The sequence below is a fragment of the Salmo salar genome, chromosome ssa15 (genome assembly GCF_905237065.1).
Source record: "Salmo salar chromosome ssa15, Ssal_v3.1, whole genome shotgun sequence".
NCBI lineage: Eukaryota > Metazoa > Chordata > Actinopteri > Salmoniformes > Salmonidae > Salmo > Salmo salar.
In genome coordinates this window covers 41,077,068-41,306,758 of record NC_059456.1, presented here as the reverse complement: position 1 = coordinate 41,306,758, position 229,691 = coordinate 41,077,068, and the positions used below count along the sequence as shown (strand labels likewise).

Here is a 229,691-nt window from a genome sequence, read left to right as displayed (position 1 = left end):
AGAGGTAAGAGAGGAAACTATATACAGGGTCAGTGCCAGTACCAAATGTACAATGTGCAGGGATACTGGAGTAATTGAGGTGGATATGTACATATAGGCAGGGATTAGGAGAAAGTGACTGGTAGCATGATTAATAATAATAATAGTATGGTAGCAGCATAAGTGGTGGGTGGCTGTGAGCGTGTGTATGTAAGTGCACGTGTGTGGGTGTTAATGGCAGTGTGTGTGTGTGTGTGTGTGTGTGGTAATATACACACTGAGTATAGAAAACATGACAGACAGACCAGGTGAATCCAGGTGAAAGCTATGATCCCTTATTGATGTCACCTGTTAAATCCACTTCAACCAGTGTAGATGAAGGGGAAGAGACAGGTTAAAGAAGGATTTTTAAGCCTTGAGACAACTGAAACATGGATTGTGTATGGGCAACACAAAAGATTGAAGTGACTTTGAACGGGGTATGGTACTAGGTGCCAGGCACACTGGTTTGTGTCAAAAACGGCAACGCTGCTGGATTTTTCACGCTCAAATTTTCATGTGTGTATCAAGAATGGTTCACAACCCAAAGGACATCCAGCCAACTTGACACAACTGTGGGAAGCATTGGAGTCAACATGGGCCAGCATCCCCGTGGAACGCTTTTGACACCTTGTAGAGTCCATTCCCCAACTAATTGAGGATGTTCTGAGGGCAACTCAATATTAAAGTGTTTCTAATGTTTGTTATACTCCGTGTACACGTAAACAGGAGTAATATTGACCAGTAGCAGGATAAATAGATAGATACTAATGGTAATGTCAATCAATAATCAACGAACAGCAGCGGTGGTAGTAATACATCCAGTCAATAATCATTTTAGCAGCAGCATAGATGTGAGGGAGAGCAGTAGTTGTTAGCCATTTAACAGTCTCATGGCCAGGGGATAGAAGCTGTTTAGGAGTCTGTTCCTTGATGGACCGGTTCTGCCCGCCGGACGGGAGCATGGGGAACAGTCCATGTCTCAGGAGGCTGGAGTCTTTGGCAATTTTTTGGGCCTTTCTCAGACACTGCCTGGCATGTACGTCCTGGATGGCTGGGATCTCACCCACAGTGTAGAGGGCTACAGGGTCAAGGCTGACTGGGTGGGGGGAAGGATATTCTGGATCCTCATTAGGAACAGACAGACTGTTACCATCAGCATGCCAGCCTGGGGGACAGAGAGCAGGGCAGAGCAGGGGGAAGGATGTAGGGATGGCTGCTATTAGGGTGGTCTGGGGCTCTCAGCTCTTCTTCTTTTAATGGAGGAAGGAGTTCACACGGAGCCAGAAAAGCAGTGAACTTCTGATTCCTTCTGGTAATCAGCTTAATATGACTTTGTTGATAGTAAGAATGTCCTCCTATTCATAACACTGACAATTGATGGAGTGAGTGAGCCATTTGCATCGGCTAAGGGGAATGAAGAGAGATATTTACGATGTGTGACGCCTAGCAAAATCCTCAATCTCTGTGTGAGAGTGAAAAACTCTTGAACAGTAAACAAGGAGGATACTCAGTCCATTAATTGTCAGAGACACGAAAGAAAGAAAAGTTCCATGTGATTGGTCCCTGTGAGGCAGGAGGTTGGGAGGGGAGCGGAGCATGGCACAGAGGCAGGTGGATCATGGGGGAAATTCTGGAGGCAACAACCACAGGCTCTGACGCGTAGCTGGCTGCCTGCCTGCCTCTCAGCCTTCTGATGTGAAATGAAAGTAGCATCACACGGATGTTTTCTTTTTTCCCCTCCTGCCTTTGTATGAAACTCTGGACTGGCTGAGACTGAATGAACAAGGAGAAGAGGAGTGTAGGGTGCTGCGACAGGCAGCAATCAGACTGGCTTTGTCTTCTGCAGGGGAAAAATGTATAGTTTAGCAGCCAGTGCTTTACCTGCAATTAAGGCACTAAAAATATAATTGTGATAAAAGCACCCATTCTGTCAGCTGCATCTAGGAATAATTTGTTCCTTTGTTGTGGCGCATGGAGGACAAGACAACACATTCCATTATCAGTGATCTTTATACCTCTCTGGGCTGTCACACTTTATTGAACAAACAGGGAGCTGTGTAGGATTGGGATTAAATATACTCGCACTACTGCAGAGAGCATGCGTATGTCAATCAGAAATAAATGTAGGTTTAGATGTGTTCTTAAAGGGGGTACAAATGCGTGTCACTGTAGTGGTACCATGTAAGGTATGTCCTTTGTACCTTCAGTTATAGGTACATAATCGTACCCTTGCAGTTCATACCTTAACTAAAAGAGCCAATAGTGTACCTTAGGGGACAAGACAGTACAGGTAGAAAAGAGTACCTTTAGAAAAGGTAAACATTTGCCTCTAGGGTACCACCACAGTGACAAAGCTGTTTGCTTCTTTTAAGTGGCAAAAATGTATCTCTAAAAAAGTTTTGGGGTGTTTTTTAACACTGTAGGGTGTAAAGTCTTATTTGCATATTTACCAGGGTGCCTTTCAAGTGAATATCAGAGTTACCGGTACCACCCATGACTGCTTTTGCTAGTCATGGGTGGTTTGGACACACCTACATGGTTGTTGCCTTCATGGCTTTCAGTCCTGTAGCCTTCACCAAGTGAGTGCCTAAGTAAATATTTTATAATTGAAATGAAACTCTTTATGACAATACATAACATACAGTACCTGTCACAAGTTTGGACACACCTACTCATTCAAGGGTTATTTTGACTATTTTCTACATTGTAGAATAATAGTGAAGACGTCAAAACTATGAAATAACAAATTGGAATCATGTAGTAAACATAAAAGTGTTTTTCAACAGGACAATGACCCAACACACCTCCAGGCTGTGTAAGGGGTATTTGACCAAGAAGGAGAGTGATGGAGTGCTGCATCAGATGACCTGGCCTCCACAATCACCTGACCTCAATCCAATTGAGATGGTTTGGGATGATTTGGACCGCAGAGTGAAGGAAAAGAAGCCAACAAGTGTCAGCATATGTGGGAACCCCTCAAGACTGCTGGAAAAGCATTCCAGGTGAAGCTGGTTGAGAGAATACCAAGAGTGTGCAAAGCTGTCATCAAGGCAAAGGGTGGATACTTTTGAGAATATATTTTGATTTGTTTAACACCTTTTTGGTTACTACATGATTCCATGTGTTATTTCATAGTTTTAATGTCTTCACTATTATTCTACAATGTAGAAAATAGTACAATAAAGAAAAACCCTGGAATGAGTAGGTGTGTGCAAACTTTTGACTGGTACTGTATATCATAAAGCCATAGTTTGACAGCCTATTTTTACCCCAACACTGTGGTCTGAAACTGTTGGTTTGCAGGCCACATCGGGCAAGTCGCATTACGTTGACTTGCTAAATGATATGTTTCCTATTGGAATCCTGCCAGTTAGGATATCGCAAAAGTGGAACTTTTAATCACCCGCAACCTGCATTTAGAATGACTGCCAAGATAGGGAACATTTTGTTAGGTTACAGCCTTATTCTAAAATGTATTAAAATTGTTTTTTTCCCCTCATCAATCTACACACAATACCACATAAAAAAAATATTTCTGAAATATCACATTTACATAAGTATTCAGACCCTTTACTCAGTACTTTGTTGAAGCACCTTTGGCAGCGATTACAGCCTCACGTCTTCTTGGGTATGACGCTACAAGCTTGGCACACCTGTATTTGGGGATTTTCTCCCATTCTTCTCTGCAGATCCTCTCAAGTTCTGTCAGGTTGGATGGGGAGTGTTGCTGCACAGCTATTTTCAGGTCTCTCCAGAGATCAAATCAAATCAAAGTTTATTTGTCACGTGCGCCGAATACAACAGGTGTAGACCTTACAGTGAAATGCTTACTTACAGGGTCTAACCAATAGTGCAAAAAAGGTGTTAGGTGAACAATAGGTAAGTAAAGAAATAAAAAGACAGGCTATATACAGTAGCGAGGCAATAAAAGTAGCGAGGCTACATACAGACACCGGTTAGTCAGGCTGATTGAGGTAGTATGTACATGTAGATATGGTTAAAGTGACTATGCATATATGATGAACAGAGAGTAGCAGTAGCGTAAAAGAGAGGTTGGCGGGTGGAAAGACACAATGCAGATAGCCTGGTTAGCCAATGTGCGGGAGCACTGGTTGGTCGGCCCAATTGAGGTAGTATGTACATCAATGTATAGTTAAAGTGACTATGCATAAATTATAAACAGAGAGTAGCAGCAGCGTAAAAAGAGGGGTTGGGGGGGCACACAATGCAAATAGTCCGGGTAGCCATTTGATGACCATTTCAGGAGCCTTATGGCTTGGGGGTAAAAACTGTTGAGAAGCCTTTTTGTCCTAGACTTGGCACTCCGGTACCGCTTGCCATGCGGTAATAGAGAGAACAGTCTATGACTGGGGTGGCTGGGGTCTTTGGCAATCAATTTTTAGGGCCTTCCAATGACACCGCCTGGTGTAGAGGTCCTGGATGGCAGGCAGCTTAGCCCCAGTGATGCACTGGGCCTTACGCACTACCCTCTGTAGTGCCTTGCAGACAGAGGCCGAGCAATTGCCGTACCAGGCAGTGATACAACCAGTCAGGATGCTCTCGATGTTGCAGCTGTAGAACCTTTTGAGGATCTCAGGACCCATGCCAAATCTTTTTCGTTTCCTGAGGGGGAATAGGCTTTGTCGTGCCCTCTTCACAACTGTCTTGGTGTGTTTGGACCATTCTAGTTTGTTGTTGATGTGGACACCGAGGAACTTGAAGCTCTCAACCTGCTCCACTACAGCCCCGTCGATGAGAATGGGGGCGTGCTCGGTCCTCCTTTTCCTGTAGTTCACAATCATCTCCTTAGTCTTGGTTACGTTGAGGGATAGGTTGTTATTCTGGCACCACACGGCCAGGTCTCTGAACTCCTCCCATTAGGCTGTCTCGTCGTTGTCTGTGATCAGGCCTACCACTGTTGTATCGTCTGCAAACTTAATGATGGTGTTGGAGTCGTGCCTGGCCATGCAGTCGTGGGTGAACAGGGAGTACAGGAGGGGACTGTGCACGCACCCCTGTGGAGCTCCAGTGTTTAAGATCAGCGTGGCAGATGTGTTGCTACCTACCTTTACCACCTGGGGGCGGCCCCTCAGGAAGTCCAGGATCCAGTTGCAGAGGGAGGTGTTTAGTCCCAGGATCCTTAGCTTAGTGATGAGCTTTGAGGGTACTATGGTGTTGAATGCTGAGCTGTAGTCAATGAATAGCATTCTCACGTAAGTGTTCCTTTTGTCCAGGTGGGAAAGGGCAGTGTGGAGTGCAATAGAGATTGCATCATCTGTGGATCTGTTTGGGCGGTATGCAAATTGGAGTGTGTCTAGGGTTTTTGGGATAATGGTGTTGATGTGAGCCATTACCAACCTTTCAAAGCACTTCATGGCTACGGACGTGAGTGCTACGGGTCTGTAGTCATTTAGGCAGGTTGCCTTTGTGTTCTTGGGCACAGGGACTACGGTGGTCTGCTTGAAACATGTTGGTATTACAGACTCAATCAGGGACATGTTGAAAATGTCAGTGAAGACACCTACCAGTTGGTCAGCACATGCCCGGAGATGTTCGATCGGGTTCATGTCCGGGCCCTGGTTGGGCCACTCAAGGACATTCAGAGACTTGTCCCGAAGCCACTCCTGCATTGTCTTGGCTGTGTGCTTAGGGTCATTGTCCTGATGGAAGGTGAACCTTTGCCCCAGTCGGAGGTCCTGAGTGCTCTGGAGCAGGTTTTCATCAAGGATCTCTCTGTACTTTGCACCGTTCATATTTGCCTGATCCTGACTAGTCTCCCAGTCCCTGCCTGCCTTAAAACATCCCCACAGCATGATGCTGCTACCACCATGCTTCACCGTAAGGATGGTGCCGGGTTTCCTCCAGACGTGATGCTTGGCATTCAGGGAAAAGAGTTTAATCTTGGTTTCATCAGACCAGAGAATCTTGTTTCTCATGGTCTAAGAGTCTTTAGGTGCCTTTTGGCAAACTCCAAGTGGGCTGTCATGTGCCTTTTACTGAGGAGTGGCTTCCATCTGGCCACTCTACCATAAAGGTCTGATTGGTGGAGTGCTGCTGAGATGGTTGTTCTTCAGGAAGGTTCTCCCATCTCCACAGAGGAACTCTAGAGCTCTGTCAGAGTGACCATCGGGTTCTTGGTCAAATCAAATGAAATTGTATTGGTCACATACACATGGTTAGCAGATGTTAATGCGAGTGTAGAGAAATGCGATTGCTTCTAGTTCCAACAGTGCAGTAATATCTAACAAGTAATCTAACAATTACACAACAACTACCTAATACACATAAATATAAAGGGATGTAATAAGAATGTGTACACATAAATATATGGATGAGCGATGACCGAGCGGCATAGACAAGATGCAATAGATGGTATAAAATACAGTATATACATATGAGATGAGTAATGTAAGATATGTAAACATTATTAAAGTGGCATTATTAAAGTCACTAGTTATCCATTTATTAAAGTGGCCAATGATTTCGAGTCTGTATGTAGGCAGCAGCCTCTTTGTGTTAGTGATGGCTGTTTAACAATCTGATGACCTTGAGATAGAAGCTGTTTTTCAGTCTCTCAGTGCCAGCTTTGATACACCTGTACTGAACTCGCATTCTGGATGGTAGAGGGGTAAACAGGCAGAGGCTCGGGTGGTTGTTGTCCTCGATAATATTTTTTACCTTCCTGTGACACTGGGTGCTGTAGCTGTCCTGGAGGGCAGGTAGTTTGCCCCCGGTGGTGCATTGTGCACCCTCTGGAGAGCCTTGCGGTTGTGGGTGGTGCAGTTGCTGTACCAGGCGGTGATACAGCCCGACAGGATGCTCTCAATTGTGCATCTGTAAAAGTTTGTGAGGGTTTTAGTTGACAAGCCACATTTCTTCAGCCTCCTGAGGTTGAAGAGGCGCTACTGCGCCTTCTTCACCACACTGTCTGTGTGGGTGAACCATTTCAGTTTGTCCGTGATGTGTACGCCGAGGAACTTAAAACTTTCCACCTTCTCCACTGATGTCCCATCGATGTGGATGGGGGGTGCTCCCTCTGCTGTTTCCTGAAATCCACGATAATCTCCTTTGTTGACGTTGAGTGAGAGGTTATTTTTCTGACACCACACTTCGAGTGCCTCACCTCCTCCCTGTAGGCTGTCTCGTCGCTGGTGGTAATCAAGCCCACTACTGTTGTGTCGTCTGCAGTCATGGGTGAACAGGGAGTACAGGAGGGGGCTGAGCACACACCCTTGTGGGGCCCCGGTATTGAGGATCAGCGAAGTGGAGATGTTTCCTACCTTCACCACCTGAGGGCGGCCTGTCAGGAAGTCCAGGACCCAATTGAACAGGGTGGGGTTGAGACCCAGGGCCTCAAGCTTAATGATGAGCTTGGAGGGAACTATGGTGTTGAATGCTGAGCTGTAGTCAATGAACAGCATTCTTACATAAGTATTCCTCCTGCCCAGATGGGATAGGGCAGTGTGCAGTGTGATGGTGATTGCATCGTCTGTGGACCTATTGGGGTGGTATGCAAATTGAACTGGGTCTAGGGTGTCAGGTAAGGTGGAGGTGATATGATCCTTGACTAGACTCTCAAAGCACTTCATGATGATAGAAGTGAGTGCTACGGGGCAATAGTCATTTAGTTCAGTTATCTTTGCCTTCTTGGGTACAGGAACAATGGTGGCCATCTTGAAGCATGTGGGGAGAGCAGACTGGGATAGGGAGAGATTGAATATGACACGTTTAAATGTCTTACTCACGTCGGCCACGGAGAAGGAGAGGGGGGGCCCGCAGTCATTGGTAGCGGGCCGCGTCGGTGGCACTGGATTATCCTCAAAGCGGGCAAAGAAGGTGTTTAGCTTGTCTGGAAGCAAGACGTCGGTGTCCGTGACATGGCTGGTTTTCTTTTTGTAGTCTGTAATTGCCTGTAGACCCTGCCACATATGTCTCGTGTCTGAGCCGTTGAATTGCAACTCCACTTTGTCCCTATACCGACATTTCGCTTGTTTGATTGCCTTGCAGAGGGAATAACTACACTGTTTATATTCGGCCATATTCCCACTAATCTTTCCGTGGTTAAATGCGGTGGTTCGCACTTTCAGTTTTGCGCGGATGCCGCCATCTATCCACGGTTTTTGGTTAGGGTAGGTTTTAATAGTCACAGTGGGTACAACATCTCCAATGCACTTCCTTATAAACTCTCTCACCGAATCTGCGTATAAATCGATGTTATTCTCTGAGGCTGCCCGGAACATTCCCAGTCTGCGTGATTAAAACAATCTTGAAGCGTGGATTCCAATTGGTCAGACCAGCATTGAATAGTTCTTGTCATGGGAACATCCTGTTTGAGTTTCTGCCTATAGGACAGTAGGAGAAAAATGGAGTTGTGGTCGGATTTGCCGAAGGGAGGGCGGGGGAGGGCCTTGTATGCATCGCGGAAGTTAGAGTAGCAGTGATCCAGAGTTTTGCCCGCACGAGTGCTACAATCAATATGTTGATACAATTTAGGTAGCCTTGTTCTCAAATTTGTTTGTTAAAATCCCCAGCTACAATAAATGCAGCCTCAGGATATATGGTTTCCAGTTTGCATAGAGTTCAGTGAAGTTCCTTGAGGGCCGCCGTGGTATCGGCTTGTGGTGGATATGGTCACCTCCCTGACCGCGGCCTTCTCCCGCGATTTCTCAGTTTGGCCCGGCAACCAGCTCTAGGAAGAGTCATGGTGGTTCCAAACTTCTTTCATTTAAGAATGATGGAAGCCACTGTGTTCTTGGGGACCTTCAGTGCTGCAGAAATGTTTTGGTACCCTTCCCCAGATCTGTGCCTCGACACAATCCTGTCTCTGAGCTCTACGGAAATTTCCTTCGACCTCATGGCTTTGATTTTGCTCTGACATGCACGGTCAACTGTTGGACCTTCTATAGATAGGTGTGTGGCTTTCCAAACCATGTCCAATCAATTGAATTTACTACAGGTGGACTCCAATGAAGTTGTAGAAACATCTCAAGGATGATCAATGGAAACAGGATGCACCTGAGCTCAATTTCAAGTCTCATAGCAAATGTTCTGAAAACGTATGTAAATAAGGTATTTCTGTTTTTTTAAACATTTCTAAAAACCTTATTTTCGCTTTGTCCTTATGGGGTATTGTGTGTAGATGAGGATTTTTGTATTTATTTAATCCATTTTAGAATCAGGCTGTAACGTAACAACATGTGGAAAAAGTCAAGGAGTCTGAATACTTTCCGAAGGCACTGTACCGCTGAAGGTACATTATCTCTTTTTTATCTTTTTGTACCCCCGGGAACAATACTGTACCCTAAATATTACTATTCTCCATCCCTAACCCCTGACCGATAAACAGAATACAGAAATCCAAAACCCAGGAACAGTGACTAAAGCATCAAAATATTTTATGGACACTGACAGCAATAATATTCTGTATGTGGAAAATAATTAATCTTATAAACATTTCTGGTTGAACTATTGTTCTTTGGTTTCTCTGTGAAGGCACAAAGCTTCTGTACTTTTCAGATCTCAAAGCACTACACTCTCCTACTGCACTGTACTCCACCATCTCAGTGGTCCAATCCAAATTGTAATAATGATGCTGAAGTTCCTGTAATGGCCGTCATTTGTTCGCCCCGAGGACTAGCAGTCCTAGTGTGAAACAGGAGAGGGGGGGGGTGAAGAAAGAGAGGGGGAGAGAGAGAGAGAGGGGGGAAAAAACAGACAGAATGAGGAGAGACAAAGAGGAGAGGGTGGTAGAGGAAGAGTGAGGGTTTGAGAGAGAGACAGAGAGCGAGAGAGAAAGAGATTATTTCCCTGGATGGGTTCTCTCCAGAGCCAGCCCAACACTTCCTCAGACAGTAATATCATGCAAAATGGTCCAGCTGTGCTTTCATCTCCTAATTTCATTATAGTGAGCAGGTAGAGATCAGGGATTGCATTATCCTCCCCTGTAATTTAATTCACAGGCAGCCTCTCCACTGCACGGCGCTTGACACATTCTTTGCATCTCCAAAGAAACGTCAGTTCAGAAAAAAAAGAGGAGGAGAGAGGGATCGCTTCCCTTCTGTGCTCCAGACACATCTCTGAGTCTCCTCTAAATGCATATTTTTCTTCCCATAATTCATCTTGAGCAACAAATGCATTATTAGAGAAGCAGAGAGAGAGCAACACTCTCATGGGAAGAGAGAGAGCGTTTTCATGTGCTGCCAATGCTCCAGATTCGCATATTCATATTCATATAGACTGACAGTGTAGAATAACCCTCTGTCAAGGAGATGCAGAAACATCTCTCAAATATGCTATGTTTAGTATTTCATAACCTTGCACTGGGGCGATGTAGGACAACTGGTGAGTTTATGTGCTCTCACCATTATTTTGGACATGATGACAGCTGAATCTGCAGCGAGGAGGGTGATGAAAAATGAATGTCAAAGTGCCAGGCAGGCCGTAACTCACACACACATACACAGACATAGATACATCACACACACACACACACACACACACACACACACACACACACACACACACACACACACACACACACACACACACACACACACACACACACACACACACACACACACACACACACACACAAAGGAAATGTCAGAGTGGTGCTAGCGCAGCAGAGTGAGAGTGACTGAGGCAGATCTGGACTTGGTCCTGGCTGTGACCTGAGTGGTTGTGACAAGCCAGCCAGGTGGAACAGGCCAGAGTAGGCTAGGGTAGGGCATGGTAAGGCAGGGTAGGCCAGGGTAAGGCAGGGGAGGGGAGGGTAGTCCAGGGTAAGGCAGGGGAGGGTAGGGTAGGCCAGGGTAAGGCAGGGGAGGGTAGGATGAGGCAGGGGAGGCTAGGGTAAGGCAGGGTAGGCCAAGGTAAGGCAGGGTAGGCTTGGGTAAGGCAGGGTAGGCCAGGGTAAGGCAGGGGAGGGTAGGCTAGGCTAGGGTAAGGCAGGGGGGGGTAGGCTAGGCTAGGGTAAGGCATGGGAGGGTAGAATGAGGCAGGGGAGGCTAGGGTAAGGCAGGGTAGGCCAGGGTAGGGCGGGGTAGGGTAGGGTAAGGCAGGGGAGACTAGGGTAAGGCAGGGGAGGCTAGGGTAAGGCAGGGTAGGGTAGGGTAAGGCAGGGTAGGCCAGGGTAAGGCAGGGGAGGGTAGGGTAGGGCAGGGGAGGCTAGGGTAAGGTAAGGCAGGGGAGGGTAGGGTGGGGTGGGGCAGGGGAGGGTAGGGTTAGGCAGGGGAGAGTAGGGTAAGGCAGGGGAGGGGAGGGTAGGGTAGGCAGGGTAGGGTGGGGTAGACAGGGTAGGGTAGGGTGAGGCAGGGATGAGGGTAGGGTAGGGTAGAGGGGAATAGGATGGAACTCCAGATCCAGACCACAACGTGAGGCAGAGAGGAGGCAGGGGGGGGTAGGCTAGGCTAGGGTAAGGCATGGGAGGGTAGAATGAGGCAGGGGAGGCTAGGGTAAGGCAGGGTAGGCCAGGGTAGGGCGGGGTAGGGTAGGGTAAGGCAGGGGAGACTAGGGTAAGGCAGGGGAGGCTAGGGTAAGGCAGGGTAGGGTAGGGTAAGGCAGGGTAGGCCAGGGTAAGGCAGGGGAGGGTAGGGTAGGGTAGGGAAGGGGAGGGTAGGGTAGGGCAGGGTAGGCCAGGGTAAGGCAGGGGAGGGTAGGGTGGGGCAGGGGAGACCTGGGTAAGGCAGGGGAGGGTATGGTTAGGCAGGGTAGGGTAGGGTTAGGCAGGGTAGGCTACGGTAAGGCAGGGGAGGGTAGGGGTAGGGAGGGTAGGGTAGGCAGGGTAGGCCTGGGTAAGGCAGGGGAGAGTAGGGTAAGGCAGGGGAGGGTAGGGTAGGCAGGGTAGGCCTGGGTAAGGCAGGGGAGGGTAGGGTAGGGCAGGGGAGGGTAGGGTGGGCAGGGTAGGGTGGGGTAGGGTAGGCAGGGGAGGGTAGGGTAAGGCAGGGGAGGGGAGGGTAGGCAGGGTAGGGTTAGGCAGGGGAGGGTAGGGTAAGGCAGGGGAGGGTAGGGTAAGGCAGGGGAGGGTAGGGTAGGGTAAGGCAGGGGAGGGTAGGGTGGGGCAGGGGAGGGTAGGGTTAGGCAGGGGAGAGTAGGGTAAGGCAGGGGAGGGGAGGGTAGGGTAGGCAGGGTAGGGTGGGGTAGACAGGGTAGGGTAGGGTGAGGCAGGGATGAGGGTAGGGTAGGGTAGAGGGGAATAGGATGGAACTCCAGATCCAGACCACAACGTGAGGCAGAGAGGAAGGACAGATATTTGAACATGCCACATACAGTACACAGTATTCAGACGCCTGACTATCTGTCACACTTGGAGGAAGTGAGAAGGGTGTAATTGCAGCCTGCAATTCGGGGCGTTCTTGCATGTGGGCATTTCTGCATCCAGTACAGTAGGTGGCGTTAATGCACATTAACGTTGGATGCCAGCCGCCGATAAACCCCACAGCAGAAGGGGCAGGGGCGACAACGGTAGCCTGCTAGCCGTGCACCGGTACACAGTGTTCTTCGTCCCCGCCTGTCGGGCACTGTTTTCCCATAGTACTGTTAAATACGGCTGGTGTTTGGCAGGTGGCAGTGAAGGACACTGTGTGCTAGCTTAGCCAGCTAGTCCAGTATGCAGCAGGCGGGGACGACACCATCTACTAGCTAGCTAACTAGCATGCTATCTAGCCAGCAGACAGTGTCCCTAACTAGCAAGCTAGCTAACACAAGGTGTCGCCCCAGCCTCCCGCCTGCTATGCTAGTGGGAGGTGGGGATGACATTGTCCTGTCGGACATAGTTTTCTCCGGTACACGGGAGGTGGGAACCTCCGGTACGTGGTCATTCCTGATGCAGGTATGGCCACATGCAGGAATGCCCTGAACTGTGGGCTGCAGTTGCACACTATTAGAGAAAGTAGTAGATTTAAGGGAACGACACACGCATCACTACAATGCATTACAATGGGAATCCTTGTTTGGGTATGAAGAATGGGTAGGACAGGGAAGGGTGTGTGGTGGTAAGGGTGGTTTGAGGAATGGGTTAGGGAAAGATGGAAGGATGGGGGAGTGGAGAGTGTGGCAGGGAAGGAAGCATGGGACATAGACTATTCCTCCTTACTCCTGTTCATGACTGACTCGGGGTCCTGCCTCTCATTCAATATTCATGATAGCCTCCCTCTGGCTGTGCTGATGCTGTACTGGGCTGGATGCTGCTCTCCCTCCCTGCATCTTAATCCACACTGAGCTCCCCTCTCCCTGGGACACTGAGCTAGCTCTTCCCATCTCCCTGGCCTAGTTTAGGCTGCTGCCACTGGGCTGCTCTGAGGGCTGTTTGGAGGGTCAGTGCTAATCGCTGGTTTACATATGTCCCGTCCAGTGGCATCACAGCGCTGCAGCTAACAGGGGAGGAGAGCATTCAGCTGGGCCCTGTCCCAACGGAGTGCAGTCCCTTCTTTCCCTCTCTCCACTCATCGACCAGCTGCCAGGGACAGAACCTGAATTTGAATAACGCCTGCAGTGTGTGTGTGTGTGTGTGTGTGTGTGTGTGTGTGTGTGTGTGTGTGTGTGTGTGTGTGTGTGTGTGTGTGTGTGTGTGTGTGTGTGTGTACTGGATATGGAACAGGGACAGGGGATGTTATAAAAATTGGTGACATGGAGCAAGAGAGAAAGAACAAGAGAGAGATCCGCATTGGATCAAAAGTAATTATTCACAACAGGAGGCTGCAGAGTTAATTCAACCAATCAGAGCGAAGGTGGGGGATGGGAAGAGAGAGAGAGAGACTGAGGGAGAGGGAGAGAGAGAGGGAAATACGGAGGGAGAGAGAAACCCTGCTTAAAGGAACCACTTCAAAGCTACACTTCTTCTAGCCTTTCGTTACATAGTACACTCCAGAAAGACCATCCTATAAATGAAAACGGTAATGACCATGGGTAAAACACCCTGACCTCTGCATTCAGGATGTTAACAGTGCAGTCATAGCAGGTTAATGAGGAAGTGGTGATTCCACACCAAGAGCTAACTTTATTACACCGATCAGTTCTAAAATGGCTGACATTTCACCATGGCTTTTGTCCGGGACATAATACTAATGTCTTCACTGCTAGCATAAGTCAGGTCAATTGTCTGAGGGGAAGCTCTCTATGCGTCTGCTCTAGGAATATGTAACTGCTTTCCAGTCGCCAACATGCATATGAAGTGACGGAATGTTGACATTATGTACTGACATTGAAAGAAAACACGGGCTGGCACTAAGTGATGCATGTGTGTACGTGCATGTGCATCATATGAGTGTGTACATGCACGCCGCATGTGTGGCTGCATATGCATGTTCGTATGCATGTACAGTACCAGTCAAAAGTTTGGATTCACCTACTCATTCAATGGTTTTTCTATAATTTTACTATTTTGTACATTGTAAAATAATAGTGAAGATGTGAAAACTATGAAATAACACATAATGAATCATGTAGTAATCAAAATAGTGTTAAACAAATCAAAATATATTTTATATTTCAGATTCTTCAAAATAGCCACCCTTTGCCTTGATGACAGCTTTGTACAATCTTGGCATTCTCTAAACCAGCTTCATGCGGTAGTCACCTGGAATGCATTTCAACTAACAGGTGTCCCTTGTTAAAAGTTAATTTGTGGAATTTCTTTCCTTCTTAATGCATTTGAGCCAATCAGATGTGTTGTGACAAGGTAGGGTTGGTATACAGAGGATAGCCCTATTTGGTAAAAGACCAAGGCTGCGGTTCAAACTCATAAAAGACACACCCTCGTCCACTTACCCTCGCCTTATGCACTTGGGGGAATCCCCGTCACCATCTTGGCGGGTGGTCCAAATGATTAGTTAAGCAAGGGAAGTTTGCAACGTAAGCCCCTCAGCCCTCGCTTTTAGAAGAGTTTGCGAGTGTACAATTATGTTCACTTCAGGGCCTGAAACTCCCCATAATTCAATTTGCGATGATTGCACATCCGCTAAGAAAAGTCCACCAAAAATTAAAACCTCAACGTCAATATGGAGTCAACATACAAGTGTAAGTAAAAACAAATGTAAATAAGTAGAAATTGTGCTACTAATGCACATGACGGCACAAACACGTCTCGTAAAAGTAATGATGTTTTTGTTTGGTTAGCTTTCGGAAATTGTAGAAATAAAACATTTTTCTTCTTCAGAAGTTCCAGCTAGGCAGGCTAATGTTAGATAGCTAATTCATTTGCTAGCTATCATACAGTAGGCCCAGCGTCGTCCGGGTTAGGGAAGGGTTTGGCTGGCAGGGATGTCCTTGTCCCATCGCGCACTAGCGACTCCTGTGGCGGGCCAGGCGCAGTGCACGCTGACATGGTCGCCAGGTGTACGGTGTTTCCTCCAACACATTGGTGCGGTTGGCTTCCGGGTTAAGTGGGAATTGTGTCAAGATGCAGTTTGGCTTGGTTGGGTTGTGTTTCGGAGGAGATCAGCTTTAATAGTGCAGATAGATTTAATTTAGATACATTTCAGATATATGCAGAAATAGATACATTTCCAATCCCCTATATATTTTTGGGGTAAATATATATATTTATATACATACACACACACCAACATATACAGTATACACACATACATACATACATGCATACATACATACATACATACATACATACATACATACATACATACATACATACATACATACATACATACATACATACATACATACATACATAAACTCAGCAAAAAAAGAAACGTCCTCTCACTGTCAACTGTGTTAATTTTCAGCAAACTTACATAAATATTTGTATGAACATAACAAGATTCAACAACTGAGACATAAACTGAACAAGTTCCAAAGACATGTGACTAACAGAAATTGAATAATGTGTCACTGAACAAAGGGGGGGTCAAAATCTAAAGTAATAGTCAGTATTTGGTGTGGACACCAGCTGCATTAAGTACTGCAGTGCATCTCCTCCTCAGGGACTGCACCAGATTTGCCAGTTCTTGCTGTGAGATGTTACCCCACTCTTCCACCAAGGCACCTGCAGGTTCCCGGACATTTCTGGGGAAAATGGCCCTAGCCCTCATCCTCCGATCCAACAGGTCCCAGGCGTGCTCAATGGGTTTGAGATCCGGGCTCTTCGCTGGCCATGGCAGAACACTGACATTCCTGTCTTGCAGGAAATCACGCACAGAACGAGCAGTATGGCTGGTGGCATTGTCATGCTGGAGGGTCATATCAGCATGAGCCTGCAGGAAGGGTACCACATAAGGGAGGAGGATGTCTTCCCTGTAACGCACAGCGTTGAGATTGCTTGCAATGACAAGCTCAGTCCGATGATGCTGTGACACACCGCCCCAGACCATGACGGACCCTCCACCTCCAAATCGATCCCGCTCCAGAGTACAGGCCTCGGTATAACGCTCATTCCTTCAACGATAAACGCGAATCCGACCATCACCCCTGGTGAGACAAAACCGCGACTCGTCAGTGAAGAGCACTTTTTGCCAGTCCTGTCTGGTCCAGTGACGGTGGGTTTGTGCCCATAGGCAACGTTGTTGCCGGTGATGTCTGGTGAGGACCTGCCTTACAACAGGCCTACAAGCCCTCAGTCCAGCCTCTCTCAGCCTTTTGCGGACAGTCTGAGCACTGATGGAGGGATTGTGCGTTCCTGGTGTAACTCGGGCAGTTGTTGTTGCCATCCTGTACCTGTCCCGCAGGTGTGATGTTCGGATGCACCGATACTATGCAGGTGTTGTTACATGTCGTCTGCCACTGCGAGGACGATCAGCTGTCCGTCCTGTCTCCCTGTAGCGCTGTCTTAGGCGTCTCACAGTACGGGCATTGCAATTTATTGCCCTGGCCACATCTGCAGTCCTCATGCCTCCTTGCAGCATGCCTAAGGCACATTCACGCAGATGAGCAGGGACCCTGGGCATCTTTCTTTTGGTGTTTTTCAGAGTCAGTAGAAAGGCCTCTTTAGTTTTCATAACTGTGACCTTAATTGCCTACCATCTGTAAGCTGTTAGTGTCTTAACGACCGTTCCACAGGTACATGTTCATTAATTGTTTATGGTTCATGGAAACAGTGTTTAAACCCTTTATAATGAAGATATTTGGATTTTTATGAATTATCTTTGAAAGACAGGGTCCTGAAAAAGGGACGTTTCCTTTTTTGCTGAGTTTATATACATAAAATGGCACCAGAGCAGAAGGCAGACATTTTATGTGCCCCAAACAGATTGTTTTTTTGTTTGTTTATAACTTATTTTTTTACTAATTTTGTATATAATGTTGCTACTACCTTCTCTTATGACTAGAGGTCGACCGATTAATCGGAATGGCCAATTAATTAGGGCCGATATCAAGTTTTCATAACAATCGGAAATCAGTATTTTTGGACGCCGATTTGGCCAATTTAAATTTACACCTTTATTTTCATAACAATCGGAAATCTGTATTTTTGGACGCCGATTTGGCCAATTTAAATGTACACCTTTATTTAACTAGGCAAGTCAGTTAAGAACACATTCTTATTTTCAATGACGGCCTAGGAACAGTGGGTTAACTGCCTTGTTCAGGGGCAGAACGACAGATTTTTACCTTGTCAGCTCGGGGATTCAATCTTGCAACCTTACGGTTAACTAGTCCAATGCTCTAACCACCTGCTTTACTTTGCACTCCACGAGGAGCCTGCCTGTTACGCAAATGCAGTAAGAAGCCAAGGTAAGTTACTAGCTAGCATTAAACTTATCTTATAAAAAACAATCAATCAATCATAATCACTAGTTAACTACACATGGTTGATGATATTACTAGTTTATCTAGCCTGTCCCGCGTTGCATATAATCGCTTAGGTACACGTTGCTCCAACGTGTACCTAACCATAAACATCAATGCCTTTCTTAAATTCAATACACAAGTATATATTTTTAAACCTGCATATTTAGTTAATATTGCCTGCTAACATTCATTTCTTTTAACTAGGGAAAATGTGTCACTTCTCTTGCAACAGAGTCAGGGTATATGCAGCAGTTTGGGCCGCCTGGCTCGTTGCGAACTGTGAAGACTATTTCTTCCTAACAAAGACTGCCGACTTCGCCAAACGGGGGATGATTTAACAAAAGCGCATTTGCAAAAAAAAGCACAATCGTTGCACGACTGTACCTAACCATAAACATCAATGCCTTTCTTAAAATCAATACACAGAAGTATATATTTTTAAACCTGCATATTTAGCTAAAAGAAATCCAGGTTAGCAGGCAACATTAACCAGGTGAAATTGTGTCACTTCTCTTGCGTTCATTGCACGCAGAGTCAGGGTATATGCAACAGTTTGGGCCGCCTGGCTCGTTGCAAACTAATTTGCAAGAATTTTACGTAATTATGAGAAAACATTGAAGGTTGTGCAATGTAACAGGAATATTTAGACTTAGGGATGCCACCCGTTAGATAAAATACGGAACGGTTCCGTATTTCACTGAAAGGAAAAACGTTTTGTTTTCGAGACGATAGTTTCCGGATTCGACCATATTAATGACCTAAGGCTCGTATTTCTGTGTGTTTATTATATTATAATTAAGTCTATGATTTGATAGAGCAGTCTGACTGACCGGTGGTAGGCAGCAGCAGGATCGTAAGCATTCATTCAAACAGCACTTTAGTGCGTTTTGCCAGCAGCTCTTCGCTGTGCTTCAAGCATTGCGTTGTTTATGACTTCAAGCCTATCAACTCCCAAGATTAGGCTGGTGTTACCGATGTGAAATGGCTAGCTAGTTAGTGGGGTGCGCGCTAATAGCGTTTCAAACGTCACTCGCTCTGAGACTTGGAGTAGTTGTTCCCCTTGCTCTGCATGGGTAACGCTGCTTCGAGGGTGGCTGTTGTCGATGTGATCCTGGTTCGAGCCCAGGTAGGAGCGAGGAGAGGGACGGAAGCTATTCTGTTACACTGGCAATACTATAGTGCCTATAAGAACATCCAATAGTCAAAGGTATATGACATACAAATCGTATAGAGAGAAATAGTCCTATAATTCCCATAATAACTACAACCTAAAACTTCTTACCTGGGAATATTGAAGACTCATGTTAAGAGGAACCACCAGCTTTCATATGTTCTCATGTTCTGAGCAAGGAACTTAAACGTTAGCTTTCTTACATGGCACATATTGCACTTTTACTTTATTCTCCAACACTTTGTTTTGCATTATTTAAACCAAATTGAACATGTTTCATTATTTATTTGAGGCTAAATTGATTTTATTGATGTATTATATTAAGTTAAAATAAGTGTTCATTCAGTATTGTTGTAATTGTCATTATTACAAATAAATTAAAATAAAAAAATATTTTTTTTTTAAATCGGCCTATTAATCGGTATCGGCGGTTTTGGTCCTCCAATAATCGGTATTGGTATCGGCATTGAAAAATGATAATCGGTCGACCTCTACTTATGACCAAAAATAACTTATCGACATCAGGACTGCGATTACTCACCACGGACTATCATGAATCCTTTTTCTTCTTTCACGACTCTGACGAGCCCGAGGCGGAGGATATACGGCTTCCTCGGGAACAGTCCCCGACCCCCGTGATCTGCGTGAAGAGGAGGCGGAGAAAGAGAGGCCGGAGAGCAGGCTGCCTTCTAAGAATTCTGAGGCGATCGAATAAACCCCCACTTCTCTCAATTCTGCTAGCAAACATGCAATCTTTGGACAATAAAATCAATGAGTTACGGGGAAGATGAAAATACTAACGGGACATTAAAAACTGTAATATCTTATGATTCACAGAGTCATGGCTGAATGACGACAATATCAACATACACCTGGCTGGTTATACGATGTACCGGCAGGATAGAACAGCGGCGTCTGGTAAGACAAGGGGCGGTGGACTATTTATTTTTGTAAATAACAGCTGGAGCACTATATCTAAGGAAGTCTTGAGCTATTGCTCGCCTGAGGTTAAATATATCATGATAAGCTGTAGACCACACTATCTACAGAGAGAGTTCTTATCTGTATTCTTCGTAGCTGTTTACCTAACACCTCAGTCAGAGACTGGCACTAAGATAGCATTGAATGAGCTGTATTCCACCATAAGCAAACAAGAAAACGCTCACCCAGAGGCAGTGCTCCTAGTAGCTGGGGACTTTAATGCAGGGAAACTTAAATCAGTTTTACCAAATTTCTATCAGCATGTTAAATGTGCAACCAGAGGGAAAAGAACTCTGGAGCAACTATACTCCACACACAGAGACCCATACAAAGCACTCCCTCACCCTCCATTTGGCAAATCTGACCAAAATTACATCCTCCTGATTCCTGCTTACAAGCAAAAATGAAAGCAGGAAGCACCAGTGACTAGATCAATAAAAAAGTAGTCAGATGAAGCAGATGCTAAGCTACCGGACTGTTTTGCTAGCACAGACTGGAATATGTTTCGGGATTCCTCCAATGGCATTGAGGAGTACACCACATCTGTCATTGTCTTCATCAACAAGTGCATCAATGATGTTGTCTACATTGTGACAGTACGTACATACCCCAACCAGAAGCCATCGATTACAGGCAGCATCCGCACTGAGCTAAAGGCTAGAGCTGCCACTTTCAAGGAGCGGGACTCTAACCCGGAAGCTTATAAGAAATCCCGCTATGCCCTCCGACGAACCATCAAACAGGCAAAGCGTCAATACAGGACCAAGATCGAGTCGTACTACACCGGCTCTGACGCTCATCGGATGTGGCAGGACTTGCAAACCATTACAGACTACAAAGGGAAGCACAGCCGAGAGCTGCCCTGTGACACAAGCCTACCAGACGAGCTAAACTACTTCTATGCTCGCTTCGAGGCAAATAACACTGAAACATGCATGAGCGCAGCAGCTGTACCGGAAGACTGTGTGATCACGCTCTCCGCAGCTGATGTGAGTAAGACCTTTAGACAGGTCAACATTCAGGCCTAAGGGCCAGACAGATTACCAGGACGTGTACTGCAAGCATACGCTGACCAACTAGCAAGTGTCTTCACTGACATTTTCAACCTCTCCCTGTCATAGTCTGTAATATCAACATGTTTTAAGCAGACCACCATAGTGCCTGTGCCCAAGAACACTAAGGTAACCTGCCTAAATGACTACCGACCCGTAGCACTCACGTCTGTAGCCATGAAGTGCTTTGAAAGCCTGGTCATGGCTCGCATCAACACCATCATCCCAGAAACCCTAGACCCACTCCAATTTGCATACCGCCCCAACAGATCCACAGATGATGCAATCTCTATTGCACTCCACACTGCCCTTTCCCAGCTGGACAAAAGGAACACCTATGTGAGAATGCTATTCATTGACTACAGCTCAGCATTCAACACCATAGTGCCCTCAAAGCTCATCAATAAGCTAAGGACTCTGAGACTAAACACCTCCCTCTGCAACTGGATCCTGGACTTCCTGACGGGCCGCCCCAGATGGTAAGGGTAGGTAACAACACATTCGCCATGCTGATCCTCAACACAGGGGCCCCTCAGGGGTGCGTGCTCAGCCCTCTCCTGTTCTCCCTGTTCAGTCATGACTGCACAGCCAGGCATGACTCCAACACCATAATTCAATTTGCCGATGACACAATGGTGGTAGGCCTGATCACCGACAACAACGAGAGAGCCTATAGGGAGGAGTTCAGAGACCTGGCCGTGTGGTGCCAGGACAACAACCTCTCCCTCAACGTGATCAAGACAAAGGAGATGATTGTGGACTACAGGAAAAAGAGGACCGAACACGCCCCCATTCTCATCGACGGGGCTGCAGTGGAGCAGGTTGAGAGCTTCAAGTTCCTTGTTCCAACAAACTAACATGGTCCAAGCACACCAAGACAGTCGTGAAGCAGGCACGACAAAACCTATTGCCCCTCAGGAGACTGAAAAGATTTGGAATGGGTCCTCAGATCCTCAAAATGTTCTACAGCTGCACCATCGAGAGCATCCTGACTGGTTGCATCACTGCCTGGTATGGCAACTGCTCGGCCTCTGATCGCAAGGCACTTGGTTGTATTTTTGAGTAGAGCAGACATGTCCATGTATTTGTGTTAGCTGCGTGTGTGACATAACTCCACCAGTCCTATTTCTGATATAATTTACAATTTATTTAAAAAAAATGTAATATATATAATTTTTATATTGGTCAAGGTTTTTTATCAATTAGTATATTTGAGTTTAACCACAATATTAGTTGTATTATTTGTTCTGTCTGTTCTGGTGGATTAAACTGAAATTGCAACCAACTTTCTATGGCTTGATTAAAAAATTATGATATTTTGGAGATTATTTTGTTCTCAAATTACCAAAAGTGAGCGGTTGTAATCTGAATAAAGGGAAAAGGCCATTCTTGAACATGGGGTGAGACATTCATACTAATTTGCTAGAGAACCAGTTCAGATTTAAGTATAACTTTTGTATGACTGATGCCTTTAGTGAGACGTCTAATGCTTTAATATTTAATAATTTCTGCCCTTCGATTTCATATTCATTATATTAATTGGCCCTTTTAATTTTGTCTTGCTTGTCATTCCAAATAAAATTGAATATTTTTTGCTCATATAATTTAAAAAAAAATGTTGCTAGGTGTAAGCAAAACCATAAGCAAATAGGTAAACTGTGATATGACTAAAAAGAGTTAATCAGGGTGATTTTTCCACAAATAGACAGGTATTTTCCTTTCCATGGTAGCAAGATCTTATCTATTTTTGCTAACTTTCTATAAAAATGTATTGGAGTGAGATTGAAACGAAAACATATGCTTAAAGTACTTAATGTCCTCTTTCAAAATATAGTTTGGTGAATCATGGGTGATTCCAACATTTGTAACACGTTTCAGGAAAAAAACATTTCTATGTTGAAGATTAAAAAAATCATTTGGTGCATTTTTCCCCATATTCCATCCAGTTCGCTTTATTTTTATAATACACTGCTCAAAAAAATAAAGGGAACACTTAAACAACACAATGGAACTCCAAATCAATCACATTTCTGTGAAATCAAACTGTCCACTTAGGAAGCAACACTGATTGACAATAAATTTCACATGCTGTTGTGCAAATGGAATAGACAACAGGTGGAAATTATAGGCAATTAGCAAGACACCCCCAATAAAGGAGTGGTTCTACAGGTGGTAACCACAGACCACTTCTCAGTTCCTATGCTTCCTGGCTGACGTTTTGGTCACTTTTGAATGCTGGCAGTGCTTTCACTCTAGTGGTAGCATGAGACGGAGTCTACAACCCACACAAGTGGCTCAGGTAGTACAGCTCATCCAGGATGGCACTGCCAGAGAGAAGCATTGCCAGAGCCCTGCAAAATGACCTCCAGCAGGCCACAAATGTGCATGTGTCTGCTCAAACGGTCAGAAACAGACTCCATGAGGGTGGTATGAGGGCCCGACGTCCACAGGTGGGGGTTGTGCTTACAGCCCAACACCGTGCAGGATGTTTGGCATTTGCCAGAGAACACCAAGATTGGCAAATTCGCCACTGGCGCCCTGTGCTCTTCACAGATGAAAGCAAGTTCACACTGAGCACGTGACAGACGTGACAGAGTCTGGAGACGCCGTGGAGAACGTTCTGCTGCCTGCAACATCTTCCAGGATGACCGGTTTGGCGGTGGGTCAGTCATAGTGTGGGGTGGCATTTCTTTGGGGGGCCGCACAGCCCTCCATGTGCTCGCCAGAGGTAGCCTGACTGCCATTAGGTTCCCGAGATGAGATCCTCAGACCCCTTGTGAGACCATATGCTGGTGCGGTTGGCCCTGGGTTCCTCCTAATGCAAGACAATGCTAGACCTCATGTGACTGGAGTGTGTCAGCAGTTCCTGCAAGAGGAAGGCATTGATGCTATGGACTGGCCCGCCCGTTCCCCAGACCTGAATCCAATTGAGCACATCTGGGACATCATGTCTCGCTCTATCCACCAACGCCACGTTGCACCACAGACTGTCCAGGAGTTGGCGGATGCTTTAGTCCAGGTCTGGGAGGAGATCCCTCAGGAGACCATCCGCCACCTCATCAGGAGCATGCCCAGGCGTTGTAGGGAGGTCATACAGGCACGTGGAGGCCACACATACTACTGAGCCTCATTTTGACTTGTTTTAAGGACATTACATCAAAGTTGGATCAGCCTGTAGTGTGGTTTTCCACTTTAATTTTGAGTGTGACTCCAAATCCAGACCTCCATGGGTTGATAAATTGGATTTCCATTGATTATTTTTGTGTGATTTTGTTGTCAGCACATTCAACTATGTAAAGAAGAAGCTAGCTAGCTAACGAAGAACAACAAAGAATATCTAGTTAACAGAAGAAAAGAAAGAGAAAATCAGGACAGAAGAAAAAGGATATCAAAGTGAAACAGTTCTCTAAAGACACAGGAGACAATAATACAAGAAACAACACTTCTGTAGCTTGTCAACTATGTGTCTGTCTATCCCTGTTCTCTCCTCTCTGCACAGGCCATACAAACGCTTCACACCGTGTGGCCGCTGCCACTCTAACCTGGTGGTCCCAGCGCGCACGACCCACGTGGAGTTCCAGGTCTCCGGCAGCCTCTGGAACTGCCGGTCTGCAGCCAACAAGGCTGAGTTCATCTCAGCCTATGCTACCCTCCAGTCCCTAGACTTCCTGGCGCTGACGGAAACATGGATTACCACAGATAACACTGCTACTCCTACTGCTCTCTCTTCGTCTGCCCACGTGTTCTCGCATACCCCTAGAGCATCGAGCCAGCGGGGTGGTGGCACTGGAATCCTCATCTCTCCCAAGTGGACATTCTCTCTTTCTCCCCTGACCCATCTGTCTATCTCCTCATTTGAATTCCATGCTGTCACAGTTACCAGCCCTTTCAAGCTTAACATCCTTATCATTTATCGCCCTCCAGGTTCCCTTGGAGAGTTCATCAATGAGCTTGACGCCTTGATAACCTCTCTAGGCTAGGCGGGACGAATTCGTCCCACCTACGTAACAGCCACTGCTATCCTGTGGCGCGATTTTCAAAACCTTAAAAATCCTATTACTTCAATTTCTCAAACATATGACTATTTTACAGCCATTTAAAGACAAGACTCTCGTTAATCTAACCACACTGTCCGATTTCAAAAAGGCTTTACAACGAAAGCAAAACATTAGATTATGTCAGCAGAGTACCAAGCCAGAAATAATCAGACACCCATTTTTCAAGCCAGCATATAATGTCACCAAAACCCAGAAGACAGCTAAATGCAGCACTCACCTTTGATGATCTTCATCAGATGACAACCCTAGGACATTATGTTATACAATACATGCATGTTTTGTTCAATCAAGTTCATATTTATATCAAAAACCAGCTTTTTACATTAGCATGTGACGTTCAGAACTAGCATACCCCCGCAAACTTCCGGGGAATTCGCTAACATTTTACTAAATTACTCACGATAAACGTTCACAAAAAGCATAACAATTATTTTAAGAATTATAGATACAGACCTCCTCTATGCACTCGATATGTCCGATTTTAAAATAGCTTTTTGGTGAAAGCACATTTTGCAATATTCTAAGTACATAGCCCAGGCATCACGGGCTCGCTATTTAGACACCCGGCAAGTTTAGCACTCACCAATCATATTTACTATTATAAAAGTTTCATTACCTTTTGTTGTCTTCGTCAGAATACACACCCAGGACTGCTACTTCAATAACAAATGTTGGTTTGGTCCAAAATAATCCATCGTTATATCCGAATAGCGGCGTTTTGTTCGTGCGTTCCAGACACTATCCGAAATAGTAAAGAAGTGTCACGCGCATGGCGCAATTCGTGACAATAAAATTCTAAGTATTCCATTACCGTACTTCGAAGCATGTCAACCGCTGTTTAAAATAAATTTTTATGACATTTTTCTCGTAGAAAAGCGATAATATTCCGACAGGGAATCTCCTTTTCGGCAAACAGAGGAAAAAATCCCAAAGGCGGGGGCGGTCGGGGTCACGCGCATAAGCCAGTGTCTCTTGATCGGCCACTTGAGAAAGGCGATAATGTGTTTCAGCCTGGGGCTGGAATGACGACATTCTGTTTTTTCCCGGGCTCTGAGAGCCTATGGAAGACGTGGGAAGTGTCACGTTAGAGCAGAGATCCTTAGTAAATGATAGAGATGGAAAAGAAGTTCAACAAATGGTCAGACAGGCCACTTCCTGTAAAGGAATCTCTCAGGTTTTGACCTGCCATTTGAGTTATGTTATACTCACAGACACCATTCAAACAGTTTTAGAAAATTTAGGGTGTTTTCTATCCATATGTAATAAGTATATGCATATTCTAGTTACTGGGTAGGAGTGGTAACCAGATTAAATCGGGTATGTTTTTTATCCAGCCGTGTCAATTCTGCCCCCTAGCCCTAACAGGATAAGTTCCTTTCCTGAGGATGGCTCACCTCTCACAGTTCTGGGTGACTTTAACCTCCCCACGTCTACCTTTGTCTCATTCCTCTCTGCCTCCTTCTTTCCACTCCTCTCCTCTTTTGACCTCACCCTCTCACCTTCCCCCTCTACTCACAAAGCAGGCAATACGCTTGACCTCATCTTTACTAGATGCTGTTCTTCCACTAATCTCATTGCAACTCCCCTCCAAATCTCCGACCACTACCTTGTATCCTTTTCCCTCTTGCTCTCATCCAACACTTCTCACTCTGCCCCTACTCGGATGGTATTGCGCCGTCCCAACCTTCGCTCTCTCTCTCCCGCTACTCTCTCCTCTTCCATCCTATCATCTCTTCCCTCTGCTCAAACCTTCTCCAACCTATCTCCTGATTCTGCCTCCTCAACCCTCCTCTCCTCCCTTTCTGCATCCTTTGATTTTCTCTGTCCCCTATCCTCCAGGCCGGCTCGGTCCTCCCCTCCTGCTCCGTGGCTCGACGACTCACTACGAGCTCACAGAACAAGGCTCCGGGCAGCCGAGCGGAAATGGAGGAAAACTCGCCTCCCCTGCGGACCTGGCATCCTTTTACTCACTCCTCTCTACATTCTCCTCTTCTGTCTCTGCTGCTAAAGCCACTTTCTACCACTCTAAATTCCAAGCATCTGCCTCTAACCCTAGGAAGCTCTTTGCTACCTTCTCCTCCCTCCTGAATCCTCCTCCCCTCCCCCCTCCTCCCTCTCTGCGGATGACTTCGTCAACCATTTTGAAAAGAAGGTTGACGATATCCGATCCTCGTTTGCTAAGTCAAAACGACACCGCTGGTCCTGCTCACACTGCCCTACCCTGTGCTTTGACCTCTTTCTCCCCTCTCTCTCCAGATGAAATCTCGCGTCTTGTGACGGCCGGCCGCCCAACAACCTGCCCACTTGACCCTATCCCCTCCTCTCTTCTCCAGACCATTTCCGGAGACCTTCTCCCCTTCCTCACCTCGCTCATCAACTCATCCTTGACCGCTGGCTACGTCCCTTCCGTCTTCAAGAGAGCGAGATTTGCACCCCTTCTGAAAAAACCTACACTCGATCCCTCCGATGTCAACAACTACAGACCAGTATCCCTTCTTTCTTTTCTCTCCAAAACTCTTGAACGTGCCGTCCTTGGCCAGCTCTCCTGCTATCTCTCTCAGAATGACCTTCTTGATCCTAATCAGTCAGGTTTCAAGACTGGGCATTCAACTGAGACTGCTCTTCTCTGTGTCACGGAGGCTCTCCGCACTGCTAAAGCTAACTCTCTCTCCTCTGCTCTCATCCTTCTAGACCTATCTGCTGCCTTTGATACTGTGAACCATCAGATCCTCCTCTCCACCCTCTCCGAGTTGGGCATCTCCGGCGCGGCCCACGCTTGGATTGCGTCCTACCTGACAGGTCGCTCCTACCAGGTGGCGTGGCGAGAATCTGTCTCCGCACCATGCGCTCTCACCACTGGTGTCCCCCAGGGCTCTGTTCTAGGCCCTCTCCTATTCTCGCTATACACCAAGTCACTTGGCTCTGTCATATCCTCACATGGTCTCTCCTATCATTGCTATGCAGACAACACACAATTAATCTTCTCCTTTCCCCCTTCTGATAACCAGGCGGCGAATCGCATCTCTGCATGTCTGTCAGACATATCAGTGTGGATGACGGATCACCAGCTCAAGCTGAACCTCGGCAAGACGGAGCTGCTCTTCCTCCCGGGGAAGGACTGCCCGTTCCATGATCTCGCCATCACGGTTGACAACTCCCTTGTGTCCTCCTCCCAGAGTGCTAAGAACCTTGGCGTGATCCTGGACAACACCCTGTCGTTCTCCACTAACATCAAGGCGGTGACCCGATCCTGTAGGTTCATGCTCTACAACATTCGCAGAGTACGACCCTGCCTCACACAGGAAGCGGCGCAGGTCCTAATCCAGGCACTTGTCATCTCCCGTCTGGATTACTGCAACTCGCTGTTGGCTGGGCTCCCTGCCTGTGCCATTAAACCCCTACAACTCATCCAGAACGCCGCAGCCCGTCTGGTGTTCAACCTTCCCAAGTTCTCTCACGTCACCCCGCTCCTCCGCTCTCTCCACTGGCTTCCAGTTGAAGCTCGCATCCGCTACAAGACCATGGTGATTGCCTACGGAGCTGTGAAGGGAACGGCACCTCCATACCTTCAGGCTCTGATCAGGCCCTACACCCAAATAAGGGCACTGCGTTCATCCACCACTGGCCTGCTGGCCCCCCTACCTCTGAGGAAGCACAGTTCCCGCTCAGCCCAGTCAAAACTGTTCGCTGCTCTGGCACCCCAATGGTGGAACAAGCTCCCTCACGACGCCAGGACAGCGGAGTCAATCACCACCTTCCGGAGACACCTGAAACCCCACCTCTTTAAGGAATACCTAGGATAGGATAAAGTAATCCTTCTAACCCCCCCCTTAAAAGATTTAGATGCACTATTGTAAAGTGGTTGTTCCACTGGATATCATAAGGTGAATGCACCATTTTGTAAGTCGCTCTGGATAAGAGCGTCTGCTAAATGACTTAAATGTAATGTAATGTAAAGAAAAAAGTATTTCATAAGATTATTTCTTTCATTCAGATCTAGGATGTGTTGTTTAAGTGTTCCCTTTATTTTTTTGAGCAGTATATATTACACTGGATCTTTCTTGAATAAGTTCCTCCATTTCTTTCCCCTCTAACTTATCCTGTGCCTCTACGGTACAGTTTTTATTGCTATCTATCTGTACTATTAGTCCTTCCATTTCCTTTGTTAATATGGACTCTTTTTACCTAAATTGCTTTTGTTTTAGAGATGAGTAGTGAATTGCATGGCCTCTAAAGGCACATTTAAAAGTGTCCCTTACAATAAGGGGATCTGCTGTACATATGTTATGTCTGAAAAAGCCAGTTAAAATTATTCTGTCCTAGTTAAAAACAAGTTACCATCCAATAGACTTTGATTACATTTCCAATATCCTCGCCCAGGTGGAAATTCTGGAAGAGTAATATATATGCCAACTATGTAATGGTCCGACCGCATTCTGTCCCCTATCAACACATTTTAAACTTTTGGTGCCAGAGAGAATGACATAAGAAAGTAATCAAGATGACTAACTTGATTGAGCCTCCGCCATGTATATCTCACTAAGTCAGGATATTTAAGCCTCCACCATGTATATCTCACTAGGTCAGAATATTAAAGCCTCCACCATGAATATCTCACTAGGTCAGGATATTTAAGCCTCCACCATGTATATCTCACTAGGTCAGGATATTTAAGCCTCCACCATGTATATCTCACTAGGTCAGGATATTTAAGCCTCCACCATGTATATCTCACTAGGTCAGGATATTTAAGCCTCCACCATGTATATCTCACTAGGTCAGGATATTTAAGCCTCCACCATGTATATCTCACTAGGTCAGGATATTTAAGCCTCCACCATGTATATCTCACTAGGTCAGGATATTTAAGCCTCCACCATGTATATCTCACTAGGTCAGGGTATTTAAGCCTCCGTATATACACTACTTCCAATATATCCATGACATTTGGGATTTCCTGAAGTGCCTGAGGGCGATAGTTTGTAGTGTGATTTCCTTTAAGGTCCATAGAGGTACTTAAAAGCGTATTATAATCTTCCACCATAATAATAGAGTCTTGTGTTTTCAAATGTTCAAAGAAGCGTGGATCATCATTATTTGGACCTTATAGGTTAATGAGCCATATCTGTTTATGGCCCAATAAACATATTTAAAATCATCCATCTACCATGAGGATGTGTTTGGACAATGTGCACATTTGGATCAAAATGACTGTTAATTAATATCACCACACCTTTTGAATTTCTTTGCCCATGGGAGAAGTATAGTTGGCCCCCCTAGTCCTTTTTCCACACAACTTCATCTAAAATTGTTGAATGAGTTTCCTGTAAACAATAGATATTGTATTCCTTCTCTTTTAGCCAGGTAAATACTGATGGTCTTTTCTTATTATCTGCTAAGCCATTACAATTATAGCTGGCTATACTTATTTCACCATTTAACATAATGAGATACAAGTTTCAAATCTATTTATCATAATATATGTTTGTAAACTCACCATTAAAAAGTACCATAGTGATTGAGTGTCCATATCCATGATATTTGCATTGCTACTAAGTAAACCTCCAATTGTTCCCCACTATTCCACCCGCTGAACCTCCTCCCCATCCCAAGTTTGGTTGTCTTCCCAGTGACCGGCAGACCCCCCCTGTTCCCCTGGATCCCAGGGCCCCCGAGAGACCGGGACCTATCCTTCGAAAAGAACACACAGTGCCACCCACAGAACAGAAGCAGATCAGCCGCCAAAAGCATTTCCATCGCCCACACGTTGATTTGTATTATATATAGCTATTAAAAAAAAATATATATCTTAATTTCCATAATTAACAATTAATATTTGTAATAATGTAGGTAGTTCATGCAAAGGATTGTTACCTCTTACCAGGAATGCCATTACAAAAATTACATTTTGGCAAGAAATTATTATTTCAGCAAACAATTATTGTGATTCATCCTGTACTGTCCCTAACATCTTTACTCCCTGGCAACAGTTGTGGGACACACACACGCACGCACGCACGCACGCACGCACGCACGCGCGCACGCACACACACACACACACACACACACACACACACACACACACACACACACACACACACACACACACACACACACACACACACACACACACACACACACACACACACACACACACACACACACACGCACGCACACACAACCCCTTTCCCCCACAAACAACCATAAGCTCAGATGCTCAACAGTTGTTACATCCCGGAGCCCAACTCAAGAAAGGACCTGCTTTTATGAATTCATATACAGTTGCAGCTGTATGAGAATGCCTGCAAAAACTGGCAAAAAGTGGGAGATTTGATGAACCATTGTCAAGTCCTAGGTGATGGAGATCAGATATACCCCCTTCCCCTGAAACACCCACACGCTGGTCCCCCATTGCGACCATATTCCCAAGCATCTCTGTGCAGTCAGACCTTTGATTTATTTGTGCCACCAGGGCCACAATAATATGCCCCCTCTCTGAATGTCCGAGTGTGACCCCCTCCCCATGGGTTACTGCAGCTAGTGTTGCCAGCACTGCCACTTGAAAAAGAAAAGGAGAGCCGCACACTCTAGGAGCTCAGATGCAATAATTGAATAACCTAATATCCAACGTTTCGACAGACAAGCTGTCTTCATCAGGGTATAATGACGCCACTGCCTGGGTGGGGGTACCCCACCGGAATCGCCACCGGCTAGGTACAAGGTCGTCAAGGTTCTCATTAGCAGCTTTGAGAATGTCCTTGTATATTGTACTCTCCCATAATATACAAGGAGAGAGTTACCAGCCTCAGAAATCAGCAATTAACTGCACCTCAGAACTACAACTCCGATGTTGCTAAAAAACTGAGCCACGTACAGGACCACTACACACTGGTGTAGCTGAAACTCCTGCAAAGCGGGGGGGGCTACGTGCTCTGGGGGCCCATGCGCCCATCATCTCACACTTATGTCTAAATTGTTTCAATAAATAATTGACAGTAACCTGTCACACCCTGATCTGTTTAACTTGTCTTTGTGCTTGTCTCCACCCCCAACCTGGTGTCTCCCATCTCCCCTCATTATTCCCTGTGTATTTATACCTGCGTTTTCTGTTTGTTGCCAGTTCGTCTTGTCCTGTCAAGTCCTACCAGCGTGTTCCTGTGTTTCCTGTGCTCTAGTTTTTGTTTTTCCCAGTTCTGACCTTTCTACCTGTCCTGATCCTGCCTGCCTTCCTGTACCTGCCTGACTCTGATTTGGATTACGACTCTTTGCCTGCCCCTTGTACTATAATAAACTCTGAGACTCGTACTATCCACCTCCTGTATCTGCATCTGGGTCTTAGCCTGAGCCTTGATAGTAACTCACCTAGTCAGGACTGTCTAATTGTAGTAAAATGAAGCATGTTTCTTTGTGTTGTCTGTCCTCGGATATGGAGAGCTGTGAAAGCCTCTCTGCAGATGAAGAGGTCCCAGTGAATGTTAAAAGAGGTTGCTGGCACATCCTTGTATGGAATGGGTCGTATGTGTACTTGTATACAACAACACAGTTAAAAGTCACACACAATGTAGGCTACAAACGTATTACAACTGTAGCAGGCCAATCCTTCTCCTGGAGGTCTGCTGGGTGTGCAGGCTTCTGTTCCAGCCCAGCACTAACACACCTGATTCAACTTATCAAACCTAATGAGTTGATAATAATGTGTATTATTGCTGGGCTGGAATAGAAGTCTGCTCACCCAGTAGATCAGGGAGTGGAGCCAGGTTGGCCACCTCTGGGATGGACTTTTTTGTTCACCCGAAATTAAGCTTTAGTAATAATAGCCTAATTACTAAAATGGGTAACATTTACAAACGAGATAGCTTATTTGTACATTTTGAAATTAAATGCTGATTCATTGAAGTGGTTATAAAGATGTTTCAAGATTAACTAGTGCCAATGTTCATGAATCACAGATCCCAATTCTGCACTAAAAAAGGCGTGAAGGGGACCTGTGTCTAACTTGTCTGAGTTTTTGTGTTGCTTTCTCAAATGGACATCACCTTTTTGGCCAGTTGTGAGCTCTCCAAAGTGGTTTAATTGATTGTCACCGTCTCAGGATATCATCCATGTGAATCCATGTAGCAGCTCATCATAATGCCATGCATCACTAACGCAGCCACAGGCCTACTGTACGATGGCATTAGTTGCCTTATGAGCATGTGCGATGCGTCCCCTTGTCATTGTACATCTGAAGCAGAAAATTGCTAAACTCACACATCATTTACATGTTGTTGAGCTAGCTATATGTTCTCAACTTAACATGATAAAGGTAGATCATGTAAATGAGGCTATCCATAAGCCAGGTTTTCTACATTAATTTTCTGACATATGAAATAGTTTAGTGCAAATCCAACCCTTGTATTCTAGGTACAGTACCGCACATGAAAATAAGGAGCTGACAATTTGTAGGTTAATTAGAAATGTCAAAAAGGAAAGTAATGGGGCATGGGAGCGTTGTAATTCTACCTTGTTCATTTGCTGAGAATGATTTTAGAATACAGAGACAAAATCAGAAGGTATGGAGGAGGATTGCAGAGATTGTGTTATTGGTGGGTGAAGAGAGATTTGCACAACAATGGTTTACAACTCAAAGCCACAATTTCCTTTACGCAAAGTACCCATTCATTTTACCTGTAGGCCAATGTGTTTTACAGGAAGTGAGCTATAATCCTCAATGTCATGACACAGGTATAATGAAAGAGCCATAAGATATGACAATCATTACGTTAAGATACCATAATCCAATTGGTAGCATATCACATGGGAAATGCATGCTTAGTGTTTCATTTACAATGTTATAATGTGTGTTCCTGGTGATTTCTATCCTTTGGTGGGCAAATTTACAATTTAATTTAGTCAACACATTCACAAATGGTGGCATTGATCACAGTTTTGAGGTTTAGATTGAGGTTCATGGCTAGGTAGCAGCAAATCTCTCTTTACCCACCATCAAAACAATCTATGCAATCCTCCTCCATGCCATTGACCTTCTGATTTTGTCTCTGTATTCTAGCAAAGCAACATCATATGGAATTGGAAAACCAGACATAGCAATGATTGCCTATCCTCCATATTTTGGGGGGTTTTCTAGCCCGGGAACTAATGACAGTTTCATGAAGGGAAGATTTTCAAGCAAACATCTGCTCCTCCCCTGATTGGTTAATGGCAGCGGTGGCCAAGTGTAATTTGCATAAAGTAGAGCAGAGCTTAACTTTTTCTACAGCTCCGCTAGTAGGTTTCTCGCCACTCACCTTCCCACAATCCCCTGTGCATTGCTCCGCATGCCCCTGTTGAAAATGAATGGGGGCGGAACTTTGTCTGACGAATTCGTAAGTGGTGTAAACGATACGTAATTAGCCTATTTTTATAATTAGCCTATTTCAATCGGGGCGATGGCAGCCCGCCTCGGCCCCTTTACTTAATTGACTATCAGGTTAAAAAAAGGTAGGTGAATCAGGTCGGACTCAGATGGAGAGTGAGTGCGATGGCCTGCCGGACCAATGGTGGAAGCAGAAGCATTGTGCGATTCTCTTGGTGCGAGTACAGTTGGTGAGAATGAGTGGACGATGGTGAAGAACAGTGGAGTAGAAAGGGCTAAAGTTGGTAATGAACAGCAGTTTATGGTTGGAGAGCGATTCACGAGCAAGGATAGTTTTTTGGGTGACCCGTTTGCGGTCTCGAAGATGGCGGTGGACGAATTGGGTAAAGGGGAATCTGTCAGAGTGACCTGGAACAGTTTGATGTTGTTTTCGTGTCTGTCAAAAGCGCAAAATGAGAAAGCTCTGTGGCTCTATAAGATGTCGACAAATGATGTGGAAAGTTATGATTTTCAGAATAGGGCACCGGTTAAAGGTGTCATCTCTGGTGTCTCGTTGGACATAGAGGCTGTGTGGTTTAGGGATAACATTCCAGGAGTGGTAGACGCACGTCGCTTGAATTGAATGATCGGTTTTACTGTCGTTTGATGAAGTGGTTCTCCCGAATTACTTTAAACTTGGGTATGTGAGATGTGCAGTGAGACCATATGTACAGAAACCACTGTAGTGTTACAATTGTAAAAAGTTTGGACATGTGGCAAGTGTTTGTCGAAGGAATAAATATGTCGTAGTTGAAGAGTCAGATGAAGCATGTTGTTGTAATTGTGATGGGAATCACGTTCCTGAGTTCCCAGAATGCCCTGTAAGGATGAAGGAGGTCGCAGTAGCTAGGATCAGGGCTATCCAGCAGGTCTCCCATGTGGAGAAAGTGAAAATAGCTGAAGGACTAAGTAGAGATGAGATGGTAGTGGATGTCCCACAGTCTGCAGTGAATGCCATGCAGGAAAAGGATTCCCACACACTAACAGTGAAGAAGGTGGACTTTGTTGTGTTTATACCGCAAGTGATAAATTGCACTAGTCAAACTATTTTATTTTGGGGGGGGGTTGTTTTTGTTTGAAATTCAGGGAAGCAGTGTGAATTTGGTTAGTGTTTTTTGTAATTAGTATGAATTTTTTCATCCAAAACATATTTGGAAATATTAGGCTTAACATGAGAAAATGACAACTAAATAAAAATAATCATGCATCCATTAAAGCAAAGCTATAGGCTACTGCACCACATCATCTGACAGCCTATCGATAGGTAGCGAAGTAGACGTCGCAATTTCAGAACCATGAACAGCGATCGGTAGTATATACAGTTGAAGTCAGAAGTTTACATACACCTTCGCCAAATACATTTAAACTCAGTTTTTCACAATCACTGACATTTAATCCTAGTAAAAATTCCCTGTCTTACGTCAGTTAGGACCACCACTTTATTTTAAGAATGTGAAATGTCAGAGAGAATGATTTATTTCAGATTTTATTTATTTTATCACATTCCCAGTGGGTCAGAAGTTTACATACACTCAATTGGTATTTGGTAGCATTGCCTTTGAATTGTTTAACTTCAGTCAAATGTTTCGGGTAGCCTTCCACAAGCTTCCCACAATAAGTTGGGTGAATTATGGCCCAATCCTCCTGACAGAGCGGTGTAACTGAGTCAGGTTTGTAGGCCTCCTTGCTCGCACACGCTTTTTCAGTTCTGCCCACACATTTTCTATAGGATTGAGGTCAGGGCTTGGTGATGGCCACTCCAATACCTTGACTTTGTTGTCCTTAAGCCATTTTGCCACAACGTTGGAAGTATGCTTGGGGTCATTGTCCATTTGGAAGACCCTGACTGATGTCTTGAGATGTTGCTTCAATATATCCACATAATTTTCCTTCCTCATGATGCCATCTATTTTGTGAAGTGCACCAGTCCCTCCTGCAGTCTAGCACCCCCACAACATGATGCTGGCACCCCCGTGCTTCACGGTTGGGATGGTGTTCTTTGGCTTGCAAGCCTCCCCCTTTTTCCTCCAAACATAACAATGGTTATTATGGCCAAACAGTTCTATTTTTGTTTCATCAGACCAGAGGACATTTCTCCAAAAAGTACAATCTTTGTCCCCATGTGCAGTTGCAAACTGTAGTCTGGCTTTTTTATGGCGGTTTTGGAGCAGTGGCTTCTTCCTTGCTGAGCGGCCTTTCAGGTTATGTCGATATAGGACTTGTTTTACTGTGGATATAGATACTTTTGTACCTGTTTCCTCCAGCATCTTCACAAGGTCCTTTGCTGTTGTTCTGAGATTGATTTGCACTTTTTGCACCAAAGTACGTTCATCTCTAGGAGACAGAACATGTCTCCTTCCTGAGCGGTATGACGGCTGCGTGGTCCCATGGTGTTTATGCTTGCATACTATTGTTTGTACAGATGAACTTGGTACCTTCAGGCGTTTTGGAAATTGCTCCCAAGAATGAAACAGACTTGTGGAGGTCTACAAAAAAATGTTTGAGGTCTTGGCTGATTTCTTTTGATTTTCCCATGATGTCAAGCAAAGAGGCACTGAGTTTGAAGGTAGGCCTTGAAATACAATCTAGAGGAAAAAGAAACGCACACCTATTTAGGCGAGGTGCTGGCTAGCGGAGTGGAACACTTGACAATAAAGGAGAGCCGCACACTCTAGGAGCTCAGATGCAAAAATGTAATATCCTTGAAATACATCCACAGGTACACCTCCAATTGACTCAAATGATCAGAAGCTTCTAAAGCCAGGACATCATTTTCTGGAATTTTCCAAGCTGTTTAAAGGCACAGTCAACTTACTGTATGTAAACTTCTGACCCACTGGATTTGTGATACAGTGAATTATAAGTGAAATAATCTATCTGTAAACAATTGTTGGAAAAATGACTTGTGTCATGCACAAAGTAGATGTCCTAACAGACTTGTCAAAACTATAGTTTGTTGACAAGAAATTTGTGGAGTGTATGTAAACTTCCGACTTCCACTGTACTTTGTGAGTGGCAGACGCATTCTGGGATTTTTTTAAGGGGGAGGGCAAACTCAGACTTCGAGGAGGTCCAGAGGAACTGTTCTATGCCATTGTCACTACAATACAGAAGTTTCAATACTGTAAAATACAATACACGATATGTAGTTCACTACTCCAACACTGAAGACTGGCTGCGTTACAAGTGTTACCAGTTTGGAGTTTTGAACTAAGAGTTTTGAAAGTTCACCACATACTAATTAAGAACAAATTGTGATTTACAATGATGGCCTGTTGTGTGTGTGTGTGTGTGTGTGTGTGTGTGTGTGTGTGTGTGTGTGTGTGTGTGTGTGTGTGTGTGTGTGTGTGTGTGTGTGTTTCATAGTGATAGCAAGGAGGGCTGCTCTGCTCCTTCATCTCCCAATTATGTGTCAACATCAAACATGGTCTCTCTCTCCAGCTCCTTACCTAGGTCTATGGGCGGATTGAGCTCACACATAAAAGGACGTTTTTCTTCCCCAGAGGGAGAAACACTGGAAACAAAAACAGTGCAGGACTCAGGACACAATACATCTTTAATTCTGTCAGTTCTTTGCTCAGGTGTTGTGTATTTCTTCCAAAGGGTGGGGAGAGGAGAGCGGAGAGAGGGAGCTCATTCCTTCCTGTGTATCCTAGTTGTAGTGATCCTCTCTGTCTGTGAAGGCCAAATCCAATCTTTTGTATTTTGTGTTATTCTAACCCTCTGAACCTCCTCCCCAGGGGTGTAAACTGACAATCCAAATACATTTAAGAGCAACGCTCCACTATACTAGATTAAAGAAATCAATGAAAGAGAACATTTTGATAAAGCTCGTGTTTAGTCCATAAGCAGAGTACCATGTGCCTTTATCAGTACACGATTAGGGAGGCAAATAGTTCACACTCTCGTGCATTCGGAGACGTGACAATAGTTCAAAAATGTGTATAACAAATATATGCATATTTTGTGACAAAGACCACAACATTCATACTAACAGAAACTACTGTATATCCCCTCTTGTAATGAGATAACCAGTTAAGAGTTATCGCAATACCATTTCAAATGGGGAAATGTAGGTTAGTTACCATAACATGACATGCCCACCTACATACTGTAACATCAGCTTCATCTAACTCCATACCTCAGAATATATGACAGAACACAGGATTTAAGAGCCTGGCTTCCAGCAATAATCTAACTGCTTAATGGAAACCCTTCACAGTCAGCAGCAACAGCAGAACTACAGCAATAGAAGAGGTCTGGGTCACAGGTCAACAGCCATATATTCAACCAGCTTCCGCGCCATTGCATCAAAGCTTCGCTCTGTTCTAAGAGGATACAAAACAGAGTAGTGAGGTTACACAGGAAGCCACCAACCACATGTGTAATGGCAATCCATTATGCAATCAAGAGAAGTTATGCAACGAGGGTAACGAAGGGTTAATCAGCCATCGTGCCACTCCACCAAGCAATGTCACAGAAATGCCTCCACACATGGCAACAGCACAGCATCCGTTGCTATCGGAGCCCTGGAATGAGTGCATGGGCTGAGAAGGGGAGAGAGGTGTGTGTGTTTGTATGAGGGTTTTCACACAGGCCAGCCTAATGGCATCTCACCAACAGTGGGCTAAGCTCACACTGAAACCTCCAGCACTCACTCCCACTAACAACCAGAGTAGATGTCAGGTACGTTATGCAAAATAACTATCATGAGCGAGAGAGAGAGAGACAGACAGAATGAGGAGAGACAGAGAGAGAGGGGTATAGAGATAGAGAGGGATAAAGGAGTAAAATAGAGACAGAATGAGGAGAGAGAGAGGGGGGAGAGAGATGGAGAGGGATAAAGGAGAAAAATAGAGACAGAATGAGGAGAGAGAGGATTTGAGAGAGAGGGGGGAGAGAGATGGAGAGGGATAAAGGAGAAAAATAGAGACAGAATGAGGAGAGAGAGGATTTGAGAGAGAGGGGGGAGAGAGATGGAGAGGGATAAAGGAGAAAAATAGAGACAGAATGAGGAGAGAGAGGATTTGAGAGAGAGGGGGGGAGAGAGATGGAGAGGGATAAAGGAGAAAAATAGAGACAGAATGAGGAGAGAGAGGATTTGAGAGAGAGAGGGGGAGAGAGAAAAGCCACTGAGCTATAATGGGAGAGCTAAACAATAGCACATTGTGTTGAGGTGTGAGGACAGTTATATGACAAATTAGCCAAAAGATCATTAGGCAGATGATCCTCTTAATGATAATCAGGGGGGTCCGATTATCCTACTATTTTGGGGTCCTGTGTGGCTCAGTTGGTAGAGCATGGCGCTTGCAACACAAAGATTGTGGGTTCGATACCCACAGGGGACCATTTATGCACTCACTACTGTAAATTGCTCTGGATAAGAGTCTGCTGAATGACTCAAACGTAATTAAACAAATCATAAGGACCAGGAAGTGGTGCTGATTTGCTTGATTTGTTCTTTACCCAACCAGATGGTCTCTTGGGAAAAGATGCTGAGCTCAGTTGGTAGAGCATGGCACTTGCAACACCAAGGTTGTGGGTTTGATTCCAACGGGGGGACCAGTACGAGAGCAAAAAAAGGTATGAAAATGTATGTACTCATTACTGTAAGTCGCTCTGGATAAGAGCATCGGCTACATGACTAAAATGCTAATGTAGAAAAAATTGAAACCTCCAGCAATACAATTTCATTTCAGATCAGTTTCCTTAGCTGGCTGTGGTTCAGCCAATTAATATAGGGCAAATATGATAAGTAATAGCCATATTTCTGTGTAATCCCGCTCAGTAATGAGATGAGCCAGGTCACAGAAATATTTCTCACCGTAACACACTAATGAATACAGAGCTGTGGCCCTCAGAATATCCTTCCTCCAATTTGTTTTTAAGAGACTTTTTAAAGATTTATGAGAATCGTAGAACATCATTAGCATTATCATGACATAATTAATCTGATTAATAACCCCCACCTGGTGGGTTTGAGGTTAATGAATGAATCTTTAATTTGTTACATCTAATCTTCCATTTAATTAAAGTTGTGTGCCTAGGGCTAATATAACGATCCTTGATTACCATCAACTGTTTTCAGATCGGGGTAGTCATAGCGTGACAAGCTAATGAATTGTCCTCCTATAACACTTCCACCTCGGTTTCAGATACATGGGGTAGGCAACCAGACTCACTAAATTATTCATAGATTTACTCTTTTTTGCTTGGTGTTAAGCGATGACAACATGTCTATTTTGTAGGAGTGTAGACACAGACAGTCACTTTAACTCCAATCCAGCCACACAGAAAATGTAGAGAAATTGGTCCCAGGTGGGTTTGACCCAACATGCGACCGGTACACCACAACAGTGTGTGGTTTGCCATTAAGAGCAGAAGAAGTCACAGTTTGGAATCATAAAACTGGGTTTCTAAGCATTTAAACAACTGGATCTAGACTGAAAGACAAGATAACATTAACTAAGAGACATCTTAAACTGAGTTTATACTCAGTGGATGGTAAACTGTGGTTGAGAGAGATAAACCTCAGTGAATGACAGGTAATCTAAGTTCTCTGAGGTGCAAGCGGTGCCAATTTTGTCTGTGGGGTTATCAGTGTCAGTGAAAACAAGGGACACTTATGGTGAAATCCCATGCATGTCACCAGAGTCTACGCTGGCATTAGCCAGGATCATTACTCAGCATGTGACAAATTAAGACATATCTTGGCACAACAGAGGCCGATAAGCCTTTAAAACTCACTTAACAGGCATGATAAACCCTGCAATATTGCTCACAGGCAACCCGAGTACTCATTCTCTGTCACTGGAGGCCCTGGGTTGAAGATTTGTGCTGTGTTTGCCGGGGAAGTTTCTCTGGATTAAAGTCGAAGGGCAGAGAAAGAGAGAGAGAGAGAGAGAGAGAGAGAGAGAGAGAGAGAGAGAGAGAGAGAGAGAGAGAGAGAGAGAGAGAGAGAGAGAGAGAGAGAGAGCTTTGTGAATAATTCATGGACAGGCGAAGTCGGCCATGCATGCATGGGTGGACTTGGGTAAAGCCAACCTTGGAGAAATCGGAGAGCTTCCTCCTCCACTACGCCATTGCCCTCCACATGAGTGGGCACTGGAGGCCAGAGCAGAGCTTCAGTCCAACCATGACCATCAGACGCAGTCACTCACAAACCCAACAATCAGTCCCGCTATCTGGAGACTTCAGGTTCTTCTAAGAAGTCAAACTTTTCTCAAGTTCACTGCCTTCTTCGGTTACTTGTGTTGACACTTTCAGAACGGTCGAGACTTGAGACAGGACAGATTCATGTAGCTATTGTCTTACATTCTCTTTAAAACGGGAAGCGTTAAATAGAAAAGTAGTCATAACTCTGCTAAGCAGGGGGAGTAGCTAGCTAGCCAAGCTAAAAACCAATGCCAAATGCTAGTAGTGCTTCTAGACAAGGCCCCAAAGTTCAGGCCTAACTTCCTACCCTAAACCTCCTATAAAAGACTGACGTCATGTTTCAGGTTACTTGGGTACAAAAGGCAGAACCTCGGGAGCAGAGAGCCGTGTGTAAATGCATCAGCAGGTCTACGTCTTCCCCTCCCATCCCTCCTCATACTCTCAGAGCTGGAGACTGAGGCCCTCACCCCTGCATGAACATGGACTTCTGATCAGGAGGAGAGAACAGCAGCACTCCAACACCAAACAGAATTTCCTTCAACCTTTAGTTCCAACCCCATTTACAGAATCGAAATCTAAAAGGACAATTAGGGACTTCTTAATCGCCATTATCTTGATTCTGTGATACTAGAATTTGGATAATTGTGATTCATTAATGCGTCATCAGTACAGTAATAGCCACAGCTAAATGAGCTGGCCATTCATTTTCATTAACTTGAATGAAAATGGACTATAAAAACACAACACTGCTGCCTGCTTTATGTTGTCCATAATTTGTAGCTAAATAGAAGTACAAGTAATGATGAAATCACCTCCAACACGACAGAGAGAGGCAAAATATGATGTTTCCACAACAAATGTTCATAATTATGAGAGCCATCACAGTACACCTGCTGACTCCACCTGCTATCAGCGCAAACACATCTGGCAGAGTGTAATTTGCCTTGGCAGCGATTCAATATAAACCTTGAGGGGAACATTTCTTACTTTTCTATTAGCCTTTCCCTGCAGTTATTAATCAAGTGCCAGACACAAATCAGAAACCATCATGCACAGCGCTTCCTAAGGATGACCGAGGGGGAGATGGCACTGCTGTGCCTGTGACAGACAACGGGAGGGGGGATATCAGCCACACGGTGGAGATGAGAAAAGACGCTGGTTCTGGGGGATTCGGAGACTGGGAGACCACTCTCTCTGCAGGGGCTGTGGCCAGTATGAAAATCAGCAGCGAGGACGTTGATCGTGGGAAAGCGGTAGAATGGTAGGCACACCGGGTCCTCTGGGGAGGGATGGATGATCCTTCAGGAGACGTTTTAAGTCATCCCTGACAATCCCCAGCCTCCGTTAAGTGCCTTCCTTTTTCATATAGCAGGAAAACAGTGCTAGACTTCTGAAGTGTCCCGGGGACAACAACACAGCTGGTAAGTAAGGAACACCTATGGTTTCTTTATGGTCTAACGGGAGAGGAAGTAGACGTCTTAATCTGTTGAAAACAGATATAACATATAACTTACCTTACACAGTACCACACTCTCATTGTGAAGCTGAGAATGGATTGTATTGAAGAAACCTTACATATTAGAAGAAAACCAGTCAGGCCTGTAGAACTCTCTTTCAACTGAGAGTAGGCAGCTTGGAGAAACTGCACTACTAGTCCAGTGCCTCACACAGACTACTGTAGATCCACTGGCCTCTGATCTCAAATCCAAATGTTGGAGAATCTCAGTCCTTTGCAGGCGAGATATCTTCAAATGTTCTTCAGTGCGTCCAACTGCGAGACACAACGGAACTCTAAAGCTTGGTCAAAGAGCACTTGGCCTGAGTAACCAGTTGCTGTTGTTTCGCTGTAAACCCCTCTCACAAAGAGGACAACTTAGTGACAACAGAGGCAGTTAGGGAGGGGATCCAACGTATTTTTGTGGCCAGTTATCTCCATTCTGACCCCAGAGGTGCATTGAAGTCAGTGATTTTTACGATCACAAAACTTTGGAAGGTGAAATCTACTCCCAGTGATGTACGGATGGCGACTTAAGGTTTGATCTATGGAAAGGCAAAAAACTTTTTTCTTGACAGTTGCTTGGCCACAACAGTTCTGGCAGTCCTTCATGGATAAAATCCAGGTCCACTTTTGAGAGTCCTTTTGTGTTCAAAACATAGCCAGAAAAGACAGATGCGGCGGCTTCATTCGCTTAGAAATTACAAAGAAAGATTGAGTTGAAATGACATGGTCATCTCTTGGCTCAAGTAACCTCCTCCAGTCACGAAAATAAGCATTGTGTAGCTCTGCTGGAATTAGAACATATTTTTGGTGACTATGCTTGTGCCCCATTCACCCTCGGCGTCCTAAAATTTTTCAAAGTAGTTTTCTCGACTTGTTTTCTTGTTTGGTTTAGTTTTTTCGCGTTGAAGCAGAGTTCCTACACCCTGGGTATTTTTGATTTCCTTAGCGCAAAGCTGAGCAAACAGACAAAGGGAGCTGCGATAGAACCCTGCCAAGTCTTGCCTGGCTTTTTTCTCTTCCCTTCCTCTCCCTCTCCCTCTCAACATGGCAACCTTCCCGAGATGCCTTGGCGGGGTTCCAACATGTCTGTCTGAGTACCCCCCACACACCCACCCTCCCCCCAAAATAAAACCGTTGATTTGGGCAAATTGATCAAAACGAATCTCAGATTAATTTCTGAGCTACGCCACTCGACCACTTCCTTCATCTCTGGCATCTTCCCTCTCCCGCCCCCCACCCAGATGCACACAGACACGTGTGGTACTTGGAATCCTTGCCAGCCAATACCTCCCAATGCCTACACACACACCCCCTTAACCTCTCCATACCCCCACCACAGCCCATTCCCCTCTCCCCTCTCCTTCCCACCCTCACCCAAGCAAGTCACGCAGGGAGTTCCTCCATGTCTCTCTCGATGAGACTCCCCAAAAATATCTCTGGGATGTCTTTACAAGACCTGAAGCAGCTTCGCTTTTTCAATGCCGGGGTAGTCTATTCACCATGTGCCAAGGCACAGCATCTCCCGCCATTCTGAGGGGGCACCTCAGTGCCCACATCGCTGGTGCCAACTCACCACTGCCTGCCTCCATGTTCACACCATCCAGTAGCACATAGCCACAATCCCCATCCCACGCAACAGCCTAGCATGGTGGAATTTGGACTGGCAGATGCAGGAGTGATCCTATAGGGAATAAATAAGACGCACAGCAAAACAGAGGCTGTTGATTGGCTGTCAATTTCTCTTAAAGCCATTTTGCTACTTTATTAATTCCTGGCTTTCCCCGACAGTTTGGGATATTATATTGAAATGGATTTTAAACCATGTAGCTCGTAGACTACAATAAATGTTTACATAAGGTAAAATCCCTTGTAAGATCTCCTTATATCCATTAACTGACTAGAGGTGATGCAGCAGGTTTTTTATTTAGTGAGGTGGAGGGAATATATATGTGCTGACTTACACTTTGCAACAATGCAACTGATTATTCCTGATTATGAAAGAAAACTGAAAACACAATCTACAACAAACAGTCCAAGTCCATCAGTATCCCTATCTATTCTAGAAGAGGACTGTGGATGGATAGTACAGCATACACCTTACACAATCACATCATTTGGAATGACCACATAAATCAGGATTGACCCCTATTCTCTTTCACTGGAAGCTGCTCTACACAGAACTAGAGCCATCTGTGATCTGCAAAATATAAAATAGGCAGTCACATGCCTGTCAGCATCTACTGCGATTTGGATGAATTTCACCATGTCCATAAGTAAATAACCATTTCAATGTCCATAAAATGCATAACAGATACCATGGCTACTCTCTTATCCAGGACATCATAATCCTGCAGGGCAATAAATGAATCCACTTCATTCTGTCTCTGACCCTTCATTCCTCTTTCCTCACTGTTCCAACGCCCCGTCATGTGTGACCTTCAGCGGGCTAGCAGCAACATCAGGATGCCTTAGCAGAGCGAGCAGAGCCACGTGCAGTGGTGTGGTGCCTGTCTGTGTAGCTGTGCGTGCGTCTCCTGGCAACCTGCCAGCCCCGTGGTGCAGTGATGTTGCCATAGGGCTGGGGAGGAGGCCAGGGCAGTATGGGGCTGGTAATCAGACCACTGCAGTCCTGCAGGGTGGATCCCTTCCCTGCACGGTCACGCTTCATGCCATTGCACACAGTTCCCATGTGAGCCGCATCTCAAGCAGCCTTCAGCTGCTCCCGCCAGGCCTTTTACTTGCCCTCTCTCTTACACACACACACACACACACACACACACACACACACACACACACACACACACACACACACACACACACACACACACACACACACACACACACACACACACACACACACACACACACACACACACACACACACACATATTTGGGGCAATTCTGAAGAAAAGTGAAATGCAGTTTACGATTTGACAGTATAACTAGGTGTTGTGTTAGACATCCACTCAGATGGGGCCTGTTCTGAGAAAACCGTAGGACCCCAGACAATTACTGTTATGATTTTCCCATCCTATGGTGACAGGAACCAAGCAACACAAGGTACTGCAATTGTTTTTTCTCTCTTGCCTTTTCCTTGCGATCGATGTTTGATGTCATGCAGCGAGCTCCTAGTGCTCTCTCTCTTTGCCTACAGTGCAAAAGCTAGTAGGCTACATGTTTTCATTCTCATCACTGCAGACCGCACCCCTCTACCCTTCAAATGTTATGTAACTCAACTTGTGTCAGCCATTCCCTCTCAAACTGAAAGTTTTTCCTTTTTCCATCCTCTGAGAGTCAGACAGGAAATACAATTAATCTTTAATGTAAATGGAGTGTTGGAGATAGCATCTTTCTTTAGACATAATTTTTTATTTATGTAACCTTTATTTAGCTAAGTCAGTTAAGAACAAATTCTTATTTACAATGACGGCCTAACCTGACCAAACCCGGGCCAAATGTGCACCGCCCTATGGGACTCCCAATCACGGCCGGATGTGATACAACCTGGATTCTAACCAGGAACTGTAGTGACACCTCTTGCACTGAGATACAGTGCCTTAGACCGCTGCGCCATTCGGGAGCCCCTGAAAACATTATGTTTTGCACCACTGACTTTAAACTAGCAAAAATTCCCCCAAGCGAGTCAAGTTCTTGCCAGTAGGATAGAATGCATATTCAATCACTTTAAGCTCAGTGAGATCCAATAGAAATATCCTTGGTATAAGGCCTACATAATTGCAGGATTAACAGTAACATGCATTATAATTTTCCAGCCTTTATTATTATTATTATTATTATTTTTAATTTTTTTTATTTTTTTAACAAATTATTAGCTTTGGAACAGGTTGCCTTAATCAGAGGTGTGTGTGTGTGTGTGTGTGTGTGTGTGTGTGTGTGTGTGTGTGTGTGTGTGTGTGTGTGTGTGTGTGTGCGTGCGTGTGTGTGTGAACTGTGCAGAGAAAGGGAGAAATAGAGAGAGACTAGTCTACATTAGGGTCGTCCCTACCCTAAACCCGAACCTTAACCATTTGAAATGTCAACTTCAATAGGGTAGGAACGTCCCAAGGAACCCGGATTGCACGGACCTTTCTTCATCCGTTTAATAGCAGCGAGAAGTGAATATACGCATGCGCAATATGGAGGTTTCAGTGACAAAACAAAGCTTCTGCAGCGCTTTAAAGTCATAGCAGGGCAGAAGTGTAGTCAATTCGTGCAACACAGACGTATGTCGGCTACACAGTCGTACGACAAGTGCTTGTTGACATAAATATCAACTGTACACGCTTTGTGTTTTCAATGTTTACATAATTAGGCCAACTTCGGGTGTTTTGCTAAGCAACTAGGTATGTAGGCTAGCTACTATAGGCTAGCTACTATAGGCTATAGCTACCGAGCCTAGGACAACATGCGACACAGACGACACACACAGGGAAATTCATCCTACCTGATACTTTTAAACTTTCACTTCTCCCGGGTAGAGCGGTCTCTGGAGTCGGCATCTGTGTTTTGGAAGAGATATCTCCCATTCTACTGTGGGTAAAATGACGCCAAATCAAACGGAGTCGAGTCGTTACGACCATTGAGCTCAGCGGTAGCAGTCGTGCGGACACAAACTAGCCGAGCCTTCTTACTTCCCTACATAACAACTTGTGTAACGCACCAGTTTTCATGTTTATTGTCTACAATTGGCTGAGCACAGCCTATTATCAAACCTGCACAAAATTATATATTTCATTTAGCTATAGGCCTAAGTAATTAAAGCAAATGTAATAATGAATAAATGTAGTTTGCATTAAAAAAAATATTGGGCTATAGGCTGAAAGACCTATGAATGCCAAAACCTTCACCTATATGAAATGTTGAGGTAAATGATTCCATTATCAGGATATAATTAAGCAATAAGGCACGACGAGGTGTGGTATATGGCCAATATACCACGGCTATCCAGGAGTGCCTGGATACAGCCCTTAGCCGTGGTATATTGGCCATATACCACAAACCACTGAGGTGCCCTATTGCTATTATAAACTGGTTACCAACGTAATTAGAGCAGTAAAAATACATGTTTTCTCATACCAGTGGTATATGGTCTGATATACCACGGCTGTCAGCCAATCAGCATTCAGGGCTCGAACCACCCAGTTTATAATGGAAACAATCATTTGTGTAGCCAATCATGTTTCAGCCTCTTTAGATTGTAACGTTAGTAAAACAACGCATTGTAACCATATTTTGAGACACAAGTCAGGTTCTGGTAGTCTCGTTGAACTAGAATAACGAAATGCATGACCTGACAAAATATAGCCATTCAAAAAATATATATACATTTGCCCTCCTTTTCTTTTAAACATTCTGTTATTTTCTTAATCAGGCTTTGACTATTTTGTCATGGTCCATTTTATGAAATAAGCATGTTGCCAGAGTTGAACCATTGCATTTTTTATAGCTTGTTGCATTATTAAATAGTTTTTAAATAGTTATTGTTAATAAATAAAGAATGGAATACATTGGGGAAAATGTCCTATCTGTTCATTTCTCAGGCTACATTTGCTGATAAAAAATAAGTCTGTCAAGTTATTAACAAAGTTACTCAAATGAATATGAAAGAGGTTTACGCAAGTTTGAATTAAAAAGGATTTGCCTCTTCAAGTGTGGAGAAACGCGAATCTAGTTTTTGGTTCAAGGCCCTTGCACACAGCGCTGTTCCGAGGGGCTTTGGGTACCATGCCTGAGCGGGCAACTAACATTGCCATTTAAAAAGATTTGTGTAAACTCGTTTTCAGCAGATAAATGTGCAATAATCTGGAGTTAAAGCAAACAGCTGTGAATGAGTTTAGATCATGTATAAACTTCAATTGTATTTGGAATTTATTGTTGGCCTTTTTCGAAAATCTGCATTTTTTTGGACAAGATTTCTCTGCAACAGACTCGAATGTTATAGGCATAGAGATACACGTCAAATAAATCAAATTGTATTGGTCGCATACACATTCTTATCAGATGTTATTGCGGGTGTAGAGAAATGATTGTGTTCCTAGCTCCAACAGCGCAGTAATATCTAACAATACACACGAATATAAAATGTAAAATAATGGAATTAAGAAATATAGAAATATTAGGTCGAGCAATGTCGGAGTCCGGAGTGTATATATATATACATACATACATACATACATACATACATACATACATACATACATACATACATACATACATACATACATACATACATACATACAAAACACACACACCACACACACACACACACACACACACATATATATATATATATATATATATATATATGTGTGTGTGTGTGTGTGTGTGTGTGTGTGTGTGTGTTTTGTGTGTGTGTGTTTATATATATATATATATATATATATATATGTGTGTGTGTGTGTGTGTGTGTTTTTGTGTGTGTGTGTTTATATATATATATATATATATATATATATATATATATATATATATATATATATATATATATATATATATATATATATGCGTGTGTGTATGTATGTACCGCAATAGTTAAATAGGATAGGCCTTGACTAGAATACAGTATATACATATGAAGTGGATAAAACTGTATGTAAACATTAAAGTGGCCATTGTTTAAAGTGGCCATTGTTCCCTTATGACTATGTAGATAGGGCAGCAACCGCTAAGGTGCAGGTAGAGTAACCCGGTGGTAGCTGTCTACTGACAGTGATTACAGTTCAGGGCAGGGTACTGGGCGGAGGCCGGCTAGTGGTGACTATTTAACAGTCTGATGGCCTTGAGATAGAAGCTGTTTTTCAGTCTCTCGGTCCCAGCTTTGATGCACCTGTACTGACCTCTCCTTCTGGATGGTAGCAGGGTTAGCAAGCCGTGGCTCGGGTGGCTGAGGTCCTTGATGACGTGGCCTAGTTAATGGGAGACTGGTGTGTTGTTAATTCCTTTAGGCCTAAATCTATTGTCCGATACACTCAGGCAAATTATCTAATGTGGAAATCCACAAATAATACATAATAAAAAATGGTATTAAAACATACATAAGTTTTATCCAACACAATCACGTGAGAACAATTTGTTTACGGAAGTCATATAGTTGGTTATAGATACTTGGGTTTGATAAAAGGATTGGCTGGAGACTGATCGATGTTGATGCACGAGCTGAGACCACTGTCTTTCATTTGTGAAATCAATTAACTTTTATGGCTGCATAGGCCCTATAAAACTGAACAGCAATGCGTCACGTTCACAGTGCGTCGCCTATTGTCCATAACGTTTGAGACTTGATGATAAAATAGATGGGAAAGGCTGTGTTTTGTGGTCATCCATTCAACACCAATATACTACACATTCTAGATGTACACTGTGGTCACCTGCAGCCTGCAAGCCTACATTAACGCCACTGCACCCTTTCACTGCAGGGCTCGCTGGATTCGTTGGCTTCTTTGCCGCATAGAAGGCCTCTAAATCAGATAGGCTTTATTCATTACTGTGTAATATAGGTCAGCATAAAGGGGTGGATTGCAGAGCTTGGCTTACCATACAAGCCATCTGGAGTTCACTGCGCGTCGAATTTGCTCACGGGAGGCACGCGTCCGGCAGCTCCGCAGATGACACTGCGTTTTACTGCGGCACGAGAGGGGGATAAGGGGACCTCAACCAAATCCATGCATACGAACGGGTGTTCACTTTGCACAATAGAAAAGGTATGGGGTTATGGTGCAGCTATAGGTCTGGGGTTATAGTGCAGCTATAGACTACATACAACGTTGCCTTTGTTCTGCAGTACTACCATATTTTACGCAAGATGTAGACTGCGCCACCGATGTAGTCCTATCCAAGGCCTATTACAGAAATTATTGAAAATAGTTGAACATTTAACATTGCAATTTCCATTACTTGTACCATAAGAATTATCCACTCATATAAGCCTAATTATCCAGACATAAATCATATTCCAGGCCTTATATGATGCTATTTTTAGCGTGCACGATTAATTAACTTTTTTCATATTGGATCTCTGTGTAATTTAATTCAGGGTTCGAATGAATAACCAAATAATCACAATAAATCAATGGGCTTCATATGGGACAGGACGGGACGGGACAGGACAGGTGGGGGTTGGGGGAGAGAACGCACAGATGACAGGCCATATGGAGACGGCCCGTTTGGGGTAAGAATATTTTAATTCCCAATACTTCATGAAGGTTTCTCGCCATGTTTGCAAAATATTTACGATTGGCCGAGTATGAAAATACAGCAGTGTAGGCTATATGGACACAGCTCTTGAGAATTATCAATAATTAATTATGCGCAGGCACGTGCAGTTTGATAATTGTGCATTCCACATGAGCAGGGATATAGTGAAGAGGCATGGTGTCTCCATTTTTCCAGATGCCTATAAAAAGGTGCCTATAGCCTTCTTTCGCCACATCAGCCTATACGGCATAGCTATAATATTAGGCCCCTATATATTTATATTGTGCTAATTGAAAATGTAGCCTAATAAAATGCATCAGACATTCACATATTTGTTTTCACACGTCGATAGTAGGCCTAAGTATTTTTCATTAGAAAAACGATGTCAATGCAAAATGTAGGCTCATGATTATGGCCATCGTGTGTATTTTTCTGTTAAACACGTCTATTGTCATTGCAAGGTTTATAGGTAGGCTAATCTCGGTAAGTCAATTACACGAGAGAAAAGGGGAGTTGGAGCGTCCCATTTCGAAACCCCTCCGATTTGTTTAGTAAACCGGCAGATGCTACCTCTTCCCTTCTGAATAATTCTCAGAAGAGAAGAGAATTGGAGGAACAGCACAAGGGAGAGGAGCAGGGCGACCACGCTTTAAGCTGCGCACGGCGATGATAAACTGGGCTACTCTCCTCTCTGTCAGATGGCTCTTTGCATCAGACCCTTTTACGTGACAGTCTCGGCTGGCTCTGCCTCCAGACTGCACCAAAGCTCTCTCCTCTCAGTGTGCTGCTTAGATGTAGCCTATGCTTTTAGCATTTCCCGCATCCTTTGAAGAGGTCAGTGTCTTTTAATGCACAATCAGTGGAATATGGGTGTTTTCATCACGGCACCAATTTCCATCTTTCGCAGCGCGCAGACAATACGGCAGAATTGATGTCACTGGAAGGACATTTCTGTTCAGCATCATCAGCGGAGGAGACCATCCTTGGTACCCAACCGGATGTACGGACTGTTTCGATGTTGTTTCGAGGAAAATGAGAGTTGATTGTAAAGGTATCGCAACAAGGCATTTCTGTAAGTTGTTCCGCTGAATAACATGTTGCAAAGTTAAGTATAAATATTTTTGCCTCAGCATTTTGACACAATATTCTGTTTTCTAAAGGGGGGGGGACTAATTCAAATACGCATAAACCTTATGTAGATATGCATGTTTTTAGTTAATTGTAAATAAAGTGCTATTTCTAAATATCGGATTGTTAGCCTACCGGTATATATATTCTTTACTTTTGGCACCTTCTCAATACGTTCTATTACAAGGCCTATTATCCGTTATATATTCTTGATTCTGTCAATATGCCTTCTGTTTATCCCCAAAACCAATGTGTTGGTTACAGCTTTGCCAAATTGTACCTCCCACTCTTTTTCTTCAATATTGAGCTAACCCCTGTGTGATGTAGGTGCGTTCAGTGCCTCCACCTCCTAACCCACCCTGCTCAACCCCCACAAAAGGCAGGGACGACTCTATTCAGCCCAACAGCTTTTCCCCCTCTTTCTTACCTCTGCTGCATTTTGCATGAGCTATCTAGGTCATTCGCATTTTAGCGTATGCAAGATTTGACAAAGCTGATGAGAAGCCAGATGGGCCCTCTTCTATTTTTTTTGTTGGTATCATGGGAGTTGAGCAAAAGGACCGACTGCAGCGAGCCCTGTATTTTAGCTGCTGTCACTCGGGCCTGGCGTTCGTTGCACCACCAAGGATCGGCCTATATCTACATCCAAGGAAATGATAATATATACTACATGTCATGCACTCGGAAGACTGCCACTGCCAGGATATAGGTAACGTAGGCCTAACAACATAACGGTTAGCTAGTTTGTGTCTTTAGCTTTTCAGTGGAGTTCATTCTTATTAGTCTATATGTCATGTCGACCTCCAATAATGCAACGGTGAATAACAATGTATACGCATTAGGCGCTACTGTATTGGATAACGGTGCCTAGCCAGCCGGTGGAATACGTAGTCGTACATTTTGGTGCAAGACCGTTGCTTTCAATGAGGTTGCCCTCATTACGCGCACTGCAGCTCGTCAGGCAGTTGCCATTACAGTAGCTGTTACAGTGATACAGAGAAAGACTAAAGGGCCCGGTCTCTCCTCGTGTTCACAGCGGACCTTGATTTAAATGTCCATACAATTAAGGCACGCGGTGAATGCCAAGAGAGAGGGTAAACATCAACATGTACGATATGAGTGTGTTCATGTGTTATATTACACAGTAATAGGTCGTCAGATAAGCATCTACTTCAAAAGGTGAAAGGTCTTTCTTTGGAGGTTCAGTCCCGTGCCTTGTGCTAGCATTTCTGTAAGGAAGCGACTGGAGCGCCATTCCATTCTCTGCTATAGCCTGCACGGTTAATTGCTGTAAGGTCGAGGTGAAATCTCATCCATATAAATGCACACGCTGCGTCTTGTGGAATTTAGATCTTTGTGGATTCTTAACTGGGACACTTAGAACATATACCTAGAAGGGGGGACTCTGGATGATGACAAAATGGAAAGTAATAGACTGTATTAAATCAACGTGTTTGTTGTATGACAATATTAAGTGAGGGCCTGTGAAATGGATTGCATAGCTTCCTATAATGGAACTAAAGGCAAACACACTAATGCGCACTTCGCGTTTTGTTATACAGTGATGTATGGTCAACAAGAGATGCGTAAAATAAAATTCGCAGTACAAATCGGGACATCAGTGACATAATTCGTGTGGCAGGATTAGTTTGTCCGGCCTAGCAGCGCATGTCAAATTACTCAAGGAATACAGTGTCGTTATAGGCCTACATGTTTCGGGTCAGGGTAAAAGGAATGTGATGCGATGGATATTTTCAGCCATGAAAAACGCAGTGATTACATTCTCATATCAGCAGGGATTAACAAAAGGGTTGTGGATTATGTCGATTACGTTTTGCATGCATTTTGTAATATTCTGCAATTATGATTGTTGTATCCAATTCTTTGCAATAAAATCTCACAATGCACAAAATAATGTTAAGAATTTCTTTTTTAAAACAAATTATCCATCGGTTTTGTTTCTTTGGTGCGCTATGTTCAGACAATTCACAAATGTGAAATTAATAACATGGCTTGTCAAACTGCATGGTAAACTTTCATAATGATTGTCTATATTTCAGATAACATTCCTGAAATGTATCTGGTGGTAAAGTGCATTATCACAAACAGAAATCATGTCAAAGCTTGTCATAGTAAATCAGAAGTTTTCGGTCCGACAGGTTCTTAATTAAGAAATGTTGAAGACGTATCTTTTTTTGCAGCCAAATCGAACGAAAGAGCATAACTTCAATTTGCAAATGTACCACTGTTCCTCAAGAATTTTCATATGGTGTGAACGTCAGCCTGAATATCATCGATATCATGCACTCTGAAAAGGACTCGAACAGCGCGAAAACGTTTATTATTATTACATTTTTTAAATAGACTTAGTTTAGCTTATGTTTTCCCTCTAGGACCTTTGCATTTATAAATAGACCCACAGAGTGATTCCAACAATACCTAAAAGGGAAAAAGTTGTGCTTACTGTAGTTTGAGACAGTAACTCCTAAGTATTTCTAAGTAATGAGCACGTTTGGTTTAAAAATGATTCTTTATGCAGGTAATACAAATTAAACATTTATACTGATTTAATTATCAAAATCAAAAGGCGTTCTAGACAAATGAAGGCAGTTTTACAATAATTTTGAGACATAGCATGAAGACTGTTGGGGAGTCCGTTCGGACACTTGCATCTTAACCTTAAATTGGTTTGCATAGGCTAGTTTATTCTGTTTCTTTGCAATGGTAATTCATAGACATAACACAGGATTCCTGATTTTACATTCGTATCGAGAATGCTGTTCTGTTGTATAAAATTCTGTCACATTTCCCGATGTCAGTTTGGTAATATAGTACAGGTAGGCTGATGGACAAGCGAAGAGAGGCCTGATCTGCCTATATGGGTTACATAACGCAATTTCAATATCTTGGTAAAAAACGTTATATCAATGCACTGATTTCTAATTAGGCCTATTAAAACGTTTGGATTTGACGGAATACGCTGTGTTGCTTTCAATTTAAAAAATCGGACAAATGGAAAATTAGGCCTGTAAGGAATAGTTGAACATGCCTCGGTTTCTTATACGCTTTTCTGAATGTTTAAGCCTCGAGCCGCCAATAGATAACTTTGAGCGAGTAGGTCTACTGAATGGTGAAATCCCTGTCTCTCTCTTTGGAAGAATAACTGAAGAAGCACAGTCAGAAAAACGCATACATACATGACAGGTTTTATGGTGCGTAAAAGTCTACTGGGCAATAGGTTCCTGCATTTGAAAAGGCCAAACCTTTAGTCGCGGATGTGTTTGTGGTATAATCTCATTATAAAATCAGATAATTTTGGATAAAAAAAGATAGCATGAAGGATTTTCTGTAGAATTTATATGGATGATAGAATAGTGTACCCTATAGGTGGCCTAAATAAATAACCAACATTTATATTGAAAATGAGTTTAAAAAATATTGTCAGGTATGGAGACAAAATAGAGTGGGTTACCACAAAGATGATATCTCAGTGATACCTTGCTGAGGAGATAACTGATACCTGTGCTGACCTCATTTCTGTATACCCCCTCTTAAAATAAATATTGTCATGAAGATACAGTCCTATAATCTATTATGTTCCATTTCGCTCTACAAGAGACTAGTTATTTTACCTTTATTGTGGGGGAAAAAAATAAAAAAATAAATCAGAATGATATGCATTTGGGTGGGCCTTTCTAATGATGTCCATGAAAGGGCATTTTGGTGGCTGATAACCTTTGTCCACAAGGGGTATTCTTCTGCTGGGAATCACTCCACCTGAGTGGGTAAGAGTGCGATGATTCATAACATTTCTATAGACCTAGAACCCAATTTAATAGCAGGTAGTCTACTAATAGCTATAAGATAATACATGCACTGAGCTGTGTGGTCTACCTTTTCTGTTCAGCAACTAAATGTCATTTTGGTTGAACACACAACTAAATGAGTAAAAATAAAGGGGCCTAACAGTTCTCCCATTTTCTAGGTGGCTTAATATGTATTTACCTATATTAAAGCTCTAATAACGAAGACCTGAGTATTATAAGAAATTGATGCAGAATATTTTTTATTTAACTATATTTCCAACATATGAAATACATTCAAAACCACATTTAATCCAAAAATACATGAAGCCAATACATTATTCTAAAGTGCATTATGTCAAATTCTCCTATCACACAGGAACTTTGCTTTTAGAACACAGCACACTTATTACAGATAACAGCACTTCTGATTATGAAGATGCATCACCTGAAGTGTAAAGGCATCTTTGAAGTCCCTCAACTAAATAAAAACACACTTTGGTTGTAGCCTACTCCAGTCCTTCAGCAGTACCAGGAACATGGGTGAAAATGGGAATGAACACACAACTAAAGGTAAAACAGGACAGACACAGAGGAGAAGAGGAATGTTCTGCTGAACTTTACAGACATCCCCATGGTGACACAGAATCCTGACATCAGGGACTAAGTGGCCAATGGGATGCCAGTAAGGACTGTGCTGATGTCAGCGCTGCAGAAATGTATGGCACAGTAACACAGCAGGTCTTCTCAACAGTCTATTGTTATGGAATGTGAACTGTTCAATGCTAAAACCAAACCAGAGATGGAGAGGAGGATAGATGAAATAACTCAGAAGTAGGCAGAGGCTCTAAGCAGAGCACGGTATGGTAAGTTACTGTAGTTATGGGTACGCTGGTGTGTGGTACAGTGGATGAAGATTTCAGCATCTTGGTCCTGTCAGTGGAAGAAGAAGCCGGAGGTGGGGAGTCCGCCACACCGCAGACTCACAAACTTCAGCAAATCCTGGCAGTGAGTGGTCTGAGAGGAGGACACACAGATTAGCCAATCACATATCAGATCACACGTGTGTGTGTGTGTATATACACACGTGTAAAAAGCCAGTCTTTAAATCTCTGTGGACATTAGTCCATTTACTTAAATCACACTGTAATCCAAATCACACACAGGAAGGATGACGAAACACAAAGGAAAATGGGCCCTTCTCCAAGACTCAACCTTACATGTTGTACATTCTAAACCTGCGCGAGTGCCTGTGATCAAAAGTGTGGATAAATTCTAAATCAAACCCAGTGTTTCATGTGGGTGAGGGCTGATGGACTAACAGTTAAATCAGCAGAGGAGGTCATAAGCACAGTGATGTAGTCTACAGGTCTAACATAATAAACACCCTTCTTACCCTTGAGGCCATTACGAATGTATTCCAGTCATCCTTGTTAGCTGCCTTGCCAGGTCCTTCGAACTCAATCTCATTCCACAAGACCAGATAGCCTGGGTTTAGAGAGAGAGAGAGAGAGAGAGAGAGAGAGAGAGAGAGAGAGAGAGAGAGAGAGAGAGAGACAGAGAGAGAGAGAGAGAGAGAGAGAGAGAGAGCGAGAGAGCGAGAGAGAGAGAGACAGAGAGAGAGAGAGAGACAGAGACAGAGACAGAGAGAGAGAGAGAGAGAGACAGAGAGAGAGAGAGAGAGAGAGAGACAGAGCGAGAGAGAGAGCGAGAGAGAGAGCGAGAGAGAGTTCATTACAGTCGTATGTTTAGTCAACCAATTAACAGGTCTGCTAACTGCCTCCCTGAACACATCACAGCCCTCTGGGTGTTGTGGGAGGCCGGTCAGTCCCTACATCTCTGGATAGCACTGCATCTTTACGTACTATATACCAGGTTATATGCACCTGTGTCTTGTCAGTAATGTTATGACTGGTGCAGGCCTCTGAGCAAGCAGGAGTCAGCACCTCTGCTTTGCTTACCAGTACAGTATACACACACACACAGACACACGTATGCCATCAACTAGTTAGGTAGAAGAACAAAATATGTTGGGGTTCATATGTACTTTTGTGAATCTAAGCAAATTACAAGTATAACATGGCAATTTGTAGCCTAGTGCTTAGAGCGTTGGACAAGTTACCGAAAGGTTGCAAGTTCGAATCCCCGAGCTGACAAGGTACGAATCTGTCATTCTGCCGTCATTGAAAATAAGAATTTGTTCTTAACTAACTTGCCTAGTTAAGGTAAAAAAAAATATATAAAATATTTAACTAAGGTCAAAGACTCTCCAACAATAGCCCCCTCACACAGACACAACCAAGACTTTTCACACCCCTGGAGTAGATGGTACAGTCCTAGACACTGGGGTAATGCCATAGAGATGGGAGAGGGTAAGGTGCTCTGTAGGGGGTTTCTCCCACCCACCTGTGATAATGCAAGGCAGGTAGTGGATGCCGGTGTTGGCTGCCAGTAGAGAGGCATCATAGGTGTCCCTCTCGTCATTGGGCAGCAGCTGCGCCACCCGCTGGTCCATGGACACCGTCAACATCCAGTCACGGATCTCCTCACGCTGGGCATCCTGGGATATGACAACATCAACAACAGTCTCATAACATAACACCATCACAGCCTAGTGTCATCATAAGACTATAACAGGACAGTCACACAACAGCAACATTACGCACCTCATTAAATAGTAATATACTGTAGCCAAGCCAACATCATCACAATGTCATGATATAGAGCTATCACTGTCACAGGAGTCATAACACAGCAACATTTCAGACAGGTCATGATGTAAGACATAACGACACAGCAAAGCAAACAATATCGACTTGTGCCTTAGTGACGTGTAGCTTAGCAGGGACAGGAACCTCGTTGGAGATGTCCGTGTCCTGGAAATCAGAGTGTCCAGATTCCCTTCATCTATCCCCTGGAAATACCACAAAAGGTATCAAGACAACATTCACTCATAATCTCATCTTCAATCAAATTAAAACACAATGGATACAGAAAATGTAAAGATAGCTACTCATCACTGTTTATATGATGAAATATACATTGTCATCAATCATATAAGCTACGTGTGAAGTTTTTATGCTGACTGAAAAAGTCACCAGATTTCTGTCAAGTTGAGGTTGAAACCCCTAGGTAAAGCTGAGTGGGGACTCACAGACAGATCCAGGAAGTGGTTGAGGAAGATAAAGGCCATGTTCTCCTAGCCCACAGCCTGTAGAGAATTAATAGTTCTTCAGCGAGTTGGGAGAGATTGACATTTTCCAAAAGGATTTAATTTTTGTTCATTTTCCCAAAAAGTTTAATTCTGAACATGGATGATGCGATAGGCTACTTCATACTTCTGTTTGAGCACAACATTATTCATAACACCTCCAGCGGCCCTACCAGGAGCACAGACTCAGGGGACTTTGATCAGAGTAGTTCCCAGGGGGCTCCAGCAACACCAACAACCCCCCCCGTGATTGGCCGAGGCTCATACGAGCAGTTCTCATACCCTGGCAGCCATGCCCGCCTTGTAGAAGGCCTTGTCAGCCGGGATAAACTCTGTGTGGCGCAGCAGGGAGACAGACAGCTTGGCAGCCACACTGACCTACAGAAAGATAGGTAGAGGGGTGGAGAGGAGACAGATCAGAAGTGAGTGTGTACCACAGCCAACACTATACAAAAAACAGGCTTCCGACAGTTGTCAAGTTGGCTGGATGTCCTTTGGGTGGTGGAACATTCTTGATACACACAGGAAACTGTTGAGCGTGAAAAACCCAGCAGCGTTACAGTTCTTGACACACTCAACTGTAGCTACTCACAAAAACCGCTTTGCCTTGGTTTCTCAAGTGTTGTTTGTATCGCTGGTCCACATAATCTTCAAACCTACATGAATAGACAGACACACAATGCAGAAGGACCTTCTACCCCAAAATGAATGAAAATAAAGTATACTGCCACCATCTAAAATATAATTTCCACTTCCAGAAATGAACCCATTAACACATTGGTAAAAATGTGTTAAATTATGTTAACATATTGGGCCATGTTTATAGCCTATGCATGGTCCATATTATCAGGTATGCAACTGACGCAGCAAAAAGCAAATAAATAGGCTGAAGCATGGGGTTGCCTATCTGCATTTACCCTATTGGGCTAAACATTAGCCAGATCCCAAATGTGATCTTTTAACTAGTTCATATCCTATTGATGAATTTTATGGCACAGAAAAGTTGCATAAAAACACTATTATAACGTTTTACTCCGAGTTACCCTGACAGGTAGGCCTACATTATATAGTGTAGGCCTACCTGTCAGGGTAACTCGGAGTAAAACGTTCCCGGCCTGTACTTCTCACATAAACCACTTATGTCATCAGCGACATCAGTAAGGGATGATAGACTGACCAGGTGAATCCAGAGCCATGTCAGGGAAAGAGCAGGTGTTCCTAATGATTGTTCAGCCAGTGTATATAACGGTTGGTCAACCCCCCTGCAGCGCGTGGCGTGTCAGTGAGACAACAGCAGCATCTGCTCAAAGACCTGGTCAGCTTCTCACACTGCAAACAGATAGACAACGAGACTTAAAAAAATAAAATCACTACTTTAATACTGTCATTACATAGCAACTACACACAGAGACTATGCATAGGGCCAATATGTGTGGTTGCTATACAGTACGTTGTGACCTGTACTCATCAGCAGCATTACGTCTCTCAGGTCAGCCCACATGAGGAAGGACTCAGCGCTGTCTCTACCTAGCAGGCTCAGCAGGTCCAGGAACCTCTTGTAGTTCTGGGGTACCTTCTCTGCATCTCCCTCCTTAATCAGGTGGGTGGCGTACAAGTCCACACACACACACACACACACACACACACACACACACACACACACACACACACACACACACACACACACACACACACACACACACACACACACACACACACACACACACACACACACACACTTGTGAAGAACCTTGTAATTCTACAAATATTAAAAAGAAAAACAGTAATGGAATAAAACTGTGAAAACACAAAAATAAGGATGAAAGACATTGAAACTAAAGCAGGAGTGTTGATGGTAGAGTCACTATCTGTTTAGAGGCGATCTCTATGCACTTCTCCCATTGGCCTCTCTCAGCATACATGACCAGAGCTGCCATGACATCCACTCCCACCAGCTAGGATTAGAGAATATCACAAATAACTAATATATGGTATAAACTTAGAGAAAAACTTCAAAAGAAACAATGGAAGCCTTTCAGTAGGTTTACAAGGCAATGGAAGCCTTGTAATAGCTAGCATCCAGAAACTTTGAAACATGCTTTTAAAACTAGCCTGATGGTTACAAACACCCACATTATGAAGTCTTTGGTGCATTATGCAGACAATACACACAGAGTGACACGTCCTTCGAAATCTGCCATTCACGTTTCACAGGCAGGACTTTTTCCATCATTCAACTACAGAAGTCAGAGCCACTGAGCCAGTCTAATGTGGCATAACAAAGAGAGCAAGGACTGGGAATATGGATCCATTTTGTTATTTAGCTCTTATTTCTGAGTGGATGGAACCTAGGCCACCATTTCAATGGTCTCCTCTCAATAGGAGGAGAGCAGAGAAAGAGGTGAGGAGGAGGTAGAGAGAGTTGAGGAATTAGAGGTGGGCACACTGACATGAAAGGTATCTTACAACACACCACCACACAATGACACTTCCCTTCCTGACTTTCTACTGAAATCAAAATATATATTTTTTTATATCATTGGAGACACATATCGCAAGTTACTCGGTACTTGCTGAGTAAGTATTACTTAAAAACAGGCTTATTATTTGCAATACGTAGTTGCGTTAAATTGGAGCTACTCACCGAATCCGCTTTGCCTTGGTTTCTCAAACGTTGTTTCTATCGCTGGTCCACATAATCTTCAAAACTACATGAATAGACAGACGCACAATGCAGAAGAATAGTTAAATGTCCTTCATTGTCCTCTATTATGTACTATAATGACTGTGTTCAGGAGCTGGAGTACAAGAAAGCGATGTAACCATGTAATATACTCCCCAGACAGATAAATCACAGCACAAATGTACTGTACTAAAGGACGACAGTAATAAGTGAGAGCCTATGGAGCATCAGCAGCTCTCATTGTCTGAAGGAGTCCGTTCTCCCTACAGACAGGCAGCCGTTGATTATATACGCTTTATAAAGGCTCTGAAACAAACAGGGATGTTGAGACAAAGCTAAGTCAAAACGTGTACATTTGACAAACACAATGTTTAATAAAATCGACTGCCAAAATGATCAACCAGTTAGCTACTGTCGTTCACTCTGGATGAGATCCTAAATGACTATAACGCAACATGCAGAATAGATGAAAGGAATCAAATCCCATTCACTAAATCTCCCTCCGTCTCCCTGGTTTTTAGGAGCAGCAGCAGCTGACTGATGTCTGGGAGGCCTCTGACTGACACACTGATTTCCCCTAGCTGTAGCCTAATGACAGAGGTGGTATTCTAACAGGATAGGCTTGTTGTCAGGGGTGACCAGGCAGCGTTGTAGACAGGCTCACCTTGGATCCAGCTCCTTGGCCACTCTCTTGGCTTTGTTCCATTCTTCTCCCTCCATGAATGCATCTATGGCTTCCTTAATTAGGTCCAGGGTGAGGTACAGCTCAGCCGCCTGAGGAAAATAAAACATTTGGCATCGAAAAAGAATGTTTGAAGGACACCAGAGAATAGGCATAAAACATGGGATGCCTTGTCATTTTCGATCAACACACTCGCATTCCGTTGGCAGAGCGGCCTCCACCCCTTTAGATTGATGAAACCTGTTGCAGAATGTAGTCACGTTCCCTAAATCTTTTTCACTGAATCTTTCTAAAAGACAGATTATTTGACCTCAAACATTTTGAAGGACTGAAAGATGAACATTCATACTGTATTTGTTCAAGACTAGCTATGAACAGGTACATACATAATGGTCCCGTCATGGCAATCATTGACTGGACACCTGTCTTCCACACTCCATGTCAAATCAATATAAATAAACCTTCTAAATAGCATGAAATTGCTGTAATTACTTCAATAGAATTTCCACATACCAGTTGACATACAGTAGCCTGAAACCATGCATGTACAAAATAACACTGAATGATCAATATCAAGAGGCCGTTAGTATTGAGGGATCCACAGCAGGAAGTGTGCGGTGACTCACAGCACTGTACATCCAGAGCTGGGTGAGGCGAGGGCCCGCAGCGTGGATCACCTCCACAGCCCTCTCCTGGGTCAGAAACTTGATGGCCAACTCAGCAGCCTGGTGGAGGTCACACACACAGGAAACATTGAGGCGCTACACTCAGGGCCACAGACAGTGGCACAGAAATACACAGGAAATATGAAATGGCACGACTGTCCATCCAGGGCCACAGATAGAGGCTTGTCTCATAACCAGAAACACAAGTGACACTACACCAGTCGGTTTGTAAGGACAGCATGTGTGGGTTGTGTTATAGTGACATTCATTGTCAGTCCTGGGGCTTTATTGTGTACCTTCATCCAGCACTTCTCCACGGGGGGAGGTCGTTGGTGGAGTCCTTAACCTTGAAGTAACACTCCACGGCCCGGGCGTACTCCCCAGACTGCTCCCATTCCCCAGCCTGCTCCACCCCTCCGTACACACAGACAGAACACACGTCAGTAAGACATTTACATGTCCTCCTTGGCATTATGAATTAGCTATAACTGAGACGCATTGGTGATTAACAGACCAGATGGAAGTGAAGGGAATAACAGAACTAGAACATAAGACTTGGAAGCCCATTCTAAGAACAGACAGAATACAGTACATGTCTGTCTGCGATTAAGGATTCAGGCTTCGAAGACAAATACAAGAATACACAGCGCACACTTCTCTCATTAAAATCCTATCTCTCCCTCTCCTCCCATGCGTTACAAACTCAACCCTTGTGATGTTATAAGACAGAGACAAGAGTCAAAGTGAATGGCAACATGTGTTAGAGTGTTCTGGCTCTCAATTGAGCATGATTGACAGTATCAGAGGGCTGAATTACTCTCAATTAGGAACTGAACTAAAGAGCGCAAAATAAATGTCTCTTCCTTTCACCCCCTTTCTTTATGACGGAGGCTTTGATCTTTTCCCACAAGTCATTAAAAGCAGGGAGCTGATGGTTGGAGACTGATGGAGGCCCTGCATGTCTGCACTTTAATGAGCTGCTCATTATGGATTTAATTCAGGATAAAAAGCTGCCAATGTTTAATAAAGAATCAACCCAATGCACATCTAGATTAATAACAGACCACGACACAAACTGTGTGTACATGACAGTTTCTCTTCTCCTTCTCTGTTAACATGCAACGTCGAGACACGTTTTCTCTGCCTCTCCAAAGCCACAAACAAACATGTTAAATGGGATAATAACCAGGAAAAAGGATGGTAAAAACAGATGTTGTTGGAGTGAGTCTTGCTCACCGGGAGCCCTTCTTGGCAGCCTCCTTCTCGTACTCCTCTTGGAGGATGCTCAGCTTGTTGGGAAGGTACCCTTTATAGATCCGCATGGCATCACTCCACATCTCCACGTCCTAAGACAACAAAACACCAACAGCAGCAGCACTCAGTACCAGGGGGCATCCAACTCTGTGAAGCATATCCAGCCAAACGAAGTGTGAATAATGTCATGAAAACATTACAGATCATTGCATTCTGTTTAACCTGTACTGTTCTCTGTAAAGCTACCCCCAGACTTCCAGAACACAGAGAATAATGAATTGACTAGAATATGAACCCTCTGATTAAGAATGATGAAGGCTCACTATATAATATATATAATCACTGTGGCTTTTTGCATAATTTTTTTTTTTTTTTTTTAATGACAGAAATAATTCCTAATTTAAAGTATTCAACCTCACGAAGGACAGTCTGAGTCAAATGGTTTGATTCATTCACATCTCCAAAGTCCTCTTTCAAACCAACCCTGTCAGCTCTTGACTGTCAATGAGGAGTCTGGAGTGTCAGTTCTGCCCAGTTCAAACATAAAAGACAGTCTCTTACTTTGTGTTACTTAAATGGCCAGCTCTGGCCTCTGAGCCCAGAGAAGGAAGGCCTCAGCCTTGTGAAAGTCCTTCTGTTTAAAACAGAACTTGGCCTGGCCCACCAGCTCGTCTGACACACTGTCTGGGTCGTTGGCCTACCCCCCACCCTCCAGGCTCTAACCCAGTCCAAGTTATGGACGTACCTGTAAGGGACACACCCGGCTAGGAGTTAACCTCCCTCTTCATTTTGTTAGAGCTCCAAGTTACAATGTTCTATTGAGCAAATTGAAGACAGAAAACTCTAAAATACTTGATATTAACAGATTAAAGCGCTCCAGCTGATATCAACTAGACAACGTGACTCATGATGTTATCTTCCAGTAGCACTAATACTATAGGTCTCCCAACCTATACTCTCCACAGCATAGAGATCAAACAGGCTCAGGGCTCCAGTTCCTCTACTAGCTGAAGAATGCTCAACTCCGTTCTCTGAATACGCTTACCTGTACCCATGTTTGTCCTGTACAACTGGGGTCCTTCCGCGGGGTGCTGAAATTCATACTTGAATAAAAAAAAAAAAATCTTTGCAAATACAATCACCGACATCTTCCGCATTGCTCGTACTACGTAAGCTGAGATTCAGTTGGGTCTATGCAATTCAAGATCCTTGGGACGTCCCTACCCTAAACCCTAACCTTAACCCCTACTCTTACCCTAACCCCAACCCTTAACCCATCAAAGTTGACATTTTGAATGGTTACGGTAAGGATGTCCCAAGGATACCGGATAGCACAGACTTAATAGAATCTCAGCTTACGTAGTACAAGCAACGAGGAAAAAAGTCTGGTTGTATTCACAAAAAAAAAACTTTATTAAAAGTATGAATTTCAGCACCCCACGCGCGGAAGGGCAAACAAAGTAGATCACACGACCAGTTATCAAAAGTCAACTCCGCTATAAGAGAACGGGGCTGAGCGTTCCTCAGCTACATGTTAGTGAGAGCTGAGCTCCCCTCCAACCAAACCTGCCTGCACCACATCTCACACACTTATTAGGTGGATTATAACCAATGTACAGAGAAGTGACGGGAAGTTCTGAAAGGGCTGCGCTGGCACCGGTGCTCCGTTTGAAGTCTACTAAGGAAGGCTTGAAGCGCTGACTTCTGTAGGGGACACATGCCAGCACCTCTTGCTATCTGGCGAAGACCTCCTGATATAGTTACATCAGCACCGCCTCTTTCTGGCTTCCCCGCTTTGATGAACTCTGTCTCGGCTTCAGCGAACTTGCCCTTGAAAAATGAAACATTATCACAGCTCAGTGCTCGGCGTTGGAGGGATTAATAATGCATGCGTGACATTTAATGGCTGCGGAAACAGAGCTCAGACACAAATTTGGGCCGGCAATGGAGAATTTTTTGTATTCATCTTTGAGATGATGCAAGCTGCAGAGTAACCTTGAGTGTGTGATTGGGAGGATGAGGAGGAGTTGTGGCGTGAGCGTGTGTGTTGGGATTGCATAAGCTGTGGTATTATACCTGATCCTCCAACATTAAGGCATTTTTCAGGTGGATCTCAGGGATGGTGTTCTTGGTGGAGAGACGAGCCAGTTCACAGGCAAAGTCAAAGGAGCTGAGAGAGGACAAGAGAAGAATCATGACCACAATCTACTGTACAGCACCAACAGACTCCTCACATAGGAATACATGGGGAAGGTCTTAATAGCTTATGTCTTGTTGAACGCTTCAGACTATGAAATAAATGGTTTTAAATTTGAACTTGTTGGGCATTATAAGGCAGGCTTGGTATTGTGTCAATCCCAGAACAGAAACATCAGATAGTTCGTCAAGTACCTCCCAGTGATCAGAATTTAACTGCAGGGAGATTCTTCATCACTTTGTCAACGATATTGAAGAGCTTGAGGTTCCAGGCAGTACAGTAAAGTGCAGTCCAGTGCATTGATCTACTCACCAGTTGTCTGCTGCAAAGCCGACAGAGGTCTTCAGCAGACCAAACTTTGACAGCAGCCTCCCCTGCCAGACTCTTGGCCCACAGGTAGGCCCCCTGCTTATGGGCACTGGCTGCTCGCCACCTGCCACACACGGAAGAGGAGCAGGAACAACTGATTAATATGCCAGAAGCTCCCACCATCAATCACCTCACGTGCCCCTCACAGCACAGAGAAGAGCAAGAGAGAGAGAAACAGCTACATACAGAGAGTTAGATACTGGAACTCTTAATAAATTACTGTACAATTAAGTGTTAAATAAAGAGGATGTGCCTCTATATTGGTCCAATGGCGGGCCAGAAAGGAGGGAGCAGAAGTAGCATGGTTGCAGCCAGGTGAGGATGTTGTTAGAGAGTGTTAGGAGAGGTCTTGCAGCGTAACACATCCACCCTGTGCTACTTCTGCTCTGTCTGTTAGCACAGACCACCGTCTTTGATACAGGCCAAGCCAGGGATGTTACAGTCACACAGTCTTGCTGTTGACAAACACTCCCCGTATCATGGGCTCTCAGGTCAACTTTGTTAGTGGTGTGGACACATACCCTGTAGGCCTCCTCCCACATGTCGTTGACACTACATGTTGACTGCAGCCTTCCACTCCTGGCCCTCCATATAGTGGTACTCTGCTTCTGAAAACCTGGACTCTGTCTCAAACTCTTGGAATAGATAGGGAAGTCAGACTTAACCTGATTATCCTGGCTGATCTAAATCACCTTGAGCCTCTCTCATAAGAATTTTTTCAGAATGATACCCATAAGATGTTTATATTTTCTCGTTGCTGACCTTGGCCAGGTGAGTCTCAGCCAGTAGATCTGGGTGATGTTTGGACACCAGGCGAATCACGTCGTCAAACATTTTATTCTTCTTATACATAGTGATGGCCAGGTCCGGCTTCTCCACTGTCGCAAACAGCCTGCCGATATTCCAGGCACACACACACACCTGATTGCATTGCTATGCACGGAGATTGAGTAATTCTTAATCTCTGAATACATAAACTGCAAATTAGGCATCAGAAGAAAATATAATTTCACCTCAAAAAAATGAAGTTGCCCTTTACTGATGAATGTTGCTCCACATTTCTCACAGGAGAGATCAAAAAGAGAGGCAAGTATTGAGATGACAGAGTTTGGGGCACGTGGTGACAGACTTTGTGGCAGGCTTGCAGCATGAGAGAGATTACTCTGTCTAATATGGAAAGACACAGGCTCCTTTTGAGGCAGATAGACTGGAGGTCGTCACAACACAGCACAGACCTTATTAAAGTCCAATTTGCTATCAGTGCTCGGCAAATGAACACTTGTTTGTCAATTTGTTGTAGTCGGACCTTGACCTGAACTGCGACCGACAATTTTCTGGATGTGAGTGAAATATAAGCAGGGCCCTATAACCCAATGTCGGAAAACTTTGCCTTTGACGTGATAAAAATCCATCATGAATTTGGCAGCAGGGTTGTGGTTGATACGGGTGTAAAACAGAGGGTAATGAATGATAGGGAGGGAAGAAGAGTGGGGAAGAAGAGAGGGAGTGGAAATTACATAAAATATGTTTCATTGTCACATACACAGGATAGGTACAGTGAAATGTGTTGTTTTACAGGGTCATGAGAGAGAGGTTACCTTTCTGTCTCCTTGTATTTCCCCTCTCTCTCCAGGTCCTGGGCTCAGCTGACGTACAGAGCCGACACGTACTCCAGGTCATACATTTCGCTGCCAGCTAGGACACACAATGTGTGTGTGTGAGTACTGGTACCCCATGTACATAGCCAAGTTAGATATACTCATTGTGCATTTATTCCTTGTGTTATTATATTTATATCTCTGGAGTATTTCTCCCGTCTTATCCTGCTTCCTGTGTGAATTTAAGTATGCTCCCTCTAATTCTCTCTCTCCCTCCCTCCCAGAAGACCTGAGCACAGGGACCATGCCTCAGGACTACCTGGCCTAATGACTCCTTGCTGTCCCCAGTCCACCTGGTCATGCTGCTGCTCCAGTTTCACTGTTCTGCCTGTGGCTATGGAACCTTGAGCTGTTCACCGGATGTGCTACCTTGTCCCGGAACTGCTGTTTTCAAACTCTCTCCTACCCCACCTGCTGTCAAACTCTAAGTGATCTCCTATGAAAAGCCAACTGACATTTACTACTGAGGTGCTGACCTGTTACACCCTCTACAACCACAGTGATTATTATTATTTGACCCTACTGGTCACTTAGGTTAAAAGCGAGCAGTCGAGCAGTCGCACTACGCTTCGCTCCACAGGTAATATTACACTTCACTACATTACAACGGCTTGATTTGTTTGATCTGAGCAATTCTTCTTAGCTAGCTACATAGCCGTCTTTGTATCAAAGATAATTGTGTAGTTTAGAGTAATTAGAGTAAATATCGAGGCTAGCTATCTTCGTCCTCCTAACGTAGTCCTCCTAACGTAGTCAACACTGCTAGCTGCTAGCTAGCTAGCTAGCTAGTCATCACTGCTAGCTAGCCAACTTCTACCGACTAGCAGCACTGTAGAAACGATTACATTACAACGTAATGACTTGATTAGTGTGGTGTTAGTGTTAGTTAGCCAGCTACATAGTTGTCTTTGCTGTCTCTGTATCTAAGATAATTGTGTAGTTTGAGTAATTATCGAGGTGAGCTAGCCAGCCGCGACGCGGCGCCAGACTTGTCAACACACCTAGTCATCATTAACCCACTGCTAGCTAGCCAACCGTTACCAACTAGCAGCGCTGTAGATACTAATACCTTACAACGGAACGATTTGACTAGTGCAGTGTTAGCTAGCTAGCTACTTACTTGTCTTTGTCATAGCTTGATAATTGTGTAGTTTAGTAATTACCGAGGTCAGCTAGCCAGCCATCGAGGTTAGCTAGCCAGCTATTTCCGTCCCCCGCGACACCATTTTTCCTAACCCAGCCAACTATTACCGACGAGCAGCATTGTAGAAACTAAATACATTACAAGGAACGTCTTGATTAGTGTTATGTTAGCTAGCTAGCTACAAAGTTGCTTTGTTTCATGACAAGGTGTAGTACTGAAACTATCGAGGTTACCTTGCCAGCTACACATTCAAAGTCAACAACGCAGCCACTGCTAGCTAGCCTACTCCACCAGCCAGCAGTACTGTATCATTTTTCGTCATTTTAGTCAATAAGATTTTTGCAACGTAAGCTTAACTTTCTGAACATTCGAGACGTGTAGTCCACTTGTCATTCCAATCTCCTTTGCATTAGCGTAGCCTCTTCTGTAGCTTGTCTACTATGTGTCTGTCTATCCCTGTTCTCTCCCCTCTGCACAGGCCATACAAACGCTCCACACCGCGTGGCCGCTGCCACTCTAACCTGGTGGTCCCAGCGCGCACGACCCACGTGGAGTTCCAGGTCTCCGGCAGCCTCTGGAACTGCCGGTCTGCGGCCAACAAGGCTGAGTTCATCTCAGCCTATGCTACCCTCCAGTCCCTAGACTTCCTGGCGCTGACGGAAACATGGATTACCACAGATAACACTGCTACTCCTACTGCTCTCTCCTCGTCTGCCTACGTGTTCTCGCATACCCCTAGAGCATCGAGCCAGCGGGGTGGTGGCACTGGAATCCTCATCTCTCCCAAGTGGACATTCTCTCTTTCTCCCCTGACCCATCTGTCTATCTCCTCATTTGAATTCCATGCTGTCACAGTTACCAGCCCTTTCAAGCTTAACATCCTTATCATTTATCGCCCTCCAGGTTCCCTTGGAGAGTTCATCAATGAGCTTGACGCCTTGATAAGTTCCTTTCCTGAGGATGGCTCACCTCTCACAGTTCTGGGTGACTTTAACCTCCCCACGTCTACCTTTGACTCATTCCTCTCTGCCTCCTTCTTTCCACTCCTCTCCTCTTTTGACCTCACCCTCTCACCTTCCCCCCCTACTCACAAGGCAGGCAATACGCTTGACCTCATCTTTACTAGATGCTGTTCTTCCACTAATCTCATTGCAACTCCCCTCCAAGTCTCCGACCACTACCTTGTATCCTTTTCCCTCTCGCTCTCATCCAACACTTCTCACTCTGCCCCTACTCGGATGGTATTGCGCCGTCCCAACCTTCGCTCTCTCTCTCCCGCTACTCTCTCCTCTTCCATCCTATCATCTCTTCCCTCTGCTCAAACCTTCTCCAACCTATCTCCTGATTCTGCCTCCTCAACCCTCCTCTCCTCCCTCTCTGCATCCTTTGATTTCCTCTGTCCCCTATCCTCCAGGCCGGCTCGGTCCTCCCCTCCTGCTCCGTGGCTCGACGACTCACTGCGAGCTCACAGAACAGGGCTCCGGGCAGCCGAGCGGAAATGGAGGAAAACTCGCCTCCCTGCGGACCTGGCATCCTTTCACTCCCTCCTCTCTACATTTTCCTCTTCTGTCTCTGCTGCTAAAGCCACTTTCTACCACTCTAAACTCCAAGCATCTGCCTCTAACCCTAGGAAGCTCTTTGCTACCTTCTCCTCCCTCCTGAATCCTCCTCCCCCTCCCCCCTCCTCCCTCTCTGCGGATGACTTCGTCAACCATTTTGAAAAGAAGGTTGACGACATCCGATCCTCGTTTGCTAAGTCAAATGACACTGCTGGTCCTGCTCACACCGCCCTACCCTGTGCTTTGACCTCTTTCTCCCCTCTCTCTCCAGATGAAATCTCGCGTCATGTGACGGCCGGCCGCCCAACAACCTGCCCACTTGACCCTATCCCCTCCTCTCTTCTCCAGACCATTTCCGGAGACCTTCTCCCCTACCTCACCTCGCTCATCAACTCATCCTTGACCGCTGGCTACGTCCCTTCCGTCTTCAAGAGAGCGAGAGTTGCACCCCTTCTGAAAAAACCTACACTCGATCCCTCCGATGTCAACAACTACAGACCAGTATCCCTTCTTTCCTTTCTCTCCAAAACTCTTGAACGTGCCGTCCTTGGCCAGCTCTCTTGCAATCTCTCTCAGAATGACCTTCTTGATCCTAATCAGTCAGGTTTCAAGACTGGGCATTCAACTGAGACTGCTCTTCTCTGTGTCACGGAGGCTCTCCGCACTGCTAAAGCTAACTCTCTCTCCTCTGCTCTCATCCTTCTAGACCTATCTGCTGCCTTTGATACTGTGAACCATCAGATCCTCCTCTCCACCCTCTCCGAGCTGGGCATCTCCGGCGCGGCCCACGCTTGGATTGCGTCCTACCTGACAGGTCGCTCCTACCGGGTGGCGTGGCGAGAATCTGTCTCCGCACCACGTGCTCTCACCACTGGTGTCCCCCAGGGTTCTGTTCTAGGCCCTCTCCTATTCTCGCTATACACCAAGTCACTTGGCTCTGTCATATCCTCACATGGTCTCTCATATCATTGCTATGCAGATGACACACAATTAATCTTCTCCTTTCCCCCTTCTGACAACCAGGTGGCGAATCGCATCTCTGCATGTCTGGCAGACATATCAGTGTGGATGACGGATCACCACCTCAAGCTGAACCTCGGCAAGACGGAGCTGCTCTTCCTCCCGGGGAAGGACTGCCCGTTCCATGATCTCGCCATCACGGTTGACAACTCCCTTGTGTCCTCCTCCCAGAGTGCTAAGAGCCTCGGCGTGACCCTGGACAACACCCTGTCGTTCTCCACTAACATCAAGGCGGTGACCCGATCCTGTAGGTTCATGCTCTACAACATTCGCAGAGTACGACCCTGCCTCACACAGGAAGCGGCGCAGGTCCTAATCCAGGCACTTGTCATCTCCCGTCTGGATTACTGCAACTCGTTGTTGGCTGGGCTCCCTGCCTGTGCCATTAAACCCCTACAACTCATCCAGAACGCCGCAGCCCGTCTGGTGTTCAACCTTCCCAAGTTCTCTCACGTCACCCCGCTCCTCCGCTCTCTCCACTGGCTTCCAGCCGAAGCTCGCATCCGCTACAAGACCATGGTGCTTGCCTATGGAGCTGTGAGGGGAACGGCACCTCCGTACCTTCAGGCTCTGATCAGGCCCTACACCCAAACAAGGGCACTGCGTTCATCCACCTCTGGCCTGCTCGCCTCCCTACCTCTGAGGAAGCACAGTTCCCGCTCAGCCCAGTCAAAACTGTTCGCTGCTCTGGCACCCCAATGGTGGAACAAGCTCCCTCACGACGCCAGGACAGCGGAGTCAATCACCACCTTCCGGAGTCACCTGAAACCCCACCTCTTTAAGGAATACCTGGGATAGGATAAAGTAATCCTTCTAACCCCCCCTTAAAGATTTAGATGCACTATTGTAAAGTGGTTGTTCCACTGGATATTATAAGGTGAATGCACCAATTTGTAAGTCGCTCTGGATAAGAGCGTCTACTAAATGACTTAAATGTAAAATCTATGAACATCTTGGCCATGTTCTGTTATAATCTCCACCCAGCACAGCCAGAAGAGGACTGGCCACCCCTCAGAGCCTGGTTCCTCTCTAGGTTTCTTCCTAGGTTCCTGCCTTCCTAGGGAGTTTTTCCTAGCCACCGTGCTTCTACATCGCTTGCTGTTTGGGGTTTTAGGCTGGGTTTCTGTATAGCACTTTGTGACATCGGCTGATGTAAAAAGGGCTTTATAAATACACTTGATATAAGCTTTTATATTTTTAGCTCTGCTTTATTGGGAAGGGCCTGTAAGTAAGCATTTCACTGTTAGTCCACACCCGCTGTTTACAAAGTAGGTGACAATGTGTGTGTGTTTAGCCAGATCACTAACTCACTTTGATTCCCACCACAATTCACTCCTAATCCCACTTTAAAAGAACACACAGGTCTGCTACAACTAAAACATAGAAAGCACAGCAGTGTTTCCCATTTCAATCAACCCCCTGGCAATTGAAACAGGGCGAGCCAGATGACGAGATGGGACATTGAGGATACATACCTTATGAGCCTGCTCCCACCTCCCAGCCACTGTGAACATATCAATGGCATCTTTGATGTGGTCTCTTCACAAACAGGGGCTCTGCAACCTGGGTTCCCACAGAGCGAGAGAGATGCATGAATCTCTGGATTCCAGCTCTCAAAGTACTGCATCGATACTTTAATTAAATTCTGCAAACACGCTGCTCACGCAGCACAGAGGCAGCATGGAGTCTGGTCTGGAAAAAGCAGACATCGCCAGCTGCCAGGCCCCTGACTTATCAGAACAGTTGGAATGAGGCTGCGGTCATCACTCTGTCCTCTTACCTCACACGCCTGGCTGGAGGAGTAGTACTGGGCTATCTTCAGGTAGTACTTCCCTCCTGACCGGTCTTCCTGTAACTCCAGGATATGGACCGCCTTCCACTGGCGAGCGCCTATAGCTGCCTCAATGGCCTTTGAGGAACAACTATGATAGAGAGACAACAAAGGGGTAGGAGAGGAGGGGGAGAGCAAAGGGGTCGATGAAGCGTTTGCACCACTGAAGGACATGGAACTAATCAAAGAACACAATACAAAGCAACCTTATTCATCCCCATGGAGAAACTAATAAGCAATGCCCAGCCCAGCCAGGGAGCAATTAAGACTAGGCTGGCACTACTTAATGTCAGGATCCTGTCAAAGTACTCTACACATCCACTTTTATTGGCTATTTCTTTATTTGATTCCTATGTGTTGATTCCCAGCAGTATGTGATTAGTAGGAGATGGAGCTTTAGCGAGGCCCATTTTGCCAGTCAGTCAGACCACCACAGTATTAACAGAGGGCCAGCCATCCAATGTGCTATCTAAAGCAGCCTACCCTGGGGACTGAAGCCCTGGCGCTGCCTAATGAACACCACCTCCATTTGATTACACAGGAAATGAATCATTCACTTCATAAACAAACCCCTCACACCAGTTCCTCCTGTTTCCCACTCCTTTCATCTCTTTCTTTCCTCTCTCTATATCACTCCCTCCCTCCTTGGATTAACTTATGGGCAGACAGCAGAGCTGACTCACCCAGCCTCGATGTAATGGTTGATGGCAGCGTCCATTTGTCTCTGCTGGACCAGGTAGTCTCCCCATTCCTCCTCCAGCTTCACCACGTAAGTTGGGAAGGCAACACGAGCCAGCTCCACAACTACCCTCAGGGAAAGACGTCCCCGTTACATTCACATCAATATAGTTTGCAATTAATTCTCTAAACCAGTATAAAACCCACCATCTACATTGGGCCATTAACTACAGAAGTAATACATAACACTACCGAATAGGTGATGTTAATGAATACGTTCGGCCTGACACAGCAGGTGGAGGTTATCTTTCCTGAAGGCGTGGCCCTTGTGGTAGCAGTCCAGGGCCCTCTGGTGGCTCCTGATCTTCTCAAACAGATCTTCCTGATGATAGGGGAGAGAAAAGTTACTTATTTTCAGTTCAACTTCCTCCCTCTCATTTAGACTTTTAGAGCATCTCAGGACCTCTGGTCCATAACCAGATGGTTCAAGAGCAGAGAGAGAGACAGAAACACAGAGAGAAACTCAGAGAAAAAATGGACAGAGTGAGAAGAGTGAAAGACAGAGAGAGAGAAAACAGAGGGCTGACTAACATCCCTCCCAGCACATCCTTTATTAAGACGCACAGACACCTTCCCTGACATCTGTTCTGAGGAGTCATCCATGGCCCAGAGTAAGATCTTAATCAGCACTGAGAATCAGGGTGTACACAGAGCTAGAACACTGCACATCTGTCTCTCTCTGCACCAACTTCTGCTGCCTCACAAAAGACAAGCCAACTTCTCTATCACACACAAATCACATTGCCAGACAATCAAGTCGAGTCTCTCAGAACTTCTCCATCAGGAGCACCGGAGAGGGGATCTAAACAACCACTAATCTCATTAACTTCTCCTCTGTCGCTGGAAGACAAGCGACGTTGTCTTGAAGAGGCCTAGTAATGTAATGTTAACGGCAGCCGTTGAGTTCGCTGTGTGACTTCGCAGCGGTCATGACACCCACCCTCTCCTAGAACTCTCCCCTGATGAGGGCAGCAGCGATTCTACTGAGGATGTCACTGTTGGAGACCAGCTCCTCACGGCTCATAGCCAAATCGGGCAGCCTTGGCTGGTAGGCCCACCTTGAGGTAGACGACGCCCATGAAGTCCTCCTCCCCCTCTTTGACCTCGCCAGCCTTCTCATGCTGGTTGGTCTCCATCAGCCACTGGTAGTAGCTGTGACGCAGGTTGTTCAGCTCTGGGTGGCCCTGGGAAGACAGAGACTGTGAGTCTAGTTCAAAGTCCATGAGTACTGGGTACTATAGGGTCTCTCAGTACTGGTTTACCTTGGCCTCAGCCATGCAGTCGTCCCACATGTGAAGCTCCCGATACATCTCCATCACCTCATCAATGGCATTGTACAGAGCACACAACACTTAATAATTATACATGAGGCTGGGAGTCTCTGCAAGTCTCAGACCAAACTCTCCAGATTCATGGTCTCTTACCTGCTCCATATAGTACAACTCTGCTGGCTTGTAGTTCTTGTCCAGCATGGCAAGGCGTACTTTGACTTGGTAGAACTCTGTACCATTCCTTTGAGACTTGGTCAGCGATATTGTTAGTCTCGTTCAGAAAGCGAACTTTGGAGACATCCCCCAAGGCAGCAAAGCACCTAAAAGAAACACACAAAAATGGCTTAAGGGACACTGAGGGTGCAGCAAAATTTTACAGATAAACTCTTAAACCTCTAAAACAACAGCCATGCTCCAACACCAGGGTTAACACAAGAATGTTTCAATGGCTTCTAACCTGGGCCGGCTGCATTACCAGCATTTTCAGAGAAGTTGCATCACGCTAATAAACTGTGCTCGCCATTTTATTAGCAAACCACCCTCCTTCATTTACATTTTACTCTCCGGACAAAACTTTTTCCTGCATTTATGCAAATCAAACTACATACATAACGAAATCTCGCTGCATTATAGATGCTACAGTCAAATCTAACTTTCACCCCCCAAAAATAGAAGGAAAATGCCTATAAAAAGGGAAAAATTACGAAAACTTGCTCTGGTGGTGCTAAATGTCCTATTAAGAGAGAGAGACTTCTCTACATGAGTATTACAGAGTAAACTCAGCTCTGGATGAGCTGCTTGGCTTTGTACTATTTCTGCCCCCCAGTCACACACACAGCTCAGAAAACCACTGAAGGGAGGGGCTGCTCTAGGCTAAACATCTTCACAGGAGACGAGTCACTTTTCACAAGTTAAAACGAAGGGAGGGGTATAGAAAAGACTGCATTAGAAGATAAGCCTAGTGTTGCTGAGCACCCTTGGGGGACACACAATGGCATGTATGGAGAGTGCGTGTGTGTGGGGCCCCCAATTGTGCTGACCTCTCTGATGTGGAGCTGGCGGGTCTCCAGGGACAGTTTGCTCAGAGTTTTCCACATGTCCTCCGTCTCTGAGGACATCTCCAGAGTCTCCAGGAATGCTGTGGCTCTGAGGAAGACACACACACGTGAGTCACACAGCAGGACGATCCCCAGTGACAAACACAGAGCAGGAGAGACCCACAAAGAATACAAGTAAAAACATAACAGAATCACATTATTTTTGAAGCTATACGGTAACAGTTCGACCATGCAAAAAAAAAAATGTTTTAAAAGTGCTGGTTGTCGAAATAGACTACATACACTTCAAATAGGGGACACAGCATTTCTTTCAAAATGAGTGTGGAATGCATACCGAAATAGTTGCATTTTAAACCCACAAATTCCGCCCTTGCATGGATGTTGCACAATGAGGGATCTAATCAAAACCAATTCAGCAACAAGTATAGTAATAATCTCAACACTAGCTGCCACTTTCATGCATTGCAAAAAACCTACTGCATTCTTCAGGGATGCAAACTGGTGAGGGCCCAAAAAGGCGACTTTTTCTTCTTCACTGAAACGTGCAAAAAAAATCCCTGATAGAGGGAAATGCAGGTTTTAAACTAAATAAACAAAGAACATAATCTACATGATCAGTCTCTGTGCGTAAAAGAGGTTAATGTGAACCTAACTCACAACTAAAAAATGAAAAGAAAGCAATCCAATGTTATTTGTTGCCTAGACTTTACTGCAAATGTTGCACTGGAAGAAAAAAAACATCTTAAAGTAGAAATATAATGAAAAACAGGCATTGTATTTTTGCTCTATTATAGTGGCCAGAAAAGACATTGATCAAGTGCACACGGCTACGTGTGCAAAAATAACTACACCGAGTATAAAAAAAGTATAATTCCCCCACCCACCAGTCTTACTGTCAAGTTCAACACAACAAAAACTATACATTTGGGCTACACTGCACATTACTACATTGTACACTTTCTGCCTGTGGATATCTGTTCTATAATGTGCCAGAAAAAGTGAGAAAAAGGGAAAGTGTGTGGTGTTCCATTCACCTATATAGTGGCATCCAGATTAAACCAGGCCCAGCTCCAGGTGATCCCTGAATCCACTTGTTTAACAAGCATTTTCACCTAATTCTCTCATTCTGAAAACCACATACTGTAGAGGGAAAACATGTGTTAACAGATAGTGGTTAGTTCGTTAACATTTCACAGATTGCCAGGGTCCTGTAAGCAACTAACGTGTTATAACTTGAGGAACGGCAAGGAGTCGTATACCAGTTACTAGTGTAACGACCCTGGGTTTATAGGGGTCCGGATTAGGGGAGGGTTTGGCTGGCAGGGATGTCCTTGTCACATCGCAAACTAGTGACTCCTGTGGCGGGCCGGGCGCAGTGCACGCTGACACGGTTGTCAGGTGTACAATGTTTTCGCCGACACATTGGTGCGGCTGGCTTCCGGGTTAAGTGGGCATTGTGTCAAGAAGCAGTGTGGGCCTTGGTTGGGTTGTGTTTCGGAGGACACACGGGTCTCGACCTTCGCCCGTACAGGAGTTGCAGCGATGAGACAAGACTAACTACCAATTGGATACCACGAAATTGGGGAGAAAAAGGGGTAACATTTCTTTTTTAAGAGGAATGAATGTTTCTGAATGGCTGGGGGGTTAAAAAAGAAGAGCAGCTCACAGTCGGTCACATTGGGTTGAAGTGGGTACTAAACTTCACGGTCTGGTCTATAAATAGAAAGTAGTGGAGTCAGCCCAACCCACAAGGTGACGCTAGGCCTTGCCAGCTGGCCTACTGTGAGGGAACAGTAGCACATGAGTTGGCCAGGACCTCCCTCTCTCACCCTGAGGGGGGACATGGTGGCTTTCTCTGGGCTGTCGATGTTGTACCACACACATAGGTCACCTCTGTTCTGGCCCACCACTACGTCACTGCCGGGAACCCACTGCACGTAGGAGCAGAAACTCAACACCGTGGTTTTAATGCTGCTCTCTACGTCATACAGGTGGAGCTCAGGGAGGGAGAGAGGACCAGGAAGTGATGCAAGGAATCAAAGAAACTCAAATCAGAGCAGGGTCAAAACTAGAAATCAAGGTCTACTGGGTCCTTTACAACAAATTCTAAACCATAGCAAAACATGCCCTGAGTGCACTGAACACCTTCCCAAGACAGCTTTCTCCTGGATTCACCTGGTCAGTCTATGATCCAGAATTGATGTCACTTGTTAAATCCACTTCAGGTCAAAGAAGGATTTTAAGCCTTGAGACAATTGAGACATGGATTGTGTGTCATTCAGAGGGTGAATGGGCAAGACAAAAGATTTGCCTTTGAACAGGGTATGGTAGTAGGTGCCAGGTGCACATGTTTGCGTCAAGAACTGCAATGCTGCTGGGTTTTTTACACTCAACAGTTTCCCGTGTGTATCAAGACTAGTTCACCATCCAAAGGACATCCAGCCAACTTGACAACTGTGGGAAGCATTGGAGTCAACATGGGCCAGCATCCCTGTGGAACACTTTCGACACCTTGTAGAGTCCATACCCTGACGAATTGAGGCTGTTCTGAGGGCAAAAGGGGGTGAAAATCAACATTAGGAAGGTGTTCTTAATATTCTTTTACACCATGTATGAGTAAAATTTGTCACTTCTCAGTTAGAAGCTCCCAAAGGGATTCCCAATTAAAATGGTTGGCTTCCTTTGCCCCAGAGCGAGCACATCAAACAGGCATAGCTCTAGGCAGCCCGTTACTTTGAGCTGCTGCCTCACCCGCAGTTTCTTGTACCTGAAAAGCAGCTTGCACCCCATCTAGTTGAGCTCCAACCAGTCAGTCTTGGAGTCGTGGCTGATGGTTCCCAGGTTGTAACCGCCAGCCAAATCCACTGAGTGGGAGGGAGAAGATTACCTGAGCTGTGCCTGTAGGCCATAGTATCAATCACTGACAGGCGGCTGAGGGAGACAGAGAAAACATTCCACTCCAGAGTGATTGTACTAAGGTGAGAGGTGGTGTATCACGTTTAAAGCCACATTATATATCTATCCATCTGCTAGAGACAGAGATAAAATAAAAATATGTTGTGACTGATGGGCTAACAGAACAAAGACATAATGAAACATGAATATGGCAATGTTCACAGTCAGCATCCATTCACTAACAAACACATCTATGATTCTCTCATAAATCATTTGACAGAGGCCTGGCACTGCCTCTCCTTTTATTCTGTAATTAAGCTTCCGAGAAACATGGCTAAAAAAACATTTTCCAATTTACACTTTCAGAGCAGGTTACGTACACAACTGACAATGCGAGGGAGGGAAAAATAAATAACTGCGCTTGTCATTCAAGGGGGAGAAATAAATTGGATGGAGGTTGCTTCTCATGTTCACCACCTAAAAATAAAAAACAGCTCGGCAGCCGACAGAAGTACATCCCTGGACTTAATTAGCACAGGAAGTGGACAGGGCAGATGGTGCTCAGCTCAGCGCTGCTTGGGCGGTGATTCAGACTTAACACAGCCGCTCGCCACCTCACACGCTCGGCCTGCCGTGGGGTCAACACCTAATTGAAAGGCATCGTTCTCAGAAAGCGGCATATGCCCGTTTGTTTCAGTATCTCTCTGTACCGGCCCTCACAGGGCCCGGCGTCTCAGGCTGCTCCAGGGGAGAGAAGGAAGAGGGGGAGGGCCCGCTACAATCAAACAGTCGTTTACTTAATCAATACCTAAGCAACGTGGGGGCCAGGTTGAGCGAAGCAGCACCCCTGCCTCCACATGAATGGGGATCCTCCATCACAAAAAGGGGCAAGTCAGCATCTTTGTGTGTTAGACACTCTTTATCTACAATAAGAGTGGAGTGGTGGGCTGGGCTGGAACTGGGGCTGAGGGTAAAGGTTGCAAACACTTAATTCAAAGATTTAGCAGTTACTTCACATGGGCAAGTTGGCTGCAAATCCCTTCAATAGATAGTAATAGCAGAGATAAAAAAAATATTTTACACTTCTGGAAATACAAAAGTCCATGTATTTTTGGTCTGAGAATTAAAGTTACTAGTCAACAAGCACCACAGTCATAACCTTGGCTTAACCTGAAAATATATTTCTGCAGCACAGAAATCATGTTTTTATGTCCTCGGTCTCAGGGAGCATACTCTCTGCATCATACATATTCATAGCATCACCTTCCACAAACACACTTACCAATGGTCTTGATGTCAATCAGGTAGGCTAACTTTTTGCTGTCTTCAACTCCCTTCTGTTTGTGCTCATTGAGACAAACACTAAAGATGCAGACAGAGTGAGGCAGAAAGATCGAGGAGCTCAGGAGGAATGTTAATACCAGCAAGAACCTCCAACCATTAGCACAGAAATAACTCCAATCTGACAATCTTGACAGCCTAAATACAGTAGGATGGATTTGTAATGACTAACTTTGTCCACTGAAAACTGTCTTGACAGCTCTATGCAAAACGCGTATCATTCTTATGCATGCAAACTAAGTATGCCTTACTGTCATGTACAACCAAAGCTCAACACTACCACCTAGTGACCATTTTTAACATTACTGGAGTAGACTGGAAAAAAGGTCTATGATGGCGCTAGTAAGTGATCAGAAAATTCATAAACTGCTTTCTATTATATAATATGCATTAGGAGGAGAATGGGTGAACACCAACCGGATGAGATGTGGGTTCATGAACTCAGTTCTCACTGATCCCAGGATGTTGTTGCTGTCGTACTCCACCAGCATCAGCACCCCCAGTGTTGCAAATCATACACACCTGTCACAACACAGTCAGCCAGCAGCTGACTCCCTACTAAGAGACAATTCAGAATTCCTATGTTGAAGAAGCAACAGGTGCATGACGGGTATTTCTAATTCATAAGTTGGGCTAGCAGCAGCTGAAAACTCTTCACAACAGCACTTTAAAACTGCAGACAAAGCTAAAACTGGGAAAGAAGAAGGGAATTGTACCATTTCCTTTTCAAAGAAGAATTTATCATTCCCCCTGGAGCCCTGCCATCTGAAAAAAGAACAGCAGAGGGGTCTTTGTTCACCTGGGGTGAGGCGCGGTGGGCGACGCTCCCTGCTTTACACTACATTACACATATACCTGTAGCCTGTAGCCATTTTCAATATCAGCACTCCAGCATAGGAAGGCTCCTTAAACTCACAATTAACCAGATATTAGCAAACTGAATCCTGACAGCCCTCAAACTTCTAATTATAACATTTTAAATCAGGTCCTTGGAACTTCATCCATAACTGTTGGTTACACGGTTGTTGTTCCAGCTGTAATGTTGAGACTTCGCACAGAGGGGATAGTGGCCTACAATAGACACCAGTCAGCGAAGGCAATTAAATGTATTTTCTAGTACTTAGTGTTTTAAATCTTCCAACTGCTCACTTCAAATTCTAGTCTGCAATACCACACGAGTGGAGGCAAGTAAAGAAATAACCATAGTGAAAGATTTGCATCAATTCCTATATAAAATAACCCCTATCCATCTGCCAGTGAATGGCCAGACTGTCATACCTCACTCAGGTTGTTGGAGGACAAGTCTCCCAGCAGCAGGGTATCAGAGGTGTGGGCCACCAGGTAGCGGTCCTTCCTCATAATCTTCACCTCGTCTATCTCATGGCCGTAGTGGGATTTCAGCACAACCCGCATCCCTGTGGACAGGTTCTTTACAAATCACCTGGAGTCACATTGTTCAGACCTCACTGTGGCTCAGTTGGTAGAGCATGGGGTTTGCAACGCCAGCGTGGTGTGTGCAACGCCAGGGTTGTGGGTTCGATTCCCACGGGGGGCCAGTACAAAAAATAAATAAAAAATGTTTTAAAAAAAGGCATGAAATGTATGCATTCACTACTGTAAGTTGCTCTGGATAAGAGTGTCTGCTAAATGACTCAAATGTAGATAGACTGAGCCACAAACCCACTGTCACAAGCGTAGAGAGGAGTAGGCAGTTGCAGGTTTAGAACTACTGAGTTTATTAAAGCACTCTCATTCATAGAGATATATATACACACAAATAAATAAAAGCGGGACAAGACCCAAAGTGCAAAATAAAGTACTCAGGAAATAGGAGATTCCTCTGAGGAAAACAAGCAACATTTACAATGACAGAGGGAGTGTATATATGGACATATATACACACACACAGTGCTAGCGTGGGGATTGGAACCAGGTGTGTGTAATGATGACGAGACAAGTCCGGGCTGATGAGTGAAGGGCGTTTGCCAGCAGCTAGAAGGCCGGGAATGCCGAACGCCAAAGCGAAGGCTGGTGTGACACCTGCAAGGAATTAAGTGACATGGCCAAGAAGAACTGTTGAGTCCACAGAGGGTGATGTGATAAGCGCAGCTCAACAACAATCTCTGTGAGCCACAACTCAAGGACTCATGTTAAACTTTCCCTGTCAGCTGAACTGAAGACACCCCCCTTTCGTTCTGAACTGAAGGCGGTGAATACCACAATGTACCTGACTCAGTCCCTCATAAGTCATCTCAAATGTTGTTCTTGTAGATGCTCCTCCATAGGCAGCAGGAAAACTGTTCCACTCCGCCACACAGGGATTGACAAAAACATGTTCATGAAGTTTAAATTACAAAAAGCTGTGAAAGGCAATGTGTAGCCTACTTTCTACAGTACTTTCGGGCCTAAATCAATTATGGCATGACTGCTGCGAACAGGTGTGCTCGTTCGTGTATGGTTACTAACTGCACAGAGGCGTGAGTCGTCCTTCTTCCAGGCCAAGGCAGTGATGGTGTACAGGTTTGGAATCTCTTTGGGGATGCTTGGTCCCATGCTCCTTTCAGAGGACTCCAGTTGAAGACTTTGAACAAAACAATTTATCACCCAGAAGAACTTCCCAGCAATGTAAGATACTGTATGAGGTTGTAATATCATGCTTATTACCTGAACACTGATGTATCAAAATGAAGACTGACTGGTAATAGCTGCTGCTGACCACAGACTGTCCACTGGGACTGGTGGCCACAGTGAACTCTTTCTCAGCTGTAGTCAAAAGTCTGCTGGATGTGACCCTCCCTGTCATAGGCCACTATCTTCTTGTCACATCCAGCCACTATGCCGCTGTTGGCTCTCCATGCCAGGGCATATGGTTTGGCAAGGGTGGGTCAACAATTTACCCTGCAAAAAGATTGGAGAGACATGCACATCAATACACAACATGCATCAATGAACATCTACCTGATACGATTTCAACTGTGAACCAGAGACACTATACAGAGAGGAGTTCACTATTATTGTGATCACCACCACAGAGTACAACTTTGAGTGAGAAGGTTGAAATAAAGAACAAGAGCACACACTGTTGTCAATGAGACAATGTAGGAATATTTTCCGTAGACAGTAGATGACTTGTTTGTTTTTGTGTTAGCAAGGTGAACCTGAGAGGAAGCAAACAAAACATGTCAAGATCCACCACAATGTTCATAAAAATCATTTCACTTTTTGTTAATAAAAAAATACTGTCAATAAATTTAAAAAAAAACATTGATTGTGTAAATGACTAACCTTTCCCTCAGTTAAACCAAAAACGATTGCGTGTTCTGCAGGCCATAGGAAACATGTCAAAGCACTCTGAAACAGGATGAAATGTGTTTAAATTGAATGTTGCTGATTAAATTAAGATAACTTAGTTCTACTGCATCACAGAAATGTGTGATTACTTACCGTCTGTACAAATTTGTTGCAGATTACCTTCTTCTCACCCCTGTGTGAGGAATAAGAAGGATGCATCACAATTGATACAAGGAGAACCTACAGGTCGGTCAACTGTGAATTAAAACCCTGCCAAAATACAACTATGAGAAGTATGAAGTTATGCTTACCATTCCTCTCAGATTTTGTAGACATAACATAATTTATCAGTTTGGGCAATGGCAATTTATGTTGTGCCGGGAGAAAATGCCATGGCCTTGACAAATCTAATTTTATTAGTCACATGTGCCGAATACAACAGGTGTAGAGCTTACAGTGAAATTCTTACTTACAAGCCCCTAACCAACAACGCGTTTCAAAAAAATATGGATAAGAATAAGAGTTAAAAGTCACAAGTAATTAAGGAGCAGCAGTAAAATAACAATAGCGAGACTACATACAGGGGGGTACCGATACAGAGTCAATGTGCGGGGGCACCGGTTAGTTGACGTAGAATGTACATGTAGGTAGAGTTATTAGAGTGACTATGCACAGATGACAACAGAGAGTAGCAGTGGTGTAAGGGGGGCAATACAAATAGTCTGGGTAGCCATTTGATTAGATGTTCAGGAGTCTTATGGCTTGGGGGTAAAAGCTGTTTAGAAGCCTTTTTGTTCTAGACTTGGCACTCCGGTACCACTTGCCGTGCAGTGGCAAAGAGAACATTCTATGACGAGGGTGGCTGGAGTCTTTTTTAGGGCCTTCCTCTGACACCACCTGGCATGGAGGTCCTGGATGGCAGGAAGCTTGGCCCCAGTGATGCACTGGGCCGTTCGCCCTACCCTCTGTAGTGCTTCGCGGTCAGAGGCTGAGCAGTTGCCATACCAGGCAGTGATGCAACCAGTCAGGATGCTCTCGATGTTGCAGCTGTAGAACCTTTTGAGGATCTGAGGACCCATGCCAAATCTTTCCTGTCTCCTGAGGGGGAATAGGCTTTTTTCGTGCCCTCTTTACGACTGTCTTGGTGTGTCTGGACCATTCTAGTTTGTTGTTGATGTGGACACCAAAGAACTTGAAGCTCTCAACCTGCTCCACTACAGCCCTGTCGATGAGAATGGGGGCGTGCTCGGTCCTCCTTTTCCTGTAGTCCACAATCATCTCCTTAGTCTTGGTTACGTTGAGGGATAGGTTGTTATTCTGGCACCACCCGGCCAGGTCTCTGACCTCCTCCCTATAGGCTGTCTCATCGTTGTCGGTGATCAGCACTGTTGTGTCATCGGCAAACTTAATGATGGCGTTGGAGTCGTGCCTGGCCATGCAGTCGTGGGTGAACAGGGAGTACAGGAGTGGACTGAGCACGCACCCCTGTGGAGCTCCAGTGTTGAGGATCAGTGTGGCAGATGTGTTGCTACCTACCCTCACCACCTGGGGGCAGCCCATCAGGAAGTCCAGGATCCAGTTGCAGAGGGAGGTGTTTAGTCCCAGGATCCTTAGCTTAGTGATGAACTTTGAGGGTACTATGGTGTTGAACACTGAGCTGTAGTCAATGAATAGCATTCTCACGTAAGTGTTCCTTTTGTCCAGGTGGGAAAGGGCAGTGTGGAATGCAATAGAGATTGCGTCATCTGTGGATCTGTTTGGGAGGTATGCAAATTGGAGTGGGTCTAGGGTTTCTGGGATGATGGTGTTGATGTGAGCCATTACCGACCTTTCAAAGCACTTCATGGCTACGGACGTGAGTGCTACAGGTCTGTAGTCATTTAGGAAGGTTGCCTTTGTGTTCTTGGGCACAGGGGCTATGGTGGTCTGCTTGAAATATGTTGGTATTACAGACTCAATCAGGGACATGTTGAAAATGTCAGTGAAGACACCTGTCAGTTGGTCAGCACATGCCCGGAGAACACGTCCTGGTAATCCGTCTGGCCCCGCAGCCTTGTGTATGTTGACCTGTTTAAAGGTCTTACTCACGTCAGCTACGGAGAGAGTGATCACAGTCGTCCGGAACAGCTGATGCTCTCATGCATGCCTCAGTGTTGCTTGCCTCGAAGCGAGAATAGAGGGGATTTAGCTCATCTGGTAGGCTCGTGTCACTGGGCAGCTCGCGGCTGTGCTTCCATTTGTAGTCTGTAATAGTTTGCAAGCTCTGCCACATAAGACGAGCGTTGGAGCTGGTGTAGTATGATTCAATCTTAGCCCTGTATTGACACTTTACCTGTTTGATGGTTCGTCACAGGGCATAGCAGGATTTCTTGCAAGCTTCCGGGTTAGAGTCCCGCACCTTGAATGCGGCAGCTCTACCCTTTAGCTCAGTGCGAATGTTGCCTGTAATCCATGGCTTCTGGTTGGGGTATGTACATACAGTCACTGTGGGGCGACGTCCTCGATGCACTTATTGATAAAGCCAGTGACTGATGTGGTGTACTCCTCAATGCCATCGGAAGAATCCCGGAACATGTTCCAGCCTGTGATAGCAAAACAGTCCTGTAGTTTAGCATCTGCTTCATTTGACCACTTTTTTTTATAGACCGAGTTACTGGTGCTTCCTGCTTTAATTTTAGCTTGTAAGCAGGAATCAGGAGGATAGATTTGTGGTCGGATTTACCAAATGGAGGGCGAGGGAGAGCTTTATATGCATTTGTGTGTGGAGTACAGGTGATCTAGAATTTTTTGTAAAAACAAGCGCGAGAGGCTATAGGCAAGAACACGTCGGCCATCACCAGCAAGTGAACTACTCATCATTGGGTGAGTCAGTGAAACTGAAAAATGTTTAGGACTAATTTTCCTCCTGCTATTGTAGCCTACAATATGTGCATCTCCACAAACCTAGACCTAGGCCCTCCATACTCAACTGGTGGATCGGATCCGGACCCAGAGCAGGGTAAATTCTGCTCGGGCTTCGACCCCTGGTATCATATAAACTCACATAAGATATGGAAGAATGCATAGAACTCAAGGAAATTAGCTTTAAAACAGGGGAAACAAATCTCTGCCCCGTGCAAAATGTGGAGAATCTGCTTTAAAACTGCAACATTTTCCCTCTGTCAACAAGAGATGTGTGTACAGGTTGGGATTTGTTACTACGCTGATAAATTACATTATACATCTGGACCTTTGCCACCTATGAAATTTGTGACTGGACCTCAAATAGTAGTTGAGCACCCCTGGCCTAGGCTATTGCTGGATTCACGTAGTTTTGATTGATCTCAGATTCTTAGTTTGTGCGGTATTAAAAAATATGGTCTCCAGTCATGGAAAATGTCTTAGAATTGCATTTAAATTCCTTTATAAAATGCCAACCTTTTCTGGGATCCCAGAGTACTAAAACTGTTTCCCCATTTCTGTCACATTACAGCAGTTACACAGATTATTCTATATCTTAACCATGCAACTAAAACATCTGAATACCCTTTTAACGGCCGCAACCTTACCGTTACTAGCTGACATTAGCCACCAGGTGTAGCTAAAGTTAACGTTAGCTACTGTACTATATATAATGCTTTGATGACTAACGTTAGCTTGCTGCTAGCTAGCTCTGTCTAGTATCTAGCTAGCCTCAGTATGTGTCCTTAACTAGCTAGCTAACTACCTTTTTTTAGTTGCTAACTTATGTCAATTTTATTCAACGGATGACCCAGGGACGGTGTCTGTGAAACGGCGTCGGGCTTTTTGGTGTGGCTCCAGAGACCGTATTGAAGAACACTGTCAAATCAAAGTTTATTTGTCACGTACACAGATTGGAAGATGTTAACCTCTATGGGCTAGGTGGGACGCTAGCGTGCCACCCGTGGTGCACTCCATCAACAGCAGGTGCATTTCAAGAGCGGCAAATTTGAATCCAAATAAATGTAAAAATTCAAATTTTTCAAAAATACAACTATTTTACACCATTTGAAAGATAAACATCTCCTTAATCTAACCACGTTTTACGATTTCAAAAAGGTTTTACGGCGAAAGCATAAATTTAGAGTATGTTAGGACAGTACATTTACAAGAGTTGTGTGTAATGTTTTGTCAAGTCAAAGACAGGGTCACCAAAACCATAAAACCAGCTAAAATGATGCACTAACCTTTTACAATCTCCATCAGATGACACTCCTAGGACATTATGTTAGACAATGCATGCATTTTTAGTTCTATCAAGTTCATATTTATATCCAAAAACAGCGTTTTACTATGGCATTGATGTTGAGGAAATCGTTTCCCTCCAATAACCGGCAGTCAAGTCAGCGTCACAAATTAAATAATTAAAATTAGAAAACATTGGTAAAATATTATATTGTCATTTAAAGAATTATAGATTTACATCTCTTGAACGCAATCAACTTGCCAGATTTAAAAATAACCTTACTGGGAAATCACACTTTGCAATAATCTGAGCACTGCGCCCAGAAAAATACGCGTTGCGATACAGACTAGACGTCATGTTGGGGAGATCTAAAATCGAAAATACTATGTAAATAATCCATTACCTTTGATTCTCTTCATCAGATGTCACTTCCAGGTATCACAGGTCCATAACGAATGTAGTTTTGTTCAAAAAAGCTCATCATTTATGTCCAAAAATCTCCGTCTTGTTAGCACATGATCTAAGCCAGCCGGACTTCTCGTCATGAACGAGGGGAAAAAATATATTTACGTTCGTTCAAACATGTCAAACGTTGTATAGCATAAATCATTAGGGCCTTTTTAACCAGAACATGAATAATATTCAAGGTGGACGAATGCATACTCTTTTATAACGTATTGGAACGAGGGTACCCAACATGAACTCGCGCCAGGTGTCTAATGGGACATCATCGTTCCATGGCTCTTGTTCGGTCAGATCTCCCTCCAGAAGACTCAAAACACTTTGTAAAGGCTGGTGACATCTAGTGGAAGCAATAGGAAGTGCCAAAATATTCCTCAGCCCCTGTGTTTTTCAATGGGATAGGTTTAAAGTCAATACAACACATCAGGTATCCACTTCCTGTCAGAAAATGTCTCAGGGTTTTGCCTGCCAAATGAGTTCTGTTATACTCACAGACACCATTCAAACAGTTTTAGAAACTTTAGAGTGTTTTCTATCCATATATAATAAGTATATGCATATTCTAGTTACTGGGTAGGATTAGTAACCAGATTAAATCGGGTACATTTTTTTTATCCAGACGTGCAAATGCTGCCCCCTAGCCCTAACAGGTTAAAGCAGGTGCAGCGAAATGCTTAACAGTATGTTTCTAGCTTCAGCAGTGCGGTATGTGCCCGGTTCACTGAGGCTACAGCTAGCGTCGTATGAAGTATACTGACATGTTATCCAATTTGTGGTCCATTTACCACAGGAGGGAGCTGCCAAAGGGACTTGTATGATATGGGCACCGAAAAATATAAGATTTGCTGTATGCACTGTGGACAGAGTGGTCTTACTGTACGATGAGCAAGGAGTGGAAAGGGATAAGTTCTCTACTAAGCCTGCAGACTCTAAGGTGAGTTCTCTCCACAATTGTAGTTTGACTATCACATGTTATACTCAGATCAATTACATACACACCACTTTGTGTCAGGTCAGTTTGATACCGGAAGCTTTTCCCTGAAATACTCAACCGAAGCTGCATCTGATCGAGTGATAATGTTTTTGTGACATTTATTTTATTTAACTAGGCAAGTCAGTTAAGAACACATTCTTATTTAAAATGACTGCCTACACTGGCCAAACCCGGAGGATGCTGGGCCAATTGTGCGCCGCCCTACGGGACTCCCAATCACGTCCGGTTGTGATACAGCCTGGATTCAAACCAGGGTTTCTGTAGTGACGCCTCAAGCACTGAGACGCAGTGCCTTAGACCACTGCGCCACTCAGGAGCCCAATCTTCTTGCAGTATGGAAAGAAGAGCTATGTTGTCTCAAGACAAAGGAGATGATTGTGGACTACAGGAAAATGGGACTGAGCACGCCCCCATTCTCATAGACGGGGCTGCAGTGGAGCAGGTTGAGAGCTTCAAGTTCCTTGGTGTCCACATCAACAACAAACTAATATGGTCCAAACACACCAAGACAGTCGTGAAGAGGGCACGACAAAGCCTATTCCCCCTCAGGAAACTAAAAAGATTGGCATGGGTCCTCAGATCCTCAAAAGGTTCTACAGCTGCAACATCGAGAGCATCCTGACTGGTTGCATCACTGCCTGGTATGGCAATTTGACCGCAAGGCACTTCAGAGGGTAGTGCGTACGGCCCAACATCACTGGGGCTAAGCTGCCTGCCATCCAGGACATCTACACCAGGCAGTGTCAGAGGAAGGCCCTAAAAATTGTCAAAGTCCCCAGCCACCCTAGTCATAGACTGTTCTCTCTACTACCACATGGCAAGCGGTACCAGAGTGCCAAGTCTAGAACAAAAAGGCTTCTCAACAGTTTTTACACCCAAGCCATAAGACTCCTGAACAGGTATTTGCATTGTGTTCCCCCCAACCCTCTTTTTACGCTGCTGCTACTCTCCATTTATCATATGCATAGTCACTTTAACTACACATTCATACTACCTCAATTGGGCTGACCAACCAGTGCTCCCACACATTGGCTAACCGGGCTATCTGCATTGTGTCCTGCCACCCACCAACCCCTGCTAATCTCTGTTCATCATATATGCATAGTCACTTTAACCATATCTACATATTACCTCAATGAGCCTGACTAACCAGTGTCTGTATGTAACCTCGCTACTGTATATAGCCTGTCTTTTTACTTCTTTACTTAACTATTGTTCACCTAACACCTTTTTTGCACTATTGGTTAGAGCCTGCAAGTAAGCGTTTCACTGTAAGGCGTTGTATTCGGCGCATTTTACATTTACATTTTAGTCATTTAGCAGACGCACTTATCCAGAGCGACTTACAGTAGTGAATGCATACATTTCATTTCATGCATTTTTTTTTGTACTGGCCCCCCGTGGGAATCGAACCCACAACCCTGGCGTTGCACACACACTATGCTGGCGTTGCAAACACCGGGAAGGCGCACGTGACAAATAAACTTTGATTTGACTTTATTTGAAAGTTGATTAATATTCTGGTAGTCTACAGCATACAGATTAGAGTCTTCTCTTTTCAGCAGCCATTTGCTGTTTTCCCGGGATTGTATTTTAAATATTTCTCAACGCCCGTTTTGTCTGCATGCTGTTCACTGAGATTTGCTGACAGGGGTGCTGCAGCTCTTCCAGAACACTTCACGCGGATATGACTCTACGGAAAGAAATTATGAAGTACAGCGCTGGAGAGATGAGGTGCAGGCTCATATCTACAGAATTGGAGCTGAGAGCGATCATATAAAAAGTTAAATCTTGTTCTAGTTTTGTGCAGTGGCGATTTTAGCATGTACATCTTGGTGGGGCAAACAAACAAAAATTGGAGGGATGCATGCTAGCAAAGCAACAACACAGCACTAAACAATACATTACTTGCACTGTAAACGGTGCCCACAAACTGTTAGTGCCTACATAAAGCTGTCCAACAGCAGTGTCCCAACCCAACAGCGGTCCCAACACCTTACTGCTACAGTTCATTCTGCCTCACTTACTGCCTTTAAAAAAAACATATTTGATATGGCTGACTTGCATAAACAAATGTGGTTTCTACGGACAATTGAGATGTACAAACTATGGTATAAGGGGACGACAAGCGGATAAGAGGCAATCCGTAATTTCGATTAAGACATTTAATGAGCGACAGAGCACTTTTGAAATGTATAGCGACAGAATTCAGAACATGGGCCGTTCTTACATAAACTCACAATGAAAGCTCTTACAATATTCGATGATTACGTTTCTCTACAACAGGTTATAGGCAAACAAGCACACACTGGCCACGAACAATGTGTTTACAATACCGCGTTGGTGAAAATAGACCAATGTAATAGGATGAGGCACATGGGCTACTAACAGCTTACTACACAACATACACTTAGTATTACTTTAGCTACAAATTTTGTCATCAAATAGAAAGATGCCGAATTTACAATTCCGAGTTGAATGACGGTTCAAAACGTATTTTCCCAGCTGAAGCTGTGACGACCCTCCCACTCTGTCTGCCGTATTCTCTCTCTTTGCTCTTGTTTCCTTATTAGGATGCCGGTGGGCGGAGCTGGGAGAGTTGTCAGCTACATGGGAAACACCTGGGCCCGGGTGTATCCCAGGATAAATAGACCTCTTCCACATTCATTGGGGAGACTCTCTCTATGCAGACACACTATGTTTATTTGTATATAAATTACCTTAGTTAATAAATACATATTTTGTTATTCCTTGTCTCCATGTTGTCTCCCTTTTGTTACGAACGTTGAGACGGTTCGTGAGTTGTCTTTAACTCACAGCTAGCCACTAATTCCTTCCCAAACCACTCATTGTTGAATTTGCGATGTCCAACTTGTTGTGTAATGTTTATGTCCAATAGCCGATGAGCACCGAGACGTTTATCTCTTTCTCTTCATATGACAAGGATTTGATTGTTGACTTGAGTCATGGTGACGACTGCTAGCTTGCCAGCTAAGATTTGAAAGTACGACGTTGACATGATCAGTGCAATCAAAGTGTCACGTATACTCCCTCTCCGGCCTCTCGATCATAAGGCTGCTGATTATCCCGCACACAGGTCACATCACCTCATCGGACTCCATCACCTCCTTATCTTACCTATATCTGTTACTCCCCTTGGTTCTTTCCTCAGGTGTTATTGAATCTGTTTTCGTGTCGATACGTTGTTTGTGGTTCTTGTTTTATTTATTAACACTCACTCCCTGAACTTGCTTCCCAGCTCTCAGCACACTCTTTACACAAAGCTACCGTAGATATAACGTAATTTGATGTCATTCTATCTGTGGCCAATGACCTTGAGGCTTCTTGGATGGGCACTTCTAATAACTCTATGGCAGAACCCAAGGGGCAAAAACGTTCTAGCGCTAACCTTAGAATTGGGGATGACCTACTGTCCCATGAGTGACAGAAAACTGAGCCCATCAGGTGCAACGCTCTGTATTTTCCGCTGGCTGCCCCACCACCACAGAAAGCACTGAGCTAGGCTGAAACACCTGCATTTCGGAGGTGCCTTACTCAAGAAAGCAACAAAGAGACCATGTTTGTATGCTGCTTACTCAATTACACTTTTTTTTAACATTGTTTGCAAACTGATGTTACACGTATTAATGCCAAAATAACAAGAAAAACAGGCAAGCCCCCACAATAAAAATAAATACATATATAGAGTAAATATTTTTTTACCTAAAAGTGTGGGGCTCAAAGCCCCGCCACTGGTTCTGTGAGAGATACAGGCGCGCGGCCATGCTTTGGTCTCAAACAGATTATACTGATCACGTTAACATACACACCGATATCCCGTTATTATTGTTTTTGTTGTTGACATATGTTGTAACATATGTAAACATATCCCGCAATAAACCGAAAAGGCGTGGATCCCAGTTATGAGAAACCCGGATGAGATGCCTGGGATATGCTGATTTTAGATGGGATAGGCTACTGTGGCATGTAACATTTTATCCCGTTTATTCTTGTTTTTCGTGGTCTGCACGGGCTCGTTTTCGCATATCATTGGTGTATAAATATTATATAATTTTACTGCAATAAATGCATAATTCTGCAGGAGTTAATAGTATAGGTTATTACGCAGCGTTACACGTGAGCGGTTATATGCCAACAGTCAGTGTCTTGATTTCAGTTACTATTCCATTTAACCCATAGGAATTTAAATGAGTAATATTCTGTTTATTCATGCCTACGGGGATAATCTAGAGCGGGATATCAAAGGTGCATGTAAACAGCTTCTCCCGAATGAGAATTTAACAGGATATTAGCAATATCCGGAATACTGGGCACATGTACACGTGGTCAACGTTGAGCAAACCATAAACCCGGGCCCAACCCGAATCGACTCTTAGAATATCAGGCCCTGCTGAAAATCTACTTTCTCACGTTATGATTTTTTTTTTCAAGAAGACGTATGAATGAACTTTGATCGCTTTTATTAACATTTTTACATTGCAAAATGTAAAACGTATTTTTCATGCCATGAGCGGTACCGGATCCGGACAAGTAGGATCCGGAACGAAACAGTTCAAAACGGTGGGGTGCTGGTGTTGTGCCGAAAATCTCCCCCCTGCCAAAATTCTCCCTCCCTCCCTTCGTGTTGTTTATTGCTGCGACTTGCTTGCTACTGCAGTTGAGAGTCTGCTCTTCACTTCGTTGTCAGTTTAGCCTACATTTCACTAATCTTAGAAGCAGAAAGCATTTTTGTCTGCAGTTTTCGGTTTGGCTATTTGTTTCAATTGTATGTGGCGGGTCTAGCTTGTATGGCGCCCCGGGCGGCTGCCCATGTCGCCTGTACCTAAATCCGCTACTGATTTGTATTAGTCTATAAATATCTCCCTTGTCTTATTCGACTAGTATTTTTGAAAGTGCAAGGATAAAAATTCAGCCATAGTTCTGATATGTTTATTGCTTGCCAGCATTTTACTCCCTCCTCAATGTTTAATATAATACACATACATTAATTATTAATTTCGGTTGCCTATCCTGACGTGGAGTTTGATCTATAGAAAGTATTTTACTCTGATGTGTGCCACAGAAAGTATTTGACTCTAGCCACAAAATTAAAGAAATTAGAGGGGGATTCTGGCAAGGGGGAGATGATCCGGCTAAAATTCAACTAAGCACTGACTATAACCCACTACAGCAGAGTTTGCTCGGTCCTCGGGACTGCAAGGGGTGCACATTTTTTTCCCCCAACACTTCACAGTTGATTCAAATTATCAAAGCTTGCTGATTTGAATCAGCTCAGTAATGCTAGGGCAAAAGCCAAAACGTGCTCCACTTGGGGTCTCGAGGACCGAGTTTGGGAAACCCTTCACTAACTAACACACGAAAATATCCGGAGCTCGGATTTGTGTTATTTTCAACATTTGGTTATAAAATAGTTGTCAAACATTTGTAATAAATGTAATAAATATCAAAATGCATAAAATGAAAAAACATATAACAGTGTTATCGAATTGCAAAAAATATTTCCCTGGAGATGCCGGGGATTGAACCCGGGGCCTCATACATGCAAAGCATGCGCTCTACCACTGAGCTACATCCCCTTGCATGCTTTGTAATGCAGATAAACCTGTACACTACAGTTATGCTACAATACGAAATGAGTTGCAAAAGGTGAGTTAAGTGCATATTTATTTGCCCGTCGACGGATTTATGGTCGTTAAATAAGTTTTATTGAGGGTAAAAAACATTTTTGCTCTGTAGGCCAAGTATTTAGTTGCTACTAGGTCTACAAGGCTATACTATAATAGTTCCCGGTAATGGTAGTGACTGCAGTAGCTACAACTATTACTAATGGTAGTGGTAGTAACGTTAATGAACAGTAATAGGGCTGTCATAGGCCTGCTAACATTAACGCCATCTAAAATGATCTCCATAACAAATGTCCACTGACTACTAGGTGACAGGTCAAACACCAACGTGACACAGCAGATATGAGAGAACAAAAATAAAACACTCAAATGACAGCGTATGACATTAGGACAGGGAAGGGACATCTGAGTCTAATCAGAGAGAGGGACATGAAGTTGCGAGACATTGAATAAAAGGATCAATAAATTCATAGAGCGATTTGAAGATATCACCTAGAGACTTTTTAAAAGAGAAGAAAATATTGTAGTAAGAGGGTTAGCCCAGCAAATATGCACAACCAACTGATCCAGTGTTTCGAGGGCTTTCTATTAAATTTGTGTTACATAAAGGAATTTTTTGAGCTCATTATTGGAGCAATCTTTTACTTGTTTGAGGCCCTTGTGCGTCTGTTCATCCAGCCACCCAGGAAGGACGTGGAAGGGGAAATAGTGTTGGTAACAGGGGCAGCCAATGGTATTGGCAAACTGATAGCCAAGGAGCTGGGTCGTCGTGGGGCTGCCTTGGTCCTTTGGGACGTCGACTGGGAAGCTCTTGATGAGACAGCCAAGGAACTTCGCCAGATACTGGACATACGTGTCTATGCCTATGCTTGTGACTGCAGTCGACGGACTGAGGTGTATAAAGTTGCAGACATGGTAAGGTGGTTTGTTCTATGTTTGAATGAAAGCTGAGATAACTTTTAGGACAGTCAACTTTTTAAATGTGCACAATAATGTGAATAATAATGTAAACACTGTGCGTAATTGGTAATATCATGTTTAACAGGTAATATCATGTTTATCCACCAAGCACTGTGTGTGATTTGATGTACACTTTGACTCACCTGCTGATTCAATAGGTAAAGAGGGAGGTGGGGGATGTTTCCATCTTGGTGAATAATGCAGGAGTAGTGACAGGAAAGTACACCTTCACAGAGGCCCCAGACAACCTGGTGGACAGAACACTGAGGGTCAATGTCGCTGCTCACTTCTGGGTAATTGAGCTTGTAATTTCTAGGGAGGCAAATAAAACTATTCAAACATTATTTAAGAGTTGATCTGTATCCTGTATGATGATCCATACATTTCTCTCTGACATGAATCTGTACAGACATACAAGGCTTTCCTTCCTGCTATGATGTCCAGGAACCATGGGCATCTTGTGTGTGTGGCCTGTCATGGAGGACTGTTTGCTATGAACGGATTAGCAGGTGGGTGAATTTTCATGTGGGTCATTTACACTATTTGGAGTGAGCCCCGCTACACAACAATATTAGCTTCTATCCGTAGTGTTACCCCACAGAATTTAATAATAATTTACTGACATTGATATAACAGAAACATTTTTTGTTGACAGACTACTGTGCAAGCAAGTTTGCAGCTGTTGGATTTGCTGAATCCATTGCCTTAGAGATGCTTGTCCTCAAGAAGGAGGGGGTCAAAACTACTATAGTATGTCCTTACTTGATCAACACAACCATGTTTGGAGGATGTCAGACAAAGTAAGTTATCCCTATATGATTGCCCCCCCCCAGGTAACTAAAACTGGCAATAATGATACTAGTGCAATTTCTATCTTTTCCCTTGTTGTTTAGGTGGCCGTCTTTTCTGCCCATCATGGACAAGAGGGATGCAGCAAAGATGATTGTGGATGCAATCCTGAGGGAGAAGATGTATTTACTGCTACCCTCCAGTCTGTACTTCCTCATGGCATTAAAAAGGTAGACATTAGTTCCATACCTGAGAAGTCTCTTTTCATTTTCCCAAGGCCTTTTCTCTTGTATCAGAAGCTCAATGGTCAGTCCAGGGTTTGATACGCCACACCTAATGACACCTGTCGCAGAGGGAGAATGTAAAGTTTTGAAGTCTCTACCACTGAGTTACTTTATAATAGTCACCTTATTGATCTCAAGTGCATTATCTTTTGTTTCAGCTTCATGCCAGCCAAGTTGGGCATCATCTTGGTGAATTTCTTTGGAGGATTGGATTTGATGGATCGATTCAGGGGAGTCCCAGTGCCCATTCTGCCCTACAAAAAGCCTCTGCGCCAAAGATACGACAGCATTGGTGAACCACAGAATGCAATAGTCTATCACAACTAGCTAATAGAAGAAGAAAACTATTGCAGTATTGCATCTTTTAAGAGGACTTTGTAAAAGAGGTGTTGAATAGGGATCAGGTAACTTGTCAAACAATCCATCATACATACAGATATTCATAAGTAAGTAAAGTGTACATTAGACTAGCCTACACACATTTCTTGAAATCATCATAGGCAGGCAGGCAATGGCACTGTATGCAAATAGCCTATTTTGAGAATGTTTATCACAGCTAAATAAAAACATACCTTCACATTATTTCATGCTTTGATCTATTGTGTGAAGTGAATCAACTGAGCCAACTGAACAAACAGCACATCTTAATTGCCATGATTCTGGGTGCCAGTCTTCAAAGGCGCCAGCCCTTTGAGATTGTCCCCTCCTTAAACGTGCTTACGCTCGTTTTTACGCTCTATGTAACCACGGCGAGGTCGCTGAAAAAGTTCCACACTGCTAAGGCGGCGTGCTGAGCAGTGTGGACGCAACGTTCAGCCTTCGAAATACAACATTTCGACGCATTTAACGCTTTCTTTTGTTTGAAAATAACATAATTTGTATTAGTTTTAACATAGTCATTTTTCAAGGATTTTTTTTTTGCTCGTGCATCCTCATTTGCATTTGGCCAGCGTGTTTCTCGCGGGCAAGCATTGCGGAACGGAAGCATCCATCTGACCAAAAAGCTGATTATTTCTTTCCATAATTTAATCAAAAATTGCGTTCATTTTGCACAATTAAAGTATTGACATTTTTTATTAAAAAAAAATGGCAACCCTGATTTTAGAAGATGGGACCACCTTCAAGGGACGCCTTTTCGGGGCAAATGCGTCGGTATCTGGTGAAGTTGGTAAGTCGTATTTTATGAGAAGGTATATTAGCCCATTGATTTGCAACATCTCTCTAACTAGCTCATTTTAATATAATGACACCCTTGTTTATATTCAGACTGATCGCTATATGTTACCCACAAAGTCTAATTTGATAGGTAAAAGCAGCTCTTCACCCAACCGTCTTCGGTGTTTCGCGCGAAATGTTCAAGTTTGCCCTGTGGTGCATTCTTTACTGCAGAACATACTATTTGACGAGTTGGCACGTGGTCCCTGTTTTTTTGCGCAATGATGTGACATTAAGATTGTATCCTGTATTTTAAACCTCTTATTCAGAAATTTGAATTACACCCAACAGTTAAGCTATTGTCTGTGAATGGTGCTGGACCATCTGACGTAAAAGAATATGGGACAGTTTGATGAAGAAGCTTTAAATAAGGGTTAGAATCCATGTATGCCACATGATTGCGCAAATCACAGGGCCCTACGATGACCTATTGACTCCTTCCTTCATCCCTATTTCGGTCCGTGGCGCAACTCGGTTTGACCTATTTATGAACATGTTTCGCCATTGCCCTATAAAGTATTTGTTGCTGTACCATGTCCCATACATTGTAATGGATATGTATCTAGCATCCATTTACATTGTAAGATCCATTTCCTTCTTTAGAATTACTGAAAGATTGGCTAATTAGATGTTATACTCCCCTACAAATTAAGTTTAGTTTAGCCAATAAGGGTTTTGATTAATTAAATGGAGCGCAGTGCAAATGTCGAAAGTTCCAGTATCATTACCTTTCTCAATGTGCCAATCCTGAAATGTAGCACTTTTCACTGATTTACACTTTGCTATGAAAACTGGAACTTGACATGATGATTGTTTATTTTCCAGTGTTCCAGACAGGCATGGTGGGCTACCCAGAGGCCCTGACTGACCCGTCCTACAGGTGTCAGATCCTCACCCTCACCTACCCTCTGCAGGGCAACTATGGCATACCCCAGGATGAGGAGGGGGACTTTGGACTCAGCAAGGTGGGTGGAGTTGGTTGTTTGGACACTAACAGAAATAATGGGTGGAGAAAATAAATATATTGATCCCAAGTGCCTGTTTGACCAATGTTCTATTCTGTTTTCCCCTCAGTGGTTTGAGTCTTCTAAGATCCACGCTGCAGCCCTCATCGTCGGAGAGGTCTCCCAGAACCCCAGCCACTGGAGCTCAGCCATGTCTCTGGACCAGTGGCTCAAAGAGCAGGGCATCCCCGGCCTAGAGGGTCAGTAGCGTTATCATTCTAAACATCCTAGTACTGTATCAAATGTCTGAATCTGTTTTGATGTGGTGCTGTTTACTGTAGTGTCTACAATCGAGGTTGTAGTTGATGCGCTTGCTGTGATACTGTAGGAGTTGACACCCGCAGTCTGACCAAGAAGATCCGTGAGAAGGGAACCATGCTGGGGAAGCTCGTTGTAGACGGAACCCTGGAAGCCAACGTTCCATTTGACAACCCTGACCAGAGGAACCTGGTCAAGGAGGTGTCCATGAAGGTAAGGCAGTGCTGTGTTTTAAGTTTGGTCCGGTCACACCTTTTTGTGTTTAGATCCTAAAACTTCCTCAATCGAATGCCAGTGGTTTTGTGTGGATTACATAACGCTGATCACGTTCCAAGTCTGTGAAAAGTCCAATGTTTTGTCTCTCACCACAGTAGATAAGCAGAGTCTTATCAGAACGAATACGTGCCTTGTCTGTCTGTGTTGAGCAGGTGCCCCTGGTGTTCAACCCCAGTGGTACTGTCAGGATCACAGCTGTAGACTGTGGCATTAAGTACAACCAGATCCGCTGCCTGTGTCAGAGAGGGGCCTGTGTCACCGTGGTGCCCTGGGATCACCCACTGGACAGCACAGGTTAGTCACAGCACTGGGTTTCATATACGATTCACAGAGACACTGTACCATCACTCCCTGTTCCCTTGTTTTCCCTCTTCTCTCACCTGCCTTGATCTTTACCTTGGAGCTTCTGACCTGCAAAGTTGCGTTTCAGCCATTCGATTATGAAGTTCTATTGCATGTGCAATAGTTAGTATTGTAATATTTGTTGTGGCTATGCTGACAAAGATGTGGTCCTTTCCAGATTTTGATGGGCTATTCATAAGCAACGGCCCTGGGGACCCCCAGTTCTGTAAGGAGACCATAAACAACGTGAGGAAGGTGGTGTGTGTGGATAACCCCAAGCCTGTGTTTGGTATCTGCCTGGGCCACCAGCTTCTCTCCCTCGTCATCGGCGCAAAAACCTACAAAATGAAGTTAGTACAGGGTAGTAAATCTTAGTTGTGATTGGTGTCACTCTCTCTCTCTGCCTCCTCGGCTCTTAAGTTCTGCTTATTTTGTTTGTTTTGCTTCAAAGAGGACAGCCAGTGGTGGTGCTGGCTGTTGGTGCTGTTATTTGGCCTCCTCCCTCAATGTCAGTGCTTCCCAGGGCCCCTCTTTATTTATCTGGGAGCATTCTGGTGTGAAATAAGCTTTTCTGCTTAGCGCAGCAGTCTGGATGCAGCCTAGTGCATTGCTGAGGTGCTGGAAAGGCCTGGTTTGTTTTGGTAAGACTCCTGGGATTGTTACTTTGTTAGCGTTCTGTTTGTCCAAGGCCAGATGAGATGCCAGCTTCCTTTTGTCCCTCTGGAATGTTTGGCCATGCAGCTGTACAGTCAGTGGGTGGAAACAGAACAGTTCACAGGGTTAATAGCAAGACCTTTGCAGTGTTCAGGTGTCAAGTAAGGATTCTGTGAAAATATAGGCCATTAAAGAAGAGAATTAGACTAAAACAACTGTCTGTTTTTAGGTATGGAAATCGTGGCCATAACCAGCCCTGCATCCACAAGGGCACGGATCGCTGTTTCATCACTTCTCAGAACCATGGCTTTGCTGTGGACCCCCTCACCTTGCCTCAGGGCTGGGATGTGCTCTTCACCAACGCCAATGACCAGACCAGTGAGGGCATTGTGCACAACACCAAACACCTATTCAGGTACAACTACGAACTCTTGTGCTGCTTCCAGCCTTTCAACTTGTTTCATTGGAAAAAATGGTAGTCAACAAAATTACCCTCCAAGATACAGGAAATTGATAACCAGATATTCTTTTACCTGTGTCATTTCAGTGTCCAGTTCCACCCAGAGCACATGGCAGGCCCCACTGACCTGGTCAGTCTATTTGATGTGTTTCTGGACACGGTTAGAGACCACAAGGAGGGCAAGAGTGGCAAACCAGGTTAGATGTGCGTTCATCTCCTCAACCCTTCTTACCTCTGTATTCCAGTTGTAGGCTATAGTAACGGCCCCCTCTCCCTCCCTGCAGTGAAGCAGAGACTGACGGAGCACCTGACCTACCCTGGGTCTCCCAAGCCGGAAGAGTTTGTTCGGCCACGCAAGGTCCTGATCCTGGGCTCTGGGGGCCTCTCCATCGGACAGGCTGGGGAGTTTGATTACTCTGGCTCTCAGGTGAGACAAACTGCCAACGCCAGTGAAGACAAACAGCAAATGCCATGAGCCGTATATTTCTATGTTGGTTCTCTCTAATTTAACAGTACTTGAACTAATCAGACAGTCGTCTATGTCCACCCCTCCAAGGCCATAAAAGCATTGAAGGAGGAGAACATTCAGACTGTGCTCATCAACCCCAACATCGCCACGGTTCAGACCTCCAAGGGACTGGCTGACAAGGTTTACTTCCTACCTCTCACCCCGGAGTACGTCACTGAGGTAAGGAAGGACATTGCTCCCTGAGCCACCCTCCAGTCATTTCAGATGAGTCCTCCACAAGCAGAGCGTGTGCATTAAAACTCTCATACTCAGAACTGATAGTAGAGAAGGAGCCTGTTTGTCCCACAAGTTGTCATTGATATTTGGTCATTCAGTCAAGGCGTGAGAACTGACCATCTGCCAAATTTCCTCTGTCCAGGTGATAAAGAATGAGCGTCCAGACGGGGTCCTCCTGACCTTCGGGGGGCAGACTGCTCTGAACTGCGGGGTGGAGCTGACCAAAAGGGGTGTCCTGGAGAAGTATGCGGTGCGTGTGCTGGGGACGCCAGTGGCCTCCATCGAGATGACTGAGGACAGGAAGATCTTTGTGGAGAAGATGGAGGAGATCAATGAACACGTGGCGCCCAGCGAGGCTGCTCTGTCTGTGGAGCAGGTAAGGAGAGGGGCTTGGGACAATGTCTCACTCCCTCACACACACATTGACCCATACTGAAGCTATACTATTATTTTCTTGATTGTCACTTTATTCGTGGATTAGAACCATCTTAATGTTTGACTACTGTGGGCTTTTGCTGTGTATTTTATTCTGTGTTGTAGGCGGTGGCTGCTGCAGAGCGTCTAGGCTACCCTGTCCTGGTGCGCGCTGCCTTTGCCCTGGGCGGACTGGGCTCTGGCTTCGCCAATAACAGTGAGGAGTTGACTTCTCTGGTGACCTCTGCCTTCGCCCACACCTCCCAGGTCCTAGTGGACAAGTCCCTGAAGGGCTGGAAGGAGATCGAGTATGAAGTGGTCAGAGACGCCTACGACAACTGTATCACCGTGAGTAGAGGGACGACACTATGCATGTGACTGTATTAAGGATCATTTTGAGAAAGTAATATATTTTCGAATGTATACTATGTAAGTACCATGTTATTATGCATTTGACTGTATTACAGCTATAGATTATACATCGTAGTTCAAGTGTGAAGCTTCCTTATCAATGGAGACGTGAGATCGAATGTGATTAAAGTGTGTGTGTGTGTGTGTGCGCGCATCTGTGCTGTAGGTATGTAACATGGAGAACATTGACCCTCTGGGTATCCACACTGGGGAGTCCATCGTGGTGGCGCCCAGTCAGACGCTCAACGACTATGAGTACAACATGTTGAGGGACACTGCCATCAAGGTCATCAGACACCTGGGCATCGTGGGAGAGTGTAACATCCAGTACGCCCTCAACCCGGAGTCTGAGCAGGTAATGGGCCATACTGACGTTGTGAATCATTTTCTGAGAGTTTCTACTAGTGTTAAACCTCTGAAACATGTTCTGATATTTTTACAATAATGTTTATACTGTGTAGCAATCTAAATGGGTGTTTCTGTGCTGCAGTACTACATCATTGAGGTGAATGCCCGTCTGTCTCGGAGCTCAGCTCTGGCCAGTAAAGCTACAGGATATCCCCTGGCCTATGTGGCTGCCAAGCTGGGACTGGGCATCCCTCTACCTGTCCTCAAGTGAGTTTGGATTAAAGAGGTTAAGAATTTAATTTGGGTATTTATCTACTAATACCAAGGTTCTAACTGGTCATGGTAATGATTCTGGTCTTGTCCAGGAACTCTGTGACCAACCAGACCACGGCTAACTTTGAGCCCAGTCTGGACTACTGTGTGGTGAAGGTCCCTCGCTGGGATCTCAGCAAGTTCCTCCGTGTCAGCACCAAGATAGGCAGCTCCATGAAGAGCGTGGGTAAGAGGACGAGCACGGATGTGTTTTATTAATCTGATTTGGGAGCAGCACAGTGCCTTATATCTATAGAGGCAGATGATTCTACCACTTAGCGGCATTGCAGGTTTACACACTAAGGTTTTCGTTGATTAATCTACTTTGTCTGTGACCTTGTAGGAGAGGTGATGGCCATTGGCCGCAGCTTTGAGGAGGCCTTCCAGAAGGCTCTGCGGATGGTGGATGAGAACTGTGTGGGCTTTGACCACACCATCAAACCAGTGTCTGACGAGGTAAGCTCAGTCAGCACATTTTTCCCTGGCTTTTCCCCTCCTGGCTTCCTTTTTATGTGAACCGTTCTGACATGACTCTGTCCTTTGGTCTTACAGGAGCTGCAGACCCCAACAGACAAGCGTATCTTTGTGCTGGCAGCTGCTCTGAGGGCGGGCTACACAGTGGACCGCCTGTACGACCTGACCAAGATCGACCGCTGGTTCCTCCACAAGATGAAGAACATCGCGGACCATGAGAAGGTGCTGGAGTCGTACAACCAGGACGAGAGTGCCATGCCTCTGGAGGTGATGAGGAAAGCCAAGCAGCTGGGCTTCTCAGACAAACAGATCGCCCTGGCTGTGCAGAGGTACGGTACTGTGTTGTCAGAACGGTAGCCTGCTATTCGCACGCGTTTCAAAACATTAATAGTTGAGTCTGTTACATGAAGAAAATCTCATAGAACCTCTACAAAGTGAGATGATCAAGGTTGCTGTTGACTAAACTTGACTTGATTCTTCAGTGATGATACGATGGCGAGTCGGAACGGGACGCAGCGGGTCTCTGGGGATCACTGGGTCAGGGTCATGTTCTAGGTTCAGTTCCCTTAAGCATCGTGTTATTCAGTTGACAACATCGAGGCATTTGTCTGAGAAGGGTTTGATTGATTTGAAATGTCTGGTTTTTTAAATGAACTTGTCTGACCTTTGACCCTGCATCTCTCTCCAGCACGGAGCTGGCGATGAGGAAGCTGCGACATGATTGGAGCATCTTGCCGGTGGTGAAGCAGATCGACACTGTGGCAGCAGAGTGGCCAGCCCAGACCAACTACCTGTACCTGACCTATAATGGTACAGAGAGCGACCTGGGCTTCAGCGAGCCCCATGTAATGGTGATCGGCTCCGGCGTTTACCGCATTGGCAGCAGTGTGGAGTTTGACTGGTGTGCTGTGGGCTGCATTATGGAACTCAGGAAGGTATGACTATTTATACTTTTTACGGAAGAGCTCTTTTTGTTATTATTATTATTATGTTGATATTGTCATGATTTGCTGTGTGTCCCCCCCCCCCCAGATGGGCTATAAAACCATCATGGTGAACTATAACCCAGAGACTGTCAGCACAGACTACGACATGTGCGACCGCCTCTACTTCGATGAGATCTCTTTTGAGGTAAGAGTGCTCGGCTGATGGCATGGTCCTAACTCACTCCAAACATTTTATTTTGTAGTTTTTCTTCATACAATATATAGCAATCACCAACATTCAAAGGTCCTAACTTACTTGATCTAATGCTTTTATCTCATAAACAAAGGACCTCAACACCTTCATCAACCCCTATTTAATGCATGGTATTATGCATGAACATGTCTCCTCCCTTCCTCCAGGTTGTTATGGACATCTATGAGATGGAGAACCCAGAGGGAGTGATCCTGTCCATGGGGGGCCAGCTGCCCAACAACATCGCCATGTCCCTCCACAGGCAGCAGTGTCGCATCCTGGGCACCTCCCCGGAGTTCATCGACTCTGCTGAGAACAGGTTCAAGTTCTCCCGCATGCTGGACACCATCGGCATCAGCCAGCCCCTGTGGAAGGAACTCACAGCGATTGAGGTAAGCACAGAACACTGCTTCCAATCTGTTTGGATTTCAAACCAGTAATGAAGAGGTTAAATGTCTTGGTTGTTGATGAGCAGTGCTATTTTGATCAAGTTAGATGGAAATTGTGAATTTGATGTAATATTGTATCCACCCAGTCAGCCATGAAGTTCTGTGAGACCGTGGGCTACCCGTGTCTGGTGCGTCCCTCCTACGTTTTGAGCGGAGCAGCCATGAATGTGGCGTACACAGACAGCGACCTGGAGAAGTACCTGAGCAGCGCTGTGGCCGTGTCCAAGGAATACCCTGTGGTAATCTCCAAATTCATCCAGGAGGCCAAGGTATGACTCGGTAAATGCGTGACTTCACAGATTGCAATGCCCTACTGCTTTGTCATTAAAGGGATAATTCAATGAAATATAAATTACATTTAATTTTCGATTTGTAAAAAAGCAGAGTACCTTTTTAAATATCCAGTGAGCCTCTAGTTTGGACCTGACCGGTGTCTGTTTCAGGAGATAGACGTGGACGCGGTGGCGTGTGACGGTGTGGTGATGGCCATCGCCGTGTCAGAGCATGTGGAGAACGCTGGGGTGCACTCTGGGGACGCCACCCTGGTTACGCCCGCCCAGGATATCAACCAGAAGACCATGGAGCGCATCAAGGTGATCGTCCACGCCATCGGTCAGGAGCTGCAGGTCACCGGGCCCTTCAACCTGCAACTCATCGCTAAGGTAGTCTTTCTAAAGGACGTTTTGGAGTTTCAAATCAGAGGTTGACGATCAATAACAAGTCAAACCGATAATCAACCACAACGAGTCAATCAAGATTTCTGATACCTGCGGGATTTCCAATGGCTGGCCACCTGTTGCTTTTAATTGCAACGAGTGTGTTTTCTGGACAGGATGACCAGCTGAAGGTGATCGAGTGCAACGTCCGAGTCTCCCGCTCCTTCCCGTTCGTCTCGAAGACACTGGGAGTGGATCTGGTCGCCCTGGCAACGCGTGTCATCATGGGAGAAGAGGTGGAGCCTGTGGGCCTGATGAAAGGAGTGGGCATCGTGGGCGTCAAGGTAACAGAGCAGACAAGTCTAAAACAACCATTAAATACCCAACTTTTAATTACCTCCACTGGTGATATTCAACTATAGTCTGACGGGGTTCAGATTTGAATAAAGGGGCTAGACATATTTTCTCTTAAAACCAGTATAAAAAAACAAACAATGCACAAACACTTATCTTAAAGCACTTTTATTAAAATTAAATGTTGCAAAAAGTTCATTTTAAGTGCTTTAAGATTAGCCTAGTTCAGTGCAAACAATTGTTTAAATAATAAACACATTTGTACTTATAACACAGTTGACCTGCATCACATTCATTCATTTCTACTTTCCTGTCTGTTTTACTTGCATAGCTTAATCTTTAGTTTTTATTTACACATAGGAAACCTCTTATGGATGGCTTATCTCAGTTGACCAGAATCACATTATTTTCAATTTCATTATTGTTTTTACACACAAACGTTTTATGCATGGCATATGTCAGTCTCTCTCCGCCGCATCAGTAGAGAACTGGTCCTATAACCAACTGCACCACCTCTGTGGGGACAAACTAAATAAAATCTTGTTGCAAAGTTAGCTTTCCGTTTATCTAAAAACTCGGACATCATGGGAGTCATTTGTAGGCTACTGACGACGGAATGTAGTTGTGTAGGGCAATGGCCTGTTTTGGTTTGGGCTCAAATCAGAGGAGACAATTACTTTTCTTAACATGATTGGCTTTTTAAATTATTTTTATCCTCCTCCTGTAGTCCCAAATTAAGTCCCTTCAATTGATTTGAAGACGCCACTAAAAAACAAACCTATGACACGAACTCCTCATAATGCCTGTGTTGGCTTTCTTGTTGCGGAGAAAAGCCACCATCTGCCTAAGCTTACATAGGCTGCTCTCTTGAGAGCACTATTATCCTTGCTTAGCCACCGAACATCATTATGTAAAAGTAGATCATGATGCTCAGTAGACTACGAAACAAGCAATGTTGCAGGCTAGATGTTAATCAGATTAAGTTTATGATAGCCATAACTGAGTCAATGTTTTTCTCTTCTTTTTTTTTTTGCTCGCTGCTGAGTTAAGCACAAAGCATGTTCTAGTATATCTTCTTTGGGATTGGTGTCCCTTCCACGGGATGGTTGAGCGAACGTAGTCTAATGCGATTAGCATGAGGTTGTAAGTAACAAGAGTTTCCCTGGACATGGACATATCTGATATTGGCAGAAAGCTTAAATTCTTGATAATCTAACTGCACTGTCCAATTTACAGTGAAAGAATACCATGATATTGTTTGAGAGTGCACAGTTTTGAACAAAGTTATTAATAAACAAATTAGGCATATTTGGGCAGTCTTGATACAAAATGTTGAACAGAAATGCAATGGTTCATTGGATCAGTCTAAAACTGCACATACGCTGCCGTCTAGTGGCCAAAATCTAAATTGCACCTAGGCTGGAATAATACATTATGGCCTTTCTCTTGCTTTTCAAAGATGATGGATAAAAAAAAAATTGTTTCTTTATATTATCTTTTACCAGATCTAATGTGTTATTCTCCTACATTCCTTTCACATTTCCACAAACTTCAGAGTTTCCTTTAAAATGGTACCAAGAATATGCATATCCTTACTTCAGGGCCTGAGCTACATGCAGTTAGATTTGGGTATGTCATTTTAGGCAAATGGATAAAGGGGGCGGATCCTTAGAGGATATCATACAGTGAAGGAGCCGATAGGCGGGCAGACAGACCCTGTGCTTGTTAGCAGCTCAGTTCGGCTGTTTCTGGGATGTTTGGTGATTGACAGCACTTTATGGGCGCGACAACCGGCTCGCAGGCCGCCAGTTGAATAGTCTTTACTTACACGAACAACCTCCATATGTTTAAAGTGTCTCTCTCTCAGGTCCCCCAGTTCTCGTTCTCTCGTCTGGCCGGGGCTGATGTGGTTCTGGGGGTAGAAATGACCAGCACTGGGGAGGTGGCCTGCTTTGGAGAGAACAGATACGAGGCCTATCTGAAGGCCATGCTCAGCACAGGCTTCAAGATCCCCAAGAAGAACATTTTGCTCTCCATCGGCAGTTATAAGGTGACTACAATGAGATATGTATGCATCTATAGCTAATTTTCATGGAAATTCATTTTGAGGCTAGCGCTACATAAATGTTCCTTGTTTGTTTCTAGAACAAGAGTGAGCTACTGCCTACTGTACAGGCTCTGGAGAGTCTAGGCTATGATTTGTATGCCAGTCTGGGGACCGCTGACTTCTACACTGAGCATGGAGTCAAGGTACATCAAATCTAGCCTAAGTGGGCGTGTATCCACTTCTCAACAAAGTATATTTAAAAAAAAAAAATCCCCTTCACATGATTTCCAGGAAAGATTTGACAATTTTCAGTTCACATTTTCTATTTACTTCCTGAATTAAACTGAAGCCCCTCACCCTTCAGGTGATGGCAGTGGACTGGCCGTTTGAGGAAGAGGAGAGCGACTGCCCCAACAAGGACAAGCAGAGGAACATCTTGGAATACCTGGAGGACCACCACTTTGACATGGTCATCAACCTCTCCATGAGGAACTCTGGAGGCCGACGCCTCTCCTCCTTTGTAACCAAAGGTTACCGCACCCGCCGCATGGCCATCGACTACTCAGTCCCCCTCATCATTGACATCAAGTGCACCAAGCTATTTTTCCAGGTAGATTCGTTTTTTTATTTAACCAGGTAGGCCAGTTGAGAACAAGTTCTCATTTACAACTGCGACCTGGCCAAGATAAAGCAAAGCAGTGCGACAAAAACAACAACACAAAGTTACACATAAACAAACGCCGTCAATAACACAATAGAAAAATATATGTACGGTGTGTGCAAATGTAGAGGGGTAAGGCAATAAATAGGCCAGAGGCAAAATAATTACAATTTAGCATCAACATGTGCAGATGATGATGATGTACAAGTAGAGATACTGGGGTGAAAAAGAGCAAAAAGATAAATGACAACATCGGGATGAGGTAGTTTGGTGTGATGTTAGTCACAGATTATTATTTTTTTTGCGCTAGCGATGATTGATTGCGACTATCCTGATTGAATTGTGTGCTGCTGGGATTTGTAGGCGCTGCGTCTGGTTGGAGGCTTTCCGCCCGTCAAGACTCACGTGGACTGTATGACGTCACAGAAGTTGATTCGCCTGCCTGGTAAGCAGTAAAGCACCTTAAGATTGGGCTGTGACTAAAAAAGGCTGTTAACTTAAAATACAATGCCCCTGCTTTCTTCCTGTATTCAGGCAATACATGATGGCTACTTCAGTCAAGCTGTGGAACTGCAGGGTTTCTGAACCGTTGTAATTCTGTCCCCTGTGCCAGGTCTGATAGATGTGCACGTCCACCTGCGGGAGCCGGGTGCCACTCACAAGGAGGACTTCTCCTCGGGCACAGCGGCTGCCCTAGCAGGGGGCGTCACCATGGTGTGTGCTATGCCCAACACGGCACCCGCCATCATCGACCTCAGCTCTCTCACCATGGTCCAGAAGGTAATGAGAGCATACATGGTCATTTAAGACATTCGCCACTGAATATTACAAATAACTATGTTTCAGACATGAAATGATGCCTATTATAAAAAAATTGACCAATGCAGTACTTAAAGGTTTACTCACTCACTGTTGATCCAATGTTTTGTCCGCTCAGCTTGCCAAGGCAGGGTGTCGCTGTGACTATGCCCTCTATGTCGGGGCGGCTTTAGACAATGCTTCCGTCTTACCCTCCATCGCCAACTCCGTCGCTGGGCTGAAGATGTATCTGAACGATACCTACTCCACTCTGAAGATGGACAATGTCTCAGTTTGGATGGAGGTAGGAGACTAATCAGCTGACTGAATGACGTCCTTCATTGATGTCATTCGCCAGTGTTTCTGTTGATCTGAGCAGTGCTTTCTCTTTCTGTGAACTAGCACTTTGAGAAATGGCCCAAGCACCTACCAATCGTGGCTCACGCAGAGAAGCAGACGGTGGCAGCCATCTTGATGGTGGCACAGCTCTACCAGAGAGCTGTTCATATCTGCCACGTGGCCAAGAAGGAGGAGGTAAGATCATGGAACGCCTGGAACATCATGCATACAGATGGAGCACTGTTTTGGCTTTGTGTGGCCCATTCATAGTCTCCAGAGGGAATGAGGTGTCAACCAAGGCGTACAGTAACCTTTTAGTTGTATTTTTTTGGAAGGAGTCATTTCCGATTCCTTTCATTTAAGATCAACTGCGAGAACACAGCAGTAGCTACAAGACAAAGGATATAGCGCTGCTCATATGTTCTAAGATAAGACTTTGCCTACAGAAATGTGATCTATGCCATTGAAATGATTCATTATGAGCCAGAAACAGACCAGACCAGGATAGTATGTAATGAATTTGCTGCGTAATGGTTGACATCTATTCCATCCTTCCCTTCCCCAGATTCTGATCATCCGGGTGGCCAAGCAGAAAGGCATCCAGGTGACGTGTGAGGTGGCGCCCCATCACCTCTTCCTGTGTGAGGAGAACGTGGCGGACATCGGGGACGGCCGGGCGCAGGTACGCCCCATGCTGGGAACCCGGGAGGACATGGAGGCCCTCTGGGAAAACATGGACATCATTGACTGCTTCGCAACCGACCACGGTGAGGAGGGCTACATTAACCCCTACCTTCAACATACTGCTTCAGTTTTTTTTTATACTCAACTTGTAACTATGTTGACATACAGAAATATTATCAAGGCTGTTGTATGTTTTGGCTAACAGCCCCCCATTCAGTGGAGGAGAAGAACTCTGAGAAGCCCCCTCCAGGCTACCCTGGCCTGGAGACCATGATGCCCCTCCTCCTCACCGCCGTCAGCGACGGGCGCCTCACCGTCGACGATATCATCAAGCGCTTGTACGACAACCCCCGCAAGATCTTCTCCCTGCCCGCACAGGACAACACTTATGTAGAGGTAGCTACAGACACACGGCAGTACATGTTTTTCCATGTATATTGGGCAACATGGCAAGAATTTATTCTCCTTGGGTTACCACATTGAAATACAAAGAGGGGTTGAAGGGACTGGCTTTTCAAGACAATTCTTGATGTCTAAAGACCTGCTGTCTCCCACCAGGTGGACCTGGAGCAGGAGTGGGTTATCCCCAAACACATGCAGTTCACCAAGTCCAAGTGGACGCCTTTCGAAGGCATGAAGGTGAAGGGCAAGGTCCGCAGAGTGGTTCTCAGAGGAGAGGTGGCCTACATCGACGGACAGGTGCTGGTCCCTCCTGGTTATGGAGAGGATGTGAAGACTTGGCCTGCACCCATCCCCACTCAGCCCCCTGAGCCGGTGAAAGAAGTCCAACAGGTACAGTCCCACCCATTTCCGTTCCGCCCTTTCACATAAGTGTGATGCTATTCAACCTACAGTTATATGTGATGTAGCATGCTAGCAGGCATTGGCTGTGACAGGCATTGGCTATTGTGTGTCTGTGGCAGACCCCAGAGCACCCCCGGCTGACCTCGCCGTGTGAGGGCATCCGTACCCGCGCCCCGAGCCCTCGCCGCTCCGCTGGGGATGGCCGCTACATGCTCCCACCCCGTATCCACAGGTCATCTGACCCAGGCGTTACACCAGGTACTACAACTCCCACAACCCCTTCTCTCCCCCCAGAGCCTGGTTGTCACTTAACTGAAGTTGCCTCAATAGTTTCTTACACAGCTGAGCGCCTGCTTGTTGTGGCAAAGTGCTTTGTGAATGTCTGTTTCAATAAATTGGATATTCACTGTGTCCATCTACAGGTTTTAGGACAATACACACAAAATGGCGCTTGGATTTTGTTGGTAAACCTTTTAGTCTGCATCTATGAACCTACTGATCATGTGATTTAAGCGCACTGTATATAAAGTGTTTTCTGATAAAGCAAATCGTTTGAGTCTCTACTGTAGGCAGCATGGTCAATTAGTACTAAGAGGAGTACATTTTATTATTTTTAAATGAGGTCTAAATAAACTCAGCAAAAAAAAGAAACGTCCCATTTTCAGGACCCTGTTTTTCAAAGAATTCGTTAAAATTCAAATAACTTCACAGATCTTCATTGTAAAGGGTTTAAACACTGTTCCCCATGCTTGTTCAATGAACCATAAACAATTAATGAACATGCACCTGTGGAACGGTTGTTAAGACACTAATAGCTTACAGACGGTAGGCAATTAAGGTCACAGTTATGAAAACTTAGGACACTAAAGAGGCCTTTCTACTGACTCTGAAAAACACCAAAAGAAAGATGCCCAGGGTCCCTGCTCATCAGCGTGAACATGCCTTAGGCATGCTGCAACAAGGTGAGGACTGCAGATGTGGCCAGGGCAATAAATTGCAATGTCTGTACTGTGAGATGCCTGAGACAGGACGGACAGCTGATCGTCCTTGCCGTGGCAGACAACGTGTAACACCTGCACAGGATCAGTACGTCTCAACATCACACCTGCAGGACAGGTACAGGATGGCAACAACTGCCTGAGTTACACCAGGAACGCACAATCCCTCCATCAGTGCTCAGACTGTCCGCAATAGGCTGAGAGGCTAGACTGAGGGCTTGTAGGCCTGTTATAAGGCAGGTCCTCACCAGACATCACCGGCAACAACGTTGCCTATGGGCACAAACCAACTGTCGCTGGACCAGACAGGACTGGTAAAAAGTGCTCTTCACTGATGAGTCGCGGTTTTGCCTCACCAGGGGTGATGGTCGGATTCGCGTTTATCGTCAAAGGAATGAGCGTTACACCGAGGCCTGTACTCTGGAGCGGGATCGATTTGGAGGTGGAGGGTCCGTCATGGTCTAGGGCAGTGTGTCACAGCATCATCGGGCTGAGCTTGTCATTGCAGGCAATCTCAATGCTGTCCGTTACAGGGAAGACATCCTCCTCCCTCATGTGGTGCCTTTCCTCCAGGCTCATCCTGACATGACCCTCCAGTATGACAATGCCACCAGCCATACTGCTCGTTCTGTTCGTGAATTCCTGCAAGACAGGAATGTCGGTGTTCTGCCATGACCAGCGAAGAGCCCGGATCTCAATCCCATTAAGCACATCTGGGAACTGTTGGATCGGAGGATGAAGGCTAGGGCCATCCCCCCCCCCAGAAATGTCCGGGAACTTGCAGGTGCCTTGGTGGAAGAGTGGGTTAACATCTCACAGCAAGAACTGGCAAATCTGGTGTAGTCCATGAGATGCACTGTAGTACTTCATGCAGCTGGTGGCCACACCAGATACTGACTGTTACTTTTTATTTTGACCCCCCCCCCCTTTGTTCAGGGACACATTATTCAATTTCTGTTAGTCATGTGTCTGTGGAACTTGTTCAGTTTGTCTCAGTTGTTGAATCTTGTCATGTTCATTCAAATATTTACACATGTTAAGTTTGCAGAAAATAAATGCAGTTGACAGTGAGAGGACGTTTCTTTTTTTGCTGTGTTTATATTGGTCAACCTACAGCTCTCTGATGCTGAAGATCTTTTAGTCGGCCATTTGCTATGCTCTTTCTTCACCCGTTACCAAGACTGTTCAATCACAGCCACTATCGGATGATTTTAGTTTGAAATTAATGATGAGTTGTTGATTAACGTTTGATTCACGTCACTGTCTTTGTAAGAAATAATGGCTGGATGAAATTATGCTCAATGCCACAATCGCAAACGTATTAATAACCCAAATGATATTAGTGTTTCATGTCAGTATACTGGCTAACCGCTATAGTATTGTCTAAATGACCGTAGTTTTGTATCGTCTCTAACACTTTTGTGTTCTAACTCTGTCATGATATTCTAAACAGCTGAAGATTCAAGGGAAAGAGCATTAAGAAGAGCATTTGAAGAAGATTTAAAAGAAGGTTTGACGCTTGTTTTAGCGCAGCTCTGCTGTTACGCCTAACACTAACCTCTTGCCTAGATGTGCCATCTTTGGGGCTGTTTGGTGTAATTCTGGCAATGCATTCCAGAATTACACCACATGGAGTTGCTTTGGTGAACACTTGCATTGCATTGCATGATTGGTTGTAGAGATGCTAGAGAGGTTGTAATTTACATTCCTTCCCATTAGTTGCTGCACTATCCATGTCGCTTTGCTTGGAGTGGACTGCTTTCCTAACGCTTGGACCATTTCGAAAGGGACAAACTTGCTTTGAAATATGGCGTAATCAGTGCTTTTGTTGGTCGCGCGTCAGGAAATAGAAACGACTGCAGTCCTTTTAAAAGATGCTGCTGAACTAATGAATATTAACACACGTTAGATTTCTCCTGTGGTATTTGAAGTGTTTGCTGTTTCTCTGTCCCCAGAGATGGCCCCCGTAGCTGGGGATGGCTCCAGCCATCCCCCTCCCCTGGCCAGGGTCCTGTCCCCCCGGACTGAGGCAGGGTTGGGAGTAGCGGCAGGGCAGCCTCAGACCCTGACCCACCTTCAGACCTCCCCCCTACTCCACCCCCTAGTGGGACAACACATCCTCTCTGTCAGGCAGTTCAGCAAGGAACAGGTACTCCACATAAATGGCCAGGGAAAGATTTACTGAAGAACATGTGCTTTTACATTTATGAAAACTGATATTAAAATGAATGTCAATTGTAAAATATTTTGTCTAATATATTTTTCGTTATGGTGGACCCCAGTAAGACTAGCTGTTGCTAATGGGGATCCTAATACAGCGAATGGAGAAAACAAATCTAAAATTTGTATCTATTTCAGATTTCTCACTTGTTTAACGTGGCCCATACGCTTCGCCTGATGATTCAGAAAGAGAGAACCCTGGACATCCTGAAGGTAAAGAGTCCTTTCAAACTCTAATGTAAAGAACAACAGTGCGGTAATACTTAAGGATGTACCGATTTTACTGATACACATCGGTCCCTGGTTCAAATTTGGGGGGGAAATGACTGCATTGGTCTGCGGACCCCAAACCGATCCAAATGTAGCATGCATCGGTCAGGAAATCGACACAAACATTCAGAATCGCTGATTCACACATTAGCTTTACTCATATTTAGTGCTGTGGCAATTTCGTCAGCCGGTTATTGTCATGCAAAAGTCTGCCATTAATTTACATAAACATGTTTAGCATCTCCAGGCTTCCACGCATGCAAGCCATTAATGCGTGCCTTTGGAATTACATACATTATTTTGTTGATTAATTACATTTTAATATACACATCACAATAAACCCATTATTTATGTTAGTCCGGTCTAAAGAAACATTATGTAATGAAGAAAATGCATTACTGTAGAACAGTATAAGAGTTGGCCTACTGTAGGTCTATGTTATCTGGCTATGCTCCATGCTATAGGCGCTAGACTTGTTCATTTAGCTGACAAGATGTGCTGAAGTTCTGTGCCATTGTTTTATGATTTTATAGTAAGAAGAATTTAATTTGGCTGAATAAAATAAAGGATATTTTTTTCCCCATTTAGAGAACCACTTCATATGTGCAGTTGCTATCTTGAGCATGAAAGTGATCATTTGAAACAGGTCCTATTAGATTTAGAGTTATTTGGCGACTTCAGTTGTGAAAGATAGTCTTAGAAATCTAAGGTTTGTGTATTTATATATATTTATATATATATTTTTTATTTATTTATATTAGGCTGCATGGTGCGACTAGGCTATTGATCTCAGAAGGTAGCAAAAAAGCTTGTTCTCTGTTCCTTGCCTCAGGCTGCACAGCTGTTCTCAAGGGATTGTATTTTCACTCATCAGACTATATTCTCAATTTAATCTTGTCTGTACTATGTAAAATTTGATTTAGACTGTCCCGTTTTCAAATAGGAGCATGTGCTTAATACGAGCAGCTGAGAAATAAATATTAGAGCTCTTATTTCATTCCAAGCATCAACCACTTTTAAGGAACATGCTCTCACTGCCCCAACGGGTGATATTCCACCCAAACTCTGTATTACGAGGATATTTCAAATCAAATACAAAGCCTACAATTAGTGACTAACTGTAAGCCGCCCTGCACAATCAATGAACCAACCGCATCGCCTAGGGCTTTACGTTCTCTCCCAGACTCATTGATAGACATTTTGGAGCGTAGCATAAAGTAACCGGTACGTCCAGTATGGGTAATACAGTCCACACTCAATGGTGATTCCTTACACTTGTTTAATTTTGGAGTATGGGCTAGACCAATTATGTAGCAAAGACCTCTTAAATCAGTTTTGTTTATCTGCCATACCTATGTGGTAGGTTATGTGTTTAACATTTTCATTCAGTTTTTTGGTTGGGGTTTGGGCTCATAAGCCTATGCAGAAGCTCTAATAAGCATATGGGTGTTTTTGAATTAATCATCACCTTTAGAAATTGCTGTCCATTTCGTTGTTAGGCTTTGAAACAACATCCACCATGTTTTACACCGTTTCAACCTGCAACCTGATCTGTGAGGTGAGGGTTTTAATTTTTTTAATTTTTTTTTTTAAACTACGATAGGGCGACTGTTTGATTTTCGTTGCCAGAGGTTAGAGGGACAATAGAGCCCTGAGTACCAGCATTAGGACCTGATGACCGTTAGCATGTTGGGGACCACCAAAGCATGTCCAGAGTGCATAAAAGGAAATTACCATGAATTTTACTGTGGTTATAATACGGTCACTGCAACAGCCGTACTCATCTCTTTTTACCTTCATCAACATACCTCATCTTTTGTGTGTCCTCTCCTTCAGTGTTGAACTAAGCATGTACGTTGCCTTCAGAAAGTATTCACACCAGTTTTTCGCATTTTGTTGTTACAGCCTGAATTTAAAATGGATTAATTTTAGGGTTTTTTTTGTCACTGGCCTACACACAATGCCCCATGTCATCAAAGTGGAATGTCATTTTTGAAATGTTTACTAATTAATGAAATGAAACTGAACTGTCTTGAGTCCATAAGTATTCAACTCCTTCAGGGGTAAAAATGTGCTTAACTAGTCATAAGTTGCATGGACTCACTCTGTGAAATAAGTGATTTTTGAATGACTTCATCCATCTCTGTACCCTACACATACAGTTATCTGTAAGGTCAAGCAGCGAATTTCAAACACAGATTCAGCCATAAAGACAAGGGAGATTTTCCAATGCCTTGCAAAGAATGGTACCTATTGGTAGACGGGTACACTTTTTTTTAAATTTAATTTTATTTAAAAAAAAAAATTTAAGCAGGCATTGAATATCCCTTTGAGCATGGTAAAGTCATTAATTACACTTTGGATGGTGTAACCCAGTCACTACAAAGATACAGGCGTCCTTCGTAACGCAGTTGTTGGAGAGGAAGGAAACTGCTCAGGGATTTCACCATGAGGCCAAGGGTGACTTTAAAACGGTTTGAGTTTATTGGTTGTGATAGAACTGAGGATGAATCCACAACACTGTAGTTACTCCACAACACTAACCTAATTGACAGAATGAAAAGGAAGCCTGTACAGAATTAAAAAAAAATCAGAAACATGCATCCAGTTTGCAACAAGGCACTAAAGGTAATACTGCAAAAAATTAGGCAAAACGATTCACATTTTAACCTGAATACAAAGTGTTATTTTGGGGCAAATATTACACATTGAGTACCATTCCATATTTTCAAGCATAAGAGGAAAACCTGGTTAACTGCTTTCAACCCGACACTGGGAGATTTAATTCACCTTTCAGCAGGACAATAACCTACAACACAAGGCCAAATATACACTGGAGTTGCTTACCAAGAAGACAGTGAATGTTCTTGAGTGGCAGAGTTACAGTTTGGACTTGAATCTACTTGAAAATCTATGGCAAGGCATGAAAATGGTTGTCTAGCAATGATCAACAACCAATTTGACAGAGCTTGAAGAATTTTGAAAAGACTAATGGGCAAATGCTTACCAATCCAGGTGTGGAAAAAGCTCTTTCAGACTTACCCAGAAAGACTCGAAGCTGTAATTGCTGCCAAAGGTGCTTCTACAAAGTATTGTCAGGGGTATGTGAACTTCTGTAAATGAGAGATTTCTGTATTTCACTTTCAATAAATTAGCAAACATGTATAAAAAATTATCATAATTTACTATCAACGTATACGGGACGCGCTTTAGCACAGCTTGAAACGAAAAAGGGGAAATCGGGTGCTCGGCTGAGGGACTTGAAAATCGGAGCCTTGAAGGCAATTCATCCCGAAAACGTAAGCCTATTGTTTGCTAGTCCCGTCAATAAATACATTGGATTTATGCAGCAACGGTGCTCCTTTTTCTTTATTCTTTCAGATAGTCACCGGGTGAAGTATTCTGGGGTAAGGAATGTTTTTTTTTTTAGGTTTTCACTGTCATTATGGGGTATTGTGTGTAGATGGGTGAAAGAGAGATTGGTTTAATCAATTTTGAATTCAGGCTGTAATGTGGAATAAGTCAAGGGCTATGAATACTTTCTGAAGGCACTGTGACAGTCATTGATCTTCAAGTCATTTTGAATGCCAAACAACCCCAGGGAATATCAGTAGCTTAGTCAAACTGCCCTGCTTTGCACGCTGACCACCGTGAGGTAGGTGGCCTGTTCCTGATCTTTCACATCTGCGCGGCACCGTCCGCATTCAAATGCTAAATTAGCTTGTGATATTAGGCTTTATTTTAAGTGACAACTTATGTAATTTGCTAGGTTATCTATGTGCTGTTGGTATTGGTGTTTTACCTGAATAGAAGTAGGCTACCAGAGACGACTAGCTGTAAGCTTCCTGCTGAATGGGGCTTTCAATAGATTTTCAGGTTCACCATATTTTTAGATAATTTCATAATGACAGCAATCACTTTGCGAGGTGCACTGCATGGCCAAAGCGGGAGAAAGGAAGCTCATCAAAGTGGTCAAAATCATTCGATTTTCAGATGGGGATGAATGCCAAAGTTGTGGTGTGTGTGTGTAGTGTACAAAATATGATGAACAAGTGATGTCAAAGGATCATAGCTTTCATCTGGTCAGTCTACATTAGCGGTTCATACACTTAATCTGCAAAAATGATGAGTTAACTACTGCTTGGTGTTTTCAGAACCAAAGTGGGGGGGGACAAAAACAGGCTGCACCCCACCCACCCCCTTAACTGGTAGATGCCTAGTATCTCTTATGGCTCAGATCAGGTGTCTACGTAGTACATACACTATAGACATACGTTATTTACACACACGAGCTCCATCAGCAGCTGATTTTAGAATGGAAAATGTGTGTTTATGCAACAAATGTTAGTGCATCGACTTGTTCTCTAATCAACTCGTTTCAAACTAAAACGTATCGGAGCCCATGTATCTAGATGGGTATCGAATCGTCTTGAAAGGGAAATGTGTACATCCCTAGTAATACTCAGACAAGCTGTGATTTGTCACAGTAGAAATTGCAGGAGAGAAACTAATTTCAGAGAAGCCAGTTGGGCCGTTCCATAAAGCCCACTGTTGTCACCCAGGGTTTGAGTCATCAGCAGGACCTCAGCAGGAAGCATGACTAAGTTCTGATTTCGCTCTTCGTTCTCTCGTCCTTGGAGTGAGATGAGCCATCGCCCTTCAGATGAAACACACAGGAGCAGGTGTGCTGTTTTAAAAATAACAAAACTACCAGTCCTATTCGAAATGACATCACATGGTACTTGACATTAAATCCAGACAACGATACAAGCAACACCTGCCACCTGTTTGTCTATGCCTAAAGATCACATAGAACTAGTTTTGCCACTCGGGTCAGTAAATCTCTGTTGTAAGAATATGGAAATGCTGTGTGCCCTGAAATGCCTGAATGCTGAGCTCAGAGAAATGTTGTACACTAGTCTGTTATTTGTCTTAGACCCCTCTGTGTGTTACTCTCTCAGGGTAAGGTGATGGCGTCCATGTTCTACGAGGTCAGCACGCGCACCAGCAGCTCGTTTGCGGCGGCCATGCAGCGTCTGGGCGGCTCTGTGGTCCATTTCTGCGAGGCCACCTCCTCGTCGCAGAAGGGTGAATCTCTGGCCGACTCGGTCCAGACCATGAGCTGCTATGCTGACGTCCTGGTGCTCCGACACCCCATGCCAGGGGCTGTAGAGGTGAGCAGCGGTGTCGATTTGCCATGTTACAACTTCACTTAAACTTGCCCCGTCATGTTCATTAGGCAAGATGTTCTGAGAACACTTTGGAGCAACAGAGGTGGTACCACCTAAACACGTCTCTTGTATCAGTTATTGAGTGAGAAGCTGCACTTGCTGTATCTGACATGTTTATCGCCACCTGTAGTCTGCAGCGAGGCATTGCCGGAAGCCAGTGATCAACGCTGGGGATGGGGTCGGGGAGCACCCCACTCAGGCCCTGCTGGATGTGTTCACCATCAGAGAGGAGCTGGGCACGGTCAACGGCATGACGGTGAGACGAGCCCTCAAACCTCTGCTTTTTATGTTCTGACAGTGTTTTTATATGAAACGGAACTGTAAGATCTGGAACCTGACTGGGTTTTTTCATTTCTAATCAGCCGCTCCTTGGTGACAGCACCCCTGCCTGGTAAGTTAACATAGCCAATGTCCTGACTGGTCTGTCTCTGTAGATCACCATGGTAGGAGACCTGAAGCACGGACGCACTGTGCATTCACTGGCCAGGCTGCTCACCCAGTACAGGATCACACTGCGCTACGTTGCCCCAAAGAACCTGCACATGCCCTCCGAGATCATCGACTTTGTGGCCTCCAAAGGCATCAAGCAGGTGGGTGGATCACAAGGGCCATTTTGTGGGAGAACAGATGTCTCTGAATCAAAAATGTCAATGGCACAGACTTCTAGTATGTAGGTGTCCTTTTCGCATGGTATGCACTACATAAAGCACTAAACTATGTCCTTGTGGCTGTGCAGGAAGAGTTTGAGAGCATCGAGGAGGCACTGCCTGACACTGACGTGCTCTACATTACCAGGATCCAGAAGGAGAGGTTTTCCTCAGAGGAAGAGTACAAAGCGGTAAGGATGGGATGGGGTTTCACTAACCTGTGAGGCTGGCCTTAGTGTTTGATCAGTGCTAAAGGACTTTTGTTTTCATCCAGTGCTTCGGTCAGTTCATCCTTACCCCACACATCATGACTGGAGCCAAGAGGAAGATGGTGGTGATGCATCCTCTACCGAGAGTCAATGAGATCAGGTATGGCTGTTCCCCTAGATTACAATGCATCGCTCTTCATTATATCTCATTTGATTCACTAATGTTTGCAAATTCTGGTTAATGAATTAAGTGGGGTGATTTAGCGTCATGTTTACTTTCTCTCTTGCAGTGCGGAAGTGGACACAGATCCTCGTGCTGCCTATTTCCGGCAGGCTGAGAACGGCATGTATATCCGCATGGCCCTCCTGGCCACAGTGATGGGTAGATGAGGTGTGTGTGTGTGTATATAGTGGACACGACACTGTTAGGACCGCAAAACCAACCGGGACCAATTGAGAAATCAATAATAATCAAATTGCTCCAACAGTCAATACAGTCATGTTTGGTGTGTACTCTTGAACCCTGTTTTTTTTTCTCCACCTCCCAGATTGAATTAGTATTGTCAGTTAACAACAATTACGGTTTTGACTGTTACATGTATTGTTTCATCATTCTGAGTACAATTTGAGAAACATGTTTCATAGAACCAATATCAATATGTAGTTTATAGAAGTTTATTTCTGTGTCGCTGTTGACTGGAGTCATCTGTGGTTTTATTGTATGGGGAAATGGAATACATACTGCTCATCAGAAGGTGGACCCATTGCAGAACATCCTTTTTATGCAGGAGAATTGTTATGCTGATTGTGCTTTATAAATAATATAATAAAATGTCAACACTTTCAAGGGTTTTGTACATGATTTTATTACATTAACCTCTGAAAATGAAGCTATTCTCATGTGAATGTGATTCTACCTAGGGCTTCTACCCAGTTGTCTTCGAACACTAGATGGCAGCACAATAGTGGTGGTCCAACATGAGACCGAACAACAAACTTGGCTCAATCATCGTTGGTTACAATTTTAGTTTTCATAGAACACAGAATTACAGTAGTTAGAAAAAAAACTATACTTAAAAAAAAAAACTTGAATTTCACAAGCGCCACATTTGTAAGGATATGACGCTGTTCATTGCTTCTGAGACGAGGGCTTCAACCAATCAGACGTCCCTTGTCTACTGTGGCTAATGGTACTGAAACGATAGTAGCTAGCATTTTTAGGAGGGACGGATACATTGACACATTGTCTGGCAATCTTGACATACAAAGTGGATGCCTCTATGCCACAGCGAAATATACCTCTTCCAATTTGCACAAGGTAAGACGTCGTAAAGTCGCCCTGACCTGAGCCACGGGAGTAGATTTTTTTTCAAGCTACACTAGTCGGTTTTGGCTAGCTACTGAGCCAGCGAACAAGTGTGGGGTCTGGTGGCGAGGACAGTCCAGAAACCCATGGACATTGTGTAACGTTACAGCCTAACGCAACGACCTACTCTGGCATGCGGTTGCAGATTGATATTGTATTGGGTTGGTTAAATACATTGTTTGGACGCACGCTTGTTTCAGGGAACATTATTAGAGTGAATATTCATGGGAACTAATTCTGACATCAGCGTAGCTAGTTGGCTAAATTAGCGTTCGTGACAGTCAGCTGAGCAGCACGTCGACTTTTGCAGTTGAAACACATTTTGAAATATCAGTTGATAAACACCAGCTTCTCATTACTAACCAATAACCTTCCAATAAGCGTTCATATTTTTAGATAGTTGGCTAATAGCCAGCTAACGGTACAATTGCCGCTCCCAAAAATGTTATTGACAACATTGACAGCTAGTTTAGTTAGTAAAACATTTTGGCCAGTGCCTGGGTTAATTTAGCTAACTAGCGAGCTAATTCACATCTGCATATCTCGAGCAAACGCCACATAGCTATGTGCAAAAATAATTGCAATGTCGTTACTAGTTAACGTTACTGTAGCTTGCTACCTAGCACTGCAGATGTAGCTAGATAGCCAATGTTAGATTATTCTTGTATGGGGAAAAGACGATGTAAAAATGGAAAGTAATTATCCATGTGGAGATTAGCAAGGGATTATGGAATGGACAATATAACGTTATAAAGACAAGGACACAGCAGTGGTTACAAGACACCCAGCAGACTATTAAAAACCCTACGTTCCTTACAATATCAGAAAGAAACAATTATGATTGCATGGATTATTCTATGGCAATCGCAAATCTATAGCTACAGCTATCGGTTTCATCTCGTGTGAGTTAGCTATTGCATAATGTTTTGTCTCTTATTTTGATCACACCCTTGCCAGCCCTCACTGCCATGTGTGTCATAGCAACACGTAGATGCTGTGTGTTTCTTCAATCTCCTGTCACAGAATAGATGGCTCAAACGGTTCTTGTTTTGCGTTTTGTCAACATAACTAGTATAGGTTTGTGATGATTAATGTAGATATTTTACCGCCATGATGTCAGTCTTCCAAATCCCTTTTGGCCCAGCTGTTGTGAGGTCAAATGTGAGGTGTCATAGCAAAATCCTGGTGTGGTATTTTACAGATTAGTCATGGATTATGTCAATAGTTTTGCATCAAGTATTTGTAGCAGCCAGCAATTACACAAATCCCCACAGGGATCGACATTAAAGCTGGTCCTCTTGTCCATCCGACAAGAATATAGATTAACATTGTTCAAATGGACAAGTAAAAAAAATCACATTACAATATCAAACAATTACACCGATCAGAGGGTAACATTGGAATAATATTAATCTATTTTTCATGTACATAAATAAATAAAAGGGGGGGGCAGAACCGAGTTTGGGAAATTCTGATGAAGGTGATAGCCTATGCATATTGGCTACAGCCTCATGTCCAAACCAATGCTGACATGAAGCGCCAGAAAATGTAGCCGACTTTTAATGACATATAGAGGCGAAATGCCAGTAAACGCACCGCACATCACCCACTTTGAATTTGAGCAGAGGCGGTCAGCATTTTAAAACTATTTAACCATAAACCTAATTGTTTAAAACCTATACTTTGTTTATTTTCTAAAGCATGTCTTACCTTGTTTCAAATTAGCCTAGCCAAATACGTCCATAGAAATGTTAAGGGAATTATTTTGTAAACACTTAATATGCCATTGAAACCAGCATATTTCTCATGTTCTGTTGGTTTTTAAATCAACGTTATTTTATTGTCCAGCAGCCAAATACATAATCCTAGTCTATCAGTAACTCATGCTAGTTGATGCATCTTTAGATTTGCCCAAAGGTCGTCAGATGGCGATATTGAGAGTTAATTTGACCGTCCAAACGCATTGTACTGTGTGCAACCGTCAATACACTTGTATCCCCCGTGGACTGGTTTGTACCTAAAACATTCTCATTTCAGGCTGCAAAGGTTTCGATTTCCTCAACTTCATTTAATGGCGAGAACGCGGGGGAAAAAACAGGAAAAATATGCATATTTTCTTTTGAAACACCATTTTTTACCACCATGCAAGTGTCTAATGCCTAGGAATGCTACTTCCTGATATTGCGCCCCGCATTCAGCGAGGAGTAAACAACCGACTGCTGCAACCTGATTGTTTCATAAGGAAAGTATGCATATTTTCCCAGTTTTTTTCACGCCTTCACGCATTGAATACATTTGAGGAAATCGAAGCATTGGTGCCGGAATGGAGAATGTTTTAGGTATGAACCGTTCCACCGGGGATATGAGTGTATTGTCATTGCCAGCTGCATACAATGCGTTTGGACGGTAAGATTAACTCAACATCGCCATCTGCCGGCCTTTGGGCAACTCTATCACGTTAAACCGCTCGCGATTGCTGTGCGCTTTTGAGTGATGTTTCCCCTAATAGAATTTGGGACGTTCGATAATAGCCTAGAACCGTGTGCGCATTGTTAAACATATAATATGAAGAAATACAACTAAATTAACATTTTATGATATACTTCTGATCTGTTGCATCAGCCTCATTGCTTTTTTGATTGTGTTTATGTGCGGTTGGTTGTATGAATTTTGGATCTGTCGTCACAGAGTCTGTTTTGAATGGTAGACATACAAACATCAAAGTATTTAGTTGTAATGTTTTTAGGGTGGCCAACCATCCTCCAGGAGAGCCTTAAAGAGGCAGTGTTGTATTTTAATACCGGTTTGAATATGCAAAAAAGCCAATAGGAAGAGTGTAGCCTGCATTTTTGTATTTTTTGCTATAGTAAAATAAGTGGTTCATTGCATCATACAATGATATAACATTTTTTGGACAAGTGAAAAATATATATGTTTTACAAGTCCAAAGGACAGGTGGCAAAAAAAGTTAGTCAAGCCCTGTTTTTGGGTCGGTTAGGCCTAGTTTATACTCTGGTTATGAGCAAGAGGTGCAGGTTAGATGTTGAATTGCCAGTCTGTCCTACTACTTGTCTTGGTCATTGAGTTGTCCTTACCCCCCACTGAAGCATGTTTAACATTGTAGCAATGTTTTAGGCCTAGAGACTTGTATTTTATTTTATATATCTCAGGTTTCAACCTTAAATCAGAGGTTGCTGCTGTTAAAGTTTATGGTGGCAAATAAAATCAGATATGATCATTTTCCATTGACAAGGTACGGAAGTAGTTGTCTTTAAATGTCCTGAAGCAGCCCTCATCCCTGGGATGTTTATGAAAGTTCTGTAAGAACAACATCCGGCTCTTGAATCACTTGAAAAGGCAACAAAAAAATTGCCTTCTGTGAGAAACAAGAGGATGGCAAAAGAATGCAAAATACCCTTGATTAAGCCTAGCACTGACAGCAGGCTGCTTGAGTGCTGCTGCCTCTCTGTGTTCTCTCTTTCACATTAAGGTAATTTGGCTGTCACATGATCACAGTGGCTGTTCTTCAAATTTGTTTGATCTTTCCATCTCTGACTTGTTGATATATTTAGCAAGTAGGGCCAATTAAATAGTTACTTAGGCCTAGATAAAGAACTCTTCTTCCATTAATCCAGTCTTTGTCCTTATTTAGGCATATCAGTTATGCCTATGGGATTTTTGCATATTAGTGTGAGAAAGTTCCACATCAGGAGTGACCTGTCAGGGGTCATGAACCCTGATGACATGTTGAGTATGAAGACCAACTCATGCACCCGGCCTTGCCTGTGTATCATCTTAGCCAGGGGTTCCCTTGGCTCAGTCTCAGCTAGGTAAGAGAAGAGATGGTGTAGCCAAGCCAGGGACTAGCCGACTAGGTAAAGCTTGTCAGAGCCTGTGTACAGACCGTTTCACACCCAAGCTAGAAGTGCTCCCGGGCTGCCGTCTTTTCCGGAGTGTCAAGTGGTGGCTTTGACAGGCACTGGGCCATGTCTACTCTCGCTAACCCACAGGAGCCTCTCGACGTATACCGTTGTATTTGAAAAAGCCACAGGATGGTTTTTCAATACTGTCAAGAACTTCAAAGAAATAGTTTTCACTTAATTTAAATATTTGTAGCTACTTTTAAGTTATTACCTGCAGTCAACTTGTGCAATACCTTAGCAGATTGCGTTCTTTATTTCACCTGTCACATTATTTTAAATTATGAAGCTTACCATAGTTCTCCAGAACAGTTGAGCCAGTCACGTGTTTGTAAACAGCACAACAGGAGAAAGCGAGCTGGTGAGTCCATAGCATTCTAGATCTATTGACGAGTCTCTGTTTTGCGGCGCACAAGGTGATGAAGTTACACTCGTATGCAATTCACTAGTAAATGTTTGCCATCATATAATGGCTTTCTGCCCGAAGTCAAAGAGCTCTTGATGAGTTATCTGTACAGCTGCTATTTTTCCCTGTGCTTCCTACTAGTGGTTTTTTTCTTTCTCCTCCTATCTGCTCCGTGTACACATGCTGCTCTTCCTTCTATTCCAGTTACTAGCGCTGCTTGTATAACTTTGAGCTTGATTTGCTTGTATTTGCAATTCGTTTTTTCTCTTTTTTTGCTCGTTAGCATTTAGCTAACAGTGTCTGATTTCACTATTCGTTTTTGCAAATTCTGTTAGCATTCTGGTAATAGAGGCCCAATGGGCTTTTTATGCGTCTTTAGTGCCCCCTTGTGTGCTATGCCGGTAATACCGTAAATCCCGGTACGAAAGAAGACCATATGGATATCTCGATACCGCCCAAACCTACCTGGATGCACACATTTTACTCTGTGTCACAACGTTTGACGTGTGCCAGTGTGGAGCACACAGGGAAAAACCACTTGGCCTTACTTGCTGGCCTACATTTTATAACCCAGAAACAGTGTAATGACCATAACTGAAGCATAATCATAGCAAACACACATCATGTCACATCTCTTCCAGGAATCAAGGGATCTGTGTGTTATTGAAAAGGTGCCTTCAATTTTTCTCCCCTAGGACAGTGGTTACCAAACTGTGGGGCCCTTATTATTATTTTTATTTTTTAAAGGATCTCAGTCTGGCTTTAAACTTACTCTTGAAAGTCGCAGTAGTAGAAGGCACAAGGTGCAATTTCTAAATTGGGTAGTGCATCATCAGTTCCTCTTGTCATGTCAGTCATTGTATACCTTAGAGAGCTATTTATAACTTGTCAGAAATGTCCACATCAACTTGCCCATTTTTTTTTAGTTTTTTTAGCCCATAGATATTGTTGTATATTTTGTCACTCTAATATCACATGTATACACATTAGACATGGCAAAATGTATAGAATTGCAAGAAAATTTGCTTTAAACTGCAACATTTTCATTGCACCCCATGACAAAATATGTGGAATTGCAGGAAATGAGCTTTAAACCTGTGAAACTCTCTCCACCAACAAGAGTGGTGTGAACATTTTGTGTCATGAATAGTGTTTGTACCAATAGAAATAGACATGGCGCGCTCGCGGGAGGGGGGGGTGTTCCCCAATGCTGGAAGTGTGGCCCGAGTGGAAAAAGTTTGGGAACCCCTGCCCTAAGAGATACTAATGTATTTTTTCCCCCTCTCTCTCACCCCACTGTGCTTACTCAGTGTCCCTGGGCTGGGCCCCTCACAGGTTTCTGGGCCCATGGGAGAGGCTTGGCACAGCTCTAAGACACTGTGCATTGATGAGAAAACACTGTCGGCAAGAAGGTGAAGTGATCAGAGTACAAGCTTGGTCAACAAATCAATCGTCACTGACAAGGCAGAGATAATGGGTCTGATAATGAATGCCCCATGCTCTGGCATTGTGTAATGAAACAAAGGAAATAACAGTATGCCACTTCAGAAAGTTATTTATCTTACTGCAATGCACAGGAAACAATCAGCTTAGGCCTAGGTAGGTCCTATCTAAAATGCTGGATGCCTTGTTGTGCTGTCTCTCTTTACCCCATTTAGCCCTGTAATTGTGAAGTCCCTTTTCTCTACAGACTATTCACAAGTTATTTTCTTTTAACTGATTAGAATTGAGGCTGGGCCTGAGCCAGTGGAACATTGGAACTGGGGCTTTAGTGAATGGCTGACAGACAGGCCGGATAGCAGAGGTAATTCATGGTGGAAAACAAGCTTTGGAAGTGTGTGAGTAAAGTTTGGTGGTTGTTGAGCAGATAGAAATCCTTGACTTGGAGACTGACCAGTTCCAATGTAAGACAAAGGTAATTACAGAGACCACCTTTTCAGTGTTGGGACAACACCAGCCTGAAGGGAATCAACAGGAAATGGGCAGGTATTGTAGTTTACTGCTAGTCTGCTACTGCTTGTAGCCTTTTGCCACCATTTACTGTTCCCCCTTGCAACAACTTGTAGACTACAGGTTCCTCCCCAGCCAAGCCTCCTAAGCCTGTCTCTGTGCGGTGCTGGCTGTTCAGGGCCGTCTCGCCGGGCCAGGGCCAGTCTAGGATTGCCCCATGTTGACTTGTGTGAGTAATCGGTGCGTGATCAGCAAAATGTAATCGCCTTTAGCTCAAGCCTGCCCAGGGCATTACTAGTCACCAGTAGTCACAGTGTGCGTGTGTGCGTGTGTGCGTGTGTGTGTGTGTGTGTGTGTGTGTGCCACAGCAGGGCTATTGTCCTGTTCAGCAGAATGTGTGGCTGTGTGGAGCGTTGGAGTCTCACTGCTGGCCTTCTGCTTTGTTTTAATCACAGGGATTTCAGATGGAGGCTCCACAGTTGTGATGCATTATTCATGTTTAACACATTTAACGCACTTCACTACACTCCGTCTTGGAGTTTAATCCCAAATTCATCTGCGCTACGCTAAGTTTATTGTGGTTTAAAATGATCTGTAAGGGTTGTGTATAGGCCCAGTTCTTACATATGTGTGCAGACATTGTTAAAACATAAACCCAGCCAGTGCTGAATGCTATATCCTTGTGTTTTGCTGGTTCATACAGTATCCTTGTATTGACATTGGGTTTATGAGATGGGATATTCTAGGCAGAGCTGTTCCAGTTCCCTAGGGTGTCTTCCCTGTGGCTCAGTTTCAGTTGGTAGAGCATGGTGTTTGCAACGCCAGCATGGTGTGTGCAACGCTAGGGTTGTGGGTTTGATTCCCACGGGGGGCCAGTACAATTTTTTTTTTTAAATAACTAATAAATGCATGAAGTGTATGCATTCACTACTGTAAGTCGCTCTGGATAAGAGCGTCTGCTAAATGACTAAAATGTAAAAATGTGTACTAGGTGTTCCAGTTCCCTAGGGTGTGTGTGTGTGTGTGTGTGTCTTAGTGCTAACCTCCTGTGTGACTGTGTATCTTGGCAGACTTCAGCCATGGCCACGACAGGCGCAACTGAGCCAAACCGGCCTGGCCCCCAGAGGAAGATGTCCACCACAGGGGAGAGCTTGTACAAGGTGCTAGGCCTGGAGAAAGGAGCTTCCGCTGAGGACGTCAAGAGAGCCTACAGGTAACACTCAGCCTGTCTCTGGTCGTTATAGCTACATAGCCTGTTTCTCAACCTGTAAGCCTGTTTCTCTATTTCCCCGGAGCAAGTTAATGATCAGCTTTATTCAGGAGTTGGTCCATTTTGGATCTGTCGTCAGACACAGAACAATTACTTTTAATGAGGTAAAAGCTCTTTATAGGATTTAGAGTTTCTTCAAATGTGTATGTGGTGGTGTGGACTGAGATTAATTTATTCATCCATCCATCCATTTGTTAATTCATCCATCTATTTACAGGAAACTAGCGTTGAAGTACCACCCAGACAAGAACCCAGACAACCCGGAGGCTGCAGATAAGTTTAAAGAGATCAACAACGCCAACTCCATCCTGAACGATGACGGCAAGAGGAGGATCTACGACGAGTACGGCTCCATGGGCCTCTATGTGTCCGAGCAGTTTGGAGAGGAGAGCGTCAAATACTACTTCCTCATGTCCAAGTGGTGGTTTAAGGTGAGAGAGTCTAACAGGGTAATATATTAGGTTATCCGGGGTGTAGTCAGTAGTGCTGTAGCCTCCGACAGTGGGGGTGAGTAGCCCCACTCTCCCAGCTGACTGTCTCAGTGATGACATACTGACTGGACTTCTTTCACAGCCACTCAAACACTCATCACACTAAGAGCTGCTGGGATTTTATTAGACAATGTTATGGATAGAATTCACTGTTTAGTACTGTCTTCTCCATGCATTAGACACCCTACTGTAATCCCTGTTGGGAGTACATTGACAGTATATAAGTATTTGTGTATAATTGCTTTGACAAGTTTCATAGTTACCTCCCTCTCAACCTGTCAGTGTACTGTGTTTTTCTGTTTCCATCAGACAGATGGCTCCAGGTGCAAAGCAGTCTTTATTTAGAATTGTGTTCTGTGTAGTTGTGCTCAGTCACTCTGAGATGTGTGGCCTTTGATGCTGAGTAGAGTAAGTACAGAGGTCTAGATGCAGTGATGAAGATCCACTGACTGTCTCACAAACCTCACTCTGCTTTCATCTACAAAGAAAACTACAAAAGAAAGGAACATTTCAGGGAGAAACAAAACCGCTCCACTTATTTATACCCTAGAAATGCTTGGTACAATAGGATTATTGAGAGCATCCACATGTATTACACTGTCTCTGCTGCTAATATCCCCTAGCTTCTCTCACTTGATCACCCTGTAGATCTGAGGCTAGACATAAGTTCTCCTGCAAGCAGGAAGACAGCGGGTGACTGTCCCGACTGGGTATATGTGATCGGGAGAAGCTCCGTACTGATAATGCTGTGTGTTTGTGTTATGCCCTTGTGCTGCAGACCATGGCCGTGTGCTGCACTGTCTTCTCCTGCTGCTGCTGCTGTTGCTGCTGCTGTTTCTGCTGCGGGAAGTGCAAGCCACCGGAGGAGGATGATCACTACCAGTACGTGGACCCAGAGGACCTGGAGGCCCAGATCAAAGCTGAGACGGACAGAGGTGAGACCACGCTGGGAGGGGACGGGGGAGTTTTTAAATGGGGGGGTATTTTGGGTTGGTGGCAGGTAGTATGTGTTAGGATGTTTGGGGCGCTAGTAAGTAGGCTGGGGACAGTTTGGCATTGGGTAATAAACTAAGTATGCTAGTGCACATATCCATTTTTCTATTGTATAGTATAGACTACTATAGGTGGGATAGAGCTCATGAGGAGGGTAACAGGATAAATACAGTGTGCCCCCCAATCCTTCTGTGTTGGCCCTTCTCCTGGGTCCTGGCGCCACTACACACTACCTCAGCGACAGGCCGCCTCGCAGATGTGGGTTTTTCAGCCTGACTTAACGCTGTCACTTCCTTTCAGAGGAGGAAAGAAGAGGGAGGAGGGGCAGGGAAACAGCAGAGCACAGATGGGGCCAGAGCAGCCAAACAGGGATGGGAGGAAGGGATTAGGGAATAGAGGAGGGGGGGCACCGGTGTTTAGTCCAGCTAGGCAGGACTCTGGGTCTACAGCACCTGGTCCTGCCCAGGAGGTAGAGGCTGCAGGCTAGCCCTTAGATTACCTTGATGTGCAGGTATTTATAGCTTACTCATACTCTGAATGAGAGACAGCTAGTTCATATCATAGAGGAGGAGATTATCCAAGTGAGAGCCCTCTGACGTTTATTTAAATATTTTTTCTACCATGTTGAAATTATAATCATCACTCTCCTCAGTCTGAGTAAATTAGATGATGATAATTTGTCTGCTAGTGCAGAAATGTGCCTTGTATCACAATGCTCCTTTACCAGAATGGGTAATATAATGTTGTTGTTTGGTATTTTTGGATGTGTAAAAGCGATGGATGTAGTGTCAGAACAGTGAGCAATAACATGTCAACATTAACAGGTAGAGATGTCAAGTGTTTCTTTTCTTCCAACATTTCAAGCCCAACAAGAAGCTCTTTGTTTTACCCTCTCCCATCAGTGGTCCCCAGAACAGGGACTGGGACCGGGGCTGGGACCGGGACAGGGGCCGGGACAGGGGCCGGGACAGGGACCGGGGCTGGGACAGGGACCGGGGCTGGGACCGGGACCGGGGCTGGGACCGGGACAGAGACCGGGACAGGGACCGGGGCTGGGACCGGGGCTGGGACAGGGCGAGATGAGAAAGATGCATGTAATCCTGTCAGATCTCAGAGGATGCTCTCTGCCTCAGCGTCATGTGTCGTGTCTTAACTGGTTGGTCTGAGGACAGGACTCTCAGCTCCTTCACTCATGTTGCCTCTTTACACAGCAGATCACCCAATAGAAAACAGTTCCAAGGACTACACTCCTAATTGCCTTGTTTTTTTGTTCTGAGGAGTGATCCGTGACCATGGTGACCCCATAGCCACGACCCTTAGCCCAAATGACTGTCACACCATTTGGACTTTCAGTATAAGGCGTTATAAGCAAAATGACAATGCAATTTGTTTTGCTATTGGTTTCAGAGATATTCACAACATGTTCAGGCGAATACCTAGATGATATGAATAATCTCCTCACCGTATCACACAAAAACAGGAACTGCGCTTCATTTACAGTAACTGAAAAGGAAACCAAACATGACACGCTAACAGCCCCAGGGCAGTATCGATGTGGGGATAACATATCAGTATACTCTGGCCCAATGAGCAGGCCTGGTTTATATCATTCTGACAGAGGTGTTTCTGTACGTTTGTGTTTTGATCCACCAGGTGACACGGTAATCATTGTGCAGCCCATACCTGTAGCCGTACCTATAGCTGTATCGAGTCCTGTGGCTGAGAGCACCAGCCTAGGCCCTGCCAGCTGCCTAGACCCTGCCAACTGCCTAGACCCTGCCATCAGCCTAGGCCCTGCAGTGGTTGACAACCCGACCAGGCCGATGGCTGCTGAGAACCCAGGCGAAACGTTGCCGGAGTCTAAATGACTCGTAAGCCCCCCGTCTCCCTGATGTACTTGCTGTACTCAACCCAACTGCATCGTGTCCATCCGTCCCGCTTCCTGTGCACGTTGCCACGCCTCAAAGCAACCCGTTTCACCAGACTGTGTTTGCTCATAGTGACACATGGTGCCTTTGTACTATGTTCAGCTGTTTGTTCAACTGACTCACTAACCATCCAATCTGTTTGCCTGTCAGTGTTGAGTTGCATGATGTCATGGCTGTTGCTTCAGAATGTTTTGAGCATGGCTGCATGTATGAGCTTGCCTTGTGTGTATATAATGTAGTGGACCTAATTTTGCCACGGATGGAGCAACTCAATAACAATCATTTCAGTTAACTTGATCGCTAAGTATTTTGTCAGTGTTTGGTCCATCGTGAATGTATCTGTAGTAACTCTTTGCTGCCTTGGTGATAAAGTGGATGTAATCTCTTTGTTAATTAGGCATGGTTTATGGTCATTAAGCTATAGCCTAATCTATGCCCAGTATCCCATTACTTTACCAGTAAGACCACAGAGACGCTTATGCTGGGTGTACACTACGACATTCAAAATCCAAACATCGCTGAGCCTCTCATGTTAAACGAATGTCTTTCCTGTAGTTTCTTGTCTTGCCAACATGGTGGTGCGCACAATAAACCACCTGGTACAGAAAAGGGGGTCACACGCTACAAGAGTCTTCACTTGGTCGTGAGGATTCTCCATACCACCACGTAGTCTCGCAAAAACAATGATGTGATTAGATTGTTAACGTAGCTAGAACGAGCTGTGGCTCAAAGCAGTCTCATAAACGTTTTCTGTCAGACATTGACGCATGACAAACAGAGTTGAAATTTCTATTGCTTGTGAACTTCAGAGCTGGAACGAGTTGACGCTTTGGTTTAAGGCAAGTACAAACTCATCCTAGTAGTCATGGCTCCTGCTCGAAAGAGTTCACAACTTCTGGGTGACGCGAAAAAAATGTCATCATCTCACTGTTTTCTTTGGCGAGCACTCATTGGCTTTTGTTGATCACCGGTCTCAAAACTTGTCGTTGCACATTTCACACTACAAAAGTATTGCAGATTTTGTGCCAATAAAATCCAACATGTTTGAAAATATTGAGATGTCTGGGGCTGCTCCAAGACGAGATCGGTAGCCCTCAGATGGCGTCTCTGACCCGCTCACATTAAACGAGCGTCGGTGACAGCCGCGTGCGCTGAGTAGGCAACAATGAGGATTTTGTCTCCAATCTCAAAAACGTATCTGGAACAGCTAAATCGGTGCCCGAATTGTGTAGTGTACTACCGGCTTTAGGCATTTTAATAGGATGTAACAAGTGAACTTCACAAGACAAAACAGGGCCCCACAGCAGCCAAGTACTCACTCAACCCACAAGACATTAGATGCCTTCAATAAACAGTAGTCGTCTATTCATATTAAAAACATCAATATAATGTCAGGCTGGTTAGTTGAAAACCTAGCCTGTGGATATGTGCTAAAAGCACAGTCTGTTTTTCGTAATTTGTAAGTCGCTCTGGATAAGAGCGTCTGCTAAATGACTTAAATGTAAATGTAAATATGCTAACACAACGCTTTGATCCCCCTGGGGCCTTTTGTAGAGGTACATTACCTTTAGAAAGTATTTATACCCCTTGACTTTTTCCACATTTCTTGTGTTTACAGCCTGAATTTAAAATCAATTAATTTGAGACTGATCTAGACACAATACCCCATAATGTCAGTGGAATTTAGTTTTTTACAAAATAATGAAAAACTGAAATGTGTTGAGTAAATCAGTATTCAACCCCTTTTAATGCAAGCCTAAATAAGTACAGGAGTTAAAATGTGCTTAACAAGTCACATAATAAGTTGCATGGACTCACTCTGTGTGGTTAACATAATTTTATGACTACCCCATCTCTGTACCACACACATATAATTATCTGTAAGGTCCCCATTCGAGAAGTACATTTCAAGCACAGTTTCAAACACAAAGATCAGGGAGGGTTTCCAATGCCTCGCAAAGAAGGGCACCTATTGGGAGATGGGGGAAAAAATAAAAAAGCAGACACTGAATATCCCTTTGAGCATAGTGAAGTTATCAGTTATGCTTTGGATGGTGTATCAATACACCCAGTCACTACAAAGATACAGGTGTATTTCCGAACTCAGTTGCCAGAGAGGAAGGAAACTGCTCAGGGATTTCACCATGCGGCCAATGGTGATTTTAAAATAGTTAATGGCTGTGATAGGAGAACTGAGGGTGGATCAACAACATTGTAGTTACTCCACAATACTAACCTAAATGACAGAGTGAAAGGAATGAAGCCTGTGCAAAATCAAACATGTTCCAAAACATGCATCCTGTCTGGAATATACTAATTCTTCAATACTCTGGAATATTCCATGATATCCACAGTATTAGGATGTCTTTTGAAAGTTTGTTCGTGGGGACATGATCTAATGTCACCTGTAGTAGGGACAGGTGTGTGTGTGTGTGTGGTGCAGTGGGAGACCAATACCCCTAAGACGAGCCACTGCTGTCCTGTCTCATCCGGCCATATGTTTTTGTCATTTCACCTCATACCTACTTCCTCAGCACCATCCTCTCTGTTGGTGCTCTGTTTGTTCAACACCATGATGCCTGTTGACATGTTAGTCTGATTCTCTCTTTAGCATTACCAAAGTGATAGCTGGAATCTTCAAGAGACTTTGGCTATGTAATAATATAGGACTATCATTATATTGTAATCTGATATAGTAGGGGTAGTAGCCTAACTAATAGTACAAGTGCTTTCTAAGCAGTGCTCTGTGCTCTCCCTCTATGCTGCATATGGATGATGTCCTCTATAAGGAAAGTGACAGTGTGGATGAGCATCGCCAGGGGAGGGCAGGTAGGTTCATGGTACACACTTGGTCATGTTCAGTAGGGCACACCGTAGTAAAACGTTTTGCGACGGAAAACAAAAATCTGTATCCTTACTGGACACGCTCAGGTAGCACGTCCTTGTTTCAAAACGTTTTCCACCTACTGAACATGGAGCTTTCAATATTTCAGGACAGGTTACACCTGAGAACAGTTAAACAAGGGCCCAACTTTAGGTCATGCCTCCTGCTAATAATATATTCCCATATGAATTGCTTCTAGTTAAGACAACAGGCTGTATTTTTTTGATAACAGGATTTATTGCAACAAAGCTAGATGCGAGTTGGAAGCTTCCTGTCAACAGGATTTACAGAGTGTGTACCTGGTAGCCAGACTTTGCCCTTGTAGCCTCAGCCTGGCTGCTTTATTTTTTGAGAGTGTTTTTTACTATTGTTACAGGCTTTTGGCTTGTATTGTGTTCATGAACCTCAACCTGGACAGATGTTCCTATTGGGATGTTTCCGCATTGTCTTCCTCATTGGCATCAGGTCATCATTAGTCTATATCTACAGAACCCTGATATGTTATCTGATGTTTACAAAGTCATTGCCATTGACGTGTGAAATGCATTGGGATCATTGTTACCTGTCTGTACATGCCTGTTAGTTCTTCATTTAACTTCAGAATTTGACCTTTTAGTATCATACAAAACATAGAGAATGCAGAAGCTAAATTCATTCATAGAGCACATAGCCTATATGTAGCCTAGTCCTTTACCTACTTGTTATGGAATGGGACACTTGGCTAACTTTTCTCTATTGAGGGTTATTATTTTCCCCAGTGAGTCTGACACAGTTCAATGTCTTCCTGCAGGTCCACGTGCCCCTATTGTGATCCAGCCACATTCCATCGCCATCGAGGTTCCAGAGACCTCCCAGCCTGCAGCCAGCCAGCCCACCTCCAAGCCCCAGCAGTGACCCCTCCCAGCCCCATCTACCCGCTGGAGCCCTACCCTACGGCGGGCACGGCCAGGCCCCTGAGGTCCCCACACTGGAGCCCCCAGCAGCCAGCCAGGCCAACCGTCACTAGTGCCAGTCAACCAGCCAGCCAGTCAACCCCCCCATACTGTGGTACAGATGTAACTTAATGGACACAAGCGGCAGGCTGCCAAGAGACCAGGACTCCTTATGACGTGATATATGTGTCTATCTATCCACCAAACTGAGGATTGGAACACTATCCCTACTTCATTTCATCCCTCCGTTTCTATCCTCCCTCATCTATCCCCCCCTTTCTCTCTCTTGTCTCTGTTAGAACGCTGTGGGATTGGAGACTGTCTCTTTTTAAGTTCAGTCTGAGTTTTAAATGGCCTGAGCCAAACATTCCACCTCCCCGGAGACTAAAGCATGGATCAGAGGAAGTAAAGGCTCCCAAACAGATTGCATGTGCTTCGTTTTAATTGCATGCCCCTATTGTACAGCACTGGCAAATACATACCCCATGTATCCACACCCCTTTACTACAGCCACCACCCCACCACTACCAGCGATACCGCCAGCTGCAGGTGCACCTACAGTATGCCACACAACCAGGGGTCTCCCCGCCACCTGAAAGAGACCCAAGAGTGGGGCTGGATACAGTAGACATTCAAAAACAGTGAAAATGTCAGGTGGATAAAACAAGAAAAATGTGTTGATTGCTTAATTTAATTGCTAACTGTCACAATTATGTTAGTTAGACCAAAGCCAAACTAGATGCCACTCACTCAATGTGTTCAACAGTCAGCTCCCAAAGAGACGTTTCTCCTCATGCCACTAGAGCCAACCTGAGAGGATTGTTTAATTAAGGTGTATGTATGCATTTGGGTCTACTATGCACTTTTGAAACCTGTGAAGTGGGTAAATGATCATTTCTAATGGACTGTTGGCTAACATGGGTCCAGCCAAGTGCTTACTGAAACCCACAGTCAGCACAATGCACTCTCTATTGGGTGGAACTGACTACTGACTACAGCTAGCTAACTGCAACCAAACGACTTATCAAACGTTTCCCATCTCCAATGGTGGTTTTGCTTTGCATTCTCCTCATAGTCTGATGTAACATGGAGACATAGGGGAGTGGGTATGTACTATAGGGGGCTGTTTGACCCAGCCACTAACACCATGCTATGCCACATCCTAGATGACTACTTTGTTCGCTGTACTGCCTACAGAGATATCCCATCACTGAATATTTTAGACTTTTCATATGTTGATTTGACTTCCTTTTAAGAAGTAACACACCAGGCTGTTTTCCATGGGGTTTTGGTGGACTGATTGCCATGTTTTATGGGCTGAAGAGGCACGACTTCTAGTCTCAGTGATGAGATGATACAATGTCCCACAGCAGGGTTAGGATCTGTCCAGATCACCCAACCAGCAGTTTATCTGTACTTAAGTACAGTTCTCTTTATAACCCTGGGGGTGCAGAGTCAGGGCTTTCTCAATGTTGTGTAATCAGAATAGTGAAAACAGTGAAGTGAATGAATGCCATATTGTCATTGAGAGTCAGTCAGTCCCAGGTGTGTGTGTAGCATTGTACAACATCGTTGATGGTTTGTTCATGTAGTGCTGAGGTCAGTCAGTCATTCATCCCCTCCCAGTTGTTTTGTTGTGGTTTGTCATTTGAAAAGGGCATTCTGTGTTTCCTGAAGAGGGGCTAGTACATGGCGTTAACCACCTTGTGTTTTGGCTGAAGAGCAACCCTGAAGATAAGCTAAACTAAAATGATGTCATCAAATGATGTCAAGCAGCCATTTTATCTTTTGTAGCTCTCTCCTGAGTGTTTACATAGAAATGATCTATCAGCAGCATCATTTTGTTACTGGAATTATTGCACCTTTTCTCACCTCTTCATATCAATAAGTTAACAGCTAAAACCCACCTGAAATTTCAGACTGTTGGTTGTGTTTTCACAAACCATAACATAACAGTACAGTATCTGGCCCCAGGGCTCAGAGAGGAGGAATACATTTATTCTGGTGATCCTTATCTGCTGTAAATAATAATAATCACAACCACATGTGTCACATGCAAATAACATTATTTGAGAATCCCTATGAATGGGAAATGTTTTAAGAATCATCCCCATTTTAAATGGTGTACATTGTCCTTTATTTATTTTTTTATGTCAAACCGAAAGAGCTGTTTTAATAAAACACGTTGACAGACAGTTGGGAAGAGCAAACCCTAGACTAGCCAACATGGTCCTTACCAAGGGGCAGCTGGTTGACAGAGGAGCTAGGCTATGTCTTAACTGGTTGACAGAGGAGCTAGGCTATGTCTTAACTGGTTGACAGAGGAGCTAGGCTATGTCTTAACTGGTTGACAGAGGAGCTAGGCTATGTCTTAACTGGTTGACAGAGGAGCTAGGCTGTCTCAGCGGGTTGACAGGGGAGCTAGGCTGTCTCAGCGGGTTGACAGGGGAGCTAGGCTGTCTCAGCGGGTTGACAGAGGAGCTAGGCTGTCTCAGCGGGTTGACAGAGAACTAGGCTGTCTCAGCGGGTTGACAGAGGAACTAGGCTGTCTCAGCGGGTTGACAGAGGAACTAGGCTGTCTCAGCGGGTTGACAGAGGAACTAGGCTGTCTCAGCGGGTTGACAGAGGAACTAGGCTGTCTCAGCGGGTTGACAGAGGAACTAGGCTGTCTCAGCGGGTTGACAGAGGAACTAGGCTATGTCTTAACTGGCTAGGCCACCATAGCTCTGGTCTACAGTAGCAGGCAGGCAGACGATAAGTGTATATCTGCTCTGAGTGTAGGGACAGGGCTGTCCCCATGTCATCACTCTCCTATAGAACACGGGACTATGGGGACTCGGCCACTAATAATATGATTGATGATTGTAATTTTGTCAATGCTTTCATTATGTCATTCATTATTCACCATGATGTCTTTCATGGACAAAAATTATCTGTAAATGTGTATTTATATATAATGAAATTGAAACAATTAAAAGAAGGGGGATTTGTACAATGTTTGTCTTCTATGTGATTTATTGTGTACTCTGAATTCACAACACTGAGAATAGTTTGTGTGATATCAAAGGAATGGCTCTCAGTTCTCCATGAACAAACAAAGTATATCTGTTCACAGAAGAACGCTATTCTTTCTCTGTTCTCTCCAGCAAAAGATCACCACTCTTTGGTGAAGATATGATCTGCTGCCATGAGGAAAAAGTACCAAACTATCTTTATCAGGAATAGCTCAATTGTAGCCATTAGCCACAGTAGTGACACTAGCTACATTGTAAGCGGGTGGCTGCCTGTAGGCTACTCCAGTAAAATAAATGCAACCAGGATGTGGAGTAAAGTATGAATGGAGATTTGGCTGCGAACGGGTACGGTATGGTGTGTGCTTGGCTTACTCTGCACAAAGCCGCCATGTCCTATAAACGTCCCCTTAAGCTTATTAGCAGCTCGACCCATAGAGATAGATAGAGGACTCTTTATGGATATAACCTGTTTTAGCATTGTCATTGAGGGTCGCCAGCATTTTAAAGTAGTCAACTGGGTGGGGATTCCTATGAGTTAAGAGCATAGAGAATGATAGAGGCCTCTAGCGGTCAAAAGGTTGTTTTAGCATGGGGCAGCGCTGTTGAGGGCTTCCATCATTCTTCTGCCATTTTAAAGTAGTCAAAGTCAACTGGGTGGGGATTCCTATGGGTTGTAGCCTCAATTGAGCTGCCCATACTGTCACAAACACAATAATGGTACAGATACAAAGATGAGTCCTCTATCTATCTCTATAGCTCAACCTTACCTCAGCATTGACCTCAATTGTTAAGTAACCAGGAAGTTGGGGCCTCCCAAGTGGTGCAGTGGTCTAAGGCACTGCATCTCAGTGCTTGAGGCATCACTACTGACCCGGGTTCAACCCCAGCCGGCCGTGACCGGGAGACCCATGAGTTGGCGCACAATTGGCCCAGCATCGTCCGGGTTAGGGGAGGGTTTGGCTGGCCGGGATGTCCTTGTCCCATCATACTCTAGCGACTCCTTGTGGCGGGCCGGGTGCCTGCAAGCTGCCACGGTCGCCAGGTGTACAGTGTTTCCTCCGACACATTGGTGCGGCTGGCTCCGGGTTAAGTGAGCAGTGTGTCAAAAAGCAGTGCGGCTTGGCAGGGTCGGGTTTCTGAGGACCCATGGCTCTCGACCTTCGCCTCTCCCGAGTCCATACGGGTTTTGCAGAGATAGGACAAGACTGTAATTACCAATTGGGGAGAAAAAGGGGTAAAAAAAAAAGTTACCAGGAAGTGGAGGGTTGAGGGTCATGGGCCACTGGTCAGAAGGTGGGGGTCAGAGAAAGTATTTCCGGGTTGAGCCTTTTTCTTATGGGCTCACATCCCAGCTTAGATCTTTTGAATATCCATCACTGATAATACTTTTTCATATAACGCACATTGAGCAGGTTGAAGTTGAAGTAGAACATTTTCAGATGAACATAATTCACATGGGCCTGCTATTCCCTGGGGTATCTATTGATAATAACATACCGGTAGGGCGCCTTATAATTGTTGCCCATTGCTCAAGTAATGGTTTTGACTAATTTACTAATAGCACAACACCATGTAGTGTGGAGTGGAGTCGTGTTTGTTGTGATGCCAATAGCAGTGAGTGACCGCCTCCGGACTGGCCTGCGTACAGCAGGCATTAGATTGGTGTTGTGTTATTGACGTTGTGTTACATTTTTAGTGCCTCGTCATCGGCACCAGCAATCCCTCTCATGACCAGTGACTCAGGGGCCTCTAATACACCCCCACCCTACTGAATATTCCAGTGTGTGTGTGTGTGTGTGTGTGTGTGTGTGTGTGTGTGTGCCTGCACGGGCCTGCCTGTCTGTCTTCCAATCAGTTTACTGCAGACATAAAAATGGACAGAGGAATCTCTCCCTCCTAACACACCCCTGGTTTGTGCTGTGGGTCTGGGGTTAGGAATCCCATGGTCCAGAGTGGCATGCAATTTGGATAGTAACCTGACCCATAACAAACAAAGGCTAAATATATTTCCATGGCAGGGAGGGTCTTTACGCTGGAGGAGAGACAGACAGAGAGATCGAGGGATAGAGTGATAGAGGAACAGAAAGATCGAGAAGAGAGGCACAGGAAGGTTCCCAGTTCTTTCTTCTTGAGGGCTTCATAGAGCATCAGACCTTCAGAGAGCTTCACAGTGTCAGCTCCAGACCAGTGTTTGGGATGAACTTTGCACTGGGCTACAAACCTGGGCATCTCAGGGAGTCTAGCACCATGGATAACTTGGAGAAGCAGCTCATCTGCCCCATCTGCCTGGAGATGTTCACCAAGCCTGTGGTCATACTGCCCTGCCAGCACAACCTCTGCAGGAAGTGTGCCAATGACGTCTTCCAGGTAAAAGGGGGGCGGACGTTTTTTTTCATCACTCTCCTGTCCTGAGGCCATGTGTGGTCAATTAGTGGTCCAGCAGTGGTCTGTGATTTTGGAGCCCTGATTCAAGTTTTTACAGGTGCTGAGCGGAGTACATGTTTTATGGGGTGGCAGGTAGCTAGCAGTTAAGAGCGTTGGGCCAGCCCTCCGACCATCCGCTCAAGAAAAAAATTGGCCTGCTGCTGAAAGTAATTGGGGACCCCTGCATATATCTTTGGTCCTGTTGTACCCCTCAGGTCACTGTTTGAACTGGAGGAGCCATTCAGATATGGGAGACTCCAACAGCTGCCTCAGTCCTGTAGGAGAGGATGTAACATGGTCTGCCTCTCAGGCCCAGGCCATTAGTGGAAAGTGGAAACAGTATTCCAATGGTCTACTTATCAAAGATCACGACAGGATATATTAGATGTATTTATGGAAGTTGGTGTGAACCATTTAGCCTTCCTCAATATTCATAGCAGTCTATAGTGTCAAGCCTTCATCCCTTTATGTTGAGGTCTTTATCATAAAGTATTGACTGTGGAGGATCATCTCCGCTCAATATTTAGTGGTGGGTGGATGGATCAGTGGCTCTGTAGATAAACTTTAGTTTCTGTGTGAAAGGTTCCTCACACTGACTGACTTGATCATTTGTTGTGGGTCCATCCTGGTTAAAGTGTCTAACAAGGTTAGTCTTCTTGATATCATGTCACCTTTAGGACCTTTAAGAGGTATGTAACTCAATGTTTGGGCCTGTACCCAGTCTTAAGCACTCCTCAGTGCAGAATCATATTTTGGTTTCCCTTCAGTAGACAACATTTCTGTGTCAAACAGCTGTTGTCCATATCCTCCCTTAACTCTTCAACACCCCCAGTGAGAGTGATGCTTTACCATTTGACTCCACTACCCCCCCTCCTCCTCATCCCTTTCCCCCCTCTCCCCTCCCAGGCTGCCAACCCCCTGTGGCAGTCTCGGGGGTCCAAGTCCATGTCCACAGGGGGTCGTTTCCGCTGCCCATCATGTCGTCATGAGGCAGTGTTGGACCGCCATGGTGTGTATGGCCTACAGAGGAACCTGCTAGTAGAGAACATCATAGACATCTACAAACAAGAAGAGTCCAGCAGGTCAGTGTTGTGTGCGTGGGTCTGTGAGGGGTACGTGACTAGCTTCTGTAAGCATCCACTAGAACCAGAATGCTCACCAAATGTCAACATTATCCATACAGTTTTGCCATACAACACACACTTCTGCTGTGCTGACCTCTGTTGACTTAAGGACATGGCATGTCAACAAAAGCCATGAGCACAAGGGGTGTACTACTGCTACAACCCTATGTGAACTCAGCCATGAAATATTGCTTCCAGTTTCACCTCTCATGCCACAGGCCCTGGGCAGTCAGTGGTGCAAAGACCTAGGCATCTGATTTTACTCTAATGGTGTCACTAGCGTGTCTGTGTGTGTTCATCAGCTGCGTCATGTTAACAAACCAGGAATATAGAAACATCAGTCTCTGGCGGTGTCCTCCATGTTGTTGCTGTAACTAGCACACTTTATCCCTGCCTCGATGGAGCGGTAAACAGGAGAACCATCCTCTTGTAGCATTGACACAGATACAGACGAGTGTATCTGGGGGGGTGGTTGTGAGTAGCATAGATCAAATCAAATCACATTTTATTGGTCACATACACGTGTTTAGCAGATGTTATTGCAGGTGAAGTGAAATGCTTGTGCTTCTAGCTCTGACAGTGCAGTAATACAGGTGAAGTCGGAAGTTTACATACTGTCACGGTTGTCGTCGGGAAAGGAGAACCAAAATGCAGCAGGAATGTGGATGCTCATCTTTACGTTTATTTAACTCAAAAGTGAACACCAAAAATCATAAACAACGATACTCACGATCAACAAAACAGTCTCGTTAGGCTCACACACGCTAAACAAGAAACAATCTCCCACAAACACTACACCAAACAATTACCCATATATAGGACTCTCAATCAGAGGCAACGAGCAAGCACCTGCCTCCAATTGAGAGTCCAACCCCCCATTAACCTAAACATAGAAATACAACTAACTAGACTAAACATAGAAATACATTAACAAGGAACAGTGCCCAAAAACCCCGGAATACATAAATCAAATACCCTTCTACAAAAACACCACCCCGAACCACATAAAATAAATACCCTCTGCCACGTCCTGACCAAACTACAATAACAAATAACCCTTATACTGGTCAGGACGTGACACATACACTTAGGTTGGAGTCATTAAAACTCATTTTCAATCACTCCACAAATTTCTTGTTAACAAACTATAGTTTTGGCAAGTTGGTTAGGACATCTACTTTGTGCATGACACAAGTCATTTTTCAAACAATTGTTTACAGACAGATTATTTCCCTTATAATCCACTGTATCACAATTCCAGTGGGTCAGAAGTGTACATACACTAAGTTGACTGTGCCTTTAAACAGCTTGGAAAATTCCAAAAAATGATGTCCTGGCTTTAGAAGCTTCTGATAGGCTAGTTGACATCATTTGAGTCAATTAGAGGTGTACCTGTGGATGTATTTCAAGGCCTACCTTCAAACTCAGTGCCTCTTTGCTTGACATCGTGGGAAAATCTAAAGAAATCAGCCAAGACCTCAGAAAAAATGTTGTAGACCTCCACAAGTCTGTTTCATCCTTGGGAGCAATTTCCAAACGACTGAAGGTACCACGTTCATCTGTACAAACAATAGTACGCAAGTATAAACACCATGGGACCACGCAGCCGTCATACCGCTCAGGAAGGAGACGCGTTCTGTCTTCTAGAGAAAAACGTACTTTGGTGCGAAAAGTGCAAATCAATCCCAGAACAACAGCAAAGGACCTTGTGAAGATGCTGGAGGAAACAGGTACAAAAGTATCTCTATCCACAGTAAAACGAGTCCTATATAGACATAACCTGAAAGGCCGCTCAGCAAGGAAGAAGCCACTGCTCCAAAACCGGCATAAATATTCCAGACTACAGTTTGCAACTGCACATGGGGACAAAGATCGTACTTTTTGGAGAAATGTCCTCTGGTCTGATGAAACAAAAATAGAACTGTTGGCCATAATGACCATCGTTATGTTTGGAGGAAAAAGGGGGAGGCTTGCAAGCCCAAGAACACCATCCCAATCGTGAAGCATGGGGGTGGCAGCATCATATTGTGGGGGTGCTTTGCTGCAGGAGGGACTGGTGCACTTCACAAAATAGATGGCATCATGAGGCAGGAAAATTATGTGGATATACTGAAGCAACATCTCAAGACATCAGTCAGGAAGTTAAAGCTTGGTCGCAAATGGGTATTCCAAATGGACAATGACCCCAAGCATACTTACAAAGTTGTGGCAAAATGGCTTAAGGACAACAAAGTCAAGGTATTGGAGTGGCCATCACAAAGCCCCGATCTCAATCCTATAGAAAATTTGTGGGGAGAACTGAAAACGTATGTGCGAGCAAGGAGGCCTACAAACCTGACTCAGTTACACCAGCTCTGTCAGGAGGAATGGGCCAAAATTCACCCAACTTATTGTGGGAAGCCTGTGGAAGGCTACCCGAAACGTTTGACCAAGGTTAAACAATTTAAAGGCAGTGCTACCAAATACTAATTGAGTGTATGTAAACTTCTGACCCACTGGGAATGTGATGAAAGAAATAAAAGATGAAATAAATCATTCTCTCTACTATTATTTTGACATTTCACATTCTTAAAATAAAGTGGTGATCCTAACTGACCTAAGACAGGGAATTTTTACTAGGATTGAATGTCAGGAATTGTGAGAAACTGAGTTTAAATGTGTTTGGCTAAGGTGTATGTAAACTTCCGACTTCAACTGTATCTAACAAGTAATATCTAACAATTACACAACATATACCCAATACACACAAATATAGTAAAGGAATGGAATTAAGAATATAAAAATATTCTAGACGAGCAATGTCAGAGAGGCATATAATAAGATACAGTAGAATAGTATAGGATACAGTATATACATATGAGATGGGTAATGCAAGATATGTAGACATTATTAAAGGGACTAGTGTTCCATTTATTAAAGTGGCCAGTGATTTCAAGTCTATATATATAGGCAGCAGCCTCTCTGTGCTAGTGATGGCTATTTAACAGTATGATGGTCTTGAGATAGAAGCTGTTTTCCAGTCTCTCGGTCCAAGCTTTGATGCACCTGTACTGACCACGCCTTCTGGATGATAGCGGAGTGAACAGGCAGTGGCCAAGGTGGTTGTTGTCCTTGATGATCTTTTTGGCCTTCCTGTGACATCAGGTGCTGTAGGTGTCCTGGAGGGCAGGTAGTTTGCCCCTGGTGATGCTTTGGGCACCCTCTGGAAAGCCCTGGGGTTGCGGACGTTGCAGTTGCCGTACCAAGTGGTGATACAGCCCGACAGGATGCTCTTGATTGTGCATCTGTAGAAGTTTATGAGGGTTTTAGGTGACAAGCCAAATTTCTTCAGCCTCCTGAGGTTGAAGAGGCGCTGTTGCGCCTTCTTCACCACACTGTCTGTGTTAATGGGCCATTTCAGTTTGTCAGTGATGTGTATGCCAAGGAACTTGAAGCTTTCCGCCTTCTCCACTGTGGTCCCGTCGATGTGGATAGAGGCGTGCTCCCTCTGCTGTTTCCTGAAGTCCACGATCATCTCCTTTGTTTTGTTGACGTTGAGTGAGAAGTTATTTTACTGGCACCACACTCCCAGAGCCCTCACCTCCTCCCTGTAGGATGTCTCGTCATTGTTGGTATCATGCCTACTACTGTTGTGTCATCTGCAAACTTGATGATTGAGTTGGAGGCGTGCTTGGTCACACAGTCATGGGTAAACAGGGAGTACAGGAGGGGACTGAGCACGGACCCTTGTGGGGCCCCAGTGTTGAGGATCAGCGAAGTGGAGGTGTTGGTTCCTACCTTCACCACCTGGGGGCAGCCCATCAGGAAGTCCATGACCCAGTTGCACAGGGCGGGGTTCAATCCCAGGTCCTCGAGCTTAATGATGAGCTTGGAGGGTACTATGGTGTTGAATGCTAAGCTATAGTCAATGTACAGCATTCTTACATATGTATTGTCTAGATGGGATAGGGCAGTGTGCAGTGTGATGGCGATTGCATCGTCTATGGATCTATTGGGGCGGTAAGCAGCCAGCTGGTCGGCGCATGCTTTGAGGATGTGGCTAGGGATGCCGTCTGGGCCGGCAGCCTTGCGAGGATTAACACGCTTGTGGCACTGGGTTATCCTAGTGAATATCTGATATTTTTCACTATATCATGGTTAAATTTGGATACATTTGGAATTTGGAGGTGGGGGAGCCCTATTTAGAGGGGTTAGGGTAAGAGTTAAACCAGTGTTGAACGTAAGGCCAGGGTCATTCTCATTTTATATAGAAGGCCACTAGGTGGCAGTCTTTTCCAGTGTTGATATCATTTAGAAACCTGTAGCAGCAATATCACAGCTTGTTCAGGCCTTGTCTTGACACAATAAAGGTTAAAGATTATATTGTTACGTCAAGGGAAGTGCTTTTGGTCTGTAACACCAATTTGAGCTATATGAGCAAGTTTCCCTCAACATGATATTCCTCAATGCCTTTTATCAAATGTGTAAATTGTTCTATATCTATGTGTAGGCTATTCCTCTAGAGATAATATGAATGGTCAATAGTAGTACAATTCCCCCAATGCCTTCTGGGTTATCTGAAGCCATGAGAGCTGCTCCCATTTCCTGTGCCATTGACAGAAGAGCCAAATAAAGTGTGTGTGCATATGCACATTGGTCTGTGCGCATGTATGCATGCGTACTGGATGTGTGCTTGTGTGTGTGTTTCCGAGGCTGTCCCTTTACTTCTGTGTCCCTGCAGGCCCCTGAACCCCACCAAGGTGGAGCAGCAACAGCTGATGTGTGAGGAGCATGACGAAGAGAAGATCAACATCTACTGCCTGAGCTGTGAGACGCCCACCTGCTCCATGTGTAAAGTGTTTGGCCAGCGCAAGGACTGTGAGGTGGCCCCCCTGCAGAACGTCTACAAGAGACAGAAGGTAATGGAGCACCCTGAGTCAAGGCCAAGGGTCTGATTGTGATGTCACTCAATATCTCTATATCTGTCTGTCTTCCTTTCTGGTAGTCTGTCTGTCTGTTATATCGTCCTTATTCTGAAACGTAATTATCCAATATAATAGCTATAACACTGTCTGTATTCATTACGTCCCCCAGAGAGAGATTTGAATGTTATTTAAAGTGTAGAGCCAGTGTGTGTATGTGATCTGCCTTATCTAAAGAGTATGTGTGTGTGTGTGTGTGTGTGTGTGTGTGTGTGTGTGTGTGTGTGTGTGTGTGTGTGTGTGTGTGTGTGTGTGTGTGTGTGTGTGTGTGTGTGTGTGTGTGTGTGTGGATGGTTTGTCTTTGAGTGCTAAGTGTAGTGACAGCAGACAGATGTGTTGAGTTGTGGCTACCCTGCGGGGTTTCATCTCACCGCACACACAAACACATGACCCTGTCAACCTGCTGGCACGACGACAACTAAGATTGTATATACAGTGCATTTGGAAAGTATTCAGACCCTTTGACTTTTTCCACATTTTCTTACGTTACAGCCTTATTCTAAAATGGATTAATAGTTTTTTCCCCTCATCGATCGACACACAATACCCAATAATGACAAAGCAAAAACAGGTTTTTAAACATTCTTGCAAAATGATTAAAAATAAAAAACTGAAATATCACATATACAAACTTATTCAGACCCTTTACTCAGTACTTTGTTGAAGTACCTGTGGCACCTTGAGTGATCTTCTCCCATTCTTCTCTGAAGATCCTGTCAAGCTCTGTCAGGTTTGACGTGGTGCGTCGCTGCACAGCTATTTTCAGGTCTCTCCAGAGATGTTCGATCGGTTTCAAGTCCAGGCTCTGGCTGGGCCCCTCAAGGACATTCATAGACTTGTCCTGCGTTGTCTTGTGCTTAGGAATGTTGTCCTGTTGGAAGGTGAACCTTCACCCCAGTCTAAAGTCCTAAAGTCCTGAGTGCTCTGGATCAAGGATCTCTCTATACTTTGCTCCGTTTATCTTTCCCTCGATCCTGACTAGTCTCCCAGTCCCTGCCACTGAAAAACATCCCCATAGCATAATGCTGCTACCACCATGCTTCACCGTAGTGATGGTGCCAGGTTTCCTCCAGACGTGACACTTGGCATTCAGGCCAAATAGTTCAATCTTGGTTTTATCAGACCAGAGAATCTTGTTTCTCATGGTCTGCGAGTCATTTAGGTGGCTTTTGGCAAACTCCAAGCTTTTTACTGTGTAGTGGCTCCCGTCTGGCCACTCTACCATAAAGACCTGATTAGTGGAGTGCTGCATAGATGGTTGTCCTTCTTGAAGGTTCTCCCATCTCCACAGAGGGACTCTGGAGCTCTGTCAGAGTGACCATCGGGTTCTTGGGGACCTCCCTGACCAAGGCCCGTCTCCCCCGATTGCTCAGTTTGGCCAGGCGGCCAGCTCTAGGAAGAGTCTTGGTGGTTCCAAACTTCTTCCATTTAAGAATGATGGATGCCACTGTGTTCTTGGGGACCTTCAATACTGCAGACATTTTTTGGTACCCTTCCCCAGATCTGTGCCTCGACACAATCCTGTCTTGGAGTTCTACAGACAATTCCTTCGACCTCATGGCTTCGTTTTTGCTCTGACATGCATTTTCAACTGTGGGACCTTATTTAGACAGGTATGTGCCTTTCCAAATCATGTCCAATCAAATGAATTTACCACAGGTGCACTCCAATCAAGTTGTAGACACATCTCAAAGATCATCAATGGAAACAGGATGCATCTGAGCTCAATTTTGAGTCTCATAGTAAAGGGTCTGAATACTTAAGTAGATAAGGTATTTATGTTTTTTATTTTTAATACATTTGCAAAAATTTCTAAAAACCTGTTTTCGCTTTGTCGTTATGGGATGTTGTGTGTAAATTGATGAGGATTTGTTTTATTTAATCCATTTTAGAATAAGGCTGTAACATAACAAAATGTGAAACAGTCAAGGGGTCTGAATACTTTCCGAATGCACTGTATATGAAACTGAAAAAGAACCAAAAACATACTGAACAAAAATATGAATGCAACATGCAAAGTGTTGGTCCCATGTTTCATAAGCTGAAATAAAAGATATACAACATTTTACATATACACAAAAAGCTTATTTCTCTCACATTTTGTGCACAAATTTGTTTACATCCCTGTTACTGAGCATTTCTCCTTTGCCAAGATAATCCATCCACTTGACAGGTGTGGCAAATCAAGAAGCTGATTAAACAGCATGAGCATTACACAGGTGGACCTTGTACTGGGGACAGTAAAAGTCCACTCTAAAATGTGCAGTTATGTCACACAACGCAATGCCACAGATGTGTCAAGTTTTGAGGAAGCGTACATGTCCACCAGAGGCGGAAATGTCCACCAGAGCTGTTTCCAGATAATTTAATGTTAATTTCTCTACCATAAGCTGCCTCCAACGTTATTTAAGAGAATTTGGCAGTACGTGCAATTAGCCTCACAAGCGCAGACCACGTCTAACCATGCCAACCCAGGAGCTCCACATCCGGCTTCTTCACCTGCAGGATTGTCTGAGACCAGCCATCCGGACAGCTGATGAAACTGAGGAATATTTCTGTCTGTAATAAAGCCCTTTTGTGGGGAAAAACTCATTCAGATTGGCCTGGATCCCAAGTGGGTGGGCCTATTCCTTCCCAGGCCCACCCATGGATGCGCCCCTGCCAGTCATGTGAAATCCATAGATTAGGACCTAAGTTATTTATTTAAATTGACTGATTTCCTTGTATGAACTGCAACTCAGTAAAATTGTTGAAATTGTTGCATGTTGCATTTATATTTTTGTTCAGTATTGTTATTCAAAGGGTTCTCCTATGGGGACAGCCAAAGAACCCTTTTAGGTTCTAGATAGCACCTTTTTTTTCTAAGAGTGTAACTTTCCTGTACAGGATCTAAGTGAACGGTGACTAATATCAAAGGGAAGGTCGCTTGTTAAGGATGGATAATGTGTCTGGCTGTTGAGTAATACTGAAGGGGAAGGCACCCACACAAACATGATACATACACGTTACATATTTGCTGTATCTACTTTCATAAGCTAAAAGAAGTATGTTTGAACGGACTATAACATCAGGTGGCTTTGGTGACAAATGTGCCTTGCATTCAATGCTCCCTCGCTCACTATGAATCATTCATTACAAATACAGACGAGGAAGGATAATGAGCAACTTCAACTTCAGCTAATGTTTTATACATTGTTAAAAACATAACACTTTCGATATTTAAATCTTCAATCTATCATCACAATTGTGTGAACTACTACCTAAAGTGTCAGCTGAGGGATGGAACAAAAGCCTTCAGGATGGAACAAAAGCCTTAATTTCCTATAGCCCTCCTCGATTAGGGTTTGGTGACCACTGGTGAAGTGAATACAGACATTAACCCGTCATGCTATGTTGATTGGCTGCAGACGGAGCTGAGTGACGGCATCGCCATCTTGGTGGCTGGGAACGACCGTATCCAGGCCCTCCTCTCTCAGATGGAGGAGACCTGCAGGTCCATCCAGGTGAGAATGTCACCCACTACAACCACTCAGACCTCTCGCTTTACAGTCACAAAGCTCACTGTGGAGTCACCACACACATCACTGTGAAAAAAAAACCTGTTGTATTGTAATAACTAGCATCAAGAAGTATTAATACATTATTTATAAACTATTAATATATATATATATATATATATATATATATATATATATATATATATATATATATATATATATATATAGAAAAAATGTATAAGGGCTTATTCAAGTTATTATTAGGTGTTACCAATGGGTGTCTGTGTGCAGGAGAACGGCCGTCGTCAGAAGCAGAGTCTGTGTGATAAGTTTGACGGGCTGTATGCCATCCTGGAGGAGAGGAAGAAGGAGTTGGTGGGGATGATCAGCCGCCAGCAGGATGACAAGCTGGACTACATCCGTTCCCTCATGCGTCGCCATGGAGACCACCTGGAGGGCGCCGTCAAGCTGGTGGAGACAGCCATCCAGTCCATGGAGGAACCACAGATGGCTGTGTTCCTACAGGTAGGCACTATGGATATGACACTAGCACTGAACCTGTCTGGCCTCAGTAACTGGACCAAGGGTATGTACCAGTATGTCATGTAATGGAATAGAATAACGGTCAGATGTAACTTTAGATGTAACTTCTTGAGCAGAAAAGTTGCCTGTTTCAGCCCTTGTAAACTGGACGAGGATCAGTGTTCCTGCAGGTAGCTAATGTTTCACTGTCTTAGGATCAGTAGCCCTACAGGTAGCCTATGAGTCAGGGGACCCTCCACAAAGGACTGTAATAGGATCAGTTGTGTGATCAATGTCTCTGGGAACTCTGGTCCTGTGGATCTCTGATCGCACACTGTAAAGAGGAATTTCCAGGTGAAAGGGAGAGCAGTCATTGGTAAAGTAAATCCAAAATATATGTGGTTTAATACAAGTTGCAACAGGGAGATACCTCCTGCACGAAAGCAGAGCAGATGTCTCACGAGCCTCTCTAAGCAGGCCCTCATATCCTAATCATATGTTCTGGAAACGCATAACTAAAGACATAACACAAAGCAGTGAATCACACAGTCTCACAGAATAATAACCAGTGTGTCCTCGGAAAAGACACCTTTAGACTGGCACCAACACTATCAGCAGATAGGAGAACTGTCCATAACATTCTGGTTTAGCATACAAGGCTAGTGACCATCAACCTTGCACAGATTAGAATCATGTTACAGAAAGGAAAAGGAAAATATGTTAGCTGTGTTCGAATACACATACTAACCGCACTAACCATACTATTTGTGACGTAAATTCATTATGTAGTATGCTTATTGGTCATAGTATGGATAGAGTTAGTATGCTAAAAGCTACCGGATGTCGTACTAAATTCACCAAAATAGGAAGTACAGTACCAGTCAAAGGTTTGGACACACCTACTCATTCCAGGTTTTTTCTTTATTTTTACTATTATCTACATTGTAGAATAATAGTGAAGTCGTCAAAACTATGAAATAACACATATGGAATCATGTGGTAACCAAAAAAGTGTTAAATAAATGAAAATATATTCTTCAAAGTAGCCAAATCAAAATATATATTATATTTGAGATTCTTCAAAATAGCCATTCTTTGCCTTGATGACAGCATTGCATACACTTGGCATTCTCTCGAGCTTCACCTGGAATGCTTTTCCAACAGTCTTGAAGGAGTTGCTGTCACTTGTTGGCCGCTTTTCCCTCACTCTGCGGTCCAATTCATCCCAAACCATCTCAATTGGGTTGCGGTCGGGTGACTGTGGAGGCCAGGTCATCTGATGCACTCTCCTTCTTGGTCAAATAGCCCGTACACAGCCTGGAGGTGTGTTGGGTCATTGTTCTGTTGAAAAACAAATGATAGTCCCAATAAGCGCAAACCAGATGGGATGGCGTATCACTGCAGAATGCTGTGGTAGCCATGCTGGTTAAATGTGCCTTGAATTCTAAATAAATCACAGACAGTGTCACCAGCAAAGCACTCCCACACCATCACACCTCGTCCTCCGTGCTTCACAGTGGGAACCACACATGCGGAGATCATCCGTTCACCTACTCTGCGTCTCACAAAGACATGGCGGTTGGAACCAAAAATCTCAAATTTTGACTCATCAGACCAAAGGACAGATTTCCACCGGTCTAATGTCCATTGCTCGTGTTTCTTGGCCCAAGCAAGTCTCTTCTTCTTATTGGTGTCCTTTAGTAGTAGTTTCTTTGCAGCAATTCGACCATGAATGCCTAATTCACGCAGTCTCCTCTGCACAGTTGATGTTGAGATGTGTCTGAGCATTTATTTGGGCTGCAATTTCTGAGGCTGGTAACTCTAATAAACTTATCCTATGCACCAGAGGTAACTCAGGGTCTTCCTGTCCTGTGACGGTCCTCATGAGAGCCAGTTTCATCATAGCGGTTGATGGTTTTTGCGACTGCACTTGAAGAAACTTTCAAAGTTCTTGACATTTTCCGTATTGACTGACCTAAATTTCTTAAAGTAATGATGGACTGTCGTTTTTCTTTGCTTATTTGAGCTGTTCTTGCCATAATATGGACTTTGTCTTTCACCAAATAGGGCTATCTTCTGTATAACAACTCTACCTTGTCACAACACAGCTGATTGGCTCAAACGTATTAAGAATGACAGAAATTCCACAAATTAACTTTTAACATGGCACTCCTGTTAATTGAAATGCCTTACAGGTGACTACCTAGTGAAGCTGGTTGAGAGTATGCCAAGAGTGTGCAAAGCTGTCATCAAGGCAAAGGGTGGCTACTTTGAAGAATATATTTTCATTTATTTAACACTTTTTTGGTTACTACATGATTCCATATGTGTTATTTCATAGTTTTGATGTCTTCACTATAATTCTACAATGTGGAAAATAGTAAAACTAAAGAAAAACCTTGGAACGAGTAGGGATGTCCAAACTTTTGACTGGTACTGTATACACGCAGTGGATACTATTTCCGTGCTCTTAGGGCCCATAATGCAATTCTTCAGAAAATGGGCGTCGCTTCACAACGTTTTCAGATTAGAAATAAATGCCGGAAAATATGCAGGCGAAGTCTGACGAGAGCGCATACAAATTCATTGTTTTAATTAACTAATTATGACAAATGTAAAGAACATGTTGAGCAATGTAATAAAGTATTGACTTTACAAATAAGTTACGTTACACGTTATGTTGGCTGACAGTTAGTTAGCTTGCTATCCTTACGAACAGAGTAGCGTTACACAGCAGTATTTACCGTTATGTTAGCTAGTTATCTAACGTTAGTTGGTTACTAATAATACATCGAACTTGACAAGCAGTATATTAACTATATGCTATCTAACTACCCAACTTCTATTGACTTGATTGTTCACATCATTCTTAGTTGTATAGTTGTTGTGCGTTCTCAATGTACATTGTTAATTCTGGCTATCTACTCCGATTTCAGAACACTCCTGTCTGAGTGTGCCAGCGCGCAGAATAATTTATGAATTTACTCGCCCTAGCAGAGTTGGTTTGGCGGTTTTTATGTTATCCAGACCGTTCGTGACTGTAACTGTACTGCTGGCAACAAATTATGTTTTTTTTGTTGCTGTCGTTTACTGACACCTGCCTCATTCTTTGACCTCTGCCCCCCTGGCCATCAATACTGTCCTTGGAACAGTGCCAGGTTGGATGACGTACTCCTGCTACAGACAGCCGGTAGTTAAAACCCCAGCTAGGCGAGAGATAGATGGTACCATTCATGTCATCCATTCATCCAGCAGTCCTCTCCTCCACTCAGGTCCCTGGCTCTACTCCTGTCCTCCACTCAGGTCCCTGGCTCTATAAAGAGCTACAGATTGAGTAAAGCTCATAACTGAAGTGTCTCTTTATTCAACTCCCTCATTGTTCATGCTTGCAAGCCGTTGGTTTAGTCATCCAGTTTACAGGTAGCGCTAGCAGCGAGTGCTAGGATGGTGGCAGGTGCATGTTTTAAACTCATTCTGGTTTAGATATAGCACTAATTGACCTCCGAAATTAAGTGCTGGAAATGAAACTAAATGCAATATCCTACCCATCATTTCTTTTCTCCACAGAGCATCAAGGATATATTTAAACAGTAAGTCAAATTCTTGTTTTCGTCTGTTTAGTGTTCCATTCTGCTTCATATGGTGTGTTTAGCTGGAAAGTCACAAATTGCATTACATTCACTAACACAAACACACCAATTGCATTGACTGTAAAGCTAAAGTAACTGCATAGAAGATGCGTGTGATTTGCAGTTATGTCTGATTGCTGGCTGCTGCTAGCTAATACATTATAATGAAGCTCTCCACCTGTAGAGTTATCGAGCAGACCCAACCAGCCTGCGTCACTACCAGCCACAGGGGTACAGAGGACGTTGCCATCCATCGCTGTCTGTCACCTCCTATTTGTTTGTCTCTGAACTGTGACCTCACCACTGTGTCCTTTTAAGGATCAGCACCACTGCCAAGGTGTCCAGTATGGAATGTCCAGAGCCGGGCTACGAGAGCATGGTCCATTTTGTCATCAACACAGAGAATGTGGCAGACATGCTGAGGACCATTGACTTCAACACAGTTAGGGCTTCAGGTAGCTGTACAATATGACCATATATGGAGAGTTTGGTCATTAATGTTTCTCTATACATGACTCTAGCCTCAGGGCACTGACGCATGTTCAGCTCCGAACATTAACCCCAAAACTATTTTCCATTGCATGTTCAAGGCTATTTCCCTTGTTTTTGCTGGTCTGTCTTAATGTGGTGCTCTCTGTGTAGTTGCAGGTTTCCAGAAAAAGGACGGGGAGGATGGTTATGATCTTGGTGAGGACTTGGCATCGCTGGCAACAGGGGACGTAGACTATGGGCGATACTAGTTGAAAAGGGTCAAAGAAAGAAAAAGCATGCTATGCTGCTCCCGTGCTTTATTCCCTTACACACATTTGCAAGGTTTAGGCTTCAAACACAAAGGCTGTTAAATATAGTTATACTGTATATCGTTCCTTCTGACATCAGTCTTAAACATTGCCATAAAGGCTGAAATCAAGTGTTTCATATATAGAATATGTATGGATCACTTGTCTTGTTTACCCCACAGCCAACTAATTTCAAATGGAGAGACCAGGCATTCTTTCTCCTCTCAGTGATAAATGAATTCCATATTTCCCTTGCTACCTCCAAAAGTGTAATGATCCTAGGGCCAGGGGACCCTTCGTCCTCACAGCATCACTGTAACATGCCAGAGATTAATGAACTAGAAGTACACATTTTATGAATGGCCACGGACAGATACTCTAGGGAGAGATGGAGGAGTGGTTGTTGACTGGCCTGTTATTTATACATGATTAAAGTTTCAACCAGAAACCAGGGGCGGAAATCCCGCGGGGGACGGGGGGGACACGACCCCCCCATCCTGGGAAAAATATGATTTGTCCCCCCCAATATATCACTGAAACATAACTATGTTATTTAAATAATATTAATAATACGCAATGAAAGCAATTGTGCTGATTATAGACACTTAATAGTGCGTTTTTAAGTTTCAAAAGATTGTGACCCCCCCACCCTTTGCCTCACAATGGTTTGATCCACTGCCAGTTCCTTAGCTTGCTAGGTAACGTAGAGGTCGTATCTACTGTCTGAAAGGCACTCAATGCACGTAACTGACGTGAGGTTAATCCAGTCAATCGCGCACACACATTAGCTGAATATGCAGAGCTAGCGCGCAAATATTAACTATTAAGCTAGCTAGTACCTATTCCATTTATGTGGCGTCGTCAAAGATGGAATCTTTGCTATCGTCAATTTATTCCAAGATCAGCATGCATGTAAGTTAGTGCTTCAAAGTCCCTGTGATAAGGTTAGCGATAAACTGAACAGAACTACACTCTCTTCTACCATTGTTTTAAATATATTTAATGGTCTCGTTGCAAAAGCTAAATTGTTGCAAGGGAACTTTTATTTATATATTTTATTTCACCTTTATTTAACCCGGGTAGCAAAGATTATAGCAAACACCACTGAATTGGTGCTCGCTAGCTTTGCAAATTCAGCTATTGTTAGAAGCCAGCCAATATGAAACAAACGATTAAAATTACAAAAGGTTGCAGCATATGTTGTGTAAATGGTGAACTCATACAGCTGTCAACTCTTGTCACTGCAATCCGTTTCACATTTGCTAGCTACCTTTTAGATCGAAGCCCATATAGAATGATAGAAGATAAGATGATAGAAGCCCATCTCCTACTGTAAATAACCTACATACTGTGTGTGTGTAGCCAACCAGGTAGAAAAATGGCAGAAAAATGGCAGAAAAAAGACGGACATCAGAGTATTTTTCAGTACACCAAAACGCAAAGTAAGAACCCTAGTAGACTAATATCTCAAAGACTAGTTGAGAGAATGCCAAGAGTGTGCAAAGCTGTCATCAAGGCAAAGGGTGGCTACTTTGAAGAATCTCAAATATAAAATATATTTAGATTTGTTGAACACTTTGTTGGTTACTACATTATTCAATATGTGTTATTAAATAGTTTTGATGTCTTCACTATTATTCTACAATGTAGAAAATAGTGAAAATAAAGAAAAACCCTGGAATGAGTAGGTGTGTCCACACTTTTGACTGGTACTGTAGATCATGACCCTTACACTGGGCATTCAGCTCTGTTAAAAAGCTCTGCCTCCTAGTGCCTTGGGTTGGGACCTCAGCTTGACAGGTAGTGAAGAATAGACCTTTCCTGTGTCTCACACACCGATCTGAGCCATGTTTCTGTAACCCGTGTCATTACTTATAATAGTTATAAATAACTAGTGCCCACCCTGCTTGTGATGGGGTTGGGGTTGTTGTGGATATATGGCCCTGAGCCTGGGTGCTCACATGAGCTGACGTTTCCCCCGGGGCTGTCGACCTCTGATTGCGGGAAGGGATGGAGAGGGAGGGGACACACACGAGAGGCGAGACAGAGCTGGGAGTAATTGATGGGGTGTGTGTGTGTGCGCGCTCACCAGAGCAAGAGTTCCCTGACTATGAATGGAGATTGATCGGTGTCTGACGGCCACCAGTGATCTGAGGTTGACACAGTTTTCTGGCAACAATCTGTTCCAGCAATAATTCTTCACACTACTTGAGGGATGATACAGAATGTCCAATTCCATGATATGTACAGTACTGGAAGGGGTTAACTGAGTGGGGTTTTCATATCTCTGACTCATAGAATCTAAGGGGAAACTATAGTAGACATTGCTTAAAACTATGGAGCAAATGTAACATTTCCGAAGGACATTAACACAATTACACAGAATCTCTAACAGCCGGAAGCAGAGAATCTCCCTCCACTACGTAATGAGGAGAGTCATAGTATATTCATGTCAAGAGACAAAACACAGTGTCCTCTCCTCTCCCACTTGGTGCCCCCGTTTAATGTTTGACTTCAAAAATAGACCCAGTCCAACAGGAAATGAAGACAGTGGTGATGGTATGAGATTGTCATGCTCAACTCACATTAATCAATCTCCTCTTTTGTTTTAATCAAGGTTTTTCCAGTCAAGAAAGGACTACTTAGAGGGTTTATGGTAATCCCCTGCGCACATCCATCCAGAGTATTGATGTTTGCCTTTACCATTCGGCTGTCAACTGGTTTTGCTGTCCACAGTATTTACATTGAGTGAATTACAGATCTACAATAGAGAATAAAGCTCAAACATCACACAGTTGAAGGCCTCCCTCGCCACCCACATCAGATATATGTACAAAAGCCTGTGTATTGTGTGTACATTTGATAAGCTAAGTATAATCCAATGAAATGTATCCCACTGTTGGTTTGAATTGTGCATGTTGTGAAGTAGGAAGAATATTGTTGTTTTTCCTCACCTAACACTCCTTCTAGTGCTTGTGATTATCCTGCTACTTCCTCTTCAACAAACTTTACTTTGACAAGAGTTCCACAAGTGCCTTGAAGAAAAAAGTATGACTAATATTATAGAGACCGAAGCAGCTGTAAGCTGCACTTCTAAAAGGTTATGAGGAGAACTGAATGCTCCGATGGTATAGTATATGCACTTTTTAGTCATAGTTTACATCATTTTATAGAAATAAACATACATTTCATTGTGATATCTTCCCTCTCCTTTTCTGAGGAAATGTTTGCACTACCAAACCTGACCCAGAGCTATGGCTGCTGCTTTGATTCCAGAGGGATCAGTAATTGAATGTATCTTTATGGTGTTAACACAATGAGGAACAAGGCAGCAGAATTCCACCATACTGACAGTCTGACAGAGCTGTCTGACAGAGCTGAGCCGTATAGTAGAAACACCACGTCGGGGGCCATTTTGACGAGCTCTCACAAGTTCGCAGCAACCATTACACTATTATGTAGGCTTCCACGTTATGCATTTAAAAAGGAGACAGGCAACTGCTGTAAAGTTAACTGTTTAATAAGCGTTAAAGGCGAAGACTGCAAGAATGTTAGGCCATAGAGGTTTTGCAATGAGTGTTCAGCCAGAGTTTACTACTCAGGTTTTGTATTTGAATGGGCAAGAGGAACCTCAGCAGCATCTGTTTACAGACATAGGAATAAACTATTTTGGTAGTCAGAGAGGACATGACTATAACGTCTTACAAGTCAGCAGAATAGTTTCCTTTACTACATTCACTACTGTAAGAGACTATGACAGAGTCAATATAATTTTTTTTCCAGAACTTTTTTTATCACAAAATATAAATGGCAAAAAAGCTTTTCTTTACTTCTAAACCATGGGATCATAAGATATGTCCAGATGATTAGGGTTTGACAAAGCAGTCAACATAAAATTAAGCATTTTCTTTTTTTGTTCTTTAAGGTAAGCATGCTGTACTACAGAGGACAGTTCACTCAGACAAACATATAATAAGAATAGTGGGGGGGGGGGGGGGGTTGTAAAGAGTAGGATATGTTCACCTAGTCCCAGATAAAATTGGATATTAGTTGTATCACAAAAAAGCTTGGGCACTGGCAGACCCCATACCTCAGCATTTCCCAAACTTTTTGGTTTTTGCCCTAACACTACACAGCTGATTTAAATAATGAACTCATCATCAAGCTTTGATCATTTGAATCAGCTTTGTAGTGCAGGGCAAAAACAAAAATGTGCACCCCTTGGGATCCCCAGGACGCCAAGGGGTGGTAATGTGTTATAGGGCTATAGCGTTTGTCAACATGTTGATATTTATTGCTGGAAACTTCAGTGTAATGATTAGGCTATCTGTCATTGTTATTAACTTTGTAGTAACCGTTTATGCTACTGTTGACATCAAATCTTAGTTAGGTCCCTACTTTGACTAATAAACATGTTGCACTTATTCCACATTAGGGCAACTTATAACCCAATTTGATTCTGACAATATTATTGTTGTAGGTCTACTACAATGTTCCGGACATCCAAAGGTGAGAATAGAGGTGTGAAATGCGAAGTATTCACACACTGCCATATCTCAAAGAATAGTATTCCAGTCGTCCACTATGAGTACACTGTAGCTGGGGTCTTGGTAGACTGGTAGTCAATCGTTTTATAGCCCGTTGATTTTGAAAGGCTTTTTGGACAGGTGGGTAAGTTCCTTTTACGCACAGGTTGAAGCATGAGGAATGACAGAGAAACCAAAGGTTAAATGCAAAGAAAAATCGAAAGTATTTCGTGGGAGAGTGCCAGGGGCGTTTTTTTTTTACGTGAGATATTTTCTCCCTTGTAGATTACACTTGGTATCACTTTCCAACTTCATCTAGATACTTGCGGTTCAACTCTGCTTGCTCCTTCTGGCTCTCGATCCGCGCCATTTCGATCATATTTCTCAGCAGGTGGAAAGTGAGGTCGATGGAGATCGGCGGGTCATCGTTTCTCTTGGTCAACTCCACGAAGTCTTCCACGCTGTTAACCTCCTCAGGCGCGCGCTGCTGCTCAAAGGGCGGCAAACTGCGCGCCAGGTGACCCCTCGAGCCCAGGGGCGTCACCTCAAAGGGAAACTGTGGCGGGAAACCTGTTTGCAACCGGGGATTTCTCAGCAAATAACGCAGTATATTTTCTCCGATAAGGTAGGAAACTGCGTCGCCAGACTTCTGGAACACCTCGTCCAGCTGACTCTTGTAGCCGTGGCCGTCGAACATGGCCAGGTTCTGTGGTCGACTAACACTGGGGGGGATGTGAGAGGTGAGGAGAACAGTGGCAAGGAGCAGGACCAGGGGGACAGGCTTCATAGTGCTGGACAGACGAACAAAACGGTGCCCTGTTATGGAGAGAGGTGTAAAAATATTAGGAATAAGCACTGAACTCAGTACGCTAAAACTTCAAATTGCACTTATGTGGCTATTGTGTCTAACGCAAATAGAAATAGGCTCATTCTTACTAAATGCTTAAAGGCAAACTTAAACAGCAATAAACAACAGTAGGCTATTGTAGCCTATTGAAACTTGCAAAACACAAAGTAGATCATAGACGAGGTTAATTGGCACACAATATACATAAATCGTTACTGAAACAAGCATGCACAGGTTTCTTTAGCTTTGTAAATAAATACATGAACCTATTCATTGTTTTCATGATACAAAAATGACCAACTAATTCCTGTGTCCTTGATATTCTCAACTCAGCACCAGAGCTCTCAGCACCTCAAACTAAAAATGTGCAACAAAAGAAAGCGAAATGAACCACTTACTTGATCGCCTCCTGGTGCTGAAAAAGTCTAGAAAAGTGTCAATGGAGAACCCGGTACGAAAAGTCCCGCTAAATGGCGATTGTAGTAGACTGCCTCTGTCTGAACTGTTATATACATCCAAGATAGCTCCATTGACGTCAGTGCAAGTGCATAAACTGCTTGTAAATGAGGCGACTCCGTTTTAAGTAAAGGCAAGTGTTTTGGAGGACAGCTCACAGCTGATGCTGTTGACCAAGGTCTACTGGATAGAAAAGTCATGACAGTGTCTGATATTCAACTCTTAAGTTACCTACCTCAACCTGTCACATTAGCCCTAATTAAGTCCACAAGGCAAAACCAGTTATTGTTTCACAAGGTGTTGCTATGCCTCTAGTGAAACTGGAATGACAGAACACAGCAAAAAACACACATTTACTTACTAAAAACAAAACAATTGTGGACGTTAAAACTAAGTGATTCGTTAAGGTGTAAATCTGCACAATGCTACTATGAATCTGGTCTCTGAATAAAGTAGTCTAGAAACGATGAGCTGTTGTCGTGATGCCTTTATGCATGGTTTAACATCTTGGCGAGGCAGAGCAGAAGCGCACAGTGGGGAAACGTGCAGAGGGCGCAGAGAAACCTGTCCATGGTGCTGAAAAGGTTTCCGTTTGTAATGCACGGGATGCAAGTCGATTCTTAATTAAAACGACAAAAAAATAGAGGAATAGGTCATATTTAGCTGATAAACCCGCAAGATGTATATACTGCACTGAATACAGGGGTGAAAGTAAGGCGGTACGGTCCGGTACACTCTAGAAATAAAAGGTTACTGGAGTATCCTTTAGGAATTCTTCAAATTGAAACTGTGGGGGAACCCCTACGAGTTCTTCAAAGAACCCTTTAAAGGGTTCTACAAAGAACCCCTTTAAATGGATCCTCGAAAAACCTTTTGAATAACCTTTTGGGGTTAATATCTGAACTACCCCCCCTCCTCTATTATTATTAATAATAATATGCACAACAGTAACACAATATTTTAGTTGTCAGTGTTTATTATGATTTTAGTGGCAAAGCAGAATAAAAAAATCAACATTTTAGGTAAACTCCCAGTAGAGCCAAAAGTCCTGTTGATGTTAATGTATTGATGTTCTCCGTATCGATAGCCAGAATGATTTTGCAGTGCACGGTTTCCTGTTATATTCATCAGAGGTGTAGCGAGAGTGAAGTCTGTGAATCCAAAAAATAGTAATTATACAGATGTTTAACAAAACATGCACATGACAGTATTCATACCTTGGTTTTCATGGAAAATGTAAATGAAAAAAACTGTTTTGATGATGGTTTTCATACACATACCTTGTCCATAATGTAGAGGCCTATGGGATTTTCATTGAAGAGGTAAGATAGGAGGATGGTACATATGATCTGCATAACATACCAATAGACATACCTTTGTACTGCGTCCAGGTGAAATAAATAATGGAGGTATACTGTACTGGTGAAACGTGAGCCTATCACAATGAATACAACATGAGGCCTATGGGAGGCCTATGGGATTTTCATTGAAGAGGTAAGATAGGAGGATGGTACATGTGATCTGCATAACATACCAATAGACATACCTTTGTACTGCGTCCAGGTGAAATAAATAGTGGAGGTATAGTGTACTGGTGAAACGTGAGCCTATCACAATGAATACAACATGCCCAAAAAACTAAAGGCTATTAGACCATTATTTAACATTACTGCATGTCAGCCGCATGAAACATTAGTGAATTGACTGGAAACCGGGTGGTATACGCTCCAAATTGAGTTGTGGTTTGAGGTGAACGCTTGCATTTTGTCAAGGCGGAGATGAGTGGCCGAGACCGAGGCGCGCGTGGATAACAGTGGATGCATCAATTCAGGGTACAAGTGTAGTACACGTAAGTGTTTTGTAAATGATGTCTCTTTCCATTCATCAAATTTCGGGTGCACAGTGCACTGTTGGGGTTTGGATGGTAAAATAATTTGGAGTGAAGGAATGTGTGCGAGTAGTCTACACGAGCGGCTTTGTTAAGTGATTGTTTGACAGTCAGATGAAAACGTCATGACTGGTTGTATTAATGCCACTTTAAAAGGTAGAGGCGGCGTCTCCATAAGGCTATGTGAAGCTAAGGTTTCCCTAAAGTAAATTGAATTAAATTGCCACAATTATATAGCCTAATTAGCTTACTCTTGTCTATACAGAAATAAATACAATCATGTTGGACAACAGCCAGGCATATGGCAGTATTTAAAAAAACTACTTGGAAAGCAAATGGTTATTGCTGTAAACAATGGCGACCGTCATTCAGGGCAGGTGGGGCTTACTTGTAATTCATTTTTGGGGGGGCTTACTTGTTTTGCATGTTATTTTGGCATTTATACTTGTCACATATCAATTTGCAAACAATGTAAAAAATCTAATAATAATTGAGTTAATAAAGCCGCATAAAAACATGGTCTCTTTTTTGCATTCTTGAGTAAGGCAGCTTCAAAATGCAGGTGTTTCAGCCTAGTCCAGTGCTTTCTGTGGTGGTGGGGCAGCCAGCTGAAAATAAAGCGCATAACTGTTGGCAATGTTCTCTAGTTGCGCCATGATTAGCTCAGTGTTCTGTCACTCGTGGGGACAGTACGTCACCGCCAAGTCTAAGGGTGAAAATTCAAGCCTCTTGGGTGCTGCCATAGAGTTACATTAGAAGTGCCCATCCAAGAAGGCTCAAGGTCATAGGCCACAGATAAAATTACATCAAATCACATTATATCGACAGTAGCTTTAATTGGACTGATCATCGGTGCTCATCGGCCATTGGACATAAACATTGGACAACAAGTTGGAAATCGCAAATTCAACAATGAGGTGTTTGGAAGAAATCAGTGACAGTGGCTAACTGCAAGCATTGCAAAGCAATCACTAGCCTGCTATTCAGTGGAATGGCTGTGTGGTCCCAAATCTGGGATTAAGTGTCTCTTTTCCAAGTTTAAAACGACAACCATTCAATATAGGGCATGCTGTCAATGAAGCATGATTTGTGCTGCACTCAAAACAACTGTTAACTCGGAACTGCGAAAACTTGATTTCAGTGAGTTCAAAACAACTGGAAATTACGGAATAAACGAGCTCCGACTGGGAAATACGGAATTGTAAGTCGGGAACTCGGGTCTCTTTCTAGATCTACGACCTGAAGATCAATGACGTCATCATGATTCTACCTTGTTTTTTTCCGAGGTCACAGTTGTCTTGAAAGCACCCTAAATCCACTGCATTCCAGACTTTGATGACAAAATTTGCCCACGAAGGACCGCCGTGCCACCTTCCTGTTCAAGTGAGCACAGCACAACAAGGTGAATCAAAAAATGTATTGTATGCTGCTGTATAAATGATGTAATATGCCAGGTATATGTATACTGTAGCTAAGAAAGTAATACTATGTGTATGTTGTGTAGTAAGCTGTTGGTAGCCCATGTGCCTCACCCTAATAATTTAGTCTAGTTACCCCTCTTCATTTCACCTACTGTTCTTACTTGGTGGTGCACATGTAGCCTATAACCTGTTTTAGAGAAATGTAATCATCCCATTTTTTAAGAGCTTTCATTGTCTGCTTATATGCCCCCTTTATTTATCCTACAGTTCTGACTTGGTGTACAGGGAGAACACTGTAAGAACGGCCCATGTTCTGAATTCAGTCACTGTACATTTCAAAAGTGCTAAACAAATAGTTATATTGACTATGTTTGTCCTAGCTCACTCATTGATGTCTCAATCGAAATTACGGATTGCCTCTTATCCGCTTGTTGTCCCCTTATGCCATAGTTGGTACATCTCAATTGTCATTAGAAACCACATTTGTTTAAGCAAGTCAGCCATATCAGCTATGTTTTTTTAAAATGCAGGCTGAATGAACTGTTTTGCTGCCAGACAAGCTTCCGCTGATAGCCAGGTGTAGCAGTGGTAAGATGTTGGGACTGCTGTTGGGACAGCTTTATGTAGGCCCTAACAGTTTGTGGGCACCGTTTGTCACCATTATAGTGCAATTAAGGTATTGTTTATTATTGTGTTGTGCAGTGGCTTTGGCATGCATCCCACTTTCTTTTCATTTTTTTTGCCCCACGAAGATTTACATGCTAAAATCACCACTGACTGTAAAGAGATGACAATGAAAAGACTCCAATCTTTATTTTAGTTAGCAAAACTTAATTGAGGGAACAGTAACTTAATTGGCACTAGCAGAGAACATCGGCCATATCCCCGGTGAGTGTGCATATTCACTGTCTTTATTATTGGGTCAGTGGCACTTTTGTTTGTTTTTGGACAATAATTTCCTCTTCCAGCAAATATTCTATTTGTGTCTCCCGTTTTTGTTGTGTCTCCCGCAACATCGTTTTTATTCATCTGTTTGTCTGTGTCAGTAGAATAGGCTACCCTGTAATTTTGTAGTATTACAAAAAAAATTGCGCACATTTGGGTGTCCAGTACTGGTAAGAAATTCAATCTACTTTCACACCTGACTGAATATAATGACTATGCATTGAAAAACTAAGGCACCCCCCATGTAGTCGATACATAGTATGTTGAAGAAAATATTCCTCTTTACAGAAATAGGCTAATGGATTTGTTTGTTTGGTCCAAACAAATCTCTAAAACACTTTTTTTGTTTGGGAGAAGTTTGCAGACAGAATTTTGTTGACAGACAAAGCAGCATTTCCCAACTATCCCAAACAACAACGGTGCAAAGTTGGAGCAAAGCCACCCATGACGTCATCTTTGAAACAGAAGTTAGATAGAAAAGAACAGACAAATACGTCTTTAATATTGAAATTCCATGTACAGTTTAAAAGTATTGTTTATACAATTTAAGCTTAATACAAAATAATAACATTAAAGTATACTGCTCAAAAAAATAAAGGTAACACTTAAACAACACATCCTAGATCTGAATGAAAGAAATAATCTTATTAAATACTTTTTTCTTTACATAGTTGAATGTGCTGACAACAAAATCACACAAAAATAATCAATGGAAATCCAATGTATCAACCCATGGAGGTCTGGATTTGGAGTCACACTCAAAATTAAAGAGGAAATCTACACTACAGGCTGATCCAACTTTGATGTAATGTCCTTAAAACAAGTCAAAATGAGGCTCAGTAGTGTGTGTGGCCTCCACGTGCCTGTATGACCGCCCTACAACGCCTGGGCATGCTCCTGATGAGGTGACGGATGGTCTCCTGAGGGATCTCCTCCCAGACCTGGACTAAAGCATCCGCCAACTCCTGGACAGTCTGTGGTGCAACGTGGCGTTGGTGGATGGAGCGAGACATGATGTCCCAGATGTGCTCAATTGGATAGAGGTCTGGGGAACGGGCGGCCAGTCCATAGCATCAATGCCTTCCTCTTGTAGGAACTGCTGACACACTCCAGCCACATGAGGTCTAGCATTGTCTTGCATTAGGAGGAACCCAGGGCCAACCGCACCAGCATATGGTCTCACAAGGGGTCTGAGGATCTCATCTCGGTACCTAATGGCAGTCAGGCTACCTCTGGCGAGCACATGGAGGGCTGTGCGGCCCACCAAAGAAATGCCACCCCACACCATGACTGACCCACCGCCAAACCGGTCATGCTGGAGGATGTTGCAGGCAGCAGAACATTCTCCACGGCGTCTCCAGACTCTGTCACGTCTGTCACATGCTCAGTGTGAACCTGCTTTCATCTGTGAAGAGCACAGGGCGCCAGTGGCGAATTTGCCAATCTTGGTGTTCTCTGGCAAATGCCAAACGTCCTGCACGGTGTTGGGCTGTAAGCACAACCCCCACCTGTTGACGTCGGGCCCTCATACCACCCTCATGGAGTCTGTTTCTGACTGTTTGAGCAGACACATGCACATTTGTGGCCTGCTGGAGGTCATTTTGCAGGGCTCTGGCAGTGCTTCTCCTGCTCCTCCTTGCACAAAGGCGGAGGTAGCGGTCCTGCTGCTGGGTTATTGCCCTCCTACGGCCTCCTCCACGTCTCCTGATGTACTGGCCTGTCTCCTGGTAGCGCCTCCATGCTCTGGACACTACGCTGACAGACACAGCAAACCTTCTTGCCACAGCTCGCATTGATGTGCCATCCTGGATGAGTTGCACTACCTGAGCCACTTGTGTGGGTTGTAGACTCCGTCTCATGCTACCACTAGAGTGAAAGCACCGCCAGCATTCAAAAGTGACCAAAACATCAGCCAGGAAGCATAGGAACTGAGAAGTGGTCTGTAGTCTCCACCTGAAGAACCACTCCTTTATTGGGGGTGTCTTGCTAATTGCCTATAATTTCCACCTGTTGTCTATTCCATTTGCACAACAGCATGTGAAATTTATTGTCAATCAGTGTTGCTTCCTAAGTGGACAGTTTGATTTCACAGAAGTGTGATTGACTTGGAGTTCCATTGTGTTGTTTAAGTGTTCCCTTTATTTTTTTGAGCAGTGTATATTACTGGTAATGTCATCATTTGAAATGAGAACACATCCAGACATCTCAATATTATCTGGATGAGTACTGTTTAACAGCAGAGTAAGTCATTGTATGCATATGTCAACTACACTCTGACTGACTATGACATTTTTAATGTATATATATATCACATTTACTTAAGTACTCAGACCCGCAACTCAGTACTGTGTTGAAGCACCTTTGGCAGCGATTACAGCCTTGAGTCTTCTTGGGTATAATGCTACAAGCTTGGCACACCTGTATTTGCGGAGTTTCTCTCATTCTTATCTGCAGATCCTCTCAAGCTCTGTCAGGTTGGATGGAGAAATAGTTAAAACTTGGTTTCATCAGACCAGAGAATCTTGTTTCTCATGGTCTGGGAGTCCTTTAGGTGTGTAACGGCTGTCTGTGGAAGAAGTGGACCAAAATGCGGCGGAGTTAGGGTTCGTCATATTTAATACACGAACACTATGCAATTCACAAAAAACAACAAAACTGACAGCCAACACAGTCCTGTCAGGTGCAACCACAATGACAAGAACAATTACCCACGAAACACAAAGGAAACGTAGGCAACTTATGTGTGACTCCCAATCAACCACAACCCTCTACAGCTGTGCCTGATTGGAAGTCACACGGCCAAAATCAATGAAACAATAAAACACACACACTCCCTTCTGCCATGTCCTGACCCAACTACACCCTCTACTGGTCAGGACGTGACAGTACCCCCCCCTCAAGGTGCAGACCCCGGGATGCACCTAAAAAAAGAAAACACAAGAAAATCCCCAATACCCCAACAAAAAATAACACCTAAACAATAAGGGAGGGAAGGGAGGGTGGCTGCCGTCACCGACGGCACTGTGCTACACCCTCCCTCCCCAACCCACCTATCCTGGAGGTGGCTCAGGTGCAGGACGTGGACCTCGCTCCACCTTCGGCGTTGCCCACTTTGATGGCACCGATAGCTGCGCCGGGCAGACGGGCCACTCGGGCTGACCCTGGAAGACGGACCACTCGGGCTGGACCGGGGGACAGGAGGGCCCCTCGGGCTGGGCCGGGGGGCAGGAGGGCCCCTCGTGCTGGGCCGGGGGGCAGGAGGGCCCCTCGGGCTGGGCCGGAGGGAAGGAGGGCCCCTCGGGCTGGGCCGGAGGGCAGGAGGGCCCCTCGGGCTGGGCCGGAGGGCAGGAGGGCCCCTCGGGCTAGACCGGAGGGCAGGAGGGCCCCTCGGGCTGGACCGGAGGGCAGGAGGGCCACTCGGGCTGGACCGGAGGGCAGGAGGGCCACTCGGGCTGGGCAGGAGGGCCACTCGGGCTGGGCCGGAGGGCAGGAGGGCCACTCGGGCTGGACCGGAGGGCAGGAGGGCCACTCGGGCTGGACCGGAGGGCAGGAGGGCCACTCGGGCTGGACCGGAGGGCAGGAGGGCCACTCGGGCTGGGCCGGAGGGCAGGAGGGCCACTCGGGCTGTGCCGGAGGGCAGGAGGGCCACTCGGGCTGGACCGGAGGACAGGAGGGCCCCTCTGGCAGTTCCGGGCAGTCTGGCCACTCTGGCAGTTCCGGGCAGTCTGGCCACTCTGGCAGTTCCGGGCAGTCTGGCCACTCTGGCAGTTCCGGGCAGTCTGGCCACTCTGGCAGTTCCGGCTCAGGATGCACCAGGCTGGGGAGACATAACGGAGGCCTGGCTCTGGGCGCAGGCCCTGGACTCACCAGTCTGGGAAGACCCGCTGGAGGCCTGGTTTGAGGAGGTGGCACAGGAGGGACCAGGGTGGAGAGACCCACTGGAGGACTGGTCCGTGGAGGAGACACGGGCTTGACCAGGATAGGGAGACCCACTGGAGGACTGGTCCGTGGAGGAGGCACGGGCTTGACCAGGATAGGGAGACCCACTGGAGGACTGGTCCGTGGAGGAGACACAGGCTTGACCAGGATGGGAAGACATGCAGGAGGCCTGGTTCTGGGCGTAGGCACAGGACGTGCAGGGCTGGGAAGACATGCAGGGGGCCTGTTTCTGGGCGCAGGCACAGTCTTTACCAGACAACCAGCACGCACCTCAGGACGAGTATGGAGAGCTGCCTCAGGTGACATCAATCCCACGACACGCTCATTAGGGCGAATGCCGTACTTTATGCACCACACTAGCAGCTCTCTCATCTCTCTCTCTCCTAATTTCCCCATTAACCCCGTCACAGTCTCTGCCTCATATCCCTCGCTCACCTCCAATGTCATCCCGACTGGCTCTGGTTCCGACCTCAGCTCCACCGACTGTCCCGTGTGCCCCCCCCAAAAAAATTATTGGGGCTGCCTCTCGCGCTCGTTGCGCTCTCTCTCCTCGTAATAGCGCCTCTCCGCTCTCGCCGCTTCAATCTCCCACTGCAGGAGGCGATAATCCCCAGCCTGAGTCCATGGTCCCTCTCCGTCCAGGATCTGTTCCCAAGTCCATTGGTCCATCACGCTGTACTCCTGCTGCTCCTTCCTCTTCCGCCGCTTGGTCCTGGTTTGGTGGGTAATTCTGTAACGGCTGTCTGTGGAAGAAGTGGACCAAAATGCGGCGGAGTTAGGGTTCGTCATATTTAATACACGAACACTATGCAATTCACAAAAACAACAAAACTGACAGCCAACACAGTCCTGTCAGGTGCAACCACAATGACAAGAACAATTACCCACGAAACACAAAGGAAACGTAGGCAACTTATGTGTGACTCCCAATCAACCACAACCCTCTACAGCTGTGCCTGATTGGAAGTCACACGGCCAAAATCAATGAAACAATAAAACACACACACTCCCTCTGCCACGTCCTGACCCAACTACACCCTCTACTGGTCAGGACGTGACAAGGTGCCTTTTGGCAAACTCCAAGCTGGCTGTCATGTGCCTTTTACTGAGGAGTGGCTTCCGTCTGGCCACTCTACCATAAAGGCCTGATTGGTGCAGTGCTGCAGAGATGGTTGTCCTTCTGGAAGGTTCTCCCATCTCCACAGAGGAACTCTAGAGCTCTGTCAGAGTGACCATTGGGTTCTTGGTCACCGGCTTGACTAAGGCCCTTCTCCCCCGATTGCTCAATTTGGCCTGGCGGCTAGCTCTGGGAAGAGTCTTGGTGGTTCCAAACTTCTTCCATTTAAGAATGATGGAGGCCACTGTGTTTTTGTGGACATTCAATGCTGCAGCAATGTTTTGGTACCCTTCCCCAGATCTGTGCCTCGACACAATCCTGTCTCGGAGCTCTACGGACAATTCTTTTGACCTCATGGTTTGGTTTTTGCTCTGACATGCACTGTCAACTGTGGGACCTTATATAGACAGGTGTGTGCCTTTCCAAATCATGTCCAATCAATTGAAATTACCACAAGTGGACTACAGTCAAGTTGTAGAAACATCTCAAGGATGATCAATGGAAACAGGATGTACCTGAGCTCAATTTCGAGTCTCATAGAAAAGGGTCTGAATACTTATGTATATACTGTAAGGTATTTCTGTTTTTATTTTTAGTACGTTTGCAAACATTTCTAAAATCCTGTTTCCCCTTTGTCATGATCAGGTATTGTGTGAGGATTGATGAGAATTGTATTTATTTAATCCATTTTAGAATAAGGCTGTAACGTAACAAAATGTGGAAAAAGTAAAGGGATCTGAATACTTTCCAAATGCACTGTAGGTGTGAGAAACTTTCACAAAAATCATCCACTATGCAGCATTTCAGAGTTTGTTAACGATTTGTTCCCGACCACTATCTTAGTGTGGGATTGATTCATAGCTTTCTGAATTCAGTTTATGACATGATTTGTGGGTGTGGAAGTCTCATTGATAGTCCTATATGTGTGAGGTAGGGCAGGACCTGAAACATCCATTATTGGCTTTCCAAGACAAGTAGGAATTCCAGGCGACAGCTACAATCTGGACCACAGCCAATCTGCAAGACACGAATTCTGTACTAACATCAGAGTTCCATTCAGGCATCACAGCTGAATGAATAAATCAATATTTCTGAGTATAAATTGACATTACACTGAAAATCCATAAGGATGACGTTGAGGTCACTAACCATCCCTGGGCCTTACCTGTGGTGCAGTGGGATGAAATAGAAGTTGGCAATCTGGACTGGAGGCCATAGCTGAAAAAGAGCGGAACACATTGATGAAGCATAGAGTGGTTATGTGAAGCTTTCCACATGGAGAACTTAGGTAGTAATTTGAGATCAAAGCATCCATGTAGTCCTGCAGAGAATAAGAGACATAGAGATCTTTATGTTGGAACGATGGTGAATTTCTGGTAGAAACATCTAACTTCTGACACTAACCCTCCCTCACAGGGGTGTCTACCTCCAGTTCACACCTGTGTTGACCTCTGACCCTGACCAGGAGGGTAGGGGCTGTCACTCAGGCTGTGAGAGGTTACAGTATGCGTTGGCCCCCCTCTGAGTCAGTCACAGACAGTGACAGGTGACACTCAAAACCAGCTCAACCCCATAGTCTCAATTTAATAACTGTGGGTCAGTGCCCTGTCTTGCTACATCACATGGCATATTAAACAACCAGACATCTGGAACTGCCTGCACCCTCACTTAGCCTGGCCCATCTCACTAAAGGTCAACAGGCAACAAGATTGGCTGGATTTCATTCTTTTTTTTGTAATAATGTCTTTATTGGGCAAGACTGGATGTATAAAATAAGCCAATGTTCCCAGAAATGTTGTCTGTCTTTGTTGATTTTCTGGGGCGTAACAGTTTCTAATTTCTAGCAAACAAGGCGTTGGCCACCTGGGGTTAAAACACTGCAGGGATACAACGTCAGAGACACACGATGACGTCACCAAAATCCGTCCTCCTTTGGAGGGCAACGGTTTTTGTTCGTGGTCTAGGGCTGAAGAGACAACCAACTTATTTGAGCTCACGAGGCTGCAGTCCTGTGGTCATGCAACAGTTTGCCCAGCGCTCACCATCTTCTCCCTTAATAATTATGACACAGAGAATGTCATAACGGCATCAAACTGTTGCGTAATGAAAACGCTAATAGGCAGACAAGTCGTTAGCACTAATCTTTGTTTTCCCAATAGGTAGTGTGGACTTGACCTTCAGTATCAGCATCTAGCAGCGTTGAGTGAAGTGACTGACCAACGAGGGAATGTGTAGGAGAATGGCAGCTCTGGAAATGGACGTCTCCGACCCCCACGTCTCTATCTCATTCATCCTCTCATAAAGGAGGGAGGGAGGCACTGTAGCATCAGAGTGATTGTTATAATGAGACACATGAATAACCAAGTGGTCTCGGGGGGAAGCTTGACCCACAATATAAAATGAGGTGAAGGGAAGTCATAGCTGGGCTTGTGTTGTGATTGACACGCGAGCGGACTGCCACTAGCTAATGAAGAGCAGGGCTGAGGACGATGCTGCATGTGTCTGCCAACATTCTCACGTGTCACTAATGTCCATTAAAACTAGTAACGTCGTTCTGTGGCACCAGACCAAGTTCCACCTGGCTTTAGATGAGGGAGGTGTGGTCATGTTATTGTCTTTCACCTCACATATATTTTACATCACAGTCTTGCCTAATGAGCACATTTGCCATTTGTTTTCTGTCTCTTCTGACATTTCGGTGACTGCCCTTTCGGCCTTATTTTAGCTGAAGTGCCTTCCTTGCATAAATAATTTATGGTCCGCCGAGCGAGAGGAAGGGAGCGGTGGACGAACACCCCTGTTACACACACACACCCCTTATCTAAGACATGAGTCACCCACCGCTATTTCAACCCTCCTTCCCTCCATTATTTCCCTCCATGGGAGGAAATAGCTTCTAATTAAACTGGGTCAGAGATGGGGTCACTCTGTTAGATTCCTGGAGAACATAGAGGAGGAGAGGAAAGGAGTTCCACAGGACGCCTCAGCTCCGTTTGGGTCCTACAGGGGGTCCTACAGGAGGTACTACAGGGGGTACTACAGGGGTCCTACAGAAGGACCTATAGGGGGTCCTAACGGAGGTACTACAGGGGGTACTACAGGGTCCTACAGAAGGACCTACAAGGGGGCCTACAGGGGGTACTACAGAGGGTACTACAGAGGGTACTACAGAGGGTACTATAGGAGGTACTACAGGGGGTACTACAGGATGGTACTACAGAAGGTACTACAGGGGGTACTACAGAAGGTATTACAGGAGGTACAACAGAGGGTACTACAGGGGGTACTATAGAGGGTACTACAGGAGGTACTACAGCAGGTACTACAGGATGTACTACAGAGGATACTACAAGGGGTACTACTGGGGGTACTATAGGAGGTACTACAGGGGGTACTACAGAGGGTACTACAGAGGGTACTACAGGAGGTACTGGCTACAAGGCTAGTCTTAAGACAACATGTTGATTTTTAAAGATAACAAAAAATCAGCATGTGTGCATTTCTATAATATCTGGATTTGTGACTCATGCTTAATATACAGTACCAGTCAAACGTTTGGACACACCTACTCATTCAAGGGTTTTTCTTTATTTTGACTATTTTCTACATTGTAGAACTATGAAATAACACATATGGAATCATGTAGTAACCAATAAAGTACTTTGATTCTTCAAAGTAGCCACCCTTTGCCTTGATGACAGCTTTGCACTCTCTTGGCATTCTCTCAACCAGCTTCACCTGGAATTCTTTTCCAACAGTCTTGATTGAGTTCCCACATATGTTGAGCACTTACTTGTTGGCTGCTTTTCCTTCACTCTGCGGTCCGACTCATCCCAAACCATCTCAGTTGCCTTGAGGTCGAAATGATTGTGGAGGCTTCAAACACAAAGGCTGTTAAATATAGTTATACTGTATATTGTTCCTTCTGACATCAGTCTTAAACATTGCCATAAAGGCTGAAATCAAGTGTTTAATATATAGAATATGGATGGATCACTTGTCTTGTTTACCCCACAGCCAACTCATTTCAAATGGAGAGACCAGGCATTCTTTCTCCTCTCAGTGATAAATTAATTCCATATTTCCCTTGCTACCTCCAAAAGTGTAATGATCCTAGGGCCAGGGGACCCTTCGGCCTCACAGCATCACTGATTAATGAACTAGAAGTACACATTTTATGAATGGCCACGGACAGATACTCTAGGGAGAGATGGAGGAGTGGTTGTTGACTGGATTGTTATTTGTACATGATTAAAGTTTCAACCAGAAACTCCCAAGTGAGGAGTCTGATGTATTGATTGGGCTTTACCTTGGTGTACTGACAATGAAAATGCTTGTAATTTTGGCTTAATATACAGTACCAGTCAAAGGTTTGGACACACCTACTCATTCAAGGGTTTTTATTAAAATGTTACAATTTTCTACATTGTAGAATAATAGTGAAGACATCAAAACTATGAAATAACACATATGGAATCATGTAGTAACCAAAAAAGTGTTAAACAAATCAAAATATATTTTATATTTGCGATACTTCAAAGTAGCCACCCCTTTCCTTGATGACAGCATTGCATACTCTTGGCATTCTCTCAACCAGCTTCACCTGGAATGCTTGTCCAAGCAGTCTTGAAGGAGTTCCCACATATGCTGAGCACTTGTTCGCTGCTTTTCCTTCACTCTGCGGTCCAACTCATCCCAAACCATCTCAATTGGGTTGAGGTCGGGTGACTGTGGAGGCCAGGTCTTCTGATGCAGCACTCCATCACTCTTCTTCTTGGTGAAATAGCCCTTACACAGCCTGGAGGTGTGTTGGGTTATTGTCCTGCTGAAAAACAAATGATAGTCCCACTATGCGCAAACCAGATGGGATGGCGTATCACTGCAGAATGCTGTGGTAGCCATGCTGGTTAAGTATGCCTTGAATTCTAAATAAATCACAGACAATGTCACCAGCAAAGCACCGTCACACCTCCTCCTCCATGCTTCACGGTGGGAACCACACATGCGGTCATCATCCGTTCACCTACTCTGCGTCTCACAAAGACACTTCGGTTGGAACCAAAAATCAAAAATTTGGACTCATCAGACCAAAGGACAGATTTCCACCAGTCTAATGTCCATTGCTCATGTTACTTGGCCCGAGCAAGTATCTTGTTATTATTGGTGTCCTTTAGTAGTGGTTTCTTTGCAGCAATTCGAACATGAAGGCCTGATTCACTCAGTCTCCTCTGAACAGTTGATGTTGAGACGTGTCTGTTACTTGAACTCTGTGAAGCATTTATTTGGGCTGCAATTTCTGAGTCTGGTAACTCTAATGAACTTATCCTCTGTAGCAGAGGTAACTCTGGGTCTTCCTTTCCTGTGCGGTCCTCATGAGAGCCAGTTTCATCATAGTGCTTGATGGTTTTTGCGACTGCACTTGAAGAAACGCATTGAAATTTTCCGGATTGATTGACCTTCATTTCTTAAATGAGCTCTTCTTGCCATAATATGCACTCTGTCTTTTACCAAATAGGGCTATCTTCTATATACCACCCTTACCTTTAATTTTATTTAACCTTTATTTAACTAGGCAAGTCAGTTAAGAACAAATTCTTATTTACAATGACTGCCTACCCCGGCCAAACCCTAACCTGGATGACGTTGGGCCAATTGTGCGCCACCCTATGGGACTCCCAATCACAGCCAGTTGTGATACAGCCTGGAATCGAACCAGGGTCTGTAGTGACGCCTCTAGCACTGAGATGCAGTGACTTAGACCGCTGCACCACTCGGGAGCCCCAACACAACCGATTGGCTCAAACACGTTAAGGAGGAAAGAAATTCCACAAATGTACTTTTAATAAGGCACACCTGTTAATTGAAATGCATTCCAGTTCATACCTCATGAAGCTGGTTGCGAGAATGCCAAGAGTGTGCAAATCTGTCATCAAGGTAATGGTTGGCTACTTTGAAGAATCTCAAATATAAAATATATTTTCATTTGTTTAACACTTTTTTGGTTATTACATGATTCCATATGTGTTATTTCATAGTTTTGATGTCTTCACTATTATTCTACAAGGTAGAACATTTTAAAAATAAAGAAAAACCCTGGAATGAGTAGGTGTTTCCAAACTTTTGACTGGTACTGTATGTTTTTTTATTATATTATTCTTTGAGGTTTAATGTACTGTAAGTTTAATTGACAACTGTGGGGTAAAGTCATGCTGAGATGAGCCTTACCCTCTTGAGCTTGGCAACGTTCTCCTCCACAGTCAGTCCATTCAAAGTTCTAGAGATCCACAGGAAGGCACCCAGGAAAAGCATGGAGCAAAGCCCACCTGTTGATACATGACAAGAACAAACACTGTTTTATCCGTCTGTGTGTGTGTTTGTGTGTGTGTGAATATACATGTTGATATAAATGTGGACGTGTCTGAAAGATTTGTGGGAAAAACGGTCAGTGGCTTTAATTGTAAGCTTACTTTTGCATGGGCATGGGGCATACATATAATGATGCACACTGGCCACTATTAAAAGGTTTCAAAAGACAATTGTATAATTGCGGTGATTATGATGAGTCGAGTTGGGCCCTGAAAGTAGAGGACCTGTAGCTTGTTGTTACCTCTACAGGGTTGTACATAAAAGCCAAATGGTGTCATAATATGTATAATTTACAGAAGGAAAAATGGCAATTTACCTGTTGCTGTGGCATTACTAAAACACAAACCCTCACCATGTAGATTTTTATTGATATTTGATGCAACATTGATCAAATCACCAACATTATGGTCACTGAGGCAGCAGTTATTTATTTATTTTTATTATACCTTTATTTAACTAGGCAAGTCAGTTAAGAACAAATTCTTATCTACAATGACGGCCTACCCCGGCCAAACCCTAACAACGCCGGGCAAATTGTGCGCTGCCCGACAGGACTCCCAATCATGGCTGGTTGTGATACAGCCTGGAATCTAACTAGGGTCTGTAGTGACGCCTCTAGCTCTGAGATGCAGTGCCTTAGACCGCTGCGCCACTCGGGAGTCCAATGTCTTAATTGTATAACCTATGCTTTGAGCAATTATGTTATTAGCAAACTTGAGGACCCCACTATGAGCTGTTGTATAATTCAGAGAGGGAGATATTCCTTTTAATTTCTTTGACGTGCTCGTAAAACCCTGCCAGCTAACCCTGCTATTGTAGTTTACAGACCAATGTGGGCAGCCATAAAAAGCCTCTATGAAAGTTTCATCACACTAACCAACTGGGACGAGTGACACAAATGTTCAGAAGAAAAAAGGAGGATTAGATAGTCGTTGACAACTCAGACATTGATTGACACGGAAAGGAACTTTGATTTCATTTGCTTTATACAGACCGGGGCTGCTCGTACCAACTGTGCTAATCTTACCCTTCTTTCAGATCACTGAAAATCATCTAAGTCTGGGAAGATCCTGTTTCTCAACATGAACCAGCTTTACAGCTCAGTCACTGTAATAAAGGGAGATTCATCACTGTGGTTAGGACTCCCCAGGTAAAGCTTTGGCCAATTTCACCACCTGACGTACAACTACTAATGAACTTCATTTAGACAGGGACCACCAGCATCAACTCCCCCTCCCTCCACAGTGTGTTATATATGGTAACATTGACAGGACATTGAAACAGAAATGGGTCTTTAAGATCTAACTTTAGCCCTGGAATCCCTGTTTTGTGGAAGTTGTGTGTGAAAATAGCAATGCTGTGAAAGGAGAGCATGCATCCTTCAGAGTGTACACTAATCCCTCCTCCAGGAGAGGGCCATGCTGCGCTCGTCTCTCATTGTCCTCTCTCTTCCTGTGCATTCACAGACCCCAAATCATGTTAGCGGCGTATTATACAAGCAGGCCTTGTTCCCCACCTGTCAATGCAAGGATTAGTTGACACGCGCTGAGAGGGGCTTTACCCTCCAGGGGAAACGTGGGAACAGGCAGAAATAGATTTCTCTGATGTGTGTTACACCTATTCACTCAGCTCTGGCTGGCACCACAATGACAGGCACTTCTGAGGGCACCTTCACCTGGGGTCCATTCATATTTAGAATGTTTGTTGTTATTTTGGTTTGTAAGTAGAGTCATGCAAGGGATAATGACCAGAGAGAGAATTTAGCTTAAGTAATATAAACCATGTTAATTTATCTATTCATGTCAAATGGCTGGTGGTACTGAAGTTGTTTTAGTTTTTTATTGAAAATGAACATATAAAATGCAGCCACCCAGATGCCCCTCTCATCTTAGTGACAAGCATTTTATTCATGGTGGCACTTTAGGTCCCCCCAGTGACCAGCTTGTCCAGAACCTTGTACCATCCACCTAATACAGGGCCCTGGGGTTGAAAACAGGACCATCAGGATCCTTCACACAGATTCATCATAAAAAAACTGTTTGGGTAACAGCAGGAAATAATAATGAAAATTTGTATTGCTTTCGGAAAATTCTAGAAACAAATATGTGAGACAACATAGTCAACCACAGCACCTCTTTCAGATCTGTAAGTCATCTTGTGTTAGAGCTTTACTTTTACATAACTGTGTAGACAGTGTTGGTCTCCTCTCAGTGGCACTGAACAAAAAACAATAGAATATTCAATGAATGAACATAAGAAGATCACAATTATAAATAATCTTTGCCTATGTAACAAAAACATTATATTTCTAGGTGACGCTCTGCACTCACTCTCCCAGCTCTGTCCAGTGATGTCACACAGAGGGTGGTCCGTGACTCAGCTCTCTGTAGAGTGCCACTGCCAAAGGCATCTCACAGAGTCTGTGAGAAGGAGTGTGTCAGAGGGAACATCTGTGTGTGGCATGTCCAGGAGTCTTGGTGCTGTGGCCTGGCCTTGGGTGGCCAGCCCACGCTGCCCAGCTGTTCTCTCACTCCTTCAGAGACCTACTCATACCTACTTGTGGCTGCTATTGACGCACAGTCGCAGAGCTGTTTCCCTTTAACAGCTGGCCGATGGAGTGTTTGTGACAGCACATGAACCCTCCCTAAAAACCTCCTCTCCCTTGTGTGTGAGAGAGAGCAACCCAATGTGCATGTGTGGTAAAGACTGATACACTGACACTAACCAGTCATTTGAGGTGAGACAGTGAGATAAAAGACAGGAAGCACGAGGAAGGAGGACTCACGACGAAGAAGAATCCGATGCTCATCATCTTGGCAGTCCGTGTCACGTTGTGATTGGCTAAACCCCGCCTCTCAAGCACCTGCTGGGAGATGACATCACCCACCCCCACCAGCGTGCCCGGAGGAGAAAGAGGAAGAGAAAAGAGGGAGGGAGAGGTTAGAGGAAGTGAGAGAGAAGGGGTGGAGAAAGAGAGAGTAACAGGAAGATCATTGAGATGTGGTCATCTGATGCTCTGTGCCAGCGCACAGCGGGCATGTGCTTAGACACATGCCAACCTGCAACGGTGCAAACGAGAGAAAAAGCAGCAGAAGACCATTCAAAGACATCAACCCCCATTCACCATTAATCCCCTGTACACCTGCATCTGCTTTACTGATAACATCAGATGTCACTACTGATGATTATTATACATATTGTACCTAAAAAGAATCACTCACCATACACCACTTGTCTTGTTATGATTGTTTTAATGGGGGCCCCATAGTAATATAATTAGAACACAGTATTCTATAATACATCTCTATGGGTGTAAGACATACATACAGTTGAAGTCAGAAGTTTACATACACCTTAGCCAAATACATTAAAACTCAGTTTTTCACAATTCCTGACATTTAATCCTAGTAAAAATTCCCTGTCTTAGGTCAGTTAGGATCACCACTATATTTTAAGAATGTGAAATGTCAGAATAACAGTAGAGAGAATGATTTATTTAAGCTTTTATTTCTTTCATCACATTCCCAGTGGGTCAGAAGTTTACATACACTCAATTAGTATTTGGTAGCATTGCCTTTAAACTGTTTAACTTCGGTCAAACGTTTCGGGTAGCCTTCCACAAGCTTCCCACAATAAGTTGGGTGAATTTTGGCCCATTTCTCCTGACAGAGCTGGTGTAACTGAGTCAGGTTTGTAGGCCTCCTTGCTCGCACACACTCTTTCAGTTCTGCCCACAAATGTTCTATGGGATTGAGGTCAGGCCTTTGTGATGGCCACTCCAATACCTTGACTTTGTTGTCGTAAGCCATTTTGCCACAACTTTGTAAGTATGCTTGGGGTCATTGTCCATTTGGAATACCCATTTGCGACCAAGCTTTAACTTCCTGACTGATGTCTTGAGATGTTGCTTCAATATATCCACATAATTTTCTTTCCTCATGATGCCATCTATTTTGTGAAGTGCACCAGTCCCTCCTGCAGCAAAGCACCCCCACAATATGATGCTGTCACCCCCATGCTTCACGGTTGGGATGGTGTTCTTCGGCTTGCAAGCCCCCTCCCCTTTTTCCTCCAAACATAATGATGGTCATTATGGCCAAACGGTTCTATTTTTGTTTCATCAGACCAGAGGACATTTCTCCAAAAAGTACGATCTTTGTCCCCATGTGCAGTTGCAAACTGTAGTCTGGCTTTTTTATGGCGGTTTTGGAGCAGTGACTTCTTCCTTGCTGAGCGGCCTTTCAGGTCATGTCGATATAGGACTCGTTTGACTGTGGATATAGATACTTTTGCACCTGTTTCTTCAGCATCTTCACAAGGTCCTTTGCTGTTGTTCTGGGATTGATTTGCAGTTTTTGCACCAAAGTACGTTCATCTCTAGGAGACAGAACGCGTCTCCTTCCTGAGCGGTATGACGGCTGCGTGGTCCCATGGTGTTTATACTTGCGTACTATTGTTTGTACAGATGAACATGGTACCTTCAGGCGTTTGGAAATTGCTCCTAAGGATGAACCAGACTTGAGGAGTTCTACATTTCTTTTCAGAGCTCTTGGCTGATTTCTTTTGATTTTACAGTGAATTATAAGATGAATAATATGTCTGTAAACAATTGTTGGAAAAATTACTTGTGTCATGCACAAAGTAGATGTCCTAACCAACTTGCCAAAACTATAGTTTGTTTACAAGAAATGTGTGGATTGGTTGAAAAACTAGTTTTAATGACTCCAACCTAAGTGTATGTAAACTTCCGACTTCAACTGTAAATATCATATAGGAAAATATACTATTCATAAACACTACAAAACTGGTTAGTTAAACTGTAGTTACACTGTAGCTAAACTACTGAAAGAGCTGCTTTCTGTGCTTTCTGTGCTTGGCCCTCCTATGTTGAAGATAATAAACGGCTCTCTATCCACTGGATGTGTACCAAACTCACTAAAAGTGGCAGTAATAAAGCCTCTCTTGAAAAAGCCAAATCTTGACCCAGAAATTATAAAAAACTATCGGCCTATATCGAATCTTCCATTCCTCTCAAAAAATGTAGAAAAAGCTGTTGCACAGCAACTCACTGCCTTCCTGAAGACAAACAATGTATACGAAACGCTTCAGTCTGGTTTTAGACCCCATCATAGCACTGAAACTGCACTTGTGAAGGTAGTAAATGACCTTTTAATGACGTCAGACCGAGGCTCTGCATCTGTCCTCGTGCTCCTAGATCTTAGTGCTGCTTTTGATACCATCGATCACCACATTCTTTTGGAGAGATTGGAAACCCAAATTGGTCTACATGGACAAGTTCTGGCCTGGTTTAGATCTTATCTTTCGGAAAGATATCAGTTTGTCTCTGTGAATGGTTTGTCCTCTGACAAATCAACTGTAAATTTCGGTGTTCCTCAAGGTTCCGTTTTAGGACCACTATTGTTTTCACTATATATTTTACCTCTTGGGGATGTCATTCGAAAACATAATGTTAAATTTCACTGCTATGCGGATGACACACAGCTGTACATTTCAATGAAACATGGTGAAGCCCCAAAATTGCCCTCGCTAGAAGCCTGTGTCTCAGACATAAGGAAGTAGATGGCTGCAAACTTTCTACTTTTAAACTCGGACAAAACAGAGATGCTTGTTCTAGGTCCCAAGAAACAAAGAGATCTTCTGTTGAATCTGACAATTAATCTGGATGGTTGTTCAGTTGTCTCAAATAAAACTGTGAAGGACCTCGGCGTTACTTTGGACCCTGATCTCTCTTTTGAAGAACATATCAAGACTGTTTCAAGGATAGCTTTTTTCCATCTACGTAACATTGCAAAAATCAGAAACTTTCTGTCCAAAAATGATGCAGAAAAATTAATCCATGCCTTTGTTACTTCTAGGTTGGACTACTGCAATGCTCTACTTTCCGGCTACCCTAAATAAACTTCAGTTAGTGCTAAATATGGCTGCTAGAATCCTGACTAGAACCCACATTTTTTTATCATATTACTCCAGTGCTAGCCTCTCTACACTGGCTTCCTGTTAAGGCAAGGGCTGATTTCAAGGTTTTACTGCTAACCTACAAAGCATTACATGGGCTTGCTCCTACCTATCTTTCCGATTTGGTCCTGCCATACATACCTACACGTACGCTACGGTCACAAGACGCGGGCCTCCTAATTGTTCCTAGAATTTCTAAGCAAACAGCTGGAGGCAGGGCTTTCTCCTATAGAGCTCCATTTTTATGGAATAGTCTGCCTACCCATGTGAGAGACGCAGACTGTCTCAACCTTTACTTTAAGTCTTTACTGAAGACACATCTCTTCAGTAGGTCCTATGATTAAGTGTAGTCTGGCCCAGGGGTGTGAAGGTGAACGGAAAGGCTGGAGCAACGAACCGCCCTTGCTGTCTCTGCCTGGCCGGTTTCCCCTCTTCCACTGGGATTCTCTGCCTCTACCCCTATTACAGGGGCTGAGTCACTGGCTTACTGGTGTTCTTCCATGCCGTCCCTGGGAGGGGTGCGTCACTTGAGTGTGTTGAGTCACTGACGTGGTCTTCCTGTCTGGGTTGGCGCCCCCCCTTGGGTTGTGCCGTGGCGGAGATCTTTGTGGGCTGTACTCGGCCTTGTCCCGGGATGGTATGTTGGTGGTTGGAGATATCCCTCCAGTGGTGTGGGGGCTGTGCTTTGGCAAAGTGGGTTGGGTTATATCCTACCTGTTTGGCCCTGTCCGGGGGTTTCATCGGATGGGGCCACAGTGTCTCCTGACCCCTCCTGTCTCAGCCTCCAGTATTTATGCTGCAGTAGTTTATGTGTCGGGGGGCTAGGGTCAGTCTGTCACATCTGGGGTATTTCTCTTGTCTTTTGCGGTGTCCTGTGTGAATTTAAATATGCTCTCTCTAATTCTTTCTTTCTTTCTCTCTCTCGGAGGACCTGAGCCCTAGGACCATGCCTCAGGACTACCTGGCTTGATTACTCCTTGCTGTCCCCAGTTCACCTGGCCGTGCTGCTGCTCCAGTTCTAACTGTTCTGCCTGCAGCTATGGAACCCTGACCTGTTCACCGGACGTGCTACCTGTCCCAGACCTGCTGTCCCAGACCTGCTGGAACCCTGACCTGTTCACCGGACGTGCTACCTGTCCCAGACCTGCTGTTTTCAACTCTCTAGAGACAGCAGGAGCGGTAGAGATACTCTCAAAGATCGGCAATGAAAAAGCAAACTGACACTTACTCTTGTGTTACTGACTTGTTGCACCCTCGACAACTACTATGATTATTATTATTTGACCATGCTGGTCATTTATGAACATTTGAACATCTTGGCCATGTGCTGTTATAATCTCCACCCGGCACAGCCAGAAGAGGACTGGCCACCCCTCATAGCCTGGTTCCTCTCTAGGTTTCTTCCTAGGTTTTGGCCTTTCTAGGGAGTTTTTCCTAGCCACCGTGCTTCTACATCTGCATTGCTTGCTGTTTGGGGTTGTAGGCTGGGTTTCTGTACAGCACTTTGAGATATCAGCTGATGTAAGAAGGGCTATATAAATACATTTGATTTGATTTGAATGGTTGACTGGGCATTTGTCCTATTCTACACATGTCCACTAATTGCTAAGATGTTACACAGTTGTAGTACATTGTATTACTGATATCTTTGTGACACTCTGTAGATTCATGTGAACAAGTGTCTTACGGTTTAAATGATTTGTCAATAAGATAAAACATTCCAGCAACTTACTCAAAATTCCCAAGTTTCTCAGAAATTTTGGTTTTAACATTCTTGGAATCAGGGGAATAAGCGGGAAAAAGAGGCATCCTCCAACCAGGAATTCTGGAAAACCTGGGAATTTTGGAATAGTTACAGGATTTTTGCAACCCTAGTTGTCACCAATATGCTAATATCATTAGATAGAGGCACTAATCCAATGTAACCAATACAGCCACTAATATAGATGCATTCTATAAAAGCACTCAGATCCAATTAGCCTAGACATTCACAACACAAGAGATGTGTGACTTAACTGATGTGTATCTTAAAAATGTATAATCACTCCAAATCCATTGAGGTGATTTAGCCAGGGCTGATTATCATGATTTAGAGTCGCAAGTAATAAAACAAAACACTGAACCTTTCTCCTCTGGACTCATCCCCAAGGTTCTGACCGAGTCATCCTAAAACACACTGGTACAGTACTGTAGGTCATTGTCTTGGATGACTGACACACTGACTGACTGGAAGTGTGCATGCCCCGGTCACACAGGATAGGTCAAACCATTCAGTAGCTCTATGCTCTGTAAATACCTCCTCACTAGAAAGAGAGAGAAAGGGGGGGGGGGGCAGGGAGAGAGAGAGGGGAGGGAGAGAGGGGAGGGAGAGAGAGCTGGTAGAGAGACTGAAAGGCTTCAAGAGTACAGTGTCATTTATCAATTAGAGAGAGAGAGAGCGTGCACAAGAGAGAGGAGTCTATGGACACTGGCCACAGCGACTGATGGAAACTGATTTCATTACCAGAAAGGCCTCAGTGGGACATCACAGTGTCCTGTGTGTATGTGTGTGTACGGTGTGTGTGTGTGCTCTCCTGTTAACACACACAGGGAGTGCCAATCTGGTTGACGGAGCAGTCTCCACCAATGTGTTGGAAATGTCACGGGTTTCCTTCCGCTGCCCAGAGGCTGGGCCTGGGGGCATTGATCACCTCGCCTCAACCCCAGACAGGAGGGGGGACAAACATACACATGCATTATTTATATGTGCGTAATCAAAAAACAGCCTCACGTGTCTCTGCGGAGATCGACTTGTATGGGAAATCTACAGCAGAGGATGCAAACATCTGATTTAGGAGATGCATTGATGAATATGACTGAGCGAGATTGATTGATGATGAAGAGAAACCCATTGACATGTAAATTATACAGGCAACAGCTGAAAGTGTTTCCAGGCTAAATAGTGTGGTTTCTTTGCGGGGTGTGTTTCCATTTTTGACAGAGTTGTGAAAACGGTGACTCCAAACTTGTTCTAAATTAAGCTGAAAAGGATGACTCTCTCTCCACAATGTTGCTGGCTAGAAAACTACAGGCAGAGATCAATATGTTCTGCCTTTGTTGACATCATGAAAAGGGACAAAGCAACTCAAACGAGTTCTCTCTGTGTGAACAAAAGTAAGTAATTATCTCGTTAAATATAAACACAAGCCCATTTCAGGATCAAAGCATTCCTCTCTGTGACACTCTCACCGGCAGGTCTGGAGTCAGATAAATGCCATTTATCACACAGCAGTTAATGAACAGCCATACAGATACACCACTAGAGAGACAGGCTATGCACCTGGGGAAAAGGTGGGTTTCATGGTGGCTCATGTCAAAGGAAATTGGGGATTCTTGTAAACAACTTTTGGCAGAGTCCAAGATAAAGGAGGGAGAGTAGTATGTGTGTTTGAATGAGTGAGAGATAGAGTTTGTGTGTGAGTGTGAGAGAGTGTGTGTGTGTGTAAGAGAGAGAGAGTGTGTGAGTGTGTGGTAGACTGCTGCTACCTGTCAAGAAGAATAGAGCTGAGAAGCCCTCTCTGTGAACAATGGGGCAGAAATTCTGATGAGAGACACCATGGAGAGAGTGATTCTTGTTCCCTACAGAGAGGGAGAGATGGGAGCTTAGATCACGGGTCACTGTCTCTAGGGAGCTCCAAACTCTAAAACAGATACTCTCACTAGTCTCGCCCCCTTTGCCTCTCTGCTTTCCCTCACCCCTCTACTGGTCCAGGGAATGGCCTGTGTGAAGGTCAGAGTGACGTGACCAGTCAAGGTGTTAGCATTCTGTTCAAGATGCGGGGTGACACTGTAGGTGGTAGAGATACAGGACGACCCTGCTAGCTGGTAGAGATGCAGGACGACCCTGCTAGCTGGTAGAGATGCAGGACGACCAGGCTATGTGGTAGAGATGTAGGACAACCAGGCTAGGTGGTAGAGATGCAGGACAACCAGGCTAGGTGGTAGAGATGCAGGACGACCAAGCTAGGTGGTAAAGATGCAGGACGACCAAGCTAGGTGGTAGAGATGCAGGACGACCAAGCTAGGTGGTAGAGATGCAGGACGACCAGGCTAGCTGGTAGAGATGCAGGACGACCAAGCTAGGTGGTAGAGATGCAGGATGACCAGGCTATGTGGTAGAGATGCAGGACGACCAGGCTATGTGGTAGAGATGCAGGACGACCAAGCTTGGTGGTAGAGATGTAGGACAACCAGGCTAGGTGGTAGAGATGCGGGACGACCAGGCTAGGTGGTAGAGATGTGGGATGACCAGGCTAGGTGGTAGAGATGCAGGACGACCAAGCTAGGTCGTAAAGATGCAGGACGACCAGGCTTGGTGGTAGAGATGCAGGATGCCCAGGCTATGTGGTAGAGATGCAGGATGCCCAGGCTATGTGGTAGAGATGCAGGATGACCAGGCTATGTGGTAGAGATGCAGGACGACCAGGCTATGTGGTAGAGATGCAGGATGACCAGGCTATGTGGTAGAGATGCAGGACGACCAGGCTTGGTGGTAGAGATGCAGGATGACCAGGCTTGGTGGTAGAGATGCAGGATGACCAGGCTATGGGGTAGAGATGCAGGATGACCAGGCTATGTGGTAGAGATGCAGGATGACCAGGCTATGTGGTAGAGATGCAGGACGACCAGGCTTGGTGGTAGAGATGCAGGATGACCAGGCTATGTGGTAGAGATGCAGGATGACCAGGCTATGTGGTAGAGATGGAGGATGACCAGGCTATGAGGTAGAGATGGAGGATGACCAGGCTATGAGGTAGAGATGGAGGATGACCAGGCTATGTGGTAGAGATGGAGGATGACCAGGCTATGAGGTAGAGATGGTGGATGACCAGGCTATGTGGTAGAGATGCATGACAGAGTGGAGACCATGGCTGAGACACTGACAGCTCACCCAACAACTGATGGCAGAGCTACAGAATTAGGGTGCTTCTGTTTTTAGCCTGGCTGGTCATAGTGATAATATGATGCTGCGTGGCGGGGGCTAAGGTGTGAAAAGAGAGAACGGCCCTGGTTTAACTCAAACAATTTTTTCTGGCCGGTGTGAACTTGACTGGCCTTGGGCAGATGGCCCTCACCTCTTTTGGGAGAAAATGAATGGAGGGACACACACTGGGGAGGGACAGAGAGACAAATGGACACAACTTCAGTGGGAAATGGATGGACAGGGGACACACTCATTAGAGAAAAGCTTGGCCTGATTGCAAACCCCACCCTATCAAACCATGGAGAAAACCCGGTGGACCCTATGCACTCAGATCTGCAGGGAGGGAGTTGTGAAATCGGGGTAGATTGGTTTGGAATGAGGCCATGGTGGAGCTCCAGCCTACGGACCTTCAGGTCCAAATATAGGAGGATGAGGTGTTATGGTGCTCCTGTGTGGCACACTGAGCAGGGAACTTCAATTGAAGTCAACTCAGACCTGACAGGGCAGACTCTACCTCCCACACCCAAATAATGTTTTAAAAAGAACATTGGGCCTTAATAATATTGCTTTGACAGGCAGAGGAGCCCGTTTTCAGTGATCTAACCTTTTCTTAAAATGTCAGGGTAGAACTAATAAAGGCAGTTCGATCCGGCAAAAACATCTGGGAAGAGAGTTGAACCTTTCATGTGCTTTTACTGGAGCCTCTACAACTAATCTTTAACAGTATTATGAGACATAAGGCAAGCACACACACACAAACTACTTAAAAGTCAGATGAACCTATATCTATCTGAGTGGTGCCTGTCCTTCGTTGTATCCATGTCTCACCCCTTCTAATGTGACTAGCCCCGATGCTCGTCCATCTTTTTCCCCTGCCCCGCTACAAAGTTTCTCCCTGCAGGTGGTCACTGAGTCCGAGGTGCTAAAGGAGCTACTTAAACTTGACCCCAAAAAAACACCTGGGTCAGATGATTTAGACCCTTTCTTCTTTAAGGTTGCTGCCCCTATCATTGCCAAGCCAATCTCTGACCTTTTTAACCTGTCTCTCCTTTCTGGGGAGGTTCCCATTGCTTGGAAGGCAACCACGGTTTGTCCTTTATTTAAAGGGGGAGATCAAGCTTACCCTAACTGTTACTGGTCTAGTTTTATTTTATTGACTTGGCCAAAGCTTTTGATATGGTAGACCATTCCATTCTTGTGGGCCGGCTAAGGAGTATTGGTGTCTCTGAGGGGTCTTTGGCCTGGTTTGCTAACTACCTCTCTCAAAGAGGGCTGTGTATAAAGTCAGAACATCTGCTGTCTCAGCCACTGCCTATCACCATGGAGTACCCCAGGACTCGATCCTAGGCCCCACGCTCTTCTCAATTTACATCAACAACATAGCTCAGGCAGTAGGAAGCTCTCTCGTCCATTTATATGCTGATGATACAATCTTATACTCTCTATAACAAACTTTTTTAGTGTCTAACAAGCTTTCTCTGCCCTTAACCTTTTCTGAACACCTCCAAAACAAAGGTCATGTGGTTTGGTAAGAAGAACGCCCCTCCGCACTGGTGTGATTACTACCTCTGAGGGTTTAGAGCTTGAGGTAGTCACCTCATACAAGTACTTGGGAGTATGGCTAGACGGTACACTGTCCTTCTCTCCTTACATATCAAAGCGGCAGCCTAAGGTTAAATCTAGATGTGGTTTCCTCTATTATAATCGCTCCTCTTTCACCCCAGCTGCCAAACTAACCCTGATTCAGATGACCATCCTACCCATGCTAGATTACGGAGATGTAATTTATAGATCGGCAGGTGCTCTCGGGCGGCTACATGTTCTTTACCATTTGGCCATCAGATTTGCCACCAATGCTCCTTATAGGACACATTACTGCACTCTATACTCCTCTGTAAACTGGTAATCTCTGTATACCCGTCGCAAGACCCACTGGTTGATGCTTATTTAGAAAACCCTCTTAGGCCTCACTCCCCCCTATCTCAGATACCTACTGCAGCCCTCATCCTCCAATACAACACCCGTTTTGCCAGTCACATTCTGTTAAAGGTCCCCAAAGCACACACATCCCTGGGTCGCTCCTCTTTTCAGTTTGTTGCAGCTAGCGACTGGAATGAGCTGCAAAAAACACTCAAACTAGACAGTTTTATCTCCATCTCTTCATTCCAGGACTCAATCATGGACACTCTTACTGACAGTTGTGGCTGCTTCGTGTGATGTATTGTTGTCTCTACCTTCTTGCCCTTTGTGCTGTTGTCTGTGCCCAATAATGTTTGTACCATGTTTTGTGCTGCTACCATGTTGTGCTGCTGCAATGTTGTGTTGCTACCATGTTGTTGTCATGTTGTGTTGCTTCCATGCTGTGTTGTCATGTGTTGCTTCCATGCTATGTTGTTGTCTTAGGTCTCTCTTTATGTAGTGTTGTGGTGTCTCTTGTCGTGATGTGTGTTTTTCCCTATATACACTACCGTTCAAAAGTTTGGGGTTACTTTGCCATTTCCTTGTTTTTGAAAGAAAAGCAAATGTTTTGTCCTTTAAAATAACATCAAATTGATCAGAAATACAGTGTAGAAATTGTTAATGTTGTAAATGACTACTGTAGCCGGAAACAGAAGATTTTTTATGGAATATCTACATAGGCGTACAGAGGCACATTATCAGCAACCATCACTCCTGTGTTCCAATGGCACGTTGTGATAGCTAATCTAAGTTTATCATTTCAAAAGGCTAATTGATCAGTAGAAAACCCTTTTGCAATTATGTTAGCATAGCTCAAAACTGTTGTTCTGATTAAAGAAGAAATAAAACTGGCTTCTTTAGACTAGTTGAGTATCAGGAGCATCAGCATCTGTGGGTTCGATTACAGGCTCAAAATGGCCAGAAACAAATAACTTTCTTCTGAAACTCGTCAGTCTATTCTTGTTCTGAGAAATGAAAGCTATTCAATGCGAGAAATTGCCAAGAAACTATAGATCTTGTACAACGCTGTGTACTACTCCCTTCACAGAACAGCGCAAACTGGCTCTAACCAGAATAGAAAGAGGAGCGTGAGGCCTCGCGGCGCAACTGAGCAAGAGGACAAGTACATTAGTGTCTAGTTTGAGAAACAGACGCCTCACAAGTCCTTAACTGGCAGCTTCATTAAATAGTACCCGCAAAACACCAGTCTCAACGTCAACAGTGAAGAGGCGACTCCGGAATATTGGCCTTCTAGGCAGAGTTCCTCTGTCCAGTGTCTGTGTTTTTTTTCCCACCTTAATCTTTTCTTCTTATTGGCCAGTCTGAGATATGTATTTTTCTTTGCAACTCTGCCCAGAAGGCCAGCATCCCGGAGTCGCCTCTTTACTGTTCTAAGTGACCCCAAACTTTTGAACGGTAGTGTATATCTTTTTTTTTATCCCAGCCCCCGTCCCAGCAGGAGGCCTTTTGCCTTTTGGTAGACTGTCATTATAAATAAGAATTTGTTCGTAACTGACATGTCTAGTTAAATAAAGGTTCAATAAATACAAAAAAATGGCAAATCTTTATTTGTAATAACTGTCCCTTTAAGAACAGAACAAACTAAGCATAAATCTTGAGAATCCCGGGGCTTAGCTACAGTATATGAGCTCATCCTTAAACACAGTCAGCCCCTAGGTCGACACTTACATTTACCATTTCTCTTTTGTAAGGTCCTACAGTATGTGTTCAGTGATAAAACACACAAGGAAGGTGAAAAAAACTAAAAAAACATATTTCCTCCAAACTTTAATACCCTATCTAGATTTAGCATCCATCTGATGCCCAATGAGGCAAAGCATGGTAGCTAGTCAAGAGGTGGTAACAAGCTTCTTCTCCCCTGCCTAAGTGAGAGTGCTGATGTCAGCACCAGCTAGCTTGGCGGCTGGCTGGCGACGGTTCCAGGGCCCGTCCTTGAGGGAGAGCCAGGGCCTCTGGAGGCTAATGGGGTAGATGGTGATTGACGTGGCCCAGGCTAAGTGAAGTGATCCGGGGAAGAGTTGGCAGGCGTTCCCCCTGGGGCCTGATGGTTGATCCACTGGGGAGGGAGTGGACCCACTGAGCCCTCAGAGGTATTTAGCTGATGAAGCCAGCCCAGCCTGACCTGTCTCACCCATGTAGGAGGGGAAGAGGAGTACTTCTTAAGATTCATACTCACAACTTGACTTTGGGAATCAGCTACTGCTACCGTGGCTCACAGGTGTCGTGATATCTCCCTTTTCTCATTCCGTTGTTTGTTCGTTATTTGTTAATTCATCCATCCTTCCATTGACTGACTGATGCCAGGTACTGAATTCCATGTATCATACAGGCTAGGTAAGCAGACCTGGAGCTAAGCCAAACAGAGGTCAGTAAAGTTTAGGTGTGCTTGCAGTGTCTCTGCCTTTTCAGAGCAGACATTCATTTGAACACACACACATTCACACACACTCGTTATATCCTTATCTGGTGCCCTCTCTCTGTCTTCTGAATGTCTCCTGTGCATTACAGTACATACAAACGCCAGTGGCTCCCATCTCTCTTCCCATTGAAAACAAAGATGAGTCACTCAAGATGAGACATCTTGATTACATAAATGTCTAAACTGCCTGCAACCCTTTAACCCACACCCCATAGGGTGGCACACAATTGGCCCAGCATCGTCCAGGTTTGGCCGGTTTAGGCCGTCATTGTAAATAAGAATTTGTTCTTAACTGACTTGCCTAGTTAAGTAAAGGTTACACAACCCAGTTGACGTTTCCTCTTTGCATTGTTATTGGTCACACAGACAGAGCTTTGCTTCTGAGGAGAAACACCCAGGTAATTGCCTGTGGGAACATATCAAAGCCTTTTGACGTGGTCAATGACAATATAGACTTCGGCTACCCCTAGTGTTGAGGGATTAGTGCTTTTTGAGGTCGGTTCGTTTATATTAAAAAATAATAAAAATAAAATTCCCATGATGGTAGTGACTGCCCATTACTGCGTATCACTTATTAAACATCATTTATTCACATTACTTTAATAAAATATTTCAGTTGTTGTGTATGTTACATTTGTTTTATTTGATAACTTTATTATTTAATTCCAAGTCATCTCATCTCTATAGAGCTGCTGCCTATGTTGTCTGACAAAATCCCCATTTTGTAGTTCTTCAAAGTAAATAAGGCATCCTTTTGACTGCTGAATACCAACAATCGATCACTTTTGATCATGTATTTTCAGGTAGAGCTACCTCCGAAAACAACATCTGCTATCCCCTCACAATCGCACATTCTCCATAGCAGGCGTAAAAGAAACACAGACCGGAAAAGTAGATGCGCAATGAATTGTGGTTATTGTAGTTAATTATGCGCTAAACAATGTAGAATATTGGCCTGTTGGAAACTACAAATCCCTACTACATCACACAGTTCAGGTAGGATCTGATTTATCGCTTGAGAAGCAGTACAATGTGCACATTGAGCTCACAGAAAAAAACAGACAAAATGGAATTCAAATAATTGAACAGACATCGGTAAAAGAAGTTTAAAAATAATAATAAAATAAAAAAATCCCTTAACTTCTCAGCACTAGCTACCCCTGAACTACAGGTTATAGAGAGGACTGAGTCAGACAAATATTCATATCAAATCAGGGTGAAATATCTGACCAAATATTGAATGAATTGGCTATCAAAACAAAGCTGGCACCTAACCCTGACATATTAATCGCCTAATGACCTGTCAGCTAGTGAGGGTAGTAAAGACCGTGTAGCGAAAATACTTCTTCATTGCCATCTTGTGTTGGACAAAACAGACCGTGTGGGCATGTACATGTTGGTTAATGAGTCACATCAGCATCATAGGAAAAACACCTCTATTCTACAAGAGTAACCTACATAATAAAACTGCATAAAAGGACAACATTATGGTTTGCCTAAGTCGCCAAGGAAATGTCCACACCTTTATGAAAAGAAAAACTTCAGCAGAAGATCAATTAAGTAATATTTACCTGGATACCCTGAGTTGTCAGTGCTTCCTCTTCTGATGAATGCTACCCTTACCAAAAAATGCTGTTTTGAAACTGCAGTAAAAGAGACACAGTAAATGCAGAATAACTGCAGTTATACTGCACTCTAACTGCAGTTACACAGCTAAATTACTGCTAAATTATTATTTAGAGCATACTGCAGTATAACTATACTCTAACTATAGTTATACTGCACTCTGACTGCAATCTTTTTCATAAGGGTACGTGTCAAAAACAAACATGTTTGCCACCACAAGCAACACTGTCACTGAATCAACAGCAAATATATCAAATATTTACAAAACACAGATAGGGTTCCATTTTAAGGTACAGCACAAATTGAACAACCCCATTCAGACTGCAGCTCTCATCCGTGAGCCATGGAATACGGGGTTGCATTTGTAAACATTTGGACAGAAAATGTCTGATTGATTTGACCTGTAAAAGTTTAAGCTGGTCAGGTGAAAGCCTCAGAGAAAATGCTGGGGTAAATTGTCTCCGTCTCTTTTTGAGGTAATTTCTGGGACTCTTGCCAGGGGCTTTGCTGTAGAGGAGCATAATGGACATAGTGTAGTTACTGTAGTGTAGCCTAGTGAAGTGGGTATTTTAAAATGATATATATATATACACACACACACACACACACACATACATATACATACACACACACACACACTAGATGAGTCTCCATCTTGCCACTCCACCACCAGTGTAAAAATATTTTGGAAGCTACAGAAAAGCATTTACTAATACTATATCTTTTTTTGGCCACATTTATTCTATTACAGACCCCTTAATGCATACTTTTAATTTATATTAAGCAAGCGAAACACACACACATATATATATATATATATACACACACATACATACACATATATATACACATATATATATATATATATATATATATATATACACACACACACACACATATATATATATATATATATATATATATATATACACACACACACACACACATATATATATATATAATATATATACACACACACACACACACACACACACACACACACACACACACACACACACACACACACACACACACACACACACATATATATATATATTTCCTTAAAGTGTAATTTTTAGAAAGTTATGTTACTCTCCCCACTACAACAAAAAAACTTAAATACATTTTGATCTTGAAACATTTAAATGAAATACTGTATAATTCCATTCATTCCTATGAAGGACTGTTGTTCTGAGGAGTGCCAATATGGCCGACCAGTGGCTTCAAAGCCTCTCATTGGCCAAAACTTATCAGCAATCCAGGGTTTGTATACATCATTGGTGTTTTTTTACTGGCTGTGATTATCTGGACAGTCCATGGATGCCTGGTCATCAGAGCCTGGTAGGATCTCCACAGGCCCACCATTCTCTGCTTTCTGCAGCAGGGTTGGAGTTAATTCCACAAATTCAAGCCTAAATCAATTCCCTCTCCCTGTAAATTCCATTTAATCCAAATGAAATTCCAGGTCAGTCTTTGAATTCAGATAATTAAATTCTTCTCTATTCTAATGTTAGGTATGTTCGAATAATTCAATATTATCCCCAACAATTCCACAAATTTCAATTCCCTCAGGCTGACCATGCCACTGTTCAGACAGTCTAGCTATACTGTCTAATTCCAATTCAATAACTTGAAGATTTTTTAAATTCGAATTCGATAAACGTGATACAGTAGAACACATTGCTACATGCCTCCTTTACAGATCCAATTGACATACACAGATGATCATCACGACTGTAACAACGTCACTTCCACAATGAAGCTAGGATCAGATCGATGGAATATGTCGCCCTCAGGCGGTGCAAACGAAGCAAACCCTACTTCTTCAAGATGCCACCAATATGAAGTGACAACTCCTGCACACGCACACTGTTTCTTTGAACATGAAATAACCCGATTTTCCTATTTGCTAAGTTAACCAGTGGTGGAAAAAGTACCCAATTGTCATACTTCAGTAAAAAAGTAACCTTAATATAAAATGACTCAAGTCACCCAATAAAATACTATTTGAGTAAAAGTCAAAGTATTTGGTTTTAAATATACGTAAAATTCCAAAGTAAAAGTATAAATAATTTCAAATGGCTTATATTAAGCAAACCAGACAGCACAATTGTATTGTTTTATTTTATTAACGGATAGCCAGGGGCACACTACAACACACAGACATAATTTACAAATGTAGCACGTGTGTTTAGCGAGTCCTCCAGATCAGAGGCAGTAGGGATGACCAGGGATGTTCTCTTGATAAGTGAGTGAATTGGACCATTTTCTTGTCCTGCTAAGCATTCAAAATGTAACGAGTACTTTTGGGTGTCAGAGAAAATGTATGGAGTAAAAAGTACATCATTTTCTGTACGAATGTAGTGAAGATAAAGTTGTCAAAAATATAAATAGTAAAGTACAGATACCCCCAAAAACTACTTACGTAGTACTTTAATAAAGTATTTTTACTTAAGTACTTTACACCACTTAAGTTAACACACTTAAAACAGGAAACTAATTGTCTTTCTTTTTCAATCAAGGTCTGTTCATACATGATGCTTTTCCCTATTTTAAAAATCAACAAAAGGCAACAACAAAAAAAGAAACAAGATTCGTGGCAAATTGTTTAGCATAAAAATGTAACCAAGAGGAGTGAACCACACAGGCAGATAAAGTAACCAAAGACCCATCAACAGTTCAAGCCATACAGAAATGCAGGTGAGGTAACTGAATAGGCATATACTGTAGCGAAAGCTGCATTAGAAGTCCTATACAGAAGCACTGTCTGACACATGGTGATACAGCCTGTCTCCCTATTTTTTTCTATCTGGACAAATAGGTTACACTGTACCTTTACTATCCAAATGTCTAAGCTACCCATATGGATGCATTGCATTATGTCATTGATTAGGCAAAAAATGCCTGAGGCACCATATCTTGGAACCTAATTTTTAAGACACTATATTTTAATGCTGATATAGCCATTGAATCCTCAAGGTTCTGTCTTGCAATATTGTAACTATGAAGGCCAGAAAACAAAATAAATGTAAATTGCCAAGAGCTGGTCAGGCCATAAAAACATGATTCATGATGGTTACATCCGTCCTGTGGTAAATGCTCTCTATTATACTGCCTTTGTGAACCAAGCAGGGGTATCAATTTAAATGAGAAAACATTAAATAATAGTATTATTCAAGTATATTACCCAGAGAAATGGATGCAAAGTAAAAACGACAACCTATGATATATAAATGAGGGGAAATCTAATAGTATCTTTAAAGCTCAAATGCAGCTGCCTTTATCTCAATATTAAATCATTTCTGGGTAACGTGATTGCTTTAAATCAAAATGGTCAAAAATAAGCAAAAATAGCTTCTTACAGCAAAGAGCCATTTCTCAAGCAATAATGTTGCTAAGACCGTCTGGAAGTGGTCTGAGTGTGGATGGAAAAACTGAAAACTAGGTTTGGACCACTTTCTTACTGGTCTATTAACTAATATACTGGCAATTGTTCACATACCAAAACTACATCCCATCAAAACAGGGTGAAATTTCAGGGGGGGGGGGGGGGGGTCTTTTCAAACAGCTCTTACACTGAAAGTGCATTGTCATAATTATCATTTTCACAGTACTATTCCAACCTCAGAATGTGGAAAAATAAACACAGGAAAATGAAGTTGTTGACTAAACTGGGCCTTTAAAACCAAAATGGCCTCAAATAATAAATTCTTTCCCCAATTCAAGTCAATCATCTTAAACCAGAATGAAGCAAAGTAGTACGTTTTGGTGAACAATTGCCTAAGACCTTTGTCACAGCTAAGACAACTGTAAATTATCTCCAAAGAGAGGACAGTACAGAATGTCCATAGAAGCAGTCTGTTAACTAATACTTAGGCTATATTGAGCATAAAGCTACCCATTAGCTATACTACCTTATATGTTCACTACCTACATGGTCCACTGTAACCTCAGACCATTAACATGCTCCTCTCAGCTATAAGACAAAGTCTCCCCTATAAATAACAACAGCCATCACCATATAATATTCACGTTATTGAAGCACAGTTAAGATATGGCACTAACAGACACATACGGTTTTCTCTCTCCTTCCCTGATGTCATAGTGTGGTGTCATTTGAACTATTTCTATGGGCCCACTCAATGACTAAGGGTCCCCTCAATAGGTAAACATCAAAAGGACCCAAAAAATAGTAATCCTTCAACCCAAAAGAGGCTTTTCATTTCTCGCGACTCTTTCTCCTACTTCACAGGTCCTGCGGCGTCAAACAAGCATAATCACAAGTCAAGTATCATCATCAGTGAATAGATGTGTATGGGCTTATAGGTATCACCAGAGCCATGTATATAGAGAGTTGGGACACATTTTAGAATGTTGAATATTGTTCTAATGTCAGACATTCAGTTACATAGCATTATTTACATATTCCCCATGTCATGTTAATGGGATGCTGCCATGTAATTGGAAAGTGTCACGCAAATGCATCATAATGCTCATTCTAGACATTTTATACCATGGCATTGTTGAATGCTTGTTTCTGATTGGCTTGAAGGTCATTCTAGAGTGTGTATTATTTCCCTATAACGCACGGTATATCAGCACGGTAGAATACAATGGCTATAGTTAATTCTTACATGTTCTATGTTTGAGCTGCTTTTGAAAGAAAAAGTCAAGTTGAAAACATTATTGGTATTGTTGAATTTGATTTTCATAATAGCAAGCTAGCATTGATGGTTTGGTTAGCTAAACTAGCAAGTCTGTTGGTTTGGTTACCAATGCAACTACTGTAGCTATCTAGTAAACTTGATAGCTACTTAAGTGGATAAACATATTTCTATCTGCAAATGCACATTTCTAGTGGCAAATGTGTTAAGTTATAGCCATGGTATAAAAGGGATAATCAATTTGGGGCTCCATGCGTTCACTGGAAAATAATGCAACTCCATGGAAGGTTAGTGCCACTCTTGGAACACAGCTTCCACGCCGTTCTTGGAACACAGCTTCCACGCCGTTCTTGGAACACAGCTTCCACGCCGTTCTTGGAACACAGCTTCCACGCCGTTCTTGGAACACAGCTTCCACGCAGTTCTTGGAACACAGCTTCCACGCCGTTCTTGGAACACAGCTTCCACGCCGTTCTTGGAACACAGCTTCCACGCCGTTCTTGGAACACAGCTTCCACGCTGTTCATTATTTTCCATAGAATGCATAGCCCCTCAATTATTCCTTACATATTCCTCATGTAATGTTAATGGGGCACTAACATGGCTGCTATAGAATACTGTAGTGTTGGGCCTCCCGAGTGACAAAGTGGTCTAAGGCACTGCTTCACAGTGCTGATGCGTCACTACAGCCTGGGGTTCGATCCTATGGGGCTCCCGGGCATGGCAGGCGCCATCTGGGTTAGGGGAGGGTTTGGCCGGGGAGCTTTCCTTTCCATAGAAACTCCTTGTGTCTGGGTGCCTGCAAGCAGTGTTCCCTCCGACATTGGTGCGGCTGACTTCCGGGTTAAGCGAGCAGTGTGTTAAGAGGCAGCGTAACTCGGCGGGTCATGCTTTGGAGGACAGATGTCTCGACTTTCGCCTCTCCCGAGCCCATTGGGGAGTTGCAGCGATGAGACAAGGTCGTAGCTACCAATTGAATATAACAAAATTGGGGACAAAAAAATAAAAAACACAAAATGTTGTAGTGTCATGTAAAAATGAGTCATAATGCAGAAACCATAATGGCCCAGCTCTAAAAATACATGGCTCTGGGTGTCACTAGCTAAGCTAATATCACATTTCCTCCTCAGGAGGGTAGGTAGCCTCATGACCTTTCACCTCGCTCAGAGGGGAGGAGTTGGCACAGGGTGGTGCCCAAGATGATGGGCAGTAGAGGGGTGCTGAGGCGGGGTCCAGAGCTCTTAGGAGGTGGTCAAGGGCATGTATGTCTACGTGCTCGTGTGCTGACCGCCCCTCCCTCCTCTTCCAGAACGGTTCAGTAATCCATCCCTTCATCACTCTCATACCAGTCCGAGGGAGCGTCCGTCCCAAAATAACGATCCCCGAAATTACCTGGAGGAAGAGAGAGGAGAGTCAGTCATGTTGACTTGGACTAGTGACAATGAGGGGTGTGTGATCAGTGGCCCTGCTGATGGAACACGTGGGTCAGAGTCTGGGTTGATTCATAACAGAGCTGTGGAAACAGCTACATCTGATAATCTGGATGTTTTCAGTTTGTGATTAGGTCATCACACAATGTCATATCACTTAAGATCAGTCAAACAGCTTCTCACTGGATTAGCATGAGGCCACAGTCATGTCAGATATTTTTGTGTGTATGAGAGTGAGAGAGACACCCACCAATGCCAGGGATTATGTGGAACTTGTCGTTGACATTCTTGTCGACGGCGGTGGTGATGATGCGGACCTTGGGGAAGGCGTAGGCCACAGAGTTGACGCCCATCTCTGCCATCAGTAGAGACAGCAGGAAGATCTTATCCTCCTGGACATCATGGTCCTACAGGGTGGCAGACATACACATGGGTGGCAACAATAGCCAGACTTGTGGAGATCACAAATTCTTCCCAGTTCCCACTACCTGTCAAAACTTGCTCCATAATGGGGTTAGTCTGATGTCTTCTGCAACTTATTGTCAAATATAACATACATACTACAACCAATGCTTCTAGTGACAAACACACACGACCATGAATATCTTTTGCAGAGATTGTCATGGGAGAAAAGTATTGGATTGACCTGGAGGAGGTGCAGTTTGCTCTCTGAGGGCAAACAGAACCATGGACTTTGGCCACCATTGTGGACGGCAATTATTGACAGCAGATGTTTCCATTTCACAAGGGGGCGAAGGCTAAAGCACAAGAGCTGTACCTTTAGCTCTGCAGCCTTATCACAATGAGACAGAGCCTCGAACTTACTGAACTAAAACAGTGTTTCATGACAGCAAACAAGCATCCCAATCTCTCCTCCATCTCCTGCTGCTGTGGTCGTCCAATCTCCACCAGCAGAGCTGCTCTACTGTTACCTCAACACCAGGCCATGTCTCAGGCGTAACCAACATTATCTGGATGATAAACCCCCAAGCCCCAACATAGGTGTGTGGCAGGATAGAGAAGACTAACATGAGAATATTCGACTAGACAAGAGGAGTAGAATGAGGTAGAATAAAGTAGAACTGACCAGCAGCACTCGGACGGCCATTAGAGCAGCAGCCCCAGTGGACACGGTGCTGTCCATCAGCATGACGTAGTCCTCACTGATGTCCTTAGGCAGACGCAGGTAGTGGAGCTGGACAGGGAACATAGGACAGCAGTGGTCAAATAACATTTTATACAAGGTCTTAATTTGTGGATTTTATTAACTTAAAATGTCACGATTTGAGCATCTGTTATGAATGAAACCAGTACAGCTGAAGAAGAAACGGCCAAAGCGTGAAGACTACATCTGACATCATACGGTATTATCTCAAAGATATGGATAGTCTGTGACCCTGATGAGGAAGTGAACCTGAGGTCAGTGAGGCTAGTTAGCCATGAATGAAGCCACAGACAAAACAGACGACCGATACAACCGTACACTCCTGCTTTAGGGTCTCAGAGTTGAAAGGTTAATGTCTGGGTGTGCGTGATGCCGTGCAACACAGACAGAGGGCCACACAAAACACACAGAAGCCTTGGTGAACTACAGGACTGATTTATTTGTGTGTTACCTCTGGCTCTCCAGTGTCATGGTTGGTCTGGATGAGGATCTTCCCCAGCCGAATGTCTTTACACACAACCATCAGAGCTCCATGGTCTCCCCTGCTCTCAGTATGGACACGCCTGTGATCTACACACACACAATTAAATTGCATTCCAGGCTTTACACTCCCTCACAGTTTAGTTGGCAAGTAAACGTCCATTGAGCAGCCTGAAGGATCCTGCTTTAGGGTCTCAGAGTTGAAAGGTTAATGTCTGGGTGTGCGTGATGCCGTGCAATGTTACACAGCCCGATGGTAGGAGATAGACATCTGCAGTAGAGTAATATAGTCATAACCCTGCTGTCTAACAGAGCTGCTCCCACTGAGAGCCACGCAAACACATTCCCATAACGTGAGTGAAATTAATGATTTTCTCTGGCCCATCCACACTGCCACACATTTTGTGACAAGACATTTTCAATGCAGGTGTCGAGTAAAAACACAGGTGAACAAAGCAGATTCAATGGTGATGAAGACAAGGACTGGAGAGAGATAACACTAGTTTAACCACTGCAAAATCTCTGGCCAAGAATGACAATCAGTATGATTGTGACAATTTTGCTGTAACGTAGTATCAGGGAGTACATTGATACTTTATTGCAGTTTAGGGCCCAAAACCCTGTGTGAAAGTATCAGCATAGAGCCTTACCCTTTTACCACTGAGTCTCTTCCCTTCATAGATGGAACCTTGGGGAGTCTCCACTTGCACAGGCTAGAGAGGATGAGAGGAAAAGAAGAGAGTAGAGACCAATATTAGTATATGGTTGTGCACAGGGGGCGATATAGAATTGACCATGCATTGGCAGGGCCACTCACCTTGAGGGGCAGGAAGGAGAGGGCATGTTCTATCAGGAGCCTCATTAATCTCTTGGAGTAGAAGATGAACTCGTCACGATTAGTGTCCTTATTCCTGCACACACACACACAGTTAGGGGACAAGGCCTGGGAGTGAGGGTGTGTGCATGTACACTCAGTGGCCAGTTAATTAGGTAGACCCATCTAGAATGGGGCCGGACCCATCTTTGCCCCCAGAACAGCCTGAATTCTTTGGGGCATTGATTCTACAAGGTGTAGCGTTCAAACGTATCTCAATTGGTATCAAGGGACCCAACGTGAGCCAGGAAAACATTCCCCACTCCATTAGACCACCAGCCTGTACCGTTGACACCAGGCAGGATGGGGCCGTGGACTCATGCTGCTAACGTCAAATCCTGACTCCGTTTTCAACTAGACGCAACAGAAACCGGGATTCGTCGGACCAGGTGATCTTTTTCCACTACTCAATTGTCCAGTGTTGGTGATGGCGTGCCCACTGGAGCCACTTCTTGTTTTTAGTTGATAGGAGTCCACAGTTATTTGCCAGTTTTAGCTTGCACGATTCTTGCCATTCTCATTTGACCTCTCATTAACAAGATGTTTTCACCCACTGGACTGCATGTTTTTTTATTTGTCGCACCATTCTCGGTAAATCTTAGACACTATTATGCGTGAAAAGCCCAGGAGGCCGGACATTTCTGAGATACCGGAACCGGCGTGCCTGGCACCGACGATCATACCATCTCAAAGTCGCTTAGGTCAGTCGTTTTGCCCATTCTAACGTTCAGAACAGTAACACTGCCTCAATGCTGTCTATATATAGCAAACCACAGCCACGTGACTCACTGTCTGAGGGAGCAAAACATTTTGGAGAACCTAATAACCTGGCCACTGAGTGTATATTCATTATAAACTCGTGTCAGTGCAGAGACAGTGTTGACAGGGTGAGAAACCGGGCGCCAGCGCTCTTCCAAACCTCTATGGTCTTACCTGATGATGGTGTGCATGCCGTGGACCTGTGGGGTGCCCTCCATGACGCTGAGGGTCTTGGGCAGGGGCTGTCCCTGGTGGGCCGAGGCCAGAGCAGACCTACACAACACAGAGACAGTCAGACCACTGCCCTCTGTTGGGGAGTTCACAGTACCACAACCACACAGAGACAGCAGTCAAGCCAGGGAGACAAAAGTAAGATACCACTGGGATATTTTACTTTCCTCCTCGTGAACATGTTTGGAGGTCCCTGCTGCACAGCCAGGCAAAGTGGGGTGGGGGGTATTTGTGCGCAGATCCTGGCAACAGCAATGCTTGAACAGGCTTCTCTGAACAGGCTTCTCTGGTACAGTCTGGAGTATATGGTGCTTTACTGGCAGACAATGGAACACTAGGACCATTTAGAATCTAGAAAATAGCTTGCGTTGTACAGTACTAAACAGTGGCTCCATTTAGAAATAGAAATGCCATAAAGCAATTGAGCACTTTGCTATATGTTCTGCAATGTTGTTGCCAATACAAGAAGCCAAGACAACTCCCTCTAAAAACTTTAGTACTGTATTTTTTTATTTAGGTATTTGGCACCAAAATACAGGCCAGTTAAGTGTGTACAAATCAGAAAGAAAAAGAATCAAGCAGTTGGTTAACAGATAAGTGAAAAACTATATATTGGGAAAACAGCAAACAAAGGTTTGGCTTTGGTTCTGGATGAAACGTTAACAGATCATTAAATACATGGAAATGAGGGGGAGAGGATATCCCCCCCAAAAAAGATGAAGATGCAAGAGTTTATCCTCACATATCCCAGCGGAGTTTCCTCTGCAGAAGGTGACAAATATTCATTTTGCGAGAACAAGAGAGATGACAAAGAGAAGAAAGAAAGTACAACAATTAGATGGCAGCAGGACAGAGTAGACGCCCTATGATCTCTGTGGAGAAGCTGATAGGGCAGGGAGGTGGTGTGAGGGCAGGCTGAGAGGGCCCCTGTTCAGCAAGGGGATGGCTTCAGGACCAGACGACATTTCAATGGTTACAAGTCTGACTGGGAGGATTTTTTTTTAAAATATTTTCAATGGCCTTAGTGTGAGGTCATCTGATAAACATGCAGGAATAACTCAAGGTTATACTCGGTCCTTGGTTAATGTGATGTTAGCATCTGATCTTTCGATAACAAGGAATTCATTACATCGACTTGCAGCTACCGCAAAGTGATCAATCCATGACATCTTCCAATTGTCTATTTAGAAGGTCTTAACCAGAGCTCAGTGGAACCATAGAGATGTCATCCTCATGGAGTTAGCCATAGTTTTCAGGACTGACAGTGTGGAAGAAAGACAAAAAGGAGGTGGACAGCCTTTCATTTAGTTTACACAAACATTTCTCTTGGCATTTTCATTAATTGATCATGTCAACAATATTTGGTAAGATAAGTTGTTTGGTCTAAGTCAGTAATCCTTCAGACTGGGCACATCCTTTTTCTTTGATGTGCTCTCTGAGCTTCTGCTGACAGGAAACAGAATAAAAGACAGGTACCACAAGGAAGGGGGGGTAGATAGATGGGGAGGGGGGTGTGGCAGTCATACCTCACTGTGATTTCACGCTGAGATGGTTAGAGTGCATTCGGCCATTTCATTACACACACAGGGAGGAGAGAAATAAAAACAAAACATAACTCATGAAATGAGACAAGCCATTCCAACCTTCCAAACAAAGCCAAATGTCCCCAGTTCCCACCACCCTTTATACTTCCCGTTGATGACATGCAAGGATATTACATTCCGCTCCATTTTTCCATGAATCGCACAGACAAACAGCGTTTCATCCGATACCTTTACCTGGGTACCTTTACTGGTTTCCCATTTCCACGTAATGCAGCTGGTATTTCCATCATTTCAAATGAACCGGAAGCTCTCTCTACATGAAGGTATAATCATGCATCAGATCAGGTTACGTTCTGGTGCGCTGATCTCACAGCAAGGCCCAGTGAACAGCCGAGTGAATTTAATTAGAAATGTACATTTTCTGGGCAATAAAATAATTCTTCAATATGGTTTTCAGCTCCTTTTCCATATGGAAATCCCATATAGGGGCATCATATTTGCTTTACTTGTTTTATAGTCGGAAACCAAAATGGTTCTTACCTAACATCTAGTACATGTCAAACAGAATGCACCCCAAACCTGGGGCTTTCCTGAAGAGAAGTACTATAGTGGGCTCAGCAGTCTTGCTATGTGATGTCTCTTAGTGGAGGGTGTTATGGTTCATTAGGCTACAACAGGCCCTGTCCTCATCATCATCATCATCATCATCAGACACTCACAGTGATGTATGGAGGACGAGCGGCCGCCGTCTCTCTCCACTGGACACCATTCATTACTTGATCCACACCAGACACAAGGGTATTTTACTACAGAGATCCCTTAATCCACAAATCCTCACAAACGCAGGCACATGCACACACACACTTTTTGCTTTCTCTTTAGCACATGCTATCTCTTGCTCTTTTACCCACACGCCGACAGGTGTACGGGTGTACGACTCCCGAGACCATAGGCCTACTGGTAAAATGCACCAAGAGGTAGTTCAGGGGTACTCTGGGCAGAGCAAAATTCAGTTGGTGGTACAGTAACCAAACATATTGAGTTGCATCCCCTTTGGCCCTCAGAACAGCCTCAATTCGTTGGGGTATGGACTCTACAAGGTGTCGAAAGCGTTCCACAGGGATGTTGACCCATGTTGACTCCAATGCTTCCCACAGTTTTGTCAACCCGGCTGGCTATCCTTTGGGTATTGGACATTCTTGATACAGAGCGAAACTGTTCAGTGTGAAAAACCCAGCAACGTTGCAGTTCTTGGCACACTAAAACCGGTGCACCTGGCACCTACTACCATACCCGGTTCAAAGGCATTCACCCTTTGAATGGCCCACATACACAATCCATGTCACAATTGTCTGAAGGCTTAAAAATCCCTCTTCTTTAACCTGTCTCCATCTACACTTATCTAACAGGATTTAACAGGTGACATCAATAAGGGATCATAGCTTTCACCTGGATACACTTGGTCAGTCTGTCATGGAAAGAGGTGTTCCGAATGTTTTGTACACTCAGTGTAGATCATGGTTTGTAGGGACCATAAAAGGGGTCTAACAGCAGAAAGCAAAGTATTAAAGATGGGAGTCGGAGCATATGGGTCATGACGCTGACAGATAAATGGGATGCCCTTGACATGCACGCATGTAAAAGTATGAGGAATAGCCCCTCAGTTATAAATCCACTCGTTAGGAGGCCCTTGGTGAAGAGAAAGCGTTGAGTTTAGTTCAGCCCGATACCAGACAGACAATCTACATGACAAATTCATAACGTGTGTTGGTGAATCCTGACCACTAGAGGGCAGAAGTGGAATGGGCAACTGGTTGGGTCAACTTCTACTTGGAGACTAGCCTCTGAGAATTCAGGATTACTTTTGGATACCAGATTGAAACAGCGCATATACAAGACAACTGAGTTTAAGTTGGCTGGTTTCAATAGGACATGTAGTCTTGAGCATCCTAGAGAATGACACTCAGCATCAATCATTTCATTAATCCAGAAATGACCCACCCATGTTGAGGGATAGGACAGGGTTCAGAGGTCATGGGTAGCACCAAGAGTCTTTCTTGATAGGGAAGGTGGTCAGGAAAATCTCCTTGTCCTAGTCATGAACCATGGGATGGGGTCATGTCAGCCTGGCATGCACAAACTCTGGGCATGGTGTGAGCCGGAGAGATGACACCATGTACAGAGATGGGGAGGGACTCCTCCATGCTTTCACGTTAGGGTCTATGGGAAGAGGTATTGGAGATAGAGCACGATTCACACATACCTTTTCAAGCTGACTGTGAACATGCTGAACAATCAGATCCAAGGCAACAAAGTTCTCACCCCCTGAAATGGCCAACACATACACACATTGCTTTTTTATAGTAGAATTGCTATAGTTTTCAGAAGTATTTGTACAATACTTGTATTATTCTGAATTGAATCTAAAGAAACTACTGTGGTAGTAGCAATCTACAAACCACTCACCCCTGGGGACCACAATATCAGCCACCTGTACAGTGGGCTCGATGTACTGCTCAAAGCTAGGCTTGACAAACTTGTTGTACTGCTTGATGACTCCGCTGATGTCACGGCCGCGCTCCGATATGTCCCTCTTCAGACGCCTGACCAGACGGATGTCTGAGTCTGTGTCCACAAACACCTTCATGTCCAGCAGCTGGGGGAGAGCGAGACGGAGAGAAAGAGAGGGTTAAGAAAGGTCATGTAAATAAACAATTCATAGGGCAGTGTTTAGCCAAGATATAATTTCATGGCGGGGTGCTGGGTAAAAACAAAATTCCTTCAGGGGTGGGGGTGGGGCACCCCACATACATGATGGTTGGGAAATTAATGTCCCAGGGTTGAAAGAAGTTAAATGGGATCTACTGTAAAGATTGCCTATTGGGTCTTGAATGCTATTTTCCTGAACACGCATCAATTGAAACAGCCAGTCAGGGGTAACTAAATGCAGTGCTCAAAGCTCTAACCAGGAGTAATGGTCCAGCAGAACCACTGTATGCGATGGAGACGCAAAAAGAGGCAACAACCCAAAAACAGGAGCTATTGATGACTCTTTGGCCATTGAGTGTTGGAGCGTAACTCAGACAGCCAATGAGACAGTCAGTCATTGGGCAGTAAATATGCTTCATGACCAACCAGGCGAGCCCAAAGCGCCACGCCAGTAGAGCAGTCAGTGTATAGGAGGGGATGAGGAGAAGGGCTCCAGCTTCTCCACATGACGCGCCATGATAGGACAGGGAGAAGGGGCATGGCAATAGATCTCTCTAGGCTGAGGCTCAGTATCTCTCTCAGGGACCTCTGTCATTTGGGGAAATGAGCAGGACAGTTTAGGAACATTTTACAGCATCAAAGATGGCTGCTCATTGTCGGGCCAGAACGGACCGGACGCTTGGCGCAGCCAGCAGGAGTCATGGCAAAGGGTTGAGAGGGAACCAATTTATAGCAAAGTAAATAAAACGGTTGATTAGAAATGTTTAGTACTAAGTGAGCCACAATTACAGTGATTTAAAGTCACACATCTTCCAAAGAAAAACAACACTTCTATAGAAAACATGTAAATGAAAGTACATCCAATTATCTGCATTGTTTGGCTTGTCATCCTTGCAAAGCGTAGCCCAACCTCACTCTACAACGGCTGAACTGATAAATAACCAGGAACAGTCGTGCTTTGCCAATGCAAACCCATGTGCTCAGAGTTTAATGTGTATGGATTTCTGTACACACAGCACTGGTGGATCGAAGAGAACTCAGGGACCCATCAACAGCACCATCAATAAAACACAGTCTAGTCCATTCACTTACACACTGGCCAAACACAACCTCTAGATATAATGGAGGGAAGGAGAGTCCTAGGCAGGCGACAAGTCGAGACTCTACTTCATGGATTTAGATGAGCCAACGTAGTCTTTGTGAAAAGTAGTTGATCTGTTGAAATAAAGAGGACCAAGATAATCATAGCTGATGAGGGCTGCCTGATGAACTGCCATCAATTGTACTAAAAGAGTACTAGTATTAGTTTACACGTTGCTTTGTTTTAATCTTAAGGGACATTTTTCATGCATTTCTTCCTTGAAGAGAACTGGGCTTTGTGTTAGCAAGTGTAACTTTAGCCAAGCCTGCTGCAGGAATGGATCCCCAACAAGACACACAGCCCCACACTTCACCCTACCCAGAGCTCCTCCATTTCTATCAGCCAGTCCCCAGCCCAATCACCCAGGGCCAACCCCAGCCTGTAACCCAAGCAGGCTTAGGCAGAGTGCAGTGAGCAGGAGAAAGGTAGAACAGTGAATACAGAGAGAGAATCCCTCTTATTTCCTTGAATCTGCTTGAGGATGGCAGCGGCTCTCCATTAAATCGATGATGCTGATCTTAGCTTGTTTTGTACATAATGTCGCCGCCATCATTTCTTATGATCGGAAACAGCTTCTGGACATCAGAAAAGCGATCACTAAGCTCAATTTGGATGGAAATTACAACTTAAAACGAGTCAGCAGCCCTGGACGTTCTGCTTACTCCGAACCAGGCCTTAATCCCCAGGACTTGAAAGAGGAAGCAGCGGCGAAAGAGAGGCAGGCGGGCCGGCACCCTGACGAGACTAGGTCGGCGAGAAAATAGACCGCCATTGCCCTTTGTTCTATTGGTGAACGTGTACTGTGATATCCTATGTTTCTCAGAGTCGTGGCTGAACAAGGACACGGTAGTAAGTCTCGCTGGTTTTTCCTACGCATCGCCAAGACCGGACAGCAGACTCGGGCAAGACAAAGGGAGGAAGTGTGTGTGTCTGTTAAGAACAGCTGGTGCGTGATTTCTAATGTTAAGGAAGTCTCAAGTTTTTGCTCGCCTGAGTTAGAATACCTCATGATAAGCTGCAGACCATACTATTTACCAAGAGACTTTTCATATATATTTTTTGTATGACACAAAGACCCCAATCAGCGATCAAGAAAATGCACATTAAGAGGCGTCGTTTCTCGTGGCTTCTCCATAATTCATTTTTAACAGCATGTTACCTGTGTCAACTCTAAATCTAATCTCAGCTTGTTACCTATATAAAAGACACCTGTCGACAGAAGGAATCAATCAGATTCCAAACTCTCCACCATGGCCAAGACCAAAGTGCTCTCCAAGGATGTCAGGGACAAGATTGTAGACCTACACAAGGCTGGAATGGGCTACAAGACCATCGCCAAGCAGCTTGGTGAGAAAATGACAACAGTTGGTGCGATTATTCGCAAATGGAAGAAACACAAAAGAACTGTCAATCTCCCTCGGCCTGGGGCTCCATGCAATATCTCACCTCGTGGAGTTGCAATGATCATGAGAATGGTGAGGAATCAGCTCAGAACTACACGGGAGGATCTTGTCAATGATCACAAGGCAGCTGGGACCATAGTCACCAAGAAAACAATTGGTAACACACTACGCCGTGAAGGACTGAAATCCTGCAGCGTCCGCAAGGTCCCCCTGCTCAAGAAAGCACATATACATGCCCGTCTGAAGTTTGCCAATGAACATCTGAATGATTCAGAGGACAACTGGGTGAAAGTGTTGTGGTCAGATGAGACCAAAATGGAGCTCTTTGGCATCAACTCAACTCGCCGTGTTTGGAGGAGGAGGAATGCTGCCTATGACCCCAAGAACACCATCCCCACCGTCAAACATGGAGGTGGAAACATTATGCTTTGGGGGTGTTTTTCTGCTAAGGGGACAGGACAACTTCACCGCATCAAAGGGACGATGGACGGGGCCATGTACCGTCAAATCTTGGGTGAGAACCTCCTTCCCTCAGCCAGGGCATTGAAAATGGGTCGTGGATGGGTATTCCAGCATGACAATGAACCAAAACACACAGCCAAGGCAACAAAGGAGTGGCTCAAGAAGAAGAACATTAAGGTCCTGGAGTGGCCTAGCCAGTCTCCAGACCTTAATCCCATAGAAAATCTGTGGAGGGAGCTGAAGGTTCGAGTTGCCAAACGTCAGCCTCGAAACATGAATGACTTGGAGAAGATCTGCAAAGAGGACTGGGACAAAATCCCTCCTGAGATGTGTGCAAACCTGGTGGCCAACTACAATAAACGTCTGACCTCTGTGATTGCCAACAAGGGTTTTGCCACCAAGTACTAAGTCATGTTTTGCAGAGGGGTCAAATACTTACTTCCCTCATTAAAATGCAAATCATTTTATAACATTTTTGACATGCATTTTTCTGAATTTTTTTGTTGTTATTCTGTCTCTCACTGTTCATATAAACCTATCATTAAAATTATAGACTGATCATTTCTTTGTCAGTGGGCAAACGTACAAAATCAGCAGGGGATCAAATACTTTTTTCCCCTCACTGTATGTATGTATGTATGTATGTATGTATATATACTGCTCAAAAAAATAAAGGGAACACTTAAACAACACATCCTAGATATGAATGAAAGAAAAAATATTTTTAAATACTTTTTTCTTTAGATAGTTGAATGTGCTGACAACAAAATCACACAAAAATAATCAATGGAAATCCAATTTATCAACCCATGGAGGTCTGGATTTGGAGTCACACTCAAAATTAAAGTGGAAAACCACACTACAGGCTGATCCAACTTTGATGTAATGTCCTTAAAACAAGTAAAAATGAGGCTCAGTAGTATGTGTGGCCTCCACGTGCCTGTATAACCTCCCTACAATGCCTGGGCATGCTCCTGATGAGGTGGCGGATGGTCTCCTGAGGGATCTCCTCCCAGACCTGGACTAAAGCATCCGCCAACTCCTGGACAGTCTGTGGTGCAACGTGGCGTTGGTGGATGGAGCGAGACATGATGTGCTCAATTGGATTCAGGTCTGGGGAACGGGCGGGCCAGTCCATAGCATCAATGCGTTCCTCTTGCAGGAACTGCTGACACACTCCAGCCACATGAGGTCTAGCATTGTCTTGCATTAGGAGGAACCCAGGGCCAACCGCACCAGCATATGGTCTCACAAGGGGTCTGAGGATCTCATCTCGGTACCTAATGGCAGTCAGGCTACCTCTGGCGAGCACATGGAGGGCTGTGCGGCCCCCCAAAGAAATGCCACCCCACACCATGACTGACCCACCGCCAAACCGGTCATGTTGGAGGATGTTGCAGGCAGCAGAACGTTCTCCACGGCGTCTCCAGACTCTGTCACATGTGCTCAGTGTGAACCTGCTTTCATCTGTGAAGAGCACAGGGCGGCAGTGGCGAATTTGCCAATCTTGGTGTTCTCTGGCAAATGCCAAACGTCCTGCACGGTGTTGGGCTGTAAGCACAACCCCCACCTGTGGACGTCGGGCCCTCATACCACCCTCATGGAGTCTGTTTCTGACCGTTTGAGCAGACACATGCACATTTGTGGCCTGCTGGAGGTCATTTTGCAGGGCTCTGGCAGTGCTTCTCCTGCTCCTCCTTGCACAAAGGCGGAGGTAGCGGTCCTGCTGCTGGGTTGTTGCCCTCCTACGGCCTCCTCCACGTCTCCTGATGTACTGGCCTGTCTCCTGGTAGCGCCTCCATGCTCTGGACACTACGCTGACAGACACAGCAAACCTTCTTGCCACAGCTCGCATTGATGTGCCATCCTGGATGAGCTGCACTACCTGAGCCACTTGTGTGGGTTGTAGACTCTGTCTCATGCTACCACTAGAGTGAAAGCACCGCCAGCATTCAAAAGTGACCAAAACATCAGCCAGGAAGCATAGGAACTGAGAAGTGGTCTGTGGTCCCCACCTGCAGAACCACTCCTTTATTGGAGGTGTCTTGCTAATTGCCTATAATTTCCACCTGTTGTCTATTCCATTTGCACAACAGCATGTGACATTTATTGTCAATCAGTGTTGCTTCCTAAGTGGACAGTTTGATTTCACAGAAGTGTGATTGACTTGGAGTTACATTGTGTTGTTTAAGTGTTCCCTTTATTTTTTTGAGCAGTGTATATAAAAAAAAAAATGGCTTATGTGCTGCGTTTAGACGAGAGATGCAAAAACCCTGATTCAAGTCCGTTTAGTTAGTGGGACAAGAAACCAAGAAAGATTGTGACATCAAAAGTAAGCCAGTAAGAAGGTATGCGTTGCTATGGTAATTTCAGTAAACAAACAGTGCATCCAGTAGAAAACAACACTACAGCAGACGCAAAAGTTGAAATATTGGAGTCCCTTCTACAGTTGCTGCTGAAGGCATTCACCACCAGCCTCAACAGCATTTACTGTCATGCTTTCATTGAAAACAATGACATCCGGTTTGCCGTCTACCTCCTACAACGTAAACGCAGCATTAGATAGACCTCGTGTCATCTGTCCCATTATGGCGTTTATGAGAACATGGCCAGCAGCAAAAAAATATATGTGTACAGTAACTAACCCAAGATACACCACCAGTGCTGTTTCCAATGGGAGCAAATGACAACGGGCAGAACGAGCAAAGAGATGGACAGAGGCAAGAAGGAGCTAGCGAGATCCCATTGGCGATTTCTAGCATGTATTTGCATATTTCCGTTAGGGAACCCCTACTCTGTGCGCATGTGCAATAACTAAATTCGCCCTTGCACTCCTAAACAATGCCATTTCAAATACACGTCTACAAAACTTAGTCCACTCTGCTCGTAACAGATTGTAGTTTTGAGAACAGAAAACTGTATTGAGATCGAATGTTTCAAAATTAGCATAATGTGCCCAGTTTCACTTAGCTCCAGTTTCTCCCATTTCCCCCCATATTTGGTGGTGAGAAGTTCTAAACCGATGCTTAGATTTATAAATCCAATGAGATCTGGGCCTCGTTACCCAGAGCCCTCATAGCGTTAAGATCGTCGTTAGAACCATTTTACGATGTATCTTTAGCAACCGCAGTGTTTCCCAGAGCCTTCATGGCTCTGGTGCATGGGTAAAATCACAGAGGAAGCCAAGCCAATCTAGTATAAAAATCCATGTTAAAAGCTGTTGTGATAATTGCATTTTTTGCTCTTTGATCTATAACCCATTAGTTCATTTGCCAGCATGATATACAATAAGGCCGTGACAACAGAAAGACAACAGTCACACAGTGCCGGGAATAAATTCAACTACACATTTTTTGTTTCATCACAAAACCGGAGAGCAACATCTGTCTGGTGAAGTCCACAAAGCAAATATTGCATGTAACAAACATGGTCAAGCAAGTTCATTTTCTCGACAACTACTGATTTAGAACCACGGAGTTACCACAAGTCAGCACAAAGACAACTGGAGCACTGCCGTTATTTCAGCAACATTTTAACTTAAAAATCGAAACATCTTCAAATCAACAAGGTTATATACGCTTAGTTTAACACACTGAAAACAAACTTAAAGATACCAAAAACGATTTAGTCCAATCAATGTTGCTGAATATCATGTTGCTGTTTATGCTACTGATTTCTGTGTGTGTGTGTGTGTGTGCATGCCAGGAAAACTATTTTTTTGACTCACCCTACTTGTATTAGACTAGTTGAACGCCAATGCCATCCTCCTTTCCATCATAGAGTATGCTTTTAGTTTTTGTTGTCATATGCTACCTAGCTAAAATGCTTGCTAGCCGAACTTCCTCGCATGGGCAACAATTCACCAGCTAAGTTAGCTACCTAGATAACGTGAGCCTAAAAGGGCAAGTCTACATCTAGAACTTCAATAATCTCAGGCCAGTGGCAAAAAAATATAATTTATGGTTAGATCAGAATCGCTGCCATAATCATTTGCCTGTAAAGAGGATTAAGTCAAGACGACAAGTCCAAATCGCCATCTCCATCCACGGCTTAGGAAAGGGCCAATTTAGAAAGCAAGCTATTGCAGGACTTCAACACAAGTAGACCAGAAATGAAAATGAGGTTTTTCTTAGGATGTGATTTGATTGGTGTGAAGCCAAATCAAAACTGGCCTCCCTTGGGCTGTGTTTTGCTGCACTAGGACAACCCACAGTTGAGCTCAGCTGAACGCTGATTGGCTAATTATTTTTATAATTGTTTTATCAAGGGAGGCAAAATGTTTGCAGGCATCAATCAACCAAATGTTATGACCGCAACATGTCATACTATTTTGGTCCAAACAGCACCAGATACATGGGCTACGGGCTACACATACTGAGACAGAGGGGCACGTGTCCCTCGCTCAGATGATTTCTCTGGTGAGATTCAGCCACTTGCGAATTAATTGAAAATTACGAAAACACAAGAGAGGGATTTTTTTATTAGTCAAATATTTGGGGAAGCCTTGCTTCCCTTGGCAACCATGAATACATGTCACAGCTCACAATATATAATTCTAAAACAATTTATAAGCGTTTTGTGTGAATGGGCATGATCATACGATATTAATTGTTTCATTTAAGTAATGTATAGGATCTAATGTAATATTTGAAAAATGCATTTTGTCAAGCTTAGATTTATCCAAAGCTGAATCTTATCCAGTATAAATTGGAAATATCTGCAACACTATAAACGCCAAGCCATTGTCAGAGTTCAGCAGAACAACAATAATCAGGGTTGGGAAGTAACTGCATGTAATCTGATTACAAAAAAAACTAACTGTAATCAGTTACGTTACCAGCAAAACTATTGTAATCAGATTACAGGTACTTAAAAAAAAAACTAGAGATTACTTTTTGGATTACTTTTAAATTCAGAAAGAATGTTTGAGAAAAAATACATTATGTCATATTTCTGTTTTCTCTGACATTCAATTCAGCATTGAAAAAAGGCGCAAGTTGGAATTTGTTCCGCCTGCAAGTCTGACCACAAATCAGAGACCTCTATGATGACACACACCAAATGCGTTTAATGGATAATTTGTGTCTTCTTATAATCCCTTTTAAGGGCAAAGTAATCCAAAAGTAACTGAAAGTAATTGGGGGGGGGTTAAATTGATATTTTTTTATCATTATCAAAATGCCTAAATCTTCCCAAAAATAAGATGGAATACAAAGATGCTGGCCCATGTTGACACTTAAAACTGCTGTGCCTGTCACCTACTACCATAACCCGTTTAAAAGCACTTAAATATTTTGTCTTGCCCATTCACCCTCTGATTGGCACACATACACAATCCATGTCTCAATTATCTCCATGCTTAAAAATCCTTCTTTAACCTGTCTCCTCCCCTTCATCTACACTGATAAAAGTGGATTTAACAAGTGACGTCAATAAGGGATCATAGCTTTCACCAGGATTCACCTGGTCAGTCTATGTCATGGAAAGAGGTGTTCCTAATGTTTTGTACACTTTGTGTATTGTGGTGCAGTGTGCTAAAGCACTGAGGAGGATAGACTGGGGTACAAATCTTGAAATCAATTAACATTACATTACGAAAATGTTTAGTTTGTAGATTATTATGTTTTTATCTTTATTCATAAAAACTAGTCTGCGAAATGCATAGGACTAGCCTACGTTGCACATGAAACACGGCTATTAGTCGCTTATGACTCAAGCGGCATCGATTTCAACACCAGTGAACTGGACAGCTCCCCTAACAGGATCATGTGAAAAACCGAACACGCCCTCTTACAGGTTCACTACCTGTTTGTTAGGAAACAATTTTAAAAAAGCTCATAAATAACGATGCATCTGGTACGATCATCATAATGCTTAAGTTACATCGCAACTGGGAAATGTGGCCCTGGCTCATTGTTTTATCTGTGGCAGCGCCATTGAAGCCATCTACATTTTGAAGTTGTCCATTTTCTTCTTCTACTACTACTGAGTTGGCAAATAAACTGAAAAGGGTGCATACTGCCACCTGTAGTTATGGAAGGTTTTCTCAGGAGTATAATTAATTGGCTGATCTCTCCTGATGACCCAGATGGAATCATGTGATCCTTCCTTAATAAATCCCCATGGAAAGTCCCACCCAGTTGACTACTACCAAATGGTGAAAGTCCTCAATGGCGCTGTCCTTGCTATAAAAGGATTTTGGGCAATCAAAGTCCTCAATCTATCTCTCTGCTCCATCCTTACCGCTTGATGTGTGCCAAAGGTATTCCGCAAATTTGACTCTGGACACAGCATTCGAAAAAAATCCTGGTTGGTTCTACTCCTATCATTGGCATAGGTGCAACCTGGTATTGCATTTGGAAATGCTGAAAAGTTATTATTATTATTTTTTTACCTCTGAATGTCTGATGCTATTTGCATGTCATGACAATGTCGTTTCATTTGGAAATGGTCATTGAATAAACTATGGTCAATGTCCACGACGTTAATTGAGCTTTAAATAATAGGTAGCAGCCTACTTGTAGATACAGGATTTTGCACTGTAACGAAGGATACAATCACAATTCTAAACTTGCTATTCCTCTCAATTAGCTAGGTTAGCCGCCGAAATATCTTTTTTTGACGTCGACACATACGCTGTCGATACCTTTTAAGGGATTGGCTGTTTCCAGTCAGCTGTGACCTGTAGCTGCACCAAAGCAAAGCCTGCACATTCACAGCCAATTTTACCACTTGGGCTATAGGCTACTGCAGCAGTGGCATTGAGAGTAGGCTACTAGTTTGTGTCGGGTCCGATATTTGCAACTGGTGATACTTATTGCCATGAAGGATTTAATTCGTTTTATTAGCACAGTTGGAATGGCTTGGACGACTTTTCTCAGTGCCATCTAAGATACAGTCCGGACTGATCGCCGTGAAACTCCACATCTTCAGATTCTGCTTCATTTGTTAGATACAACGGGTGACCAGACACGACCATGGATACCACTGTGAATTCAGGAAGAAATTCCGAGAAATCTCACCTCGTGCACGAGATGAATGCCAAAATGTATTCACTGAAAAGGTAATGACATTTTTTCCCCTTCATGTTTGAGCTGTGATTATTTCATATGAAGCCAAAATAATGTAGATGTTATGATATTTGGTTCATTCTACATGCCATATTCCGATATTTTAGGTTGCGCATTAGCCTACAAAGAGGGAGAATATATTTATATTTTGTACAATTATACAGACATACAGTAGACCGGTCTATTTTTTTATTAAGTAATTTTAAGGGTTTATTAAACTGAAATCTTTAGGCTAAGGTGCAGGGTGTACACTACTGTAGGTGTACACTATTTATCGTGTGCTGTGATTGTTTAAAAAAACTGTAGTTAGTGTAGCTTATTGCAATTATTGGAGACATAGGCAACCAAAACCAAACTGATAGTCCTGTTTCTTGAAAACATGCGGTAATGCAACGAAAATGCATGTTACCATGAAGTAGGCTACACATCCCATGCCGGGATAGCTCACGCTGCACATAGAAGACATTCACATTTGTAGCCTATAATTTCCAAGGATCCAGTGTAATAGAACGGTAGTTGCCTAATTTAGCTTTATTCACGCTGAGTCTATTCTTAACCTGTCCGGGTGCTGCCAGTAAGCAGGCAGTGTGTGAAATGTTTTGTTTGAATGAACAAATTGTTTCCATGCTTGGCTTCGTTTTGGACAGTATTTGACGGATGGCCCGAGTGAAGTTCCATGATCACTGGTAAAAACTCATCATCTCTCATTACGAGATCTGATGGGAGAATGGCGAAACACCCTGAGACCTTAGCAATTCTATTAACTCATTTTTATCCGTCACTTTTAAAATGTTCAGCTAGAAAATTGTCGGCAATTTTATTTAGTGAGCTATATTTTTTGTAAAATTACAATGTGCTGCCTATAGATTTTTAAGAGAATCCTTGAAATAGTTATCTATTTAAAATGTGCATGGGGGGAAAAAGTCATGTTTATAAAAAATAACAAAGCTAAATAAATTATTAGGTCTACCTATTTGTGTAAAAAATGCTAAATAGAGTCTAACCTAAACGAAAACTTTTAGTAGCCTATTGGGTTTAATACTTTATTCCCAATGGTATAGCAATTGTAACCGCAAAAACATAAAAGGTTGATTTGATTTCAGCACCATGGACAGCAGTCGCGTTTAAAGACTCTAAATAATAATTTGTCCTTAACTGACTTTCCTAGTTAAAGCCTAAATAAAAATTATAAAAAAACATTTGACAAATCCTCGTTTTTTTGGTTATTGACTTAAATAGAAATAATAAACTTATATTGCAACAAATAAACGATAGAGTCATTGATGTTTTATTGATTTTGTGAATGTATTGAAATATGAATAGCTAATATCTTATCCTTTGGGATGTACATGTGGATCATCATATGGGAATTGGGCCTACACTGGATTCACAGAGTGCTGGCGAGACCTGGCTATCTCCAAGGAAATGTCATAACCCACTCGGCAAAAACTAGTTGAATAAACATTGTTTCCACGTAATTTCAACAGATAAAAAATAATAAAATGTATGATGACGTTGAATCAACGTAGAAAACTGTTGGAATTGTAAAAAGACAATGTAAGGCATTTGTCTTTTTTTCACCCAGTTTGTAACCTAAAACCAATGAAAGGGTGACGTGTTTTGTTGAATTCACCATCGTTGACAACTGAACCAAATGTAAATCAAAACTAGACGTTGAACTGATGTCTGTGCCCATTAGGAAGCCAAAAGTGTGTTTAGTTAATGGTATTAATAGGCATATAGGAAATTCCCCACGATATTATATATATTTATTTATTTGCCTTGTGTTGGGTTTAAGTGGACTCACATATGTGTCCTTTGTATTTAAATTGCAGTATGATTTGCTTAGTCAACCCCACCATATAATTTCCCCACAGAAAATGGAACTAATTGTATATATTAGCATCAGGAAACACGTGTTATACGAAATGTGTTTTATGTATACAGACATTTGTATAGAGCCTAAGAACGGTTTTAATGTCTTTAATCAAATGAAATGATCCGAAAATGCTATTAGATTTTAATAACATAATTTCATTTTTAGTTAAAGATCCCGAACAGTTATTCTGATTGCCATAATATTTTTTGTGGTAGAAATGCTCACATTTTTAAAGTACCTTTTCTCTCACGTCTAACTACCAGGCTAAGTGGGCGGGGAGCTTATATTCATGAGCTCGCCTTGACTGACAGCTCTTTGAAATGCCAATGTCAAGAAACTTGGATATAGTGAGCAGGGTTGCAGTAAAATCATCTCAAGCTAATTTGGTGACAATCAATGGAACTCAAACAACATTGAAATTGCATCGATGTCAATTATTTTTATCTCCCGTTTGCCTTGCCTCTTGTGATACACTTCACAGCAGCACTGAAGGATGTGTTGACATGATAACTCCTTTTGTTCCATGCTGGCTGAAGACCTAGCTAGCCAGTAACTAGATAACACCAGAAACATATAAGTATCTTTGCCATAGATGAATAGTGCACATTTTTATTTGTTGACACCCTACAGTCAAGTTTTGGCACCAGTAGAGTAGGGATCTAGCTATACTGCTCCCCTCTGCAAACACATTCTCCAATGTTGGTTACAAGTAGGTACTTATTTAAATTAGGTAAGAGAATACCCTAATAGAATTGGTTTATTAAAATGAGAGTTATGATGTCAGCCTATCCCCATAATAATTCTGAATACAAGTGTTTGGCGTGGGGGAGGGGACCAGTAACTTTATGATCAAACTTTATCAATGTAGAAGCAACAGTCATTGTTAATACTTTGGTCATCATACTTTGAACTGGTTTCATCGAAATGTCATCCAATTTAATGAAAAATATAATTTTGACTGTTCATGACCTTTGGATAACTCTGTCACGGATTTTGACCCTCCATAAACACCAACACAATATAGTTATTATTTAACGCTATTTGCCATTCTGCTTACCCTTACTAAACCAAAGCGATAAAAAATGTACAGATAGGCTAATTGGGTCCTATTATGTAAACGGTGCCAGTGAGAGCAGTGTGCATTCAACAATGACAATAGGACTTGGATACAATCTGAGCTTTGATATTGTAAAACAGAAGTAGAAATGAAATAGGTTGCTTGACTGCCCCATGCATTCCAAGTCTGGGACAATAATTATGAGAGCGAGACTGATGTTGCAGCAGGTAACACCAAATTTGGAAGTATTGCAGCGTGAAATGGGGAATGTTTATGGCATCTTTATTTAAGTGTGCACACAGTGTGTGGGGATGAGGGTGTTGCAGTGTCCCTGTGTCTTCAGATCAGCAAAGCAGGATGGTCTTTACAGTCAGTTACCCATGCCTGAGAAATCTTTGCTGCAAGCTGTGCATGTATTCTTGAAAACAATATTACCATTTGGGAGAGGATGGAGTCAATATAGCCTATGTGTTTTTAAAGGCCCAGTGCAGTCGTCAACATGATTTCCCTGTGTTTTATGAACACTATATAGACAAAGGTATGTGGACACCTCTTCAAATTAGTGAATTTGGCTATTTCAGCCACGCCATTGCTGACAGTTGTATAAAATCGAGCACACAGCCATGCAATCTCCATAGACAAACATTAACAGTAGAATGGCCTTACTGAAGAGCTCAGAGACTTTCAAAGTGGCACCGTCATAGGATGCCACCTTTCCTACAAGTCAGTTCGTACAATTTCTGCCCTCCTAGAGCTGCCCCGGTCAACTGTAAGTGCTGTTATTGTGAAGTGGAAACATCTAGGAGCAACAACGGCTCAGCCGTGAAATGGTAGGCCACACAAGCTCATAGAATGGGACCACCGAGTGCTGAAGCACGTAACACGTCTGTTCTCGGTTGCAACACTCACTACCGAGTTCCAAACTGCCTCTGGAAGCAATGCCAGCACAAGAACTGTACGTCGGGAGCTTCATAAAATGGGTTTCCATGGCCGAGCAGCTGCACACAAGCTTAAGATCACTATGCACAATGCCAAGTGTCGGCTGGAACAGTGTAAAGCTCGCCATAATTGGACTCTGGAGCAGTGGAAACGCGTTCTCTGGAGGGATGAATCATGCTTCACCATCTGGCAGTTCGATGGCGGATCTGGGTTTGGCAGATGCCAGGAGAAAGCTACCCGCCTCAATGCATAGTGTCAACTGTAATGTTTGGTGGAGAAGGAATAGTTCCAGTGAAGGGAGCTCTTGACACTACAGCATACAATGCCATTATAGATGATTCTGTGCTTCCAACTTTGTGGCAACAGCTTGGGGAAGGCACTTTCCTGATTCAGAATGATGATGCCCCGGTGCACAAAGCGAGGTCCATACAGAAATGGTTTGTCGAGATCTTTGTGGAAGAACTTGACAGGCCTGCACAGAGCCCTGACCTCAACCCCGTCGAACACCTTAGGGATGAATTGGAATGCCGACTGCGGGCCAGGCCTAATTGCCCAACATCATTGCCCGGCTTCACTAATGCTCTTGTGATTGAATGGAAGCAAGTCCCCTTAGCAATGTTCCAACAACTACTGGAAAGCCTTCCCAGAAGAGTGGAGGCTGTTATAGCAGCAAAGGGGGGGTCCAACTCCATATTAATGCCCATGATTTTTGAATGAGATGTTCGACTAGCAGGTGTCCGTATACTTTTTGTCATGTAGTGTATATTTCCACTGAGGTTAGAATAATACTGTGAAAGTTATGATAATGCCCTTTTAGTGTAAGAGTTGTTGGGAAAAAACACCCAAAATTTCTGCCTGTTTTGGTGGGATGGAGTCTTGGCCTGCCTGGTGACATCATCAGGCGGTAAATTAGTTAATAGACCAATAAGAAAGTGAGTTCCAAACCTCTCTGCCAATAACAGCTAATTTTCAGTTTTCCCCTCCCCACTCAGACCACTCCCAGACAGTCCTATCAAAATTCTTGCTTGAGAAATTGCTTTTTGATAAGAAGCTATTTTTGTTTATTTTTTACCATTTTAATTGAAAGCAAGGTACTTAGCCTAATTGCTACCCAGAAATGATTTTATATTGAGATAAAAACATCTGCATTGGATCTTTTGAAATGGATGGAATAAAGATGAAATGACAGATTTAAGAATTTAATTAGGAGAGAAAATGTTATAGGCTACAATTTGGATGCAACTGCAGAGCTTCTTCTAACATCTTAATTGCAGACATCAGTGCAAGGTGTACTGGCTGCTGTCCAGCATCAGAGTGTCAGGTTCTGTAGACAGGCTGAGCAGGCCAGTTCCCTTGTCTGAAAATCGGAAACTCTTTGATTAATCATGCTTGAATTTGGGGCCTCGTCAGTCTGGCTAACATTAATGGCTATTGGCCTTATGACAGACCTATTTTCCAGGCGTCCCACTCAATAAAAGGCACCAAGGTAATAGCGCTCTGGCGTCACATTTCAGATTGCTGTCAAGATCTTTTGTACCAAATTACCTCAAGATTCCCCGCTCCCGCCCGTCTCTCTATTATTGAAGATGATAGTAAAATGGGCCACGAAAACAGTAGTTCATCAGACTTCATCATATTTTGACCAGCCCTTTGAACAACACAGCACCATGATTTATTACATTTCCCAAAATGTCCCTAAATGATCCAACATGGCATGTGATAGGCCAATGCCAACGTATCTACAGTGCCAACGGCTCTCCAGGATGAGGAAAGCAAACAGAGTTTCATTTTCCAGCTAATTAATCGTTTGCTGACTAATCATTTAAACAGCAGGCCTAAACAAATAAAAACTAAGTGTCTTCAGGCTGTCTTTTCAAATGTATTTCTTAAAGGCCTAGTGCAGTCATGTGATTTTCCAGCTTTTAAAACCATACAATGCCTTCAGGAAGTATTCACACCCCTTGACTTTCTCTTTCTCGAAGAGCTTTGCACACCTGGATTGTACAATATTTGCCTTATTTCTTTTCAAAAATCAATAAATACTCTTCAAGCTGTGTCGAGTTGGTTTTTGATCATTGCTAGACAGCCATTATCAAGTGCTGCCATAGATTTTCATGACGATTTAAGTCAACTTTAAGCAGGCCACTCAGGAACATTATGACGTCTTGGTAAGCAACTCCAGTGTATATTTGGCCTTGTTTTTTAGGTTATTGTCCTGCTGAAATGTGAATTTGTCTCTGTGTCAGATGGAAAGCAGACTAAACCAGGTTTTCCTCTAGGATTTTGCCTGTGCTTACCTCTATTCCGTTTCTATTTATCCCCCAAAAATTCCCTAGTCCTTGCCGATGACTAGCATATCCATATCATGATGCAGCCACCACCATGCCTGAAAATATGAAGAGTGGTACTTATTAATGTTGGATTTTCCCCAAACATAATGCTTTATATTCAGGACAAAATTGTATTTCTTTGCCACATTTTTTGCATTATTACTTTAGTACCTTATTGCAAACAGGATGCATGTTTTGGAATATTTATATTCTGTATAGACTTCCTTCTTTTCACTCTGTAATTTAGGTTAGTATTGTGGAGTAAATGCAGGTTGTAACACAACAAAATGTGGAAAAAGTCGAGGGGTGTGAATACGCCGAGTCTCTCCTCAGGCTCTTTAGTCTGCTTGTCTTGAGCACAGAAACCTGGAAATACATTTGCTCAATCATAGTCTACACCAAATATATTATACGTGTATCTTTACTTGTTTAAAAAAAACGATTGAATTTTTCGTTTTAAATCTACAGTAGCAAGACAGTTGAAGGAAATAACATAATGCAGTGCGAGAGTTAGTTTGGGAGGGAGAAGAGAGACCAATAGTGTACAAGACCCTGCTGCAGAACCATTGTAGAACATTTAACTATTTTGCATTCATGTTTGATTCTAAATCTATGCTCTAGAATTCATCCAGATTGGACAAGATGTAAAATATTTACTGTGGGTAAGACATTCCTGTGTAAAACTGTAATGAGCCTATGTTGCAGCTTTGTCAAATATCCATCTTAGATTTTTGATGAACCAGTGGAGGCTGCTGAGGGGAGGACGAGGCAATATAATGAGTGGAGTGGCATCAAACCATGTGTTTACCATTCAACTTATTCCGCTCCAGCCATTGCCACGTATGTATGTCAGACGGACATTTGAATAGCCTCCATGCGTTGGGTTAGGATGTGAGGGGTTAGGATGTGAGGGGTTAGGATGTGAGGGGGTGTATTTCTTCTCATGTCCCCATGGTGTGATTAAACAGAAGCTGTTTTCCACTCGGCCGGCTCCTTTTAGCCTGCGTGTCCCTGGGTGCTGGACTGATTGAGTCGGGGCCCAGAGTTGGGTTATCTCCTGGAAGCCAAAATGGAGTTTTTCCACCTCATCATCCTCATTGCACATGGAGAGAGAATAGTTGCGGTTTGTTTTCTTTTTTGTGTATTATTTTCCATGTATAATTATTTTTGTTTTATATATTATTATAAATACTCAAACATATTGTTAATTTATATAATACTTGATTATACATTGCTTTGGCAACAGTGGCAACCACCCATTCATGCCAATAAAGCATTTATTGAATTGAGAGAGATTTGCTGATTGAGATGTAATCAGATCTCTGTGTGTGGTGTGGGAGTGCGCTACATTCTCAGATGATACAAGCAGACAGGGGCTGAACATCAACCCTAACAAAACCATGTGTATTTTTACAATCCATACATATGAAAACATCCAAGTCCATTCTATATACTTCAGGTTGTTATGCAGTATCATCTTTTATGAAAAGAAGATCATAAGACAGGGCAGACCTACTGTATGTATGTTTTATAAATGATGTCATTTCCTTTCCCATCCCAGTTCCTTTTCAGACTCCAAAGAAGACTATCCCAACTTCCCATTTGAGAACGGAGATGTGGCTGGTGCCATTGAGCTGAAGCAGCCTGTAGGCGCCCATTGCCACGAAAACAAAGCAGTGAGTGAGGAGAACCATGACACGCTGCTGGCTAAGAAGAAGCTGTACATCGCCTCCATTGTGTGCCTCATCTTTATGATCGGAGAGATCATAGGTAAGGCTGGGTGATAATATTCCTGTCTAAAATGCTCTTTCATACCTAGGGCCAGGAGCTTTTCCTATCCAGAAACAACTATGGCCCCTTATTAGAAGCTATTGACTGCTCAGATCAGAGTAATGTTTTTTAATTCCTAGTCACATTTAGGAAAAACTATTGGCCATAAACTGTAATCTATACAAACTATGAGTAGGTTCCTTAAACTTTGAAGTCAAGGGGAAGTTTTGTGGCGGTCACTGCCAGTGAAAACTGGGGTTAAGGCCATCTGAGTCACAGTAGCACCATGGGCACTTCTCTGTAATGATGTTTTAGAGGCTACTTGAAATGCATCCAGCCTTTCTTGTCGAAATCCTCCCCTGGAAAAAAGACAAATGTCC

General features: G+C 44.0%; 7 protein-coding genes, 2 long non-coding RNA genes, 1 other non-coding gene and 4 pseudogenes across 19 annotated transcripts in view; 6 read left to right on the top strand and 8 right to left on the bottom strand.

Moving 5' to 3' along the window:
- LOC106571446 (mitochondrial peptide methionine sulfoxide reductase) overlaps window positions 1–47,755 on the bottom strand; it is a 110,065-nt gene extending 62,310 nt beyond the window's left edge. Inside the window, exon 1 of the mRNA XM_014144564.2 lies at window positions 47,520–47,755. Coding sequence (XP_014000039.1) covers window positions 47,520–47,655 — 136 coding nt within the window. The 5' untranslated portion in view covers window positions 47,656–47,755. The remainder of the gene's footprint in view (window positions 1–47,519) is intronic.
- An 8,660-nt stretch (window positions 47,756–56,415) lies between these two features.
- LOC123727308 (intraflagellar transport protein 172 homolog) lies at window positions 56,416–76,234 on the bottom strand (annotated as a pseudogene).
- Window positions 76,235–76,288: 54 nt separating this feature from the next.
- LOC123727276 (uncharacterized) lies at window positions 76,289–77,618 on the bottom strand. Its single transcript, XR_006759182.1, has 3 exons — window positions 77,522–77,618; window positions 76,635–76,801; window positions 76,289–76,394 (listed from the first exon to the last, which is right to left on the bottom strand). It is a non-coding gene; the product is annotated as an uncharacterized lncRNA (long non-coding RNA).
- Window positions 77,619–83,490: 5,872 nt separating this feature from the next.
- Window positions 83,491–93,725, bottom strand: LOC123727275 (uncharacterized). The gene is made up of 7 exons (XR_006759181.1): window positions 93,429–93,725; window positions 85,220–85,259; window positions 85,061–85,126; window positions 84,856–84,933; window positions 84,440–84,673; window positions 84,003–84,356; window positions 83,491–83,815 (listed from the first exon to the last, which is right to left on the bottom strand). It is a non-coding gene; the product is annotated as an uncharacterized lncRNA (long non-coding RNA).
- A 2,508-nt stretch (window positions 93,726–96,233) lies between these two features.
- Window positions 96,234–96,305, bottom strand: trnaa-ugc (transfer RNA alanine (anticodon UGC)). The gene has a single exon. It is a non-coding gene; the product is annotated as a tRNA-Ala (tRNA).
- A 407-nt stretch (window positions 96,306–96,712) lies between these two features.
- si:dkey-221h15.4 (epidermal retinol dehydrogenase 2) lies at window positions 96,713–98,968 on the top strand. The gene is made up of 6 exons (XM_014144563.2): window positions 96,713–97,268; window positions 97,472–97,606; window positions 97,723–97,822; window positions 97,969–98,113; window positions 98,207–98,332; window positions 98,545–98,968. The coding sequence occupies exons 1-6, from the start codon at window positions 96,903–96,905 to the stop codon at window positions 98,711–98,713; spliced, it is 1,041 nt and encodes a 346-aa protein (XP_014000038.1). The 5' UTR covers window positions 96,713–96,902; the 3' UTR covers window positions 98,714–98,968.
- Window positions 98,969–99,144: 176 nt separating this feature from the next.
- LOC106571444 (CAD protein) lies at window positions 99,145–123,688 on the top strand. 4 transcript variants are annotated; one of them, XM_014144558.2, is made up of 44 exons: window positions 99,145–99,554; window positions 100,427–100,566; window positions 100,676–100,805; window positions 100,934–101,076; window positions 101,292–101,433; window positions 101,660–101,831; window positions 102,365–102,550; window positions 102,683–102,792; window positions 102,880–103,022; window positions 103,152–103,283; window positions 103,483–103,716; window positions 103,881–104,102; window positions 104,332–104,520; window positions 104,656–104,780; window positions 104,879–105,012; window positions 105,169–105,281; window positions 105,378–105,628; window positions 105,988–106,234; window positions 106,332–106,430; window positions 106,646–106,870; window positions 107,014–107,196; window positions 107,371–107,589; window positions 107,760–107,927; window positions 109,805–109,987; window positions 110,083–110,187; window positions 110,349–110,594; window positions 111,009–111,090; window positions 111,259–111,425; window positions 111,583–111,747; window positions 111,846–111,977; window positions 112,348–112,549; window positions 112,672–112,862; window positions 113,025–113,258; window positions 113,390–113,528; window positions 113,693–113,734; window positions 115,722–115,778; window positions 116,224–116,417; window positions 116,627–116,701; window positions 121,720–121,932; window positions 122,120–122,245; window positions 122,424–122,579; window positions 122,726–122,827; window positions 122,911–123,005; window positions 123,136–123,688. In XM_014144558.2, the coding sequence occupies exons 1-44, from the start codon at window positions 99,473–99,475 to the stop codon at window positions 123,233–123,235; spliced, it is 6,795 nt and encodes a 2,264-aa protein (XP_014000033.1). In that variant the 5' UTR covers window positions 99,145–99,472; the 3' UTR covers window positions 123,236–123,688. The 4 variants fall into 4 exon arrangements, with proteins under 4 accessions (XP_014000033.1, XP_014000034.1, XP_014000035.1 ...); XM_014144559.2 differs by lacking the exon at window positions 113,693–113,734; XM_014144560.2 differs by lacking the exon at window positions 115,722–115,778.
- LOC123727527 (uncharacterized) lies at window positions 105,776–105,916 on the top strand (annotated as a pseudogene).
- A 161-nt stretch (window positions 123,689–123,849) lies between the features above and the next one.
- LOC106571443 (dnaJ homolog subfamily C member 5) lies at window positions 123,850–141,980 on the top strand. Of its 7 annotated transcripts, XM_014144553.2 has the most exons (7): window positions 123,850–124,163; window positions 131,558–131,700; window positions 131,975–132,188; window positions 133,027–133,183; window positions 134,895–135,112; window positions 137,959–137,998; window positions 138,844–141,980. In XM_014144553.2, exons 2-5 carry the CDS (start codon window positions 131,567–131,569, stop codon window positions 135,107–135,109), a joined length of 720 nt encoding a protein of 239 aa, XP_014000028.1. In that variant the 5' UTR covers window positions 123,850–124,163; window positions 131,558–131,566; the 3' UTR covers window positions 135,110–135,112; window positions 137,959–137,998; window positions 138,844–141,980. The 7 variants fall into 7 exon arrangements, with proteins under 7 accessions (XP_014000028.1, XP_014000029.1, XP_014000024.1 ...); XM_014144549.2 differs by lacking the exon at window positions 137,959–137,998 and having other exon boundaries at window positions 123,852–124,163; XM_014144556.2 differs by lacking the exon at window positions 134,895–135,112 and having other exon boundaries at window positions 123,859–124,163.
- Window positions 141,981–144,047: 2,067 nt separating this feature from the next.
- On the top strand, window positions 144,048–162,132 carry LOC106571441 (tripartite motif-containing protein 54). The gene is made up of 9 exons (XM_014144547.2): window positions 144,048–144,366; window positions 145,330–145,505; window positions 150,268–150,445; window positions 153,916–154,011; window positions 154,297–154,530; window positions 158,095–158,117; window positions 158,475–158,611; window positions 158,799–158,843; window positions 161,553–162,132. The coding sequence occupies exons 1-9, from the start codon at window positions 144,196–144,198 to the stop codon at window positions 161,579–161,581; spliced, it is 1,089 nt and encodes a 362-aa protein (XP_014000022.2). The 5' UTR covers window positions 144,048–144,195; the 3' UTR covers window positions 161,582–162,132.
- Window positions 162,133–162,233: 101 nt separating this feature from the next.
- Window positions 162,234–165,050, bottom strand: LOC106571442 (UI). Its single transcript, XM_014144548.2, has 2 exons — window positions 164,707–165,050; window positions 162,234–164,277 (listed from the first exon to the last, which is right to left on the bottom strand). The coding sequence occupies exon 2, from the start codon at window positions 164,246–164,248 to the stop codon at window positions 163,760–163,762; it is 489 nt and encodes a 162-aa protein (XP_014000023.1). The 5' UTR covers window positions 164,249–164,277; window positions 164,707–165,050; the 3' UTR covers window positions 162,234–163,759.
- Window positions 165,051–174,714: 9,664 nt separating this feature from the next.
- LOC106571546 (protein Mpv17-like) lies at window positions 174,715–198,769 on the bottom strand (annotated as a pseudogene).
- A 1,039-nt stretch (window positions 198,770–199,808) lies between these two features.
- On the bottom strand, window positions 199,809–212,734 carry LOC106571527 (uridine-cytidine kinase-like 1; annotated as a pseudogene).
- A 7,987-nt stretch (window positions 212,735–220,721) lies between these two features.
- Window positions 220,722–229,691, top strand: part of LOC106571440 (zinc transporter 2) — a 15,170-nt gene continuing 6,200 nt past the window's right edge. Inside the window, exons 1-2 of the mRNA XM_014144545.2 lie at window positions 220,722–221,329; window positions 229,103–229,311. Coding sequence (XP_014000020.2) covers window positions 221,244–221,329; window positions 229,103–229,311 — 295 coding nt within the window. The 5' untranslated portion in view covers window positions 220,722–221,243. The remainder of the gene's footprint in view (window positions 221,330–229,102; window positions 229,312–229,691) is intronic.

Bases quoted from the DNA above. Each gene is read 5' to 3' on its own strand.
- si:dkey-221h15.4 (XM_014144563.2), top strand. From the start codon at position 96,903: ATGCACAACCAACTGATCCAGTGTTTCGAGGGCTTTCTATTAAATTTG. The intron at 97,607-97,722 runs GTAATTGAGCTT...GAATCTGTACAG, and splicing joins ATGTCGCTGCTCACTTCTGG to ACATACAAGGCTTTCCTTCC. The intron at 98,333-98,544 runs GTAGACATTAGT...CTTTTGTTTCAG, and splicing joins TTCCTCATGGCATTAAAAAG to CTTCATGCCAGCCAAGTTGG.
- LOC106571444 (XM_014144558.2), top strand. From the start codon at position 99,473: ATGGCAACCCTGATTTTAGAAGATGGGACCACCTTCAAGGGACGCCTT. The intron at 110,188-110,348 runs GTACATCAAATC...CTCACCCTTCAG, and splicing joins ACACTGAGCATGGAGTCAAG to GTGATGGCAGTGGACTGGCC. The intron at 113,259-113,389 runs GTACAGTCCCAC...TGTCTGTGGCAG, and splicing joins CGGTGAAAGAAGTCCAACAG to ACCCCAGAGCACCCCCGGCT.
- LOC106571441 (XM_014144547.2), top strand. From the start codon at position 144,196: ATGAACTTTGCACTGGGCTACAAACCTGGGCATCTCAGGGAGTCTAGC. The intron at 144,367-145,329 runs GTAAAAGGGGGG...CTCCCCTCCCAG, and splicing joins GTGCCAATGACGTCTTCCAG to GCTGCCAACCCCCTGTGGCA. The intron at 158,844-161,552 runs GTGAGGACTTGG...GTTTTAATCAAG, and splicing joins GGAGGATGGTTATGATCTTG to GTTTTTCCAGTCAAGAAAGG.
- LOC106571442 (XM_014144548.2), bottom strand. From the start codon at position 164,248: ATGAAGCCTGTCCCCCTGGTCCTGCTCCTTGCCACTGTTCTCCTCACC.
- LOC106571443 (XM_014144553.2), top strand. From the start codon at position 131,567: ATGGCCACGACAGGCGCAACTGAGCCAAACCGGCCTGGCCCCCAGAGG. The intron at 131,701-131,974 runs GTAACACTCAGC...ATCTATTTACAG, and splicing joins GACGTCAAGAGAGCCTACAG to GAAACTAGCGTTGAAGTACC. The intron at 133,184-134,894 runs GTGAGACCACGC...TTGATCCACCAG, and splicing joins CAAAGCTGAGACGGACAGAG to GTGACACGGTAATCATTGTG.